The 268894-nt window shown below is 41.3% G+C and overlaps 6 protein-coding genes and 1 long non-coding RNA gene across 14 annotated transcripts; 4 read left to right on the top strand and 3 right to left on the bottom strand.

The window, feature by feature from the left end:
- Nucleotides 1-6284: 6284 nt before the first annotated feature.
- Nucleotides 6285-46091, top strand: g2e3 (G2/M-phase specific E3 ubiquitin protein ligase). 7 transcript variants are annotated; one of them, XM_047344838.1, is made up of 18 exons: nucleotides 6289-6904; nucleotides 7625-7695; nucleotides 10359-10456; nucleotides 19333-19434; nucleotides 20026-20150; nucleotides 23415-23583; nucleotides 24798-24904; nucleotides 25804-25920; nucleotides 27109-27233; nucleotides 27306-27399; nucleotides 27479-27649; nucleotides 27721-27875; nucleotides 28090-28274; nucleotides 28373-28545; nucleotides 43691-43730; nucleotides 43890-44061; nucleotides 44264-44393; nucleotides 45810-46091. In XM_047344838.1, exons 2-18 carry the CDS (start codon nucleotides 7638-7640, stop codon nucleotides 45820-45822), a joined length of 2034 nt encoding a protein of 677 aa, XP_047200794.1. In that variant the 5' UTR covers nucleotides 6289-6904; nucleotides 7625-7637; the 3' UTR covers nucleotides 45823-46091. The 7 variants fall into 7 exon arrangements, 5 of the variants coding, with proteins under 5 accessions (XP_047200795.1, XP_047200793.1, XP_047200796.1 ...); XR_007035031.1 differs by lacking the exons at nucleotides 44264-44393; nucleotides 45810-46091 and adding an exon at nucleotides 32206-32265 and having other exon boundaries at nucleotides 6286-6904; nucleotides 43890-43950; XM_047344837.1 differs by having other exon boundaries at nucleotides 6286-6904; nucleotides 43890-44055; nucleotides 44264-46091.
- Nucleotides 19427-36446, bottom strand: LOC124855191. Of its 2 annotated transcripts, XR_007035033.1 has the most exons (5): nucleotides 36388-36446; nucleotides 28433-28537; nucleotides 24732-24841; nucleotides 19972-20102; nucleotides 19427-19554 (listed from the first exon to the last, which is right to left on the bottom strand). It is a non-coding gene; the product is annotated as an uncharacterized LOC124855191 (long non-coding RNA). The 2 variants fall into 2 exon arrangements; XR_007035032.1 differs by having other exon boundaries at nucleotides 19450-20102.
- Nucleotides 46092-49768: 3677 nt separating the features above from the next.
- scfd1 (sec1 family domain containing 1) lies at nucleotides 49769-91636 on the top strand. The gene is made up of 25 exons (XM_047344842.1): nucleotides 49769-49885; nucleotides 51760-51830; nucleotides 57153-57241; nucleotides 59201-59291; nucleotides 60333-60455; nucleotides 61643-61730; nucleotides 64633-64722; nucleotides 65882-65937; nucleotides 67631-67716; nucleotides 68361-68460; nucleotides 70849-70988; nucleotides 71388-71478; nucleotides 73310-73383; nucleotides 73752-73833; nucleotides 74716-74812; nucleotides 75596-75666; nucleotides 78513-78592; nucleotides 79374-79436; nucleotides 81220-81295; nucleotides 83097-83150; nucleotides 85138-85190; nucleotides 85283-85316; nucleotides 85982-86047; nucleotides 89687-89755; nucleotides 91466-91636. The coding sequence occupies exons 1-25, from the start codon at nucleotides 49855-49857 to the stop codon at nucleotides 91487-91489; spliced, it is 1899 nt and encodes a 632-aa protein (XP_047200798.1). The 5' UTR covers nucleotides 49769-49854; the 3' UTR covers nucleotides 91490-91636.
- Nucleotides 91637-98024: 6388 nt separating this feature from the next.
- strn3 (striatin, calmodulin binding protein 3) lies at nucleotides 98025-133135 on the bottom strand. The gene is made up of 16 exons (XM_047345138.1): nucleotides 132621-133135; nucleotides 119203-119306; nucleotides 115092-115165; nucleotides 114923-115001; nucleotides 114620-114781; nucleotides 114347-114485; nucleotides 114078-114213; nucleotides 111453-111592; nucleotides 111195-111373; nucleotides 110023-110070; nucleotides 107556-107677; nucleotides 106533-106700; nucleotides 106236-106376; nucleotides 106012-106119; nucleotides 104637-104723; nucleotides 98025-101884 (listed from the first exon to the last, which is right to left on the bottom strand). The coding sequence occupies exons 1-16, from the start codon at nucleotides 132876-132878 to the stop codon at nucleotides 101715-101717; spliced, it is 2115 nt and encodes a 704-aa protein (XP_047201094.1). The 5' UTR covers nucleotides 132879-133135; the 3' UTR covers nucleotides 98025-101714.
- A 3687-nt stretch (nucleotides 133136-136822) lies between these two features.
- ap4s1 (adaptor related protein complex 4 subunit sigma 1) lies at nucleotides 136823-143921 on the top strand. The gene is made up of 5 exons (XM_047393024.1): nucleotides 136823-137095; nucleotides 141861-141947; nucleotides 142022-142090; nucleotides 142258-142269; nucleotides 142657-143921. The coding sequence occupies exons 1-5, from the start codon at nucleotides 136958-136960 to the stop codon at nucleotides 142783-142785; spliced, it is 435 nt and encodes a 144-aa protein (XP_047248980.1). The 5' UTR covers nucleotides 136823-136957; the 3' UTR covers nucleotides 142786-143921.
- A 5152-nt stretch (nucleotides 143922-149073) lies between these two features.
- Nucleotides 149074-221999, bottom strand: hectd1 (HECT domain containing 1). The gene is given in 44 exon segments (XM_047393193.1): nucleotides 149074-149868; nucleotides 149968-150112; nucleotides 150197-150347; nucleotides 151902-151995; nucleotides 152083-152161; nucleotides 153190-153348; nucleotides 155816-156294; nucleotides 160621-160758; nucleotides 160910-161111; nucleotides 161565-161692; nucleotides 162199-162281; nucleotides 162915-163143; nucleotides 163289-163343; nucleotides 163428-163579; nucleotides 164814-164884; nucleotides 172708-172950; nucleotides 172953-173108; nucleotides 175930-176151; nucleotides 179187-180158; nucleotides 191360-191536; nucleotides 193223-193389; nucleotides 193475-193585; nucleotides 193755-193967; nucleotides 194236-194375; nucleotides 194477-194611; nucleotides 194701-194806; nucleotides 195641-195735; nucleotides 195956-196102; nucleotides 196198-196409; nucleotides 196683-196946; nucleotides 197029-197251; nucleotides 204305-204475; nucleotides 205598-205736; nucleotides 205972-206146; nucleotides 212843-212957; nucleotides 213116-213214; nucleotides 213608-213684; nucleotides 215589-215859; nucleotides 215953-216234; nucleotides 216322-216549; nucleotides 218419-218653; nucleotides 218744-218892; nucleotides 219205-219364; nucleotides 221762-221999. Coding segments are annotated over 42 exon segments (7818 nt in total). The 5' UTR covers nucleotides 218884-218892; nucleotides 219205-219364; nucleotides 221762-221999; the 3' UTR covers nucleotides 149074-149730.
- Nucleotides 222000-257937: 35938 nt separating this feature from the next.
- On the top strand, nucleotides 257938-259677 carry hikeshi (heat shock protein nuclear import factor hikeshi). Its single transcript, XM_047345958.1, has one exon. It carries the CDS (start codon nucleotides 258030-258032, stop codon nucleotides 258621-258623), a length of 594 nt encoding a protein of 197 aa, XP_047201914.1. The 5' UTR covers nucleotides 257938-258029; the 3' UTR covers nucleotides 258624-259677.
- The last annotated feature ends 9217 nt before the right edge of the window (nucleotides 259678-268894 follow it).

The raw sequence follows: 268894 nt of genomic DNA on the forward strand, positions 1-268894 counted from the left end.
TTTAGGGGCTACATAAATGTCTGCGGTGGCAATCTCCCAGGAAGTCCCCTCCAGCTCCTCAGCAAAGCTTTCCTGATAACACTCACAGTTATTCCTGTCATAGAAGAGGGTGACATGTGGCAGGTCAGGGGGAGAGACGTAGGGCGTCAGGGTCGAGATCCAGGATTTCCACCGAATGAAGGACGAGAGGATGCCTCCGCCCGCTGTGGTTTCTGGATGCAAGAGGGACCCAATATATGTCAGCCATAGGGTCAGCCAGGGGTTGTATGAGATACTGTCCGTGAGAGAGGCGGGAATTGTTGCCACAGGCTAGTTGAGTTCCATTGGGCAGATGCACAGACAGTCCATCAGGTCCACATAAAATGGTGGCACCCATTTTAATCAACATGTCTCTGCCTAATAAGTTGACAGGGGTGTCCGCTGACACCAAATAGCTGTGGTTCAAAGTCTGTCTCCCTATCTCGGTTTTTAGGTGAGTGGTGTAAGGTAGGACCTGTTTAGCCCCAGAAAACCCCATGACAGTGGTAGTCCTTGTGGAGAGGGTGGTAGGAGGGGCTCGTTAAATAGTTGAGCATGTGGCCCCAGTGTCCACCAAAAAAGGAAGAGTTTGTCCATACACTGTCACTGACAGTAAGGGGTCCTCAGTCCCTCTGTCCGGGGGGTTCTGTGGGGGCCCTCAGTAGTGGTCTGGCCCAAAGCTGGGTTCATCCCAGGCTGGCAGCTGAAGTGAAGGTTGCTGCTGTTGACCTCCACGTGGTGGACCACCCCGTCCTCGATACGGGCGTCGCCCTGGGCCTCCTCTGGGTCCATACCCACGCCTATATGCCTCAAGGTTGTACGGACATTCTCGGCTCCAATGACCCTGCTCCTCACAGTAGTAGCAAGCGTCAGCACCCACCCATCGCCTTGGTGGTCCTCCACGGAATCCACGGCCCCTTGGTCCACCTCTGCCCCTGAACCGGCCTGGTTGGGCATGATAAGGACCAGAGGTTGCAGACCTCGGTGCAATCGTGTCCTGATGGCCAGGAAAGGGAGGAGTCTGGGGGCCCTGAGAAACCACACCTTCATACATTATTTTGGGAGTTTTGTTGTCTTTCTTTTTTTCTCCTGCTTTCTGCTTTGCTTCGGCTAACTGCATTTTTAGCAATTGGGTCTACAGGGTCTTACGTTCCTCCTCATCTTTCTTTTGGTCCTCTCGTATTTTGGACAGGTGGTGAATCAGATGGCGATCCCAAGTTCCAGTGTCCGCTCCAAGCATGTCAGGATTGTCGTCCATACTGGCCTTCACCTGTTGGGGTAGTCCTTTAAGGACAGCATCTCTGAACCAGTCTCGCTGTGCCCCCTCATTAGCTGGGTTAGTTATTGTCCAGTTTGCCACATAGATTTGCACTGGTCCAGGTATTCCCTGGGGTTAATTTTAGGGTCCCATTCAAACTTAGGGATGGTGCGTCCCCTGGTTACAGGGTATGCTGTTCTCAATGCATCACCTAGCCAGTGGACATGCTGGGTGAAGAGGTCAGAATCCGGTGCTCCTGAGGTGAAAGCAGCAGTCTCAATCTCTCTACATGTGTGGTGTGGCATGCACCGTCCTGCCACTGCTCTATAATCTCCCAATGCTAGCGTGGTGCCTGCCATCAGGGTGTCTAAAGTATGGAGCCACACTGCTGCTCCTTCAGTTATGGGGGGCAGTTTGTCACAGAGAGCCGTAATGTCGCCCTGAGAGAAAGGTTTATACCTGCAGGGGGCTCCAGAGCCTTGTTGCTGTAAAAGGGGATAATTGTTTTTTGGGGCATAACTAAAGCCTTCTGGTTTAGCTGCAGCTGTGCGGGGTAAATGTTCCCTTAACTGTCCAACTGTGTGACTGCGTATTGGGGATCCGTCCTCAGGATGGTTTTGCTGCGGATCTGCTCTGTCTTCTCCATTTTCCTGTGGCATGCTGTGCCTGCTTACCTGCACCTCTACAGCTGGGGTAGAGGTGTAACAAGGTGTGGGTGTGAGAAAAGAATTGGGACACAAAACCCTATCTGGCCTCCAGGATCCACTTAGCATTAAAGCCACTGATCCTTCCGGATCAGTCCCTGCTCCTTGTAAGCCAGAGCTTGGCCCCCGTGCCCCAGCCTCTGAAATTAGACATGATTCTTGTGGGGGTGAGCGAAAGGGATTTGTTTTGCTCAGGATTCTTTGATGTTGTTCTTGTCTTTCTCTTACCTCTCTGTCCTAAAAGGCTGCTTTTTCTGCATCCTGAAATGACCCATCAGATGCTGGCATAGATAATCCGGAAGTTCCACTGACAGATTCATTCCCCTCTTTTGGAATGTCCAAGCCATGCAATACAAGTGTTCCATTTTCTACTTCCAATATGGGGTACACTCCACCAGGGGGCGGTGTGGGCGCACCAGTGAGGGAGCTGCATGGGGAGGGGGCTGTATATGGGTGCGGTTCCTCTGGGCTCGTCCCCTGAGCTGATTTTGACCCCTCCTTCTTTTCTCCTTTTCCGGGTTTTTTCGCTGCATTGTGTGAATTCCTCCTTGGTAAATCAAAAGAATGTCTGCCCAGAAACGCTCTTCTTTTTCCAATGTATCTACGTTTGTCCGGTACTTACCTTTGGACCAAACAGTAGCTTCATTCAACTTACTTTGTGCTTCCTGTCTGTTTGTCTTTGCTGTGTTCAGTTTCTTTCTAAACCAAACACCTAAATTCCACTTGTCCGTCAAATTAATTCCATCCGCCTTCATTGGTTCTCTTATCTGTGTTTCGATCTTATTTTTAATCTTATCAGAACTAGTGCTTGCATGTTATTTAATTGTGTTTCTAAATCCACCCATGCTATTGTGTCCGGAAGTTTACCTTCCATGTTGTTTAAAATCTTGTGAAATGAATGTGCAATCAACTCTTCACAATATACATATAAAATCCGCTTATCACTGTATTGTCTTTTGTTAACAACACAGTGCTTTTATTCAATCTGCAATGGTGGGCCTGGCTGCCACCCAGACATACACACACAGACACAGTCAGCGCTTGTGACAGTCACTCCCGTGTAATATCAGCAAAAACAGTTAACATTCACATTTCTTCTGTAATCCGCACAACAGATACTCATATGTAGTACTTTGTTTTTTATTTTATCCCAAATAATCATCCAGCGTCAGTCGCAAACACACATTCCAGCTCGTACTGTCTCAATTCAACACAACAGTCTGTGACAGACACTCGCACACAGGAAATATGCACAAATATGCAGAAACAATCCACTACAAGCCACTTCACCCTATATTCAATAAATGCATTTCATTTTCCCTCAAATAATCAAAAATCCAACCGCATTTTTAAGTCAGAATGTGTGTTCAAAGATGTAAATTCGACTGCACTCCCAGTCGCTTGTGTAATTCCTCCGTATGACCACTAGATGGGACTCTAACTCTTCATAAATTTCTGAATGAAGCAGTCACATTTTTGACTTGTAATTGTTTGTGTTTTGCCAAGACACAGGACTTAAACCTAGCTTATCTTATTAATTCGTCAATTAATAAGTGAGGACGCCACGCCCAGCAATTAGGACTTTAACCGTGAAGGACTTTAACCTTTTATCAACTTTAAATAAACTTTGAAGCTGCCTTATTTTGCCGACCCTGTCAGCAAATGTTATCTGACTCCATTTTAACACGTCCAGTTAATGCACACTCTTTTATAGTTTTGCAGAGTAAAATGACATTCAGAATCAACTGAGACCTGATTAATTTAGCCTATATATAAATTCAATCGGAGAGTTTATTAAAAGGCTCTGCTTCACCTTTGTAGAAAATCAACGGGCGCCCTGGTCTCAGAAGTTTCCGTCTGTCACACTCTCCTTTTGTCCACGTCGGGGGTCACCAAATTGTTGAAGTACCTCTTTAAAGAGGCCTTCTGCGTGTTCATTTATTCACCGTAACCTGGAGGAATTCACAACACATTAGAATAAATCACACGGAGACAGCTGTATGTTATTCAAAGTACCTGGACCAGGGAAGCTCTCATGTGATCAGGCCACACACCGAGACGACTTCAGAGCTTCTCACTGGGCACATTGCTTTTATTAAAACACACATGAAAATGGGCAGCGCCCTTGATTACAATATTTTCTCACATGTACACACTTTTTCCGGCTTACCATATTTAGACAGTCATTGTCCTGCACCTGCACTCCGTATCTACTGATATAAGCAGGGAGTAAGTCAGTCTCTACTTTTCACACACTCCTTCAGCTCTCAGTATTTTTCTGCTTCATCACACTCAAGGCCAAGTTTGTGCAATAACAATTCTGTAGGCCACAATGTCTTATACTAACACAGGTTATACATTTTATTTCCCACACTGGTTATGAACATAATAATGATGCACACACATAATATATCTTCACACTGCCTTTAGGAGTGCCCCCACCCATCCTGAACAGAATCCCCGCCTGGCGAACTGTCTGAATGGCTTCTACTGCAGACATGACAGGAAGCCGTTCACACCTCAAATTATCTCCTCCACATCCCATTCAGGAACAAATTCGACCCGTAAAACAACCAAGCCCCTACCTTCAGATCCTCTGCCTGCACTAAAGATCTCCGAGTCAAATTTCTTGTTTATATGTACGAACTTGGCAATAAAGCTAATTCTGATTCTGATATATTGGATAATTACTACATGGGCGATTATGTTTCAGCTGGCAGCAAGTTATTTAACCCCAACTGGTGCAATGAGTGCTTCTCATTTCTTAAGCAACCATGTGGAAAGACACATCCTGTGTCTTTCCACAGGATGTAAGTCTGTTTCAGAAGGGTCAAATCGTTGACATGCATCAAGCAGAGAAAACATCTAAGGAGATTGCAGAAACCACCAAAATTGGGTTAAGAACTGTCCAACGCATTATTCAAAACTGGAAGCATAGTGGGGACCCATTGTCTTTGAGGACGAAATGTGGCCGGGAAAAAATCCTGAATGATCTAGATCAGCGAACACTTAAACATTTCGGGAAATCAAATCAAAGAAAAAAAAAACAGTAGAGCTCCGGGCTATGTTTAATAGCAATAGTAAGAGCATTTCCACACCCACAATGTGAAGGGAACTCAAGGGATTGGAACTGAACAGCTGTGTAGCCTTAAGAAAACCACTAATCAGTGAGGCTAAGCAGAAAAAAAGGCTTAAATTTGCTAGGGAGCATAAAGATTGGACTCTGGAGCAATAGAAGAAGGTCATATGGTCTGATGAGTCCAGATTTATCCTGTTCCAGAGTGATGGGTGCATCAGGGTAAGAAGAGAGGCAGGTGAAGTGATGCACCCATCATCCCTAGTGCCTACTGTACAAGCCTGTGGGGGCAGTGCTATGATCAGGGGTTGCTGCAGTTAGTCAGGTCTGGGTTCAGCAACAGTATGTGTTCAAAGAATGATGTCAACTGACTACCTGAATATACTGAATGACCAGGTTATTCCATCAATGGAGTTTTTCTTCCCTGATGGTACGGGCATATTCCAAGATGACAATGCCAGGATTCATCGGGCTCGAATTGTGAAAGAGTGGTTCAGGGAGCAAGAGACATCATTCTCCCACATGGATTGGCCACCACACAGTCGAGACCTTAACCCCATTGAGAATCTTTGGGATGTGCTGGAGAAGGCTTTGCGTAGCGGTCAGACTCTACCATCATCAATGCAAGATCTTGGTGAAAAATTAATGCAACCATGGGTGGAAATAAATCTTGCAACATTGCAGGAGCTTATTGAAACAATGCCACAGAGAATGCGTGTCGTAATCAGAGCTAAAGGCGGTCCAGAGAAATATTAGAGTGCGTGACATTTTTGGTGGCAACTTTTTTTTTGGCCAGACAGTGTATATATATATATATATATAAACTACCGGTCAAAAGTTTTACAAATGCCTTTCTCGTTTAATGGTTTTCTTTATGATTATGATTATTTACACTGTACCTAGACTGACAATAAAGTCATTTAAACAGTGAATGAACACATATGCAATTATGTAGCAAACAAAAGACAGTAAAATAACTTTAAATATGTTATATTTTAGAATCCTTAAAGTAACCGTCCTTTCCTGTAATGACTGAAATATTAACCTTTAGCCGTCTCTCCATGAATGTTTGGGGAGTTCTTTCAAGACTCTTTGGAAAACCATTTTAGGTGACCACCTCATGAAGCTCTTGGAGAGAATACCAAGAGAGCAAAGCAGTCATCAAAGCAAAGGGTGGCTATTTTGTAAAAATATAAAAATGTTTAGAGTTTCAAACTTTTTGTTTACCACATAATTCCATGTGTGTTCATTCACAGGTTTGTCTCTGGTGAGAATTTACAATTTAACTAGTCGTGAAAATAAAGAGACCCATTAAGGGAGAAAGTGTGTGTTTTATAAAACATACTACAGATATGGTCCTTTAAAATGGATGAAGTAAGAGACTTGTTTTCAGAGGACGAAAACAAGTCAGAAATCATAACAAAGATCGTTGATATGTCACGTTTGGAACGATATTGCATAACTTTGCAGTATTCAGTTGAACGAGCTTAGAAAAGACAGCTAACCTTGTTTGATCGATAAATACAGAAGAAGTGTAGTAGCACAATAATAAACCTCTTACAAACAAACCGAATAAATCAATGACATTTTGACATTTAGATAGATTTAATTAACGTTAAATCTATTGGATCCACCTCTTCAGTTGCTGTGCTCACTCCCAATGCATGGGGGACGGAATATTTCAGGCGGACAGAATTTTCCGGAAACGGAAATGAGTCTCCTTTGTTTTGAAAGAGGGAAATTTAAAAGTTAGGAGTGAAGCGTTAGCAACAAACAGATGAGCAAAATAAATGTACAAAAGAAGAGTGAAATGTGAATTCAAACTACAAGTATTCATCTGAATGTAAGGTAGGTAAAAGGATGAACATGTCTTCACTTCAATATAATTAATGGTGGGTTTTGTTTTTTACTGTTTAAACTGGGCTGCTGGTCGCCAGAAGTTGCCACGAAGGGTCCGCACAGATTTTAGAAAATAATTTTTTATGTTTAAGTTATTACGTTTTACTTGTTCAAATATAACCGAAGAATGTTTTAATTTTATATAAGGATTTGGGCGTTAAGACAGTATTATATGGTGCAACTTACTTAGCAGCTCCACGCCTTTTTCATCGTTTGTTTATTTAATGAACCACTGGTTGATCGACACAAGTTTCCAGCAAGGTGACCTCTGTGATAAAGAGTTAGACTTACTTTGATACAGTACATCTACCTTTACACAGACATTATTGCTCTCGATCAGAACTGAAGGTTTTTGTAGGAGAGGCTAAATGTCCTCTAGAAGCCAGAAAAGAAGCCAGTTGTCTTTTTTTAAGCACATAGGACTTTTATGTCCTAGATGATTGACAATCTATTGCAAGGTTTTGCAGTGTTTTAAATTATGATATTATTAAAGTAGGGTTTGATATTAGTGTTTGAAGCAGTTGAGTTTCATAGAATATAAGCTTTGTTCACAAGTGGCCCAGCAGTGCATCCACAGCGTACAGTGTCATGTATTGTGTCATTTGGTGATGATGGAGTGGTGTTGTGCTTGGTCATTAAATGTCATCATTCTTATTTGTGTCCCAACAGGTTTGATACCATCATGAGGAAGAAGTCAAGAAGGTTTAAGAATGTCAACACATCCAGCTTCCAGGAAGACTGTAAGTGATTAGTACATATGAAAGCCTGTTTCTGACCACTGTTTCCATAAACAGTGGCAGGCCTGTGGTGGTTTCTAACTGGGAATGACATGAATTAACAGTATATAAAATACACAATGTTTCCATGTGAAACTGTGGCCTTAGTAACGGGAAATCAATACGTTATGGATATTCCATGACTGTCAGCACATCCAAATGTTAAGTACACCATAGGATTTATGGGGTAAAGTAGCAGCTATGTACTGCTAATCAAATCCACATATAGAAATGATCATCCAGAGTGTCTGCCTATAAAAGCACATGTTTTGTCTGTTTGCTGCTCTGGAGCTTACTAGTATGTGTTAACACACAACCAAGTGGGATAGACATTAGGAATGACTTTAGAGATGTAATTGTTGCTACCACTCAATATGGGAATGCTTATAATGTAACAGAGAGAAAAATGCAATCCTAAGTAGAAAACATTTCAGTCACAGGAGTGAATGTCCAGCACCCCAAGGTCAGACAAGAAATAACAACAAAAAAACAGCTCCATGTCAGACTCTACAGGCCTCACTTAGCTCACTTATGTTAAATGTTAACATTTGTGGCAGGACAACTGGAACCCTGTTTGGGTTGAAGGAGAAAGCCACTTCTCTCCAAAAAGGAAAGAGCCAGGCAGTTTAGGTTTGGAAAGTTGTTAACCGTACAAAACATTTTCAAAATTTCATCTCTATTGAATATCTCACAAAAGTGACTACACCCCTCACATTTTGTAAATATTTTACTATATCTTTTGATAGGACCACACTGAACTTTGATATAATGTAGTCAGTGTACAGCTTGTGTAACAGTATATAATATTTGTATATATTTGTCCCCTCAAAATAACTCAACACAGCCATTAATGTCTAAACAGCTGGAAACAAAACTGAGTACACACCTAAGGGAAAATGTCCAAATTGTGCCCAAAGTGTCAATATTGTTTGTAGCTGCCATTATTTTCCAGGACTGCCTTAACTCTCCTGGGCACGGAGTTCACCACAGCTTCACAGGTTGCCCCCTGGAATCCTCTTCCACTCCTCCATAATGACATCCCAGAGCTGGTGGATGTTGGAGACCTTGTGCTCCTCCACCCTTTGGGATGCCCCACAGATGATTAATGGGTTTTAGGTTTGGAGACATGCTTGGCCAGTCCAGCACCTTTACTCTTAGTTTCGTTATCAAGGCAGTGGTCATCTTTGAGATGTGTTTGGGGCTGTTGTGTTAGAACACTGCATTGCCGCCCAGTTTCAGAAAGGAGGAGATGGTGCACTGCTTCAGTATGTCACAGTACATGTTGACATTCATGGTTCCCTCTGTGAACTGTAGCTCCCCACAGCCGGTAACAATCATGCAGCACCAACCCTTGACACTCCCACCACCATGATTGTCTTTGTTCTTCTCACCTGGTTGTGCATCATCTTTAGAGGGGAATTTCTTCTGAGACAAGCCCTACCAAGACAACCTCTGGATATGACGCTGAGCACGAGCACTCAACTTCATTGGTCCACCATGGTGAAGTCTGTTCTAAGTAGAACCTGTCCGGTTAAACCACTGTATGGTCTTGGCCACTGTGTTCAGTCTTTTTAGATCCTCAGAGTTCTTTACCATGATGAGCCGTGTTGAAACCCTGATTACTTTACATTGTATCAAAGTGTCATATCTTCAGTGTTGTCCCATGAAAATATATAATACAATATTTACAAAAATATGAGGAGGGTACTCACTTGTGTGATGAGACCACAGAAGAGATAACTCGGTCTGCCATTTTTGAAGAAAACCAAACACCATATCAGTACAAAGTACTCATAGCAGTTGGTAAAGGCAAAATTCACTTTTTGATCATTTTTATTCTATTTGGGTCTCTAATGCTTCTACAAACCGTCCAAACACAAAAAAAAACAATCAGCCATTATTTGGCTATCAATGAATGTTTTATTTTTTCTAGAAAACGCACGCTTTCAAAAGCTGTGTAATTGTGACGTCACAATTACACAGCCACCTAGCAACATTACCTGAGTCCCGCCTCTGACTAGCAACTGAAGCGGAGCTCCACCCACTTGATTCTCAGTAAAGGATCACGTCTCGCCGGCTGGTTTTACCTTAGACCCGCTTTACAATGGCTGCCCTCAAAGGCAGATGTTCTGTTGGCTGCAAAGACCCACATGTGTCCATGCACGTTGTCGGATAACAGATTCGTGGCTTCATTTTATTTTGGAGGGCAATGTTCCAGTCACGTTGCCGAAGACAGGACTAGTTTGCACGAATCACTTCACCACAGACTGCTTTGAGAACTCACATCAGTACACGTCAGGATTTGCAGAAAGACTTAGACTGAAGAAAAATTCAGTCCCTGCTGTTGGTGGCAAATCTGCAGATGTAGTGTTGCGCATCTGCTGGCAGCCATTTACATGTGTACAAAATGCTGGCTGTGCCCCCAACATTAAGTTCAAACAGCCAACTGGTATGTGTGTGTGTGTGTATATATATATATATTATTCAATAGCTTAGACATGCCTGTTTCGTAAACTTAGTAAGGAGGAAAAAAAAGCAGAGCAAACGAGAGCTTCTAGACTTTGTTAATAGAAAAGAAAATAACTAGAAACAGAAAGAAATTGAAAATGTGTTCTGTGTGGTTCCAGGTTGTGTTTTGTGCAGGTGCAGTGATGATGACCCGGCCATGTTTGGGGAAAAGGTCACAGTTAAAGAGCATAAATTCTCAGTCCATTACTTCTGTTTGGTGAGTTTTCATCTACATTCTTCTTGAATCAGTCTTCACTGATACATTGGTGTTAATATGTTTAAATCACAGTTGCTCCAGTAAATTGCGGCACTGTTGATAAACTGAAATGATATTGTTTAGCCAAGTTTGTTGTCTTAAATATCTAATGGGTAAACAGCTGAACATTATTTTACTGTGTGAGGAATGAATAGACCATGAGTATGTAAAAAGTGAAAAGGGGAGGAATCCATAAGTTTTCTTCTGCCTGCTCCTTTTTGAGCTAAATTTCTTATTAATTCTTGTATTATTGTTGTTGTATATAAATCCCCATTTCCAATCAAGTTGGGATATTGTGTAAGACATAAATAAAAACAGAAAACATGATTTGTTAATCCTGTTCAACATACAGGTCCTTCTCAAAATATTAGCATATTGTGATAAAGTTAATTATTTTCCATAATGTCATGATGAAAATTTAACATTCATATATTTTAGATTCATTGCACACTAACTGAAATATTTCAGGTCTTTTATTGTCTTAATACGGATGATTTTGGCATACAGCTCATGAAAACCCAAAATTCCTATCTCACAAAATTAGCATATCATTAAAAGGGTCTCTAAACGAGCTATGAACCTAATCATCTGAATCAACGAGTTAACTCTAAACACCTGCAAAAGATTCCTGAGGCCTTTAAAACTCCCAGCCTGGTTCATCACTCAAAACTCCAATCATGGGTAAGACTGCCGACCTGACTGCTGTCCAGAAGGCCACTATTGACACCCTCAAGCAAGAGGGTAAGACACAGAAAGAAATTTCTGAACGAATAGGCTGTTCCCAGATTGCTGTATCAAGGCACCTCAGTGGGAAGTCTGTGGGAAGGAAAAAGTGTGGCAGAAAACGCTGCACAACGAGAAGAGGTGACCGGACCCTGAAGAAGATTGTGGAGAAGGGCCGATTCCAGACCTTGGGGGACCTGCGGAAGCAGTAGACTGAGTCTGGAGTAGAAACATCCAGAACCACCGTGCACAGGCGTGTGCAGGAAATGGGCTATTGGTGCCGCATTCCCCAGGTCAAGCCACTTTTGAACCAGAAACAGCAGCAGAAGCGCCTGACCTGGGCTACAGAGAAGCAGCACTGGACTGTTGCTCAGTGGTCCAAAGTACTTTTTTCGGATGAAAGCAAATTCTGCATGTCATTCGGAAATCAAGGTGCCAGAGTCTGGAGGAAGACTGGGGAGAAGGAAATGCCAGAAGTCCAGTGTCAAGTACCCACAGTCAGTGATGGTCTGCTGCTGGTGTTGGTCCACTGTGTTTTATCAAGGGCAGGGTCAATGCAGCTAGCTATCAGGAGATTTTGGAGCACTTCATGCTTCCATCTGCTGAAAAGCTTTATGGAGATGAAGATTTCATTTTTCAGCACGACCTGGCACCTGCTCACATTGCCAAAACCACTGGTAAATGGTTTACTGACCATGGTATCACTGTGCTCAATTGGCCTGCCAACTCTCCTGACCTGAACTCCATAGAGAATCTGTGGGATATTGTGAAGAGAACGTTGAGAGACTCAAGACCCAACACTCTGGATGAGCTAAAGGCCGCTATCGAAGCATCCTGGGCCTCCATAAGACCTCAGCAGTGCCACAGGCTGATTGCCTCCATGCCACGCCGCATTGAAGCAGTCATTTCTGCAAAAGGATTCCCGACCAAGTATTGAGTGCATAACTGTACATGATTATTTGAAGGTTGATGTTTTTTGTATTAAAAACACTTTTCTTTTATTGGTCGGATGAAATATGCTAATTTTGTGAGATAGGAATTTTGGGTTTTCATGAGCTGTATGCCAAAATCATCCGTATAAAGACAATAAAAGACCTGAAATATTTCAGTTAGTGTGCAATGAATCTAAAATATATGAATGTTAAATTTTCATCATTACATTATAGAAAATAATGAACTTTATCACAATATGCTAATATTTTGAGAAGGACCTGTATACGCTGGGCTCACACTGAACGCGGCGCAGATGCGGTGCGGTCATGTTGCAGAAAGCCTCTCACACTGCGCTGCAAGCTCGGCCCGGCTGCGGAAACGGCGCTTCCAACCAGAAGTTTAAGTGGGTTTACATGGGAGTTCACGCGAGAACTACTCCAAACATTAGCAAGTCGCTCATAAAAACATTAGCAAGTCGCTCATAAAAACATTAGCAAGTCGCTCATAAAAACATTAGCAAGTCGCTCATAAACAAAGCCTGTATTTTGACCTTGTGTCACCGCTTATGAAGTAATGTTCACAGGAGCATGCAGGCAAAAAAGAGAGGAAAATCCCTGTCAGATCCTTTCTGTTATCCCTCTAAATGAGTAAACACAGCTATGGATCTCGTTTTCTGTGGCACAACTCATTACTCGTGCATATAACTATCCTATTTCATCCTTAAATAGTGCTTTGTTCCCTCATTTTACACTAGTCAAGTTAGCGTATGTTGGTGGGTTGATTTAGTTATGAAATTCACCGGAGCTCTCTCCTGTTTGGCTGGTAAAATTCATGAATTTGATGCAGAAGCCAGTGCGACGTCCAGCCAAACTTCCTTCTTGTGGAAACAGTTCATTAAACCGCACGGCCTCAGCAACCGTAACCGCACGGCACCGTGGCTGATGTGAATGTACACATTGATTTTAATGATTTGGGTTCCTTGCCGTACCCGAACCGCAGCTGCACTGGAACTGCACCACGTTCAGTGTGAGCCTGGTGATGTGCAACTGACAGATATTTAATGTTCAAACTGATAAACAATTTTTTGTAACTATTCACTCATTTTGAATGTGATGCTTGCAACACATTCCAACAAAGCTGGGACAGGACCATGTTCATTACTGTGTTATATCACCTTACCTTTTAACAACACTCACTAAGTGTTTGGGAACTGAGGACTAATTGTTGAGGCTTTGTAGGAGTAATGCTTTCCCATTCTTGCTGGTTGAACAACCTCAGTTGCTCAACAGTCTGGGGTCTCCACACATTTTCAATGGGAGACAGGTCTGGACTGCAGGCTGGCCAGTCTAGGACCAGAACTCTTTTACTACGAAGCCACGCTGTTGGAACGTGCAGAATGTATCTTGGCATTGTCTTTTTGAAATAAACCGGGACATCCCTTAAGAAGATGATGCTTAGATGGCAGCAGATGTTGCTCTAAGACCTGCATGTTCCTTTCAGCATTAATGGTGCCTTCACAGATGTCCAAGTGACCCATGCCCTGGCACTAACAGATGCTGGCTTTTGAACTTTGAGCTGATAACAATCCAGATAGTCCTTTTCCTCTTTGGCCTGGAGGACACGATGTCCATCATTCCAGAAACAATTTCAAATGTGGACTCATCTGACCACAGCACACTTTTCTACTTTGCTTCAGTCCATCTCAGATGAGCTCGGGCCCAGAGAAACTGGCAGCGTTTCTGGGTGGTGTTCATATGTGGCTTTGGCTTTGCATGGCTTTAACTTCCACTTGTAGATGTAGATGATGAACTGTGTTAACTGACGATGGTTTTCCTGAGTCCACGTGGTAATGTCTATTACAGAATGGTGTTGGTTTTTAATGCTGTGCCTCCTGAGGGATTAAAGGTCACGAGCTTTAAATGCTAGTTTTCAGCTTTGCTGCTTATGTGCAGATTTCTCTCCAGATTCTCTGAATCTTTTGATGAGATCGTGGACTGAAGATGATGAAATTCCTAAATTCCTTACAAATATATGTTGAGAAACATTGTTCTTAAACTGTTGGACTATTTGCTCACACAGTTGTTACTTCCCCAGCCTTGCTTGTGAAAACCTTTTTAGGAATCTCCTTTTTATGCCTAATCATGACACTCGCCGGTTTCCAATGAACCTATATGTTTGGAACATTCCTATGTGGAATGTTCCAAACAGGAGTTTTTTGAGCATTCCTCAACAGTCCCAGTCCTTTGTTGCTCCTATCTCAGCTTTTTTGGAACACGTTTCAAGCATCGAATTCAAAATGAGCTAATATTTGCAAAAAAACAATAAAGTTTATCAGTTTAAACATTAAATATCTATTCTTTTTAGTAAACTTAATTATATATAGGTTGAACAAGATCAGCAAACTATTGTATTTTGTTTTCATTTATGTTTTACATAAAATCCAAACTTCATTGGAAATGGGGATTTCTGTCTGTCTGCCTGTCTGTCTGTCCTGCTTTTCTCTCTAAGAATGTTGCTTGAAGGACAGCATAATCTGTGGCTTGTCTTTTCACCTCAGCTACGTTAATCTCTGTGTAAAAATTCTAGTCAGAAAGAGTAGCAGTTAAAATGTTAATAATACTTCTGTTTATTCATTTGTTGTATAATTGTTGGTTATTGATTATGGACAATACTTTTATCCGTCTTTTGATTGACTCATTATTTCAAAGCAGCTCCTTCAATTTCACATTCAATTCAATTCAGTTTTATTTATATATCGCCAATTCACATCACATGTTGTCTCAAGGCACTTCACAACAGTCAGGTACATACATTCCAATTAATCCTAACCATTGAACAGTGCAGTCAGAGTTAGCTATTTATTCAAATTGGATAAAAAGTTTTTCTGTCTAAGGAAACCCAGCAGATTTAATCCAGTCAATGACTTGTAGCATTCCTTTCTCCTGGATGAGCATGTAGAGACAGTGGACAGTCACTGGTGTTGACTTTGCAGCAATCCCTCATACTGAGCATGCATGTAGTGACAGTGGAGAGGAAAACTCCCTTCTAACTGGAAGAAACCTCCAGCACAACCAGGCTCAGTGTGTGCGGCCATCTGCTACGACCGACTGGGGGTTAGAGAGAACAGAGCAGAGACACACAAAGAATACAGAAGCACTGATCCAGGAGTACTTTCTATGGGAAGGAAAAGTAAATGTTAATGGATGTAGCTCCTTTAGTTGTTTCACCTAAAAAGAAAGAACAGATAAACATTGAGCCAGTTTTCAAGGTTAGAGTCTGAAAGAGAGCACATAGTTAGTCACAGTAAAGCTCAGTCAGTAGCTATGTCTAGGAGAGAGAAAGGGTTAAACACTAAAAGACAGGGCTATGTGGATCATCGGTAGAGGGTGAGCATTAAGTTGTTGCCACCAGAAGCTCGGACGATTCCCCTCTCCAGAAAGGTGTCACAGGTAGTCACATAGCCAGGCCAGGTGTAGCTTCTAGGAAGAGAATAGAGAGAACAAAGTTAAAAGCTGAAATAACAGCAAATAATGCAGAATTGGAGAGTAGTGTGAGAATGTAGCGAAGAGGGTGAAAGTGGTCGTTATGTCCTCCAGCAGCCTAAGTCTGTAGCAGCATAACTACACAGATAGTTTCAGTTCAGATTATTTAGTTAAACGGCACTTATTTACAACAATGTCGTCTCAAGGCACCCCACAAAGGGTCCCACTGATGGTCATTGTTATACTAAAAACCACAAGGATTGGGATACCTCTCTCTGTCAGACTGATTATAACCATTGGAAAAGTGAAGGGGTCATACAGGTAGCAGAAATGGAGGGTGTGTTTGCACCTCAACCATAACTGAGCCGGTTTAGGCTCCCTCCCTGATAAACTAAGCCACTCGAACTATAAGCTTTATCAAAAAGGAAAGTTTTAAGCCTAGCCTTAAAAGTAGACAGGGTGTCTGCCTCACGGACTAAAACTGGGAGCTGGATCCACAGGAGAGGAGCCTGATAACTAAAGGATCTGCTTCCCATGAATGCAAAGGGGAAAGAAGTGGAAAAACTTTGGTTGACATTCTGAGTTGATCACCAGTTTTGTTGTACTGATGTGTGAAAACTCTGTTTTAGGGTTAGTTTAGCCAGATCACTTGGAGATACTCTGGGTTTTTTAAACCTGCTTTGTAGTAAGCTTTATATATATATACGGTATTCATCTATATTTTACTTTTCACCTATAGTCATGACTCAATGAACAAAATCCTGGAAACCAAAGGCTGAAATAAACTTCCTCTGTTGGCTTGGCCTTAAAGATAATGCTGATGCAACTGCTATCCACATAGCCCTGTCTTTTAGTGTTTAACCCTTTCTCTCTCCTAGACATGGAAATTGACTGAGCTTTTACTGTAAATAATTAGGCCCGAGCAGGAAAACTGCAAGGGCCTATTGTAATCGCTCGAATTCTTATTATTCTTATTATTATTATTCCGGGGACTTTTGGCGGGGCAATATGGGGACTTTGCCATGCCCCAAAACTCACCAAACTTCACCCAAAATTATCCCCCGCGTAAAATTTTTGTTCCTTAATGTTGTTGTCAGTGGGCGTGCCCAAACCACTTAGCCACGCCCCCAAACATGAGATAGGCCAAACCGTAAGTCATAGAGATCTGAAATTTGCCACAATGCTAGACCTCCTCAAACCAACAAAAAAAGTCTCCTGTGGGTATGCCCTAAAATGCACAGGAAGTCGGCCATTTTGGGTCAAAGGCCGATTTTTGGCCGTTTTTCACTTTTACTCACCTCAAACTTTAACGAACCCGTCCTAGGGATTTTGACCTATCAGCTTCATATTTGGCCAATATGCTGATAAGGCATGGGGGATTAAAAGTTATCAAAATCCTGAGTTTTCGGCCATGTTTAGGGGGCGTGGCCGGGACACGAACTTGGCGTTCGCGCCCAAACTAAAAATATGCAATAACTTTCCCAAAAAAAAGCAAAATCACATGAAAGTTGCCATGAAGGAGGACCTTCGGGTTCGCGACGATCCTATGGGGTCATATGCTGACATCATCAAAGCCACGCCCCCTGAGAACCAGAAGTCACGTTTTTCACTTGGAAAGGTGCCTCTGACCCTCTTGACCCAATCCACTTGAAAGTGTGTCAGAAGACAGATAACTAGTGGGTCTAACTTCGTTTGAGGCACAGTGACTTTTCATAAAAGGGCGTGGCGGTGGCGGCGCAGCGAAGTCAGACGTCACGCCATGGCCATACGTTTGGCTCTAATTTCCACATAGATCATCTGATCTGCACCAAATTCAATGTGATTGATCCTTGTCCAGTCCCCAACAGAGATCTGATGACATATTCGGTGGGCGTGGCCTAATTCGTCCACAGCGCCCCCTAGAAAATTACAAAAAATCAGCCCCAAGTCATGCTTTCACTGAGGATTGTGAAATTTGGTACACATGTGTAACTTCTCAGGACCTACAAAAAAGTCTATTCGAGCATTGGTCCAAATCCCACAGGAAGTCGGCCATTTTGGATTGAACTTGCCATTTTGACCCAGTTTTGCCCGTTTCTAGCCCGCATATCTGAGCGAACTCCTCCTACAGCTTTTGACTTAGAGGCTTGAAAATCACTCAGTATACTCTTAAGGCATTGGGGATCAAACATTATCAAAACCTTTTGGATACATGAAAGCGTGTGGGCATGGCCATGCCTCAAATTATGACAACTCGCCATAAAAGACTAAATTGACATAGCTCCTACAAGGAAAGTCACAGACACATGAAACCTTCTGGGATTGATCTGCCTCTAGGCCTGAACAATATTCACTGATGAGATGCTGACATCATCGAAGCCCCGCCCCCTGAGAACAGGAAGTATCCCGTTTTTCTTTAGACAGTCAGTGTTTGATGTTCTTCACCTTATCAATGTTAAACTGTCCTAAGTAACACATAACATGATGGTCTTAGACAGTCGCCAGTACTGACTGCTTTAGCTGGAAAGTGTGGCTATATGGCGTGGCGTATTATGATGTCACGCCACGGCCATACGTTTGGCTCTAAATTACACATGCATGGTCCAATTCACTCCAAAATAAATATAGTTCATCTTTGTCAACCCCCAAACACCTCTATTGGATTACATTGGAATTTGGATCAACAGCGCCCCCTAGGACACTTCAAGGGCTATATCTCCCTCATACATCATCGGATCCACTTGAAATGTAGTATACATGATCATGACTTAATGATGGACATGTTGACACAGTCAATTGATGATGTCGTTTTAGCCCCACCCACAAACAAACAACTGAGTGCAGCTTCCATCTGGAAGGTCTGATTTACTCCAAAGTTTTGAATGCTTTTTGCCAGACTGAAACTCTGCATGACCGAAGATCATATGACATGTTGCTCAAAGTGCCACCTACTGGCGACGTGTTGAAGTGATGCCGTGTCATCGTATGTGGCATGTAGGAGGCAATGCCAGGCTCCCGCGGTCGCTGCGCTGAGGTGCGAGGGCCTTCAACGCTGCTTGCAGCTTTAATTATATGTGCTCTCTTTCAGACTCTAACCTTGAAAACTGGCTCAGAGTTTATCTGTTCTTTCTTTCTAGGTGAAACGACTAAAGGAGCTCCATCCATTAACATTTACTTTTCCTTCCCATAGAAAGTACTTCTGGATCAGTGCTTCTGTGTTCTTTTTGTGTCTCTGCTCTGTTCTCTCAAACCCCTAGTCGGTCGTGGCAGATGGCCGCTCATACTGAGCCTGGTTGTGCTGGAGGTTTCTTCCTGTTAAAAGGGAGTTTTTCCTCTCCGCTGTCGCTACATGCATGCTCAGTATGAGGGATTGCTGCAAAGTCAACACCAGTGACTGTCCACTGTCTCTACATGCTCATCCAGGAGGAGAGAATGCTGCAAGTCACTGACTGGATGCAATCTGCTGGGTTCAATGGTTAGGATTAATTGGAATGTATGTACCTGACTGTTGTGAAGTGCCTTGAGACAACATGTGTTGTGAATTGGCGCTATATAAATAAAACTGAATTGAACTGAATTGAATATTCTGCACCAAAAATGTCAGTTGAAATCTTTTGAGCATCCAGTTAAGATGTCTCTCGTTGGCTGTCCTTGGACATGGTTTGTTTGATGGAGTTATTCTTTTTGTATGTTGTTAAAGACCTCTTTTGTTTTCTGTAGCTGACATCTTGTGGAGTTTACCAGCGAGGAGAAGAAAATGAGGGTGTCTTTGGTTTCCTGCTGGATGACATCAATCAAGAGATTCGAAGGGCGGCTCGATTGGTAAGTGCTCCGATATTATCCATTTATATCACACCTGCTTATCCATTTAGGGTCGCGGGGAGCTGGTGCCCATCTCCAATTGTCACTGGGCGAGAGGCTGGCTTCACCCTGGGCAGGTTGCTAGTCCATTACAGGGAACATAGAGACACAAATATAAGCAACAATGCACCCATTCATACCTAAGAGCATTTGAGAGAGACCAGTGAACCTAACAGTCATCCATTTGGACTATGGAAGGAAGCCAGAGTACCTGGAGAGAAACCATGCATGCACGTGGAGAACATCCAAACTCCATGCAGAAGGACCCCAGGCTGGGATTCTAACCCAGGACCTTCTTGCAACAGTGCCACACCCTGCCCCACTGTGGAGCTGCTCTAACTATTATGTCTTATTAAATACATTTTTGTCAGGTCATTTCAAGCACCAAACCAATGTAATGCATTCTGACATCTGTTTGCCTTTCAGCTGTATAAATACTGAGATTAAATTCAGGATAAGACAAGAGCTTCTTTGTGCGTTATGTGGAAAAAGATTTACATTGCCTTTGGTAGAGAAGCACTTCTATTCGTATGTGTGCTTTGTGTGCTCCAGACATGTTTTGGTTGTAAGAAGAAGGGAGCATGCATTGGCTGCAATGTCAGGAGCTGCAGGAAGGTGGTCCATTTCCCCTGTGGGAGGAAACAAAAGTTCATCACACAGTTCAGCGAAATGTTTCCGTGAGTTCCAACACCAATCAACACTACCTTAGTGTGTACTGTGTATTTAGATGTAGAAACAAAGATTATAAAGTTACCATCAAAATTATTCCCCCTATGCTGCAAATTAGGTTTATTGTTTTAACATCCAAACTGGCAGCTGTTTGCTGTAAACAAGTCAACCAAGAACAGTTTAATTAGCTGTGACACTTTCATTTGGAAGTTCAGCATAAATGACCATTTTAAATGACTTCTGGAGTCTAAGAATTATTCAACTCCTTCATGACAAGAATCTTTAGCATCTTTAGTCTTCTTCAACTTGATACATGTCCAGACACCAGCTTACATGACCCCAGCTGTGAGATATGCTTGGGGTCATTGTCTTATTTGAAGTCTAGTGATGTCCAAGCTTCAACTTCTTCACCCCCAGGGTTTCCTGATATTTGACTGAATCCATATTGCCCTCAACACCCTGCGGGCTTCCAGTGAAAGAGAAAAGGAAGCCCCAATGTGCATCACTGAGCCACCACCATGCTTCCTTGTAGGCAAGGTTTTCTTTGGAGCCAATGCTTTATCTCCCCTCCTTTAGAGATACCACTGATCCAAAAGGCTTAAAAGCTCCAGTTTTTGTTTTTTTGAAAGGTTTTTTGGCACTAGTGGTCGTTATCTGCGTTTATCGTTGGACAGGAAAGAGGGCAGAGAGAGAGACAGTGAAAACGCGCAGCAAATGGCCCGAGACCGGGAATGAAACCCAGGACCACTGCGCCAAGGATCTCACATGGTGGGTCTGCTCCACCAACTGAGCAACCAGGCGCCCCAAAAGCTCCAGTTCTAATACATTATTCAGCAGAACAAAATCCTAAAGGTTTTGACTTATTTATCTATCTGTGAATAAATGGGAGCTTCCTTTTTTGTTCTTTGGGTCAGTAGTGGTGTATGTCTCAGAGTTCAGGCATACAGTTGTTCAGTGTTTAATTTGTTCCTGACTGTGGAACCTGAAAGTTTTGCTGCAGGTCTTTTGCAGTCAGTCAAGGTTCTTCACCAGTTGCCTCCTCGGGAATCTGTACCAGCTGTTCCTTTCACTTTAAACGTCCAGCTGTATCTGTAGAAACATTCAGGAATTTTGCTGTATTTTGGTATCGTTTTCTTTGTTTGTTTTATCTTTTCTGACCTTTTTTGGCCATTTTCTTATCTTAGATATATTTGCAAAATGCAACAACACATTACCATTAACTGTCCAGATATTTGAGGTGGTGTTTCTCAAGCACACATGATGCAACTAATGAAGCTCGTGATTAGGTGCATCGGATAATTCTGCCTGTGACCTTAATTTGAAGTGGGGGAATAATTTTAGGTGCAAATGTAAACTGTTTTAGAAATATGCATATAGATAGTGCAAACATTATACTGGTCCTTCTCAAAATATTAGCATATTGTGATAAAGTTCATTATTTTCCATAATGTAATGATGAAAATTTAACATTCATATATTTTAGATACATTGCACACTAACTGAAATATTTCAGGTCTTTTATTGTCTTAATACGGATGATTTTGGCATACAGCTCATGAAAACCCAAAATTCCTATCTCACAAAATTAGCATATCATTAAAAGGGTCTCTAAACGAGCTATGAACCTAATCATCTGAATCAACGAGTTAACTCTAAACACCTGCAAAAGATTCCTGAGGCCTTTAAAACTCCCAGCCTGGTTCATCACTCAAAACCCCAATCATGGGTAAGACTGCCGACCTGACTGCTGTCCAGAAGGCCACTATTGACACCCTCAAGCAAGAGGGTAAGACACAGAAAGAAATTTCTGTACGAATAGGCTGTTCCCAGAGTGCTGTATCAAGCCACCTCAGTGGGAAGTCTGTGGGAAGGAAAAAGTGTGGCAGAAAACGCTGCACAACGAGAAGAGGTGACCGGACCCTGAGGAAGATTGTGGAGAAGGGCCGATTCCAGACCTTGGAGGACCTGCGGAAGCAGTGGACTGAGTCTGGAGTAGAAACATCCAGAGCCACCGTGCACAGGTGTGTGCAGGAAATGGGCTACAGGTGCTGCATTCCCCAGACCTGGGCTACAGAGAAGCAGCACTGGACTGTTGCTCAATGGTCCAAAGTACTTTTTTCGGATGAAAGCAAATTCTGCATGTCATTCGGAAATCAAGGTGCCAGAGTCTGGAGGAAGACTGGGGAGAAGGAAATGCCAAAATGCCAGAAGTCCAGTGTCAAGTACCCACAGTCACTGATGGTCTGGGGTGCCGTGTCAGCTACTGGTGTTGGTCCACTGTGTTTTATCAAGGGCAGGGTCAATGCAGCTAGCTATCAGGAGATTTTGGAGCACTTCATGCTTCCATCTGCTGAAAAGCTTTATGGAGATGAAGATTTCATTTTTCAGCACGACCTGGCACCTGCTCACAGTGCCAAAACCACTGGTAAATGGTTTACTGACCATGGTATCACTGTGCTCAATTGGCCTGCCAACTCTCCTGACCTGAACCCCATAGAGAATTTGTGGCATATTGTGAAGAGAACGTTGAGAGACTCAAGACCCAACACTCTGGATGAGCTAAAGGCCGCTATTGAAGCATCCTGGGCCTCCATAAGACCTTAGCAGTGCCACAGGCTGATTGCCTCCATGCCACGCCGCATTGAAGCAGTAATTTCTGCAAAAGGATTCCCGACCAAGTATTGAGTGCATAACTGTACATGATTATTTGAAAGTTGACGTTTTTTGTATTAAAAACACTTTTATTTTATTGGTCGGATGAAATATGCTAATTTTGTGAGATAGGAATTTTGGGTTTTCATGAGCTGTATGCCAAAATCATCCGTATTAAGACAATAAAAGACCTGAAATATTTCAGTTAGTGTGCAATGAATCTAAAATATATGAATGTTAAATTTTCATCATGACATTATGGAAAATAATTAACTTTATCACAATATGCTAATATTTTGAGAAGGACCTGTAGATGTAGAATAATCTGGCCACTCAAGCATCAAATATTGTCTTTAAAGCAAACTCACATTTAGCCGGTTTAGATAGAAATGCTGGAAAATGATTTAGATTAATTAAAATTCTTTGACGTTTTAGAAGCTCGGGTGTTAAGGTGGTTTTTACAGAATGAGCTGCTGAAAATGTTAAACGTTAGGGTTTGTTTAGTACTCTTTCTTATGTGAAAAAAACAGCTAAAAGTAAAGTTCTTAAGCAGAAGTAACATTACAGAAGTAAGTTGTAGAAGTAACATTATTTGTCTGAATGTCTGTTTTGGTCTCCAGGTCTTACTGTCAAGATCACAGTCCTACTCAGACTCTCTGCGTTGACTCAGACTTCAGTCTGCCTCAGTCCTGCTCCATCTGTCTAGACTCTATTGATCCTGTCTTGTCCTACTCTGTCCTCAAGTGTCCGTCCTGCCATGCCAGCTGGTTCCACAGAGACTGTGTGCAGGTAGTGTACGGCTGAACAGTTTGGCAGTCACATATTTTTGTTGTTTTGTAGCTTTAACATTTTATAATTGCTATAATAAATTTATATTTAAAAGATTTTTATTTGGAAATGCCTACATTTCTTTGAGAAGAGTTAATGTTTACTTGGTGGAACCAACTTCTAACTAACTTGTGTGATTCTCTGTGACATGCTGGAAATCTGCTCCTGACTGGTGGTCAGTATTTGGATGACATGGATTATATCAGAATGCTTTATGGGTAGCTTCCATCTTTCTGTTCCACACAAAAGATTTTCCAGATTCCTGAGCAATCACAAGGAACATTCAGAGAAAAGAACTTTATCACCAGTCCTCTGTCCATCCTTGTATGTCTTGCAGAATTAAAATCTGTCCTTTTGTTTCTTGGTCGGAGGGGCTTATTTTCTGCCCTTCTTGTTACAGGGTTGTTGAGCAGAGCCCTTCCTGTGTTTACAGACATTTTTGCATCCACCTGCTTTATATTTATAATGAAGCTCTGCAGCTTATGGGAGATGCTTGGACATTTGGAAGTCTTCTTCTTCCCTGCAGCTGAACCTCTTACCTTTGAAGTTCAGAAAACTGTTCTTTCAGCTTATATAATCTCAGCAGCTGCACTGTGATGCAAAATGATGACGGCTGCACAATTTTCATTGAGGTAACCATTGTTGACACAATAAGTCAAGGATTTCAGTACATCTTCTCATGTACACCATTTAGTCTGCTGATTTCAGTTCTACTTTTTCACAGCTTTGCCTGTGCTTACACTATTATTTGTATTATTTGTTACAATATTATTTGTTAGAAATACACTTAAGTTAAAAAAGCATAAATCTGAAAACGATGACTTGTCAGGAAAAAGCAGAGGTTGCAGAACATCACTTTGCTTTCACTGCCAAAACTGTGGTCTTTACTCTATGTGCAGATCATCTGTTGTGATAAGACATGACACAAATCCTTAACTTAAGATGACAAAAATCACTGGACATTTAAATAAAGGAAAAGGCTGTTTGTGCTACCCAAGTTGATCATCTTTCATTTACTTGGTTGTGTTGTACAAGCTAACATGTTATTCGTTCTTTCTAGCAGTTTTTTATGCTTTCTGATCCTATTTAAAAAAAAATCAGACTCTTACTATAGAATGTCTTGTAGGTATGAAGGGTCTTTCACTGGTTTTCTCATTGTTTTTCTATGCGTATAGCGCCAGGCCCACAGTGCAGGACTCTTCTTCTTCAGATGTACTCTCTGTAACAACAAGGAAAACTTCCAGAAGGAGATGCTCAGAATGGGAGTATACATCCCAGAAAGGTAACACGTTTATCTTGATTCCATCAGTAATAAACATAAACTCTTTTGAGAATCCCTGTTTAATGATATTTACACAACTGTTTAAATATGTGCAACATAATCTAATTGCCATTATTATAAATAGAAAAGGGGGTGGGTGGCGATGACTTCAAACAGTAGGGCTGCCTGATATCAGAAAAATATTTAATTGTGATACTAATGCTTTCAATTGAGATAACATTACCAATTAGGATTTGACTACATTTTTTCTGACTCTTTTCTTTTTATACCATTACATAATCTCCCCATTATGCTCTCTGAGCTTTAGCATCTGAGCCATTGAAAATGTAGATCATGTGGGGGCATAAAGAGCAGTTAGCTTATCCACTTATATATTATAAATATATTATCCATTTGCAGAGCATGGATGCATAACACATGGAATATAGTATTCTACCAAATGTTGCGTCCAAACAGTCCTTTGCAGTTACTGTATTCACTAACATATCAGTGGGAATTGTGATTTGATAGATTGTGCAGCTCTACTAAACAGCTGCAGTTGTAGTACTTGTAAGCAGGTGAAAGGGCAGGGGTCTTTTTTCTCAGCTGGCTGATTGCTAGTGATAATCAGCAGGTGGGGTGAGGACGCACTGTATTACTCTGCTAGACACAGCTGGAGAAAACTCTGGTCAGTCCTGCATGTTCTTTGGTGTGATAGGAAATACTTTCAGTTTTAAAACTTTGACTTTTAAAACCTTCTTCTACCTGCATTCTGATAACCAGCTTATGCCTAATCTCCAACATCTCCTTCCTTTTAAAGGGTGGTTTATGACACTATTCAAAATAAGATATTATTCCTTCCCATACTAAATATTTTATGTGTGTTTAAGATTCACTTTCTCTATTTTTGGTCTGTGCAGAGATGCATCATGGGAATTGGAGCCAAATGCATATTCTGAGCTTCTGGAGGTTTATAATCGCTGCGACTCTGCCATCTGCCTCTGCAACAATGGACGCACACACTCTGTTAAGAAAGGGTACATCATGTTGTCTTTTCTCTGTAAACTTAAAAACATAATATATTAAATATGTATATTTCATTATTCAGTAGTCGGTAGTGACATGACAACATTGTGACATTTCTGACAGTGTTATCAAGGTATTTTAAACCATCACCTTATCCCTTCCAAAGGAGGGATAAGGTGAATGGATAGCGTTGCAAAGCTTCAATAAACCCAAATGTTTAATGGATAAGTATTTGGAACGACCCCAGTCCCCCCGCTCTGACCCCAGCCCCCCAACAACCCCCGTCCCCATCCGCAGAAGGAAGGGTAGTGGTGAATATTTTAAGAGCCCTCCAGTAGAAACGGAGAACAAGTGCTGCTGATGGTTACTTCAACTGCCATCTATTTTCCTCTGAATAGGAACTTGAATATAGGAATGTCATCACCCCCAATGTTTTAGTTGCATGTTAGAGAACCAATAGGAGTTTTCAAAAAATTGCACTTAATGAACATGCTGATTGGTTTAATTAGGTAACCACAACCTATGTGTGCATTATGGCTTTGACCACTAAAGGAAAATGTCTCACAAATGGAGATGGTGAACTGATTTATATTTGCATATCGTCACCTTCCTAAAATAATGGCCTACGGTATTTTTTCAAGTTTTTCAGGAAACACAAAAAACGTAATAAAATATAATATTTATTAACAATTTCACCTAAAAAGGCAATAACAACAAATGAGTGTTGACATAGCCATTTCAAATGGTCCTTTTTATTAAGCTAAATATCTTTCTCAATTAGATCATATAATGTGGAGAATTAAAAGAAAAACAGTTGATGAAGTAATCTTTAAAAAGAAAGTTACAGCCCAGCCACAGGATCTGGAGCTCTTCCACTCTTTGCTAAATGCTAGCTTCATGAATGTAGCTACTGTGTGGATGAAAATGCTGAATGAAAGACAGAATTAAAATACTAAATATCTATGCAATATTTAGTTTTTTTCCTGAAGTGGCAGCCATTTTGAAAAGCCTGTAAAACTACGTAAGTCACATTCTGGACATAGGCCATTATACAACAGGCATGGAACCGTACAACCAGCTCAACTGAGGATTTAGACAATTTTACAATTTCTCATCCAATATTGTGTAAGGGTTCCTTCTTTGAAGAAATTAGATCAGATATGGTCACAAAAATTCTGAAATGTCTGAGATTGTTTCAGGTGGTTTGAGGTGATCCGGTGCTGCCTGTGTGGGTCCAGGGGAACTCACAGGAAATGTTCCAGTCTAAAGTTGGACACCACAGACTGGGCCTGCACTGACTGCATAAATGCAACAGATGGGAAAGGTCTGTTCTTAGTGATGTGCAGGTTGTTTGTGTCTTTAGCACTTTTAAACCATGTGTTGTTGTCTATTCCAGCATCTCTGGTTGCATCACCTCAGGGCAGCCACAAGAGAAGTTTGTTGTCCAAACGCCATCTGTCCCCCATGCCCTCCCCCCTTGACTATAAGAGGTATACAGATGAAATGCTCCCATGCCCTGTCTCCACCTGCAGGATTCATGTTAATGTTTTTATTGTTAATCTCTTTTAGACCGTGTACACGCGTAAGATCTGAGACTCCTGAGAAGCTTCTACAGTCTTTACTTCCTCACTGTTATGTTGCGAGCACCCAGGTAGAGGTGCATGGAGACCAGGCTCTATTAGCTGGTCTAGACCTCGTCAGAAGGGCCAACTTTAACCCAATGCATTCGCTGTCTGTCAGGTAACATTCATTTTTAGGCTTGGATGTTTTCTTCCATTTCGTCTCTTCAACTGTCAGCTTTCTTTGTTTAGGTTCAAAGATGAGCAGCACACTACCATTGCTAGCACTCTCTGCGATGGAGATACAACCAAAACATACTTCCTGAAGCTGCTGATGCAGCAGATCCAGAACTCTGTGGTGTTTGAGGGTCCTAATGGATCCAAAAATCTGGCACTGGACTCCCAGGGTAAGAAGAACTGACATTGTATGGAATGTGTCGCGCAAATAAGTTATTCTGACAGCCTCCTGGGTTTCTATTATACTTGTGTGAGTGAAGACACATCTTTACAAGCCCTAAACTAGCTTTTGCTACCCTGTGACATCAAATTACAGCAGAAAGTGAAAAGTGTTTGTGTGTGTGTGTGTGCGCGCGCGCGCGTGCTTGTGTGTGGGTTATTTAGCTCTGCGTGAGGATCTGTACTTTGACATCGGCTCCCTGTTGGCTCTCTGTCTGGTCTATGGTGGCCCACCAATTGGCTTTTTCTCCCACGCGCTCTATCAGTGTCTCTTTAACTACCCAGCCAACTGCCCCCTCACAATAAACCACATGACCCCTGAGACACACTTCACCCGGGAAGTCCATCGGGTGAGTGCAGGACTGGGTCCACTGGTCTGACGCTTAAATTACAAACTTTACAGAGACATATAAAGGAAAGGCTGATCAGCTGGTATTTGTCTATCTAGATTGCAGCAGCTGAGTCTTTAGATGAGGTAAAAGAAGTCATGAAAGGGAGCTGGGAGTACCTGGAGCTGGCTGGCTGCAACAGACCAGTCACCAGCCTGGAGGAGAGAGATGCTCTGGTGGAAGATCTGGTCAGCTTCACCATGATCACTAGGATGCAGCTGCCTCTGCAGAGGTGAGAAAAGTTGATGTGAAGGTGTACAGTCACGAGATAATAAATGTAGCCTTCCTGTTCATTATAGTATACAATTTGACATAAGGTGATTTTAGAGGTTCTACGCTGGGTTGTGTTTTAAAATTAAATGGCTTTTCTAACCTGTTTATTTCAGAAAAGGGATTTATTCTTTTATACTTGTTCCTCTTGGGAAAATATCCAATTTATTAATAGATGAGGAAACTACAAAGGCTATTATTTCAGAAAAAAAGTTTTGTGAAATACTTCACAATAATAAATAAAGGGTGTGATGGCATTTGCACAACAAGCTCTCCAATACAGAGGGGTGAATAAAAATGTTTTGATTTTATTTTGTTTAATTACTCAAATTAAATGGTAAATGGACTGAACTTATATAGCTTTCCAGTCATACGGACCACTCAAAGCACTTTACACATGTGACAGGAGGAAGCTGGAATCAAACCCACAACCATCGGATTGCAAGACGATTACTCTTCTCAGGGCCACAGTCGGATAGGCAGACAGTGGTTGTATCAGTCTTGTTATTGCTTGCATCAAATCAGATTTTTCATTCAGACTTCAGGCTTTGTTCAGTGCTACCCTTTCGCTTTAAGGATAGGGAGAAAATAGTTTTTGCCATTCTGTTGTCAAAGCTTTAGCAGTACTTGGCTATTAAAACAAGCTTGTTCAATAACAGGAGGTTCTCTGTCCACATTTGCACTACTTCCAAAACGTTAGGGATATTTGGCATTATGGTGAAATTTATCGAAGCCATAAAAATTTAAATTCATTGAAAAAGCCAACAACCGTTGTGGGTAAACCGCAACAAAAAAGTCAATGTCACAATAACGTGCCATGTCATTGAATATCAATTCCAGCTTGAAAATTACAATTACACAATGACTGGACAAATGGGCTTGTACCAGTCACTAAGTAACTAACACCACCACCACCAAACGCTGGTCTGGTGATAACTGGCTGATGCGTAGAGCTTTCCTTGATGTCTCCAACATCGTTGGCGGCCAATATTTCTGCTCAACATGAATCCAGCATAAATGCTTCCTGGCCCGTGCAGCATGATGACCTTTGTAGGTCGTCAGCACGCAGACCGTGCTGATGTGAACTATTTCTAATGGTCTGACGTGACAATTGGGTGCCTCTCACCCACCTAAATGTGCCTGAAGTCATCTGGTTCTGCAGGACACTGTTCACAATGAAGAGGTCATTGGTGTGGGATGTGGCCTTATGAATATCCACCAGCTGCAGCACCACTTGTGTCGTTCAACAAGGGTCCATTCTAGGCGCTGATTGAATTATACAGGTCCATCTCAAAATATTAGCATATTGTGATGAAGTTCATTATTTTCCATAATGTCATGATGAAAATTTAACATTCATATATTTTAAATTCATTGCACACTAACTGAAATATTTCAGGTCTTTTATTGTCTTAATACGGATGATTTTGGCATACAGCTCATGAAAACCCAAAATTCCTATCTCACAAAATTAGCATATCATTAAAAGGGTCTCTAAACGAGCTATGAACCTAATCATCTGAATCAACGAGTTAACTCTAAACACCTGCAAAGGATTCCTGAGGCCTTTAAAACTCCCAGCCTGGTTCATTACTCAAAACCCCAATCATGGGTAAGACTGCCGACCTGACTGCTGTCCAGAAGGCCACTATTGACACCCTCAAGCAAGAGGGTAAGACACAGAAAGAAATTTCTGAACGAATAGGCTGTTCCCAGAGTGCTGTATCAAGGCACCTCAGTGGGAAGTCTGTGGGAGGGAAAAAGTGTGGCAGAAAACGCTGCACAACGAGAAGAGGTGACCGGACCCTGAGGAAGATTGTGGAGAAGGGCCGATTCCAGACCTTGGGGGACCTGCGGAAGCAGTGGACTGAGTCTGGAGTAGAAACATCCAGAGCCACCGTGCACAGGCGTGTGCAGGAAATGGGCTACAGGTGCCGCATTCCCCAGGTCAAGCCACTTTTGAACCAGAAACAGCGGCAGAAGCGCCTGACCTGGGCTACAGAGAAGCAGCACTGGATTGTTGCTCAGTGGTCCAAAGTACCTTTTTCGGATGAAAGCAAATTCTGCATGTCATTCGGAAATCAAGGTGCCAGAGTCTGGAGGAAGACTGGGGAGAAGGAAATGCCAAAATGCCAGAAGTCCAGTGTCAAGTACCCACAGTCAGTGATGGTCTGGGGTGCCGTGTCAGCTGCTGGTGTTGGTCCACTGTGTTTTATCAAGGGCAGGGTCAAAGCAGCTAGCTATCAGGAGATTTTGGAGCACTTCATGCTTCCATCTGCTGAAAAGCTTTATGGAGATGAAGATTTCATTTTTCAGCACGACCTGGCACCTGCTCACAGTGCCAAAACCACTGGTAAATGGTTTACTGACCATGGTATCACTGTGCTCAATCGGCCTGCCAACTCTCCTGACCTGAACCCCATAGAGAATCTGTGGGATATTGTGAAGAGAACGTTGAGAGACTCAAGACCCAACACTCTGGATGAGCTAAAGGCCGCTATCGAAGCATTCTGGGCCTTCATAAGACCTCAGCAGTGCCACAGGCTGATTGCCTCCATGCCACGCCGCTTTGAAGCAGTCATTTCTGCCAAAGGATTCCCGACCAAGTATTGAGTGCATAACTGTACATGATTATTTGAAGGTTGACGTTTTTTGTATTAAAAACACTTTTCTTTTATTGGTCGGATGAAATATGCTAATTGTGTGAGATAGGAATTTTGGGTTTTCATGAGCTGTATGCCAAAATCATCCGTATTAAGACAATAAAAGACCTGAAATATTTCAGTTAGTGTGCAATGAATCTAAAATATATGAATGTTAAATTTTCATCATGACATTATGGAAAATAATTAACTTTATCACAATATGCTAATATTTTGAGAAGGACCTGTATATGTCTGTCTTTTGAAGAGCCATCATCCCTGTCCTCTTTAACATTAAAGTTATTCAAATCCATTTGCTCATGAAGACAAAAAAATACATCTTTGAAATGTTCATTGGATTATTTAAATGACATGAAGTCATAAATGAACTTAAACCTCTTTCATCTTCATGGAAACCGGACTGAAATCATTCTATTCTTTGGAAATTACCTTCTTACCTTTCTGGAGAAATCTCAATTTTGACTCAAATTCAACAACCTAATCAGTTTGCTGTTAAAGCCCTTAGGGCCTCAAAAGGTAACCTGTTTGCGTCTGCAAAGCTGATCTATAAACCAGGTGTTAATCGGGTTGCGTGTGTAAAATCAGCGAGCTGTGGGCTCAAAACCTTTTAGCATGTTTGCCTTCATGAATGCGATTTATCAAACCTGAAACAGATTGCGTTGCTGTTTTTGCGTCTAGATTTAGCATGTTTAAAATGCAGGTACTAACTGGGACGTAAAAATGTCTGCCGTCACTGTGGCAAGAAGGAGGCTTTGATAGAATGACAGATGACAGGGAGAGAGAATCTTCTGTCAACATATTTGGGTTGTCAAAAATAGAAATAAAAATAGATGAGAACAGGGGATTCTATGAAGGATTATCTAAGGTTTGATTTGAAGCCAACCACAAACAGAAGCCATGACATTTCTCCTATGATGAAACTCCTTGCAACACTTTTTTCTTGTGTCTGGATCATTTAGGTGCACCATTCCTGTTAGTGAGATCATCTGCTGCTGAAGCTCAAACCTGATCATGCAGAGGTGTGCACATAACTGATCATCCATCAGAGAAACACATACAGCCTGTTAATTGTAACTGCACATCATGCAAAGGACCCACTGTGCTGTGATGTTGGTAATATAATTAATAGGAAAGAACTGAAGACATTATGAGGCAGAATAAATCCATCATTTTAAACTGGATGATAAAATCACTTCTTAGCAGGTGAAAAATCAACATTTTAAAACGGCTTTGTGGTGAGAAAGACAGTGCATGTTTTTACCTTGTCACTAAACAAAACTAAATGCATTATTGACAATAACATTGTGTTATTGCAGAGCAATCGGAGCTGGATCATTGGATTATGATGTTTAAATGTGAACATATGCCAGGGGGGATTTATACATTAAAAAGAGAGATCATATTTCCCCTATTTTAGCTTCCCTTCATTGGCTCCCTGTTAAATCCAGAATAGAATTTAAAATTCTCCTCCTCACATATAAAGCCCTTAATGATCTAGCCCCATCATACATCAGAGATCTGATTTTTCCATAAGTTCCTAACAGAGCACTTCGTTCTCAGACTGCAGGTTTACTGGTGGTTGATTGTTTTTTTTTTTTTTTTGTACAGGGACAGTGGACAACAATGCATTGACCTAAAAATAGGAAATATGCATGGTGCCTGGTTATAGCAAAAGATGCTAATTTCCACCTGTAGTCCCTTGACAGGTTGATGTTAATCATACAACACAATCGTAACAAACTTCGCCTCTCAGTTAAACCAGTTATTAAAGACTTCCAGGGATTTATTATTTCTCTATCACACGCTTGCACCTATACAATAAACATACCTACCACACATACATTCGCACACTCACATACTTTCCAAAAGAACCAACTGTACTTCCATTTACACACATTCATCACTTACACACATTCATCACTGAGTGCAGACCTGCTTTGATAAAAGCCATTTCTTTGTCAAATGTGCAAACATTGAGAAAATTGTACATGTTATAATCTCAGTTGGTAATGTATTCCACTGACTCATGGCAACAACAGAGAAGGCAGATTTAGCAAAAGATGTCTTACATTTTGGAATGCTGCACTTTCCTCTAGAGGTTGCCCTTGTTACTCTAGTTGTTTTTTCTGAGCTCAGTGTGACATACCTTCTTAGAGGAGGAGCACTAATACCATGAATAATTAAAAAAAGTAAGCAAATGTTTGCATGCATAATGAGGTTATTAAAATTTAAAAAATTGTATTTTGAAAGAATATGACAGTGGTGATACTGTCTACATTTCTTGTCATAAAGTTTTATTGCACTTTTGAAGGTTGATTCAAGAGGCTTTAAGACTGTTTTGCATGCCTGCGACCAGCTAGTCACACAATACAGAATACGGGAAGAAATCATGGAATTTAAATACATATGTGATGCTTCAGTGGTAAGGGATCCTCAGATGAACCTAAAATTTGCCAGAGTAAATTTTAAAGAGTTGCACAATTTTTTTTTACATGATATTTAAAAAGTCATGGTTTGATCCAGAGTAACACCTAAATAAGTGAAGCTGTTAACATTTATTATTTTTTCCCCATTTATATAAATGTCTGGGTAATCTAAAGATTTTGTCTATTTGTAAAATACATTGCAGCAGTTATTTCTACATTTAAGGTGAGACAACTTTTTAGCCATGCCGAAACCTTTTTCAATCCCCCTGTTAATCTTTCAGCCACTTCACTTATATTTTTTCCATGAGTGAACAGAACAGTGTCGTCCGCATACATGACGGTGTTGATGTCACATACCAAGGGGAGATTGTTGATGTATAAAGTAAAAAACAGTGGCCCTAATACAGAGCCCTGTGGGACTCCCATGGTGCAATTTCTAAGGGTGGACAGTGTGTGATTTACTCGAACACATTGTTTTCTGCCACTCAGGTGTGATGTTATCCAGTTTATTGTCTGGTTGGACAGTCCATAATTTGATAGTTTGCTTAATAAAATACTGTGAGAAACAGTATCGAAAGCCTTTCGTAAGTCTAGGAAGACAGCTCCCACTACTCCTCCTTGGTCTAGGTTTGATTTAATTTCTTCAAGGAAGTAGGAACAAGCGGTCTCTGTTGAATATTTTTTTCCTAAAACCAAATTGCAAAGGATTTAAATAAGCATTGGTTTCAAGATGTTGGATTAGTTGCTCTGCCACAACCTTTTCGTAGACTTTGGAGATGGTTGGGAGGATGGTAATGGGCCGATGGTTATTAACCTCTCGTTTGTCTCTGGACTTATATACAGGTATAACATCGCCAGATTTTAATGCATCAGGAAATATACCATCTCTAATGGACCAATTTATTATTTTTGTCAGGACTGGGATCAGACTTTCTGTATGGGTTTTTAGAAACACACTATCCAACCCATGCAAGTCTTTAGCTTTGCTATTATTAAGTTGCCCAATAATATTTTCCACCTTTGCGTCGTTAACAGGTGTCAGACTAAAGGTTGATGTATCACAGAATAATGAGTGGGAAGAGCAATATGTTGGGAACAACTGGGCTAGCCTCTCAACAGAATTAATAAAATATTCATTAAAATATATTGCTAAAATTTCAGTATCATTTTCAATATTGTCATTTATTTTAAACTGTATGTCATAGCTGGTGTTTTTCTCTTTTCTAAGTAATTTGTCAATATTTTTCCATAACAATTTACTATTTCCTTTTGCATCTTTAATTAAGTTGAGGAAAAAGTTTGCCTTTGTTTTTCTAAGCAATGTTATGACCTTATTTCTCAAACTTCGATATATCGAATAATCAGTTGTTACTCTGGTTTTGATAAACTTTTTTAGTGAGGCATCTCTTTTCTTCATTAATTCCCAGAGTTCAGCATTAAACCATGGTAAACTCTGTTTTTTAAGTTGTTTTTTTTTTGTCTTTTTATACTTTAATAAAATATTTCTTAAGACTGATATTAGATCATTGCAGGCTTGTTCACATGATTAATTTTCTATTTTTTTTCTTCCAGTTAATTAGCTGTATGTCATTTTCCAATAGAGATATGTCCTTCTTTGAGATAAATGATATCTCTTGGTATTTTTTTGGTTGATTTTGGTACCTAAATCTGTTTTTATGTAACTTTCTTGCAATTAGTGTGAAATTATGGTCTGATAATCCTGTTACTAAATTATATGTTTTCCCTATTCTTTCTGGTTTGTTTGTAAAGACAAGGTCTATAAGTGTTAGAGTAGTGTTTGTTATTCTTGTTGGTTTATTTATTATTTGTCTAATTTGTAGTGATTTCATAATGTCGAGATTTTTCTTGCGCATTTTGTCAAGCCAATTTACGTTAAAATCGCCCATAAGTACGACTTCTTTTCCTTCAAACATTTTAAGCATTTTAAATAACTCTGAATAAAATGTATTTGTGGCGTTTGGGGAGCGATAGATAGCAATTACAACAAAAGACATTTCACGAGGAGAAAGTGTAATTGTAGCTCCTACACATTCTAATACATAGTTTTTTATATCAATTTCATTACTTTGGATATTATCTTTCCCATATATCAAAACTCCTCCCCCTCCTATCGCGTCTATATGTTTTATATCCAGGAACAATAAACACAGATAACGGAGTTGTGGGACGTAGCCATGTTTCTGTGAGGCAAAGATAGTCCAGATTTGAGTCCGTTAGTAAATGCTCAATTTGTTCAGTCTTAAGGTGCGTTCACACCAAACGCTATTTCTGCGAAAGGAGCGGCCAATTTACATGTTATCCCTATGTAGAGGCGCGTTCAGGAGCGGAGTGGCACGGCGCGGTGCGGTGCGGTGCGGTGCGGTGCGGTGCGGAGGGCGCGGCGCGATGGACGAGTTAAAAAATCTGAACTTTTTCCTAAATTCGCGTCGCGTCAACCAATCAGGGACTGGATGTGGCTGTGACGTAGGGTGAAGGACCAAAGCTGAGAAGAAGCAGTTGTCAGTGATGGAGGACCAGATCATAGTGGCGGTGTGCAGCAAGCCAGAATTGTATAACTCAACTAATTACTTTTACCGAGACAAGTATAGAAAGGACCTGGCCTGGTTATGTTTAGGCACAAATATCTTATATTTAGGAGTTGTGGACATTAAAAATCGGCTGTTTTTTTTACTGAGCTGAGATTTATTTACTCACCGAAGACAGATGGACAGGTGTTCAGCAGCGGGGATACAGCGCCGGTAGACCGCGGTGAAGTTAGTTTGAAGTTGGATGTTCAAGCTCCGCGGAGTTAGCGGGATCTAGCTCACGGTTGATCCGATTCAGGCACTCAGATTTTCCACGATTGTTTGGTACGGAAACTTATTGACGGTCCCTAGTGAACCACCGCGCGTCAGAAGAGGGAGCAACAGAGAACAGCTAGCCGAAATCTGGGTGCCTGACTCGGATCGGCCGTGGGCTGGATGCCGCTGGCTCCGCGGAGCTTGAGTGTCCGGCTTCGGGCTGGCTTCACTGCGGTCGCCGGTAGTTGGTGTCCCGGAGGCCGATTCATCTCCCAACGCGGGGCAGCAGATCTTCGAACTGGGTCCTGGATAGACGAAAGTACCGCTGAAATCGGCCGTCATCCAGACGCAGCTCCTGGAGTAGGTGGTGTTGATCTCCGAACTGTTCCCGTCCCTGAAGAATCTGGTGAACCCAGGGACATTGATGTCGGCGGCGTTTTTCGGCTCTCCACAGGTAAAACACCGTGATTATCCGTGAAATCCATGTCCAGCATGTTCAGTTGAAACCAGCAAGCAGCAGATGGAAGCTCCTCCTATTTGATGACGCGGCGAAGCGTTGCCGCTTGTTGCCGAATGCCAATGCGGAGTTCACGCGGAATGTGAAGCGGGCAAAAGCACACAAATGAGACGAAAAATTCGCAGAAATCGCGTTTGGTGTGAACGCACCTTTAGATATGACGCTCCGTATGTTTATGGGTCCTTCGAAGATCCCCTTTGGTTTGGTATTAGGATGCCACGGGAAAACCTGGGTGATTTACCGTTTGAAATAATTTAGTCTCTTTTTGTTTTAGAGTCAGATAGTCTGTAGAGCGGTGGCAGATTGCAGGAAGGATGAATTTGTTTGTGATTTGGCCAAACTGTCTTAATGTTACCTTGTATTCCTGGTGAAAAGGCATCAGGTGATGAAGGTTGTACAGCGATGCCTTCCTGATGTTTCAGTGGAGCTACGGGTCTGGGTTTTACTTGTACGTCTCCACAAAGTAAGAGAGAAATGCAGAAAAAGATTACACTTCCCCGTTTTGATGTATTACGTGTCAGTGGCGTCCTCTGTCCACACAAACGCTGTGTGCAGAGGACAGTCGTTTTCCTTGATCCAAAACATGATTAAACAGAACGTACTGACTCCAAGTATCCAACGGGATGGCATGTGACATTGGTGTAGCGTATTCATCCGTAGGAAACTGAGCCGAGCGTTCCCACGCGTTTAGCCAGCTACCAAATATTTGCGTGCTGATGATTGCCAATACGTACAACAATACATTCAGTGTACGAAGTAGATGTTGAACTTTGGTGGTTTTTGGAAAGAAAGGGTTTATATTTCCAGGTCCAGGTAGAGCAGAATTATCAGGCGGCTTCCTAGATGTTTTTTGGAAGGAAGAAGCAGTAGCAACTGCCGAGCTGCTGCACCTGGACTCCGCCATTTTGACGCACTCCCTTGTGTGTGTCTGTGTGATTGACTTTAGACCAGCGTGGCCAGTCACCTAGAGTCTCTAGAAGTAGAATGGGAGGCACATTCTTTAGTTATCAGGCTCCTCTCCTGTGAAACCAGCTCCCAATTTTAGTCCGTGAGGCAGACACCCTGTCTACTTTTAAGGCTAGGCTTAAAACTTTCCTTTTTGATAAAGCTTATAGTTAGAGTGGCTTAGGTTATCCTGAGCTATCTTCCTTATTTTTTATGTCCATCTTCTTCCCTCCCTGTTGGATGGAGTAAGTGGGAGTCAGGTATAGCCTAAACCGGCTCAGTTATGGTTGAGGTGCAAACACACCCTCCATTTCTGCTACCTGTATGACCCCCTCTCTTTTCCAATGGTTATGGTCAATCTGATAGAGAGAGCTATCCCAATCGTTGTGGTTTTTTAGTATAACAATGGCCATCAGTGGGCTCTAGGTGGACAAACTGTCTACTTTTAAGGCTAGGCTTAAAACTTTCCTTTTTGATAAAGCTTATAGTTAGAGTGGCTTAGGTTATCCTGAGCTATCTGTATTGTTATGCTACTATAGGCTTAGGCTGCTGGAGGACATAATGACCACATTCACCCTCTTCGCTATATTCTCACACTACTCTCTAATTCTACATTATTTGCTGTTATTTCAGTTTTTAACTTCATGTTCTCCCTCTTTTCTCTTCCTAGAAGCTACAACTGGCCTGACTCTGTCTACCTGTGACAACATTCTGGAGAGGGGCATCGTCCAATCTTCTGCTGGCAACAACTTAATGCTCACCCTCTACCGATGATCCACATGGCCCTGTCTTTCAGTGTTAAACCCTTTCTCTCTCCTAGACATGGCGATTGATTGAGCTTTTACTGTAACAAACTCTATGTGCTCTCTTTCAGACTCTAGCCTTGAAAACTAGCTCAGAGTTTATCTGTTCTTTCTTTCTAGGTGAAACGACTAAAGGAGCTACAACCATTAACATTTACTTTTCCTTCCCATAGAATGTACTCCTGGATCAGTGCTTCTTTGTGTCTCTGCTCTGTTCACTCACACCCCCAGTCGGTCGTGGCAGATGGCCGCTCACACTGATCCTAGTTCTGGTTCTGCTGGAGGTTTCTTCCTGTTAAAAGGGAGTTTTTCCTCTCCACTGTCGCTACATGCATGCTCAGTATGAGGGATTGCTGCAAAGTCAACGCCAGTGACTGTCCACTGTCTCTACATGCTCATCCAGGAGGAGGGAATGCTACAAGTCACTGACTGGATGCAATCTGCTGGGTTTCCTTAGACAGAAAAACTTTTTATCCAATTTGAATAAATAACTGAATCTGACTGCACTGTTCAATGGTTAGGGTTAATTGGAATGTATGTACCTGACTTTTGTGAAGTGCCTTGAGACAACGTGTTGTGAATTGGCGCTATATAAATAAACTGAATTGAATTGAATACAGTGATTTATGTCACCAAAAAACAACTTAAACAATCAGACACGTATATCGGTAAAATATCGGCAAAACAAACAAATTGTTCATTTCAATTCTTTAAAGGACAGTTTGGTGATGTTATGTTTTTAAAATGAGCAAAGCTATAATATACAGATAGCCAACTCCTACAACAAAGTATTTTTATGATGCTGATATTGCATTCAGGCTTAAATATTGTTGCTGTTTATGATAAACTCCAAACTCTTCAAACTCTCTAAAAATAAAAAGACGGTGAGTCTCTGAAAGGAATAAAAGTTTTAAGGGAAGCAAATCTCTAATAAATTAACAGACATATTTGTCTTTTTTATTGTTATTATTTATTGGCCAATTTCTAAGCCACAACCATTGCGAGTTATGTCAAGCAACATGTTAACAAGCTGTGCTTGCTCCTACGGTGCAGACGCAGCACTGACCAGCTGTCCAATGTGAGCACCAATGGCAGAGAGCGCGTGCTACTTTAGACACAGCTCTGCCCTCCTGCGCAATGGCCTGTGATCCATCAGTCTGATTAAAGGCGAAGCAGGATGTAGTCTCTGCTTCACTTGGTCTGTCTGGACCACAAACAAAGCATCTGCCTGCAGAACGTCAAACTCAGCCTTCTGCATGCGCAATTACTCACTCAGAGGTGGCCTGCACAAATAAACGGAGAGGGAAAATAATCAAAATGATGCAGTGCAACAGCCCCTGCATGTTTCAAGCAACACAGCAGAGAGAATCTGTTTGCTTTTCCTCTAGTTACACTGGGGGCAATAGCAGCCAGCCAGTAGCACATGCTATTTTCTCATTTAAATAGCGCGGTCTGTACCTCTTTTGCACCTGTCATCCATTACACGCGCAATCTTTGAAGATCGTACGCAACACGCTCACTTATTGCATGGGCAATTTTTCTTTTGTATAAGCAATGTAGCACACCCTCTTTGGGATCTCTGAAGATCAGGCCCTTTGTTATAAGTTTTAGGCAAGATGTAAAATCCTGTTTCTTTGCCAAAGATTTTTTCAGTGACTCATTCATTTTCAAACATGAATGGGTTGTAATTGCTTCCTTATATAAGAGCATAGATCTCTTGATTTGCAGCCTGTCCGAAATGCTGCTCCTTAACCTTAAAATTCCATTCTTGGCTCCGCTCTGCTGGATTCTTGTTTTGCTATAGGGTTGAATTATAACATTTTATTTTTGCCTCTTAAAGTTCCTAATTGTGTTTAATCTTTTACATCATCATATTTTATAAAGGACTGTACACCATCCTTTGAAGTGTTCCAGGATTTAAACCAGGCAAGAAATAAATTCATTGCCCAGTTTAATAGGAGCAAAACAGTAAGCAACTGGACCAACCCAGTTTTTGCCTCCTCACGCTCAGCCATTGCTGTTAGTGAACATCTGTTTGCTTCCCTACTTTGCATAAACCCGGACCAGACCTCTGGTCCGGACAAGCTGAGAGGCAGGGTGCTTAAAGACTGCTCTGCTCAGTTAGGCAGAGTTCTTACTGAACTATTTCAGCACCTTTTGGGCTCTGTATGTACCCCAACCCAGTGGAGGGAATTAACAATAATCCTAGTCCCCAAACAGACCCCTTCTCAAGAGCTGAAATACCATAGACCAGTAGCACTCACCTCCATTTTATATGAATTGATGAAGTGGTTCATTATCTGTCAGGCGTGATCTCACACAAACTCGACCCCCTCTAATTTATCTATAAATTCCTGCTCAGTGTTGAGGATGCCAGTCTCACCCTGTTGGACACAGTTACCAAGCAACTGGACTCACACCCTTGCACTCACATATTGTTTATGGATTTTACATTTGTCTTTTTTTTTTATTGTGCACATAAACACTTTGTTGTACTGTATTTTAGAACTTCAGGTCAATCCCAAACTAGTTTTATGGATTTAAAGTTTTTAACAGGAAGAAACACAGCGTATGCTTTGAATGGTTTTAAATACGTGTCTCCCACAGGGCCGGGTTTTGTTGCCTATTCTCCTCTCTGTGTACACTAACAACTTTCTTTGCAGCAGTGAAGGAATGATACTTGTGAAATATGTAGATGACATGCCACTGATGGGTCATTTGAGACCTTTGCATCCACCAGATATGAGCAGGTGGTTAACAACCTGGTCCAGACTTTTGCAGAGGACTATTTAGTACTAAATAGCCCATTTTCCATTACCTGGAGAAAGTCCCAAGCTTTGTAAAGGCCAGGGTGCGTTTCAATACAAATTTACCCGGGTAATTTCACTTTCTTGAGGCTTTATTTTCACGGGTAAATGGTCCCACTCTGGACATGGTCTTTTCAGCTTTACCCAGGATTTGTTAAAGGGGCAGGGTTATGTGCAGCGAGGCTTGGAACCAGCAGCTGCTATAATGGCAGAGGTTACTATACAAATGAATCGTTTTTGTAACATTGATTTGTCACAAAAAGTAGTTTTAAGATGTTTTTAAGCAAGAAATTATGCCATTAAAACTTAATCTGTTAATCTGTGGCAGCTGAAAATTGAATATAAAGCATTTAGAAGGTATGAGGTGTAAGTGCTAGAAAATAAAACTGATTGTTCGCCAGAAATTTGTGACATTTTAAGTTATTGTAGACATTAAGTGTAAACTATTTTTCAGCTTTGTAAGACAAATATTTTAATGCAGTGCTGATGATCAGAGCAATTTAACTTTTTCATGTACATAAAACATACACATTTCCCTAAGACTGTCTTTTCATGTATACCTAACTTTTTCAGTGTATGAAATCTTTAATATTTTTAATTTTTCATAGTATTATGCAGACAGCTCTTCAGGAGGAGACCACAGTTCCACGTTTAGATGCAGAAGCTCAGTAATCCTGCCATCATCTGCTCTACTCTCTATGCATCTTCTACTTTAAATAAATATTTGCCTATGATTAGACAGTCAAAGTATCAATTCCCTGTAGTTTTTTTATTCTAATAAATACTTTTTTTAACTAAAAGCAGGTTCTGTAGTTGTATGATATGGGTTTACCTGGTGATAATCAACAAAAAATAAATGTGTTAATCAGTGTTTAGTAGTTATTGAAATGAATTATGCAGTTGTAAAGCAACAATTCTGGCCAAATGCAAGTTCGTAAGAAAAAAAAGAAAAAGTATAATAATGATTTAAACTTTTCCTGCTTAGGGATCCGGTGCAACTTAAGGAATAATGGAAGTAATTATTCAACTTTATAACTCTAAAGATGCTCATCATCTATTATTTATCAGCTGACAGAAGAAAAAAGAAAATAGCTTTTGAACGAAGGGAGTAATGCCATTTGCTGGAATGAAGGTGCATTGAAGTGCATTTTTTCACAACTTCCCCATATGTCATTAGGCTGATTTATATAAATGGTCCGTGACCTCTCTAGGTAATGGAAACGGAATGTACAAGATTCTCTGGGATTCCTATTACCTGGGTGAAACAAATCGTAAGGCTTTAAATCCTGGTCACTTATTGAATCCATCCTTATATTTAAAATCTCCTGGTACAGTTTCATCACAGTCAAACACAAAGTAAAACCTTCCCACATTATTAGCCAGGCCAGAAAAATCAATAATTCTTTTCAAAGCTCGCTGTCTGAGCTGTACAATACCTTTGTGGTCAGGAAAGTTACCCAGATCATCAGCTTCTGCTCTCTGGGAGGTATTTCAAAGTTATCCATGCCAGGAAAAACATTTATAAAAAACATCTCTGCAATAACCCTTCTAAACAAACCATCATAGCTGCATCGCCTACATTAGAAGTCGTCTGTCTGTACCTTTTGTTTTTCTTCTATGTTGTGTAGAAATTTAGCTCTACTTATTAGAATGGCTGATTTCATGTTGGGGTTTTTTATTTCAGATTAAATTTTTTATTACCCTTGGCTTTGTTAATATCATTACTTTGCTCAGTATAGTGCATCTTAAAGTACAACAGTAAAAGTGAAATTATCATCAGTCCTATCCCTAGTGCTTCACAACATTGACCAATAATCTATTGTACTTCATGGGGCATCTAGCCTCTAGTTTTTGTAAAACTTTTAACGTATTACAAACATAAGGAAGCACAGCAGTACATGAACAGCCGGATATATCAAAAAGTCCTGTTAACAGTATATTTTCAGCCTGTCAGAAAAACCTCAGTGTTTATAGTCATAATTTTAAGTTTTCATGATCTGTAGACAAGTTGTAGATTATAGTGATGGTTCTGGTTTCTTTTTGTACTTTTTTGAAAGTATCTTTTAACCCTATAGTCCCAGTAAAGAGGCCGATCTTCTAATAACTTTCCCGTTTGACTTTTATTCCTTGTTTTTTCACCTGCAGGTTGAGGGAAGGTCTGCACACGTTGGGTGTATTTGATCAGGTGACTTACGTTAGAGATTCACGTTACACTAGCACAGACTGTTCAGTTAAACAGCCATGACGGACCTTAGTGTGACAGTGCAGCACTCAGAGCAAATAAAGATGACATATTAAGGAGTTGGACTGAGGAAAAATTTAACTTTTCTTTGATCTGATACAGGTTCAGCTCTTCCGATCTGTTTTCGTTGGTGTTTTCTGTGAGGCTACACAGCCGCTCAAAGCTGAAATGCTCGGCCAGCTCTTCACCATCAACCTCTCTGAGCAGGAGGAGAAACTGAACAAAGAGACGCCTGTTGTCACCTTCTGGAGACACCTCCTGCTAGAGTGTGAGGGTAGGATGTCGATCTAACTTTGTTTCCTGAAACAGTATGATTAATTTATTTTTAAACCAAACTTTAAACAAGATTTCCAGATTAAATCTGGACAGATATGGTTAATCTTTGCAGATGTTTACTTATTTCAGTAAAGCACTCTTGTAGACACTGAGTACAAGTTTTAAAACATGGTGTTCATTGAAAACTCTTATCTCTTCAGTTGGAAGGAGCTCCATCTCCCTGCAGGACATCCTTCACTTTGCCACTGGAGCTGACAAGCTTCCAGCTGCTGGACTCTCCCCGCCTCCCTCCATTTCCTTCCTTCACCATCCCGCCTCTTCCCAAGTCAGGTTAGAGGAGCAGAATGAGAAAAAAGTGGAGTGGTGGGTTGAAGCGCTTTTCCCTCAGAGCAAACCAGTGTCAAACAACCTCATCTTGCCTGTTACTTCCACCTACAAGGCTTTTAAAAGCTCCATGGAACAGGCCATCAGCCATCATGTGCACCTGCTTCCATTAGACGCTTAGATGGAGGCAAGGTGAAGGGTTACGAGTCGTTAACTTTTTTATGTTAACCATTGTTATGGATTTGATTTTTTTAATTTGTTAAATATTTTGTATTGTTCTCTAAAATCAGACAATAGATTTGTTTCCCTTAGTGTGCCAGAGACACTGTATATAATCTTTAGAAGGTGAAAAAAGTATAAACATAGGTTCTGAACCTAAGAGATTATTTCCATACTTTATCAGAATTTTCTCATAAACTTAATTTGACGAGATTTTAAATCTGAGCAGGATATCTCCATGTTTTACTTCCATCGTCTGAGATCGAAAGATTTCTGCCACAATTTCACCAACTTTCAAAGTGCATGAAGAGGGTCAACGAACTAGTAAGGTGAAAACTTCAGCAACACTTGAAGTACTTGGAACAAACTTTATTAGCAGACACATTGGTCTGCTAATAAAGTTTTTCCAAGTACCTCAAGTGTTGTTGAAGTTTTCTCCTCACCTCCATCTTCTGTCAGTTTACTTTGTTTCGGTTCAGTTAAGGCTGCACATTATCAAGAATACATGACATTGCAATGTTATTGTTGTGATGAATGTGATTAATCCACTCACTAAGATCTATATCAGAGGGAGGCAAAAAGAAATTTAAAGTGTGGCATTAGAGTAATAATAGCCTACCAAATAAAGTATCCAAGCAGCCCTTTGTGAATGCTAAATTGCACACTGATATTGCTATAACGATGCCATTTCAACATATTGTGCAGCTCTAGGTTTGAGACAAAACCTGGAATTATGTCTCTTGTACATCTCTGACATTCCCATAGACCCACTAGTTTCAGGGTAAACTAGTGTGTACTGAAGTAATAGTACGAGTTTAATCCAAGTCTTGTTAATTGGCCTCCAACTAGAAAACTGTTTCCTGTCTACTGACAACATTCATCTACAAAAGAGCTTTGGTTTTGTTTTAGGTTTTTGTCTAAACTAGACCTGAATTTGGCATCTGTCAGGAAACTGTTTTTAAATGCATGTCTTTAGAAAAACTTTATGTTGCTGTATATAAGTAAAACAGATACTGTAGGTAAACTTCATAAACAGAAGGATTGTGGAATTGTTTTTATAGAACAATGTTCCCCCAAACGTAAACAGGTTTTGGTCAAAAATAAGAGGGCTTATACTTTTGGATATGTTGTCATGGCATGATTGACTTAATCGCTATCTTCTAATACTGGCTTTTTTGTTTCATGTTGCTTTTCTTTTTTCAGTTGTACTACATGAGCAACAACACTGACCAAAACTGAGAACTAGGTTTTATCACAAATTCAACTGTAAAACATCTGCTCCTCCTTTTGGATTTTTGCTCTTCCATCTCTGAATTTTTTTTTTTTTTTACAGATTTATCAGCTGTTGTTTCAGTTTTTATCATGCCTTTTTATGTGTATCTTTTGTGATTTGTACAGTGCTGACTTCATACCTTCCCTTTGAAATTAGCTGTTAGTTCCGTCATGTTTATGTTGTTTGTTCTCATAAAGTTGGATTTTGCACTGCTTGTTGCTACTGCGTTTCATTCTAATGCTGAAACGCCGACTCAAGGTCAGCAATCGGAGTCAAATTTGAAAGAATTGGTTTTCATTGGGTAAACTGTGTTGGGTAACATTAAGTTTTCTAACCAGTTACCTTTTAAGATGTTTAGATAAAATTTAAATATAAAAACACAAGTATTTTAACTGTAAATGCATTTTCCTTTAGACACATAATAGTACTAAGACATTTAATGTTATGTTTGAGTCAACAGTTTTCATTGGCGCTTTTTGTCTCTACCAGATCCAACAAAATCTCGCATGTATTTGCAGTCTTGTTGACACTGCCACCTACAGGTACATCTTAAAAATGTGAATAATGTAAAAAACGTAAAAAAAAATTTATGCTCATTTCAGAAACTAAAACTCGTATACCACATAGTTTCATCACATGTAAAGTGAAATATTTCAAGGCTTTTTTTGTTGTAATTATAATGACTATTCAATTCATTTTTGTTTATATAGCACCATATCACAACACATGTCGTCTCAAGGCACTTTACAAAGTCAATTAAATCGAATCATACAGATTTCAAGTCAGGTAAATACATTTCAATTAATCCTAGCTATCAAACGGTGCAGTCGGATTCACTTTATTATTCAAATTGGTTAAAAAGGTTTTCTATCTAAGGAAACCCAGCAGATTGCATTGAGTCAGTGACTTGCTCACTCCTGATTATGGCTTCCAGATAATGAAAACCCAAAATACTAGTCAGTCAGTCAGTCAGTCATTTTCTACCGCTTATTCCATAGTGGGTTGCGGGCAAACTGGTGCCTATCTCCAGCAGTCTATGGGCGAGAGGCGGGGTACACCCTGGACAGGTCGCCAGTCCATCGCAGGTCAACACAAACAACCACACACACACTCATTCATTCATACACCTAAGGGCAATTTAGAGTTACCAATTAGCCTAACAGGCATGTCTTTGGACTGGGAGAAAGCCGGAGTATCCGGTGAGAACCTACGCATGCATGGGGAGAACATGCAAACTCCATGCAGACAGACCCCAGGCCGGGAATCGAACCCAGGACTTTCTTGCTGCAAGGCAAAAGTGCTGCCAACTGCGCCACCGTGCAGGAAATCTTTGAAAGTTCTTAACGCTTCAATGCTAAACTGATGACAACATTGTCGCTGAAATATGGATGAGAATCAACTATAAGTGGGTAATTAACTATTGGAAATGTAAGCATCTGACATTAAAATTTTTTAAGATTTTATCAGAAGGTAATTTTGCAAAGGAAATCTCTGTGTGAGCGACCATCTGGGTGTTTGAAAAGACAGAGTATACACAAAAAAAAACTTCACAGAAGCACTGATCCAGGAGTACTTTAAGGGAAGGAAAAGTAAACGTTAATGGATGTAGCTCCTTTTCATCTAGGAAGTTTCATCTTCCTAGTTTCATCTAGGAAGAAAAAACAGATAAACTATGAGCCAGTTTTCAAGGTTAGAGTCTGAAAGAGAGCACATATAATTAGTTACAGTCAAAGCTCAGTCAGTAGCTATGTCTAGGAGAAAAATAGGGTTAAACACTGAAAGACAGGACCAAGTGTATCATTGGTAGAAGGTGAGCATTAAGTTGTTGGCAGCTGCAGCTTTGCCGTTGTCCTCCTCCAGGAAGGTGTCACAGGTAGACACAGAGTCAGGCCAGGTGTAGCTTCTAGGAAGAGAAAAGAGAACATAAAGTTAGAAAGCTGAAATAACTGCAAATAGTGAAAAATTACAGAGTACAATGAGAATGTAGCAAAGAGAGTGAAAGTGGTCATTATGTCCTCCAGCAGCCTAAGCCTATAGCAGCATAACTACAGAGATAGATCATGATAACCTCAGCCACTCTAACTATAAGCTTTATCAAAAAGGAAAGTTTTAAGCCTAGCCTTAAAAGTAGACAGGGTGTCTGCCTCGCGGACTAAAACTGGGAGCTGGTTCCACATGAGAAGAGCCTGATAACTAAAGGATCTGCCTCCCATTCTACTTCTAGAGACTCTAGGAACCACCAGTAAACCTGCAGTCCGAGAACGAAGTGCTCTGTTAGGAACGTATGGAACAATCAGATCTCTGATGTATGATGGAGCTAGATTATTAAGGGCTTTATATGTGAGGAGGAGAATTTTAAATTCTATTCTGGATTTAACAGGGAGCCAATGAAGGGAAGCTAAAATAGGAGAAATACGATCTCTCTTTTTAATGTTCATCAGAACACTTGCTGTGTTTCGAATCAGTTGAAGGGACAGTTGTGGTACAAATATTTGCTCTACATGGACACCTGTCTTGTTTTTATTCTGTGCCTTGGACCTTTCTGATGGATTGGCAAGTCAATTCAAAAAGCAAAGACTATCAATGTTAATCTGTGGTTAGGTGGTTGTTGGACACAGAAGTTGGCAGAGGTAATGTATTCTATCCAGTGCAACTAGTGCTTCTCATGCAGTGCTGAACAGTAGGGCCAACTCCTGTAGTAAAATTCCCATTTTCAGTTTATTTATATGACAGAAATGCACAAAATATATTATCTTAAGGCACTTTGTACTGATTACCATACAAAAAATCCATGTCATTCATTTCAACAATTAGATTTTAGTACAATCCAATTAAGAAAATTCTGAAAACTTTAGATCACTTTATGCTTCTCTCTGCTGATAAGCTTTATGGAGATGCTGATTTATCTTTCCAGCAGGACTTGGTACTTGTTTACACTGCCAAAAGTGTCAATATCTGCTTTAATCCCCATGGTTTTCAACAACAAAACAGTCCTAACCTAAACCCCACACGGTATCTATGGCCTGATGTCAAGATGAAGATGAGATACACCAGAACCAAAAATGCAGACACGCAAAAGGCTGCTATCAATCGTCTAGTAAAGTAACGTGGGCTTCCTGAACACCTCAGTAAAGCCATGGACTGGCTGGTCATCACCATGTCACATTGCATTGATGCAGTGTGATTTATACTAAACAGTATAAATACAAACACAAATGACTTGGTCAGATTAAAAGTACCTTTTGAAAATAACTTTTAAGCTGATATTAAATATAATTTTCATTAAGCTAAAATTTCTGTATTAAAAATATATTGCTTATTGTCTGTTTTCATGAACAGTAACAGAAATAAAGCCTTGAAAATACCAGTCTGTGTGAAATGAATCTATATTATGTGTTTTAGTTTGTGATGGAGTTTTGAAATAAGTCATTGCTCTTACCAGTGTATTTTTCTGAAAGAAGATAAAGTGTCTATTCTATTCTATTGTTCTATTCTATTAGGAACCGACAACTACTGCATGCACTTACTGTACAGTACATGGACATTCTTTTCAGTAAGGCCCACATTTCTACATTAATATGTTTTTGTTTTTATTGGTCTGAACTGAATTTGAAGTTTCCATCAGGTGTAAGACATAATCATTGAAATTTAGAAAAGCTAACACTTTAAATATACCACTCTGTGTCTCATGAATCTACATATTATTTGAGTTTTACAGTTAGAAATTAATTAGTGAAATAACGTGACATTTTGATGATGTATTAATTTACCATGATGCGCGTGGAAATTGAAAACACGTCTCTGAAGAATGAGTGATGTCATGTGTCATTCCTACACAGGAATGCGTTTTAAATTAGTTTTTAAGAATGTAGAAGGAGTGATACCTCTTCCGAAATCCACTAGTCTCTAAACTAGGATAACGTCGGGCCGGCTGCTGCCACGTCAAAGGTTCCGTCATCACTATCAACATTAAACATGGCGACGTCTGTCCGAGAAAAGCAAACAGGCGAGTGAAAGTACTTAGTTTTTTTCTGGTAAAAGCTGCGGTCCGCAAAGGGAAGCAGCGATAATGACTGGCAGGTTGATCCGACAAACTCGGGTGTGAATCTGGACCTCTATTCAAGCTTGTCAGGATTCTAATCGGCTAACAGCCCGCCTGTCTCATTAGCTAGCTTCCGTCGCTTACTGTTTCTGCGGCTTTACTTGTGAACTGCTCCAGCTTATTCAGCACTTCTGTTAGATTCCTGTTAACTGTTAGGAATAACCTTAATTAATATGCTCATAGCTGTTTTTCCCATTTATACCATAGTGAAGTAAAGTATAAGTTCTAATGTTTCCCTTCTGTTACAATAGGATAAGAATGCTCATAAATATACAGTACAAGGATAAATGGCCCAAGGTTTGTCATAAATGACTTGAAGCTGGTGCACTGGGTTTGATAGTGGAGCAGCTGGTATAACTGGGTTGATTAGAAAACAGCAGCACACTTAGATTAAGGATGGACACCCGCTACTACACAACCTACCAGATAGACACTACAATGGTGACACATAGTCTACTGATAAGCACTGAGGGAGGGAACATCCATTGCATTGGAGTGCCACTTCTGTTAGATTCCTGTTAACTGTTAGGAATAGTCTTTATTAATATGCTCATAGCTACATGTGACCTTCTATCGAGGCTCTTCGTCATCCTCTAACAGACGGCGACGATCTGAGACGGGAGCCTCAGCGCTGATCTCTGTAATCATTCCTCTGCTTTAATTTAGATTAAAGGAGCCAAAAGTTAGAAACTGGTTGAGAGTCGTTTCTTTAAGAGTCTTTAGATAGAGTGGTGACTGTTTCCGGGGTTCCAAAGGGACAAATAATCACTTAATGATATGTCTTGAAGTCAACAGATAGAAAACCATAAGTGTAGTTCTGATATTTGGTTGTGCACCACTCTTTACCCATACAATTACAGCTGACGTCCTCCTTGCCGAGCTCTACCCACCACAACATGAATTAAACATTTTAGCAGGAATATATCAAAGTTCAGTGTCATGAAACATAAATGTTTTTAGGTCTGATATATATAAATATTTTCTATACTTTTAATATATATTTTTTTTACATTTTAAAAGGGCTAATTTAAAATTATTTATGCCATTCCCAATGATTAATGAAAAATCTTGACTGGCATTACATTAATGGAACCCTTATTATTATCCTCTGGTATTTTGAGGATTTATCTTTGGTGATGAGCTTCAGTTCTTTTAGGTTGGAAGGCCTCATTGTCATTATCCTAATCGTTCGTTCCCTCCACAGATTCTTAGCCAGATATCTACTGTGTTTAATTGTAAACACTATATTGGGATAGGATCCATGTATTTTAGCAGAATATGTAGGGAAGAAAATCTGAAAATTCCAATTTTCTAATTTGGCATTTTTTAAATTGGTGATTATTTTGGTTCAGGAACATTTCTGCTAAACAATCCACCAACCTTAGTTGCTTACTAAAACAAACTGAATTTAAATCTGTTCTTGAGTCTTCAGAAATTATTGTTTCTAGTTTTTTTTAAAGAAAAGTGCTGCTGCTTTTGGTTGCCCGTTGGATTTCTGTAAGAATGAGATTACAGAGCAGCAGCGCTTGGTGGTCAGTCACATAACACATACATTAAATAAGAGGTTCCAGTTGTTCTACGGTGAAAAAACCCAAAAAGGATCCTGCAGAGAGCGTTTCTCTAGAAAAAAAACAGACCACTATGTACTTTGTGTATTAAGAATAGCCTCTGATTTAAATATCATTGAAGTTAAAGATACGTATGAAGAGAGGACGCATATCTGATTTCTTAGGGAAGGCTTGTTTGAGAGTGTAAATGGTGTTTTTGTGTTTCTGCAGTTGCCTTAAAGCGCATGTTGAACTTCAACACTCCTCCTCTGAAGAACACAGTGGCTGAGCCTGTATGGAAGGTAACACTCATCTGTCTTCACACTCCTTTCACTGGTTCATTGATTTAAATTAAAGTCACAGACATAAAGTCAAGACAACATTTGTAGGTTTGCATCCTTCATGCATACATTAAGCTATTTTGTGAACATAGTTCAATATAATGTGTACCTTAATAATTACATACGTTCCTTCTAAATAAAGCTGCATTTGGTATTTCTGTTGGTTGGAGGGTTCGTTTCCAGGTACAAATTATTAAAATATAAAAAAGTTCAATATTTTTTGTCACTCGTTTCAGAAGGAGGAACTTATTTTATATAGATTCATTACACCTAGAGTAATGTTTTTAATGCTTTCTTCCTTGTAATTTTGATGATGTCTTGCAGAGAATGAAAACCCAAAATTCAACATGTCAGATAATGAGAATATTACATGAGATTAATAAAAAAAGGATATTTTAAACAGAAAGTTCAGGATCTGAAAAGTCTGTTAATTTCTCAGCACTCATTACTTGGCTGGGCTCCTTTTGCATGAATTGCTGCATGGATCAGCCTGTGGTTCTGCTGAGGTGTAATGGAAGCCCAGGTTGCTTTGATAGCAGCCTTCAGGTCATCCGCATTGTTGGTTCTGGTGTCTCATCTTCCTCTGGACAATCCTCCATAGATTCTCTATGGGGTTCGGGTCAGGCCAGTTAGCTGGCCAATCAAGCACAGCAACACAGTGGTCCTTGAACCAGCTTTGGCAGTGTGGACCGGTACCGAGTCCTGCTGTAAAATCAAATCAGCATCTCCATAAAATTTGTCAGCAGATGAAAGCATAAGGTGCTCTAAAACGTTCTGGTAGATGGCTGCGTTGACTGTTGACTTCAGAAAATCTAGTGGACCAGAACCAGCACATGACATAACACCCCAAACCATCACTGACTGTGGGAACTTCACACTGGACTTCTTTTACTCCCCATTCTTCCTCCAGACTCTGGAACCTTGATTTCCAAATGAAATGCAAACTTTACCTTCATCTGAAAAGAGGACTTTGGAGTGACCTGACACGAGGAATGTGACAGTTGTAGCCCAAGTGTAGGATTTGTCTGTGTGTTGTGGCTCTTGATGCACTGACTCCATCCTCAGTCCACTCCTTGTGAAGTTCCTGTAAATGTTTGAATGGATTTTGCTTGACAGTCCTCTCAAGGCTGCAGTTATCCCTGTTGCTGGTGCACCTTTTCCTACCATGCTTTTCCCTTCCATTTTACCTTCTATGAATATGCTTTTACACACCACTCTGTGAACAACCAGCTTCTTTAGCAATGACCTTCTGTGGTTTATCCTCCTTGTGGAGGGCGTCAGTGACTGTCTTCTGGACATCTGACCAATCAGCAGTCTTCCCCATGAGTGTGTAATCTACTAAGCCAAACTGAGAGACCATTTGTGCCTGGTTCACATGGCAGGAATTTTATGCCAATGTTTGACCCAATCTTAATCTTGAAATAATCTTATGGCATAATCCTGCTCAGAAGGATGTCGGGACCACTCTGACCTCAAATTGGGGATATTCAACGTGTTGGATTGCCTTGGCCTGATATCCTTCCGTGTAGCGTGTTCCCTGAGGACAAAGGAGCATGCAGCCTGTTGACCGTGACGTATAGCCAATCAGAAAACAAGGTGACAGAAACACTGAAAGGATTTACTCTGAACTCATGTTTGATCTGAAGAGGGTTTTGCAAGGTTTCCCGTTTGACATCTGAATGTTTGAGTGTAATCTGTTCGTGTGCGGTGTGTTGTGCTTGCCGTGGGGCTGTACACACGGCACACTGTAGGACCAAACCTGTCATACCTACGATTCTTTTATCCAATCTCGGGTTTTGAAAATCAATATACACTGAACGTATTTAAAGGCTTTTTACTGAACTACATCAAAGTCTTGCCGTGCGAATATTCAGTTCCGTACATGTTCTGATTGACCCTCTTCTTTCTCTGTAGGTGTATAAAATTATTAACTTCTCAGATAACACAATATGTGAGCATCAGTTTTTCAGTCCCTCTTTATGGTGCAGTATCAGTGCAAAAATTAAGACTATTGCACACCCAGTGGTGGCCACTTCCTTGTTGCAGGAGGCTATATCCATTCCGAAGCCAGCTACTGATCTGATTAATGATAGGCCAGCGCCGATAACTGAGCAGCAAATGAGAAGGAGAGTATTAGCTTTGAAGAGGCGGGCGATGGCATCGAAGAGGCGGGCGTTGGGATCAAAGAGGTGAGCGTTGGGATTGAAGAGGCGGGCGTTGGGATTGAAGATGCGGGCCGTACGTCAAGGGCAGCAGTTTCTCCTTAGAGAAGAAATGTGTACATGTGAGATCAACGTAGTCTATATTATTTTTATTGAGATTGACAGCATTTATGTTATAACATACAAATACATTATACTAAATGCATTTAAAGGCTTTTTACTGAACTACATCAAGTTATATGCTCATAGTTTGATCCTGCTTTCAGGACTAACACATTTTTAAATGCTACATAATTGTGAGTACTTACACAGTTAGTACACACAACATATAAACAGTTTATTAACATTCAGCATTAAAATGCACTGATCCCTGAATCTCTGATAGCTGTTGAATGTATTATTCAAATAAATGGAGCAGAATGTAACACATGTAGGTATTTATTTTAGAATCCCAAACAGCTTGACAAGCTACATTAAATGTACGATAATAGTTGTAGTCTGGTATGTCACAAATTGGCATGTACAACAGCATATTTCATAACGTTGTGGTATTGCTCCTAATAAACAGTTGCATGGTAGGTCAAGCACAATATAACATCAGTTTAATGCAATAAAATGATTTCCGGTTCCTGCACATTCTGAAGGTCCATCAAAGCTCTGGCTGTGTTGTAATTGTCCTTTGTATAACACAAGTCCTTTACCATTTCTTATCTATTTCTTATCTGTAATAAGATGGAGGTGTGCAAGTGTGGAAGTTGTTTTAGTCACTCCAAAAAGGTTTACCATTTACTATTACCATTATGCTTCTTGTAAATTCTGAAATAAAAAAATATCCCCAGACATGAGCTCTAAAAAAGACTTAGTCGTGGAGCCAAAGGAACTGTTAAGAAGAGGACCATGCTAATGGTTTGGAGGTCTACACAAAAATGAGTCGCAGGTGTCTCTTCTTCTGCTCTATCATTTATTGGCATTAAAATGAACAATTTGTTGGTAAAAACTTTCTCCATGTCTCTGCAGTTGTTTGTGCAGCCAGCTGGTCACATAGACCAAATGTGCTAAATACATCAAAGGCCAGATTACCCTGTCTTAAGAGAGGACCAGTTCTAATGTGGCCCAAAGGCTCTTTATGGAACTTTCACATATCAATTACAGCTTTCACAAATCCCAAATTGTGTTTATAAGATTCCGCTATTCATGCAGAACAATCTACTCCAGGTTTCAAATGCTGAAGTACTGTAATTCTTGACTTTGAGCAGATTCAAGATGCTCAAGGTGAAAATAAGGTAGAATTGCCCTTTAACTGTTTCCAGAATCGAAAGCTGCAATGTCGTAATTACAAGATCTACAAGATGTCTATTTTGTTTTCTTTGGTAAATGCAATGAGCTTTCGTAGGAATGGATATACCCGCCTGCATCAAGGAAGTAGTCACTGCTGGGTGCACAATAGTCTTAATTTTGGCACTGATACCACGCCATACCTCTTTTCATGTCGGTCCTGAATGTTTTTATTCATGTTCCAGTGTGGGAAAATAGCATGAGGAAGTTGGTTTTTAACATCGTTTTTACTCACGTTCAGGTCATAATTTACAGGATAAAATGAGCGGTGAAGGCCATAACTGCAAGTAATATTTAGACTTAATGTGAGATGCTGCAACTGAATTATTTAAACAGGTTACTGTGTTAATATTATATGGGAAATTAACCAAAGTGTGCAGAATTTTGATCTTTTCACACTGTGATAATCTAGGCGACTGTAGCACGGTTGAAGGAGTAGTCTTCTTGTGATACTAAAGTGGTGGGTTTTTAGGTGGGATTCCTGCTTCCTTAAGTCACATGTCCATGTGCCTCTGGGCAAGCCATTTAACCCTAAGTTGCCTGCCGATTTGCGTATAGGTGTGTGAATGTTTGAGTATTTGTGACTACAACTGGGTGATCGTGGCTCTAGTGTAAAGCACTTTGAGTGGTCAGTAGGGCTTCAACCAGGGGACACTTCGTTGGGGGCTGAAGCCTCTCTATCCATGGGCTGCATGCTCTACAGCTGCGCTAGCACTGCGCCATGCATTCTAATTTCACATTTTGTACTTTAAAATAAAAATTAAGTAAATACTGTATTTTTTTAATGTGAAAATCAAATTACCAGATTACGCTTGCCTTAGAGTGTGTCACATATTGTAAAAGGAAAATGCATGGATTGAGATCAGCAGATATATATATATATATAAAAAAGCAAATTTACACTAAATTGCCAAAGATATTCACTTGCCTGCCTTCATGCAATGAGCTTGGGTAACATCCATTCTTAATCTATAGGGTTTAATAGGATGTTGGTCCACTGTTTACTGCTAGAACTGTTTCAACTCTACTGGGAAGCCTTTCCAGGTTTAAGAGTGTGTTTATGGGAGTTTCTCGACCATTCTTCCAGAAACACCCTTGTCTGGTCAGACTGGCTTTGCTCTGATTCATCACAGTCACCTGAACATGTTTCCACTTCTCTAGACGCCAATGACAGCATGCTTTACACCACTGCATCAAACACTTTGTATTGCACTTAGTGATGTAATCCTTGGAAGCAGCTACTTGGCCATGGACACCCTTTCCGTAAAGCTCTCTATGCACTCTTCTTGAGCTAATCTGCTAGTTTGTGGAGCTCTGTATTGATGACCTCTGTGCACATCAGCATGTGCTGACTCTGCCCTATGATTTTAAGTGGCCTAACATTTAACCAACCTGGGTTGGTGTTGTTCCCAACCACTTCCACTTTGACTGTGGAATATTTGTCAGTAAGGGCATTTCAAGACTGAATTTATGGCACAGGTGGCCTTCTATGAGCCCCTGTGACCGACCCATTCTTTCACAGATGGTTGTAGAAGCAGGTCTGCATGCTGAGATGCTGGATTTTACATCAGTTTGAAAACCTTTGACTATTGTCCTACAGTAGAATAGTTTTATACAAATAAAAGGACTTTGTTGCCAACAACTGAGATGCAGCCATCAAGAAATTATTCCGGACCATATCAGCACAATTTAGCAGGAGGACAAAGGAGAAACGTAAGAAAAGGAGCCTAAAGAAAGATGTTTGATTTTCTTCCTCTGGTGAGACTTACCATGTCTTTTTCTGCAGGTGTTGATATACGACAGATTTGGCCAAGATATCATCTCCCCTTTGTTGTCGGTCAAAGAGCTACGAGACATGGGCATCACCCTTCATCTGTAAGAAATATACTATTGCCTTTTTATTATTTGGACTTAAACCTTCTACAATATTGACTTACACTATATTGAAGCTAACAATGCTAGAATATTTCTATCACAAACTACGCTTGAACAAAATAATCCACCTTTTATCTCATTCTTCCTTATCATTGCTAAGTTTGAAGGAGAGGACTGTAGAGGTGTTTAAATTGCATGACAAAACATGTCTGTTAATAGTGCTGTAGTGAGGGCTTCTAAAGCCAAGTTACACCTGGTCAAGGTGTTTGGTTTAGCTTTGGTGACAGTTCTGAGGCCTTTAACAAATAGCCCCCAGAGTCCTTTGGAGGCACAGAGCACAATGAAGATTCAGAGAGGCCAAAAAGAAAGTTCTAAGGAAAAATCTGAGGAGTTGCATCAAATTACAGAAGCCTCTTTGTATATCTAGGAGCACCAATAAAACAACAATTACCTTTTTATGACATCACAACTAACCTGATAATAAAAGGTTCAAAATCTAAACTTCTGTCAGCCAAGTATTAGCAACAATACTGAGGTGTGTAGATTAGCCAGGTATCGTACTCAATAAGAGAAGCATAATTTCAACATATTTTTATTTTTAATTTTTAGAGGCGACTGTGAGAATAGTGGTCGTCTTGCAATCCAAGGGTTGTGGGTTTGATTCCAGCTTCCTCCTGCCACATGTCAATGTGCCCCTGGGCAAGGCACTTAACCTCAAATTGCCTTCCAATCTGCACATTGGTGTATGAATGTGTGCGTGTTAGAGAGTACGGGTGAATGTGGCTCTAGTGTAAAGCGCTTTGAGTGGTCGGTATGACTGGAAAGGCGCTATACAAGTTCAGTCCATTTACCATTTGCTCAAGCAGAAGTAAAAAGTAGTCATCCAACCCTGAACAAGTAAAAAGTATTTGGTCAAAAGGCCACCAGGTCCTGGGTTTGATCATAACATCCGATTTAACTTGAACAAAAGATGTAATCAGAGAGACAAAAATAAAATTCTGGTATTTTGAAGAATAAAATCAACACATTAATACACAATAAATTAGATAGGTTATGTAGATATGGGTAAAGTGTAAAGTACTTCTAGTGACAAAAATAGCATTTTATTGTATCTTCATCTGACACAGCAGGCCTAACAGAAAGACAGACAGATAGTAAGAATAGAATAATGAAGCTTGTGTACAAACAAGAAGTCTCACTTTAACATAGGTTGTGTGCTTCTGTGTCTGGTGCATTTATAGCTGAAACGGGTTTGTTCGTCATTCAGTAAAGTAGGTAGAGGTGGGTAGAAGAGCCAGAAATTGTAGTCAAGAGTAGCAATGCTTTACAAAAAAAGATAACTCAAGTTCAAGTAAAACCTTTGGTGTTGTAAAACTACTCCAAGAAGTATTTTTCTTTTAATAAGTTACTCAAAAAAGTAACTGTGGAAATGTAACTACCCAGCACTGGTTTCCACATAATCCATACTGTTTTTGTTCATATTCAGCTTCTCACTGGTTTTGTTTTGGTTCTCATCTCTTTGTTTGAAGTGTAAGTTTCACTACATTTAAATGTAGTATGCTTGCTTCAAAACCTTAGGCTTTCCATCGTCTAATTTAATTTTTCACACACAGCTTCTCCATTATGGCCAAAATGTTTTACAAAAATGATGTCATGGTTGATACGAAATTAGATTTCATAAATAAAAATGCATTTGTTATAGTTTTAGGATTCTAAAACAGAACAGTAAAAATTGTAAAGGTGCTGTTTTTTTACAGGATAAACCAATCAGTTGGTTAAAAATATATTGAGCAAAAATAAAAAGTTGTGTTTTTAGTATTTAGGTTATTAATATTCCACTTTGTCTTGCTTGTGTGTGTGTGTGTGTGTGTGTGTGTGTGTGTGTGTGTGTGTGTGTGTGTGTGTGTGTGTGTGTGTGTGTGTGTGCGTGCGTGCGTGCGTGCCTGTGCGTGCGTGTAGGCTTCTTCACTCAGACAGAGGTCCTATTCCCGATGTTCCAGCCATCTACTTCCTAATGCCCACAGAGGAGAACATCGACAGGATTTGTCAGGTGCTCCCTTATTTTAGCTGTCTGATACCTCAAACGTGAGGATTCTGATTCGCTCAACTATTCTTGCTGCTGGGAGAATGATTGTTTGTTCTTGATTGTTGATGTCAGCCTAGGTGGGGATGTTGTACAAAGACCCACATTCATGCAAGTTGCCTAGCTTACTCCTCACTCTGGAATGTCCCTTTAAACAGATTTGATTATACTCAAATTTCTTTTTGGATTTGGGCTGCTTTTTACTCCTTTTCAGTCTATTACCTGACAGGTTTCAGGTTTCAGACTATTTTATTCATGTTTGTTTTATTAATTAAGCTTAACTCTGAGGACCCCCCGGTAACTGCGGAGGGCCCGGTGCTTCTGGTGTGCCTTTTATACACAAATCGAAATAATGCAGATACCAAATCTATGAAACATATTCTTAGGTTGCAAAATGTTGTAGTGTTAAGTAACTCATAAAAACTTACATTGAACATACTTTTTCATACACATCTGAATATTTAAATTAGACTGAACTAAATCATCTTGTACTTCCACAGACTGTGCTCCTTAGATTGTCCAAATGTGTTGATTATAAATATAATAAAGTGTTTAAAACTATTAGTAAAACTTAAAATTCATCTGAATACATGCCAAAGTAATTCTTTTTTTGAAGCATTGATCTTTTCCTGCCAAGGTCAAAAGTCAGTCAATATAATGTAAAGGTTACATAATATTGACCACTTTACCCAGAGTCCAGTTCTCAGACCTTGAATGAGGAAAACACTGTCTCCAGACATTGATGGTCTTATCTAGCAAGTTATGAATTCTCTGGAAAGGAAATCAAATGATTTTTTAAAAACAACTTGCCTTTATCTAAGTCTTTATCTTCCTGTTCTCTGTGTGGGGAATGTCTGACGCTAACTGACAGGACGATTTGTTAAAAACAGAAATAGCCCTTTAGTCAAGCCCAATCTAAAAGTCAACTTTCAGACTTGTCATCTGTCCTGGACATCCTGCTATAGTAGGATTTTGTTTATAATTTTGTGTGTGTGTGTGTGTGTGTAGGATCTTAGGAGCCAGCTGTATGAGTCGTACTACCTGAACTTTATCTCTGCCATCAGTCGGAGTAAATTGGAGGACATTGCCAGTGCTGCTCTGACTGCTAATGCAGTGAGCCAAGTCACCAAGGTAACTCTGGGTATATCCAACTTTTTATGCCGAGTTCAGTTTATTGTTGTTCATAGTTTTGGTCGACACAAAGAACATTTCAATAGAAGTGAATAGTTTTCTGTAGGACAACATTGTGGAGCTTACCAAGAGGATCTCCTGTCTTGTCCTTCTCTGTGATTGACTGTTAGTCATGTGTTAGCTGAACATGTTTAAACCCACAAGAATCAGACTCAAATTTATGTTTCTGTTATCAGACGGATATATTGGATGTTAATGACCCATATTAATTATTTCTGTTATGTTCTGGATTGACAGTAGATATATAACCAACACAACAGTCAAGAGTTCTGAAAAACATTTTACTAAACTGAAACCACCAGGTTCCTTCCTGTTGTTTGAAGCCAAAAATCATCACTTGTTTCTTTTTTTTAACTCACATGGTTCTCAGAAATAATAAAGCTAAACGGACTGTAGGTTGCATTCTTTGATTGTGTTCTTACAAGCTCCAGTTTTATAGTAACACTTATGTCGTGCATCAGATTAATGCAGAGCAACAGAACACAGGTAAGACTTACTGACATAAACATACTTATTTTGCAGAATGTTACCACTTCCTGCCATTTTGCTCTTTAAAGAGTAATACAGAGAGTCTAATAAGCTGGTACATAGCCAGGTTACTGAAACAGTTGGTTTGCCTGCACTGCCAGCGGACAAAGATCTGGATGATCCTGAAGAAGGTTTCAAGCCAAAACACATTGGTCTATAAATAAAGTATCCAGTATGTGAAGTGTTGCTGGAGTTTTAACCTCACTACATTGAAAATAAAATAACCTTGACCTTCTTGACTATAGCCAAGAAGTCTGGTAAAATATACTTGATTACAATAAAGTGTCTGCATTTGTAGATCAGACAAAAATATCAGTGACAGGCTAATGTTACTTTACAATCAGCTGTTCTAGGTAATCCAACAGATAAACAGTGGTGTTTATTGTTTCCCTTCCATGGGCTTACTTACAACAAATAGAAGCAGCACCTAAACAAACATAAAGAAGAAAAAATGTTTTTCTCAAGGTCTAACAAAACCACCATTTCTTCTTTGGTGAATCATTGGGCACAACTTTTTGGTACCGATTTAGTGATTAAGTCATCATACAGGTATTCACATTTTCTTGGGGTTATTATTGATATCCATGCTTGTTTTACAGGTATTTGATCAGTACTTGAACTTCATCACCCTGGAAGATGATATGTTCATCCTCTGCCACCAGAACAAAGAGCTCATCTCCTACCACGGTAACATCCATTCATATACATCTTTATATCTCTTTGTGATCTTAGGAATGGCCACTTTCCTCACTTGTAACCTGCTGCTAGTCATAGCTCTCAAATACAGTTCTTTCCTCTGTCTCAGTGAAGAGTTGGTGCTGCGATAGCAAAGATTGTTAAGCACTATGGCTGGTGCTAAATCAGTGGAAATAGAATAGTGTTTATTAAGAGGCACTGGAGGTTTCTTGCAGTGTGTTTTAAGTTAAACTGGATGGAACAGGCTTCTCCTGGTTGATGAAAATTCCCAGTTTTTTGGAGCGTTTTGCTGAGTCTGATTTTGATCAATTCTGTTTTTTCCTTAAGGATTGTAACACATAAGCGAAACAAATGTGCTGTAGATTCCTTCATATAGTTAGTAGCTTTATATCCAACAGAAGATGAAGGAATTACAAGATTATTCCCATTTCTACATCAAAGCATATGTCCCTAACCTTTATCTGGTTTTTATTTAACCTAAAAATGAGCATCAGAGTACTGTACTGAGTGCTGCTGTTTGATGAGTGTATAAACTAAAAATGGTGGGAGTTCTTTTTTTGATGCATTTATTGAACAGTAAAAAAAATTGTGTTTGATGTGCTGATCTTCGGTCAGAGCTAATCAGGAGAAAATTACAGATTCTGGCCTCTGGCCGATTGATTATTGCATCTCTAGTTATGAAGCTACAGACTGGCATGCACTCTGAGCTTCATGAACTGATATCAATGCCAAAACTGAATGTACAAAGTGACAAAATCTTTGTGGAGAGGTCCCCACCTGGAGAGTGAATGTACAGGTCCTTCTCAAAATATTAGCATATTGTGATAAAGTTCATTATTTTCCAGAATGTCATGATGAAAATTTAACATTCATATATTTTAGATTCATTGCACACTAACTGAAATATTTCAGGTCTGTTATTGTCTTAATACGGATGATTGTGGCATACAGCTCATGAAAACCCAAAATTCCTATCTCACAAAATTAGCATATTTCATCCAACCAATAAAAGAAAAGTGTTTTTAATACAAAAAACGTCAACCTTCAAATAATCATGTACAGTTATGCACTCAATACTTGGTCGGGAATCCTTTGGCAGAAATGACTGCTTCAATGCGGCGTGGCATGGAGGCAATCAGCCTGTGGCACTGCTGAGGTCTTATGGAGGCCCAGGATGCTTCGATAGCAGCCTTTAGCTCATCCAGAGTGTTGGGTCATGAATCTCTCAACGTTCTCTTCACAATATCCCACAGATTCTCTATGGGGTTCAGGTCAGGAGAGTTGGCAGGCCGATTGAGCACAGTGATACCATGGTCAGTAAACCATTTACCAGTGGTTTTGGCACTGTGAGCAGGTGCCAGGTTGTGCTGAAAAATGAAATCTTCATCTCCATAAAGCTTTTCAGCAGATGGAAGCATGAAGTGCTCCAAAATCTCCTGATAGCTAGCTGCATTGACCCTGCCCTTGATAAAACACAGTGGACCAACACCAGCAGCTGACACGGCACCCCAGACCATCACTGACTGTGGGTACTTGACACTGGACTTCAGGCATTTTGGCATTTCCTTCTCCCCAGTCTTCCTCCAGACTCTGGCACCTTGATTTCCGAATGACATGCAGAATTTGCTTTCATCCGAAAAAAGTACTTTGGACCACTGAGCAACAGTCCAGTGCTGCTTCTCTGTAGCCCAGGTCAGGCGCTTCTGCCGCTGTTTCTGGTTCAAAAGTGGCTTGACCTGGGGAATGCGGCACCTGTAGCCCATTTCCTGCACACGCCTGTGCACGGTGGCTCTGGATGTTTCTACTCCAGACTCAGTCCACTGCTTCCGCAGGTCCCCCAAGGTCTGGAATCGGCCCTTCTCCACAATCTTCCTCAGGGTCCGGTCACCTCTTCTCGTTGTGCAGCGTTTTCTGCCACACTTTTTCCTTCCCACAGACTTCCCACTGAGGTGACTTGATACAGCACTCTGTGAACAGCCTATTCGTTCAGAAATTTCTTCCTGTGTCTTACCCTCTTGCTTGAGGGTGTCAATAGTGGCCTTCTGGACAGCAGTCAGGTCAGCAGGTTTTGAGTGATGAACCAGGCTGGGAGTTTTAAAGGCCTCAGGAATCTTTTGCAGGTGTTTAGAGTTAACTTGTTGATTCAGATGATTAGGTTCATAGCTCGTTTAGAGACCCTTTTAATGATATGCTAATTTTGTGAGATAGGAATTTGGGGTTTTCATGAGCTGTATGCCACAATCATCCGTATTAAGACAATAAAAGACCTGAAATATTTCAGTTAGTGTGCAATGAATCTAAAATATATGAATGTTAAATTTTCATCATGACATTATGGAAAATAATGAACTTTATCACAATATGCTAATATTTTGAGAAGGACCTGTATAGTCAGTGTAAAACAACATAACATTCTTCATGATAAAGGAGGACTGTACTGAAAAAAGCCTGAAACAGATTCATCACTCCAGGTCCAGCTGCAGGCATAATATGGTAGCTGTAAACATATGAGTGGTTTTTAAATGAACTTAACCTCAACTCTATGGAACATGGGGTGATGTATTTGCTATTCATTAAACATCAATAAACTGAGATCATGTGGATAACTATATACTGGAGGTTAGTTACTGATTGCTCATAACAACTCCACAGAACCCTGCATAGAAAAATTTGACAATCTCTTTGTGAAACTGATCCTCCACACAGAGACCATGTCTAATCCCACTATAAAGAGCCATCTCTTCAATGTCATTGTGCTGAGGTGTGCTTTGAAGTAAATGTTGAGCTTGGAAACTCATAATATAATGATTTCTCCTGAATGCATTTTTAGAAACACGCACAACTGAGTCAACGGTTTTGCCCTTTTTAAGATAAACTATCTCTCCCTGTGCAGCCATCAACAGAGCAGATATCCAAGACACAGACATGGAGGCCATAATGGACACCATCGTAGACAGCCTCTTTTGTTTCTTTGTTACTCTGGGTGAGTACCATCCTGGGCTGTTAAAGGAGTATAATTGGTCACACAATATATACTGATCACCATAGATAGTTTGTTTTAAAAGATGAATTCTACAAATTTAAATTGCTCCACCAAAACATTGCAGATACATTAACCTGATTTGTTTTTTTAATCAATTTTCAGACAAGCCAGGGTTTAACCAAAATACAAGAATATGAATCGTACATTGTGCGTCATTAGATAAGTGAATGATTATCATGTTATTGTATAGATAAATACCTGTATCTGTATCAGATCTAATAACAACATCTTTGGCTATTTAGAACTACAAACGTTTCATTGTATATTGTAGTTTCACAGCTTTAATAAATGGCTCTCTTCACACCTGGTGTTCAATAGTTCCACTTAAAACAAGACAGAGGAAAGCCTTACCATTCACACATGGCAATAAAGTCCACCCTGAAGATTACCAACTTTACATCCATGCACATAAACATATAATCACATCGCACATTGTGGGCTATAAACTGACTAACAAACATGACAAACCGCTCTGCTGTTGTTTCTATAACATCATAGATACTACTTTTATCATTCAGACGCTGATACATTTGAAATATAACACTTTTTGGTGCAGTTATTTAGGCTACACAACTATTGACAAACATAATTATTTAGTTTAAGAGGTGTGACATGGCAGAAGTAACAGAGAATAAATAATGTGCCACTTGACAGAGTTTATCGTCAGCACACAGACACTAAAGATTTTAACCTGTGAAAAACCCACCCCAGTAAAATTACCTGATGCCTTGGTAGCAACCGCCAGCTACTTTGAACATTTTAATTGTTCACATGGCTCAGTGACACACTGCTGTAAGGCTCAAATGTCTGTGTGATTGACTGGGGACATTTTACAATACAGCTACCTCAGCTCCAATCAGAGGAAACATCACACTGCAGATAAAAATCAAAGATCGCTCAAGTGATTTTCCTGTTTTGCTGTAAATGATCTTAACCCATTCAGCTCTAACATGGAAACTGAAATTCCTCCATGTAACAAAAAAGGTTTACATGTTGTGTTCACCTTTATCTAAGCATTTCCTGTTTGGATAAAGGGGCAAAATTTGTAACTTTATAAAACTTATAATCCTTCATCAGAATGTGTTATATTGTCATTCAGGTGCAGTGCCAATCATCCGATGTCCCAGAGGAAATGCTGCAGAGATGGTGGCTGTGGTAAGTTCTCAATAAGAAGCTGAAAACCTGGACCATCTTCAATGTCAAAGCTTTTTAAATGGCTTTTGGGTTTGACTTGTCAAATGGTCATTGATGTTAATCAGACGATATGCAGAATAAAATTTGGACTCTTTATTAGGGTACTTTTAATCAGTGCAGTTTTATTTTGATAAAAATATGTAAAAAGCCTTAAAAGAAATCGATATATAATTGCAGCAGTATAATCTCACACTGATTTTTTTTTTTTTAGAAAAATCAAACCCTTCATTTGAAAATAATTTATTCAGTGGGAAAAATCCCATGTTAAGAAATAATTGTTTCTAACACAATCACCAGGAGCACAGTTCACACCAACAGGACAGGCCTCAATCTTCTCTTCTAACATTTTACTAAATTGGATCATACAAAGAGAGAGAGAGATCTCTAGATCTTCCAGACTCCTGACTCCTATGATGCTCTCTTATTAGCTCACCCTACAGGTTTTCTACTATTCAGGCCTGTGGACTCAGATGGACATGGAAGAAGATTGATTTTTGGTCTAGTGAAACATTTCTGTGTTGATTTGACCATATGTTTTGGACCACTAAAGACCCAATAATAGCTCATTTTCATTGAACTGGTAGGCGCCACCAGATTATTATGGAATATGTCTGGATGATTTAAAGAGTTGCTGATCCCATGCACTCTGAAGGCCTATTTGCACTACAGAAACCTTTTTCAAAAACCAGGGTATTTTTGGGGGCGTGCATTCACTTACCACAAACTGCTGGATGAAGTGTTGTGGAGGGAGCATTTTAAATTACCGGTAGTTGATTTTTTTAACAGTATATTTCAGTCACTTCAGTCTAAACTCGTCTACAGTTCCATGTTTCCATGGAGTTCTTAGAGTATATAAAGTATAAAGTGTATTGTCAACAGTTCTGTGACCTAATCACCGGTTATAGTTTTCATGTTGAAAATCACAGGTTTCATTTAATCCTACCATGGGAGCCTTTCTCTCCACTCCCAGCAGCTGAGCAAGACCTTGGTCTACATCACTGCAGTGGAAGAAGTTACACAGTTAATGTGTGTGGACAAAATGGCCTTGTTTTGGACTCCACAATGGAAATGTTCACTAAATATTGACCAATTGACTATCATCAAAACACACCTTAGCCAGGAGCTTACCAGGAGCTTTGGAAAACGAACAGACCCACATCATGATCGATCCGGCACCATACCAAACAGTGGGCATGGGGTGCTTTCGGACTTATTCTTTTTGTTTTGTGTTGATACTTTTCAAGATGCCTACTTTCTTATGTTAATCATTTGAGTAGCTGAAAGTTAAACCAGAAATATTCTAGACTCTTTGAACGTGTATAGTTGGGTTGGGAATTTCAGGAGAGATTTTTCAGTGGTTGTCATTTCAGCCAAAATTGCCTTTTCTATTTTGTCTCCAAATGTGCTCCAAGCATAGTAATATTTGACCTAAAAATTAGGCCTGAAATTGATGCATTTGCAATGAGACTCTTTTTATTTTCCTTTGTGTTGTGTTCCATTTTGATCTTTTTTTGCAGTTAAACTCTCCAACTTCAAAGGTTATAATATCCGATTGAATAGGACACATTTTATCTTGTTTAGTAAGAATTTATAAAATATCACTAAATATATTTTTCTAAATATGTTTGTGCCAAATGTTGTGTTCTGTGTGTAGAAACTGGATAAGAAGCTCCGTGAGAACCTGCGTGATGCCAGAAATAGTCTGTTTACCGGAGACAGTATGGCTGCTGGTCAGTTCAGGTCTGTGTACAACAGAGTTCTTTTTAGATTAAGCTGGACTTTAAATTGATTTCCAGTCACTGTTGCTCAAAAAAATGACATTCCGGCTGTTATCCTGCCTATAAAACTACAGCAGTTTACATCTGTGTTGTCATTGTTGCAGCTGATTTGTGTCAAAGTAGAAATAATCTCCTCCTTCTGCATATCAGCAAAGCCAACTCTTATCAGTCAATATGTGCTCTGTGTAGCATTAGCATTAGCACATTTAGCTTGGGACACGTAAATGAAAAGATAAATATTTAGAGCTAAAGATCTAAAGGAAGGTTTATAAAGTGTCAATAATGGACAAATAAACAGTGAGATACTCCGACCAATGTCATGGCAGCCTTGTCAGCTTTTTTTGCCTTATTCTTTTCACAGATACTTTTGGGCTTATTGTGTTGCTGGTAAAAGCAAAATAAAAGCAAGTTGGTTTAACCAACAATCAATATGAGCTGCTGAAGGAACCTTTGCTTGTTTGAATCTACAATTTAAAAATAAGACTTTTTCTTTCTTAACAAGATGATCACTAGAAAGAGGAGTTGATTTACTGAGATGCAGTGTTCTTTCACAGGTTAGTCATGTGCTTTATTTGCTAAGCCCATAACTGATTTTATCCATACCAGCTTCCAGAGGCCCCTTTTGGTTCTGGCAGACCGTAACATGGATATGGCCACGCCCCTTCACCACACCTGGACCTATCAGGCACTGATCCATGATGTCCTGGTGAGAAGTCTCTCATAGTAAAATGTTTCACGTTGCAGTACTCCCGCAATGCCTGAGGTGAAAAATCTAAAGTTTTAAATGAGCAGGAGTGTGAGGTCATACCAAATTAAAAGAAAAGGTTTCCCAATACAAGCAAGGATTGGTTGTCTCCGAGACTGGGATTACACATTTATCCTGTTCTTATTTTTTCATTGATAATGTGTCAAAATTTGGAATTAGGGGTTAAATGATGGGATATCGGCTCACCATATTTGGATTAGCAGTAATACTCTGTTTTGTAAAATCTGTTAGGTAACTCATTCAAAGTATTGAATCCAGGTGCTCCAATCACCTTCATGGTCACAGGTATAAAAAATGCAGCACCTCGGCATGTGGAGTACTTTTATAACTATCTGTGAAAGAAGGGGTCACTCTCAGGAGCTCAGTGAATTCCAGCATGGAACTGTGATAAGATGTCATCAAATACTCCACAGTCAACTCTGGTATTCTAACAAAGTGGAGGTGACGGAAACAATGTCAATTTGGCCATGGGAAATACATCAGAGTGGGTTACAGCACATGCTGAGGTGCACAATATGCTGACGTTACCAACTGTCTTCAGAGGTAAAAGCAACAAACCCCCAAACTACTTATGATCTTCACGTTAGCTCAAGAATGATGCCTAATTGGTTTCCACAGTAAAGCAGCTGCATCAGAACTTTACCTAATCATGAGAAATGCAAAGTGTCAGAGCACTGGTGTTGAGCACGCTGCCACTGGACTCTAGAGCTCCATGTGTTCTCTGGAGTAGTAAATCATTCTTCCCTGTCTGGTAATCCAGTAGACGTGTTTGGGTTTGGTGGTTCCCCACTTGTTTAGTTGCTTTTCAGGGCTTAAACCTGGCCCCTTAGTTCCAGTGAAAGACCTCTAAATGCTGCAGCGTACAGAAACATTTTGGACAATTTTATGATTCTGTGGAGCAGGCCACTTTAGTTCCAACATGACTGTGCACCAGTGCACAAGGCAAGGTCCACAAGGACTTAGATGAGCGAATTTCATGTGGAGGAACTTGACTGGCCTGCACAGAGTCCCGACCACCACCCAATTGAATACCTTTCGGATAATGTAGAGCAGAGACTGCTAGCCAGACCTTTCGTCCAGCATCCCTGTCTGACCTCCCAAAGCTCTTCTGGAAGAATGTTCACAATTTCTCATAAACAGACCCCTAAAGCTTACCAGAAGAGTTGAAGCTGTTATAGCTGCAAAGGGAGGGCCAACATCATATTAAACCGTATTGATTAAGAATCCCGTGTCATTAAAGTTCAAGGCATGAAACTCAATACGTTTTGCATTATATGTTGGGTTATAGTCAGGTCTTATGTTCTACCTGCTTAGGATTTTATAGTCGTGCAGAACCATAAACGGGCATCAGATTGTGACCTTAGTTTTTATTATAATCAGACTTAAAGTTGTTATTCAGAATTTTTGACCTCTTAGCCATTGTTCATAACTGTCATAAAATTTTCATTCCATATAAATCCTTTTAACACAAACTAACCTGACAAATTCTGGAATACTCCCGTAATCTCTTGCCCAATGGATCTCAGTAGATGGCAATAAATGCTGAACTGATTGAAGGATTGAATTCTTTCAGACTTCATTGTGTGCCCTAGAAAAAACCCAAGTCTTTCAGTGTTAATGTCCTTTGCCTTGCAAACTGCAGGACCTTCTCTTATTTTAAAGCTGGACACATCATAGATGTTTATGTCCAGAATTAAGTGCACAGAGATACGGTCCATCATGCAATCCTGAAATGCAAAAGCAAAGCTATGTGGAATCCCAGCTATAGCAAATAATTCCCAGTTATTTTAGAAATGTTGAGGTTTCTTATTCAGCTACAGTGATGTTGGAGAAATAAAGATGGACTAGACCAAAGGTTTGTTAGCATTTTTCAACACTAAACTGAATTAATGCCCAGAATCAACTGCAAATTGAATTGAAACACCACCGGTACTGGTTATAAGTTAGCTAAGGTCCAAATCCTGATACCTGCAGTAGCATTCAATCAACCTTAGATGCTGCACAGCAGCAGACATGTTGGCAGGAGGAGACGGGATGTCCTACAGCGGAACTTAAAGGTACATTCAAAGACAACTTGTACGATAGAATGTCTATGTATCAAACAACTCCAAGTAATGTAAACATCTTTTATTTTAAAAAATCAGAACATTCTTATTCAGAAAGCGCAAGATTCCAATTCGAACAACGTTCTTGCAATAAAGACCTTTAGATAGGTTGATTGAGGGATTTTATTGCAGAAATGTCCCACAACCAAACAACCGGTCAGTCTCAGTCCCTGGTAGACAGACTAAGCTTAGACTAAGCATTACGTCTTTTTATTTCCATTAGGACTTCCACTTGAATAGGGTGTTGATGGAGGAAGGTGGGGGGACAGATCCCTCGCACACTGGTGCCAGACCAAAGAAAAAGACAAAGAAGATGTATGATCTCACTGCTGCTGATAAATTCTGGCAGAAGCACAAGGGCAGGTCAGTTCCTAGGCAACATGTTTCATTACCATCATTAAAAGCCATACTCAGTGGTTAGAATTTGTAAACAAGCCAAATTGCCCACCATTTCCTAAATCAAGTTTCTCATATCTGATAATTTCACAACTTTTATTTCCATTATTTAACATAAACTTTTGCTCAATGGTTAATATGTGTAACTTAGTGCAATATGTCATGTGTTGATGTTCAAATGAGGACCAAATGGTTCTGTACTGTCCTGAAAAACCTTAGAAGTGAATAAATGTTCTTTTCATTCTATCTGTATAATCTGCAGAAAGGTCACTAATTACTGATGTTTATGGCACTTTGGTGGATATCTATACCTTGTTTGAATTAGAAAGTCATTGTCCAGTGAGATGCCAAATGTTTTTCTAACAGTCCATTCCCAGAGGTGGCAGAGTCGGTTCAGGAAGAGCTTGATGCATACAGAGCCCAGGAGGATGAGGTCAAACGTCTGAAAAGCATTATGGTGAGACAAACACACCCACTGAATTTTTTAGTCTGTATAGTCAAACATGCAGACAGTAACACTAGTTACTGATAACATCGGAGATTTTGTAAAATGCACAAAGTTAGAATTGGTGTGTGTTAGAATTATTTGTAAACTGGAAGATGGTATGATGTCTCCGCTCCATGTCTACTCACAGACTGTGAAGCTGGATGAATGTGAAGAAAAGACCCGCTGTTTGTTCCACAGTCTTATATTACTCCTTACAGTTCATGGTGGTAATGGGTTCTTTACTCCTCCTGAGGTGGAATAGTACCATAATATTGGTGGATCAACATCTACATCCCATTCTGTGCTGGGGCCCATCAGTTGATCGTGAGGCTTAATAATCATGCGTAGATCACTGAACTGGAAAAGGGACTACAGGCAAAGCCAAAATGAAAGGCCGATGTGATTTAAAGCTTGAAGAGCAACTTTAGGCAGATATACATATCAGTAGTTGTTCATCAGTCTCAGATTGTTTTGCAAACTATTTATTTAAGCTTTGTTCAGTTTGCATACATTTCAGCACAGCTTTCTTAAGTTACCATGGAAGCCATTGAATCAGGGTGAGTTTTGGACTTTAACTGGATCATATAAATATGTTGTAGATTTGCTGCTGTGTTTAGACTCATTATCCTGGTTATGACCCAGTTTGGAGGTCATGAAATAGACAAAGTAGACAAAGGCTGCACAACAAGCCCAAAGCATCAACCCTCCTCCACCATGTTTGATAGTTAGAATGAGTTGTTTGTGATGAAGTGCTATGTTTAATTTTTCTCCAGACATGGCATTACGACCAAACATCAGAATCAGCTTTGTTTGTTTGTTTGTTTATTGTTTATTTGATAAGTATGTTTCATGAATCATGTCACACACTATAACATTTTAGCCACTTTGCTCCACTTTGCTCTCAGTGAAGAAATGTAAAATATAAAAGGACATAAAATACAGTATTTTTGTAACTATATGGCTGTTAAGTGTTCCTCAGAAAGACTGCCTGGAGGAAGAAACTGTCTCTGTGGAGTCTTCTTTTTGCTCTGTAGCTCCAACCTGAGCACATTGTTCTAGAAGGATTGTTTTTCCTGATGGCGCTTCCTCCAAACCGTTATTGTCCAGTCATGACATTTAACATGCTAACCGAGGCTGAGATCAAGCATTTGGTTTTTTGCTATTTCTTTGCGCAGTGTACACTTTGACCTCAGGGTTACTTACTGCATCAGCTGCTGTTTTTCTTCTTAAATCCTACAAAAAGTAGGACATTTGTGCTTAGTTTAGCTCACCCACACCATTCTTTTTTTGGCTTCATTTATGTTTAATAAATAACAGCAGTGTGTGTGTTTGCATACTGTGTTCAATAGATTTAAATATTTTCATAATCTGATGAGACTAAACCTTTGTTTTTAGTATGACTAGATATTTAACACCCTAGGAATGAAAGCAGGTGTTTAATACCTTTTTACCTTTTTTAATATTACACCCTATAGACACACATGCAGGTGTGCACACACATAGAACAAGACTACCACCCATCTACACTTTAGGTAGATGGCCGGTAGTAGGTTCTCCTGGACCCCCTTAATGACTTGTGTCCTCTGTGATGTGCATACTGTGGCTCCGATAATGTTTTGTAGACAGGCCTTCATCAACAAGTCAGTTGAATGGCCTTGTCTTACAATTCATACAGAGGAGTGTTCACACAAAACAACACAAACTACTTTTCACTGAAATTTGGCCGTAATCTTCCACTGATTGAGGTTGGATTTAAATATGGAGTCCCACTTTACTCATGATGGATATGTTGTTTCTCCAGGGTTTAGACGGAGAGGATGAAGGAGCCATCAGTATGCTGTCAGACAACACAGCCAAGCTTACCTCTGCTGTCAGGTAATATATAAACACAGTGAATATTACATCAGTACATTAAACAGTACAATCTACCTAGATTATGATCCCACTTCATTTTATTTTCTGATTTTCAGTGCAGCTTAGAGGCCCTTACCTCAATGAAAACGTCATAGAATGAGTAAAAACTGGGAATGTTAAATTTAGCACATCTGTAACTCTTCACCCGAAGAAATACTCAGAGAAAAAACGTTTTGTTGTTGTCTTAGCTTAATCCTATGATTGTGTCCCTGAAAGGTTCTGTGCAAGTCTCTCAAATCTGTAACTTCTTTAAAAAAAGTTGCACTTGTGAAAAATGCTAAAATACCTGTTTAGCATAAATATTTAGTTCCATGTTCTGCTGTCTTCAGCTCTCTTCCTGAGCTATTGGAGAAGAAAAGACTGATTGATCTACACACAAATGTTGCCACTGCAGTCCTGGACCACATTAAGGTACAAGCTGTTCCAGACCTTTCTCCAGGAGCCCTGCAGATGCCTTAACATCAGCTGAACTAATAAGCTCTGGTTGATGTTAACACTGAGTTGCTTCTTGTGTCTTTATTTCCATAAAGTCCATTGTGTCTTGAACAGAATATCTAATTTCCCTTTTTTTGTAGAGAAAATCTGCCACTGGCACTTTGAGGAAACCAGACACGCAATGTTTGAGTAATGCCTGGTTCACACTGCATTATTTTCAAATTGTCCATAGATTTTCAAAACCTGAGAGACCTCATGTTTGGCGATAAAAAATCGAAGGGAATAACAGGTTTGGTGTGTGTTGTCCAGCCACATGGCAAGCACAACACACCACACACTAACAGGCTTCACTCACAAACATTCAGATTTCAGATGGGAAATCTCACAAACCCTCTCGAGATCAAACATGAGTTCAGAGTAATTCGCCTTCCAAGCAGACTAGATCACACTTAACACACCACACATGGCTGGATTATTTTGTAAGATTATTTTAAGAGCCATCATGATGATCAGGGAATGTCGGAAGGGGATGATTGGGTCAAAAATCTGCTGTGTGAACCCGGCATAAGCTCCCAGGAGAGAACACACATAACAATACAAAAACGAATCAAAACGATGAGCGTTTTCTTATTAAAGCAAAATGCTTTGAAAAGAGCAATGATTCTGTGTTAACCATATCAGAAAATATGCTATGGTCATTGCTCTAAACCAAGGCAAAGTCTCATCTCCTAATTGTAACCCAGCTTATTTCATGTAACTCAGATAATGACAGAACTGTAGTAGAACATTATTAATGAGTTGCTATTATTTCAGTGTGTAGGATGTATGATACTAACTAGATGCTGTTTTTATCTTCAGAGTCGCAAATTGGATGTTTACTTTGAGTACGAAGAGAAACTGATGAGCAAATCAAACACAGACAAATCATTGCTGGATATCATCAGTGACCCAGATGGTACACACACACCCACACACACACACACACACACACACACACATATCCATGTTTTACTATCTTTATGATGACTTCCTTACTTCCACTGACTTCCATTCATTTTCCTTGATTTTTAGTCCCTAACCCTGACCCTAAAACTCACCCTAACCATAACTCAATTCATACCCTAGTCCTAAACCTAACCCCTGTCCCAAGAATGGAATTTGGAAAAGCGAGGACCAGGAAAATGTCCTCACTTTGTCAAAATGTTCTCACTTTGCGATAAAAATAAAAAAAATGGTTCTCACTCAGCAACAAGTACACACACACACTTGCCTTACTATATGTTGTGAGGACCTTGCATTGACTCATTAACTTCCATTGATTTCCATTAATTTTCAACCCTTTCTATGGCCTAACCCTGACCCTACCACTAAACCTAACCATTACCATTACATACCTAACCCTAAGCCTAACCTTAACTCAATTCACACCTTTGTCCTAAACTTAACCCCCTGCAAAATAGCAAGTGAGAACCATGAAAATGTCCTTACTTTACAACAAACGGTCCTCACTTTGCTGGTGAAATACAAAAAATGGTCCTCACTCAGCAGCAAAAAAACAGGAGCACACACACATATGAGCTTTTTATTTTCGAAAATGTATTGTATGTTGTATGTTACTGATGTGCTGAAACAGTCACTGATTTAAATATGTCAATACTGAACAATGACTAGATTTTATGTGCTTGTGCATTTAGACTTCATTCTGAATAAAATGTGTGTGAATGTTTCTGTTGGACAGCTGGGACTCCAGAAGATAAAATGAGACTCTTCCTCATCTACTACATCACTGCACAGCAGGTTACTTCAGAGGTAACACGCTCGGCTACTGTACACACTCCAACCAACAGCAGTGTCACAGAGTGGCCTTTGGTGACACGCATGGCATTTACACTGTAGAATAAAAGTGTACAGGAAGTAAACTGTATAAACACTAAAAAGACATGGCTAGGGAAACGGGTCAGAATCTGAGGTAAACAAAGAAACTGACATCATCGTTGTTATCAGATGTATGTGTTTGTACACACATTGTCAATTTCAAGGTTCTTAAAATATAAAACAGGTTCTAAAATGAATGAAATCTAGTCTCACGAATTGAAGTTTGAAAACCACACCACGGATTCCACACCGTCATGTTTCCTGCCCATGTCTATGACCAGGACACTTTACTGTCCAATAAAAGGCTGATGGTGGATTATTGTGGTAGCTGGAACAGCCTCATTGGCAGCATTTTTTGCTGTTCACCTGAGTGCTTACCATTTGTGCGCTGATCTGTAAAATCACCAGCACTAGAAAGAAAAGAGAGGATCCAGAGCTGGCATCCGGGTGCAGCTAAGAAGGTATTGTAGGTATTGTAATGCATGACTCCATTCAATGCGTCCTCTATCAGTAACGCGTCATTTGCCTTAAATGAACATTTTACAAGAGGGTCTCTTGACTTTATGTTTTTGACTGAAACTTTGCAACAGAGGATGGACTGTGTACTTCTGATGGAAATATGTCCAGGTAACTGCTCTGTGCTTGGGAAGCCATGTGGGTCACGTAGGGCTGGACTGTCCGTTGTTTTTAAGAACAGCTTTTTTGCAGGCTTGTTAATGCAAACTCTTCTTTTTAGATCCAAATGATAAAAGTTGGTTCTCTGTTTTATTGTATTTTAACTTACTGTCCTCCAGGTGCAGCCAACTCATTTTTCTATAAATGTATTGACTTGAACATCCATCATCAAGCTGCAAAATGTTTTTATACTTGGAGATTTTAATCTTTACATTGCTGATGCAATAAATAACTTGGCCAACACCTTTATCTTCTTGACTGAATCCTCTTGCTTCACACAACGTGTGTGTACTTACTCATAACAAAAGCCATATTCTGGACCTATTTTCCTTGGGCCACAATGTCACAAATGTCCGCATGGAGAATTTATTATTACGTGACCATTGTTGTATTTATTTATAAGTATCAATATTGAGGCTGTCGCCCCTGAATTCCCTGTTCAAAGTGGAATTATGAATGATATCACCTCACAAGCTTTCTCCTCTCTATTTGACCCTAGAAGTGGACTTGTTTGTTTCACCTTTTTATACCCATTGTACCCATAGTATGGATCATATGGTACCTATGAAAATGAGCACTGTCCATTGTGCAAATTCTTATCCCTGGGTTAAAGATGAAATCTGCACTTTGAGGAGAAAGTGTCGTGAGGCTGAACATCTCTGGAAGAATTCAACACTTGAGGTGCATAGATTACAACTCAAAGAATCAACTCTCTGAATGATTTGCTAAAAATGCAAGAACCAAATATTGTGCAAACCTCATTGCTGCCAAACAGAAAAATCCTAAAGTCTTGTTTGACACAATTAGGAACATTGTATCACCTGTTTCTCTTGTCACTCTTTCTTTCTCAAAAGAGGATTGCACCGACCTTTTAAGCATCAGATTAATTTTTACTCCCACATCTCCTTTAATCTGGATCCTCCCCCGTCCACAAGTTACTCTTGGTTCTTTTTGTACTCCAGTGTCACTCCATGATATCACTGCACTGCTGCATCACATAAAGCTGACTGCTAGCCCCCTTATGTCATTCCTGCAACCTTAACACTGTGGATCAATATATCTTTATGAACAGACTAAATGACTTCTTTGGTTTTTCTGGTGTTGCCTTAAAGTGGTTTCAATCATATCTTGCTGAGAGATCTTTCACTGTTTTTATGAATAACTTGTTTTCAGACACAGCAACTCTGTCTTGTGGTGTACCACAGGGATCTGTTTTGGGCCCAATTCTCTATTTGATCGTATTTATGACATTCAATTCTATTACTCCTTAAAATGTATGAACTGTACCACCTGCATGAATGTCAGAAATCAGCCAGCATGTGACCATTTTATCTGCTTCTGTGAAAGATGGTGTCCTTGGGTGTTTTCTTTAATGTCACTCTGTCTTTTTAGACTCACTGTTGGAAAATCTTTTTATCACCTAAGAGATATCCCTAAACTAAGATCTTTTGTATCACTGAACTAGAAATGATTATTCATGCTTTTAATTCAGCCCACTTGGACTATTGCAATAGTCCCTTTACTTGTTTAAATAAGGCATGTCTGGAGTGGCTTCAGACTTCAAGGATGAAGCTAAAATGGAAACGGTTGCAGAAATATATGACATTCAGCTCCCTTCAGTTTGTGAAGTATATAAAACAGTCGGATTCTAATTCATATTATTGTCATATCTTTCATTGTGGCAAAGGTCGTGGAGCTTGTTTGTTGACATGCCTGTTCAATATTGCATGGAAATCTTACTCCACTGTGATGGATAGGAGAGTCTGAATCTTGGATTCAGGCATAAATGTGACTTTCATCCTGGTGTGGAATGATTGACCAGACCTTTACCTTACAGAAGTGTTCACACCCCTCTTCCCTGTACCCCACGCTTTTTAAACCTTAGTTAAAAAAAAAAACCTACACTGCTTTTTGTTGGTTTATTACATAAAATACCATAAGGCTTATGGCTGTAATGTGAAAAGGTTTGATGGGGTGTGAATACTTTTTTTAAGGCACTGAAGCTATGAAAAATTGTAGATTATTTTCATGTATGTTAGTAACTTTGCTTTGTGTGTGTGTGTGTGTGTGTGTGTGTGCATGTGTGTGTGTGTGCATGTTGTCAGTCTGATTTAGAGCAGTATAGGAAGGCTTTGTTGGACACAGGCTGTGACCTTTCACCTCTAAACTACATCAAACAGTGGAAGTAAGTCTTTTATTTTTACTCTGTCACTGATGGGAGTCAAAATGTAACTCAAGTGTAGCTTTAGTATTTTTATTCAACCACGTGACGGTAAAATAAATGAGTTTCTCTCCATCCCTAACAGAGAACATGAAACTGTTAAATACTGATTTAGTTGTTGAAACAAAATCATAATACAAATTGAAAAGGTCTATTAGACTGTACGTAGGTGCAATCAAGATCATGTCTCCTTGAATGGTATAAAGACTTCATACAAACAGCTAGTTTCATTACTGCTTGGCTATCTGTTTGTAGCCATTAGGGTTTAAATACCAGTTTATACATTAAAGATGGTTTCTAGTAGAGGCCAGTAGATACTTCGCAAGAACAGGAAATCTTATTATTATTATTAAGCTCTTTTTGGCCAGGACATTTCACACTGCACAAGAAGTCAAGTTCAGAACTCCTAGAAAGTCTTCATAGGTCAAGGTAGCACATCACCTTTAGGTTTCTCTAAAACCACACAGAAAAAAGTTCTGAATAAAGCAGAATGTGCTACAAGAACTTCAAAACCCAGGATGATAATGTTTGTTCTCGCATCTCTCTGTTCTTGTGGAGGATGCAGAAGTCTCCAGTCAGCATCTATGAAAATGTCTAAATAGAAATTAGTGGCTAACATTTAAATCACAGTAAAAATCTCTTTGCTGATATTTTCTTCCACTGTCAGTAAATTAAAACTGAGATCATAAGTAACGCAGGTTGCTTTGGGTCATTCACCTTGTTTTTGTGTTTTGTTTCTCCTCAGGGCATTTACCAAAATGGCTTCTACCCCAGCTAACTACAGCAACAGTGGAGTCAAACCACTGGGGTTAGTCAGTCACACCAGGAAATGTTTTCTAGTGTTTTGCTCACGTTTCTAATGTTTTTTTAAGCCAACCTAATATATTCATACTGAAAAGGATTTTAGATAAAAGTCTACACACAAAATTTAAGCCTTTTCCACCTTTAACTCAATAAAAACATAAACTACACTCTCATAAAAAATAAGTTTGAATTACATTCATTTAGTTTTTTCACATTTAGGGTGGAAAAACTGATGTTCTCATTTTTGTATCCCAGCATATATTCTTTCATCACAAACATATTTCCTTGAAGCTCACAATTAACCCCACTGTCATTTCAACAGGTTAGTGGAGAATTTTAAAACTGCTTTAATTTAAACATTAGATTTATTGAACTTTGACCTTTTAAACCAGAATCCAAATAAAAACTAGGTTTTACTACCTGTGCCACTACTTGCCTCATTTTCAAACAGGACAAGTCACAACACAACCTTTCCGCAGTTTATTTTGCCATGTTTAACAAAAATTAGGCTTAAGAATTAAAACCTTACAATAAACATTGTGGCATGCTGTGACTAACACCATGTTAAAAATGTCGCTCACTGGATCAGTGCTTTACTCCTCAGTAATGAGGAAAACCCTTTCTCTTTATTGCCCCTTTTCCACTGGCTCGTTTTAGCCGGTGTGCCTCCGTTCTGCTCGGTTTCGCTCTGCTCGGTTTCGCTCTACTCGGTACGGTATCAGTTGTGTTTCCACTGACCCGCCGACGGCCGAAGCTCCGCCTCCAGCCATGAATGTAGAGGCTGTGCTGCTATTAACGTTACTGTGTTACATTGTCAAATTAAAGTAATCTTCATGAAATGATAAAAAATAACTAAAAAACAAAAACCTACGTAAACTAATGTTTGTATTAACATATATGCAAGAATGTCTTATTTATGTTTTTTAATGTCTAAAATGATCCACTAGGATAATTATCTGAACCATAGCCCAGCCAGAACTTATAAAATAAGGTTCAGGGGTTCTGAGTGAGGGTGGGGGGGGGGGGGGGGGGGGGGGTGGTAGGAGGAGGAGAGACGCTGCTGTCTGGATGGTGAAGCTCCAAAGTTTGCCTGAAGAAGTTACAATGTTGGGCTTTAATGAGGAAGTTTTTGTCTTATCCATGGCAATAATGAGGACAATGACTTAAAAGACTAAAACCGCAGACTTTTGACCTTTGAACTTAGTTTTAGGTTGGATATGGCATATTCCTGCTCCACAGATTTAGGGGCTCGTCCTCCTGGTGGGTCCGATGAAGGCAGTCTGATTACGGTCAGCTGTTCTCTGCCTGCTCCCTCCTCCTGCAGACGCTGCTTCGCTAAAGGACCGTCAATAAATGTCTGAACCAAACACGTTGTTTCATGGTGGTTTTGTTTGGTGTGTTTTGGGGAAGTATTTGTGCCTCTGAACAGCTGATTTTATGTGTGATCAGCTGGTTTAGGATGTTATTACATACAGCGCTCTGCCTGCATGTAATTCAGAAAGGTGATTTGTCCTTTTTCTTTTCTGTCAGCCTTCAGGCTGGTTTATGACCCGTAAATGGTAAAATGACTTGTATGACCTGCTCCGGCCACTGTGGTCCTTAATATTATTGTAGTTGCTCCTGTGTTTTTTTAACAGAAAGGGGCATATGATGTCACTGTGCAAACTGCTATTCATCTTCTTTTCTTTAGGACAACTTAACTAGTCCTGATGTATTTCATTTTTTAAGTACCTTGTACCATAACCCTGCCCTCCTCCCTCATAATCTCATCTTCTGTTACTCTGCAGGCTGTTCTCCAGAGTCATGAATACTGGCTCTCAGTTTGTGATGGAGGGTGTGAAGAATTTAGTGCTCAAACAGCATGTGAGTAGTGTTTTCTGGTGCCTTTAAAGTACATACCAACTGGCCAAAAATCAATATCTCCCTACTAATATTAACTTCCTGCAAATATTCAGAGTTGTTTCAGATCAGTCTTCAGTTCTTTTCTTCAAGACTTTAAATAAAAGTGACTGAGCCTACACACACATTCTGAGTTTATCATAAACAGCCACAATATTCAAGCCTGAACGTAATATTAGCAACAAAAAATTACTTTGTTGTAGGAGTTGGGTATCTGTATATTATAGCTATGCGAATTCTAAAACATAATGTTAACTAACTGTCCTGCAAAGAATGCAAATCAAACATTTATATACGTAAAAATAAATTTCAGTAAAATCATTTTCCAATGATTTTACTGAATTAGTTTTGTTTGTTTTGCCGATATTTTACCGATATACAACGTGTCTGATTGTTTCAATTATTTTTTGGTGAAATAAAGTCGCTATATAAATCCTCCCCTGGCATATGTTCACATTTAAACATCATAATCCAATGATCCAGCTCCGATTGCTCTGCAGTAACACAATGTTATTGTCAATAATGCATTTAGTTTTGTTTACTGACAAGGTTAAAGCATGCACTGTCTTTCTCACCACATGGAAAAGCCGCCTTAAAATGGTGATTTTTCACCTGCTAAGAAGTGATTTTATCATCCAGTTTAAAATGATGAATTTATTCTGCCTCATACACAAGAAAAAAGTGTTGCAAGGAGTTTCATCATAGGAGAAATGTCATGGCTTCTGATTGGCTTCAAATCAAACCTTAGATAATCCTTCATAGAGTCCTCTGTTCTCATCTATTTTTATTATTTCTATTTTTGACAACCCAAATATGTTGACAGAAGATTCTCTCTCCCTGTCATCTGTCATTCTATCTATGCCTCCTTCTCGCCACAGTGACGGCAGACATTTTTACGTCCCAGTTATTACCTGCATTTTAAACATGCTAAATCTAGACGCAAAAACAGCAACGCAATCTGTTTCAGGTTTGATAAATCGCGTTGCACTCGGTAAATGATTATATTTGCATATCCTCCTCCCATAATTTTGCATGTTTGGGTTTTTATCATATTTGTTTGCATACTCATGAAGGCAAACACGCTAAAAGGTTTGCGCCCAAAGCTCCGCTGATTTTACACACGCAGTCCCATTAACACCTGGTTTATAGATCAGCTTTGCGGAAGCAAACAGGTTTTTGTGTGGTTTTGTATACGCAAACCTTTTGAAGATCACGCTCCAAGTGGTCCCTGTCTACTGAATCAAGTTTGAACCACAATACAAGAATGTCCAACTCACTTCTACAGTCTATTGATACGTTGCGATTGCCTCGACAAAAATGCAGTGAGACCCATTTCTGTTATGTCATGTAATAAAAAACTTTTCCAAGGGCAGCCTCATTATCTTATGTCCTTGTAAGAATTGGACTGTATGTGATTAAATCTGATTCTAACAATGTGTTTCAAGTGAAATGGATTACTTTGACTTAGATTTGGACTGAACAGGATCCAGTTTACCTGAATATGAATTGGACTTATTTGTCAGGTACAGTCCCTCAGGATGACATTTGTTATAAATTGATAAACTGAATTGCACTGATTGGCAGGAAAACTTTGCCCATCTATTTTTCAAAAGTAGCAGAATAAAGTCAAAGAAATGCTTTTACCTGGAAATTAAATAGAAGGAAGAAATGTACAGCTGCAATTTTGCAGGTTTTTATGATAGGGAACAGAGCCCTGACACTTTGGACAAATAAGAAAAATAAAAACTGTGTTGTTTTTTTTCAGAACCTTCCAGTCACTCGGATTCTGGACAACCTGATGGAAATGAAGTCTCATCCTGTGAGTTTTTTTTTTTTTTCAAATGAACATTGAGAAGAAATATAACCACAGTCCATTGCTTGACATTGTTTTAAAGAATTAGTTAACAGTGACATTAAGGTCTTCCCATTTATCCAAAGTATTTGACTAAGTAATCAACCCAAGTTATCCTAACTACTAATTTAACTTACTTGTTGTTAATATTACATAATAACTATAAAACCTTTTCACACTAGAAGTTAGATCGGCACAAGTGCACTCTGAGTCATACAGCATGCAATGTACTGCAGTGGTTTTACAACCCCATTTCCAAAGCAGTTTGTATGTTGTGTAAAACGTAAATAAAAACTGAATTCAATGATTTGCAAATCCTGTTCAAATTATATTTAATAAAATTTACTAAAAAGACAAGATATTTAATGTTTAAACTGATAAACTTTATTGTTTTTTTGCAAATATCAACTCATTTTGAATTTAATGCTTGCCACACGTTCCAACAAAGCCGGGACCAAATACTGGGAATGTTGAGGAATGCTGAAAAAGAGGTTAATAGGTTAATGTGAAACAGGTGAGTGTCATGATTGGCTCAGATTTTCACAATTAGGGACGGGACGAGGTTCATCACTTTGTGAACAACTCCATGAGCAAATAGTCCAACAGTTTAAGAACAATGTTTCTCAACATATATTTGTAAGGAATTTAGGAATTTCATCATCTACAGTCCATGATCTGAAAAGTGTGCTGTGGTCAGATGAGTCCACATTTCAAATTGTTTCTGGAATGATGGACATCATGTCCTCCAGGCCAAAGAGGAAAAGGACTATCTGGATTGTTATCAGCGCAAAGTTCAAAAGCCAGCATCTGTTAGTGCCAGGGCATGGGTCACTTGGACATCTGTGAAGGCACCATTAATGCTGAAAGGAACATGCAGGTCTTAGAGCAACATCTGCTGCCATCCAAGCATCATCTTCTTAAAGGATGTCGCGGTTTATTTCAAAAAGACAATGCCAAGCTACATTCTGCACGTTCCAACAGCATGGCTTCGTAGTAAAAGAGTTCTGGTCCTAGACTGGCCAGTCTGCAGTCCAGACCTGTCTCCCATTGAAAATGTGTGGAGACCCCAGACTGTTGAGCAACTGAGGTTGTTCAACCAGCAAGAATGGGAAAGAATTACTCCTACAAAGCCTCAACAATTAGTCCTCAGTTCCCAAACACTTAGTGAGTGTTGTTAAAAGGTAAGGTGATATAACACAGTAATAAACATGGTCCTGTCCCAGCTTTGTTGGAACGTGTTGCAAGCATCACATTCAAAATGAGTGAATAGTTGCAAAAAATAGTTTATCACTTTGAACATTAAATATCTGTCAGTTGCATATATGTTGAACAGGATTAGCAAATTATTGTTTTCTGTTTTTATTTACACAACGTCACAACTTTGTTGGAAATGGGTTTATATGTTCTCATGCTCTGCTTCTGATAATAAATAATCTTATAAATGAATGCCTCAGTGATCAGCTCAGGCTCATCTGCATAGTTCCTCTCATTAAAAGCTTTTCACATGGAAAAGTTGTTTCCAAGAGAAGACACTACTGTGTTGTGTGTCTAAGTTTGGCCTTCCTGGTTGCTGTGATCTTCATCCCAACAGTTCCCATTTAAGCCCAACAATGTGGAACTGTAAAGTTGAATAGATTTTATATTTTTAGCATTTGTGATATTTAACTCGTGATGCTTCAGAAAGCAGGCAGAACCTGGTGATCAGAGGCTGATTTTTCATTGGAGACATGGTTGATTTGAGCCAAACATCAGTCAGGTTTGAAACTGTTACAGCTGTGAAAGAGTTCTGAACAATCCTACAGACTCCAGAACACATACAGTCGGATTACTATGTAAAAAAAAAACACTACTGAATGATCTCTATAGGTACCTTTACAAGTTGGGTTGAAATGTAAGTTTTGTGGATTCACGGCTTTTTCAAGATGCTATCTCTCTGTTTTTGACCTTTTTTCAGGAAACTGATGATTATCGCTACTTTGACCCAAAGATGCTGCGAGGTAGTGAGAGGTATGACAAGCAGCAATGGCAGCCTTAACTAATAATCACATAAACAGACTGGTATAAGGGTTGTCTTATCACCTCTTTCACATCTTTTTCAGCTCCATTCCCAGGAACAAAAATCCATTTCAGGAGGTATGTTTTGTTTCTGGCTTGATTAACCAGATCCAGTTCAAGACAAACACAATAACAAAGGACAATACAAGATGGATTTAAAGGATGTTTACAGTCAGAAAGTTAGAGCTTTACTGTAATTTAGGGTGTCACAGTTACAAGGCAAGCAAATTATAAACGTGGTCCTAATCAGTGACCAATCTCCATCAAGAAAATGGAGAGCTAGAAATTGACCAAAGTTTGTAGTTTATTAAAGAAAACACATAAAGATGTAATTTCATGAGAGACATATCATGGGCTTGTTTTTATACTGTCTTGTCTGCCGATATTTAGGTGCTCATCTCCTATGATCAATGGGCTCTGGGTTAACCAGTCAGCAAGCACCATCTGCTGGAATGCTGATTTGTCAGCCTGTTAATGCACAAATGTATGATTAGTTAATTTGGTTTTTTTGGAATGACCCAGATGAAGGCCACAAACATGATGGTCTGCTGATAAAGTTTTTTCCTAGTACTGTAAGTGTTGCTGGAGTCTTCATTCCAGTGTGCTGATTTCTTATGAAATCATTAGAATGGCACCCTGTTCTTATCCTTTTAAACTCAACCACCTTATATGTCTGGACAGGTTTAGATGGTAGATGTGTGTGTTGCTTTTCTCTGTCCCTACTGAGGTCTTCTGTGTTACAGGCCATCGTGTTTGTGGTTGGAGGAGGAAACTACATCGAGTACCAAAACCTAGTGGACTATGCCAAGGTACTGCAATGCTGTCACTCTGTTTTCTGTTGGAGAAGCCCTACTTGTACATCTTCTACTTGTAGCACTTTCATGATTTTACTCTTGCTGTACAGCAAGTTTTAGTTAATTCCAGGAAATACACAGAAGATGCAGAATTGGTTGTGAGGAACAGAGATGTCTTGGTGAGTCTAAGATGAGTTGGACTTCTGCAGATGTTTAGAAGAGGGGAGGAGTTCCTTTTATCTTCAATTCAAGTCAGTTTTATTTATAGAGCACCAAAACACTAGTCGTCTCAAGGGACTTCACAACGTCAATTCAATTGAGCCATATAGTTTTCAAGTCATATATACCGGGGTTGGACAATGAAACTGAAACACATTTTAGTGTGGGAGGTTTCATAGCTAAATTGAACCAGCCTGGTAGCCAGTCTTCATTGATTGCACATTGCACCAGTAAGAGCAGAGTGTGAAGGTTCAATTAGCAGGGTAAGAGCACAGTTTTGCTCAAAATATTGAAATGCACACAACATCATGGGTGACATACCAGAGTTCAAAAGAGGAAAAATTGTTGGTGCACGTCTTGCTGGCGCATCTGTGACCAAGACAGCAAGTCTTTGTGATGTATCAAGAGCCACGGTATCCATGGTAATGTCAGCATACCACCAAGAAGGACAAACCACATCCAACAGGATTAACTGTGGACGCAAGAGGAAGCTGTCTGAAAGGGATGTTCGGGTGCTAACCCGGATTGTATCCAAAAAACATAAAACCACGGCTGCCTAAATCACGGCAGAATTAAATGTGCACCTCAACTCTCCTGTTTCCACCAGAACTGTCCGTCGGGAGCTCCACAGGGTCAATATACACGGCCGGGCTGCTATAGCCACACCTTTGGTCACTCATGCCAATGCCAAACGTCGGTTTCAATGGTGCAAGGAGCGCAAATCATGGGCTATGGACCATGTGAAACATGTATTGTTCTCTGATGAGTCCACCTTTACTGTTTTCCCCACATCTGGGAGAGTTACGGTGTGGAGAAGCCCCAAAGAAGCGTGCCACCCAGACTGTTGCATGCCCAGAGTGAAGCATGGGGGTGGATCAGTGATGGTTTGGGCTGCCATATCATGGCATTCCCTTGGCCCAATACTTGTGCTAGATGGGCACGTCACTGCCAAGGACTACCGAACCATTCTTGAGGACCATGTGCATCCAATGGTTTAAACATTGTATCCTGAAGGCGGTGCCGTGTATCAGGATGACAATGCACCAATACACACAGCAAGACTGGTGAAAGATTGATTTGATGAACATGAAAGTGAAGTTGAACATCTCCCATGGCCTGCACAGTCACCAGATCTAAATATTATTGAGCCACTTTGGGGTGTTTTGGAGGAGCGAGTCAGGAAACGTTTTTCTCCACCAGTATCACGTAGTGAACTGGCCACTATCCTGCAAGAAGAATGGCTTAAAATCCCTCTGACCACTGTGCAGGACTTGTATATGTCATTCCCAAGACGAATTGATGCTGTATTGGCCACAAAAGGAGGCCCTACACCATACTAATAAATTATTGTGGTCTAAAACCAGCTGTTTCAGTTTCATTGTCCAACCCCTGAACATTCCAATTAATCCTAACCATCGAACAGTCCAGTCAGACTCAGTTTATAGTTTATTGGTTAAAAGTTTTTTTATCTAAGGAAACCCAGCAGATTGCATCCAGTCAGTGACTTGCAGCATTCACGCCTCCTGGATGAGCATGTAGAGACAGTGGACAGTTGCTTGCACTGAGTTTGCAGGAATCCCTCATACTGAGCATGCATGTAGCGAAAGTGGAGAGGAAAATCTTCCTTTTAACAGGAAGAAACTTCCAGCAGAACCAGAACCAGGCTCAGTGTGAGCGGCCATCTGCCACGACCGACTGGGGGTTTGAGAGAACAGAGCAGAGACACAAAAAGAGCACAGAAAGGAAAGAAAAGTGAAACATTAATGTTAGTAGCTCCTTTAGTTTCTTCATCTAGGAGAGAAAGAACGCTGAGCAGATGAACTCTGAACCAGTTTTCAAGTCTAGAGTCTGAAAGAGAGCACATACAGTTAGTCACAGTAGAAGCTCAGTCAGTAGCTATGTCTAGGAGAGACAGGCTTAAACACTGACAGACGGGGCCAAGTGGATCATCTGTAGAAGGTGAGCATTAAGTTGTTGGCAGCAGCAGCTCAGCCGATGTCCCCCTCCAGGAAGGGGCCACAGATAAACACAGAGGCAGGTAAGATGTAGCTTCTAGAACAATAAAAAAACAGAGAGAACATAGAGTTAAAAACTAAAATAACAGCAAATAATCTTAATGACTGATTATGATCTACTTCCTTTTTATTCACAACTTGATAATTATATTTGTGCCGCTCAGTGTTCGTCATAAAGGATTTGCCCTGTTTTGATTCAGCCACATTGGAGGGCTCTGTCACATCAGCAGCCTGTTTAAGGTCATGCCATAGTATCTCAATCAGATGTAAGTCAGGACATTGACTAGGCCACTCCAAAACCACATTCAAAATACACAATTGCTGGTGTGTTTTGGTTCTTTGCCCTGCTGGGTTTGAGGTCTCAAACTGATGACTTAACATTTTCTGCCAGAGAGCAGAGTTCTTGCTATCAATTACAGCAAGTCATTCAGGTGCTGAAGAAGCAAGGCAGCCCAGATCATCACACTACAATTACCATGTTTGATTGTCAGTATGATAATCATTTTCCTAAATGCTATCTTAGTTTTGCAGCTTATATAACGGGACCCACACCTGTTGGTCCAAAAAGTTACACTTTTGTCTCATCATTCCACAGAAGATTTTTCCTAAAACCTTGAAAATCATAAAGATGTATTCATGGCAAATGTGAAGACTGGCCTTTGTGTTCTTTTCACTCAGCAATAGTTTTGGCCTTGGAACTCTACCAGTAATGAAATGTTCGCCCAATCATTTGTCATTGTTAAATCATGAGCCAAGACCTCAGCTGTTGTTGAATATCTTTAGATCAGGGAATGATGTGTTGCCTACTTCATATTATCAGAATGGTTCTGTTTAAGTGAACTGATTCTACAGTTCTAGCTGTAATCGGGACCAGGTGTTTGTTGTCATACTGAATCCTGATTTCACTAAGGGGATCATTTCTTTTTCACATGAATCCAGGTTGGTTTGGCTTGCCTGAATAAATGAAATTTAATTCATTTAAAATCAGCTTCTTGTATTTACTCAGATCATCTATGTCTGACAATAACATTAGTTTGATCTAAAACATATAGAGTAAGTATGACAATAAGCAAAATGCACTAAATCTTTGAGGGAGTAAATCCTTTAAGTTAATAAGAAAATAGTCGTTTAAATAAAACAATGACAAAAAAGGTTGGGCCACAATTCCCGGAGAACCTGGAACCATGGTCCAAAACAGGAAACTAAAGATGACAAAGGGTTCTGTTGCTGACCAGGCTGGTTCCCCTTCTGCCACCACATTTTACCAGCTGAGCTAAAATGTTCGGCTGTGTGAGGTTTGAGAGCTGCTGTAATTGGATTAAAACAGGAAGCTCTGTAGATTAGTTTCCTGCCTCAGTGTGTTTTGGCTCCTAACTGTAAAAATCATTTTGGTATGTTTTTTTTTCGTTTTTCTTTTTAGTCGAAACCAGGGAGAAAGGTGGTTTACGGCTGCAGTGAGCTTTTCAACGCAGCTCAGTTCATGAAACAGGTCAGAACACACACCTCTCCTGTTCTATACAGGTCCTTCTCAAAATATTAGCATATTGTGATAAAGTTCATTATTTTCCATAATGTCATGATGAAAATTTAACATTCATATATTTTAGATTCATTGCACACTAACTGAAATATTTCAGGTCTTTTATTGTCTTAATACGGATGATTTTGGCATACAGCTCATGAAAACCCAAAATTCCTATCTCACAAAATTAGCATATCATTAAAAGGGTCTCTAAACGAGCTATGAACCTAATCATCTGAATCAACGAGTTAACTCTAAACACCTGCAAAAGATTCCTGAAGCCTTTAAAACTCCCAGCCTGGTTCATCACTCAAAACCCCAATCATGGGTAAGACTGCCGACCTGACTGCTGTCCAGAAGGCCACTATTGACACCCTCAAGCAAGAGGGTAATACACAGAAAGAAATTTCTGAACGAATAAGCTGTTCCCAGAGTGCTGTATCAAGGCACCTCAGTGGGAAGTCTGTGGGAAAGAAAAAGTGTGGCAGAAAACGCTGCACAACAAGAAGAGGTGACCGGACCCTGAGGAAGATTGTGGAGAAGGGCCGATTCCAGACCTTGGGGGACCTGCGGAAGCAGTGGACTGAGTCTGGAGTAGAAACATCCAGAGCCACCGTGTACAGGCGTGTGCAGGAAATGGGCCACAGGTGCTGCATTCCCCAGGTCAAGCCACTTTTGAACCAGAAACAGCGGCAGAAGCGCCTGACTTGGGCTACAGAGAAGCAGCACTGGACTGTTGCTCAGTGGTCCAAAGTACTTTTTTCGGATGAAAGCAAATTCTGCATGTCATTTGGAAATCAATGTGCCAGAGTCTGGAGGAAGACTGGGGAGAAGGAAATGCCAAAATGCCAGAAGTCCAGTGTCAAGTACCCACAGTCAGTGATGGTCTGGGTGCTGTGTCAGCTGCTGGTGTTGGTCCACTGTGTTTTATCAAGGGCAGGGTCAATGCAGCTAGCTATCAGGAGATTTTGGAGCACTTCATGCTTCCATCTGCTGAAAAGCTTTATGGAGATGAAGATTTCATTTTTCAGCACGACCTGGCACCTGCTCACAGTGCCAAAGCCACTGGTAAATGGTTTACTGACCATGGTATCTCTGTGCTCAATTGGCCTGCCAACTCTCCTGACCTGAACCCCATAGAGAATCTGTGGGATATTGTGAAGAGAACGTTGAGAGACTCAAGACCCAACACTCTGGATGAGCTAAAGGCCGCTATCGAAACATCCTGGGCCTCCATAAGACCTCAGCAGTGCCACAGACTGATTGCCTCCATGCCACGCAGCATTAAAGCAGTCATTTCTGCAAAAGGATTCCCGACCAAGTATTGAGTGCATAACTGTACATGATTATTTGAAGGTTGACGCTTTTTGTATTAAAAACACTTTTCTTTTATTGGTCGGATGAAATATGCTAATTTTGTGAGATAGGAATTTTGGGTTTTCATGAGCTGTATGCCAAAAGCATCCGTATTAAGATAATAAAAGACCTGAAATATTTCAGTTAGTGTGCAATGAATCTAAAATATATGAATGTTAAATTTTCATCATGACATTATGGAAAATAATGAACTTTATCACAATATGCTAATATTTTGAGAAGGACCTGTACATGCTGTCAAAAGCATTAAAGATGTGTGTTGTTGCCACCTGCTGACCGCCTCTCTCTTCTTTTCCTCAGCTCTCTCAGCTTGGACAAAAGTGACCTGTACACCAATAAAATCCAAATCCCTCTGTTTCTTGCTAACCTCTGTTTTATATCAACTCTCTTATGTAAATGGACTCAACATTTCTGTCTTTGTAAATTCTGTTCTATCAACTTATGCCTAATAAACCTAAACAGTATGAAGTCGCTGCTGTTTCCAAGTTATTTATTTGTTGTAGCAGCCCTGACTTGAACTCTTTAGTGACCAGATCGTCACCAGTTTGTTGGGCACCAGCAAACAGGGAACAAAGCGCATCAGTGGGAGTTCTTTTGGTGTCTGCTGCTTTATGTTAGCTTTTTATAAATATATTCATGTGGCCAAACTCATGAATATATTTTAAAAGGTAAGAAACAAAGCTTTGCTTAAAGATTTGTCGTCGATATTAACCAGTATGGAAACCTTCTGTTCGGTATAGGGCTGGGGGTGTTGTTCCCGGTTTTCAGGCAGTTCTTGGGGCCTGTCCTTAGCTTTTGGCCCACTGGATGTGCCGATGCCTCCCTCCTTTGTTGGAACTCGGCGAACGGGGGTACCTATTGGGGTCAGCCAGGGAGCTGGCTCACTGGGAGAGCATTTTGCCCCCCCTGTCCTTCCCTCCCCATCCCTGGACACCTTCCTCTGCCAAATCCATCACACTACCACTCATGTAGGGTGGGTTGCGCCTGCGTCATTGGAGTGCCGCAAGGATTTGATTGGGATGTGGCTTTGCTTTGGTGGAAGGGCTGGCCAGCTGGCCTGTTTGGTGTGGTGGGGTGTACAGTGCAGGAGTGTGGGTGGCTGGCATGCTGGGGCACTTCCGGGGTTTGGGTGTGGGGTCGGCAGGGTGCCCAGTCCTTGGCGTGCTGTGGTGGCCTTCCTCCAATGCCTTCTTCTGTGGCTTTGGCCCCTGGCTGGGCGCCAGGATGCGGTTGGCGGTCAGGTGGGTGGAGCGGTGTAGCATGTCTTGTGCCTGCACTGGGGCGGCTGGCGGGTTGTATTTGGCCTGGAGCGGTTGGCCTGCTCGGCCCGGTTACCTGGCTGGTGCATGTTTACCTCTCATGAACTGGTGGGCTGGGGCTGCTGGCACTGGCTAGATGTTTGGCAAGCTTGGCAGTGTGGGGTGAGGGGGGGGTTGTGTCTTCTTCTTGGTTGTAGGGTCACCGGCATTTGGATCAACTGAGAGGCGATGGTAGAGCTGAGCTGGATAATGTTTCTCCCTGGGCTATTGTTGCAGCGGTCTGTTTGTGGTTGCGGAGGGTGTGGTGGGGGACGCCGGTCCCGGGTGCTTGCCGCTGGCCAGGGACCTCTTGCCGGGTGAGTTTGTCCAATCTTGGTGTGGGGTCGGGGGTTCCGTTGTGGGCACTTTGTTCTGTGGTGTCTACCCTGTTGTGCCTGTGGGCGGAGGCTGGGTTGGCTTTGCGTGGGGGTGCTTGGAGCTGGGCTGTATGTGGAGCTAGCGCTGTGTGGGTGTGGCTTGTGGGGGTGTGCCCCTGTGGGGAGGGGAATCATGGCTTTTGGGTTCGGTGGCATGTGTTCGATATCTGTGTCCTGGTTGGGGGTGGTCCTGTGGGGAAATTCATGTTGGGGTTCATTGGGGGTGGGGGGCTCATTGGGTTAGGATCAGAATTTATTGGGGGGTTGGGACTGTTTCATCCTCTGGTTGGCGGATTAGTTTCGACCATGTATACCCCTCTTTTGTACATGGCCCCCCCTCCAGATGAGGATGGAGGTAGTTGGGGACTGGGGTTGGGGCGGGGGGTCGGGTTCTGGGCCGGGGTCGCTCAGGTCCAGGCACCAGCCCAGGCTACCCCAGCCAAGGCTCATGTGCTGGGGGAGGTCTGCCTGTCTCCACCCCCATAGGGAAAGGGACCACCTCCTGGGTCCGAGGGCTGGTTGTGCTTATGGGGTATCAGCACCCGGACCTTGGAGTATAGAGTATATATGGGGAGTGTGAGTGAGTGTACAACGTCCATTGTTGTTTGTCTTTACGTTGGGTGCGTGGCTGTGAGTGTTTTTATGTACATGCATGAGGGTGGGAATGTGTGATTGTGGCTGTGTGCCTGTTTTTTGTGTCGGGTTGGGTCTTGGACTGCTCCCTCTCCTGGATCGGTTTAGGCCCCCCATCAAATGTGGGGCCAATTTCTTCCCCGCCACACTACCTGCCAGTGGTTGGTGTCTCTTTTATGGAGAAACCTTGTATACACAAGTGCGTTCAGACCAACAGGTGTTTAGATTCAAGTGTTAACAGATGTTGATTCATCTAAACAGTTGGATGGATCTAATGTTCTTTATTGAGCTGCATTTACCACTAAATACATCTTGCATTCATAAGTACTGTGCACCTTCGGTAAAAAAAAGCTGTCAATATGAATATTTCTGCAGGAGTAGAAGCAAGCAGGGTGTTATCTTGTATTCTCTTCATCCTTTCTCTCCTCCATTCTTTTCTCCTTTTCCTTTTTACTTTTTGCCCCACATCTCTATTTCGTGCTAATTATTTTTTTCCTTTTCATTTCTGGCTCTGTATCCCCAACAATTGAAATAATCCCAAAGCAGTTTCTAAAAATGTTTCTTTTATGAATATGAAGAAGGCTTTAACGCGTTAGCTGCAATGCTCCACTTGTGAAAGTAAATCTGTTGGGCTTCTTCTTGGCACTCAGACAAAAATTCTGAGCGCTACTCTGCTGGACAGGACACGGTTAATGGGAAACAAAAAAAGATTTGTCGTCTAATTCGTTCATTCATCCAATGGATTCATTGGTATTCCAGCTTCTTTTAGGGAGTTGCTGATTTTTTTTCTTTAAATCTCAGGTTGTGTTCAGACTGGCTCCAACATCCTTCATGGGAGATCTGATCAGCTATGGTTGGTGTTCAATGCAGGTGTGGATGCACACTATTTAGGACTGAGGTTAGACTAAAGATGTATATTAGAAGGGATAGAGAGGGCTGTACTTCAGTGGTCCTTCACTGTTTGCAGCAACATGCTACAGATCTTCTGTGGAGGTGCAGTCTGTTCTGCTGCTCTTCTGAGACACCTGCATCAGTGCCAGTGACCTAAAAAAGCTGAACAAGTTGATTAAGGCTGGTTCTGTTCTAGGGCATTTAGAGATGATGCTTCATAAAATGAAACCCCTTACGGGGGGCGGGGGCTGAACTCTTCTTGTATCTAATGTCCAGATTAAAGTCTTGAATAACTAAAGCCCAACGCAAGAGTCTTTGATTATGGTTGTACATACATGCCAGGAATATAAGTGGTTATGGTCTGTGTAAACCACAATTGGAGAAGGACAGGATCCAAGGTATACCTCAAAGTGTTGTAAGGCCAAAAGCAAAGCCAAGGCTTCCTTCTCAATGATAGAATAGTTAAGCTGGCTTCTGTTAAACTTCCTAGAAAAATAATAAATGGGATGATCAGCTCCATTTTTACCTTCCTGTAGGAGGACAGCACCAGCTCCCACTGCACTCGCATCGACCTCAAGTTTAAAGGACCTTTCTGTATCTGGGGCAGAGAGTACAGGAGCATGACATAACAGAGATTTAATGCTATCAAAAGCGTGTTGACATTCTGGGGTCCATACAAAGTTGACTTTTGGACTTAATAGACCGGTTAGAGGATGAACAATAGTGTAAATGTTGCGAGAGAAATTCCTATAGTAACTTGCCATACCGAGAAAACGGCATAAAGCCTTTCTAGTGCAAGGCACAGGGAACGAAGTAATGGCAGAAACTTTTTCTTTTAAAGGTCGCACTTGTCCTTTGCCTACCTGTCTACCAAGGTAGGTCACTGTGGCTTTCCCAAAGTCACATTTGGCGAAGTTTAAGGTCAAAGAAGCTTTAGCAAGGCGAGTGAACACTTGTTTTAAAACAGTTATGTGTTCTGTCCAGGTAGAAGTATATACTACTATATCATCTAAATATGCGCTGCAGTTAGACAAACCAGACAAAACAGTGTTTACTAGGTGATGGAAGGTTGCAGGGGCATTATACATCCCAAACGCCATCACATTGTACTGTAAAAATTGGTCTGGTGTAACAAAAGCAGAAATATCTGAAGCTCTTTGTGAGGGGTACTTGCCAACATCCTTTTAATAAATCTAGTTTGCTTACATACTGAGCATTTCGCACATTATCTGCACAGTCCTCAATGCGAGGAAGTGGATACGAGTCAGTAGCTGTAACAGAATTTTCCTTGTGGTAATCTGTAATGAAACGTGGTGTGCCATTGGGTTTCATTTCAAGCAAGCAGGGAGAACTCCAAGAACTAGAACTGTGTTTTGCAAATCCATTTTGCAATATGTACTCTGTCTCACTGTTCATTAGAGCTCTTTTTATCAGTGATAAAACATCATCTTGCTGGCTCTCAGGCAAATGTGTAAGACAATTTGAAATCTCCTTCAACATTTCAGAATTGGGCAAACTAGGACTTTGGTGAAAACTGGAGCGAAGAGTTAAACCATCTTCACCCGATTCAGAGCTAACATCATTTGTCACAATTATGGCTGCACTGCCACTGGGTTTTACTTTACTCTGGTCCGTAACTGGGTTAGTTGCTCGGATGTAGTACGGTTTTAGCATGTTTATGTGACACACTCTGGTTTTTCTCCTCCTTTCAGGAGTGTTTATCACAAAATCAGTGTCACTAAGCTGATCACTAACCTCATACAGATTAAGTAGGAATCCTCTAGGTGTGTAGAGCACCATTTTCTCTCCAATTTTCTAACATTGTGCTTTAAAGTATGCAGCTCTGAATTAAACCAGGGAGCTAGCCTCCTATGAATAATTACCTTCTTTTTCAAGAGGGCTAGATTGTCTAATGCACCACGCAATGATGAAGAAACACTATGAACAAGAGAATCAATTTGTGAAGGGGAAGAAACAAAATTATTGCCCTCCACTGCTTTTCTGTGATAATGAGGAAATTAAAAGTGGAACAGATTCTTTAAAGATTGTTACAGCATTGTCTGATAATGATCTACTATAATGAAATTTTCTTTCAGGTGTGGAGTATTCGGTTAAATTAAACTCAAAGGTTATTAAAAAATGGTCAGACAGGGTTATGAGAAAATATTATGTCTTTACATTCAATGCCAAATGTCAGCACAAGGTCCAGAGAATGAACAGTTTTACAAAATAAATAGATTCACTTTATATACAGATGAGTTATAATCAACTCAGTTCAGTCACATAGAATCCAATTCAGTCATAGTTATAAAAGCAGTGACCGTGACTTTATTAAACCAACTGGTAAAAATGGGTAACCATTTCAGGAAAGCCAGGTGACCCTCCTGTTCCTCCAGAACAAGCATGTGGAGACAGTTGATTGTAGCTTTCTGATACTGATCTTTATTTCCCTTTTAGGATTGCTTATTTCCAGTAAATAAAACTCATCTTTAAGCATCATAAATGAACAATATGTCTTTAATAAGATCTTCTGCTGAAGTTCTGTGATTATTTTCAATTTGCTAACCTTATATTTTTGCTTTTTTCTTGGCGTGCCGAGCTGCAGTACCTCTAGAGGCACACCAAATCATAAAATAACAGTAAACCTAAAACATTCTTCTCACAAATGATAATTTTGTGGTTCCTTCACTTATAAATACATATGAAACCTGGCAATTGGGGACAAAATGGGGGCAATGCACAGCCTTTCTTAGGACTTAGAAACGTATTCAATGCTATTGCTAAATATAATTTAATGTGATGGACCACCATGGTAAAGGCTGGAGTACTAAACCAATAGCTTTGCCTATTGGTTAAGCTCTTGGCCATTAGCTGGATATTCTCTGCTAGACAGCAGAATTCATGGCTACATCAGTTACAGCGAGTCATCCAGGTGCTGAAGCAGCAAAGCAGCCCCAGACCATCACACTACCACCACCATGTCTCAATGTAGGTATGATGTTCTTTTTCTGAAATGCTGCTGGTTTTACACCAGATGTTAACTGAACCCATGCCTACCAAAACGTTCCGCTTTTGTCTCAGTCCACAGAAAAATTTCCCAAACGTCTGGATCATAAAGATGTCTTTTAATAAATGTAAGAAGGGCCGTTGTGTTTTTTGGGTCAGCAGTGGTTCTTGCCTCAGAACTCTCCCATGGAGGCCATTTTTGTCCATTCTCCCTTTCTTGTCGTTGAATCATAAACTCTGACCGTAACCGAGGCTGTGAGGCCTACAGAGCTTTAGGTGTTCTGGTTTCTTCTCTGACCTCCTGGTAGGCCTTTGTTTCTCATCCGTTTTGTCATTTCTTTAGACCATGTCATGTGCTGGTTTTTGAGATCTTTTAGCCTACTTGTCATACAAGTTCTATTGAAATGACTTCTTGATTCTACAAGTAAGCCAGTAATCAGACCTTGGTGTGGCTAGTGAAACAGAAGCATAAATATGCTTAATCAGTTAATTCATGTTTTACCATAGATAGCTATTTAATGTAATCTGTATCCGATGATCTGAAACATTTAATTGTAAAAAGGAAACCAGAAACAGAAAAAAACTTTGATGGAATGCAGTAATGTTCTCCAAAGCTTTGTGTTTCTACAGATTAAGAAGTGAAGCAGCAAACTGTACAGGTACACCATTTATTACTTATTATAGACATTTTATATACATTACAACTTCTGTATTCTGCTCTGTGGTACAGTTCTGAAAAACAGTTGTTCAATTTATAAAAACAAAACAAATCTAAGCTGCAATTTGTTTGTTTTTATGGGAAGACTACAAAAAATACTTTCTTGAATTAACCATGGTTTAGACAGAGTTAAAAGGTTGATCTCAGTCTTTATTTAAAATGAAATTTCTTTTGGACTTGTGATTAACCAGAAGCCACTCAGGTCAGGAACGCTTCAAACAAAAATTCAAACTAAAACTGTGCATCAGAACAAAGCACAACAATGAAGTCACATCCTAACAAATGGCCGCTTCCCACATCCACTCAAAGATCGCTTTTTATAGAAGCGCCAATGCGCTGCTTTCTGATAAAATAGACTGAAATATGTGTGAGGTCAGTAGGATTTGCAGCAGCAAACAGGAGCCAAACACTGACAGAAGTCATGTGAAGAAGAGAAGTTTGTTCAGCCTGAAGCAGACGCACCTCCAGGTTTCCTAAAGCTTCTCCTGCATGGACCACAGCTGGGTTCAGGTTCACTTGTTCTTAATCGTCAGCCAACTGTTTCACAAAAACATCTCATCACTGGATAAAATGACTTCTGTAGGTTCTTGACATATGATGTAAGTATTGCTAATAAATAGGGAAAATGAAGACTAAACATCAATGGTTTATAATTCAGTGACAACAGCATTAAGTTTGGATCCATATTTCAGACATTTTCAGTGTAATAAGACAAAAACATTTGAGTCAGCAGTTTAACTTATCGAGTATTTTAGTTCGGACTTTCATGATGTCTCCAATGCTAATACTAGTTCCTCTTACTGTTATTTTCCTTGCCTGGTGTTCAGTGGGAGGATCTGGATTCTGTGGCTGATTTCTAATCTTCGGTTCCTGTAAAGCTTTGACCTGTCGACACTAATTTTAGCTGATTGTGGTTCCTCTTTATAAACTCTAATATAAGACAGAAGAAGTGCAGAAAGATTTTTTTCTGGCTCTGCTGCTGTAAGCCGTTCTTAATTCTTTCTATCAGGAGCAGAGGTGGAATCAAACCACTGTGTGAGAGCAGCTGCTGTATAACGGCATAACTTGGTGCCTAACCGTTTCTGTCAGTAAGTATAGAGCATATCTTCATCTCTCCTGTTGTACATCTGCTCTGGATAGGAGCTCTGGATGACGACCTGCTGGTTAATTCCATATCTAATTTAAAATAGATTTGGTTTTAAAACTGGCCAGCCACACAGTTTCACGCTTTCAAAAGCTGAACCTGACCCCTTTCCTCTACATGACTTAAGCTCTTCATATCTGTAGGAGTAGGAGTCACTGTGTGATGGCAAACAGAGGGTTAATTTGAGAACACAGGGGTGGCCAATAGGACAGCTCCTTGGCTCTAGTAACAACATTTCTATAAAAAAGATTATAAAAACTAGACTTTTTTTCACACAAGCAAAAATACTCAGCTTCAGATGAGGGGCTCCATGTGGCCTGTCAGCCTGAGAGGAAGAGTTCTGGTTCCAATCAGCTCTACCCTCATCAGATTTACACGATATCAGACATTTCACCAGCTGTGATTGCTCAGCAAGTATTTCAACACAAAAACTCATGTTTTTTTAATTTCTTAATTTAAATTTCTTTAAAACTGTACAGCTGCTAAAACATTTTCCTGGCCACATCAGCACATTTAAATATTTTTTAAAAAAAGGAGAAAACCAGAGATCATACATCAGATATTCAGTTCAGTCAAGACTTAAAGGAAAAATCCCCCCATCCCATGTTTTTTTGTATGAAATGTTTGGATGTTAAAAAGCTTTGAGTGAACACCAAATGTCTCAACAGGTTCAGTGATTCTCAGGCTGAGCTTTGGAAATTATTCAGGAAATGATTACTCTGGTGTTAGGAAGTGGAAGTAAACCAACAAAGTGGCGGTGCTTTCTAGTGTACACACAAAACAGGAAGCAGTACATGAGCTTGAAGTGTTTTCCACAGACGATGTTAAAGTGGGGTTCTGTTAAGAGTTGTGATGCTGTAGAATTTTCCTTTAACCGACCATTATTAGCATATTCGCTTTGATGAAAATCAGAATTAGATTTCTGGCTAACAGCTAGTAGACCAGCACCAAGAGAAAAGCCAATTTCTACTTTCAAAAAATGTCAAAGTGGTTGTGAGCTCTTTTTTATAAACCTTACAACTACAGTCACATTAGGATAGATGGTAGGATAGCTACTGCTTAGAACTTACTCCACAGAACCCCACTTCAAAACTTCAGACCTGTCTCTTTAAAAGATCATTGATGTCAGTGTTTTTGGTACTTCAGGTGACTGAATTAAAAATCTGCAGAGGGTTCCGTTTAAGGAAATAAAAGTTTAGTCTGTGGATTTTAGGCGACCAAGATGGCTGGTGGTGAGGAAACACGGTGCGTTTCTATACACCAAGTTGTGAACAACTGTAAATGAAATATTAAATATTTAAATCTTGCTCTATCACTACTGGGACAGAACAGACATTTTTCCAACCAGATGGGACCCTGATGTTAGCCAGATCAGACATGTTTGCTCCTAACTTATAGGCAGGCTGTGTGTTTCTCTTTATTCACTGAGCAGACAGCTTGATGAACCCTGGCTTTATCTGAAGAGTGTTGGCTGAACATGTGTTTGCCCTGCAGAGCAGTAGCAGGACGACTAAAGGAGGGATTTGCGCGTGTCTCCAGTACACGTAACTGCACTTAAACCAGCAGAAGCTAACTAAGCTACACTGTAAAACTGAAGATTTTCAGGAACTGTTGAAAGCTACATCGGGTTAAAAAGCACCAACTGCAACATTAACAGAGGACTTCTTATGGACTTAACTATCCTTCACTCAGAAATAATGTGAAAACAGCATTTAAAGGTGATAACTTCAGACTTTATCTTTCCAAGTGAAAGTATAGTTTGTCATTACAGAAAGCTTAAAGGACCAAAAAGGTCCATTTAACTACTAGCTGCAGCTATTTGTACTTTAACAAGTTGAACATTTAAAGCATCCATCCTTAACACTTGTAGAAATATTGACAAAAATACTGTTCACTGTTTGAAATGATAAACTACATTTACTGACTGCCTTCCTGTAAGTGAATGTTTGAAAAGCAGAACACAGGGATGTAGTAAAAATGACAAATACAACAGCTAAAAATCTCATAATGGCATGGTTTGGTCATGGCACAAATAAAGAGCTAACCGTGATGGAGAAGAATGAGCCAAAGAGTTAATCAGGATGGACAGAATCTCACTGCCATCAACAGAAAGGAGAAATTACAACAAACAGAGCTGCTTTTAGGGGGATTTTTCCTTTAGCTTTCCTACATCTGGATATGAAGATTGCACTAGAGTTAAATATGACGAGGAGGACAGGCAAACTGTGGTCTGTCTGCTGGACGGAGTCACAGCATGGGAGCTATTTGGCCTGCCGAGACGTGTTTCAGTCAATCGAAGCAGACGACGCAACCCAACTGTGTAATCATCTGTGTGTTTTGGGGATTTTTCAGTCTTCTACTGCAGCTCCCTTCATATGGATGTGTACTCTGTGTTCAGAAGGCTGAACAGACCTGAATCCTGGCTGTGTCTCCAGACTGGCCTGACTCTGACCCTGCGGTCCTCTGCTTCTTTTCTCCTCATCTACACATAGACCCTGGCGAGGGCGTCTGCTCCAGCAGAGGCAATGTAGGCCTTGGACGGATGGAAGGTCACATCATAGATGGCCTCTTCGCTCTTCTTACGGTGAGCTGTGATCTCCTGTACGCATGTTTTACTGTCCAGGTTCCACAGTCGGAGAGAGCAGTCATGACCTGAGACGGAGAAGAGAAAAATGATGGTAATCTCATGAAACCTTCACCTAACTCTACCAGTTTACATTTACTTTAGTTGGGGCATCCAAATTTAGCTCCAGTGTTTCCCCTGGACATTCAGACAGAACTTTCTTTCAGTCAATGACCACCAGAATCCAGGAGGACCCACATTCATCTTGCTGCCACACAGTGAGCAGGATGGTAAGGGAGGTTAAAACATCTCCAAAGCTCGTAGAAACACCAAAGCTCCATAACAACCATCAGACTCCATCTACATGTTCACTGGTTGCCTGGTCAACCAGGCAGAAAAAACATGGAGTTATCTGAACTCTACTGGGACTTCAACTGGAACTGTGCGCTTTGATCACATGAGATTAAAATGGATGTTTTCAGCAATATCTGTGGTGGGTCTGCTGTGAAACCAAGGATGGATGCGTGGAAAAGTCCCTCATGCTTGCTGTAAAGCACGGTGGAAGATCTATGATGCTGTGGAGGTGTTTTTTCCAAAGCAACTGGGGACTTTGTAAGAAAACTCTTACATACAATGGTGAGCAAGGGTTTGCGTTAGTAAAATTCTAGGAATATTCAAAGATTTCCATAGAAATTCATTTGAACTTTTGTGGAAAAAACACAAATAAACCTCGACTTGAGCATTCTGGCCCTCAACAGGAGATTGTAGTCATATTTGGGGAAAATTGTTTTAGCAGATCTTGACTACTACTACAACCAGATTTCATGCAAGTACAATTGAGTACATTTATGCTATTCCTCATTTATGACAGATGGATTCTAGAACCCAGGAATACTGAAACATTTGAGTCTGCAGACAACATAAAGTGAAGGAAGTTTTGATAATATTATTGGGTAAATGTATTGGATGTATGGTATTAATGTATAATGTGCAAATATCCCTTAATCTCTGCCTATTACAAAACTACATTTTGATGATAATGCTTGGATATTATATAGTTTGTTTAAAGTATATTTGATTTCCAAATATTCCAACTAATTCCAATAAAACGTTTAAAATGTTTTCGCAATTCATGAACTTAATTTCCCATGGAACGTTTCTGAGCAGCAGAGAGGACCCAGAACTCAGGAAGATCTAGAGAGATTGTGCCTAAAGGAATGGTCAGATCCTCCATCTGTGTGCTGCAGCTTCTAGAGACGTTACAAGCTGCAGAACAGACTGAGAGCAGTAGTGTAAACTTGATTTAAAAATTCTTTTTTTATTTGTACTCAAACATCTTTGCACTTTTAAACAATAATTGCAAAAGGGACATCAGTATATATTGGTAGTAGAGAAAGTGTCATTAAACAATAAGTTCTGCAGGTCTTCAGCAGGAATTCACCATTAAGTTTATTAAATTTTTTGAAAATAAATCTGTTTTATTTCTTATTTGAATTTGTTATTTCTATTTAACAGATACTATCTTAGAAACTAGACTTTCAAAACAGTATCGTCTTACCTGGGCTAAGGAGAAAAAGAACTGGACTGTTGCTCAGTGGTCCAAAGTTCTCTTTTCAGATTTAAGTAAAGTTGAGAATCAAGTTCTCAGAGGCACAGAATCCACGTTGCCTGAGGTCCAGTGTGAAGTTCCCACAGTCAGTGATGGTTTGGGGTGTCATATCATCTGCTGGTTCTGGTCAACTAGATTTTCTGAAGTCAACAGTCAATGCAGCCATCTACCAGAACATTTTAGAGCACCTTATGCTTTCATCTGCTGACAGACTTTATGGAGATGCTGATTTGATTTTACAGCAGGACTCGGTACCAGTCCACACTGCCGAAGCTGGTTCAAGGACCACTGTGTTGCTGTGCTTGATTGGCCAGCTAACTGGCCTGACCCGAACCCCATAGAGAATCTATGGAGGATTGTCCAGAGGAAGATGAGACACCAGAACCAACAATGCGGATGACCTGAAGGCTGCTATCAAAGCAACCTGGGCTTCCATTACACCTCAGCAGAACCACAGGCTGATCCATGCAACGCCGCATTAATGCAGTAATTCATGCAAAAGGAGCCCAGCCAAGTAATGAGTGCTTAGAAATGAACAGACTTTTCAGATCCTGAACTTTCTGTTTAAAATATCCTTTTTTTATTAATCTCATGTAATATTCTAATTTTCTGAGACATTAAAGTTGGGGTTTTCATTCTCTAAGACATAATAATCAAAATTACAAAAAATAAAGGCTTGAAATATTTCTCTCCATGTGTAATGAATCTATATACGAGCTTCATTTTCTGAAATGAGGGACAAAAATATTGAACTTTTTCATGATATTCAAATTTGTGAGATGTACCTGTAGATGTGTCACAAATTTTAACAGTAAAAACTAGAAAGTACTCCAAGTCATTATAATAGATGTTTCTTGACACCCAGAGGCCAAGTTCACTGCATGTTTGTGTTCTATTTAGCTGCTGCACTGCTTAACATGCAAATCCTCCTGTACGGTTAGCCAAGTATACTCTGTTCAAGGCCAGGGGGTGTACAGGGGGTGTCTGTTGTAAAGATGGCAGTTATCGCAGATGGGTTATGAATATCCTAACTTATTGGCAACTGTAAAACATCCCAGATGTGTTTTAGTAGTTCCTGGTAATGGAAAGTAAAGCCGATGGGATCTAAGCCTATATTTAGAAACAACCCGAGCAGGAAAAGGTGTCACAAGAAGGCCAATCCTGGACACACATAGAAACCATGCTGGTTCCCCAGTAATTGAACAATTGAAGGTTGAAGGAAGGAGACTTACTGCCAGAAATCAGGTAGATGCCATTAGGATCTACTGCCAGACTGGTCACTGCATCTAGGTGAGCCACCATGGCATGGATCACTTTACCTGCAGAAAGGACAAACACTTCAGATGGGCCAGGAGTATTCATCTATAGAATGTTGTAATACTTCACCTCACAAGGTTTAGCGATAGTGGTCTAATTTAGAGATGCATGGATCAGAACTTTGAAACCGATTTCCAATTTTGTAAAGTTTTGACCTGCCAATACTAATTTAGCTGATTCTAACTTCTCTGTAGAACTCTAATTACCAGCAGTCAAAGTTTTTCTCTAGCCTTCCTGCCCGAGCCGCCAGCCCCAGAATCCTGAAAGCCTGAACAGATCAGTTTTGTGGGATTCTGCAGCATCTTTCAACATATAATAAAGAACATAATGCACAACTGAGCATAAAGTCAGTAGCTAATTCAACAACAGTCTTCAGTCAGAAGCTCCTTTAGATGCAATGCAACACAGGTTGCTACAGGAGATCCTTTCTGCCCACAACTATCGCCATCTATAATAAGTGATCGATAGTGAGAGTTACTGCGTCATCTAATGACCCGTTCAGATTATTCACGTTCCATTGAATTCACTAAACATACTGTATATTCTTTCCATTAGGAGCAGAAGCAGTAAGAGAGAGGTTGCTGTAAAACAGTGGTTTGCTTTCTTTTGTAACAAAGACAAAATGTTTACTGGCTGAGATTATGAGCAGTCTTTAGGATATGATACTAGCAGTTAGCGCATGTGGCATTGATAACTGTAAACTGGAGAATGTACTTTAGCTCTGAGATTTTCAAGAAGCTGCAAACTAGCATGTTCCATGACAGATGCTAAAACAGAGAATCCACTCAGCCTTCCTGTAATCTGCTGAAGTCTTTCTCCTTGTTTAAAAGTAGCAGCCTGAATGGAAAACATAGTTTCCTTTCTAGCAGTGTTTTCATCTTTGAACTTCTAATTCATACTGATAACAGCTCATTTTGAGCCATCTTCTTTCAAGAACCAGTTCCACACAAACACGCCAGCATTAACTACCCAGCAAGCTGTGTTTACAGACCTGAAAAAGATTGTGTGGACTTTTTATTTTCTGACCAGCCGGTCATTAGTCAGGCTGTAGAAGCTGAAAATCGGCCATATCCTTATAAATTGGGAGATCTCCAGTTTAATGAAATAGAAGGTCCTTCTCAAATTTGGAAACCCTCCCAAGCTCTCAACTTCAAGTAACGGCTAGCTGCAGTTTTAACATCCTATAACTGGAGAAAAGGGCTGAGTTCGTCTTTGTGCAGCTTTCAAAACACTCAACATCTCAACATTTACTTCCTGGTGGATAAAACGGGTAAAATTCTGCAGACTGACCTGACTTATTATCAAAGAATTTGATGTGTCGATCCTCATGAGCGGTGACAGTGACCGGCAGCGTGGGATGACTCACTACTTTATTAATATGATTCAAACATGGGACCGCTGAGGGAGGGAGAAGAAAAAGGTCAATGCTAACAGATCTTTAAAGTGAAAACCAGAGTCAGATGTTGCTGAAGATGATCATCTATGACCAGCATGATCTGTGTTTGTGGTCTTACTGCTGTCTCCTTGACCCTTCAGCACCAGTGCAGTCTGGGAAGTCTCCAGGTCATATATCGCCACGTCTCCATTATTAAAGGAAACCACCATGTGGGCGGGGTCACAACCGTTGAAATCCACGGATGTGGGGATTCCGTGTTCTGCAGAAAGGGATGGAAATGAGCTCAGGTTAGTTATTTTTTACTTGTTTTCCACCAGTCGCCCAGCGATGACTACATCGTACTGAACTCCTAATGAAAGCAATATAATCTCTGTTAATCTGGTCAAAGAGTAAAAGTAGAGTTCTGCCCTCTCACCATTGTTTGTGTTGAAAGTGCTGATGCAGGGTTCTTTCTCCACAGGGTTCCATAATTTCACTGTTCCATCGGCGGAGCAGGACAGCAGTCGGTTCTTGATACCACTATAAGCCAGCCCCCATACAGCGTCCGTATGTCCCAACAGTGAACCCGCCAGGACACTGGAATCTGACAACATCAGCAGAAGAAAATTTTTGTTTGCTTTGTCACAATTTACTTTCAGATTTTACTCTAATGCACCATCTGAGTCAATTCTCCTGGGAACTACACACACTAAAGAAGTGTATCCAACTTTCTGAATTAGTTTCTCCACTGATAAATAATGATGCAGTAACATACAATACCGAGCACAAGTCTTGCTTGGTCCAGTTGGTTTTAAGGTTCTTACGCCCTCTTTTCATTTCAATATTGCAGACTTTTCAAGACTCCATAGGAACCTCATGCTGTAATCCTTAAAGTGGTCAACAGTTTGGTAATTCTCCAGACTTTCTGAAGGTCTTTTAAAGGTTCTGTTTTGCCTTTGGCTGTTTATTCCTTTTAGTCCAGTCAGTGTACCCGACCATTTCTACAGATACAAGATTTTTTCTTTGTAAAAATCACCTGAACTCAAGCAGTGAATAAATATGTCTACAGAAGACAAAGATAATGATTTAAACTAGAACCCTAGGTGACAACCCTTTTGTGACAAGTACTTGTTCCAAGAGACACAATTTGTCCCAGTTTTTCTGGTGACGTATGTGAAAGATGTCCTCTCATATCCTAGAACATAGAGAACTGCGGGTTGTCACTGATGTTGTTCATCTAAGGTTGTATAAACCTTATTTAAAGACTAAGATTAAAGAGCATTGCTTTTATAACATGACTAAATGTCCTGCTAATAGTCCACATCCATCCTTTTGTCTGCAGAACTGTCTGCGACTTTTCAATCAACGTTCTGCATAAATTCAAAGTTCTTGATTTTAATGTTAGACAACAGAGAACAGGGGACTTCATCAGCATTGATCCAGTGTGTAAAGTAAGTACCGTAAGTGTCATAGGGATCAACATTAGAGCTGGGGATGTTCCACCACTGGATGATGGAGTCAATACCACCACTGAAACACTGTTCACCACTGGAGGTCATCGCCAAGGACAGAACCGGGCCACTGAAAGGAAAAGACAGAATTAATATGGTGTTTAGTGAATCATTTTAGGAAGTGAACTTTTTGTAAGCCTTAATTACAGTTGGTCATGGACACAACTAAAAACCTCTTTTCACTTTTAACTTGATACATATCCTGTACAATGAAACTTAGAAAACAGCAGGAATTTCTTCCAAGCACTGGCTGGGATCTACATGCGACTGGCTGCCGGGTCCATAATTCTGAACTAAGACCCAGAACTATAAGACAGAAACCTTTTCTTCAAGGCCTCGCAAAAACCTTCCCCAACCTTAGAGAGTGGTTATGGTCTGATAAAACAAATCTTTACCTTCTGGACATACACTCACCGGCCACTTTATAAGGTACACCATGCTAGTACCGGGCTGGACCCCTTTTACCTTCAGAACTGCCTTAATCAATCGTGGCATAGATTCAACAAGGTACTGGAAACATTCCTCAGAGAGTTTGGTCCATATTGACATGACAGTGTCATAAAGGGATGGACATGGTCAGCAACAATACTCAGGTAGGCTGTGGCATTGACACGATGCTCAATTTTAATAAGGGGCCCAAAGTGTGCCAAGAAAACATCCCCCACACCATTACACCACCACCACCAGCCTGAACTGTTGATACAAGGCAGGATGGATCCATGCTTTCATGTTGTTGACACCAAATTATGACCCCACCATCCGAATGTTGCAGCAGAAATTGAGACTCATCAGACCAGGCAACATTTTTCCAATCTTCTATTGTCCAATATCGGTGAGCCTGTGTGAATTGTAGCCTGTTTCCTGTTCTTAGCTGACAGGAGTGGCACCCGGTGTGGTCTTCTGCTGCTGTAGCCCATCCGCCTCAAGGTTCGACATGTTGTGTGTTCAGAGATGCTCTTCTGCATGCCTTGGTTGTAATGAGTGGTTATTTGAGTTACTGTTGCCTTTCTATCAGCTTGAACCAGTCTGGCCATTCACCTCTGACCTCTGGCATCAACAAGGTATTTGCGCCCACAGAACTGCTGCTCACTGGATATTTTCTCTTTTTCGGACCATTCTCTGTAAACCCTAGAGATGGTAGTGCGTGAAAATCCCAGTAGATCTGCAGTTTCTGAAATACTGAGACCAGCCCGTCTGGCACCAACAACCATGCCACGTTCAAAGTCACTGAAATCACCTTTCTTCCCCATTCTGATGCTCGGTTTGAACTGCAGCAGATCGTCTTGACTATGTCTACATGCCTAAATGCATTGAGTTGCTGCCATGTGATTGGCTGATTAGAAATTTGTGTTAGTTGGACAGATGTATCTGATAAAGCGGCCGGTGAGTGTATTTCCAAGACAAACATTTGGCATAAATAAACACTATCACTGGAACAATATCATAGCCCCAGTAAAGCACGGTGCTGGCAACATTATGCTCTGGGGTTTGATCAGATTCTTGAAACTAGCAGATTTTGATAATTTGTAATCTGGTATTTAAGCAAGAACACAAAAGTTCACTATGAATTTATTGCAGATAATCTCGCCGAGGTCTGGCTGGACAGCCAGATGTAAAACTGAAATAAAAACCTTTAGACAATAAAGTGGAAATTTTAGGGAATAAAGTCAAGAAAATTATTTTTCTATACATTTGATCTGTCTCCATACTAATCCATACATGGAGAACTAATTCCATACTCTTCAAGACTTTTCCAGATTATGTATGAACCCTGTTGCATTCAGCTGGAACTTTGAAAATGGTGAAAGGACTTAAAAAGTTCCAGATGCAGGGCTTGCAAAACTTCTAGTGAAGTGGTTCCTTTGATTAGATGTACACATATACTTGGAGTCACTTGTAGTCGTCATGTGCTGACAAATGAAATCCTGCAGATACCTCAAAGTTTAGGGCAAAAACTGAGCAGAACCATGAACGCTCTGCTCTGGTCTTAGTCATATATTTAAGGGCCTTTTAATAGAGTCAGAAATCGGCATGAAGTGAGATTTCCATTTAAGGCCATCCAAAATGATGTGTAGTGGATTAGAAATACTGGAGCACACTTGCATAGAATTAGCTACATGCCAGATTGTTGTGGAGCTGGAATGCAGAAAATTAACTATTCTTCCATCAAAAAAACTAAACACAAAATTTATGAGGAGCAGACTTTGTAAAGCAGCAGTACTTCATTTACCACTTTAGGTTAAGTGCCAAATGCAACGCGTGCTTAGGATGGAAACAATTAAAAACTTTAACACAGAAGACATTTGTTTTGGTATTGTATGACCAAAAGCAAAAGCATGGCAGCTCATTGACAAATTATGGCCAGACAAAGTCAGAGTCTGAACATCAAGTGTGTGTTGGAGCTGAGATACTTACATGTGACCCCTAAATGTGTAGATGGGTTCCACATCAAAAGAGGCACTTCTGAAAAAGATACAGAGAGAAGATCCAGATTGGTATTTAGCACATCATGACTGTCTTGATAAGTGAGGTTTATACTGATAACAGCAGATAAAAGCTTGACTCCTGGAAGCAGCACTGCAGTGTTAACACAGGGATTTTATTTTGGGTTCAAATACAACAAGATCAATATCCTGTTAGTTAAACTGAATAGCCTTAAAAAACACTGGCAAAAAAATGAGATGCAAATACCATCAGGACGAAAGACAGGGTGGGTTTTAAAGTGCCTGCTTTCTTTGATTATCCACGAGAAACTTGCTAAATCATTTTTGCCATCTCCAAACAGCTTATTCTGCTACAGACTTTAGTTTGAAAGAAACAAGATGAGCATGGGCCTCAGTAGTGCACTGCCAAAACAGCCTGGCACCTCCTCTTCATGATGCTCACCAGCTTGATCACACCCTGCTGTGGGATGGCGCCCCAATGTCACTAATCAGTCAATGTGGTTGTGTTAGTAATTCTGGTACAAACAGCACATCCAAGTTGATCCCACAGGTGTTCCATAGGGTTGAGGTCAGGACAGCGTGCAGCCCATTCCATCCTGTCAAAACCCAAATTCTGGAAGTAGGCTCTGATAAACCCCGCTCTGTGGGGGCAATGGTTGACATCTTGGAAGATTAAGCTCAGTCCCAGACTGGAGAGCTATGGGATTACCACTGGTTGCAGGATCTCCACCTGATCTCTCTCTGCACTGAGATTGTCTCCAATGAAAACAAGCCCTGCTTTTTCACTGAGGGAAAACCATCACACTCCCTCCACCAAATGCTGTGTGGCATTGGCAGAGAGTCTTCATGGACACATCTGACAGACTCAACTCTGCTGCTCAACCCACAAATGCATTTTTTTTTTATTTTTTTTTTACAATTGAGGAACCATTTAGGAGGAAATAAACACGTTTTTTAAGAGTAAAACACTTGGCATTGGTACAAATTAAACCAACCAAATACAAAATCCCTTAGTTTTTGTTCCGAGTTTAGTTGTACTCACATCAACAAACACTGAAGCCATTTATATATAATAATCAATGTGGTCCAGACTCTAACTACAGATGACTGTGAGAGTTTAGGCGTGGAGCTGAGTCAGCATACTTTTTGGCTGGAACAGTCTTTGTGAGGTTCCACAGTTTGAGGGTGTGGTCTTCAGACACGGTGACTAGGCAGGGCTCCACCGGGTGAAACGCCAGCGCTCGGACTCCATCAAAGTGGCTCCGCAGCGTATACTTGGGGTTCCACGTTTTCCTGAATGTAGACTCTTTAGTAGATGACAGCTAGGAGGGACACATGAGGACAGTGTGAGTTCCTTTACTACTATTAATCTCCCAGTACAACTTCAATTCATTTTCTTACATCATAGCCGAAGTCTGTCTCATCGTTGGTGACAGTAAGGTCAGCTAGGTCCCCCAAACCCAACACGCTTTCCAGTACATCGTCCGACCCCCCCAATAAAAAGGACTTCCCCCCACCAGAGGGGAAAGGTAGAGGTTCCACTGCAAAGAGAAAAACTTCAACAATTAATACACTCCATCTGTTGTCTAAAAGAATACGGCCCAAACGACCCGAAATATCCAGGAACCTTTGACAGGAACACAAGGAAATAAAACAAAAGCTGCAGACAAAAGAAGCCATTACATTCTGAAAGTTTTTTTACCAGAAGAATAAGTCACAAAAGCACACAACTAAATATTCATTGCCAGGTTTAAAGTGCTTAACACTGCTCTGCAGCAAACTGTAAGATCTGATGTTAAAACTGTAACAATAAGACTGCCAGTACAGACTCGGGTAATTTCGAAGGTACAGCCTCTGTACGAAGACACTAAACACCATAAAGATGCAACATGTTTTTTTTCTGTAAGATTTATTAAACCAGGGTGTCAGAAAGAAGCAACAAGTTGTCATACCCCTTGAACGTTTTACACAATTTCTCACATCATAATCACAAACAATGTTAATGTAAGGATTTATGTGACAGTAACTAGAGCATCATTCTTTATCCTAATTCCTTTAATGTAATCCTTAGAACTTTTGTTAGACCTTTCACCTGGCAAATGCCAGTCGAGCTCCAGGATGCTGGGCAGTGAGAACAAGGCCTACTAGAGGACGGGGGCCCTCAGGCCACTTTTATAAAGTCTGTTTCTAATGGTTTGATCAGAGACATTCACATCAGTGGCCCACTGGAGGTCACTTTGTAGGGCTCAACCAGTACTCATCATGCTTCTCCTCGCACAAAGGAGCAGATACCGGTTCTGCTGATGGGTTAAGGGCCTCCGACTGCCCTGTTCAGCTTCCCTAGAGTAACTGGCTCCAGGCCTGGAATCTCCTCCATGCTCTTGAGACTGTTCTGAAAGACACAGCAATCCTACAGGCAGTGGCACCTATTGATGTACCATCCTGGTGGAGTTGGACTGTCTGTGCTACCTCTGTAGGGTCCAGATATCGCCTCATGCTACCAGTAGTGACACCGACTCTAGTCAAATGCAAAACTACTGAAAAGCAGACAAACAAAATGAGGAGGAAAATGTCTGTGGCCTCCACCTGCAGAACCATTCCTGTTTTTGGGCAGGTCTCATTGCTGTTCCTTTAGTTTACCTGTTGTTAATTACATTAACACTAAAACAGATGACACTGATTAACAACCCCCTACCCCTGCAGTTCATCCTTGAACTTGCAGACATGCAGTCATCCCTACTGAAGCCTGAAGAGCTGCGCACAAATGGACCGATCAAGTTTAAGAGTGACATAAATGTTCCCCAGTTCCCAAACCTTAAGAAAATAGCTGTTACTGTGCTTAGCGTGTTTGACTCCACATGTGTGTGTGAACCAAGTTTTTCTCACATGAACGCAATCAAATCAAACCTTCGATGCTTCCACTCTGCACCATTGCCTTCGTATTGGACTGACTTCTTATGAGCCAAACGTTACAACTATTGTTCAAAACAAAACATGTCACTTCTCACACTGATATCATTAAGTCAGCATTATTTTCAATATGCAGAAGAAGCTTTAATTTTACAGTTATTAAATGTTCACTAGGTGCAATTCCTTTTGTTGAAATATTTAATGCACTGCCTCAGTCGGCCTTTCTAGTTCAACAAATGCACTTTTACAAATACATCTAAAATGTTATAGAAGACTTTACTGTTGCAAAAAGTTGTTCCACTTTATTTTTATTAAACATATGTGTGGTGAATAGATTCCTTGTTGAAAATATTCTGGTCAAGGTTTGGACCAAATGTTAAAATTTGCAATGCACTTGAATTATTTTGCTCATCAATAAATGATGCTGTATAAAGCAGTTATTGTGAATCCCTTTATTTATTTTTATGAATTAGCTCAGGTGGTAGCATGTTTAGAGTTAAGTCTCGAGAAATAATATAAGTAGGGGTCTTCAGCCCAGTGGCATCTCAAAATTTCTAATCTGGCCCAGAACAAACAGTAATTGAATAGGCCTGCTCTATAAGTTACTGCAAAACAAATGAAACTTTAACATCTGAAAAGCATCAAGTCCTTCTGTGTCAATTCTGACAACTGTCAGCCTCATGGTGGCAACTAAGATGTTTCTGCCAGACAGATAAAACTGTTCACAGCTTTTAGGCATCAGTTCTAAAGACCTTTTACAGAGAAACTGATTAACAGTGACTGTAACATTGAAGAACATCTTGTTTACAGGAATTAAACTGATTGAGGATGTGCCTTTAATGGTTTAAAGACAGCCCTTGCTTTACTGAGCAGGAAGACATGATCAGTTATAGAGCCTGTTAGCTCCAGACAACACGTTGCCAGCAGATGTAAGAGAAACTACATGAACAACCTTCAAGCCAAAGCTCAGGTTTTACTGACACTCAAGCTAGATAAAACTTGAAGCACAGCAATTTTAGATTCTTTGCAAGTTTTACATTTTAAACTTGAAAGTCTAAAATGTAAATCACTTAAAGGCTAAGAGATTTCTAAAATCAAGATTCCTAAAGATCTCACCCCACTCCGTCCCATCTCCAGAGCTGCGAGCTTCCCCTGCTCCTTCTCCATCCTCTGCAGTCACCAAGAAGTCAAACTCTTTTAGGGCTTCCTCTGTGTCTGCGTCATCCTCTGAGGCCAAGCCCTCGTTCCCTATCTACATGATTTAAGGAAGAAAAAAAGAAAGCAAAAAAGCAAAATCAAGAAAAGAATCTGAGAAACTGTGAAACTGCATCAAGGAGAAATGATTTGGTCATAAAAACACATGGGAGTGACTTTAGTTGCCTTACGTTAGCCTTTTGTTTTTTAGTTCTGTGTTGTTTGTCAGAGCTGATGTCATCCATCAGGTCTCCTTCTTCATCATCCTCTTCATCACTGTCCTCAGCGTTTTCCAGGAAGTTGAATGTCTCCAGATTGTCACTTGGAATCCTGCACAAAGCACACATTTGAACCCATGTGGTCTGTGTACTAAGATAACTACTGTGAAGGGACCTAAAAATGGGCTGACATGTAGCTTCCTCCTTTGGTATGGTCTAGGATGGTGTGGTACGGTGTGCCTGTACCTCTTAGAGTCTTTACAACGCTCCGTTCCATTGATCAGGTGCTGCAAGTTCTTATTCTCCACCGAGCCGTTCTGCTCAGAACCCGACAGACCGAGCAGAGAGCGAACCCTCTGAGTGCGAACATCCAAGATGGTGTCTGTGTATCCAACTTCCTGAAGGTACCTAAACACAACACATGCATTTATTATTAATGTAGTGTGGATAAACAACTTTAGCTGTAACTAACATATTCTCTCTATAAAAACCTCTCATGGCATATCATTTTATTTTGGAGAAGTAAAAAGCAACTAAGTGGGATCTTACTGTCTGAGCAGCTGCCGTCCTTGCTTCCACATTAGCTGACTGTTAGCAGGAACAGCAGAGACCTCTGACTCTTTGGTGTCTTGGAGAAAAGAAGAGAGAGAAATGCTGAGCAGTAATCCAGCCGTCCTGTCAGGTCCACAGGTGAAGCTGCCCTTCCTGGAACACCTACCTGATTCAAAGATTGGCATCTTCATTTCTCCCTGGTTTAACTCTGTTCCATATTTTAATCTGTGGTGTTTTGCCCTTAAAAAGAACAAATAAGAACAACCTTCATTAGTCTTTATTTGCAGTTTACAGTTATACACCATGACTGCAGACAATATTTCCATAAACAGACACTGTTAAGAGTTGGAAGAGTAATCTCGGCTGTAATCTACTGGTACAGTGTGGGAGCGTAGAGCTGCCAACCCAGCAAAAGGAACAAGGAGCTATAACACCAACAATAACAACAATATATTTTTCAGGTTTGTTTCAGGGGCTTGAGATTTTTTCTGGTCCTGGGCTCGGTCTCGTATTCTTGGGCCTTAAAAAATTGGGTCGAGGAGGTTTGAGATTATGGTGTGTGTCAAATATAGGAAAACGTAACTCCTTCTGATATTCCCCTGCACACACACATCCAGATAAATAAAACTACTACAAACTGAATGTGAATTAAAGGCAAAGCAACAGAAGTGATGAGAGTACAGCTGCAAGCTGACATCTCAGAAAAAATAAACAGTGTCACTGTTGCTAATGGAAACAAGTTCTTGTTACACTTGAATGTTTTCAGCACCAGACTGGATTACAGCATTTGATCCTCAAAGTTAACATTTGTGAGTCCACTTCCAGCCTGCTTTAATGGAGCCAGCACCTGCAATCTGCCAGCAGAAAACTGTCCGCTGATTCCAAACATATTAAATGTGCCTTTCACAAACATGAAGAGTTTAAAGTAAAATATTGTCTGCCTTCAGCATCAACAGTTTGTGAGTTGAGGGGGATGACATCTAGATTTACTAGACATTTACAACTGGCGCACAAGGCAAAGTAAGTAGCAATGTCTAACTGAATTAACATCAATCTTTGGTTAAATGTGACAGTTTACCTTAATTAGTGTTCAAAACCCACTTTTATTTTAACTAGTGTTAATTTGATAAGTTTTTTCCATCTTATTTCAAATTTAATGAGCGGTTTGTTTTTTAAAATTGATGAACATAATTCACCAGCTTATGTTGCAGTTGTTTTGGTTGGTTGACTAACTGGTTTTCATTCATTTCTGCATTTGGTGTGGTGCATTGTGGTGTAGAATTTCTTTTTTTTTTCTTTCAAAAAAACAATGTCCCAAAACATTAGTCAAATTCTAAACATTCAGCCTCGGTCTTGGAAGGTCCAGTCTTGGTCTCGGTAGAACCGGCCTTGACTCCATGTTTGTACAATATACTATCACTTTATCACAATATACATATTTGTCATGTTATAAGTCAAATGTTTTTAGGTTCTTACAACAATATTCATTTTGTATGAACATGATCATTTATTGTGCCAATACCAAAAACAAATGGTCAGAACACGCCATTAATCGCTCCATTCAAACATTTTCCACACGGATCCAGTCTGTCATAGAGCTCAACATACCACAATGATTTTGTCTTTGCTCAATGCTGTAGTGGTCCAAATATATGTTTAAATGTCTCATGGTACTCAGTGTAACAACACAACCCTCCTGAATGCAGTTTGTATCCATGGAGCTTCCCATGCCCCTCCAACAGTTGATCAATAGGAAACGCTGCCACCTCTATCGGATCAGACTCTTTCTTCCCCCTGTACAGCTTCATGCATTTTAAGTTCCAAGCTGTTAAATAACAGCAAATCTCTCCATGGCTCAATCAAAACATGAACTAGAACTTATTCATTTCCTGTAGACAACCTCTTATCTGGACCATCATCAACATCACAATGTTATACGGTAAATATACTGCATATTATGTTCTAAACATATAACATATTGTTCAAACAATATAAATTTCATTTTGAACTTTATTACATTAGTACAGTATTAATATTATCTTTATTATAAAGGTTTAAGTTATGACACGACAAATATGTATGTTGTAATAATGTGATAGTATTATGCAAACATCAAAAGAATATTGCCTGAACAATAAAGTTTTTACGTTATAACGTGATATATGTCTGTTTTCTGTTCCCTGGGTGGCAGGGCTATGCTTTCACAGTAAAGTCAACTTTACTCAAGACTTTATCACAGCTGTTGGAAGAGTTTTTAAAAACAGATTCATATAAAAGTGAGAAAATATTCATGAGTGAAATTATACATGGATTATTGTAATGTACGATGCAATGAAAAGGTTTTTACCCCTTATAAACTTCTTCTGTTTTTGCTTCTCTGTCACACTTAAATGTTTCAGATCATCAAACACATTTTTAACATCAGATAACCTGAACAAAAATTAGTTTTTAAATTATGATTTCTTTTGTTATGGGTAAGAAGCTATCTACACCAACCTGGCCCTATGTGGAAAAGTAGATGCCCTACAATGTCACTAGCCAGATCATGACCAGGGGTCTCATGTACGAAACGTACTTACGCACAAAAACCTTGCGGTGCAATTTTTTATGCACAACTTGGCATGTACTAAAATAAACTTTGCGTAAAAGTGTGTGTAGATCCAGGCAAATGTTTGACCTGCCATGAAAACGTGCGGTAGAAATGCAAACATTTTCAATTGACAATAATAAACTACAGAAAACTAAAACTCACCTAAATCCACTCTAATATGACTCAACTCAGCTTTATTTAATTCATCAAGCATCAAACCTCATGTTTTTTCATGAGTCTGAGCTTTTATGGTTTAAACCTGAGCGATTAAAATTAAATCACATTTAGCCTCATACAATAATGTAACACACCAAAGAAAATGATGGAAACAACCTCAGTCGGATGTAAACTGTAAAACTTCCTGTTTTTGTCACCTGTAAATGTAATTGCTTATCGGTCTGAGCACTGAGGAGCATAAAATGCATGTGAATCTTCTAAGGGGCACTGTCATTGTCAATGAAAAGAAAACGGTGTTGGATCAGCAGATTCATTCCTACCAAGTCAGGTTTGATGATTCCTAATGTGGACAAGTTGTAGACAATAACACATGTCCATAAATAGCTGCGTAAAGTTGCCCGTTATTGTGGAATGATGGCAGCTTTGGCAGAGCTGGAGGACATCACCAATGTAAGAAGTCTGAGGGAATGTTTTTTTCAAAGATCGTACTGATCTGCTGGTACATGATTATGCATGGCTTATTAGCTGGGTTAGATTGCCCAGGGCAATTATTTTGGAGCTCTGCACAGAGCTGGCCTCAGTGTTACAGAGGGAAACCACGAGGAACCGTGCGTCACCGGTGCTAGTTCAAGTTCTCACTATGTTGCGGTCCTTTCAACCGGAGTTTCTCAGAGGGAGCTGACTGACAGGTCGGGTATTTAACAGTCATCCCTGAGCCGGGCCATGCCAGCCATATGGGACGGCCTCATCCGTATGTTGCTCAGATATATAAAGTTCCCCTAAACCGTGGCTCTAATTTGCAGCGAGGAGCTAATTTCTGAATGTAATCAGAGCTATGGACTGCACTCACATTGGTATAAGGGCCCCAGCTCTAAGTGAAAATGCTTTTATGAATGAATCTAATAATAGTTGTGTTGGGAACAAACCTCCATGCATGATGGCTGGCTTCTAGGAAATATTCTATTTTTTGTGCGCACTCTTTTGTACATGAGGCCCCTGATTACTGCCAGACCTGTAGAACCAATAACTCGCATATGTAGAACCTAAATGATTTCAAACAGCAGCACATCATACCCTGGTCTAAAGAAATTTAAAAACAGATAAGAAGCAAAATCACTGACACCTATCAGTCTGGAAAGGACTGATCATTTCTAAGGGTCTGGGACTTCAGAGAACCACAGTGAAAGCCATTATCCAATAATGGAGAAAACATGAACAAATGGTGAAACTTCTCAGGAATGGTCAGCCTAAGAAAATGACTCCAAGAGCTTATCAACGAGTCATCCAGGAGGTCACAGAAGAACCCAGAACAATATCTAAAGCCCTGTAAGACTTGACTGACTCACTTCATGTCAGAGCTCATCATTCATCTTAATGGAGAGCTCCAAGCCCAGAACCAATGCTGACCAAAGGAACTGTTAAATAGGGTTTTAAATATCTACATGATCGAGGTTAGAATTTTTATTTCACCTGGGAAAGAATAAACAGCACATTAGCAACAGTTTCTTACCTTTCCTGCTTTAAAGCATATTCTAACATCTTAATTCTTCTAACCAGGTCATTTTTCAGGTTCTCCTGGCCCTTCCTCTCCCCCTGCAGAAACGCTATCCTGGCCTGCAGAGAAACAAACAGACCATAAACACATGTTTATGACACACACCATACAGCCCTGCAAAAACCATTCATACCCCTGGCAGATTTAGATTCAAGTTAGATTTTTTCCCCCAGCAGAAAACAAGACAGGCATTTCTGAAAAGGTAATAAAACTAAATGAAAAGTGTTAGCTTTAAAAAAGATATGTTTTTATTTACTTTTTGTTAAAAATGGCATGTTGAAAACTAATTTTTCCCTTCTCAAAAATACATGAAAATCTTTATGGCATTTCAGCCAGTCGAACACCTGTTCAGGAGTGACTGTGGCACAGTGGGTAGTCGTCATGTAACCTGAAAGTGGTGGGTTTTATTCCAGCTTTTTCATGTCACATGTCAATGTGGCCATGAATTTAACATTTAATAGAGTCAACCATGCAGCACCGGGATTGTCTCATTGTTCCCCTTTTATACAGAAAATCTTTCTATCAGACTCACCATCCGGTGTGCCTCAGCTGGCAGGGAAGGAGACTTAACTAAAAAACTGATAAATCCCTTTATAAGCAGATATTTTATGGATCTTTTGTTAGCTCGTCTACCAGGCAAATAAACCACCATTCAGTCGTAAAGTAGGATGCTAAAATAATATTTTGGTTCTAAGCAAATAATGGTTGATGTAGTTTATGACACATCCAACGCAGAATGGGATTATTGACCTACTAGTCAAGTTTACTAGTTTTCAGTTTGAAAACCTTTGAGTTTTTAAACTGAAAATTTCAGAGGGATGCTGACAAAACAGGATTGCTGTCTTCAGCAGGTTGTCTCAAAAAGAGCATCTCTGTATAAACTGCCAGATCCTGAAATCTCATCCCTGCACAGAAATATTAAAGAACTTGGCAGCTGTTCACTGTTAGCTGAAGAAAAAGAACTTCCAGGTTACGGATAAAGAAATTAATAATTCGCAAAGTAGCACGAATGCATACGAAGGTATGTACGCATGCAAATCTGGGTGTGCATAATGATGGTGTGGGGGCCACAGGAAGGTGTCCTCCCTTTGCAGAAGGCTGGGGACCACTGTGTGAAGATAGAGCAGAGTAATAATGACTTTGTGCCTCATATTTCATCCGACACTAACCATTCATGCCAGCTGCTGCATGAGTCTGTAGAAGCAAGTTCAAAATGTTCCACCACTGAATAAACAAGGTATCTCAGTTTCCATTCTAGTCCATTTTTTAGCCCTGGATTAGGTTTCACTTTTGGATCTAGCTCCGTTTGTTCAGGAATGACATTCTGCAGCTCTTGAGCAAAGGCAAAGATTAAAACTGTGCAACTTTTCCTGCCCAGTGCACTTTATTTAGAAGGGTCAAGAACCCTTACACCATAGGCAGGGTCAGATCACCAGGTTGGCAACGATGACGATGCATGTAATGACACGGCTGCCCGTATTTACCAGGCTGACAAATCAGCCTAGAGTATATGACATGAGTCATCAGGGCCATTCATCTGGACACCTGCATCATTAAAACACAAACACACACTTTTGTGATTGACACATGGACTTTCGCACATTACTTCAAGACTGTTTTAATGTAGTTTATGAAACTACCAAGGTGGAATAGGGCAAGCTGAGGATTACTGACCAACGTCTGATCTCTAAGACAAGAAGAAGTCGTCAGAAAGCCATGGTGGCACAGCAGGTGTAAAGTAGGGGTTGACATCAGTGGGTGGTAAAAGTATGCAGTCGTCCACATTAACCTGTGGTGTTGTCACCAGATCCTGGTTTCAAGTGTATAGACTAAAGGTGTCCAAAGTGCGTCCTGCGAGCCATTTGTTGCCGTAGGACAGATTATGTGCAGCCTCAGTTCAAGAAATAGTCATATTCAATAAATTATTACAGTCTGTGTTCTGAGGATGCTCCTTTGTCATTTTCAAAGAGTACTTTTGATCTAACAACCTTTAAGCAGGTATTTAACATACTTTTCATAAAGCCCACATTTCTGTAATGAAGATGTCATGTCTTAAATGTCATGTTTTCATTGGCTCGAAGCAACAACAAAAAATCACCATAATTAACACAAATAAAAGCTTGTAAAGATCAGTCTGTGTGGAATTAATCTATATATGTCACTAAGTGATGGAGATACTGGAATAAATGAACTTTTCAATAATAATCGGATTTATTAAATATGATGGTAAATCTGGCGCACCAGGACACCAGTTCATACAGATGAAAAAATTTTAGGATTTTTCAGGGCAAAGAGTAACAAAGCGATTTTGTTAAATTGAAATCTTACTAGAATGGGAAATGTTTGACACAACACAAACTTAAAAGATGACTTGGGTACACTCATTAATTAAACCATCCTAACTTCAGTCAGTCAGTCATTTTCTACCGCTTATTCCATAGTGGGCCGCGGGGGAGCTGGTGCCTATCTCCAGCAGTCAATGGGCGAGAGGCGGGGTACACCATGGACAGATCGCCAGTCCATCGCAGGGCAACACACAAACAACCAAGCACACACTCATTCATACACCTAAGGGCAATTTAGAGTGACCAATTAACCGAACAGGCATGTCTTTGGACTGTGGGAGGAAGCCGGAGTACACAGTGAGAACCCACACATCTTAAATTCTAGAAGCTAAATACAGAAAGTATTCTGGAAGATGGATCGGTCCATATCCAGTTACTGTTCCTGAGAATAGACTAAAGATGAATTTATAGACCTAGAAAATGGAAAACAATTTACCCAAAAAAAAAATCAAGGACGCTGCATAGCTTTCTTTTAAGGGCAGATGTGTGAGACCCTTTTTATATTTCACATCTACAATTATTTACAGATCCCTTTTCAATAAAATCAGACTAGACTTTGTTTTAAGTAAAATAGTTTATTTTTGAGCAGATATAAGTAAAAATAAATCACAATTATCATAGCTTTTTTGAAATAAAATAATATTTTTGCAGCCTAATCTTGATGATTTCTTTACATATGGTAAAAACGTTGCATACTGTAAATGGAGACGGACATGAAGGCAGCTTAATTAGTTTAGGTGTGAACTACAAGGTGGAAGCTTTTTTTCTGGTATTCAGTAATATGCACACTGTCCCATGGCACATAATTAAGGTAGTTTTTAGCATGTGAATGGGATTGACTGTTGAGAAGTATAACCTAACACAGTTAAAGCCCATAACAGACACTGACATAAATGTTTTATGTTTGGTAAGAAAGGACAAAAATGTATTCCTACGGGTAAAGTATCTGAATAAACCAAAGTAGACATTACAGTCCTTTTTGTACTCGTGTTCAATTCAGTTCAGTTTTATTTAAATAGCACCAATCCTCAACATGTGTCATCTCAAGGCACTTTACAAAGTCAGTTCAATCGAATCATACAGATTTCAAGTCATACATACATTCCAGTTAATCCCAACTATCAAAAAGTGCAGTCAGATTCAGTTTATTATTCAGATTGGTTCAAAAATTTTTCTATCTAAGGAAACCCAGCAGATAGCATCGATTAAGAGACTGGCAGCATTCACTCCTCCTGGATGAGCATGTAGAGACAGTGGACAGTCGCTTGGATTGACTGTCGTCATTCTTTGTGGTGAAATGTTATAAACAACTGTTGGTCATTTTGTCCCTTCAGCATTTCATACCTCACTGCTGACCATTCATTTATTCATACCCACCAGGGCGACGGTTTATACCTGCTTTAACTGATGATTTAAGGTAACATTATACAGTACATTCTACTCAGGATCTACTGTAATAAGTGTGGTTACACAAGCCCAATAAATAATATCTACCAGCAGGGGGTTACTTGAGCGTTTCTTTGGTTTGACCAGTGATCAGAATCAGTCATATTGTTTTTTAAGAGACAATTGGTTAAAACAGGACTCTGAACCCAAATAGAGAGCGTTCATGGAGAGAGACGGGGAATTATTGGGGAGCATACAGAAGCAACTTAGAGTCATGATTAGAGACACCAAGGAGGAAGAGGCAAGAGAGCTAACTTCAGTAAAACAATAAAGGAAATGTGTGGTCAGGGAGGAAGATGATCACAGGCTTCAAGCTAGGGCTGCAACGACGTGGACTATAAAAAAAAAAAGGTCGACGCAGAATTTCATGTGTCGAAGTGTCATTTAAAAAAAACATCGCAGCACAAGCTTTCAAAAGTTTGGGAACATTTTGCACAAATTAAAGCGGGAAAACAAGTCCAATGCAGACTTTGCAACACATAGCTGTTGTATCATGTGATCACCACAACAATGCAGGAGCCTCTGAAACACAGCCCTGCCTTTAATGCCAGCTCCGGATGGGTGGGTTCAGTTTCAGCCAAAGATGAACAACTCCTTCATTTGGTTTGCTAAAAAGTCAATTTAACAGTGATTCTTTGTGTTCTTGGGCGGAGTAGTGATAGTGAGGGGTATATGTGCATTTTAAAACGCACAGCATTGGGACGGCTGCTTGCATTGGACCGGACCAATGTAGCTACAATTAACTGCTTGGGGGATAAAATGTTTTTACAACTGACCGTTTCAGTCACAAAGCGATATTATAAAAAATAATTGCAATTAGTCGACTAATTAAAAAAATAATCGATAGAACAGTTGATTGTTAAAATAATTGATAGTTGTAGCCCTACTTCAAGCAGAAGGAGGATCAGCAATATAAATGTCTGGTCAGAACCAATAAACTGAACACATTCTTCTAGCTTCTCTCCTGCCCACAGCTAAACAGATCTCCCAATCTCCTTTGACCCTCAGCTTTCCTGCTACACCTCACATGCCTCTCCCTTCTGCCTGAGCGTCTCTAGAAATCAAGTGAAGAGGCAGCTGGAGAGACAGAACCTGAACAAGGGTGCAGGTCCAGATGGGGTCATCCCCAGATTCCTGAAGGCCTGTGCAGAGCAACTCTGTGGGATTCTTCAGCACCTCTTCAATCTTAGACTGATCATGGAGTAGATTATTAAATAGTGAAATTGCTCACATGACCCATCTTTGCTGAGCTGGTATGAGAGATTGTCTAAACTATTTACGTCCCTGTAATTTGTGGCCTTTTCCTCCAACTCTATGGGCTGCATTATTAATCTTTCTGGTGCCTCTATCTTCTCTCACCTGCATCCTCTCTTCTTTCCCTGACTTGTCTCTGCTGCAATTAAATTCAGAATAATTGTTTCTCTAATAAAATAGACAGATTAGTTAGTTAGTAAAAGGCACACTTCACCAAGCCACAGATATATTCTGAACCAGTTAGTCTGAAACTTTTCTATTGGCCGTTTAGTAATGCTACTGTCACAGACGCCACATGTCTAGGATTCAGAGGATTTGGGTCATTACCAACACCACAGGCATCAACTCCAGCGCTGGTTCTTTCCTATGGTGTTTTTAGGGACCGAGCTCCCCTTCAGCTGATTTAAAGTGAAACTTACGTTTTAATCAGTTTAGATTGCCCTGCGGTTGAAAGCGTTGACAACTGTTGGTTTGTTAGCAAGAGACATACTGGGACAGCAGAGGGAGTTTATACAGGGGATAGCTCACCAACTGTGTAGCAGAAGTGCCCTTCTTAATTTTAGCAAACATCCATGTTATTACACATCCCCGTCCCACATTATAAGAGCTAGATTCGCAAAAATTAATTATGTAATGCGCAATACCCACAATCCCACAGTAAATTTCAGGCCCCACTATAGACCTGTCGCCCTGACATCCCACATCATAAATATCCTGTTGCACAAGCACATATCAGGACTTCCTGCAGTTTGCTTACTGCCATGGAGTTGAAGATGCCTTCATACACCTGCTTCAACAAACCCGCTGTCATCTGGACAAAGTCAGTAGCACTGTGAGGATCATGTTCTTTGATTTCTCCGGTTCATTTAACGCAATTCAACCTGATTTGCTTTGCTGGAAACTCCACAAGACTCAGGTGGAGGCCTCAACAATCTCCTGGATCAAAGACTACCTGACAAACAGACCACAGTTTGTGAGACTGAAAGGTTATGAGTCTAACCAGGTAGTCAGCACCACAGGGGACTGTACTCTCACCATTCCTTTTTACTCTGTACACCTCAGACTTCCAGTACAAGACAGACTCCTGCCATCTGCAGAAATACTTGGATGATTCTGCAGTCGTGGGGTGGATCAGAGATGGATAAGAAGCTGAGTACAGGAAGGTGGTGGCCTGCTTTGTGGCATGGTGTGGAAACAATCATCTCATCTTGAATGTGACTAAAACAAAGGAGATGATTGTAGATTTTAAGAGAAACAGGAATAGGTTAAACACTATTTCCATCATGGGAGAAGAAGTGGAGGTGGTGGAGGAGTAGAAATATCTTGTTGTTCACCTGGACAACAGACTGGAGTGGAGATGCAACTGTCTACTTCCTGAGGAAGCTTAGGACCTTCAGTGTTTGCAGCAAGATGCTGCATATCTTCTATAAGTCTGTTGTGGAGAGTGTGATCTCTTCCACCATCATCTGCTGGGGTAGCAGCATCACAGCCAATCTGATAAAGAATGCTGGTTCTGTTCTGAGGACTGCTCTGGTACTTCTGGAGATGATTGTGTACAGTAGGATTCTTCATGAAATTACAGAGAAACCTGAGCTCTTCAAGAGACTGGCAACGAAGTTTTTTTAGTCAGAGGCTTCTTCAGATCTGCTGTAAGAGGACTGCTACAGGAGATCCTTCCTGCCCACAGCCATCAGCATCTACAACAGCAGTTTGAAGAAACCTGTATGAGTTACAACATACAGGTAAACGTACATACTTCCAGAAAGGTGTTAACACTTATACTGTTATCTTGTCTACTGTATTGCCAACCAGGGAGGTGACACTCAAATCATATATTTCTTACGGAGGACTGATTGTCCCCTACTTATTGGTTTTGCCCTAATTAAGGAAGTTAAATTATTGTCATATTGTAATTAAATCATCTTTTTTTCTCTTACAACCCTGGGCCTTCAAAAAAATTAATTTTTCTTAGTATTGGCATCGAGTTTGAAATGTTAATATCATGACGTACCTATTAACTACCATGAAAAAAATGTATAGGCCATGGTTTAAATTAAACATGTAAAAAACGCTTTGGTAAGAATTTGAAATGGAGATGGGTATTTAAGAAAGAGGTGTACGAATTAATGGAGCTACTGATTTATCACTAGGCATTTGAAACTGTGAAAAAAAGTTTTTTGAAAACAAAATATATATAAATATGAATAATACCAGTGATTCTAGTGGATGTTCTAATGATAAAATATTTTTAATTAAGTAATATGTCACAGTTTTCTCTATATTATTATGGTTATTAAGTATAATTAAAAGACATACCAAAAAATAGTTCACCTAAAAAAATATTTACATGTGCTACTGGGTTTGCAAGAGCAGCAACTCATGTTTGTTTAGGGGCTAGAAGTTCTGCCCGGAAACAGTCAGGAGGCTCTGCCCCTTGGTGTTAATGCTTTAAGAACAAGGAGCCAAGACTGCCAGCTTAGATGGGCCCATCTTTGGTTTCTAAAACTAAACCTATTTTACATGTTGTTTTCTGAAACTTTTTTTATTTTTGCTTCATCTTTGTTAAATAATGACATGGTGGGTTTTGTGTTGTATGGTTTTGTGCACATAAGATTACATTTAAATCATTTTAGAATCTGGTAAATGCCAGATTATTTCTAAAGTACAACCCTGGAAATGACAGAGGGATACTTTATTTCCCCATGCGTGGATGTATATGTTTGTGTGTAATTCAATTCAATACAATTCAAAAATACTTTACTAATCCCAAAGGAAAATTAAATGTTGTTTTAGCTCATATTATGAAGGTTTCCTCAAAGAGTCGTTGTAGATGCTGATGGCTGTGGGCAGGAAGGATCTCCTGTAGCGCTCTGTCTTACAGCAGATCTGAAGAAGCCTCTGACTGAAGACACTCTGTTGTTGTAGGACAGTCTCATGAAGAGGATGCTCAGGGTTCTCCATAATGTTCTTCATTTTACGAAGAATCAGTCTTTGCACAATGATCTCCAGAGGTCCCTGGCTCTGATGCTGCTACCCCAGCAGATGATGGCAGAAGAGCTCACACTCTCCACAACAGACTTATAGAAGATATGCAGCATCTTGCTGCAAACACCAAAGGACCTAAGCTTCCTCAAGCAGTACAGTCTGCTCTGTCCCTTCTTGTAGACGGCTTCACAGTTGCATCTCCACTCTAGTCTGTTGTCCAGGTGAACACCGAGGTATTTATACTCCTCCACCACCTCCACTTCTTCTCCCATGATATAAATAGTTTTTGACTTATTCCTGTTTCTCTTAAAATCTACAATCATCTCCTTTGTTTTAGGCACATTCAAGATGAGATGACTGTTTCCACACCATGCCACAAAGTGGTCCACCACCAACTTTCCTGTACTCAGCTTCTTGTCCATCTCTGATTCACCCCACGACTACAGAATCATCCGAGTATTTCTGCAGATGACAGGAGTCTGTCTTGTACTGGAAGTCTGAGGTGTACAGAGTGAAAAGGAATGGTGAGAGTACAGTCCCCTTTGGTGTTCCTGTGCTGCTGACTACCTGGTTAGACTCACAACCCTTCAGTCTCACAAACTGTGGTCTGTTTGTCAGGTAGTCTTTGATCCAGGAGATTGTTGAGGCCTCCACCTGAGTCTTCTGGAGTTTCTGACAAAGCAAATCAGGTTGGATTGTATTAAATGTTTTGGTGAAATCAAAGAACATGATCCTCACAGTGCTGCTGGCTTTGTCCAGATGACAGTGGGTTTGTTGAAGCAGGTGTATGATGGCATCTTCAACTCCAACTCCACAGCGATAAGCAAACTGAAGGGGGTCCTGATGGTTTACTGTTTGCTTACTCAGGTGGGCCAACAGAAAAAGTGTAGCAAAGTGTAGCAGTGTAAGTTGTGTGTAGTGCAGTTATTTTGGGTCGGTCTACTTTTAGCTTTCAGCTGGGATCAGGCTGTCAGCACAGGGCCCAGTAGGCCAAGCTGTTTAATTACAGCCTCCTTCACACAGACCAGCCCCTTTTCCCAAAACATGGAGTCACTGAGACACCCCCTACAAATAAGGACTGCAGGCCAACAGAACAACATCTGATTGGATCCAGTTACAGTCTCTTTGGTTCAGAAAGTAGAGCTTGTGAACACTGTAAACAATTGGTGGAGACGCAGTAATGTCAGGCAATAAAAAATGCCCCAAACAGTAGATAAGCTTCTTGTAGCAACAGCTATTAGTATTAGTTTCTGGTACTGTAGTTCACTTGTTTGGGTTTGAAAAAAACAGTCTGCTCCACCACCTATTCAACCACCAGCCAACATCATCATCCCTAATAGGGTTAGACAGTTAACTACCAAATTAAAGTTTCTAGGAAACCCCCCACTAGAGCTTCACAGGTTGCCCAGGTTTATCCTCTTCCACTCCTCCATGGTGACATCACAGAGCTGGTGGATGTTGGAGACCTTGTGCTCCTCCAACCTACGTTTGAGGATGCCCCACAGATGGTCAGAAGGGGTTAGGTCTGGGAACATGCTTGACCAGTCCAGGACCTTTACCATCAGATCTTTAGCAGGGTAGTGGTCATCTTGAAGGTCAGTTTGGGGTCGATATCATTTTGGAATACTGCCCTGCAGCCCAATCTCCGGACCATATGCTGCACACTGCACCGTATTGTTCTGAATGGCTCAGTACATGTTGGCATCCACGGTTCCCTCAATGAACTGTAGCTCCCCACACCCAGCACCACTCATGCACTACGTGACTGAATTCTTTATAGCAGTGGAGACGTGTTGTCTGGAGTGATGAATCATGTTTCTCCGTTTGCCAATCCAATGGCCAAGCCCGGGTTTGGCACTTGCCTGACTGCATTGTGTCAAATGTAACGTTTGGTGCAGAGGGGTGTGAGGCTGTTTTTCAGAATTTGTCCTTAGACCCTTACTTCCCCTTTGTTGTTCAAAAGACGAAGACATATTGGCATTAAAATGACAAAGGCTCATCAAACAGAAGGAGGTCTGTGTGAATACTAAAGAATCCTCAGCTTTTAAAACTGCATTTACAGGTCCTTCTCAAAATATTAGCATATTGTGATAAAGTTAATTATTTTCCATAATGTCATGATGAAAATTTAACATTCATATATTTTAGATTCATTGCACACTAACTGAAATATTTCAGGTCTTTTATTGTCTTAATACGGATGATTTTGGCATACAGCTCATGAAAACCCAAAATTCCTATCTCACAAAATTAGCATATCATTAAAAGGGTCTCTAAACGAGCTATGAACCTAATCATCTGAATCAACGAGTTAACTCTAAACACCTGCAAAAGATTTCTGAGGCCTCTAAAACTCCCAGCCTGGTTCATCACTTAAAACCCCAATCATGGGTAAGACTGCCGACCTGACTGCTGTCCAGAAGGCCACTATTGACACCCTCAAGCAAGTGGGTAAGACACAGAAAGAAATTTCTGAACGAATAGGCTGTTCCCAGAGTGCTGTATCAAGGCACCTCAGTGGGAAGTTTGTGGGAAGGAAAAAGTGTGGCAGAAAACGCTGCACAACGAGAAGAGGTGACCGGACCCTGAGGAAGATTGTGGAGAAGGGCCGATTCCAGACCTTGGGGGACCTGCGGAAGCAGTGAACTGAGTCTGGAGTAGAAACATCCAGAGCCACTGTGCACAGGCGTGTGCAGGAAATGGGCCACAGGTGCCGCATTCCCCAGGTCAAGCCACTTTTGAACCAGAAACAGCGGCAGAAGCGCCTGACCTGGGCTACAGAGAAGCAGCACTGGACTGTTGCTCAGTGGTCCAAAGTACTTTTTTCGGATGAAAGCAAATTCTGCATGTCATTCAGAAATCAAGGTGCCAGAGTCTGGTGGAAGACTGGGGAGAAGGAAATGCCAAAATGCCAGAAGTCCAGTGTCAAGTACCCACAGTCAGTGATGGTCTGGGGTGCCGTGTCCGCTGCTGGTGTTGGTCCACTGTGTTTTATCAAGGGCAGGGTCAATGCAGCTAGCTATCAGGAGATTTTGGAGCACTTCATGCTTCCATCTGCTGAAAAGCTTTATGGAGATGAAGATTTCATTTTTCAGCACGACCTGGCACCTGCTCACAGTGCCAAAACCACTGGTAAATGGTTTACTGACCATGGTATCACTGTGCTCAATTGGCCTGCCAACTCTCCTGACCTGAACCCCATAGAGAATCTGTGGGATATTGTGAAGAGAACGTTGAGAGACTCAAGACCCAACACTCTGGATGAGCTAAAGGCCGCTATCGAAGCATCCTGGGCCTCCATAAGACCTCAGCAGTGCCACAGGCTGATTGCCTCCATGCCACGCCGCATTGAAGCAGTCATTTCTGCAAAAGGATTCCCGACCAAGTATTGAGTGCATAACTGTACATGATTATTTGAAGGTTGACGTTTTTTGTATTAAAAACACTTTTCTTTTATTGGTCGGATGAAATATGCTAATTTTGTGAGATAGGAATTTTGGGTTTTCATGAGCTGTATGCCAAAATCATCCGTATTAAGACAATAAAAGACCTGAAATATTTCAGTTAGTGTGCAATGAATCTAAAATATATGAATGTTAAATTTTCATCATGACATTATGGAAAATAATTAACTTTATCACAATATGCTAATATTTTGAGAAGGACCTGTATATCACAGTCATCCAACACAGCAGTCAATTAGTGAGAGAGTTTGTTTTATGCACCAGGCTGAACTATAGAGATCTCTGCTATGTAAGATGCAAATAACAGACTTTCCTAATATTAACGGTAACATTGAGAAATATTGCAGGGTGAAACAAAAATCTACTTGGTTTCACTGCTAGGTTGTGGCTGTCATTAGTTAACCAAGGCATCTTTCCTGATTACACCTGTTGACTCAGTTGGGATGAGACAAGTGATCGTGTCTCTCAGAACTTGTTGGATAAAAGCAATAATTTGCAGGTGATTCTGTACATGCTCCCCAATTTGCATTCCACATCATTTCTATCCATTACAGTTTGAATACAATCAAAGATGGAGTGCAATTTACTATCTCTAGACCACCACACTGTTCAACACCTTAGAGCAGACTTCCCGTCAAGGATGATGTTTCCTCACAGGACATGTAACCAAAGCCCAGACATTGTGTTGTGTTGTCAATAACCTTCATGTGATTTGTTTAGGAAGTGACTGAACACAGGTGATCCTTTTAACACATTAGTTTGTGGCATTGTGATGATGATGAAAGTATAGAAATCTTTTGCCTCATAAAAACAAACATTGCACTGAAGAACACAGCCAGTTTTAAATAAGCTACTTTGCTACAACAGCAGCATTAAGCTGTCCAATTGTACTGCTAAACGGGACACAACTGCATTCAAGCACATTCTGAAAGATAAATGCTGCAGGTATTGATGCTCCCATGGAACCAACAGCAGAAACATTGTTGAAACAGTAAAGGTAACAATGCCCCTCATAACATTGTGTTGTGGGGGTTGCAAACATCATCAATTAGAGTTTATTGTTAAGATCACAGGATGACACATTCTTATCGTAAAAATTCTCCACAGCAACAAATAGTAAGATGATTTCCTATTCCTACTGTTTAGCTCTTAAATTTCTTCATACAATAGTCTAAGCAATTCAAACAAACACTGGTTGGGGATCCCTGTACTCAGAAACTGACCTGATTACTGGAATACTTCCTGCAGCTATGAACTGAAAACTTAATGGCACCTAAGCTTCCCCTGTATCTAATACGTTGAAGCTGTTCTTTCACCCCTGAATAAGTTTGTAACTGCAGGTGATCTGACCTCTTTCTGACATGCTAAAAACTGTCATACTGAGAGCCAGTGCAGCTGACAGTCCGGGTCCTACCGCGATGGCTTTTTGGCAAGACGTTAGCAAACATAGAACCAACCCAGAACCGGGAGAATCAGTCTCTGGCCTAATCTTTGACTGGGTTCCAACCTTACCAGCACTGTAGCAGAACCTTTCTATGACTACGAACCAGATGAGCTGGTGCCAGTGCCAGACCGTGTTTACCAGCAAACATTGTGATCCAACTTTCAGTTTGTCCCAACTCAACAATAAATACCACGGTGAGTCAGTGATACAGTTAGCTTAATTCTTCTATGGATATGTGCAGCTAATTCTTAGCTCCATTTAAGATGCACATTATTTCTGTAGTTTGCCGAATAACACACCTCTAGGACGGACCGATCGTTTATTAAATGTCCCATCTTACGGTCCGTGTTGTTATTGCTACTGAGTGTAAGTGGGAACCACATCAGAGCTAAGAGGCTAGTCTGGGTTTAGCCTAGAAAGAGCTAGGAGGCTAACCTGGAGTTCGGCCCTCTCCACTTCCCAGTGTGCCCTCTCGATCTCGAACCGGGCCCACTCGTGTTGGATGTAGTGCAGGATGCCGGGAATAGTGTACTGCTGATGTGGCCGGGGCAAATCTTCGTTCTGTTGCGGGACCATGACTGCCCCGATAGGAGGACCGCTACTGCTGCTCCCCTGCTGGTGCTGCTGCGGTGAAGGCGGCTGTCGCTGGGCGGCCGCTCCTCCTCCTCCTCCTCCTCCTGGGTGTTCGTCCATATTTTAATGTTTTTGTTTGGAAATAGTGTTTGTAAATTTGTTGGATTTTAAAGCAGATAATGTAAAGAGTCTGCCGGGGATCTCCCGTGTGTCTGCTGCGGTGTTACCGCGGCGGTGGGTAAGGCTGGCTGCCCCTCAAAGTTTCGGGGAGTCCGGCTTAATGTAAATGCGGTGTTTACGTGTAGCTCTAACCGGCCGCCATCTCTGTTCTCTGGAAGAACCCACCGCGCTGCATGACGGTACATCCACCGGGATTCACGTCTTCGTTTAAGATTTTTCCTGGTGGTGGGCAACCAGCAAATAGATTCAGTACCGCCCCTAACTGGTATGGAATGTGGACCTGAGTATGAAATAAACGATAAATAAATAAGAGAGGCACTGATGAGGCTTTTCTTTGTTGATACGGAATTAAATACATTTAATAATATTTTCTTTGTTGTCTTACGATTCCGACTTTTACCGATTCCAATTTTATTTCTTCCAAAAGACTTTAACACATAAATTTAATTCGGTTTAGTCTCAGAAGTTGCCTCTTTACCTGACTTCAAGAAATAAACATCTGAAAGTTGTGGGTATGATTTCAACTTTCTTCTAACACAATGCAAAGCACTCAAGTTGTGGTGCACATTAGTGAATGCAATTGGGTTAATGTGGCTCTACTGTAAAGCTCTTTCAATGGTTGGTATGACTGGGAAAGCGCTAAATAAATTCAATCCATTTACCATATAGAAATGCATTGGGGTGTTGTGTCTGTAGCTTAGCAATAACTAAACTGATGACATCACATTCAGAGTCTACAAAAACTCATGGTGGAATGTAAGCAGCTGCTAAAACAACACTGGTGAACTGTCTTTGTAAATATAAAAAAAAAACTATTAGTAACAGTTCAATATCCAGGCTGTGGAGAAGACACTAACATGTGCTGGCTTATACATTCTGTTGTTCACAAGCACTGCTAACCCACCCCCTTTGCTTCTGGCATTCCTCTTTAAATTTCTGTCTGCTTGTATGGTCAAAAGGCCTGGCAGAGAGATGCTGGAGTCTGGGAAATGATCCTGCAGCCATGTTTCGGTGAAACACATAATACTGTATTCCTTTTTTTTTTTTTTATAATACTGCATTCCTTTTTTTTTTATATAATACTGCATTCCTAATAGTCTGACTGGGTTCTTGTAAGGGCTTGAAGTTTATCTAAATTGTTTGCCAAAGATCTCACATTGCCTATTATGATCAATGGAAGAGTGGGTTTAAACCTTCTCCTTTTCTCTCTCCTCTTACCAAACCGAATAATCATCCAAACAAAGCGATGTTTTAACCGAAACATAAGGAAATTCCAGTTTAAATCAGAATCAAAGTATAAGAGGTACTCCAACATGATGCCACCTTGAGCGGTGCAATTCTGGAACAAAAAAAACAACACTTTAAATAATACCTCATCTACAGTCTCAAATCCCAAATTAGTTGAAAAGGAGGGGCAGGGGATGCAGAGCAGGAGCAAACAGGAGAGAAAAAGGAGAAAGTTCAAACTATCTCAAACCAAGCAGCAATAATTACACAAATCCTCAAAAAGAAAAAACTGGTTTAGATCCAAATGTTGCAAATAACTGAAGACATTTCTCAAATCTTCCTTTTCTGTCAAAAATCTTTTTAAAAAAAAACAGTAGCTTTACAGGTTTACAATTATCTTAGTAATATGCTGGTGTAAATTCTTATGGTGGGTTCAGACCGAACGCTAATGACGCGACTGGAATCACTGATTTACATGTTATCCCAATGCAGAGGTGCATTCAGGAGTATGGAAAGCCAACTGGTTCAAAAACACGTGACTTCTGAGGCGTTCACACGTAAACAACACGTTAACGTGTTTGCACGTTGTTTACGTGTTTTCAACGTGTTGTCAACACGTCAGAAGTCACGTGTTTTTGAACCAGTTGGCTTTCCATCAAGGAGCAAAGTGATGTAAAAGACATGTTTCTAGCGATGTGAACGGCGCGATTAGGGCGAATACAGCAAAGCGAAATCAGCGAATTTCACTGGAGTTGAAAAATCCTAACTTTTCTGTCAATTGTCTGTAGCCCTCTTTTCAGCATCAAAGTTGTCATACAAGTATGAAACTCATAGCAGTTGCTCAGGATACATCCATGTTCATGTAGGAAATAATATTTTATTCATAAGTTTAATTTTCAGAAGCATAAGCAAATCTGATTATTAGGTCGCCAATCCGCCGTTATTTAAACTACATAATTATTCAATACTTATTTCTACCATGCTACATTCTGTTTTCATATCAGCTCTTGCCTGGTGTATTTTGGTGTTCCTCATCCATATGTTTAGGCACAAAATGTCAAAATGGGGTTTTGTGATGGACCAATGTGCAGAGAAGAACTCCTGAAGCTCAAGGTTTGCAGGTAAGACGAGTCTTTAATGTTCATGGCTAGACACAGACAAGGTAGCAAGCGTGCACACAACACACACACACAAGGAACCAGCAGAGAACAAAGGAAACAAACGGGCTTAAATACAGAAGTGAACAGCAAGGGGAACCAATGACACATGAGACCAGACAATCAGGGGTAAACACAGAACAGGTGTGGGGTTGGGGTGCAAGGAGACAGAAAACAAAGGACTAGTCCAAGTAATTGAATAAAAACACAAACTCAAGAACTCAAAACACAAGCTGGTATGACACAAAATGTTTTATTGTATTTAGAAAATTTGGACGGTACAATTTTGCTGTTTTTCTATTGAGCTGAGATTTCTTTACTTACTGAAGACAAATGGACAGGTGTTCTGCAGCGGAGATTCAGCGCCTGTAGTTGGTGTCCCAGTGGCGGATTCATCCCCCAATGCAGGACAGCAGGTCCTCAAACTGGGTCTGCTGAAAGTGACCATCATCCAGACACAGCTCCTGGAATAGGCGGTGGTACTCTCCAAACTGGTTCCGTCTCTGAAGAGTCTGGTGAACGCAAGGACGTTGGCGGCCGGCAAACAGCAGATACAAGCTCCTCCTATTTGATGATGCGGTGAAGCGAGTGGAGCGTTGTTGCGTGAATTGCTGGCGCAATGTCAGGCGAGTGATAGTATGTGAATGAGGCGAAAAATTTGCTGGAATTGCGTTCAGCCTGAACGCACCATAAGTCATCTAGATAAGTTGTCTTCTACTTCAATTCAATTCAAAAATACTTTATTAATCCCTAAGGGAAATTAAATGTTGTTGTAGCTCATTATAAGGGTTTACTCAAAGAGCCGTTGTAGATGCTGATGGCTGTGGGCAGGAAGGAGCTCCTGTGGCGCTCCGTCTTACAGCAGATCTGAAGAAGCCTCTGACTGAAGACACTCTGTTGTTGTAAGATAGTCTCATGAAGAGGATGCTCAGGGTTCTCCATAATGTTCTTCATTTTATGAAGAATCCATCTTTCCACAATGATCTCCAGAGGTCCCAGAGGAGTCCCCAGAACAGAGCCAGCCTTCTTTATCAGCTTGTTGAGCTTTTTTAAGTCCCTGGCTCTGATGCTGCTTCCCCAGCAGATGATGGCAGAAATTAAGCACAAATGATCATCTGACTAATAACAACACCATCAGTTTCAGTCTGGTTTCCATCCATTACACAGCACAAAACCGCTCTGGTCAAAATCACAAATGACCTTTTAATTACACCAGATTCTGGACTATTCTCTGTACTATTTCTTACAGAAACCCTTACATTTTTGAAACGATAACCTTAGATAACAAAAAAAAATTTGAAATATACTGCAATATTAAAAACTAACAATTGTCAAGCAGCAGATGTATTAGCATTTTAAGGGGAAATAAACAGATTTTCTGTGCCAAGACGTTTTACTACAACTAAGTAAAAAAACATCGACCAAATATAAACTTCCTTCCTTTTTTGTGCAAAATTAATCTTTTAAAAAGGTTCAATTTTTTTTGCTTAAATCTTTTTCCTCACCGCCAGTCCACTAGGTGGTAGTACTGTATCTTTCAGCTGCACTGTCATGGTTTACGTTTGAGTAGGGAAAACTGATGAATTCAAGCACCGTGCAGGTTTGAGATGTGGTTGTTCTGTCGACTGTGACAGGATGATCAAGTTCGTGCTGATGGTGAACCAGCAGGGCCAGACCAGACTGTCCAAATACTACGAGCCCGTGGAGCTGAGCAGGAGAGCGGCGCTGGAGACGGTGGCTGTTCGCTGTTGCCTGAGCCGCAGCAAACATCAGGTAAACATCCAGCCAGCTGAGATCCGGGGAGTTATCAGACCAACCGGTGAGAAAATCGACACAAATCTGTGGCGGTAACAGATAATTATATCGTTTCAATAGAAGCCAATGAATACAAAAGAAGAATAGCAAGCTCTGTAGACGCAGCTTGGCCAGCAGCTTAGCACGGCAACAACGCCGCCATATTTGTGAGGGTAGATTTGTTTGAATGGCAGCTTTTCAACCCAGAGAACTGCAGCTGTACAAACCTTCAGAAGAAACGACAGCCTCCTCCTCTTCTCCCCAAGAGATGTTTGCATCACATTTATAGAAGCCTGGATTTAAGAGATTTTCAGAAGCCTCGAAGAGATGGAGAGAGCAGCTTTAACCTCCTTTAAAAAAGGAGGTTAAGGAAGGGAAAACTATTGGGTACAGTGGGACAGCACCGGCGAAGAGAGACCAGCTTTCTTTCTTTCTTTCTGTCTGTCTGTCTGTCTGTTCTTCCCACTTTTGTATAAATTTGTAGTAGTATTGGTTTTCCTTCTAAATGATAGATATTCTGTTTAACAGGTCCACTGTTCAGCCAAGTTTTAACTTCTGTTGCTGCTGTCAGTGTGAGTCTTTCAGCACGTCCGCATCTATAAATAACAGATCTGACATGTTCAGTGTGAGGGGAAGTTTAGATGCAGCCTTTTGCGGAAACATATGCAAAGTTAATTCCTCTACTTTCAACAGTGTCAGTGCTGTTCCTGCAGAGGTTTTAAAGTCTCTGTTTTTCCAAATTCTTATTATTCTTTTTTATCATATTTTATTTTATTGGGGACTTTATTTTATTTTTTATAAAGTAAGTCCTTATTACATTTAAAAATGAGATCACTATTTTTGGTAGTGCTTGGTTTAGTTCTTATTAAAAAAACAACTCACTCACTGATGAACACAAAAAATGAAGGGCATATTATATCTTAGTTTGTCTTACCCAGTTTTATAGATACAACATACAGTTTCAGTCAGCTTTGTATTTAATTCAAGTAACTAAAGTTTGTTTCAATTAACTCAAGTTTTCTCTATTTCAGTCCAGTCCAGTAATTCTGTTAAGGTTCATTTCATCTTGTGTTAAGTTTGAGTCTAATTCGATCATTTTGAACCTGACTGGAAAAAGTCTAAACGTTTGTTAAAATTTTTTTTGTTTTACCATAGAGAACTAACCTAATATTATTATGGTAATGTTGAGGACTCTAATTTTTACATAACATGAAACAGACATTTATTTCACAAAAACAGAAAGTCAAACACAGACATTTGGCCACATGAAAGTTTAAATACCCTGTTTGTAAAATAATTGTGAAAAATTGAAGACGGGTCTATGAACCTTCTTATGGTTATCAGTATTTTTAATACAGGTGGAACCTTTGCTATCTTTATAGGATTTTTCGGAAAAGATTCTGGAAACCCTATTAAGATATAAGTTTGGCAGTGATCATCAGAACATCAGACCTTTATTAGCGCTTTTAAGGTCCCTCAAAGATGCATTACAATGAAATCAGTCATTCCCATTCACACACATTCACACACTACTTACTTATTTCTCTGTCAGAGTAATTTTATTTGCAAAAATGTGAACATAATTTGACTTCTATTATTCTTAAAATGTACATCGTTTCCTCATAACCCCTTTTGTTTCCACTAGGTCTGTTTTGGACGCTTAAATTCTTTTTTTTTTTATTCACCAAGAATCAATAAGGTGGTCTTAGTGGGGTCCACCATAAAGGTGTTGTCTGTTGGGTGTCATGTTATCATTGTCAGGTCAGTGAGGTTCATAGGTCAGTCAGAACCTTGGTCATTTGGTCTGTGCACATAATGTTTCATGGATCCAGCCTATGATTAGTCAGCAAAACATCCACCTATAGGAGGAAAATGTATTGTTAATGAATGAGCTGCATTTCCTAGGAACACTGTCTTTCTCCTGGATGAGCATCACCTGTTGAAAAACTTTCATCATTGTTTGTTTCACATATTCAATCAGATCTTTATATTATACCAGTAGGTGAAGTTGTTAGTATCTCCTGTAGACTGACATATACTGTTGCATTTGGAGAAGATCTCAGATTAAATAAACATAGTTAGAGCTTCAATCCAGGTTCATTTCGTATCTGCAGACTTTAGCCAATTTCTCTTTTTTTTTTTTTTTTACATAAAGAGCAAGATTCAAAACATTTTCAAAAGACAGATTGTGGCAGAATGCAGACAAAACTGCTTATTGATTGACAAAATAACATTCAAGCACACAATCACCATATCAAAAGCTCTACTTCTAGAGAATCACTAAACTTCTGGGGGCCGGTTTTGGCCCGCGGACCTTGAGTTTGCCACATGCAGGCTAGAGTTACAATCTTCATCTCTCAGCAGAGACATGCTTCTGCTGTTTGCAGAAGTGTTATCTTTGTTTTCAGGCAGCTGCATCTCTGTGTCAAGGTAGTTTTACAGAGCTGAAATTTAACTTCTCTCAAAGAGGAAAAATCAAGAATGCACACAATCTGAGCCAAATATGGAATTATTGTGTCATGCAACATATAAACAAACATTCATTCCAACAAAACAAACACAAAACATCAAAGACAGACAAATGGCCAAATTTGAAACTTCAAGAATTCAAATAAATTTTTAACAATCTCTTTTCAGAATATGTTTTCTCAGCCATATCTTTTAATGCTGTAATTGATCAATTTTGTTATGACAATCTTTGGGATCCTTTTTAAGATGAGTGCACATAGTCCAAAGAGATCTCAAAGTATTTAGAAGCACAGCAACAGTTTTCTCTTAAATGAATCCAAATTTACTGATGCTGAAACCTTTTGCCAGTTCTTTGTACCGTAACTCTGTAATAATAATAACTACAATCCTGAGAGTTATCGTTATAATTCTCTTTTTGTTTGGCTCAATTTGATCGCAGCTGCATTCAAGAATTTCTCTGCTCAGGTTAAATGCAAAGAAGTATTTTAAGCCGGCATTGACATTTTTTTATGGTATACCCAAACAAAACAAAAACTACAGTGTTTGACTTAATCAGAAATTAAGATAAGAAGCTTGACTCCAAACTGGACTTTTTCCACATAGTGTTTCAAAGGGAAGACACATAATTTTCCTTAATTTGGCTATTTAAAATTTGAAAGTTGGGGAGAAAATTATTACTAGAACCCCTCTTTAATAATCCAAATGCTGATAAATGTTCCAATATTTTATGATTTAGTCATCTGAAATTACCCTGCGTACCTTTGTACTCCTATGTATTCTTTAAATCTTTAAACCCTAAGAAATCAAACAAGGAGACTGGAGTTTGAGCCGACCATCCGCTTTAGTATTGAGAGAGCCTTTATTTCTGTTCTTCTCCTAAAATGAAGGATTTTACTTATCTTTATTCCGTTATAAAAATCCTAACCTTGGTTCCAAAACAAAACTCTTCAACCCCAATCTGTGTCCCCCAGAGTAGAAATTTTGAGTATTATTGCATTTCAAAACCACCAAATGACTGGAAAACCCTCATTGGCTTAGATCTATTTTAATAGGTAATCGGTCTACCTTTAATTAAATATTACAATTTTATGGACCCAAAATCTATGGCTTGCGGGCTTCAGGAGTCCAGGAACCACAGGTTGAGTACTACTGCATTGAACAATGATGTTAGCTCTCTTGAAGGATTGGCTGAATATCCCCAGACCTGTTAGTGTATTATTTCTGCTTAGACAATAATCAGATTTAAAATCACTAGTTCACAGCTCCTAATTTATCTCAGATCATATTTGCCTCTAACCCTTTGGGCCTCTAACCCTTATTCAGAAGGGCCTTTAACCCTTATTAAAAAAATTCAGAAGGGCCTCTAACCCTCTTAAAAAACACTTCTCATTTTGCTTTTCGTGACCTCTTTTACAGTACCATAATGCATTACTTTACACGTGTTAAATTTAGCAGAACATTTCACTTACTCAGACATCTGACACCAATAATTTAGGCCTATCGACAATGCCAAAACAGGTTCTGCCTTACCTTCTGTAAGTCTTTTGGTGAAGTTCTGATTTAGCCGAAAGTCCTCGCTTTTTCCAAATCACGTCGGGGTCACCAAATGTTGGAGTTAAACTCCTGCGTGCTCGTTTGTTTGGTAAAGCTAAGACATCCTATACTGTTACTAATAAAAACAAAGTAATAAAAGAAACACGGAGAGTGCGCAGTCTTTAGTCTTTAGATGCCTGTACAGGGAGAAGCTCGTCCGGGATACTTCTGAAACTTCCGAAACTTCTGATTACTTCCCCCAGAAAAGCAGTCTTTATTCAAAAGCCAGGCGTATACTTGTACATGAAAAAACATACATTTTAATCGACTGTCTGATTTCATATCTGGAGCTGTCTGACACCCATTCAGCTGACATTTCGACACTTCCTGTTTTTCTACTTTTGACCTTTATTTACATATGTAGAAATATAAAAATATCTGTTGTCACTGGGCAGAAGTCTTGCATATAAAAATATCTTGTTGTCACTGGGCAAAAGTAAGTCTTACATACAGAAATATCTTATCACTGGGCAGAAGTTATCCAAGTCAAACACACAGAGGAGCCTGTTAGCAGACCTCCTCTAAATTACACAATACATTTTATTTCACACATTATTAAACATACTTAAGCATAGCCATACCAATCCTATAAGCATAGCATGAATATTTTCCAACAGTGGATGTAAACATCTCAAAGCTACTTTACCCGTATATGCAAATAAAAACATGTGCATCTTTCCAGTGTTCCTTTGTGGAGTACAAAGACTTTAAGCTGGTGTACCGTCAGTATGCTGCCCTGTATGTTGTGGTGGGAATCACACACAGTGAGGTCAGTGTGTAGAATATTAAAATGCTCTGATTGTTGTTTGTCTACTTCATGCTCCACATGTAATTCTCCCACAGAATGAGCTATCCATCTATGAGCTGATCCAGAACTTTGTGGAGGTTTTAGATAAATACTTCAGCCGTGTGGTGAGTGCAGCATTGCATGCTATATTACATTTCACCCATTATGAGATGATTTTAGTTTGGTCCAACCTGCTAGTTACACTGTAAGCCATCTGATGGCTGTAGAATATATAGTGGGAGGAAAAGCTGTTACCTTTGCTCCTCTAACTGTCTGTATTATCTTTCAACAGAGTGAACTGGATGTATCCTTTACGGCGAAATGTGTTAACAGCTTCTCCTCACTCCCTTCCTGGGACTGTTTAGGTCGTATTTGTGATAACAAAATACAATGTTATTTTTCTACTTCACTTGGAAAAAGATTAGCCTTTTCAAACCAACCACTGAACATCATTTAGTAGTGATTCCAAATACTTCTACTGGGAATTCTAAAATACTTGTTCAACTGAAAGTTAAACCACAGGCTCCTGCTTTTCTTTCCAATCCTGGTCTGTAGAGTAGCCAGGAAGAGAGACACATCAGTTAGGTGAGTGTTGCTTCCCTCCACCCTGGGTATGTTTCAGTTTCACTATTTTCTCTGCTGAAAATCCCTTCTCTCTGTTGCTTTCTCCTTGACCTTGTGATATGATCAGATCATGTTTAACCTGGACTCTGTTCACATCATTCTGGATGAGATGATTCAGAATGGCCACATTGTGGAAACAAACAAGAGCCGCATCCTTGCTCCACTCACCGCCATTGACAAGATGGCAGATGGGTAATGCAATCAGGAAATGATGTCACAGACTGTTGCATCACACTAGGAAATATTGGACTGGTGTTTTTGGAAAGCAAACTGCTGGGAAGTCTCTGTAGACTCTGTAGAAACATTTATTTTACACTTTATTTGTGATCTTACAACATGAAAATAAACACAACAACATTAATACAACCTGTCACCCAATTACTTTTCATATTGGGATAAACAACAAACAGGACCACAACAGAAGTTTAGTAAACTCCACATGTTTACACTTGTAATGATGGTTGGAGAGAAAAGGCTTTTTTTCATTTGGCATTCCACTAAATAACCAGTTGGCATGTAGATGGAGTCTGATGGTTGTCATTTAGAGTTGATGACCCTAAGAACCTACTGTGGAACTACTTTGGAGGAATGTTTTTACCCCCCCTTACCATCCTCCTCACTGTAAATAGAGGCAAGATAAACAAGACAAACTAAGCTTGAATGGATTCTGACAAAATGACCTGATTCTCACCAGGGTTAGAGGTGAAGTACTATCTCAGAGTCACCATGTCTTTAGTGAACTTTTAAACTGAGCCCAAATCTGGAACAGTGTGTGGAAGAAAAAAAAAAAAAAAGAAACCCAGTCGGTAGGGTATTAGGGGGAAAAAATTTTTCTAAACTCTCTAACCATATACAGACCTTAGGGGTCCAGGGGGTACACACTGATTTGGATGTAATTTGATGAGCATGCAGACTGGTGATGGGTAAGGAAGAGCTGGCACCAGAAGGTACACAAAGAGGTGTGATGGCCTTACAGGGGTCGACCCAAACAGAGGCTGGACCGTGTTCCAGTTCCAGGCAATGTGGGTCAGCTCCCTGTGGCACTCCAGGAGGAATGGAATAACATTCCGCAGGCCACCATAGACAATCTGATCAACTCCATACGAAGAAGATGTGTTGCTCTGAGAGACGGAGCTGGCGGACACACAAGATACTGAAAAATCAAATTCCTCAACCTGACCCCTATCATGTTCAAAGGACTGTCAATCTGCTACAAATGGCCATACCACGATGTTATCAATGCTGATATAAAGATCGGTAATTACTGAAAATATATTTTGAATTTCTCTATATATTGCGTAATCCAAATGTTAATAAAACTCTTATTTTTGACATGGGGCGTTTGTATTTTTGTTCATTGTAGAATGGATTTTATGTGACGGACCAAAACAAAGTGGCTCATAAATGTGATGTGGTTGGAACTGCTGAGGACGAACATTCACCCCAGTCTTTAGTAGCCTCTAGCAGGTTTTCTTCCAGGTTTCTCCTGTATTTAGCTAAATCCATCTTCCAATTAACCAGCTTTCCTTTCCTGTTCCTGCTGATGAAAAGGATCCCGACAGCCTGATGCTGTCACCACCATGTTTCATAATGGAGTTCAGATTGATGTAAAACAATGTTTGTGTCTATTCAATTCAATTCAGTTTTATTTATATAGCACCAATTCACAACACATGTTGTCTCAAGGCACTTCACAACAGTGAGACAGAATAGAATAGCAGAATAGAGTCTGAAGTAGTACAAAAAAACCTCAGCAGATTTAGCAAGGGTACGGTGGAATCTTGATGGTGCGAATGTAAGTCTGAGTGTGTTTGCAAGAATAGACTGTCAACACTGATAGAAGCGCCATTGTCCTTGAGAAGAGAGGTGGAAGTTTTATCAATCGGCCGCATAGTCCTATCAGTACACAGCTGGTAGGGGAGTGCTGGGGGAGAGCGTCGTGTTTATATAACATCCAGGAGATATTTTGTCGATAGCCAGTTAGCAGAAGTTGCCAAGGCCACATTGGGGCGCCAGATTTAGAAAAATAATAAATGTGGTTCAGGCAGTTGTGAATTTCCAACCACCTTAAGAGTTTTATTGGTATGTCTCAATTGCGAATCAAAATAGCCAAATTTCTGGTACTTTCCGCAGATCTCGAGCGTACAACTTCTCCAAGATTATATTATTTAACCTCTGAGTCCAACTGCTGCCAGGCTGCGATTCTGTTCAAGAATCGTGTCCAGCTTGCGATTCTGCACTCTTAACATTCCAGTCTGAGTGTTGATCGCTCTACAGACTCCATCTAACATTGCAGGAAGCTTTGGAGCGCTTTGAACAGCTGCCGACGTTTTGCAAATCACTCGATAAGCCACGTAACCACCAACTCCAAATGGCAGAAAGTTACAGTTTTCTGGAAGTTACACAAAACAAAATAAAAGGTATCTGATCACATTTGTTATAAAAGACTTGGCATTTAATGTTAGAATTTTGTTTACATTTCAGAACTCGACATATTACAGATTTTGAAAAACAGCCAATTTAATTTGGTTCAGATGCTGGAAAAAAAAAACCCCTGAAATGACCCTTTACTGCTCTAACTAAAAGCCAACTTCACCATAGTCTAGTTTCTTCATGAAACTTGAAAATGGAAAACCTGCCAAAAATAGAAAATTGAACCTAGAAGAAAATGTTAATTTAAAACTGAAATATTAGATTTTCTATTTCCACTATATTTACATGGATCCAAAAATAATTGTTTAACAAAATTATTAAATTGGAGAAAGTAGGTATGCACAATATTTAATAAACCCTAAATCTGCAAAAATGTTTTTTGAATATTGTAATGACAGTACAGAAAATCATCTACCACCATCACAGTCTCCCAAGCATTCTCCATAAGCTCTACAGTTTCAGTCTCTACAGTTTTCACTAATGCCCCTTTTCCACTGGCTCGACTTGGCCCTACTCGACTCCACTGGGCTCTCTTTGCGAGCGTTTCCATTACTGTTTTTTCCGTACAGGTACCTACTTTTTTGGTCCCCTCTCCTGAGCAGGTCCGACCGGGGCTGAGTCGGGACTACATGTGACATGAAAAGACTGCTGTTCACTGATTGGCCGTGGGAGGAGGAGGAATAAGAAGGTCTTTGTTGAGACAGTGCAGGGAAAAGTTAATAAAACACAGGAGCAATTACAATAATATTAAGGACCACAGTGGCCGGAGCAGGTCATACATGCCATTTTACCATTTACGGGTCATAAACCAGCCTGAAGGCTGACAGAAAAGAAAAAGGACAAATCACCTTTCTGAATTACATGCAGGCAGAGCGCTGTATGTAATAACATCCTAAACCAGCTGATCATACATAAAATCAGCTGTTCAGAGGCACAAATATTTCCCCCAAAACACCAAACAAAACCACCATGAAACAACGTGTTTGGTTCAGACATTTATTAATGGTCCTTTAGCGAAGCAGCGTCTGCAGGAGGAGGGAGCAGGCAGAGAGCAGCTGACCGTAATCAGACTGCCTTCATCGGACCCAACAGGAGGACGAGCCGCTGAATCTGTGGAGCAGGAATATGCAATATCCAACCTAAAACTAACTTCTTCAGGCAAACTTGGGAGCTTCCCCATCCAGACAGCAGCGTCTCTCCTCTCTGCTCCTCCTGCCAACAAAAAAGTGTGAAACAACTAAAAATATGTCTTATATTCTAGGTTCTTCAAAGTAGCCACCTTTTGCTTTGATTACTCTTATGCACACTCTTGGCATTCTGTTGATGAGCTTCAAGAGGTAGTCACCTGAAATGGTTTTCACTTCACAGGTGTGCCCTGTCAGGTTTAATAAGTGGGATTTCAAGCCTTATAAATGGGGTTGGGACCATCAGTTGTGTTGTGCAGGAGGTGGATACAGTACACAGCTGATAGTCCTACTGAATAGACTGTTAGAATTTGTATTATGGCAAGAAAAAAGCAGCTAAGCAAAGAAAAACGAGTGGCCATCGTTACTTTAAGAAATGAAGGTCAGTCAGTCTGAACAATTGGGAAAACTTTGAAAGTGTCCCCAAGTGCAGTCGCAAAAAACCATCAAGCTCTACTAAGAAACTGGCTCACATGAGGACCGCCCCAGGAAAGGAAGACCAAGAGTCACCTCTGCTGCGGACGATAAGTTCATTCGAGTCACCAGCCTCAGAAATCACAGGTTAAAGAAGGAGAGTTCATGGGGTGCTGCGCCAGATGACCTGGCCTCCACAGTCACCTGACCTGAACCCAATCGAGATGGTTTGGGGTGAGCTGGACTGCAGAGTGAAGGCAAAAGGGCCAACAAGTGCTAAGCATCTCTGGGAACTCCTTCAAGACTGTTGGAAAACCATTTCAGGTGACTACCTCTTGAAGCTCATCAACAGAATGCCAAGAGTGTGCGGAGCAGTAATCAAAGCAAAAGGTGGCTACTTTGAAGAACCTATATTCATGGCGTCATGAATATGTTGTGGAACACACAGCAGGCCACCCTTTCTGGGCTATATAGAATCGCTCCAGACAACGGGTTGCACCATAAAGTGATGGAGCACTAGAATTATCCAGACGCCAGAACTTGGAGCATTAGAGCTTTTTCCATAGGGCATATGGCATGGCTGAGATTTGTGACTTGCTCCTAATCAGCCCTCACAAATTGTGTTGCTGGGTAGATGATATCTCTATTTTTATTTCTGACAGTCCAAATATGTAGACATGCGCACAGAAGGTTCCCTCTCTCGTCATTGTGCCCATACCTCCTTCTCGACACATTGACCGCAGACACGTGCTCCTATTGCTGTGCCAGTTTACGTCTGCCTTTTAAAAAAGCAAAAAAATACATTAAAACTGCGACCTCAATGTGTTTTGTTTGATAAATATCACGCTAAATTATGACATTTCCTGCATGTCTTTTGCATGTGTTGACGATCAGCATATATTCTGCAGACTAAATGGATTCCGCCTGCTATTCTGCTCATTTAACAGACATCCTCAGTGCGCATGGTTAGTAGATCAGGCCCATTATTGGTAAGTAGATGTATGTAGAAATATAACCTACCAACCTACCAATTGTAGCATCCAATCGTGATATTGCATACTGAAATTGCAATAACTACTGTGATCAACATAAACTATATTACCAAAAGTATTTGTCTAATTTTACATGTAAATGAACTTTGATGACATCCTATTCTTAATCTATAAGGTACTATTTGTTGATAGACCCACCACTGCCAGCAATAGCAACTTTAACTATTCTGTAAACAATCTTCCACAAGGTTTAGTATGGAACACCAAAGTGTTCAAAATTAAATAAATAAATGAAACATTATGAAATAAGTATCTACATCAATAGATGATTTAATGTGACAATGAAATTGTGAAATTGAATACATATTAAATTCTCAGTTCATCATTATGAAATATATTTCACTTTCCATTAAAAATCAGCTTTATAATATGAAAGAATTTTCATAAAATTTTTACCTAATAATTGAAGCGCCGTGTCCTTATGGAATATGCAGACCACAACACTCAAGACTTTAGTGCTAGTCAAGGTACCTACTAATGCTCATCTGTTACATACTTTTGTGTCACTTTCAGCAATTTATTTTTCCAGAATCATGAGAGGTGACGACACACTCTTCAGATTACGTTAAAGGGTCATCTATACTATAACCGGAATCAATATTTCATAATTTTACTGTAGAGTGGTCAATGGCCCTTAGGGGTATCCACAACGGCGTTGTTGAGGCTAACATTCTGGAGAGCAATTATCATCCCGATCATTTGAAAGATGTCATCTGAACAACTCAAAATGACATATAATAAATTATTCCCCTCAATTTGATCTGCTAACGTAACCAGAGCTGAAGTTAAAGAAAGTTAAAGAAACTCCACCATCCTTCAATAACCTTGAGCTGGTACAGTAGCTGCTCAGTTTTCAATGGAAAATGAAATATATTTCATAATAATGAGTTGAGAATTTAATATGCAATCAATTATTTCACAATGTCATTGTCACATTAAATCATTATCTATTATTTATTGATGTAGATACTTATTTCATAATGTTTAACTTATTCAATTTTGAACACTTTGGCGTTCCATAGTTTAAGAGTGTGTTCATAATTAGATGAGAAAACCAGAACTACAGCCCCCACTAATTCATCCCAAAAGTGTTGAAGAAGGGCAGGCCAATCAAGTTTCTCCACACCAAATTTTATACACCTGCTGTCATGGAAGTGATTGGAACACCAGGAATTAATTGATTTGGTGATGGGACCCAATACTTTTGGGGATATAGTGTCTGATGGAGCTCTACAAGTAGGGTTCCTAAACATTGCTCATCTCTGAATGCTCCTTCTGCTGCTTGTTGGTTGGAGAACGCTCCTACCTGCAGTAGTTTTGTGCTGCAACAAAAACAGCAGAAACAAAACACAGTTTATGGGATTTTTCTGTTAAGAGGATGCCAAAAAGACATGACCAATCTTTACTTCATACTTGGCAAACAATTTATTGATAATCTTTTGGAGCATACACATTTGAAAATATTTGTTTACCTGAAACTGCAACTTCAGTACTTCAGTTAAATAAATGTTTACAATATACAAAGAAAATACAGGGAGCAGAGTTTTTTTAGATGTGCATCATACACAGTGTTTTTTTTTTCTCTTTAGCTTAATCAGAGAGGAAACACCAAAAACTGAATTCTGACCTTTCCATCAGGTCTGAAACAAACCAAACTTTTGCACACAGAAGCTGAAGGTAAAGGAAGAAAAACTCAAGATGAAAATGAGAAAAAAGCATGAATTTCTAATGGAGGAACTGAAAACAAATTAGGTGAAACCAGGCACTGAACTGAATGGACGAGAGGATAGGATCAGTGTGCCAACGCAAACACACACTCGCACACACACTCCAGCCTGCAGCCTTCGGCCTGAAAACTAAGCCCTGGATGCTCATGTGGTTCTCAGGAGGGAAGCATGAAAGATGTGAGGGTTGGAGATGGTTTTTTTTCAGTCAAAATCCTCCACTCTGAGCCTCTTCTTGCAGCAGGCAGTCTGTCAGTCACTCGGCTGGATGTTCTGGCAACACAGACAGATGATTTCAGCGCATGCTCAGTGCGACAGTGGCGATGCTCAGAGGTCAATTTAGGTGAAAGCCCTTTTCCATAGTGGCAGCTAACAAACGCTCCCTCATGATGTCTTCAGATGAATATTCAGGGAGTTTCAGGTAGTGAACGCAGGTATTTACTGATGGATAACTTGAGTCTGTTGCATCCACCTGGACGAAGGAATAGAGAAGAACATCATCCAATCAGTTATAAAGTCAAACTTCCAAGATGCTTAAAGAATATTTTAATATCACTCAGAGCAAACCTACCTTCCTGACTACAGTGAGGCGTGGGTGTAGATTGGCAAGGCCACCAGGGGGCAGGGTGGAGCAGCCTGTGGTGAACTGTAGGAAGGCTTTCCTCTCATCAGACGACATTCCACATAAAACTCGCACAAAGCGCTGAAAGCCAGGGCTGAGGACGAGCAAACAAAACAGAATCCTGTGTTAGGATGTATTTTAGGATACAAATACATCCTGTGTGGGACTGATGCAGTACCTGTCTCTGGTGTAACCCAGCTTTGGTTCAGTATAGTTGATGATATCATCAGCATTCCAAGAAGGTGACTGATTCCCACAGAGAACCATCTGCACTTCTTTATGGCTAAAGGAGCTCATCTTTTCCATTGGGAACACTTGATTAAAACCCTCTGAAGAAAAGAGCAGATAAATGAGCACTGGTGTCCGTTTAGAGCAACAGATTCCTGTCTAAATCTATAAATAAAGCACAAATACAGTGACCTGTTAAACATATTTCTGCCCCTTAAACTTTTCCAATTGTTTTCATATTAAATCCATAACCTTGAATGGATTTTATTTGATAGAGTAGTGGATCATTGTGAAGTAGTGATGAGGAAATACAGCAGCAGGTCTTTTGGGATGTGTCTGCCATCTTTTCACATCTTAAATCTTTGCTCATTCTTTGCAAAATACCTCAAGCTGTTAGTTTTTCAGGCAGGCCACAAGGAATCATTTTGGTCTCATATGCCCAAAGGAGTTTCTTCTTCTACATGTTTTAGGGATCTCCTACATGGTTGTAGCTAAGCATGGCTGGTATGAGATACTAATGGTATGATAACCTCAACTAAAAAGCACCACGGTTTAGAGGCATCAATACAAATATTGATACTTTTTTAACTCATCATGCAAGCTGTTTGCCTTCCCATCAATTAAAAAACAAAAAATGTATAATCAAACAAACTCTCAACAGGTTTTTGTTCCAGAGAAACGGTCTATTCTTCAATAATTATTTCACCATACAATGCTTCTAGCAATGCTACAGTGGGGAGATTAAGTTGGCAAACCTCAGACGAGCCTGGACATGCTCTAGCTTGAACAGGGGGACCTTGCGTGTGCTGCAGGATTTTAATCCATGGCAGCGTAGTGTGTTACTAATGGTCTTCCTTGACACTGTGGTCCCAGCTCTCTTCAGGTCATTGACTAGGTCTTGCTGTGTGGTTCTAGGCTGATCCTTCACCTTCCTCATGATCAATGATGCTCCACGAGGTGAGATCTTGCATGGAGCCCCAGACCGAGGGAGACTGACCGTCATCTTGAACTTCTTCATTTTTCTTAGAATTAATTACTTAAAAATCACACAATGTGATTGTCTTAGATTCCATCACTCACAATTGAAGAGCAATTAAAGACATCTTCATGCTTTGCCAGTGGGAGAACCTGCAAAATTAGCAGTGTATCAAATACCTTTTCTCCACACTGTATATTATAGGACTTATTACTCCATTATACTGAAAATCTGTGATTTTGAGTGTTGTGCAAGTTTTCGCAGGGGTGGGGGGTTGGAACGAATCATTTTATTTCTATTACTTTGAATGTTTTTTTCAAATACCTTTATTTGATGCAATTAGCCAAGTTTTCCGAGATTTTTCTGTGCTCTGGGAGATGTTTAAAGCTACAGATATTGTTTTAAAAAACATGAGAACAAAAACAATTAAAGCAAATTTGCTCCATAATTTGGTCTCATGCACAGCAGAGAGAAATGAAATGTGGCTAGGTTAAATAAAAGACCTGACCAATTTGACTGTGGAAAGAAAAACTGAGCTCCTCAAGTCAGACAGTTCTTTTAGGTTTCAGTTTGGAGTCAGAGCTCCATCAAGGAATCAGTTGTGATGGTTACAAATGGCCTGGTTGTCATGTCCTGAAAATAAACTGAATGTTTATGCAGTTGTGCTTTGTGTGATCACCTTTGAAGGCCTCCATTTGTTTTTGGATCCCAATGTGCATACAAAAATCAAACATCAACTCCACGTACTCCTCTGCGTTCTCCACAGTTACCATCTGTGCTCACACAATCATACAAAGAGAAATATTTTACACACATCCAGATCGTCTGAGCCGATATCTGGAACAGTTAAATGATGTTACCTCGTCATCTCCGTTTGGTTTGAGGTCTACTGCAGAAAAGCCATGAACTTTTGATGATGGACAGAACTGAAAGTTTAACCTGAAAGGCAGAGAAACATAAGATCATTTGGTGAAATTTACACAGCAGCTTTTATTACCTAAACTATTTTTCTATAGAAGCACAGGGGTTGCAAAAGACAGTTCTAATAACTTCTAATACGTCTAAACGTCATTTTAATACAGTATTATAAGGCAAGAGTTAAAAGAACGATCTTAAACAGAAACATCGGAGAAACTTAGAAGTTTGAGGCTATGTCCCTTCAGACATATTTGACCTCAACAAAGCCTGTAGAAGAAATCTGGTTGTTGCTAGGTGGCAGATTTAGCTTTAGATCACCCATGAAGAAACACAAATCCAATATGTGAATACTCACGTTTCACACATACACCATCACCTTGTAGCTACTGAAGCAGTGTGCCATGTTTGCAGATAACCCTAATGCTGTTCTTTAAATGTTAAAGAAAATGTGACTGTTATGTTGCGTAACTGTAATCTCTGCTCAACATTTTTATCTCGTCTCATTCTATAAACAGATGGTAAACCAAAATCCTTATTATTCCAAGCAACAATGCAGCATAGACGCTTTTCCAAACTTTGGGACCAGCATTTGATATAAGAAAATCAGTACTGCTCCCATTTAGCTTTTCCTGAAGGGGATTGGTTGGAGAATCATGAATTGGTCTGAAGGATTAACTGAAATGTGATGGAAACTAGAAATGCACCAATTTATTGACCAAAAATTGGAATAAGCCAATTTTCCTTTGATCATCAAATCCCTAAAATCATCTATCACTTTCAGGCTTTAAATGCATTCAGAAACACCATATAGTCTGAAGTCTAACACATAAAGGTAGTTTTAAATCCTAGAAAAAGAAAAGCATATCAGATTTTTATTAGTCAAACAAAAGAAAATATCTGAATTGTATCAACTAAACGGGTCCGAGCTTTGAAGAAGCTAATCCTCTGCTGAAACTGAAAAACAGATGAAATAATCTGCAGTGCAATGCATTATATTACTACACACACATTTCAACAGTCTCATATGGTTGTTTGTGTGTGTATTTTACCCGAGGTCCTCGATGCTAAGAGGAGGTCCGGAGCCCATCGGGTTCCTCAGCATCAAGTCCTGCAGTCTAGTGTTCTTCTCATCCTCTGACAAACTCTTGCTAGCCAAAATCTGTCTCCTCTTCACAGCCAGCTCTTTCACCTCCTTCAGGAAATTTGCTCTGAAGTGGAAACAAAATTATTGTAAAAATTTGTGAATATTTTCATCCCTCTACCCAGAGTCAGTCTGAGCCCTCACTGCCGGTTTGTTTCTGAGATGAGGGAAACAGCAGCATGACCATACATTAGATCAGAGATAATTATTTTACTTGCTATTCATTTGTTTCATACTACAAACTTTATGAACTGACAGGGGATCTCCTGCAACTATTTAAGTGTTAAGGAGGGATTTCTATTTAAGGTTAATAACATAAGGTTTAGATATGTTTGTTTATCCATTAGTGCCGAGCTTTTTAATTCCCACCAAACTCAGCAGAAGAGAGGTAGGAACATTCTGTAATGTACAAGAATCTGAAATGAAGACATAAATAAGATGTTGTCTTTATTTTCTAAATCAATCTGATAAGGTTTACATATAACCTGATTGGAGAACAGAAGATATAAATGAGCCTCAACTGCCTCATACATCAGCTGGAATATAATGTAGGTTTGGGCCTGAAGTTTTCCAGAACTGAATATTTAGAATTTTTCTCAATGAAAAAGTCTTTTATGGAATATTATTAATCAGTGTTTTGTTTTGTAGGGAAGTGGTCCAATTTATGTGAGCTTTGCTTTGATTGGTGTTGGCACTGCTAATTGTGTAACTTGAACTGCACAATAGAGAAACATAATGTCGGTTGATGTCACAATATGACCTCAGAAAAATAAATGCTTAGATCAACAGCAGTAATCTCTGTACCTTGGGTTCAAATGCAGTCAGTCATACATAACATGTAGTTTCTTACCTTACTACACATTTATTTACTAAAACGTTTTTATGCTGCATTTAACAACAGCATCACTAGACACAGTACTAACATACAATGCTTGAATGCGTGGTACTTAAATAATTAGTCAGAATGTAGTGCAGTCCAAGCTAGGGATGGGTACCGTCCAAATTCCGTCGGTACTACAGAGTACCGATTCACGTAAAAGTCAAACGGTACCATGTTTTGCTACCTAAACGCATCATTGTGACTCTGAGGGAATGGAAGAGAGGGCGATTTTCCATATCAGACATGAACACAGCGTTGTGCGCACAAGAGCATAATGACGTCAGTAGCCGCTGGTACCGTCAACAAAGGATGGCTGATAGAAAGCCCTTGAGAGTATGGCTTCACTTTTCAAAATGCGATGCAGATTACGCTCGCTGCAATATTTGTGACGCAATGTGCAAGGCCAGCGGCGGGAATACTTCTAATCTGAGGAAGCACAAGATGTTTCTCAAGACTGAAGAGCGCACGGTTTTCATCAGCCTCAGATCATTGGCTACAACTCCTGCATCCTGCACCGTTAGCACGCCTGCATCCGTTAGCGAGTCGTCGTCTGCAGCCAGCAACATGGCTGAGTTTTAATTTGTGCATTATTGGGGATAAAACACTGCGTTGTCATTTTTCATGTTGAAGAAATATTTGAAATAACTGTGATGTTACAATACAAACAACTGAATCTTGTTTTGACATATTCATTAAAGTTTATACTTTAGTTTAGGCAGATGTGAAAAAATGCTGTAAATAAAGAATGCTTTTAAATGGAAGTGTTAATCATATATTTTCATCAATCAACAAAATGCAGTGAATGAACAAAAGAGAAATGTAAATCAAATCAATATTGGGTGTGACCACCCTTTGCCTTCAAAGCAGCATCAGTTCTTTTAGGTCCACTTGTACACAGTTTCTGAAGGAGCACGGCTGGTAGGTTGTTCCAAACATCTTGGAGAACTAACCACAGATCTTCTGTAGATGGAGGCTTTATCACATCCTTCTGTCTCTTCCTGTAATCCCAGACACACTCCATGATGTTGAGATCAGGGCTCTGTGGGGCCACACCATCACTTCCACTAAGTCTTCTTTACGCTGAAGATAGTTCTAAATGACTTTGGCTGTATGTTTGGGTTCGCTCACGTAGCATTTTGTAAATTGATAAAAACAAACAATCATTTATATTTCTGAAATCATTCTTTGTTTACAGCATTTTTCACACCTGCCTAAAACCTTTGCACAGTACAGTAATATTGAGAATATGATAAATTGCTAAATTTTGAGATTTTATTATTGAACAAATTAACATTTATTACCAAAAACACACACAAAAGTACCGAAAACTGTTACCGTTGAGTACCAATACCGATTTCCAGGTACCGGGCATTGGTACTGTATCGGTTCAAATATGAAAGGTACCCATCCCTAGTCCGCGCAGTTCTTTGTAACTTAAAGTTGACTTTCAGTCAGAATAGCATGAAAGAGATTTTTATCCCCAAATTAAAAAAGCAGCCAAGGATTTTCTGCTACGTTTACTGGTTTACAGCTGCAGGAAAAAGTGATCCCGCTGTACACAGAGTAAATATTTGAACTGATCCAAACTAAAGACAAAAATATCAGAAACCAATCATGTGTTCATGGCAATTATCAAAGATCATTTTTCTCTGACCTGTGCGGGTTGACAAGCTGGAAGTCGTCCCAGGTCAGGATGCCATGGTACCAGGCGGGGGGTTTTCGTTTAGGGGGGTCCATGATAAACTCTGACTTGGAGTCCTCATCAAAACTGCCTACTGAGTAAGTCTCCTGGCTCTCCTCGGTGGAAGCCTCTGACTGAACTACTGACAGCAACGGCTGCAGGTGGGGTCCCTCAGGGCCATGACCCGGAGGCAAACTGCGGGACTGGTATAGCAGCTTGCTCATGTTTGACTTAATGTCTCCCATGCAGAGCAGCTTGAAAAAGGGCTGAGACACAGGCAGGTCCACCAGTCGGTTGTCCTGGATGCACTTGGCTAGAAATATCCCCAGGAAGTGGAAGAGTTTTGTGATTCGCTCCAGTTCCTCACTGTCCTGCGGAAATGGAGCAGGGAACAGTCCGCAAGAACGCTGCACATAGAAACCGGGGGGCTTCAAACCACCACCCAGGTCCACCTAAAGCCCACAGAAACAGAGGATAGATGAATGCACATGTATCACTACAGACTGACTGAGCACATTGAGACCAGAGAGGTGTCTGCTGGGTTTCTATGGTTCAAACTGGTGCAACTCAATAAACAGAACTAAGCCTTTTACTGGGAATAAAGTAACACATGGTTTAAATGGAACCTTACTAGCTCCAGTTTGGTCACTGGTTGAATATGTATCATGGCCTCTGTTATTGTGTTTAATACTCATCCGTTTCTACCCTTCCATTAGACAACATTGAACAACAGCAATTGCAGCTTTTAATGTATCTGAACATTAATAACCAGGTCCTAAAATGATAGAAATATCAAGTGCTCAAAAAACAACAGATTTACCACTCATTTATTAAACACACAAGAAGAAAACTGAGAAGTTTCTTAGATCTCTGTGGAAGAACTGTGCCCCGTTTTCATTATAAAAACAGCTTTATTGGTGCAGTTTGGGCCAAGCTTCTGGTGTCAGCCTCATATTTGACTCATATAGTTGTGAATGCAGAGGAGCTTAAGGTCGACTTAGTGACTGAAGAGCCCAAGTCCTACAGTTGCAAAACAAGCCCAAATCCTCAGCCTTCCACCACCATGCTTGACAGTGGCTATGAGGTGTCTATATCAAGAGTCCTTTGGTTTATTCTGATGCAACTCTGCAAACCCAAATAAATCCAGTTGCCAGTTTGTTTTTAGATTGAAAGAGATAGAAAGGCCTGTTCTAACAACTTTCTAACTGTCCTGTCACGAACTTTAATCTGCTAACTGATGCCTATTAAGTCTCAGTTGGAGCTCCTGGCTTGTCCGTCATTGTTTTTATTTGTTTTGTTCCAATTCTCTTTAATCTTAATTGCTTCACTTGCATGCCTTCTATCCTTCTTAGTTGATTATAGCTTGTAAAGCATTATGTGCAGCACGAGTTGTTGATATACAGTGGGGCCACAAAGTATTTAGTCAGCCACTGATTGTCTAAGTCCTCCTACTTAGAAAGATGAGAGAGGTCTGAAATCTTCATCATATGTTCACTTCAACTATGAGGGACCAGGAAAATCACATTGTAGGATTGTTAAAGAATTTATTCGTAAATTATGGTGGAAAAAAGTATTTGGTCAATAATAAAAGTTCAACTCAATACTTTGTAGCATAACCTTTGTTGGCAATGACAGACGTCAATCGTTTCCTGTGTCTTCACCAGGTTTGCACACACTGCTGCTATTTTGGCCCATTCCTCCATGCAGATCTCCTCTAGAGCAGTGATGTTTTGGGGCTGTCGCTAGGCAACACAGACATTCAACTCCCTCCACATATTTTCTATGTGGTTGAGGTCTGCTGACTGGCTAGGCCTTCCCAGGACCCTGAAATGCTTTTTATGGAGCCACTCCTCCGTTGCCTGAGCGGTGTGTCTGGGATCATTGTCATGCTGAAGACCCAGCCACATTCCATCTTCAATGCTCTCACTGATGGAAGGAGGTTTTGGCTTAAAAGCCCACGATACATGGCCCCGTTCATTCGCCCTGTCCTCCTGTCCCCTTTGCAGAAAAACAGCCACAAAGCATGAGGCTTCCACCCCCGTGCTTCACAGTAAGTACGGAGTTCTTGGGATGCAACTCAGCATTCTTCTTCCTCCAAAAACGACAAGTTGAGTTTGTGCCAAAAAGTTCTATTTTGGCTTCATCTGACCACATGATATTCTCCCGATCCTCTTCTGGATCATCCATATGCCCTATGGCAAACTTCAGACGGACCTGGACATGTATTGGCCTAAGCAGGGGGACATGCCTGGCCCTGCAGGATTTGAGTCTCTCTCGGCGTAGTGTGTTACTGATAGTAGCCTTGGTTACTTTGGTCCCAGCTCTCTGCAGGTCATTCATCAGGTCCTTCCGTGTAGTTCTGGGATTTCGCTCACCGTCCTCATGATCATTTTGACCCCACAGGATGAGATCTTCCGTGGGCCTCCAGATCGAGGGAGATTGTCGTTGGTCTTATATGTCCTCCATTTTCTTACCATTGTTCCCACAGTTGATTTATTCACACCAACCTGCTTGGCTGTTATAGATTCACTCTTCCCAGCTTGGTGCAGGTCTACAATTTTCCTCCTGTCCTTCAACAGCTCTTTGGTCTTGGCCATGGTTGAGTTTGGAGTCTGACGGTTTGAGGCTGTGGACAGGTGTCTTTTATACAGGTAACAAGTTCAAACAGGTCCCATCAATACAGGTAACGAGTTCAAACAGGTCCCATCAATACAGGTAACGAGTTCAAACAGGTCCCATCAATAGGTAACGAGTTCAAACAGGTCCCATCAATACAGGTAACAAGTTCAAACAGGTCCCATCAATACAGGTAGCGGGTTCAAACAGGTCCCATCAATACAGGTAACGGGTTCAAACAGGTCCCATCAATACAGGTAACGAGTTCAAACAGGTCCCATTAATACAGGTAACGGGTTCAAACAGGTCCCATCAATACAGGTAACGAGTTCAAACAGGTCCCATTAATACAGGTAACGGGTTCAAACAGGTCCCATCAATACAGGTAACCGGTTCAAACAGGTCCCATCAGTACAGGTAACGAGTTCAAACAGGTCCCATTAATACAGGTAACGGGTTCAAACAGGTCCCATTAATACAGGTAAAGAGTTCAAACAGGTCCCATCAATACAGGTAACGAGTTCAAACAGGTCCCATTAATACAGGTAACGGGTTCAAACAGGTCCCATCAGTACAGGTAACGAGTTCAAACAGGTCCCATCAATACAGGTAACGGGTTCAAACAGGTCCCATCAGTACAGGTAACGAGTTCAAACAGGTCCCATCAATACAGGTAACGGGTTCAAACAGGTCCCATCAATACAGGTAACGAGTTCAAACAGGTGCCATCAATACAGGTAGCGGGTTCAAACAGGTCCCATCAGTACAGGTGGGTTCAAACAGGTCCCATCAATACAGGTAGCGGGTTCAAACAGGTCCCATCAATACAGGTAGCGGGTTCAAACAGGTCCCATCAGTACAGGTAACGAGTTCAAACAGGTCCCATCAATACAGGTAACGAGTTCAAACAGGTCCCATCAATACAGGTAACAGGTTCAAACAGGTCCCATCAATACAGGTAATGAGTTCAAACAGGTCCCATCAATACAGGTAGAGGGTTCAAACAGGTCCCATCAGTACAGGTAACAAGTGGAGGACAGAAGAGCTTCTTAAAGAAGAAGTTACAGGTGTGTGAGGGCCAGACATCTTGCTTGTTTGTGGGTCACCTAATACGTTTTCCACCATAATTTACAAATAAATTCTTTAACAATCCTACAATGTGATTTCCTGGTGCCTCATAGTTGAAGTGAACATATGATGAAGATTTCAGACCTCTCATCTTTCTAAGTAGGAGGAGTTGGACAATCAGTGGCTGACTAAATACTTTTTGGCCCCACTGTATAAATACATTTAACCTTGAGTTGGTTGGCATTTCTATCATACCCAGTTTTAGTGACAGAGGTCCAGGTCCACCTGAATTTGAAGTTGTCTGAAGTCCACAGCTGTGAAATTACCCTTTTTTATTTTTTATAACACCAAAATACTGATGGGTAAAATGTTCAAATCCTGAAGTAGCAAATCAAAGCATTTTAAATATAACTGCAAATAAAAAGTACTGAATTTATTACATTTTACTTTACAAAATGAAGAAAAAGATCCTGGACAATCAAACATCTTTTAGATTAAATTTACTTTTTCCATAATGTTCCAGACCTGGAAAATGGTTAAAGCAATTTTCTTGCGTTTAGAAATCAGCTCTCACCAGAGATCAAATTCCAAATCTTCTGTCTTAGGTGTTGATGAATTATCTTCCTGAACCACTACATGTAACACTGGGTGCAGACACGGTGGAAATCTGTCCCCTCAGACAAGACATGTGCAACAAATGAAAGTTTATTTAAGCGTCCTGTTTTAATTGATTAAAACAACTGCCAGTTTTTTCTATATTATTTATTTATTTTTTGCACTAGTGTCCTTCATAGCACAGTAATCAGCCAGGCAAGATGGTAGAGAGACGCAGCAAATGGCCTGAGACCGGGAATCAAACCCAGGACAACCGCCTCTACACATGGTGCTCCACCAACTGAGCCACCAGCACCCGTGACTTGCCACTTATTGTTAAACTAAACATATGAACAATATTACGTTATTACCACATTACATTTTTTCATGGCATGGAATAATGATGGACGCATCTTAACCTTTTCGTGTTCATTTTTCACACGGGTTTCTAGGACAACAGCGGTTCTATGACCTGATCCGGAGTGTTTTGTGAGTCTGACCTGTCGGGACTCATCATCGGGAAAGTCGTCATCACACAGCCAGATGCCCAGAGATGTTCTCTGAAACTCTGCTGCCACCAGAGCATAAAACTCCAGTGTGGGACCAAGACCTGTTCCCTCTTCACCCTGAAACTCCACCTGAACACAACACACACGCATGCAGAGTTTAGCTTCTAGGTATACAGAATACACCGGCTCCCATACAAATAGCTGCAGAACAAATGTATGCCAAAAGATGGGACTGGGAACTCCCATCATGTGTTGGAACTGTTTTTAGTTAATCTCCCACCTCTAGCACGGACTTCCTGTCTGCGTGGATCTGCATGACTGACTCCGCCCATTCCATCATAGAGTCTCCTCGGGGGACTTTGATCCGCTCGTGTTTAAGCCGGCCCACCCTGAATTCGCCAGGGTCGTCCCTCCGTACCGTGGTGGATGGCCGTGAACGCTCCATGGTTGCCTCCCGTCGATTTTGGAGCCAGACAATAGCCCTGTGGATGGACAAAGGTCAGAGGTCAAGGCACAGTCAATGACAAAAATCAGAACGAAGAATAGCAGCTCAAAGTAAGACTCCACTCAGACTGGATGAAGATCTGGACACAACGTAAAAAAAACAAACAACAAAAAATAAGTATTAAAACCTCCTAAAAAGTGGAGATCTTGGCAGGGTCTTCATGATGTTTCCTGAGATGAATTAAGAGCACAGCATGCTCCCTATTACTGAGGCAGACTGTGAGATCTCATCATGTGTTTTGAGAAAGCACAGAGCTATGGTGGAAAGGTGTTATGTTACAGCAAAAAAGCCACTAAATCCAAGACAAGTGGTTCTGGGAGAATGTGAGGCAGGTCTGGTCTTACCGGACTCATGCTTAGGCAGCAATCTCATCACACCTACCCTAATACTGGTAGATCTTTTAGTAGTTATTGTAAAGCTTCAGACTCACCGCGAGGCTCCAAAAGCAGTGCAGGTGAAGTACAGCTGTCTGGTCTCAAAGGGGATAAGGAAAGGACATTTGGAAGTGAGCTGCTCACACCAGTCAGGCAGCGCTCCGCTGGCAACAGCCAGAGGTTCCTGAAAAGTTCAATCACAAAACAGCATCTTTAACATCATCAACAGTTAGCTTAGCTTGGTATTTTGCTTTGTATTAATTATACCAGATAAACATTTCACGTTTTCATACACTTTATCACCAACTTTATTATAAAAACACACAAATCTGCTGCCAACTAAACAAAAGTCCAAGACATCTGAACTCAACTCATCATTACTGATTAAATTGGTAAAGAGCCAAACAGACAAATAGGGAAAAAAAAACAATCTATAAAATCTAAAATAAAAATAATAATGTAGTTCCTGAACTAGTGATGCCTAATATGAGCACCGTGGGGACCGTGGGTGTAATGACAGATATGTTAACGGTTAACAACACATCGATAGAACTTCACACAAATAGGAAGAGAGACAAAGAATAAGGTGTAATGAATTTCTGAACAAACATTTATATTTCCAGTTATCTCTCAAACTTCACTAAATGTTCAAAAATCACAATAACTAACTAGACCAAACCCAGAACTGACCTCAATCTGCTGTAGGATCTTGGTGGTGATCTTTTTGCTGGTAAACTCCTCTGCTGATGCGTTGAACTGCAGCTCCTCAACATCTGCACATACCGTTAAAAAGAAAAATCAGGAAAATGCAGAAATATTCCTTTACAGAAATCCTTTCTTGGTTTTTGTTGTATTTATTTAAAACCTCCAAGGTTTACCTTTTAATGATGTGAACTGCATCAAACAATAACAACCTGACTGGAGTGTGGTCAACTATCACATCACTGACATTTTGAAAAGAAATGAAATGAATCCTATTTCTCAATGTATGGATTTACATTGTTGTTTCAGTACCAACCCATTTTAAAACACTTGTTCTGCATTTAGTTCTTACTTACTAGGAATATTTGTGGGAAAAAGGCCCAATAACATTTAAATAACCCTACTGTCTCTGGTCTTCTTTCAAATCATCCTCATTCCAGACTCTAATCCCTACCCAACTGTAAGCAACTTTATAATCTTGATGTTCCAAGACTCCAGATTGTAAAGTTTAACAGTTTACAGCGGTAGTGAATGGTTTTATGGAGCTAGCCATGCTACTAAGAAATATTCTAAGAGCTGAAGGTTTTCAGGAGTTTTGCTGAGCAGAAGACGACGGTGGTTAAAACACATTATGTCTTCTTATATGCGCAAGACATACATGGATATCTCTTTACAACTGACAATCTAACACAGTTGAGTCGTACCCTCCTGTAGTGTGCGTGCATTAGAGACCGAGTCACTTCCAATGATGTACAGGATGCGCAGCAGCTGCAGGACGTCCTCCATCCCACAGGCGTTCTGGCTGCAGCCAGCTTTAGCTTGTGCTGCTTCTCTGACCCAACCCAGGATCTCATTGCTCTGACTGACATACAGTGAGCTTGGACTCAGACCACCAGAGCGTCCTCCAACCCCTGTGCTGTGTTCAAAGAACTCCTGGAGACAGAATTGGTCAGAAGTCAGTACCATGCTGCTCCTGGCTCTTTTAGAGTCAAGAGCTTTTAAGTTGAAGGTGTAGTTTCACTTATTATATCAATTCTTTCCAAAATGTAAAGTAGAGGCTATGACGAGTATGACTTACCATCTTCCCACTGTCCTTTTCTTTATCAGAGTCTTTCAGCTCTCTGTACATTATCCTAAAGGGCAAAACAGCCACAATAAAAATTTGAACATCTGTGAAGTGTGAGCTGGAGTCAGGTTCTGGTGGTATTCTCTCTTACGTGTATGTGGGCTCCCAGATGCGTCGGAGCTTATCTGTCTTTACAGACCCGTTGCAGGAGAGCTGCAGGAGCCGCTGAACGTAGTAGAAAATGGTCAACTTGTAACTGGAGAGAGGAAGCTCAACCTCTCTTGTTGTACCCAAGCCAGGAACCTGGTCGGACACACACACACACACACACACACACACACACACACACACACACACACACACACACACACACACGTAAGAACAAAAAACATGCATACAAAAACAAAGCCACAAAACTGTATTTTCTGAGGACTAAGTTAGGACACCTGACCCCTAATATCTAGTGTCACATCCTTTAGCTGAAATACCTTCAGCGAGAAACTTCTTGTCTCCATTTACCATCTCTGAACTAAGTCTGAGAAAGATTTGTCCCACTTCTTACTTTCAGTAATAACATGCTTGACTAGACCCAGACCTTCCAATTTCTTAATTCTCAGCCAGTCCTTGGTGGGTTTACTGGTATGGTTTGGATTGTTGTCAGGTTGCTGGGTCCACATTTGCTATAGCTTTTAGTTTCTACAAAAAACTAAATGACACCATCTGATCCCCATGACTTGACTTCAGACTCTCCTGCATCAGAGCTGAGCATGTTACCAGCTGTTCTGAATGTCCTCCTCTTAATACCATTGTCCCATACAGTGGAACAGCTTTCAGATTCTTTAGAGAACCTCCTTAAATCCATTTCCAGACTCAGAAGCTGCTACAATCTTCTTCCTGAAGGCCTCAGACAGATCTTTAGATCTCATTATGGTGTTCACACTCCCTTCATCAGTCAGGAGTATTAAGCTAAATGTCTGAAGATCTAACAGGACAAACCTCCTTCAGAATCCTGAATACTGATGTTCTCACCATGTGCTCCTGATCTGATGCTCTTCTGTGTGATATAAGTAATTATAATTGCTGATATTAAAATGATATTTTATACCAATAAAATTGATAAAACACCCGGGTTATCTTGGGTATAGCTGTATTTCCAGTCAATGCTAAATTAATTCACTATTAGCTGGATGTCCGTGTTCTTCAGAAAGTTTTAGTTTCTGTCAGATTAAGTGGAACATATTTCTGTTCAACCAAGAGGGTTGCTGTAAGAAGGGTTTTCATTATTGAAAACTGAAATATTCAGTCAGTCTGACCTTGTTTAAATGTTGTACACTGTGTTTCTGTAAAGTGATATCAAGCAGGCTACAATGTAACCATGTTGACACTTAGCTCTTCATCTGAACTGGTTCAGAACATTGGTGGATCTACAATGTCTGGAAGGTTAAAGGAAGTTAACAGAAACACTGGACATTAAATAAATCCTTATGTAGCTAATGTCAGTGATCTTAGGAGAGCAGAGCGTCTCTTTTAGTCTTACCTTAAGTGTCAGTGCAAGGTGAGGAGAAGGTGCACACTCCACTTCTTCCCGGGACTCGGATCGAGGTGTTCCTGAATCAAAACAGAATCAGTTTTATTAAGTAACTACCCATGAAAAACTAAATACAGTTAAAACGAGAAATTATATATTACTTCCTCACTTTGCACTTCAGTGAATTATTTGGTAGAATTTTACATTGTGTCATTGCATAAAACACAGACACTTATTTTTACAAGGATATATAGGGTTAAAAAGAATAAATTCTTGCCCATTACATGTCCACACTACCACTATGCAATGAATCAAATTTGTCACTTCCCATTTTGACTCCAAATGATCACAAACGTAATAAAAAAAACCATAACATTTCTTTAAATTACCAGTAATTACTTTGGCATGCTCCACTTTGTAAGTAAGTTCTTATTCTGTAATGTCTCCCTACTGATGTGCACTACCACACCTTTTAAAGGCTGAGCCCAGATGGACTGAGCAATCTAGCTTTGAAAAGTCAGCAGGGAGAGGAGAACCGAAGCAGTGAAATGTCCCCCTGGTGGTTTGAACTGACATTCAGAAGCACACTTTCAGATGGAGCAACTTGATGGTCAGCAGTAGGTCTGCATGATATCAGGAAAATATGCCACAATGCTGATGAAGATTCCAATCAATACTTCACTGATCAGAGCAAGCTTTGGGTTCATGACAAATATAGTCCCTCAACAGTAGAATGTCTCAATGGTGGAATACCAAAAACATTTATTATTCCCACCCCAACAACTGAGTTTTGATTAAAATTTCTTGGATCCACCGACTGTTTTGAGGATGAAACAACCAAGTTTACCAGAACAACTTAATGCTTTCTAAACCAGAACAACAACAAAAAAAAAGACCAAATATATTCATGGAAACAGTGCATGAACGATATACAGGTCCTTCTCAAAATATTAGCATATTGTGATAAAGTTCATTATTTTCCATAATGTAATGATGAAAATTTAACATTCATATATTTTAGATTCATTGCACACTAACTGAAATATTTCAGGTCTTTTATTGTCTTAATACGGATGATTTTGGCATACAGCTCATGAAAACCCAAAATTCCTATCTCACAAAATTAGCATATTTCATCCAACCAATAAAACAAGTGTTTTTAATACAAAAAACGTCAACCTTCAAATAATCATGTACAGTTATGCACTCAATACTTGGTCGGGAATCCTTTGGCAGAAATGACTGCTTCAATGCGGCATGGCATGGAGGCAATCAGCCTGTGGCACTGCTGAGGTCTTATGGAGGCCCAGGATGCTTCGATAGCGGCCTTTAGCTCATCCAGAGTGTTGGGTCTTGAGTCTCTCAACGTTCTCTTCACAATATCCCACAGATTCTCTATGGGGTTCAGGTCAGGAGAGTTGGCAGGCCAATTGAGCACAGTGATACCATGGTCAGTAAACCATTTACCAGTGGTTTTGGCACTGTGAGCAGGTGCCAGGTCGTCCTGAAAAATGAAATCTTCATCTCCATAAAGCTTTTCAGCAGATGGAAGCATGAAGTGCTCCAAAATCTCCTGATAGCTAGCTGCATTGACCCTGCCCTTGATAACACACAGTGGACCAACACCAGCAGCTGACACGGCACCCCAGACCATCACTGACTGTCGGTACTTGACACTGGACTTCTGGCATTTCCTTCTCCCCAGTCTTCCTCCAGACTCTGGCACCTTGATTTTCAAATGACATGCAGAATTTGCTTTCATCCAAAAAAAGTACTTTGGACTACTGAGCAACAGTCCAGTGCTGCTTCTCTGTATCCCAGGTCAGGCGCTTCTGCCGCTGTTTCTGGTTCAAAAGTGGCTTGACCTGGGGAATGCGGCACCTGTAACCCATTTCCTGCACACGCCTGTGCACGGTGGCTCTGGATGTTTCTACTCCAGACTCAGTCCACTGCTTCCGCAGGTCCCCCAAGGTCTGGAATCGGCCCTTCTCCACAATCTTCCTCAGGGTCCGGTCACCTCTTCTCGTTGTGCAGCGTTTTCTGCCACACTTTTTCCTTCCCACAGACTTCCCACTGAGGTGCCTTGATACAGCACTCTGGGAACAGCCTATTCGTTCAGAAATTTCTTTCTGTGTCTTACCCTCTTGCTTGAGGGTGTCAATAGTGGCCTTCTGGACAGCAGTCAGGTCGGCGGTCTTACGCATGATTTGGGATTTTGAGTGAAGAACCAGGCTGGGAGTTTTAAAGGCCTCAGGAATCTTTTGCAGGTGTTTAGAGTTCACTCGTTGATTCAGATGATTAGGTTCATAGCTCGTTTAGAGACCCTTTTAATGATATGCTAATTTTGTGAGATAGGAATTTTGGGTTTTCATGAGCTGTATGCCAAAATCATCCGTATTAAGACAATAAAAGACCTGAAATATTTCAGTTAGTGTGCAATGAATCTAAAATATATGAAAGTTAAATTTTCATCATGACATTATGGAAAATAATGAACTTTATCACAATATGCTAATATTTTGAGAAGGACCTGTAAATGGCTAATAACTGCAGTCCAGGCAGTCGCTTCAAATAATATATTAACTGTAATGAGAATGAATTTCAGGAAATATGTTTAATGTGCTTCATAATTAGTTCATGATTTTTCTTCATCAATTTGTTTTAAGGATTACAGATGGCTGATTGAAAAAAAATAATTTTAGCTTCTAAAATAGCAAATAATTATAGAAGCTGTGACTAGGATCAGGATGGGTGTGGTGCTTCTGGACTGTTTGCACAGAGCATTTAATAATCCCACAACAACATTATGACCACTTGTCAGGAGGTTCCAACGCAGAATTTAAGTTTCTAGAAGGAAAAAAAGACTCATTGTCCAAACGTCAACGGACATTGTCACTAAGGGGTGTACTCACTTTATTTGCCAGAGGTTTAGACATTAACAGGTGTGTTATTTTGAGGGGACATTTTTTAATTTGAGTGAGAAGCAAAACATCACATTTCACATATCAACTATTGTTTTTGTTTTGTAGTAGGGAGGGCAGGCAAAATAAACACCTTTTCCCATCCCTTTCCCCCATTACTACACCTCCTTCTTTACCATTTTACAGTTTGGAATTTGACATAAGTGAATATGGATTGAGAAAGGGGAAAAAGGAGGGGGTGGGATAAACAAAACATTTTTTTATATGATATCCATTTTCCCAGTCTTCCCAGTCTGCAAATTTTTCTCTTCCATTTTAAGTTTGTGAGTCTTTCCATTGCTAGAAAATTTTCTACGATACACAGTCCGCATGTTTGTGTCTCAGTTTTAAGCCAGTTCTTTCTTCGCAGGAGAATTTTAAGCAGATTTCGGTTCTTTACCTACACATTTTCCTGCAAGGAATACCAGATATAACACAAGGCAAGAACGAGGTATCTGATACATCAATATCTCACAGACAGCTGAATGACTAGTATCCCAAAATGGTTGTATTTTCTCACAACTCCAGAAAGTGTGTTTGGTCTGGATTCATATGTTTACAGAGTCTCCAACATGGCTGTTGAGTTTTTGTTTGTTTACTTTTAATTTGTGGTGTAATAAAATATCTGATTTGATTCTTCCAGCCAAATTCTCACCATTTCTATGACTGTGTTGTAGTTTGATGAGCTTCCCACATATTATGGCACTTCCCCTCTGGGATTTCTTCACCCAGGTCTGGTTCCCACTTCACCCTTACATACAAAGTTGACTCTTCTTTTGGTTCCATAAGTTGGTTATACAAGACTGCCACAACCTTCGGTATATTTACTGTATGCCAAAATAAATGTCTTTATTATTGGATGGATTTTGTCTTCACTTGTCTTGATACACTTTTCATAATAGTCTCGCAATTGAAGGTATCTTAAGTCTCAGATCATGTGTGTCCTTAAATTCCTGAAAGCTTTTAATTTCACCTTTTTTTTATAATTTTGCACATGGCTGTTAAACCCTTTCCCATCCACTGTTTGAATTTAGAGTCATATTGTCCTGGTTTAAATGTATTACCGTATTTTCCACACTATAAGGCGCACTTAAAAACCATTAATTTTCTCAAAAAATGACAGTGCGCCTTGTAATCCGGAGCGCCGTATATATGGATCAATTGGTTAATTGGTTGATCCATACTGGTTGTACACGGCGCTCTGTCAAAATGTTTCAGTACGACTGGTAAAACGACAAAGCCGCACCGCTTGCAGCATTACGGCTACCGTAGTCAGGGGTGTCGCCGAAGTAATAGCGGTAAACACCTGTACTGTGCTTACTCCTAGTCCAACACCACTTGTGTGTATAACGACCCCAAAATTGCACCTTTCGAGAGACACGCTTACGATGCTGAGTTCAAACTCAAGGCTGTCAGCTACACAGTCGAACATGGGAATAGAGCAGCAGCGAGAGAATTCAACAGTTAACGCTACTATATTGTGAATGTACTAACGTTTGATTTAGTGCATCAAACTGTTCCTTTTACGTGTTTACTGAATCAGGGAAAAGTTCCCTTTCACGTTTTAACTAACGTTTGATTTCAACTTCAACTTCATAGATGCAATTCATGCATTCCTAACGTGCGGTTGGCTCTATTCAATAGAATTCTATGTAGAGGAGACCTTACCATGGGAGTGAATGGAGTTATCAGAACGCTGGTTTGTAGTGTATTAATAAAGTTTGACTGACTGACTTATCTGACTGTTTTGTTGACATTCTCTTTAGCACAGCTCCATCTAGTGGATGCATAACGCAACCCCAGTCAAACATTTGACTGCAGTAGCTTCTATTCTATGCACCTTATAATCCGGTGCGCCCTATATATGAAAAAAGTTCTAAAATAGGCCATTCATTGAAGGTGCGCCTTATAATCCGGTGCGCCTTATAGTGCGGAAAATACGGTAATCATGAGCAATCCATTTTAGTATTCCAATTTCTTTTCCCAATTTAAGCAGTACCATTTTTCTGGGGTAAATAATATGATTGGATTAAGATCTACATTGTCTCTAATATTAATTGGGATCTCTTTCTCCCCAAATTGGTAATTTAAGTGCAGAAAGTTCTATGTATTTCCACCGGGCTAAATATTCATTCTTTGATACAGAACTGGGTTTGCGGAACATTTACCGGCAAAGGCAGAAATCAATACAGCAAACGTGGTAATATATTCATTTTTATAATACTTATTCTCTCACTTAATCCCAATGGATATGTCGACCACCTTTCAAAGTCTTTCCTCATATTCATAATTATTTTGGTATAGTTTTGCTGAGTTTTTAGATACATTCACTCCTAAGTAATCATGGGATTTTCCATCCCACTTTATTTTTCATTCCTTCACATCTTGATTTGAGGGGACAAATTTTACACATTTGTAGAAGCTGCACACCGACTACATTGTATCAAAGTGTCATATCTTCAGTGTGGTCCAATGAAATGAAATATTTTTAAAATGGGAGGGGTGTAGTCGATTTTGTGAGATACAGTATGTTCAATACTATTTACTGTGTTTTTAAGTGCAATGGATACAGCCAATTGAGATTTCAATATTCATTAAATTAATTCAAAACCAAGCAGGCAACACATCCACACATTTAACAGGCATTCAATGTGTCCAATTATTTGCTACAAAGTTCATATGGACCTAGTTTTTTGTTCTAAATACTAGTTAGTGTTTATCACTGTGTGTATTGTTATCTGTAAATAAATGTAAAAGCTCACAGTAATAATTTTTCCTAGTTTCTAATATATGTATAAAAAAAAAACAAAGATTAAATTAAGGCTGCAAGCAGCATTAGGCGGCCCTTGCAGCTCAGCGCCGCTTGGCCTGTGTAGCGACCACGGGAGCCTGGCATCACCACCTCCACGGCCCCATCGAGTCCGCCACTCAATTCCGAATGTTGCCACTAGGCGGCACTGTGAGCAACCTTTCATACAATCTGTGGTCATGCAGAGTTCTGCTCTAGTGAGAAGCGTTCAAAATTTGGCCGAAATACGGCCTCCCCGATGAAAGCTCCACTCAATTGGTTGTTAGCAGGCAAGGCTAAAGCAATGTCAGCAACTGACTGCACCAACATGTTCAGCATTGATCCATGATGATGCATACCACATTTGGTGTTTCCGATGGGGTATGAGGAAGATGGAACACTTGAAATGTCCTAGGGGGCACCACTGATCCAAATTTCAATGTAATCCAATAGAGGTGTTTGGGGGCTGACAAAGATCAACCATTTTCAGTTTGGAGTAAATCAGACCATGCATGTGTAATTTACAGCCAAACGTATGGCCATGGCGTGACATCAGACTTTGCCACGCCAGCATGGCGACATCCTACCTCCAAACCAGTCAGAACTGAATTCTATCTTAGACCATCATGTTTTCTGTCACTTGGGACAGTTTCACATTGATTAGATGAAGAACATAAAAAATTGGCTCTCTAAAGGAAAACATGACACGTCCTGTTCTGAGGGGGCGGGGCTTCGATGATGTCAGCATCTGATCAGTGAATATTGTTCAGGCCTAGAGGCAGATCAATCTCGGAAGGTTTTAGGTCTCTTTGACTTTCCTTGTAGGAGCTATATCAATTTCGTCTTTTATTGGCGAGAAGTCTGAGTATTGAGGCTTGGCCACGCCCACACGCTTTCATGTATCAAAAAGCTTTTGATAACTTTTGATCCCCAGTGCCTTAAGAGTATACTGAGTGATTTTCAAGTCTCCAAGTCAAAAGCTGTAGGAGGAGATCGCTCAGATATGCGGGCTAGAACGGGCAAAACCGGGGTCAAAATGGCAACTTCAATCCAAAATGGCCGACTTTCTGTTGGGTTTGGACAAATGCTCCAAGGGACTTTTTTGTAGGTCCTAAGAAGTTACATATACCAAATTTCACAATCCTTGGTCAGAGCATGGTTTGGGGCTGATTTCTTTACATTTTCTAGGGGGCGCTGTGGACAAATTAGGCCATGCCCACCAAATATCTCATCAGATCTGTTTTGGGGACTGCACTAGGATCAATCATGTTGAATTTGGTGCAGATCAGATGATCTATGTGGAAATTAAAGCCCAACATATGACCATGGCGTGACATCCAACTTCACTGCGCCACCACGGCCACGCCCTTTTATGAAAAGTCACTGTGCTTCAAACGAAGTTAGACCCATTAGTTATCAGTTACCTGACAGTTTAAAGCAGACTGAGTTTAGACAGCCAAAGAGGGACATTTCCAAGTAAAAAAAGTGGTTTGAGGGGGCAGGGTTTAGATAATGTCAGCATATGACCCCATAGGATAGGATAGGTCATCCTTCATGACAAGTTTTGTGTAATTTGTGTTTGGTGTTTCTTTGGGAAACTTATTGCGTTTTTTATAGTTGAGCGCAAACACCAAGTTCATGGTCTGGTCCTGCCCCTTCAGCATACACGAAAAATCACAATTTTGATAACTTTTAATCCCCCATGCCTTAACTGCATACTGACCAAATTGGAAGCCGATAGCTCAAAATCCCTTGGAGGAGTTAGTCAAAGTTTGGGGTGTATGAAATGTAAAAAAAATTACCTTTAACCCAAAATAGCAGACTTCCTGTTGGTTTTAGGGCATACCTCCAAGACAATTTTTCATGATTTGGATAAATCTACCTACATACCAAATTTTAAATCTCTAGGGCTTAACAGTTGGCCTATCTCACTTTAGGAGGTGCTGTAGAGCTGTTTGGCCATGCCCATTTTCAATTCCATTAAAATACTAAAATTTCACTGGGGGACAATTTTCAGTAAAGTTTAGTGAGTTTTTAATATGTTTAAACCCCCAAACAGGCGCTTCTTTAATCATAATTATAGCTAGCTTTATATTTAATATAATGGGTCAAAATCCAGAACTGTTAGTGGTATATGTGGGTACACGCAGCATACCAGGGGAAGGGATCTCCAGGTCGGTAGTCTGTTGGACATTAGTTCTTCCTGGTCGAGGGTCAAAGGCAGGGACCAAAGCAGAAAACTGCCTTTTCAGGACAAAATCATCATCCCATGTCCTCCTGCGTCCTCCTTTTGTCTCGTACTCTTCCTCCTCCTTCATCACAGAATTTAGATCAATTACATTGTCTGACATCATGGCAGGAGCCACAGCAGAAACAAAATGGAAAACTACACAACAAACAAAATAGACATTCTTTTACATACCAGGACCTCCTCATACTCTTGATCCTCCTGATTGTCATCTTCATTTTCATCATCATCGTCATCAGGCTCAGGGAGGTCTTCCTCATCATCCAGCTCCGCAAGCAGCGTGTTGGCCCGGCAGCTGTCCAGGAAATCTGCAGAAGGTTTACACAAACACACGAAGTTATTCTAGATAGTGGACATAGTAAAGAATCACACTGACTGGGGAAAACAGTGGCCAGAAATCCATTCAACTGAGTACTTCTAAAATGTTTTTATTTAAGGTGACCAACACATGAGGAACCAGTTCAGTTTCAATACTGAGTGTTTGAGACATTCAACACCATAAATGCAGAGGTTCTTACCATAACTAGGACATTTTAGGCATGTACTGAAATTGCAAACTTACTGGTTTTTCCCAAAGGTCCAGTTTTAGTGCTAGATCAGTGCCTAAGCTACAGCTGGTTCCCAACTAGTTTCTACTAGAAATTACAGACAGGATTTACACAAACTGTTTAAAGCAGGCTATATAAACACTGGGTGGAGATTATTAAACCCATGTCTAAATACAGAGGCACAAATGGTATTTAACTGCCATGAGCTTCTACAGCAGGAAGATAAGGAGCTCATATTATTTCAGAGCCATTTTCACTCCTTAGTTACTAATGTTGAAGCCCAGAGGTTTTATAGCTTTGCCGTTTTGAGGTTAAGAGTGTTGATCAGTGCTCTCTATAACAATTTCCTCTGACATAGCAACAACTAGCTGTTACAGGCTGGTAGGCTGTTGTGTTTCCAGCAGTGGAAACAAAAAGAACTCAGGACAGTTTCACTCTGGAACCAGTCTTTGTGTTTTAAGAAAAATTTGCCCTTACAATCCTGTTTCTTAGCTTGACTGCACTTGGAGCGCCTGCAGTTTTGATTTGCAGTAGAACAATCTGTCAGTGTTATCCATGTATTTTTACATGATGACTAATTTCAACATGGGAAAGCAGAAGCTCAAATCCAAGCCTCGTTCGAAATAGGGAGCTCTTCCCTGCTCGCTTCCGGGATGTCCTTCCTGGAATATCTGTCATTTCTTTTTTCACTGAAAACCAAAGTGCTCAATTAAATTCAAAGTTTAATGTATCAAAAATAACAATGATCTGGTGCTCATTAGGTTTTTAAATGGTTTGAAAAGTTTAAATTCCTCCACAATGTGAGACTGATGATTATGATCATCTGGGGTGTACTTAGTTTTTCATAATGTCTTTTTCATTCATCCTGGTTTTCTAAACGTTATCAGTGTAGAATTAGTTGTGTGGTTTTATGCACCTGAAGCTAAGATTTAAATCATGTTGGAACCTGCTAAAGACTGGATCAGTTTTGTGATTTCCTAGACCTATAGGAATTATACAAAATAACTCAAGTTAATCTAAATACTTACTAACCTCATGTGTTATATTTAACCAACTAAAATTGGTGTTTTTAGCTCTGCCATGAGACTTCTTCAGATTATTTAGAGTCAACATCTTCAAACACAACCTTCAGTAAGCTTCATAACAGCTATTATGACTGGTTTTTGTCAACCACTCAAATCCCTGATTTTATGCCAAACCTTATGAAATACACATGTTTTGCCAAAAGAGCTAATTTCTGTAAAGAAACTAGAACAGAACAGTTTTTAGAGATTTTTTCCAGGCTTTACTTTCTGGAACAGGAAAACAATAAATGTCTCATTAATAATCCAAACACACAGCTTAAATGTAGAATTACAGGAGAAAATACAACGAGAGGTAATATTGTTGCATATAGATTTAAGTAAACACTCTGTAGCTGATATTTAAGAGCAGCCATACTCGACAACATCACTGGCTCCACGTTTGGGCTGAGTTTAAGCAGAGAGTTTTATATTGTGCTGAAACTGTGCAGAGCAATCTGCTTGACCATAGCATATCTGCAATACATCAGTTTCAGGACCACAATTCTTTGCAGGGAATGCTGAGTGTGCAGGATTGCATTCCTTCTGAAAGTGCTTACTGCTGCTCTGCATTGTGGGCCTTGTAGTTTGGCAACAGTAGCCATGTTTACATGCACAAAATTTCACAATCCGATTAAAATGTATTTGGATTAAAAAACAAAAAATAATCAGATTGTACCGTTTATATGGACATAAGTAATCGGAATAAAATGGCAGATTGGACTAAAAATGTGTCATCTAAACTTGCCAATCGGAATATGCTGTTAGCATCTAGCCAGAGTGACTAGCCACCAAGGCAGAAATACGTCACGTTGACGCGGGGTGCACCTGCGCACTCAGGTCAGTTTGCCTCATTCAGAATAACTTGGTCCGGTCAAGCTTTTACAGGCATGTCGATCGGATTGTCAATCGGCATAAACCACCCCTCTCAATCGGATTACAATTTCATTCCGATTGTGCCGAATCTGATCAGAATATTCCAACTGACATGTTTACATGACACATTTTTAGTCCGCCTGGCTGTTTATTCCGATTACCTATGTCCATGTAAACGTAGCTAGTGTAAAAAACACTTTCAGTCGAGGTGTCGTGAGTCTAGATGATGAGTAAATATCCTCTCTGACCGAAATCAAGTTGCAGATACTCACATCTACATGTGTGTTCCTGTTTTTAAACAATGTGGGCACATGTTCTGGCTGTAAAGGTGGAGATAGTTTCAATTGACAATTCTCTTTCGGAACTTAACTTCAATACCTAGACTTTATGGAGGTGAACGAAGAACGTTCTTTCCTAAGACCAGTCAAACCTATTGTATTACCCCAGACATTTAGTTTTAGGATTAAACCTGAATACTATGTGACAGGCTTTAATTCTGGAACATTGTCATTTGAATCAACTAACTTGATTATAAAATGATGAGAAACGTTTGCACATTGCTGAGTTAAGTGAGGCAGCCACACAGCTGAAGCAGGTCAAGCATGTGCTGTTACATGTGCTGTTCAGTGTGTTGGGGCACTAACCATAGAGAGAGAACTCAGCTTCCTGTCCTGTGTCACTTTCACTGGATGTGGACGTCAGGCTTGTTGTCAGAGTGTTACTTAGCAACTGGCCAACTGAAAGACCCGTTGTGGCTGTGGCTACATTATTCCCACTGGTTACTATGGAAGTTGACATGGTAACTGTGGAGGTGGTACCAGTGGTGGTGAGATTAGGAAAGCTCTGAGCACCCATGAGAGGAGAAGCTGCAAACAAACAAAAACAAGTTGCAGTTAGTCTGAACTAAAGACACAGCAGTACACCAGGTTTGTTATGCTGCAGTCAGCTGACAGGAAACAGACACTGAATGCATGGAGGGAAACTCATGCTTTACTCAAAACTAATCAGCCACAACTTTTTACTTCTTGCACCAAATGTTTCCTTTGGACATCTCAAACAGCCCCAACATTGGACCCCACTGTGTTCTGTAGCAGTGGCATGTTTAGAGCTCAGCTTAGTGCCAGATTATTCCACAGAAACCTAAAAGCCAAGATCCAGCAGCAATTTGACTACAGGCGATATTCCAGGAGGTGAGAGACGTCTTTTCATCAATCCCTGGCATTTCCACCACCAGAACCAGGGGCTCATTATCTTCTGATGTATTTTTTAAAATGGCCTTGGTATGTGAAGTGAAAGCTTTGAAAGTACCAGAGCTTCAAAGCACCAATCAGTCAATGTTTCCCTGCTTCTTCTTTTTGTTTAAATGTCACATTCATCGGGTAAAATCTATCGGCACTCATTTGTACTGTGGGAATAGTGTTGCTGGTGTCCCCTTGTTTCAGCTGGAAGACAGTGTGTGCAGTCTGAGCTGCAGTAGGTGAAGGATGCTCGAGGAAAAAAGTGGGGCAGTTTATTAGAAAAAATGAGACAGATTAATGTTGTAAATGGGTATATGATGGGGATATGAGTCACAATAAATCCACATTATCCACCATCATCTATGTCAGCGTCTACTGAGATGTGTCTCCATTCAATATATTACTAGCATGCAACACAAATTCACAACACAGCAAACAGTATTCCAAGCAGTTTCTGGTGATTTCATTCTTGGCATGACAATGATGATATATTTGTAATATAATGTGCAGCCCTAATCCTAAAATTAAAAGGAGTAAAGAAAATAAGCAATCAGAGCATCTTAACCAGGATGTTGTGAAATGGAAAAATTAAGAGACTCAACAACAAACTGATTGTTGACTGGAATCAGTTGATTTTTAGCTCAACTCTCCCTGACTGACAACTGGGTGGTCGGGAACAAAATGTAGGTGAAAACGTTGGAGTAGGTGCCATTATTGTGGGAGGAAGACTGTATCAGTGAGATGAATTAGACAAGGTCAGTGGATACACAAAACGTAAGAAGCTATGTGGAAGAAAAGCGTTTTCTCCAACATGTACATGCCTATGGTTCATTCAGGCTGCAAAAGCGCATGAGAGAGATAGACTTTCAGCAGATAACAGGAAAGCTGAAGAGAATATGGCAAAATTGCTGTTTTATTCATTTGAAACTTCAACCTCATTCTGTCATGGAACGTGCCTCTCATGGCAGGAAGACTAGAAAAACTGTTTTTGATTGCTGCTATATGTTATTTTATTTATTATTGGAATCTAAACAAATTGGTATTACTAATACTATAGCAACAATCTACACCACTTACAAAATGTTAGGGATATTTGGTTTCAAGTGAAATTTCAGGAGGAACCTAAGAGAAAGTCACAATAAGTTCACCTGTAAAGGTTATGGTGCATCTATAACCTTTACAGGTGAACTTATTGTGACTTTCTCTAAACCTTTGAGTGCACCAACTGTTCAATGTTTCAGTAATTTCTGCACAATTTACAGCAAAATTCACAACAGGTGTTGTAACCATGAATCAACCAATATATTTTCTGGTTCAATCAGAATTAGTATATAAAATGTCCTTCTCATCATAATAATAATAAATTATTAATGACAATTAACTAATTGTAATTATTAAGTGCTGTGAGCCCAATAATCACAACCCCAGAATGAATCTCTGGTTTCAATTTGAAACAAATGATTTTCAGTTAGAATTTATTACTTCCGAATTAGGATTTTTGATAAATATTTATAATCAATAATCATAAATTCTTACAAATAGAATGAAGAACAACTGTTTAATCTCTTTAACTTAATAAGTAATCTAAATAAAAGCTAATTCAGCATAAATAATAAACCTGCATTTGCTATAACAAAAAATTGAGCTCTTTTGGACAAGTACCCAACAAACTTAAAAAAAATAAGCAACAGAACACGTAACAGAAATGATATTCAGGCTGCCTATACCAGTTTTAGTTTGTTTTCATTATTTAACTGAGTTTTAATGAGACACCTGAGATAGCTTGTCTTTGATAAGCTATACACACAATAAGTCAACTTGTGAACAGCATAAGATGTCATTGTCAAGCTGGCATTGATACTCAAGGTCACATGACACGTTATTGAGACACTGACATTTTGTGTAGTGGTCTACCCACCATTGTTGTTGGCTTTTGTTTCAATAAATAGTTTAAGATGAGGAAATCACCAATGAATGCTTCTATTGAAATGCATACTTTCATGATATATCACATCACTGTAATGTGAACCTTTTACATTTTTTACAAATTTCACCCGGAAGCCAAATATCTCTAACGTTTTGGGAGTAATGTACCTTCTGTGACAGAGCTACAGGACTGTGTATCTGTTAGGTTGAATGTCTCAACTGTTATATAGGATATCTAGCCATGGGGCACCGTAAAGAAGGTTAGGACAATGCTATTGAGGTTCTTATTTGACCTTTAAAGATTCTTAGGTCTGATATATGCTGTCTTCTTTACTATGTCCTCCAATAAATATCAGTGAGCTTAAGATGTTAGTGAACCTGTTGCTGGCTCAGTTATTCCATCACCTTAGGCCACTTTTTCAGTAACATGTTCAATCAACACCCAACTTGCATAGCTGCTTGAGCTTCTCAGATCATCCAGGATTTAGCTGGTCTTTCCTTTTTTTTTCTCAAACTTCTTCAATTTTCATTTCCAATCTCAAGGTCTGACCATTACTGGCAGTGACCTAAAACATAAACCAATACCTGACTATTATGCATGTTATGCTCTGTCTTGAAGTATTAGATCAGGTATAAGGTAGTCAGTGACATAGTGCCATTATGATAGATTTTTCTGGGTATTTATGTAGTGGTGCATCATTCCTACAGCATTAGTATGAAAACATTGTAGTACTCACTTGCAGCACTCATGACGTTCCGGCCCAAGGTGTTTGTGTTGTTGTCACTGCTACTGCGGCTCAGGTTCATGTTGTTGGTCGCGTTAGTACGGGACATGTTGGGTGCACGGCGAACAAAGGATTCCATAAGGCTGGCCTCCCGGGATGAAAGATTGGGAACACTGGCGCTGGAACTCATTGGGGCACCGGCAGCCAGCAGGGAGCTGACTGACAGCCGTGTGTTTGCTGCGGAGCACAGAGGCCTCTGGGAGTGTGTGTCCTTGCTGGATGACTCAGACACTGAGCTGACGTCAGGGGAGCTTACGCTCACCAAACCCATGGAGATGGCCGTGGCTGGGTCAGTGCTCGCTGCCGTTGTGGGTGAGTGGTGTTCATCTCCTGTCACAGATGTGTCTGCAGTGAGTGTACCGGAGCTAGACCCCGAACCACAGCCAGCCTCTGATGACAGCACAACAATCGGCTCCTGCTGATTCCCATCACAGCCGAGTCCTCCTCTAGTTACTCCTCCAGACCCCACACCCTGGTCAAGAAGCACGCCCTCCGCCCTCCTTTCCAGCTGGAGACTCCCTCCACTGAGCATCCCAGCAGAGGAGCTCAGACTGATATCAGAGGACGAAGCGACGCTGCAGACAGAGCTGCTGCTTCCTTTCCTGCTGGAAGAGCTTGCCCCACTTCTGTCAGGACAGTTATTTTTCACCAGGCTGCTCCAAGAAGGTTGTTGGGAAGACGACGAGGTTGAGGACAATGACGCTGACATGGTGGTGGTTCCGCCAATGGCTGTTGATGTCACAGAGGGTCCCACCGTGGATGAGGCGGGACCTGAAACAGTGGATGAGACAGGTTTGGGTGTTGGCGCTGTGGCAGCCGACTCAGGGTCATACCCTGGAGCAAGCTTGAGGTCAAACTTCCCTTCAGCGCCCATACGGTAAGAGTTAGAGCATCCGCTAGCATCCCAGGTTACATCAATCCACCCTGGATGGACAGAGAGATAGGAGGGAGACGGACAGATGGATGTCAGAGAGGCGGCAGAGAGGGAAACAGGGCGAGAGCAGCAGAGGAAGGTAGACAGCAGACAAGCAGCTCACAGTCCCAACAGCTCCACACAAAGAGTGAGAGAAAATTATTCTGAAACTATCTGCCTAAAATGTCAAGCAACAGCAGACTTCAGGAACATTATTGGCTACGTTATCTGTTAGGAGAGATTCTGTCATTCAGACTTTCCAGCTGATTGGGCAGCATGGTGGAAGGGGTCTCCAGCTGAAGCCTCTATTCATAGAGAACCTGCTAAATTTTAAAGGCAGGCTTCATCCAATTAGTTCATAAACTGAAATGAGTCAAACTCAAAACATCTGCAAATTTACTAGGAACAGCAGTTATTCTTTGTACTTTATTTTATTTATCGATGACATTTAATGTGAATATTTAACACATTTAACACAGCTCAAGAAAGTGACTGATGTGTCCATCACTTCGTTATGTCAACGAGAAACAACCAATTATTCACCTAACAGGCATGTCATTAAAACATATCACTTTAATTTTATTTATCTCTGTATAAAATAAGTGTTTCATCAATAATCGAGTTATATTGACAGCCATATATGTGAAACTAAGCTGAAGTGTTAGGCTAAGTCAACATAAGCAAAACCTATTTAGCCCTAATGCTCTAAAATCTTGTTTTGTTTTTATTATGATGTTTTTGTTATTTCTTTTCTGAAAGTAAGCAGGCAAGAAGCGGGGTGGAGAGACGGGGAAAGCAAGCAGCCTTCAGGTCTAGTGCCAAAAAAATATATATATATAAAAAAAAAAGACAAACATTCCTCCCACTGTTAAAATAATCATTATATATAACAATAATACTACTAATATGAAGATAGTTATTATTTTATGCTCAAGGTAATAATTGGCTGCTTTGACAGACCTGCTGCTTGTTGGCTGCCAAATGTAGTTTTGAAACAGCATCACTCAAAAAAGTTAACTACTCCCTGTCAGCCTGTTTCTGGGCTTTAGAGGTTTCTAAAATCAATACGCGTCCTTCTTGTGACAAAGGGGAAAGTATGGTAGCCTTCTTTCAGCCAGCTGACCAGCAATGCGCAGCAACAGGTGGTGCAAGTGCGGTGTTACTTTTTGCTCCATACAGCTGAGGGAGAATTCCAGTTATTCTAGCACTTTTTCTATCATCTCATTAAAAAGGACTGTAAACCACAGGAAGGGGTGATGGAAAATGTAGCGAGGGAAAGTTTAAATCCCTACTTTACCTTAATACCAGCAACTTGCCCATGTCTGATGCTGACCCAGCTCCTATGTTCTAATTTATTAAAGTGACTTTCATTGCCACAAAGAGTAAAAAGCATTTCTTAAGCGGTTTTGTTTTCATAATAAATATTATTTTAGTTGTATGGGCTTTACGTTAGATTAAACCACACAACATAAAAATATTTTGCCCTGACTTTAGACAAAACACGTTTTATTGCTTATGTAATGTTGTGAATTATTCAGGAAGCCTTTTAGTACTAGTGGAGTGACTAGAAAAATCATGTGACAGGCACAAAATAGAAAATAAAAGCAAGAGAAGGGTTTTTTGTCTTGACATACAAAGAATCATAACGGCAAAAAGGGAGAAAATACAATCAAACAATAATGATCTCATTTATGGTGCTGAAATATGAGATGAAGAAATGGAAGAGAACACAGAGTTGTAAGAAGAGTTTGTTGAACAGTGAAGTTCTCATTATCCCACTATATGCTCAGATTAAAGGTTCGGGCATAGCAACAGCAATAATACCAGTTTCATGGCTCATGTGGCAAAATGTGTTTGAGCTGATCTACAGGCAGTTCCATCACATCAGGTTCAAGTTAAGTGCTATTCTATAGCACTTGAAAGGCATTCCTTTCTGCATGCAGTCAGAGCCTCAGACGTAACAATCCCAACTAGGCCTGAAACGATTCCTCAAATAACTCGAGTACCTCGATTTATAAAATTGCAGATAATTTGCCTCGAGGCTTCATTAAATTATATTTTACTATTCAGCGCAATGTGTTCCGCCAGGATAGGTATTAGTATTAGTTCTCTCACTTCCACAAATGGGCTGTTGACCAGAGCTACGTCCGTAGCTCCCATCAGGTGAGGTTTATTTTCCCTCTGCAATCTGTGATCATTAGTGCAGCATCTGGCATGTTGTACATGTACAAGGAAATACATTTTGGCAAACGTTATGTACCTGCTGATTAAGAAGAGTAATGACATTATTTGTAGTGGCTACATGGCAAGAAGAACACGAAGCACTACTGCTAGTGACCGACATAATTTAAGATAAAAGCACAGCAACAGATGAACGGCTTGAGCTAAAAACTGTTTATTTGTTGATGTGCTTCAGGATTCATTTATGAGATATACTTAGAGTGAATATTGCTAGTTAAAACATAGTTTTAGTCATAAGCACAATTTTCCTTTTTTATGGTTGGCACCAAACTTCTGCTTTAGTATCTGTCATTAACCTTTATTTTCTATAAGTGTAGTATTTGTTTCCAGCTCACAGTCAAAATAAAATTTTTGCAAACTCTGGACCAACATAATAATAATACAGTCTTAATTAAAACATGAATAAACATTTGCTATTTACAATAACTCAACAAAACTCAGTTCTTTGTAGCTAAATTTCTAAACTCATAGCCATCTACAAAGATAACATTTACTTTTATAATCTGTAAAAATAATATGCAAGATTTAGAAAAAAATGAAAAAAATCAAGCAACTGAAGCTTAAATTGCATTAATCACTTATTTACTTTTACTACAGCCGGGTCATCAGTAGGGGTAAACTACTCCTTCACAAAATCAAATATATGTACAAGTTTTTTCATATTTCAAACTTAAGACTGAGTCTAGTGTAATATCTGCAAAAGGCATTGTTTACTAATATGCCTCAATAATTTGTTATGTTAATGTGAAATGTTTTATTTCTTATCCGTTTTAACACTTTAGAAAAGAACATGATTTTTTCATATTTCAGACTTAAAACTGAAGGCTATGTTTGAATCTTATTGCATTTTAAGCATTCATTCATTCATCTTGTGAACCACTTATTCCATAGTGGGTCATGGGGGAGCTGGTGCCTATCTCCAGCGGTCTACGAGTGCGAGGCTTGGAAGGGTCAAAGTAACAAAAATGAGCTTGAAATGAATTGAAAGTGTGAAATGGTAAACATGGTAAAATTGAGTGCCATAAAACCACCATGTGATTAATTTCGCCACTGTGACAATTAGAATCCGTGAATTTGGAGGTCATTATAATAACATGGTAAATATTAATGTTATAAATATTAAGGTTATCAAATTTGACATTGCCTGTTTTCATTCACTGCCTTGATTTTAGCCCCTCCATTTTTACCACCTCAATTTTATCATTCATCACATTCAGAGTGTAATTTTTGTTACTCCCGGTAGATCAGAATATGGCAGCAGTCCTGTTGCGACAGCGAAGTTCTCTTTCAACATTCGTTTCGGTATCTCACTATGGGACACGCCTCCAGCGCCTATCCCCCAGAAGCTCTATTACATTACGCCAGTCTTGACCGGCAGGCGGAAGTGACGTCTGCTCCCATGGGAGGACTTCCTCCCAGTATAAAAGTCGACGTCACGTAGGTGATCTTCAGTCTAACACCTCTTCTCGCTCCCAGAAGCACCTCTCAGACGGTCATTATAGTAACTTGAGCTAGCTTAACTGTTCACAGAGCGAGCTAACAACTCGGTCGCCGAGCGCTTCTCAATACCTGTGCTTGACTGTTCTGAGTCCCTTTCAACGCTGGTCTGTCGCCAAACAGCAGCGCTGCAACTGGTCACCAAACTAGCTGCAACCTTAACAGAGCTTAAGAAGTTGTGTAACTTGCACTCGTTCTCACCATGAACAGAGGCAAGCCACCATCTAGAACCTGCACATGTGGCAATCTCATAGCTGGGGCAGATACCCACTCTGTCTGCGCTTCGTGTCTGGGGCTGCAACATGCCCAGGACGCGTTGGCGTCACCGGCGAGCTGCGAGCACTGTGCACGGCTCTCCCTTAAGTCTCGTCGGCGCAGGCTAGCACGCCAAGCTAGCCTGTCGGAGGTTGATCCTATGATGGGGGTAGCCAATCTCCCGCCACCGGAGCTTCCTGGTACTGATGAGAGAGAGCCCACTTTGGCTGGAGCCAGTTGGGGTGATCAGCTCGACGCTGTCGCGCCACTGACTGACCCAGAGGAAGACGAGGCCACACTTCCAGGTTTCAGTACTCTTGCTAATGCCGAGTCCGAATCTGAAATGGAGTCCATCAGTCTCGGGTCTGACGACGACGAGCTGGACTGCGGGCCTTATGCCATCCAGTTGGTTGCAAAGCCCTCGGTGACGGATGACACCAGCCGCTGCGGTTCCCCAAACCCGACTGCAACGGACCTGCATGATGTCTGCAGAAGGGCAGCAAAGAAGCTGGGCATCGAGTGGCCGGAAACCCTCACCGAAACTACCACATCTCGATATGAGGGGAAGCGGCTTCCGAGAGCCAAATCTTCCGGCAGACAGCTGTTGCCGGTCTTTCCGGAGTGCCTCGAGGAAGCGACCCGGTCCTGGACTGGACGGGCATGGAGGCCGGCGGTTTTTCACATCTGCCTCCCGTAGAACCTCTGCTGGCATCTCACCGGCACCCATCGCAGAAGTCAGCCATGACAGCGGCAGGACCCACCCTTCCCTTCAAAGCTGACTCTTTTCAGTCCACTCTGAATGAGAAAAGCTACAAGGCGGTGGCTGCATCTGTTAAAGCCTTAAACGCTTCGTCTCTTCTCCTCGCTTACCAAGCGGAATTACAGGAGCAGATGACTGGCACACCGATGGCCGATTTGTGGGACGAGTTGTGCGTGGTGACAGACCTATGCCTGCGTCTCCACAGAAGTGCTGTCCAAGCATCCGGGAGAGCCATGGCCCTGATGGTCACTCAGGAGAGAGCTAGATGGCTGAACCTCTCTAGCCTGTCTCAGAGGGAAAAGAACCAGCTCCTCGACACCCCCGTGGACCCGAAGAGCTTATTCGGACCCACTGTGGCAGCCATGCAAAAACGCTGTGAGGAAAAGAAGAGGGAAGGTGAAGCGCTAAAGCTGTGTCTGCCCAGGAAAGCGCAACCTCCTCCCCCTCCAGCACCCCGTGTGCCGTTCGCTCAAGCGGCGGCTCGACCGGCCTACCGCATCCCCAAACGCCAGCCTCAGCCGCAGTCAGCAGACCGTGGGAAACAAACCGAGCTCAAAGGTGCTTGGGGAAGGAAGCCATTTGCTCCCCCGACGACGCCACCAAGCGACCCCTTCCGCTACTGTGAGCGCAAAGAAAAAGAGGCGCGCTACCTAGGGAGCCGTCTTCGGGGTGGGAGAGCAGGATCTGCCAGACACCTGCACCTCCCCTACCAGGACACGTCCTGTCCCAGTTCGAGTTCAGAACGCCACGTTCAAGGCAACTCAAACGGCCTGCAGAGCCGACGTTGGAGCTCATCGTTCAGAGCCGATCGAAGCAGAGGAGGATCAAAGCCACCGAGAGCTCAGTGGAGCCGCAGCTGTGGCCAGAAAGCACACACCAGTGCACAAACACATGCTAGTGTCTAAAAACACGACCTTCCCCCTTCACAACATGTTCAATAAACTTGTTTTCTGGCACGCATCCAGGCCTGGAGCCGAGGGCGCAGCCACAACAAAAAAACATGAAAAATATGTTAAAAATAACACAAGGACAGGACATGGCTGTGCAGCTGCACATGAGGCCACGAGGGGGAGCTCTCGCTCCAGCTTTGGCACAGCAGGCTGTTTTTTCTGTGGAAGAAGCAGACCTGGGACGAGCGCAGCTGGCAGTTGTAGCGGAACAGCAGATCCCTCAGCCGGTGTTGCGCAGTGTTTACACGGAAGCACCTTTAGGTCCACTGGCAAACAACACTCAGCTGTGGCGAGCGTGTGGAGCGTCAGATTGGGTGATAAAGACTGTATCCAAGGGATACAGGCTCCAATTTGTGACAGCCCCACCCCGTTTCAAGGGCATAGTACAGTCATACGCCCGGGGAGAGTCCGCTCGCGTCCTGCAAGAGGAAATAATTTCCCTGCAGCACAAAAGAGCTGTCCGGCTGGTACCGCAGGAGCAAAGCAGAGACGGGTTTTACTCCAGATACTTTCTCGTGCCGAAAAGGGGCGGGGGTCTGCGACCGATATTGAATCTGCGGGCTCTGAACACATATCTGAGACGGTATTCGGTCAGGATGCTAACACACGCAGCTCTGATAAAGTTTGCGCGTCAAGGAGACTGGTTTGTCTCCATAGACTTGAAAGACGCATATTTCCATATCCCTATATACCCCCCTCACAGAAAATACCTCAGATTTGCGTTTCAGGGAGAGATATACGAGTACCTGGTACTTTCCTTTTGGCCTCTCACTGAGCCCACGTGTGTTTGTGAAATGCACCGAGGCAGCCATCGCGCCTGAGGGAAAGGTGGATGCGTCTGGCGACGTATATAGACGATTGGCTGATTGCAGCTCAGTCTTTAGAGGAGCTCAGGACGCATGCAGAGATGCTTACTTTACATCTGACAGCCCTGGGATTCACAATAAACTGGGAAAAGAGCATTTTAACCCCAGTACAAACAATCACCTTCATTGGCCTGTCCCTGAATTCAGTCGAGTTCAGAGCGCTCCTCAGCGGGACAAGTAAAAGCCTTTCAGGCTTGTCTGGCACTCTTTCGCAGAGGCACACAGGTGAAATTCAGGTTATGCCTCAGACTGCTGGGTCTGATGGCGTCTGCGCTGGCGGTGATCACACTCGGCCGTCTACACATGCGCCCGTTTCAAAGGTGGGTGGCGTCACTCAGCTTGAGCCCCACACGCCATGCTCACCGCAGCGTCCTGGTTTCTCTCATATGTGCACGCACGCCGAGCCCGTGGAAGCGCCCCGGTTTTCTCAACACTGGCGTTACCATGGGAACCATCCTGACGAGGAAGGTAATTACCACAGATGCCTCGCTGACAGGCTGGGGAGCCACTCACGAGGGGATGATGGTAAACGGCGTTTGGAGTCCACAAACACAGACAGCTCACATAAATTGTCTGGAACTCCTGGCCGTGATGCTGGCACTGAGACACTTTCTGCCCTTTATCAAAGGGCACCATGTTTTGGTCAGAACGGACAACACAACAGTGGTTGCTTACATCAACAGACAGGGGGGTCTGCGCTCACGTCATTTACACGAGCTGGCATACAGACTGATAATCTGGACCAGCTCACACTTGCTGTCGCTAAGAGGTAATGAACAGAGGCGCGGATCTGCTGTCAAGGGGCAATCCCCGCTACAAAGAGTGGAAACTCCACAGCGAGGTGATGACCCAGATATGGAAGAGGTACGGCCGAGCGGAGGTCGACCGCTTCGCATCAGGGGAAAATGCTCAGTCTCCGATGTTTTTCTCACTGACAGAGCAACAAGCTCCGCTTGGGCTGGATGCTCTAGCGCTCAAATGGCCGCCGGCCCTACTGTACGCCTTTCCCCCGCTGGAACTGATCATTCCTACTCTCGCCAGGGTGCGAGAGGGAAAACACTCACTCATTCTGATAGCTCCCCGCTGGCCAGGGAAACATTGGCTAGCGGAGATTTTTCAGATGCTACACGGCGAGCCATGGCGGCTTCCCCTCCGCAGAGATCTCCTGACGCAGGCACGCGGAGAAATATTTAATCCGCATCCAGAGTGCATGGCCCTATGGGCCTGGCCTGTGAGGGGTTAAATCTGGCTGCCAGTGGGCTTCCCCAGAGCGTTATTGACACAATTCAAAATGCAAGGGCCGTTTCCACGCGTAACCTGTATGAGGGTAAATGGCAGGCATTCGTGGGTTGGTGCGCAAAACCTATGGTGAGCGTAATGCAAAGCCCTGTGTCGGACATTTTAACTTTTCTGCAGGCACTGTTGGATAAAGGCTTGGCTTTTTCCACTGTGAAGGTGTACCTGGCTGCTATTTCAGCCTGTCACGTTGGCTTTGGTGACAAACCCCCTGGTGTGTCAATTCATGAAAGGTGCACGACGGCTCCGTCCAGTGTCGAGGAGCCTCACTCCTTCATGGGATTTACCTATGGTACTCGATGCGTTGTCACGTGCACCGTTCGAACCGTTGCAGCAGGTTGAGCTCAAAGTGCTTTCCTTTAAAACGGCCTTATTGATTGCTCTGGTTTCTGCTAAGCGTGTGAGTGACATTCAAGCGCTCTTAGTTAACCCGTCCTGCATGCAGTTTCTGGGTGAGTCAAGGGTTTTACTGAAACCTAATCCTGCCTTTATACCTAAGGTTGCTACGGCTCTGCCATGCCGTGCCCTTGAATTAATGGCTTTCTACCCACCACCATTCTCCTCTCAGGAGCATGAACGACTGCATACGCTCTGCCCAGTACGAGCTCTGCGGTTATATGTGAAAAAAACAGCAGATTTTCGTAAATCAGAGCAGCTGTTTGTGTCATGGGCTTCACCACATAAAGGAAAGCCTCTCACAAAGCTACGTCTTTCGCATTGGGTAGTGGGGGCTATTATTATGGCTTATGAGAGCAGAGGCCTTGCACCCCCTGCAGGTCTGCAGGCTCATTCCACTCATGGTGTGGCATCATCCTGGGCACTGTTCCAGGGTATACCTGTGGAGGAAATATGTGAGGCTGCCAACTGGGCGACCCCTCACACCTTCACTAGGTTCTATAAACTGGATGTCACCAGGCCCACACTGGCTCACACAGTTCTGGGTGTGGGTTCCACATTGCCATGAATGCAAGATGCAATCTGTTGGTCTTCGAGTGAGCTTATCTGGCAATACGGGAGCAGAAATATCCCATAGTGAGATACCGAAACGAATGTTGAAAGAGAACTTTAGGTTAAGGATTTAACCCCGGTTCTCTGAAACATGAATGAGGTATCTCACCAGATCACCCTCCTTGCAGGGAGCGAGGAAGAGGTGTGCTTATTAAACTGAAGATCACCTACGTGACGTCGACTTTTATACTGGGAGGAAGTCCTCCCATGGGAGCGGACGTCACTTCCGCCTGCCAGTCAAGACTGGCGTAATGTAATAGAGCTTCTGGGGGACAGGCGCTGGAGGCGTGTCCCATAGTGAGATACCTCACTCATGTTTCAGAGAACTGGGGTTAAATCCTTAACCTAAAGTTTTGTAGTTCTTGACCCACATTTTCCCATAATTCATTGCGGGTCGAATCGGATTGGTCGAGCTCAGGCAGCAATGGCGGACGATGCTGGCAAAAATTGTGAATAAAAATGTAATGTATGCTTTCTGTGACCCAAAATAAACTTTTAAGATGTTTTTAGGCTAGAATGTAGGCTTGTTGAACTCAAATATCTACTCAGTTTATTAAGATTCCACTTAGTTTAAAAAAAGAGGTTTGGTGTTTCTCATTGCCAGCTCATTTCGGCAGCTTTCAGCCGACCGAGCAGTTTTCCCTCCCTCTTCCGGAAAAGGCGCCTGATTCCCGGCTCATTGTGTTAAAGAGAGACTGAGGTGCAGAAACTGGAGACTCTGTACCTCAGTCTCTTGTGACTCTGCGCAGCTCAACCCTGTGGCCAACGATATCACTGCCGTACTATTGAAAATGCATGCGAATGGCGATGTATGCCGCTGTCGCACCGGGGCAGCTGCTATCGGAGGAGCTAAAATCAAGGCAGTGAATGAAAACAGACAATGTTAAATTTGATAGCCTTAATATTTACCATGTTATAATTTTAATGACCTCCGGATTCTAATCGTCACAGAGGCGAAAATAATTACAAGTTGGTTTTTACGACACCCAATTTTACCATTTTCAGTATTTCACACCTTCAATTCATTTCAAGTTAATTTCTGTTACTTTGACCCTTCATATGAGGCAGGGTACATTTTAAGCAATAAAATGTTATTTAAAAACAAATTAAATTTTTACTTGCATTTTCTCTTTCATATATTTCTACTATCTTAAGGTGCTACAGCAAAACAGAATTTTTATTCAATTACTCGATTGTCAGAATACTCAATAGAATACTCGATTACTAAAATAGTTGTTTACAACAGCCCTAATCTCAACTTTACTGTCAGTTTAGTCGCAAATAAATTGTAATTCTTACAATGAGACAAATTGTTTTTCTGACGACTATAAAGAATACGACAGTCCAACCATCCTCTGAATGAAACATTTAATGAAGTAGTGCAAACCCCTAATGAAAGCTGAAACAGAAATAAATCATCCATTGGTGATTGTTAAAGGTAATGTATGAATTATTGACCATGACAAGGATTTTTTGGTGCAGAAACTCCTGTCCTAGTTAGCCCTGAAATCTATGCTTCCCTCGTTCTTTTCATCAATTCTTTGATTTAAACGGTTCTTTAGCATAAAGAACTGTTAAACATATCCACCATAAAGACCAAAGACTTGCAGGTAAAACCCGGGTATCTCTTAATGTGAACGTTTGAAAACAACCTTAAACTCCCATAGAAGTCAACATTTTATTGCTGTGACTATAAGTCACACCATGGAAGAACAAGCAGAATCAGAGATCCATGGAGATGACAAACCCTTTATTTGGTGGAGATATTGTAGAACCTGATTTCCAGACAGGAGTTGCGTATAGCAAAGAGGTTCTCTATGCAACATTGTGCAAAATGACTACAAGTCTGCTACTTCTCCAGCATAGACATTAGAAAGCAATGGATCCTGCTCAGCCCAATCCTTTAATAACTGGGGTAACTGCCAACATTAGGCAATAGCAGAAAATAGACATGCCAATCTGTGACATCAGACATGTTAAAAGGTTGTGCAGGTAGAGGATGAGGAGAAATGTTTTCAGAATCATTTTCTACAGTTCATTGATTAAAGAGGAATAAACCAGATAAGGTTTGGAGGTAGATTTGAAACAGGATGTTTGAAAAGAAAGCTGGAAGGAAACCAATGTAGGAAAAGAAGGGTTTACATGATTACTACAATAAACATCCGCCAACATTCACTCATGAGGACAGAAATAAGTTATGCCACTAACAAAGCTGCTTCTCAACCAAACTGACAATTCTAGCGGTTTAAACAGAGGGTTTGGAAATAAGTGATCTTCAAGTAGCATGTTCTTCTAACTTTCAGTTGAAGAAGGTTCACTTGAAATGGACACCAACTTACCGTTGTGTGCTTCTCCAGTGACAGTGCCCTCTCCAGGTGGATTTCCATCCTGCTCCCGCCACTTCCAGTCGATGCCACGAACGACCCGCGCTCCTGGGACAATGTACTTCATTACCTGAGAACGGAAAAGTCTGCGCTGGCGCCGAAGGTTTGCCTCTGCCTCTTTCACAGCCTTACCTGCATCAAGACAAGGACGGAGGGACACATTGCTTTATGTCCACATTTAACAAAGACAGTCACTTTAAACAATAATTAACCAAGCTGTATTTAGATCCAATAGCTACAGTACTTAATGGAGTACTGCTACTCGCCAACAATGTGATGAATACAATATGAAGCAGGGTCCACCTTTGTCACAACTAATAATTGCCTTGTTTCTCAAACCACCAGCAACAGCACTGACTGAAAGTTGAAATATCAGATGGATTCAAAGAGATTCAGAATGCAAGCTTGGTTCATAAGCAGATGGCAGTGTCTTGACCTTTAGCAACTTCTACAGAGAAGTAGAGAACGTATCTTCAACTACAGAGAAATGTTTTTGAACTCTCTGAATATACAATTTGCTGGATCAAATCAGAGACTTTCCAAGAATGTCTCGTTCTAGCTGCTAATAAACATGGTAATTAAGGTGGGTGCCTTCAGGTCGTACACAGGATTAAACTGACATCTGGTTTAGATAATATAACGCAATCAAATGTTTCTCAGGTAATTTCAGCAGCCCAGATTTTGCAGCTTTGTAAAGTTCCCATTCAAAATGAAACACTAAACAATACAAGCAAACAAGTGTTAGTCAAACCCTTGTTTTGGTTCCTAGAGTCTCTAGAAGTAGAATGGGAGGCAGATCCTTTAGTTATCAGGCTCCTCTCCTGTGGAACCAGCTCCCAGTTTTAGTCCGTGAGGCAGAAACCCTGTCTACTTTTAAGGCTAGGCTTAAAACTTTCTTTTTTTGATTAAGCTTGATTAAAGCTTATAGTTAGAGTGGCTTAAGTTACCCTGAACTATCTCTGTAGTTATGCTGCTATAAACTTAGACTGCTGGAGGACATAATGACTATTTTTCCTCACTTTGCAACGTTCTCCTACTACTCTCCAATTTCACATTATTTGCTGTTGTTCAGCTTTTAACTACGTTCCCTTCCTGCTTTTATTCTTCTTAGAAGCTACACCTGAGTTCCTGGAGTGGGACATCGGCTGAGCTACTTCTACCAACACCTAAATGTTCTTTCAACAGATGAGATTACTTGATCAAATTGCAGTACAGAAATTACTGAAAATGTGTTTCTATTTTCCCTTTAATACGGAGTTGAGAAATTAAAGTACTGCCACTTATTAGGCTGGAGTGTAAAACTTTATTCCTTCAAGTCAAACATTGTGGTGGAACTGACCTACAGCACATTAAATAAGAACATAATGTGCAGGGACAGGTTGCCCAAGGCAGGCCTACTAAGACACAGGGATGTCTTGTGGTCACTACTCAGCTACTGCTGCTTTGATGTTATGGCTCCTATGATTACTTTCAGTGCAACAGTTTCAGGGATTAATCGTTCACTTGCTACATGGTAAATCTCACACACTACCAAGTGCTACTGTATGATAATCAGTGTTTGTTTCCCATCAAGCAGGAGTCAGAACATTAGGAAAGATTTTAGGCATATTTTCTACAAAGCCGATATATACATCAAATTTTCAGTTGGAAGTGAACACACTTCATTGCCTATTTCGTTGCACTGTTAACAATCACATCCAACAGGATTATAAGTGCAATAACCTATTAGCACACCAAAACAGGGACTGAGGCTAACAAAGTGCAGAATTTGTACTGAATGGGCTTCTACTATAAAGCTCAGCAATTGAAAGTTCTCACCTAGCTGGTCTTCACAAACAGCTGTGACTGTGCCGTACAACTCGAATCCAGATAGAGACAGGTAGTGTGTCTGACCACTGGCATTCTTCCCCATCTGTTTAATTCTTATATGCCTCCAGCCCTGCTTCTCATCTTTGGATGGGTCCAGAGGCCATGTAGCTGTTGACCTGTGGAAAAACAGACTACAATTAGTATGCACCAAAAAATGGTATTCCTCTCCAAATCCAAACAAAGTTTTATTGAAGGTTGTACCCCGGTTCATTGAGGCTGCCATCATCTATGTGCGTGTATAAAGTGGACCAGTTCTGACCATCTTTTGAGACCTGAAAAACCCAATTTCGCAGTGCAGAACGGCCATAACCCCTGCAGGAGAAGAAAAGCACAAACAAAAACCGTGTTTTAACCATGTAACCAAAAGTGTAAGCTTGTAACACTGTTTTTCAGAAAACAATGGGTCTTTGATACTATAACTTTCTACATTTGACTTTTCTTTATTGCATAGCCTGGCTCAGGGATGTACATGTTTACTTACCTTGCATGCCTCAGAGTGTAAGCTGATGGAATGACCCATAGGCCGAGGTCAATAGCAAACCAGGCATTCTTGTCATCGTTAGTGTGGCAGTTGAGAGCAGAGCTATCACGACTTAGGATGTCCTCCAGCCGCCCATAAGGAAGGTTACGCCCCTCTGAGGACGTCACCACTACCAGCCCATAAGCTGCAGGATTGACCCATTCATATGCCGTCCTGAGTGAAACAGAAAAGTAAACATAAACCAAATGTCTAACATCAAGCATTCTTACCAGGGTTGGCAATAGAGAAAAATCTAAAAATAAATGCTGAAAAAGCTCCGAATCTGCAGAATGTACCTGTAAGTTTCACCACACCAAAAGGTTCTGTATGTAAGGTTGTGATGTAAGAAAACAGGACATTCTGATACATTTACATGCAGCCTCTGACACTGTAAAACGTTTGACTCTGAAGCTTTAAAGGTGGCTAAAAGCACTGCTCTTACTTTGCATTGGTTCCAACCCAGTAGATGATGCCATTCTCATCAAAGTCATGTTGATGTCTAAAAGTGAAGGTCTGGCCTTCCCTCAGTTTTCTCACAAAAACAAATGACGAGCGCTCAAAGTCGTACCACTGCTTCGCCACCTGGACAATAAAGACAAGTAAGAAAAAGGGTGTTAGAACGTGAACTATTAGCCAAGTCCTCTGATTGGCTCACTAATGTAACATTTGGAGTGAGACTTCACCATCTTTAGAAGGTATTGCTCCAGAGACTCCACTGTGGCGAGCGGTTCCATCTTCAGCATGCGACCCGTGCGGTCAATCAGAGCAGTCTCCCCAGGTGCACGCTCCAGGCGGAATCGCAACCGCCTTGTCAAGATCTGGCGCACAAATCACATAATAATGCTGATGACTGACTAACAAACGTTATGCAAGATCACATAAGAATAAACAACAGATGCCGACTCACCTGCAGGTTATAAGAGGACCCTGGAGAGTCATACAGATAAAGAGGAAGACGCTCAATGGACTCCAGGACAGCTATCAGTTTTCTGATTAAGGCAACAGCTGGTCGGCTGCACACACATACACAAAGCCAGGATTTATTATTGAATAATATGAGTTAAAGGCATTTTCTGTGTTGCCCTGTGATGGATTGGCAACCTGTCCAGGATGTACCCTGTCTCTCGCCCGTAGACTGCTGGAGGCACCAGCTCCCCCATGACCTACTATGGAATAAGCGGCATGTATGTATGTATGTATGTATGTATGTATGCATGGATGGATTTTCAGTCCAGTTCTCTAACCAAACATCTGTTACTGATTACTTCTTGATCCAGAATCCTTTTCCTTAATAAACAAGACGACTGTTATGTTTAAATTTCAACAGTGTTGCCATCCTCCTGCAGCCTTTTGGGTAGAAAAATCTGCTGGCTCGAAAAAAAACTGAGCGTCCATAGGATTAACGTAGATGGGCAGTGTTTGCTAGGGAAATTTATTCTCAAATAGTCACAATATTGTCATTTTAGACTCTGCATGTGGCATAAAGCACAACAGATTGAATATATTTGTTCTATTACCCAGCCCTACTACAATGTTGATTTCATGACAACACTACAGTCACTTGGGATCTATGTTGTGTTAAATAAACTCAGCCTCAGTTGTCAAACACAGCCTCATGTTTTGGTTTATTAAGTAGGAAGAAAGATCTGACCCCTTAATTTGTAGCTTATTGCCAAAGCTACTCATCTGACTCCATATTTACACAATCATGTATTACATGTTGCATTACATTTTTTTCCCCCTTGTGCAGATTTTCCACAAAATTGAAAAAAAAGTCCTCAAAATAGAACAAACAAACTAGTGAGCAATTCTACAGTCGAATTAAAAATACGTGTTCATAGATTTACCTTTCATTATCTTCATTCTCACTGAAAGCTGCCTTAAAGACATTGATCCTCTCCATTAAAGGCTTACAATCATGTTTCATGTCCAGCTCAGCACTCTGCATGAATCCAAACAGAAAAGAGCTTCAAGTCATGATGTGAAAGATGCTTGCCGAAGAATACTGGTTTGGTTATGGATACATCAGAATGTCAAATTTAATAAGCCAGACGTCAATGAAAACAAAAGAAGAAGAAACACCATCACTTTAAGAGAAAATATGTTTAACATGTTGGTGCAGTTTGAGGGAGTAAAAACTGTTGGGGTCATTAGATACTCACATTACTGAGAACAGTGAACAGAGCCTGCACAAGACCACTGCTACACATCTCATATGGCGAAATTGTGTTTTCATCCTTCAAGACCACAATCAGGTTCTCCAAAGCAGTTTTCATCAAGTCCCTCCACGTGTTCTCGCCTTCTAGACACTGCAACAGCAACCATCACACACATACCCAGATCATTCCTTATGTCTGGAACTTATCCTGTGGGTTCATACCCACATGTTGCTGAGTTTGAGTACCTGTCTGTTAACGTGTAGTTCCCAGGCAGATTCTAGCTGTGTGGCGATGTTCCTCAGAGTGACCACCACCCCTCTTGGCATGCTCTCCACAGCTTTGAAGTGGTCATCATACAGCTCCCTTGCCATGCTCTTTACCTTCTGCTTCGTCTTCTCTAGTTTGGATTTCAGCTTCCTGCCGCGCTTCCCCGTCCACCCAGTAACAAATTCAGAGCCTGCATATTTGCAAGATGAATATTTATAAGAGCAAAATAAAAGAGGAAAAAAACACAAATTAGTCTCAATATGGTTTATTTGCTATAGCTTTAACAGTCCAGGGCAGAGTTTACTAAACCACAGATAATTTAGGCTAAATGCACCATAATAAAAACATTCCTGTACTCTGAGCAACTTTCAAAAAGTTTGTCATTAACAAAACTGATGCATCAAAACATTTAGATTTGTAAACCAATGAATTCAAGAAGGACTGTTTTTCCACAGTGACCCACCCAGTGATGTTTCTGCAGTGAATGAGTGTTTGGTTCCTCTGTTTGACTCAAATACAAAGCCAGGTAGGTCCTCCTTCAGTATGGTAGCTTGCTGTCCATCGGAGTTGTGGATGGCGATCTCTCCATCTTTTAAGCAAGTCAGAGACCAGTTCCCAACTGTCAGCTTAGTGGGGCCGACAACGGAGAGAATGGGCTGACTGGCTGTTACAGGTTTCACCTGACTCCTCGCCCGCTGAAGCTTCTCCAAGAACTCACTTCGAGACTCTGCAGAATGTGGGAGACCAGCTGTCCATCAAAGCACAAAATAAGCGAGCAACTAAGTGTGAAAAACGCATGTCCAACATACCTGAACTGTCAGAACCCCCCTCTGGGCTTCCACTGGAGTACATTGTGGCAAGCTTCCCATCCAAGATAAATCTGAACCAGCCATTTGAACCATTGGAGAGTTCGAGGGCAGCAGCATCTGACCAGATATAGAGACAGTCTCTGCCTCGAATGATGGACCAGTCCCTCCAGTGGTATGGCTTCCCCTGCTGGACTTCTTTGGCATCTTCCTGAACCTCATCCTCCTGCAGGAACAACTTCCTTAATTTTATCTAATCGATATTGTTACAAATGGTTTTGACAGAAGCAAACTAGACACGAACATCTGCAAAGCATCTATAGATCAATAGTCATAAATTCATATCGAGTCTATTAGTACCTCCACATTAGGGTTAAGGGTCATGATACTATCTTTTTAAAAGCTATACGGAAGGAAATACCTGATTGCTCAAACCATTTTTAATACCGCAGCATCATTTGTGAAGACACAGGGTTCTTCATAAAAAAGAGCAGAAACAATACATAACAATATATTCATTACCCTAATTAGGGCAAAACCAATAAATGGAGAGCAGTTTAAAACCCATTTTACTGATCAGATTCTCAGCAATGGTCTTTGTCCACTGCGCAGCTCTGAGATGTTGCCTACCAGCTTGGGGAAATGAAGATCGCTTAGTTTGTATCAATTTTGACGCAAATGAATGTCTTTAAAGCAGTGCTTCCCAACCTTTTTTGACTTGACGTGTTAGCAAAAATATGTTGGGCCATCATCCATTTTCGGAGGTAAACAAACTACTCCGCCTCCCAGCATGCAATGCAGCTCTGACGTCACCGGCAGAGGCAATAGCTCAAGCTAACGCTAACTGCCACTCCAGTGTAAACCATCACTAGTCTCACGCGAAGAAAGCGATCTCTGGAGAAAAAAGAGCTCGGGGGGGACTTTACATTCCTTCTCCAACTTGTCTATTCCGGGAAGAGCTGGACAAAGCTGGAAATCTTGCTAATAGAAGATGATCAGAAGACTTAACTCTCAATCGAAGATTGTCAGCCGCTACACAGGCAAAGGTAAAAACCCCACAGAGGTTTTTTCCAGAGAGACAAATTTCCTCCATGTTTGTTTCAGTTAACTGCCAACGGTTCATCACATTTTACCCGTTTGGGGACAGAGGACAAGTGTGACGGTTTTAAATTATTCATGGACAAGTGACTACTACACCCCACCCCCCTTTTTCTTCTAACCTACAACCCATCCTGAGACTCTGCTGAAGAGAGAAGCCAACCTCAAATAAATTTGTTGCTGTCCTTATTAATTAGATTTTCTGTTAGTCTGGACAAGGTGCGGGTGTAGGGAATTAAAGCGATCTAGGATTGCCCAGAAAATCCAATGTATTAACTTGTTTGTGCCTGAGTGTTATTGGAGTGCTTTGTCTGTGTTCTAATACTGTGGACTGTGAAGCGTGGCTGAGCATAGCAAAGTTGACTGTCGTTTCACTGTGCGTTGACCGGCTGATCCTAAATCAGCCAGGAGTTTAAAGTTGGACTATTGAAGTTTCATTCAGAGCAGACGGACGTTTAAATCTGAGCCTCGTTCTGAGTCCTGATTATCTCCATTGTCTCATCGTTTATAGACTTTGTATGTTTCCATGGGTTTCCGGTTCAGTTTTATGGTCCTTTGCTCGAAACAAGTTCACCATCAGCTGTTGATGGCTAAGGAGTCCGGCTGCTGAGCGCTATACCACTTGTGAACAGGCCTGGTTCTATCATTCTGTCAGCTGATATCGAGACGCATCACCGGACCAAAGGAAGCTTCACTGTTTATAAATTTTACTCTTTGTCCCAAGTCATACCAAAACATTTTATTCCCACTTCTGTTCATAAATTGCTGATTTGATCTTCATCTACACTCAGTGTGCATCCTTATTTTTGGTTATTAGTTTACCCCTTTCATAGAATAGTGCATCCTTAATCGGGGGTTTTTAAACGACGTTGCAGTCACGTGACCGCACTTCACGATCGCCAACTTGGGCGGCAGCTGCAGCCTGTTTTCGTTGTTTTAGTGCGATCAGTGAAGCAAAACTCCAGCCCATTCATTTAACTATGGAGAAAACTTTCTTTGTTGTGGGTTGTGCTGCATGTGGTGGTAAAGACCAACGTTCATTCTATCATCTGTCAGCCATGATAGAAAATCAGTGTGAGAAAACAAAAACACTGAGTACACAACGTCGACTACGGTGGCTGAATCGGATATCCAGGGTGGATTTGGACGGCTTGAACCTCACTCTCGCCCGAGTGTGCAGTGCACATTTTGTCACAGGTAAATAAATAATGTCTGCATTTATTGTAATAATATTCTGGAAAGTAGTCTGCCAAGACCGTGAGCTGATCAGCTGATTCTGAGCTGGGTGGCAGCACTCAGCGCTGTGACCCTCTTCAGTAAGCTGCGCTCTCACGCCTTCCCTATTATGTATTTAACCAATAAAAGGCAATATCAATATCAGAATCAGAATCAGCTTTATTGCCAAGTTCGTACATACAAACAAGGAATTTGACTCCGGTACACTTTGCTCTTTTGTTCTGTTTTTGCATTACAGAATATACAAATTTACAATTTACAATGTACAATATACAATGTACAATGCAATATTCTGCATTACAGAATATACAAATTTACAATTTACAATGTACAATATACATATATCTAATAGAAAAGGTGCATTTGCAACATCTGTATGCTGTTGTTCTGTACTCTATTGAATGTTCAACAGAGAAACAGCCTGGGGGAAGAAACGGTCTCTGTGGCAGCTGGTTTTAGTAAACAGTGCTCTGTAGCGGCGGCCTGAAGGTAAAAGTCTAAACAGTTTATGTGCAGGGTGTGTGGGGTCTGCAGAGATTTTGGCAGCTCTTTTCTTGACCCTAGACCTGTATAAGTCCTGGATGGAGGGAAGGTCAGCTCTGATTATTCTCTCTGCAGTCCTGATTATTCGTTGCAGTCTGGACCTGTCCTGTTTTGTGGATGAGCCAAACCACACTGAGATGGATGAAGACAGGACAGACTGAATGATGGCAGTGTAGAAGATGACCAACAGCTCCTGTGGAAGGTTGAACTTCTTGAATTGCCACAGGAAGTACAGTCTCTGCTGGGCCTTCTTTCGAACAGTGTCTATGTGCGAAGACCATCTCAGGTCCTCAGAGATGGTGGTTCCTAAGAATCTGAAGTGGTCCACAGCCAATACAGTGTTGTTGAGGATGGTGAGAGGGGTGTATGGGGGTGGTGTTCTCCAAAAGTCCACCACCATTTCCACAGTCTTGAGTGGGTTTAGTTCAAGGTAGTTCTGACCGCACCAGTGTACCAGCCGATCCACCTGCTATCTGTATGCAGACTCATCACCGTCCTGGATCAGTCTAATGACAGTGGTGTCGTCTGCAAACTTAAGGAGTTTCACAGACGAGTCCGATGAGATGCAGTCATTTGTGTACAGAGAGAAGAGGAGTGGGGATAGAACACACCCTTGGGGGGCACCAGTACTTATTGATCTGGATCTGGAGAAGATGCTCCCCAGTCTCACCTGCTGCTGTCGGTCTATCAGGAAGCTGTTGATCCACTGACAGGTGGAAGCTGGGACGTTGAGCTCTGTGAGCTTCTGGTGGAGGATGTCTGGTATGATAGTGATGAAGGCCGAGCTGAAGTCTACAAACAGGATCCTGGCGTACGTCCCTGGATGGTCAAGGTGTTGCAGGATGAAGTGTAGACCTAAGTTAACAGCATCATCTGCCAATCTGTTTGCTCGGTAAGCAAATTGCAGGGGGTCCATCCTGTGATGTCTTTCAGGTGCTTCAGCACCAGCTGCTCAAAGGATTTCATGACCACAGACGTCAGGGCTACAGGCCTGTAGTCATTGGGTTTCTTGGGAACCGGGATGATTGTGGATCGTTTGAGGCAGGAGGGGACCTCACATTTCTCCAGTGACTTGTTGAAGATCCTTGTGAAGATCGGAGCAAGTTGATGTGCGCAGGCTTTCAGACATGATGGGGAGACGTTATCAGGTCCTCCAGCTTTCTTTGTTTTCATGCGCTGAAAGAGCCTGTGTACCTCTTCCTCTGAGATCTTTAGTGCAGGCAGAGGATCTGATGGTGGGGGGTTGGTTGCTTTATGGGAGGAATTTGTTCCTGAATGGGATGTAGAGGGGATGATTTGAGGTGTGAATGGCTTCTTGTCATGTCAGCAGTAGAAGCCATTCAGACGGTTGGCCAGGAGACAACTCTGTTCAGGATGGGTGGAGAGGCTCCTATAGGCAGTCAGGTTTCTCAGACCAGTCCATACAGCTGAAGTGTCACCAGTAGAAAGGCTGTTCTTAAGCTTCTCACTATAGCTTCTCTTAGCTGCTTTGATCTCCTTTGTTAGTCTGTTCCTGGCCTGCCTGTACCGTGCCCAATCTCCAATGCTGTGAGCTTCTTCCTTTTCCCTGCGCAGATTCCTGAGGTGTGGAGTAAACCATGGCTTATTGTTCCCAAAGGTGCAGAAGGTCTTGGTCTGCACACACATGTCCTCACAGAAACTGATGTATGATGTCACCACATCAGTTAGTTGGTTTAGGTCAGTGGCTGAGGTTTCAAAAACAGTCCAGTCTGTGCATTCAAAGCAGGCCTGTAGCATCTGCTTTGATTCCTCAGTCCACTTCTTAACAGTGTGAACCTTGGGTTTGGAAGCTCTTAGTCTCTGTATGTAGGTTGGGATGAGGTGGATTAGATAATGATCCGAAAAACCCAGAGCAGCCCTGGTAACAGCATGATATGAGTCCTTTAAAGCTGTGTAACAATGGTCCAGTGTATTTTGGTCTCTGGTGGGACACTTAATATGCTGTCTGTATTTGGGGAGTTCATTTGAGAGGTTTGCGCTGTTAAAATCTCCCAGTATTATGATGAAAGAGTCCGTGTATTTTTTCTCGAGGTCTGTAATCAGCTCAGCAAGATGTTTTTCCGTGGCAGAAGTGCATCCATGCGGTGGAAAACATGAGCCGATTATTATAAACGAGGAAAACTCTCTCTGTGAATAAAACGGCTTACAGATTATGGAAAATGACTCCAGATCCGGGCTACATGTTTTTCCCAGCACTTTTACGTCTCTGCACCAACTTTAATTTATATAAAAGCAGATTCCGCCACCTCGCTTCTTCCCCGATAGCTCCGCGCTGCGATCCGCTCTGAGCAGCTGGAAGTCCGGCATCAGCAGTGCGCGGTCCTGGATGTTTTCACTCAGCCATGTCTCGGTGAAGCAGAGAACCGCTGATCCGCGGACGTCCGTGTTTTTACCGGTGAGAAGAAGCAGCTTGTCCATCTTGTTGTTGAGAGAGCGGACATTTGCCAGGTGGATTGAAGGCAGTGGTGTGCGAAGTCCTCTTTTGCGGAGCTTTACCAGCGCGCCAGCACGCTTTCCCCTCCGCCGTTTTTGGCGCAGAATCCCATATAGAGCCGCAGCTCCACTCGCCAGGAGCTCAGTGAACCTCAGATCCGCGAAAGATGGTGAAAAAAAACCAAGAGAGGACTCTCTGATGTTGAGAAGTTCCTTACTACTGTATGAGACCACAGGATTGTGGCCCGACACCACAGAACTGTGGCTCGAAAAACATAAAAACACACAAAATACAAAAACAAAGAGAGCGAAGCTCCGAGGCTGCCATTGCAATATTGCACTTAGCATGGATTTTTGCCTATGTTGTGGCAATAAAAAAAATTGTTGTGCGGCCAATTGTCCGGATTTGGGCTAAACAAATACAGAAGTGAGGCTGCGACTTCAGTGGCGCCAATGAAAACCCCCCATTGGGTGAAAGTTGTCCCCAAGAGGGACTATTGCTTTAATACATTTTCACATAGATTAAGAGGCAGTGTTTGTGTTTATTTTGTGTAAGAATGATTATCAGCTAAGGTTAGTGTTCCACACTAACCTTGAGTTTGGAAATCTGACCTTTTGGAGAAGCTCAGCGCCATGACGTAGTGACTTATTTTATCATGAAACAAGGAGCTTTTTACAATTTAAAAATCATAGTTCATGCATGAAGGCTGAAAGAAAAGAAAAAGGACCTAGGCAAGTAGAGCGCTGTATTTAATAACATGCTAAACCAACTGATCACACATTAAATTAGCTGTTCAGACATAAACATTTCCCCCAAAACAACACCACTATGAAACAGTGGTTGGTTTGGAAGTGTATTGACGGTCCTAATGAACCAGCAGGATGGAGCAGCTCTCTGTATTCAGACTGTCTGCCTTGAATGAAACGGCTGAATCGGCAGAGCACTTTAATATTCAACCTAAAACTAACTTTACTGCGGTCAAAAGTCCGCAGTTTTGCGCTGCCCTTGTCCTTATTATTGACAACAACCTCCTCATAAAATTGTTCTTTCTTCAGGCAAACTTTGAAGCTTCACCAGTCCAAACAGCAGCGTCTCTCCTCGCTGCTTCATGAACGCGCGTCCGTTCACACTTTGCTCAGTTTTTGATGCGGGTGTACAGCGTTTTTGATGCGCATTGAAAAATAAAAATAAAAAATCAGCAACAGAACACATAACAAAAATTATACTCAGGCTGCCTCTATTAGGTCTTACTTTGTTTTCATCATCTAACCGAGTTTTATTGAGACACCTGAGATAGCTTGTCTTTGATAAACTTTGCTAGATCTGGAGGCAGAGTGGAAACAGCTGTTACTGTTCTTTCTCCTGGTGGCGAAGCATCCTGCAGGTGAACAGCAATGACACCCCCGCTCAATAAAAAACAATAACTTGTGACATTTATGTCCAAGACGACTGGTTTGAAACTTCTGAATACAACTGCATTCACTCTCCATAGCATTACCTTAGGTCTTATGAGTATGTCCAGTTACTGACACACAAATCTAATTTTACCTCTTACTTTTTCCAACTGTGAAACATGCTTTCATTTGATGCCACAACACTAGATAATGTATGTCTAAACCAAGACAAATCAGTATTCTACAACTACATTTGTTGCTCTCCCCGTGACATTTAGAGGCTTTCATGTTCTTTAACTAAATGAACGCATCAGCATTAATAAGGTCAACAATTATCCCGGTCTGCTCATTTTGGTTGAATATTATTGAACTCAACTAAAATTTAAAGTAATTTTTGAGGTTTGTTGTCCAAGCAAAACAGTTTTATAAGGGAATATGCCCGCTCTTTGAGATGAGCACCAGGCTCCTTGGATGAAGCAAATGTAGACAAAGGATCAGAGGAAAGTGCTTTATCTAAAGCCATTGGGGATGCCCTCCCAAGTTTGCCCTCTACCTTCTCAGGCTTTGCCTCATCTTCATTCTCATCATCAGATGCAGGTCCAGCCAGAGTTGACACCTTGTTAATGACCCCCAGTCGAGCAAGTTGGTCGAGAAAAACATCTCCACCTTTATCGACAAGATCCCTGATGATCTGCAGAGCCAGGAGGTGACCATCATCGTCGTCCTGACAGACATGAAGCAAGACAGGCCAGAAACATTATCTGTGAGTCTATATAGCGGATTACCTGCCTGTGAGTTATACAGGGTTTATATATCAGGACATGAGAAATTATTGAGTATTTTACAAAAAAGGTGTAAAAAAAACATAACCTGTGGCTCATTATGAACAAGTATAAATGTATGCGTTGATATCAGAAGATGTCCAATGAGTATTATAGGCCAGAATCAGAGCTAAATAAACCTGTCAAATATAAACAGGTAATAAGCGCAGATGGACTGACTGCAGATTCCTAAACAAACATCTTTTCTTTCATTCCCAATAACATAAAACAATTAACTGTAAATCTAATATAACGTGCCAAGTGTGCACAACATTATGTCCTCTCTCTCTTCCTGCTCCTTGTAAAGGAACACTAGGAATCTGAACAGTTTACATTAGGTGCCGGATTAACACAGTTATCAGAATCACAACCCGACCTACAAAAGCCAGTTGTTTTTTTTAACCCAGCTTCTGTAGCTTCAGTGATCTAAATGTAAAAGTTTTTAAGACTATTTAAGGACCCAAATATTTATAGACATGAATAGGGCAAATTCCTACAGTAGGTTAACCAAAAACATACCAAACTAATGACTAATATGCAACATTAGATAATGTAACAAAACTACTAAAATCCGTGTTAATGGCTTGCAGCTTAGGGTGAATGTCTGGTATTCTAGATTTTGTAGTGTAACTCTGATTTCTTCTAAAGAAAAATGCTTCTCTTAATATATTGATGTTTATTTCCAGTCTAGTTTACTAAAGGATAATCTATTGATGACGATCAGTGTAATGCACCATGCTCCAAGAGGAAAAAAATAGATTTCTTTTCCAAAACAAAATAAATTAATACTTCAATTATTTCCATAACTGAGCAGCATTAGAGCATAGATTAATTTTGTTTCGTCTGTGCATGACTCAAGGGAAGGGATTGTTAATCTGGTTTAATGAGACAGAAAGTTTCTTTTGTTTTTTTTATTTTTATTTACTGCTCTGTTTCCCGCAGCTCATGTTCAGCAACTTAAGGGCGAGTCTCACTGGTGTTTAAGAGGCCTGAGCCACTTTAATCCCTGCTCTTCTGTAGCTCACCTCCTGGTCAAGGACAGTGGCAGTGATCTCCACAAGGACTGTGGGTAGGTTATGTCCGGTCTCACTCTCACACACCTCCCTCAGCAGCACTTCACTGCTGTAGTGAACCATCTTTCGGATCAAAGCCAGACTTGCTTTCCTAAAAAGTACAAAACACAAAGTCAGTTATTTTATTTTCTCTTTGTGCTTAATTATGCTCAGTCTAAAGTCCTTTCACATGGATTTTGGTGGTGAAAAACAAAGGTAGACATTCTGATCCAAGTTGACGTTTTCTTAAATTTTGTTGAGTCAGCAACGGTTACCAGAATTGTGTTTTGTTTTTGAACTTAATGTAACAAAAAGCAATCTGTGCACAGTAGTGTGGATGAGTTTACCTAATAGAAGGCAGCATGGTTTGCTGAAAGGTTTGTGCAAAAACAGGCAGAAGTCTCTTAAGGTAGTAGGGAGCCATTTCTGGATCTCCTTTGGGTTCAGTGCACTCCTCCTCCTCCTTACTGGCATCTTTCTTCCTCTTGTCATCGGCCTTATTCATCGGACACATCCAGTCCCCTGGAAAGGAAACATCTGAAAGTCAGTTAATGGGTTCTAATCTGGATTATACTTCTCAGTAAAAATGACAAACAATCTAATTAAACTATGAATATATTGGAATTTCTAAATAAAAGAAATGGGTGGATAAAGCAAATGTGACACATGCATCAATTAGTCATCATGAACAAACTGGAGTACAGACATGAGCTAAAAAAGTGAAATGAGGACATTTGATAATGTGCACAACAGCTAGAAAACACTCAGTGTCTTCTTACACAGATTTTCAATGGAGTCCAAGAACACATCAAGTCCTATTTTGACTATGCAAACATTTTCCTTTAAAGGAATTCAATTCAGTTTATTTATATGGCGCCAGTTCACAACACACGATCTCAAGGCACTTTACAAAGTCAATTAAATCAAATCATACCTATTTCAAGCGCTACCTACATTCCAATTGATTCCAGTTATCAAACAATACAGACATGTTCAGTTTATTATTCAAACTGGTTGATGTGGAACTAAACCCCGTGTAAAAGAATAACTCCGCCCCAGACAAATTTTGAAAAATGCGTCCAAAGTTGGCGGTGCCAAGTGTGGGGATGAGTGGAGGGTTAAGCGGGGGTTTGGTCAGGAGGACAGGGGAAAGTGGCAGCTACCTTAATTTCACATTGAATCATGGAGAGTGAGCAGAGCGACGCTGGTAGTTTCCCCACATATAGATCTTTTGAGGTCGGGGACTTTTCACCCCCCTCGTCACCGGAGGTTAAGAGGCTTTATAGAACCCAGCGGGCCTGAACCTTATCAGTTCGAGCAGCTAGCTCAAGGCGCTGACTCGTTGATGCTCAAAGCCAGCGCTGCAAGGGCAGTGGAAGAGCAGTTCCAACTCCTGACTCGCTACGGGAGCGTGTTGGAGTGGTATACGGGGTATGAAACCATCTCAGCAAAGGGTCAACCATGCTGTAATGTCTATTCTCTCTGTGCCGTTTCACTGTTGGCTGCAGTGTCCTCCCCAAAGAAACACATTTTTATTGTAGTCATGAAAAAAGTACTTTTACTTTCAATCACTGAGGAAATATTACACTTTCTTTTGCTTTTGTTGTAATTTCACTCCTTATTTGTGGGATAACAAATTGCTGTTAGCTCCCGTTCCAGCTGCGCCTGCTTGCCTCAACAATAAGTGATCCATATTTTGAATGAATTTTTACCCCAGACAGAGTGAAACTCATTCTACACATTAAAACTTCTGAAATCTTCTATTCAGCACAGTTACTTTCACATGCACATTCATTCAGCAGAACAGATGAACATGGTATGCATGATGTCAATGCTATATGTTTAGGTCATGCTCTACAGGGGTCCCTGTCCATGTCTGTACAACGTTTGATGCAACAAGCGAAGATGAGTGAAAGACTGCATGAAAGTTAAACTATTCATTTACTCTTAAGATAATCAAACCGAGAATGGAATGTATGAAACTGTTTTCTAGTCTGTTTACATGATTGGGCTGACTTGATTGAATATTTCTGTATATAGACTGGACCTGTTTGTCTTGTCTGTGGCTTGAGATGACATTTGCAATGAATTGGCGCTTTATAAACGAGCTAAATTGAATTTTAGCTCTACAACAACGGTAAGGTTGCACTTTAGAGGAGGTATTTAAACTAAAGTCGGGCTGAAACAACTCGATTAATGAAATAATCATTGACTAATTTAGTAATCGAATAATTGTTAACTGGAGTATACAGACTCTAAAACATGAGAACAACCCACGCAGAGCAATAATTCGGTCAACATTGTGCAAAAACGCATCGAGTACCATAGGTAAATCCCATGAAGGAGTGAGGCTCCTCGACACTGGACGGAGCGGTTGTGCACCTTTCATGAATTGACACACCAGGCGGTGCTGCCCCACTGTTTTGTCACCAAAGCCAACGTGACAGGCTGAAATAGCAGCCAGGTACACCTTCACAGTGGAAAAAGCCAAGCCTTTATCCAACAGTGCCTGCAGAAAAGTTAAAACATCCGACACAGGGCTTTGCATTACGCTCACCATAGGTTTTGCGCACCAACCCACGAATGCCTGCCATTTACCCTCATACACGTTACGCGTGGAAACGGCCCTTGCATTTTGAATTGTGTCAATAACGCTCTGGGGAAGCCCACTGGCAGCCAGATTTAACCCCTCACAGGCCAGGCCCATAGGGCCATGCGCTCTGGATGCGGATTAAATATTTCTCCGCGTGCCTGCGTCAGGAGATCTCTGCGGAGGGGAAGCCGCCATGGCTCGCCGTGTAGCATCTGAAAAATCTCCGCTAGCCAATGTTTCCCTGGCCAGCGGGGAGCTATCAGAATGAGTGAGTGTTTTCCCTCTCGCACCCTGGCGAGAGTAGGAATGATCAGTTCCAGCGGGGGAAAGGCGTACAGTAGGGCCGGCAGCCATTTGTGCGCTAGAGCATCCAGCCCAAGCGGAGCTTGTTGCTCTGTCAGTGAGAAAAACATCGGACACTGAGCATTTTCCCCTGATGCGAAGAGGTCGACCTCCGCTCGGCCGTACCTCTTCCATATCTGGGTCATCACCTCGCTGTGGAGTTTCCACTCTTTGTAGCGGGGATTGCCCCTTGACAGCAGATCCGCGCCTCTGTTCATTACCCCTGGCACGTGAGTCGCTGTATGCCAGCTCGTGTAAATGACGTGAGCGCAGACCCCCCTGTCTGTTGATGTAAGCAACCACTGTTGTGTTGTCCGTTCTGACCAAAACATGGTGCCCTTTGATAAAGGGCAGAAAGTGTCTCAGTGCCAGCATCACGGCCAGGAGTTCCAGACAATTTATGTGAGCTGTCTGTGGACTCCAAACGCTGTTTACCATCATCCCCTCGTGAGTGGCTCCCCAGCCTGTCAGCGAGGCATCTGTGGTAATTACCTTCCTCGTCAGGATGGTTCCCATGGTAACGCCTGTGTTGAGAAAACCGGGACACTTCCACGGGCTTGGCGCGCGTGCACATATGAGAGAAACCAGGACGCTGCGGTGAGCATGGCGTGTGGGGCTCAAGCTGAGTGACGCCACCCACCTTTGAAACGGGCGCATGTGTAGACGGCCGAGGGTGATGACCGCCAGCGCAGACGCCATCAGACCCAGCAGTCTGAGGCATAACCTGAATTTCACCTGTGTGCCTCTGCGAAAGAGTGCCAGACAAGCCTGAAAGGCTTTTACTTGTTCCGCTGAGGAGCGCTCTGAACTCGACTGAATTCAGGGACAGGCCAATGAAGGTGATTGTTTGTACTGGGGTTAAAATGCTCTTTTCCCAGTTTATTGTGAATCACAGGGCTGTCAGATGTAAAGTAAGCATCTCGGCATGCGTCCTGAGCTCCTCTAAAGACTGAGCTGCAATCAGCCAATCGTCTATATACGTCACCAGACGCATTCCCCTTTCCCTCAGAGGCGCGATGGCTGCCTCGGTGCATTTCACGAACACACGTGGGCTCATATATCTCTCCCTGAAACGCAAATCTGAGGTATTTTCTGTGAGGGGGGTATATAGGGATATGGAAATATGCGTCTTTCAAGTCTATGGAGACAAACCAGTCTCCTTGACGCGCAAACTTTATCAGAGCTGCGTGTGTTAGCATCCTGAACGAATACCGTCTCAGATATGTGTTCAGAGCCCGCAGATCCAATATCGGTTGCAGACCCCCGCCCCTTTTCGGCACGAGAAAGTATCTGGAGTAAAACCCGTCTCTGCTTTGCTCCTGCGGTACCAGCCGGACAGCTCTTTTGTGCTGCAGGGAAATTATTTCCTCTTGCAGGACGCGAGCGGACTCTCCCCGGGCGTATGACTGTACTATGCCCTTGAAACGGGGTGGGGCTGTCACAAATTGGAGCCTGTATCCCTGGGATACAGTCTTTATCACCCAATTTGACGCTCCACACGCTCGCCACAGCTGAGTGTTGTTTGCCAGTGGACCTAAAGGTGCTTCCGTGTAAACACTGCACAACACCGGCTGAGGGATCTGCTGTTCCGCTACAACTGCCAGCTGCGCTCGTCCCAGGTCTGCTTCTTCCACAGAAAAAACAGCCTGCTGTGTTAGAGGTAGAGTGAGAGCTCCCCCTTGAGGCCTCATGTGCAGCTGTGGCAAGGGTGGAGCGGGAGCTCCAGCCTGCCGCTGTGCCAAAGCTGGAGCGAGAGCTCCCCCTCGTGGCCTCATGTGCAGCTGCACGGCCATGTCCTGTCCTTGTGTTATTTTTAACATATTTTTCATGTTTTTTTGTTGTGGCTGCGCCCTCGGCTCCAGGCCTGGATGCGTGCCAGAAAACAAGTTTATTGAACATGTTGTGAAGGGGGAAGGTCGTGTTTTTAGACACTAGCATGTGTTTGTGCACTGGTGTGTGCTTTCTGGCCACAGCTGCGGCTCCACTGAGCTCTCGGTGGCTTTGATCCTCCTCCACTTCGATCGGCTCTGAACGATGAGCTCCAACGTCGGCTCTGCAGGCCGTTTGAGTTGCCTTGAACGTGGCGTTCTGAACTCGAACTGGGACAGGACGTGTCCTGGTAGGGGAGGTGCAGGTGTCTGGCAGATCCTGCTCTCCCACCCCGAAGACGGCTCCCTAGGTAGCGCGCCTCTTTTTCTTTGCGCTCACAGTAGCGGAAGGGGTCGCTTGGTTCCCTGGCGTTGTCGGGGGAGCGAATGGCTTCCTTCCCCAAGCACCTTTGAGCTCGGTTTGTTTCCCACGGTCTGCTGACTGCGGCTGAGGCTGGCGTTTGGGGATGCGGTAGGCCGGTCGAGCCGCCGCTTGAGCGAACGGCACACGGGGTGCTGGAGGGGGAGGAGGTTGCGCTTTCCTGGGCAGACACAACTTTAGCGCTTCTTTTCCTCACAGCGTTTTTGCATGGCTGCCTCAGTGGGTCCGAATAAGCTCTTCGGGTCCACGGGGGTGTCGAGGAGCTGGTTCTTTTCCCTCTGAGACAGGCTAGAGAGGTTCAGCCATCTAGCTCTCTCCTGAGTGACCATCAGGGCCATGGCTCTCCCGGATGCTTGGACAGCACTTCTGTGGAGACGCAGGTATAGGTCTGTCACCACGCACAACTCATCCCACAAATCGGCCATCGGTGTGCCAGTCATCTGCTCCTGTAATTCCGCTTGGTAAGCGAGGAGAAGAGACGAAGCGTTTAAGGCTTTAACAGATGCAGCCACCGCCTTGTAGCTTTTCTCATTCAGAGTGGACTGAAAAGAGTCAGCTTTGAAGGGAAGGGTGGGTCCTGCCGCTGTCATGGCTGACTTCTGCGATGGGTGCCGGTGAGATGCCAGCAGAGGTTCTACGGGAGGCAGATGTGAAAAACCGCTGGCCTCCATGCCCGTCCAGTCCAGCGCCGACCCTCCCAGGGCGGGGTTCTTGGCGGTGAGAGGATTGCTCCAAGACCGGGTCGCTTCCTCGAGGCACTCGGGAAAGACCGGCAATAGCTGTCTGCCGGAGGATTTGGCTCTCGGAAGCCGCTTCCCCTCATATCGAGATGTGGTAGTTTCGGTGAGGGTTTCCGGCCACTCGATGCCCAGCTTCTTTGCTGCCCTTCTGCAGACATCATGCAGGTCCGTTGCCGTCGGGTTTGGGGAACCGCAGCGGCTGGTGTCATCCGTCACCGAGGGCTTTGCAACCAACTGGATGGCATAAGCTCATCGTCGTCAGACCCGAGACTGATGGACTCCATTTCAGATTCGGACTTGGCATTAGCAAGAGTATTGAAACCTGGAAGTGCGGCCTCGTCTTCCTCTGGGTCAGTCAGTGGCGCGACAGCGTCGAGCTGATCACCCCAACTGGCTCCAGCCAAAGTGGGCTCTCTCTCATCAGTACCAGGAAGCTCCGGTGGCGGGGGATTGGCTACCCCCATCATAGGATCAACCTCCGACAGGCTAGCTTGGCGTGCTAGCCTGCGCCGACAAGACTTAAGGGAGAGCCGTGCACAGTGCTCGCAGCTCGCCGGTGACGCCAACGCGTCCTGGGCATGTTGCAGCCCCAGACACGAAGCGCAGACAGAGTGGGTATCTGCCCCAGCTATGAGATTGCCACATGTGCAGGTTCTAGATGGTGGCTTAACTCTGTTCATGGTGAGAACGAGTGCAAGTTACACAACTTCGTAAGCTCCGTTAAGGTTGCAGCTAGTTTGGTGACCAGTTGCAGCGCTGCTGTTTGGCGACAGACCAGCGTTGAAAGGGACTCAGAACAGTCGAGCACAGTTATTGAGAAGCGCTCGGCGACCGAGTTGTTAACTCGCTCTGTGAACAGTTAAGCTAGCTCAAGTTACTGTAATGACCGTCTGAGAGGTGCTTCTGGGAGCGAGAAGAGGTGTTAGACTGAAGATCACCTACGTGACGTCGACTTTTATACTGGGAGGAAGTCCTCCCATGGGAGCGGACGTCACTTCCGCCTGCCAGTCAAGACTGGCGTAATGTAATAGATCTTCTGGGGGACAGGCGCTGGAGGCGTGTCCCATAGTGAGATACCGAAACAAATGTTGAAAGAGAACATTTTTTCTCTGTAAATATTCTTTATCCAGAACTCCTCAAGTGAAATAGGTTTAGCTTCACATGGTTCAAATTCTGTAAAAAATCTCTACTATCTGATTATTCATCAAAAATATAGTCGGCAGATTAATTGATCAGCAAAATAATGGTTAACTGAAGCCCTAAACTAAAGGAATGGTTATGGCTTGAACTTACCAGGTGATTGTAGGATGGCAACTACTTCACTGTGTCCTCTCTCTCTGGCTTTGTCCAGAGGGGTCTTTCCATCCTCATCCCTCAGGTCTGGGTTGGCTCCGTGCCGCAGCAAAGTCTGACATGAAACATACATATGAAAGCAAAACCCACAACCATGCTCAAATGTTTTGGAAATTAATTTGTGATGCCAGAGAAAAGGCTGATCAAATATGCCTGCATGTTTGAATCATATCAAACATGATGAACTGATGGTATTCAGTTCCTCCACTTTACCTTGGCAACCTGTGGGCGTCCAAAGCATGCAGCATAGTGTAGAGAGGATGACCTCTGACCTCTGTTGACATCTGCGCCCCTCTCACATAAAAACTCCACCTGGAACAACAAGCATAGATTACGTCAACACGTGTTCTTGTTGAAAAGACATGAATCCATGATTATACTGAATGTACATTGTGTAAAGAGCCTTCATCTCTGAAGTCCTCATTACCAGAGCAACTTCCTCAGAAAGTACTTTACCAACCATGGAGAACTGTTTTAGGAAAATGTCCCTCAAGGAGAGGACTGGGTGAATGAGAGAGGTATGTCATTAACTAAATGTGACAGATGTACATTTTTTCCACATTAAGCGGGATCACCATGTTATTAGACGTCATCCTTTGCGAAACAGCACTTCAGCGGTTTAACAGATTCTGCTCAATGATTTTAGCATGTTTGTAAAAACCATTTCTCAGGAAACCCTTTGCTCCCATATTTGTTTTTCTTTACCATTTCCTGGGTGCCAAAAGCTGAAGCCCAGTTGAGCAGCGTCTGTCCGACATCATCCATGAAGTTTACTTCAAAAGCTGTGAGAGAACACATTTAATGATAACTGGTCAATAAAAACTCTACTGAACATTTTCACAAATCCTGAAACAGTCGTCATGGAATAATAAAAATAATAAAAGAAGCCATTGCTAGAGTCCACCTGTGTGTGGAATCTAATCCCAGTATAACTGCAGTTGTTCTGTGAGGGTCTCAGAGGTTTGTTAAAGAACCTTTGTGAACAAACAGCATCATAGCAGAGAGGTGAGGGAGAAAGTTTGAGGCAGAGTTGGGTTCTACAACAATATTCCAAGCTGAGATGCTGAGCTCTATGGAGTCTCCTTTATAAAGATTGGCAAAATGAAAGCCAATGTCAAGAGGAAGCAAGAAGTGTGCTACAAACCATGTACAGGTCCTTCTCAAAACATTTGCATATTGTGATAAAGTTCATTATTTTCCATAATGTCATGATGAAAATTTAACATTCATATATTTTAGATTCATTGCACACTAACTGAAATATTTCAGGTCTTTTATTGTCTTAATACGGATGATTTTGGCATACAGCTCATGAAAACCCAAAATTCCTATCTCACAAAATTAGCATATCATTAAAAGGGTCTCTAAACGAGCTATGAACCTAATCATCTGAATCAACGAGTTAACTCTAAACACCTGCAAAAGATTCCTGAGGCCTTTAAAACTCCCAGCCTGGTTCATCACTCCAAACCCCAATCATGGGTAAGACTGCCGACCTGACTGCGGTCCAGAAGGCCACTATTGACACCCTCAAGCAAGAGGGTAAGACACAGAAAGACATTTCTGAACAAATAGGCTGTTCCCAGAGTGCTGTATCAAGGCACCTCAGTGGGAAGATTTCATTTTTCAGCACGACCTGGCACCTGCTCACAGTGCCAAAACCACTGGTAAATGGTTTACTGACCATGGTATCACTGTGCTTAATTGGCCTGCCAATTCTCCTGACCTGAACCCCATAGAGAATCTGTGGGATATTGTGAAGAGAATGTTGAGAGACTCAAGACCCAACACTCTGGATGAGCTAAAGGCCGCTATCGAAGCATCCTGGGCCTCCATAAGACCTCAGCAGTGCCACAGGCTGATTGCCTCCATGCCACGCCGCATTGAAGCAGTCATTTCTGCAAAAGGATTCCCGACCAAGTATGGAGTGCATAACTGTACATGATTATTTGAAGGTTGACGTTTTTTGTATTAAAAACACTTTTCTTTTATTGGTCGGATGAAATATGCTAATTTTGTGAGATAGGAATTTTGGGTTTTCATGAGCTGTATGCCAAAATCATCCGTATTAAGACAATAAAAGACCTGAAATATTTCAGTTAGTGTGCAATGAATCTAAAATATATGAATGTTAAATTTTCATCATTACATTATAGAAAATAATGAACTTTATCACAATATGCTAATTTTTTGAGAAGGACCTGTAGGTGACACAGAAAACATTGAAGGTGTTCTGGTCAGATGGGATCAAGATGCAACTCTTTGACCTAGATGCCTCGCTGCTTAAGTGAGGGAAAAACACTGCACCTTACCCTGAAGAGCGACGTTGATAGGTAGCTGGATGGAACTACATACAGGGCAAGTCTGGAACAAAACCAGTACAATACAGCCTTGAAACTGAGGTAGAGGTTCATCTTCCAGAAGGACAATTCATTGATCCCCTTTCCATAATATTAGCATTGTTATGTCAGTGCGATGGGGGAGGGGGCTGCTGATTGATTAATCATAATGAGTATGACTTTTTTATGCAAAGCATTGCAATCTTATTCGTTCATTTAAGATGGACTGTTAGTTGTGAATATGGTCAGTTAGCAGCCTGCTAACCTAACTGCATAAGAGTTTAAAGTTGAGCTAATATGAAAACCCATCCATGAAAAAATATAGCTCTAAGTGTCTGCCTTCTCACCTCCTGTATCGATGGCATCGATTAGAGCATCAGTGTCCTTGCTGCGAATACAGTCAATGAGCTGTCGGTGGGATCGCTCTCCAGAGCTGTCAAGACGTCGCAGTCCAGGGATCCGGCCCGCTGATCCTGCTGTGGACTTTGGTAAAGCCTTCCGTCCCTCAAACAGGAGCACCAGAAGGAGATCCACCAGCCGCATTGTATCAAGCACACATCTCTCATCTCCACCCAGTGCAGACTCCATGGAGTCTGGTAGGGCTGACCGCAGCAAGTCCTGAACACATAATGAAAGTTAGCATGCACCTTGCAGATTCTCAACACACACTTTCTTTCCTATACAAGCATTGGATAAATTATGTCGACCTACGTGTGTGACGAGCGGTGACCCTCTACAGAGTGTGGACAGCAGGCTGACGATGGTTGACACCTGGTTACTTAGTTTGGAATCAGCGGCAGAGGGGGTTGCGCCTGTGGAAGGCCGACCTGGTTTACAGGATGAGGAAGAGCCTGACACAGTGCCACCGGCGGCTGCCATACGGGACAGCAGTTCCTCTGTCAGGCCGTGTTTAGCTAAAGGAGCAGGGTCAACTCCTCTTCGAGTGAACCGATCAGCCAGTGAGGCAAAGCAGCGCAGAGCGCCATCTGAAACCTGAAGGAAATAAACTTGTCAAGTTACAACCAGATGTGGCCAACACCTCATTTAGGGATTTTATTTGCAACTGTCTGCCATGTTTACCTGGTGGTCTTCATGTTTGAGGAGACTAGACAAAGACTCAACACAAGTCTCCAGAGATGAGTCTTGAGGCTCCATCTTGCTGCACAGGCGAGACACAACGGCCATGGCAGAGTGGAGCGTGTCTTTGTGGACAAGATGGCCACTGTCTCTTATGAAGCTTAGCACACAGTTTAGACCACCAGCCTCAAAGACAGCCCCAGACTCTCTGGTACAGATCAACTCCAACACCTGCACAGAGTTACTTGTGTTCAGAAACAAAAATACACTAAAACAGTTTCTAAGTACCCTCAGGAAACAACAGAGTTGCTTTCTCACAACTGAAGAACAGAAACCCAGCTATGCATTTTCTACATTGCTGTTCTCTATGATTCCATCCAAGGTGGGATACATTTAACAAAAGGTCACAGGTTGCCTAAGGTTTATATCACCCCTCAATCATTTAAAGGCACAACACAGTAAATGGTAAATGGACTGAACTTATATAGTGCCTTTCCAGTCATACAGACCACTCAAAGCTTACACTAGAGCCACATTCACCCAGACGCACTTACTAACACGCACACATTCATACACCAATACGCAGTTCGGTAGGCAATTGGACATTAAGTGCCCAGGGGCACATCGACATGTGGCAGGAGGAAGCTGGAGTCGAACCCACAACCCTCGGATTACAAGACAACCACTATTCTCACCGAGTCACAGTCGCCTACAGTAATACCTGTAAAACTGACAGACTGATCCTGTGTTAACCAACTAGTCTTTGATGCATCCATTGGGAAACAGTTCTAGGTGACCTTCCACCTAAACAGGGATTTAAAGGTTTTTGCAGCACTTCTACATCTCTATGAATGTTTCCGGTGATGTATTCATGCAAATTTGCATTAATATGGGTTAAATCCAGAAGTGTAACAGCAGACCCAGCTCACGAGAAATAATAGTACTGGGTAAGGATGGGTATCAAATTTGGCATTTTTATAGGTACCAACCACATTCCATCGGTACCGATTCACGCAAAAGTCAAACGCAAATGGGATCTTCTAGACCCCATTCTGTTGCAACAGATGGTCGCTCATACTGAGACAGGTTCTGCTGCTGGTCTCTTCCGGATAGGAGAAGGTAATTCCTTTCGACTGCTGCCACCAGCTTGGAAGAGGAATTGCTGTAAAGTCAGTGACTTGATAGAATCAGCTGGGCTTCCTTACAAGGATTGTTTGCCAACTGCCTCAATGAGCTGAATTTGACTGCACTGCATTATAACTTGGATGGAACTGGAATGTAACTGAATGTGAATCTGTCTGTGATTGGACTGAACTGATTATACACTTTTGTATATAAAGAAGAAGCATTTTTCTCCTCACCTGCGAGTTGGTGCTATATAAAAATGAACTGGATTTTGTTTCCAAAAATAGAATAAAGCAAAATGAAATAAAACAGTGAAATAGCCCTTTATCTTATACAGTCGATAGAAAGCTATGAAGAAAATGCTACGTTTAGTTTTGTTAGCAACTGCTGGTTAGCCAGTGGCAGTGTTCTCACAGAGCGTCCAGATTCTTTAGCTATTGTCAATTCACTCTGTCTCCGTTTCTTAATCTACTGGATGGCAGAGACGCTGCTGGATGAACCATCTTCACTGGTGCTTGTTTAACCGAACGTTATCGGACAAACCAACCACAAGGGTTTATTAGCCGACTCTGTCTCACAACAGGCGACTCAATAACTACTTTGCTTCTTACTTCAAGTAAGAGTCATTTAACACATAGATACAAGCCGTTAAGCTTAAAGCACACACCTTCATATCTAGAGCCCATAAGTACACTTACTTCACCAGAGGAAGTCTTACTGACCACAGCCAGGGAGCACTTTGCAAGAAATATTGCGGTGTTTTAATATTGCCAAATGTTGTAGCTGGGGTCCCATTACACCTGTACTAGAGTGTGAATGGGATGTCTTCGCAAGAAGATAGAATGGCAAGGGACAGAATGTGGCCTAAAGACGACTGTCATCTCTGATTTGGCAGATCTAATAATTCACAATCTAACTTCATCCCCAAAGGATGCAGTTATAAAAATGGTCATTTTTGAAAACAGGTCTTATTACCTTCACACACTGCTCAGCCAGGTCTCTGCTTGTCCTGTTGTTGAGCTCAACCACCACCAAGCGGTTACACAGGGCCTTGATGGCTCCATCAACCCCCACGATCCTTCTGGTACACTCTGCTGATACATCCAGGTAGTAAGTGATTGCTCGGGCCGTTACCTCCAGCACATTGTCTGGTGCACTCTCATCCAGGAAGATCTTACAGAGTGCTGGTAGGAATGTCCGAGGAGGACATCTGACGGACAGAAGGAGAGAGTGGTCTGAGCCACCAGCTCACACATACACGTTTGACTACAACAACTGGGTCATAACAATGAAGTCTTACGTCTCAAAGCAGCGGTCAACATTGTCCGACATAAGCAGCAGCATGCATAGCTGTTCCAGGGCGATGAGCTGCATGTCTCGCTCATCACCCTGACCCATCTGTAGCCACTCCAGCAAGGTGTCTGGGTCCACATCCGCCATGATGGCTAGCTTAGGGAAAGAGCAACAGATAATCCCTTGTGAATGAAAAAGCAACAAAGTATATTCAACCCAACTCACATTGGGTCATTTTCGGTAGCATAATCATTGACGGTACTAAAAGATATTTCAATGTAGAACTCCAAATTAATTGTTTTTCAACTTAGCATGGATCTTTCCCCTTAATGGAGTTTCCACACAAGTTACTGAATGATGATTCAGTAACTTGTGTGGAAACTCAAGTTACTGAATGATGATTAGCGTTAGAAATAGTCATTTTAGAGGACTCAAATATATTTTAAAGGCATTTCCATCAAGTCTCACCTGAATCCCCCGTTAGCTGCCCTGTCCGGTTCAGTGACCAATCACTGCTCTCAGGTGTGATGCTGTTTGTTACTCATTCAAATCCACTGAATGGAAGGAGACTGGAATATGTGTGTGTCGGTGGTTCCTTATTCTAAATGAGGTTTCGGGAACAGGATATCTGCAGACAACAGAGTAGAGCAGCAGAAAGTTAAGAGGCTTGACAGCAGGAAAAAAAACAAAAACAAATCAGTAACGAGAGTCCCCGTTTTTCTTTGATTTCAAGCATGGTGAGAGGGTTTTTACAAAAATATTTATTTAATAATTTCAAGGGCCTCTTCCATTTTGAACACAGCTAGGTGCTTGTATATAGCTGATCCTTAATGGTAATTTCAGATGCAAATACGATTAGTATTGAATTATAAAACGGCTCCGAGTGCTTTTGTGTGTTTCTTTGCAACCCCAACAAAAAAGGTGCGGAAATTGACACAGCAGAAGGGAACAGTTTGATTCTCCAGTGATTGTAAACATTCGGCTACACCAAAAGGAGATGCCAACTATAGAGTTTAATGCCAGCTGAAATACCAACCTCAAATGTCCATGATACTGTAGCTGGAAGTTACCAACTCCAGCTAATCATGACATTTCTCAGAGGTCAGAACTTCCTAGCTCCAAGTTGGTAAACTCTACTAGAACACAAAAGCAGTTAGGAATTTGGGCACTTCCTAGGTTGGAGGGCTATGGCCAACCAAGTGTTCCAAATTAATACAGCTGCTATGTGTACAGAACAAACTTGCAACCAGAAGGTGCTCTGCTCGAATGTGTCATTATTCCGAGATTCAAGGCAAACTGAACACACCCAAAAGCTGCAGCTTTTGCAGCAGGATGCTTCTCTTCATTAACATCCAGTTAAATCCAACTGACCTAAAATTATACTCCTTACATATAAAACTGTGAATGACCAAGGTCCATTTAATCTTAAAGAACACATTTTTCCGTATGTTCCCAAGAGAGTCTGCAGCTTTACTGGTGGTTCCTACAGCTTAAAGACAGAATGGGAGACAGTGCTTTCAGTTACCAGGTTCCTCTCCTGTGGAACCAGCTTCCAGATTTTATCTGTGTGCCAGACACCCTGTTTAATTTTAGGCCTTAAAACTGTCCCCTATGAATGACTAAAGTTACCCTGAACCATACCTGTAGTTATGCTCATTTAGTATGAAGAGGAAATATGACCTCTACGGTGCTTACTCTATTGGCTCTTAATGTATTCATTATTTGTAAATATGACTATTAACTTTGTATTTTCTCTCTGTTACTCCATTTCACAGAAAACCGGGTAAACCCAGCACTTTAGTGTTTGCTGCATTTCGTGACCTCCCATCTAATTACATCTAATTAAAGCAGATGGTTCTTCATTCCGAGTCTTGTTCTGCTGGAAGTTTTGTCCAGTTAAAAGAAGGTGATTCCTCTCCACCGGCTTCCTGTGCTTGCTCAGGAAGTGTGATTGCATCAAGCAGATTGTGTGCAATCTGCTGGTATCTTTAAAGAGGCAAGTTTTTACTAATTGGCTTTACGCAATGTAACAATATATACATTTAATTGAATCTGGATTTGAATCTCAGTGTATCAGATTGAACTAAATCGACTGGTACATACTCATCTGCAGATGAAACTGACCCGTTTTGTCCTACAATGCATCTTTAGATTTGGGAGTTTTGTTGTAAACTGGCATGAAATAAACTGAACTGAATTAAAGAGCTGTGATGTTTGGGGCATTGTATCAAAACAATCATTTAGCTGAACACAAAGGTAGAGACTTATTTCAGAAATAATAAATGTAAAGCTGAACGGATTAGTCAGGTCTTTTACCATGCAGTTTTCCGACAGCATGATCATACTCACTACATTGTTAGTTCTGATCACTGTTGGCACTATGAGACAGTCACTACCAGAGCTGTTAGTAATAAGTCGGAGATTTGCCAACCAAGCACATAAAAAAACATCCTCAGCTTTACTACGCAATTCCATCTGCGACGTCGCGTGTGACATCTAAATTGTCAACTGCGAAAAGGACGAACACTTTATGCGGATTTTAACAGGGAGGCGCAGCCATATTTGACAAAGCTAACGTAGCATAATTACCCTGATTATTTCTTAGGACATATCCAAAAGTTTTAAAACGAATCATTCACAGTTAGCTTTACACATAACTTCCTTGTTAACCAAATGCATTTGTCACGTTGTTGAAACAAACAGGTCCTCCAAAGAAATATCGTAAACAAGGACTCTTCCAGTACTGTTGCATGTTAGCTACTGTTATCCGGTTAGCATTAGGTAGCATGTCGCAGCTAATCTGGATCACGGTAAATTGATTACAGCTTTTAATATTACGGCTGAATCCCGGCTTCTCCGTGTCACATAAACACACACGCCTCGGCGGTTTTCTGGCCGTTAATTTATACCAATATTGTCCCCTCAAATAGGCCAGTAACAGCCGGGGCCTAACATTGCATTTACAAGCCGCGAGTCTCGAGTTCCAAGAGAGCTCAGAGGCCGCACCGCAGCAGCGGGCACTCACCGTAAGCGACACAGGCCCGGGCTCCTTCTCAGTTTCGGGGTGAAGTTTTTCTTGGTTAAAAGAAGCGTAACCCAGCTGTTTGTATAACTGTCCTTCGCACGCAGATAACTACGTTCAGACCAGTTATAATCACCGATGTCAGAGGTGAAATCAAGGAGCGCCCATTCCTCCTCAGTGGGTCACAAAACAGAGTGACAGGGTCGGCGGCTGGTAAACAGCGCTTAGTTGACCCGATTGAACGCAAAAGCCGAGTTAAGTCTGTGGCGTTCAGGGTCACCGCAGAGCTCGGAAATATAAAAATATCCTCTATCGGAAAGATTTTACTGAAGTAATTACCTTAACCACTGTAGCCTCTGTTAAAACATAGATCATTGATCCGTGCATGGGTATGGCATGTTTTGGCAAGGGGGTTTTCACATTAAATACCAGCACCGAACAACGAAATCAGTGGTTATTTGATAAACATTCTAAAATATTAAATATTAAATAAAAAATTGCCATATTTTCTTGTTTGTGATCATAAAGAGATGAGTACAATTTTTGATTTTCTTTTATATTTCTTAAAACAATTATTCAAAATACCAAAAACATAACATCACCGACAAAGAAGTTCTCCCTGTGCATGCGTGGGTTCTCACCGGGTACTCCGGCTTCCTCCCACAGTCCAGACATGCCTGTTAGGTTAATTGGTAACTCTAAATTGCCCTTAGGTGTATGAATGAGTGTGTGCGTGGTTGTTTGTGTGTTGCCCTGTGATGGACTGGCGACCTGTCCAGGGTGTACCCTGCCTCTCGCCCATAGGCTGCTGGAGATAGGCACCAGCTTCCCTGTGACCCACTATGAAATAAGCGGTAGAAAATGACTGACTGACTGAAAAAACACATTAACGTGAGCGGATAAAAAACAGCGCCCCCTTCAGTCACAGTATGTCATTATCGTAGAGTTGCTGGCAGTTTATGAATATGAAAAACGGCCCAGTTTATTTTTTATTATTTTCAACATGAAAAGACAGACAAACAAAATTTAAACAACCCGTTTTAGACCAGACTTTGTTTGTGGCTTTGTGTTTGTTTACCTTTTGCTTAGATGTTTCTATTTTGGTTTTTGTATCATGTTTATTAGTTCTTTTTCTCCCTCTACCACCTCATAGTGTTTTCCTTCTTAAGTTCCTTTATGGTTGTTTTCTTACTTTGTATGGTTTATTATTATTATTATTTATTATTATTATTATCATCATCATTATTAATATTATTGTAATTATTATAGTTCTTTGTCTTCGCTGGATTCTCTAGTTTAATTTCTCTTTTAGTATCTTTGTGTTTATTTACGTTTCAGGATTTGTTCCTTTGAACTCTTGTTAACTAGTTTATTTTCTGTTTCCTTTCCAGTTAATTCAGTCAGTGTGATTAGGTTTGTTTACTTTTGTATTCAGGTTTTCTTTATGGGTTCTTTGTTTGTTCTTAGGTTGTTATTGTTGTTCTTATGTTCCCTCTAGTTTCTCTGTTTACTTTAGTTCATGATTATTGTAGTTTTATTATTTCCCATTTGATTATTTATCTTTGTCTATAGGTTTGCTTGGTCTGTGTTTCTGTTTATTTATTAGTTACTTTGCCCATGCTCAGTTTTTCTATTTGTTTCACCTGTTCCTTCTGCCTCCCTGCCTCCTTGTCACACCTGTTCCCTGTTTCTTTGATTACCTGCCTTTGTTATCCCTCAGTATATTAGTTGGTTTTGTATCATTGTTTGTTGCTGGTTCCTGTTCGTCACAACCCCATTCCTTACCCTGACTATGCTTTGTTTATGCTTTGCTTGGAAATCAATGCTATGTTTTTCCATGAGTTCCTGCAGTGTTTTGTAAGTTTTTGATCTTTGAGAATAAACAAAAAAATTACTAAGATGCAGCTGCCAAACTCTTGTCTGCTCTTTGGTCCGATCCAAAACCCCACCTTGACACTTGATCAAGCGAAGGTTTCTTAAGTAAAGGTTTAATTACAGCTACCTTAAAAGCTTGTGGTACATATCCATTTACTAAGGATAGATTAATCATATCTAAAATTGGGCTGGTAATCAGAGGGAACACTTCCTTAAATAACTTGGTTGGGATTGGGTCTAACATACAAGTTGAAGGTTTAGATGAAGCTAATATAAAAAAAAAAAAAAAATCAGGAAGCTCCACAGGATCAAAACAGTCCAAACACAGATTCTACAGTTTATTCCAATGTCTTGCTTGCTGAGGATGAAGTAATCATCTTCAGGAGTACAGGTCCTTCTCAAAATATTAGCATATTGTGATAAAGTTCATTATTTTCCATAATGTCATGATGAAAATTTAACATTCATATATTTTAGATTCATTGCACATTAACTGAAATATTTCAGGTCTTTTATTGTCTTAATACGGATGATTTTGGCATACAGCTCATGAAAACCCAAAATTCTTATCTCACAAAATTAGCATATTTCATCCAAACAATAAAAGAAAAGTGTTTTTAATACAAAAAACGTCAACCTTCAAATAATCATGTACAGTTATGCACTCAATACTTGGTCGGGAATCCTTTTGCAGAAATGACTGCTTCAATGCGGCGTGGCATGGAGGCAATCAGCCTGTGGCACTGCTGAGGTCTTATGGAGGCCCAGGATGCTTCGATAGCTCATCCAGAGTGTTGGGTCTTGAGTCTCTCAACGTTCTCTTCACAATATCCCACAGATTCTCTATGGGGTTCAGGTCAGGAGAGTTGGCAGGCCAATTGAGCACAGTGATACCATGGTCAGTAAACCATTTACCAGTGGTTTTGGCACTGTGAGCAGGTGCCAGGTCGTGCTGAAAAATGAAATCTTCCCACTGAGGTGCCTTGATACAGCACTCTGGGAACAGCCTATTTGTTCAGAAATGTCTTTCTGTGTCTTACCCTCTTGCTTGAGGGTGTCAATAGTGGCCTTCTGGACCGCAGTCAGGTCGGCAGTCTTACCCATGATTGGGGTTGCCAGGTCGTGCTGAAAAATGAAATCTTCATCTCCATAAAGCTTTTCAGCAGATGGAAGCATGAAGTGCTCCAAAATCTCCTGATAGCTAGCTGCATTGACCCTGCCCTTGATAAAACACAGTGGACCAACACCAGTAACTGACACGGCAACCAGACCATCACTGACTGTGGGTACTTGACACTGGACGTCTGGCATTTTGGCATTTCCTTCTCCCCAGTCTTCCTCCAGACTCTGGCACCTTGATTTCCGAATGACATGCAGAATTTGCTTTCATCCGAAAAAAGTACTTTGGACCACTGAGCAACAGTCCAGGGCTGCTTTTCTGTAGCCCAGGTCAGGCGCTTCTGCCCCTGTTTCTGGTTCAAAAGTGGCTTGACCTGGGGAATGCGGCACCTGTAGCCTATTTCCCGCACACGCCTGTGCACGGTGGCTCTGGATGTTTCTACTCCAGACTCAGTCCACTGCTTCCGCAGGTCCCCCAAGGTCTGGAATCGGCCCTTCTCCACAATCTTCCTCAATGTCCGGTCACCTCTTCTCGTTTTGCAGCGTTTTCTGCCACACTTTTTCCTTCCCACAGACTTCCCACTGAGGTGACTTGATACAGCACTCTGGGAACAGCCTATTCATTCAGAAATGTCTTTCTGTGTCTTACCCTCTTGCTTGAGGGTGTCAATAGTGGCCTTCTGGACAGCAGTCAGGTCGGCAGTCTTACCCTTGATAGGGGTTTTGAGTGATGAACCAGGATGGGAGTTTTAAAGGCGTCAGGAATCTTTTGCAGGTGTTTAGAGTTAACTCGTTGATTCAGATGATTAGGTTCATAGCTCGTTTAGAGACCCTTTTAATGATATGCTAATTTTGTGAGATAGGAATTTTGGGTTTTCATGAGCTGTATGCCAAAATCATCCGTATTAAGACAATAAAAGACCTGAAATATTTCAGTTAGTGTGCAATGAATCTAAAATATATGAATGTTAAATTTTCATCATTACATTATGGAAAATAATGAACTTTATCACAATATGCTAATATTTTGAGAAGGACCTGTATGTCAATGGTTTTATTTTTAATAGAATCAATTTTATTTAAAAAGAATCCCATAAAGTCATGTGATGTTAAAATTTAAATTGCTTTTGTCCTTCTGAGGTGACGATCCGTCTGAAATGACATTAGCTTCCACCTTCTTCCTGCTCCCTCCTGTTGGTCATCCCCACTGCATTACAAGCTAAAGGGAAATGTTTATCACAGAGGAGTTGAGATGTCTGTGTGAAAGCTAGGTTGATTCTCACCTCTGCTTTTCCTAGAGGGGGGTGACAGGCCACATGGGTTCTTGCTAAGCTGATATAAGGAGGTGTCAGCCTTTGTCTCATCAGATTTGGTCTTGTTCAGTAATACGTCTGATGCTGAAAGACCTGTCTCCCTTAAGGCTAAATTAATAAAGCTGATTGAATGGTAATCTTCGTTCTCTTTCTTTAGAAAATAAAATTTTTCTTCAACAATTTGGCGTTGCATGGCAGGATTCCTTGACTGAATTCCTTTGAGGACATCAACGGAGAAGGGCTAGGCCAGCCTTGGAAGAGTTTCCTTGTCTCATATCCCAATTTACTATTACAGGGAAGGAGGACTTCTGCGTCGAGGTTCTTGGAGTCTCAGCACTGTAATCCGAAAAAAACCTGATACATTTTTTTTTAAGAGACGGTGAGATCCTGAATCAGCATAATTTAATAATTACAATCATTATTTGTTTTACCAAGCTTGGGTTTAAAACCTAAAAACAAATTAGAACAAAATATCCATATTCAACATTTTAAATTTCTACCAAATTTAAAAGGTCCTACTAATTAAATTGAAAGCTTACATTTATAAAACTTTTCTACTGAGGATGAGGGTGTGAGTGTTATAGCATTGTTCCACATTGCAACATACAGCTTAAAGGATGTAGCTGTGTGCAGTTGGGCAACGGTTCGGTCCATGACCTCTCCCTTGGTGGTTAGGATGACTGAACTGATCAGTAGCTCGCTGGCAGAGTCCCCTCCCTATGTGTGGTTGAGTGAGGCTCTTCTAGGAGCCCTTAGGTGATTGAATAAGGTTCTCCTGACTACTTGGCTGGAAGGAAGGCTATCAAGGTGCCAGAAATCTTTGAACTCCTGTGGAGACGTCTGCAGGTTTTAAGGAATATTCCCCCATTAACTAGTGTGTAATGGGTCTGACGAGTTCTAAGGAGACACCTCCTCCTCAGGGAGAAATGTTTGACTACATGGTAAAAAAATATGGACCAAAAATATGGACAAAAAGCACAGAGTGCATTAATGAATGGGTTAAAAAATTTTATTCTCCTGCAGATGCTTCGTTTAATCTTTCCATTTTACCAAAATTGAGGAGGCTATAAATAAAAGAGAGATAAAAAGGACAAAAGAGAATTTATCAGAAAGACATGCTTACAATGTTGGAAGGAGGAAGCTGAGAAGCATCAGAGAAAGAAATAAACTAATAGCAGGTAGTCAGGATGACAGTAAAGACATATGTGGACAATTGCTCTATTTCTGTTCCTATTCTTGAACACGTTCATAATTCACCCCCTTGCAGTGCTTTTGCTACATCCAACACCCCTGTTAATCCTTTTTCTGTTTCTCACTCTTTATACCTTGATGTGCGAGCTTTGGCGACTCTGGCAACTGTGGTGGACCAGGACCTGGACACTGGTGTCTTCGCCCGATCAACAGAGAACAGACAGCACCCTGATAGCACCTCTTCTGCTAGACCAACAGCCTCTGCAAAATCAGCTACACCTGCAGACCCACAGCAGCAACACTCACTGAAGGATGAAAATACAGATGCTTTCATTGAAAGAGTGACTGAAGTTGTGACAAAGTAGGTCAAGAATCAGGGTATGGGACACTCTGGTCTGTGATGTTGTCACAAAAGGACGACTTTCACAGGTGGCACAGCCTTTCAAAGCTACCTATGTGGGCTGGGCAGAACAACCTCGCCTCTCTGATGTTCGCAGATATGCCAGACATGTTCAGCTCATGGCCGAAGAACAGAAGAAGATTAAAAAGGACAAATCTGAAAAAGAAGTGCATCTTGCTGCAATTACAATGAACTGGCACGTCACAAAGAGTGGAGGAGGGAGAGATTGGGGAAGACGAAGACAATGGAAAAGACGTGGACGTGGGAGAAACCCTAGGGCCTGTTACAATTGTGGCCAGAAGGGGCATTGGCAAGATGATTGTCCCCATCCAACCACTGCACCACCTTACAAGGCTGATTGACTAGTCAAGGCAGAAGATGCTGGGCCACCACAGCAACAGCCGTCCCGTCAAAGCCGTCCCGCACCACACCTCTCTGACACACACACATCTGCTCCACACACTCTCTCTCCTCCTCCCATTTCCCACGTACAAACACTCACTCATTTGCATATATCTTTTATATTTTCTGGAATGAAGAACGCTTTTGTGACACGCTTGCTTGATGTTGACAGACATAGCGGGATAAATAGGGTTAGAAAATTCTCCTCAAAAGAGTGATAACTTACCTCATTTGATACTTTCCAGTTAATTATTTTAGAGAATCAAGTTCTCTCATTCGTTGCGGAATATTCAGGGTCAATTATTCTAGTTATTAAAAGTTATCAAAAAGCAGAGGAAGTTACAACACCTCCAAAACTCAGCATTAACCAGGTGTTTCTATGTCAGCCTCAGGACAGATTTCATGAAGGAGCAATTTCAAAACCCATCGCATGTGTAACACCTGATGGGCCCTCCTTCAGGGATTGTTTTCTGTTGTCAGAGTTTGTATCCTGTAGATCCAATGGGTAGAGACCTCATTAAAACCAGCTAAGTTTTACTGCAGATGGTCTTCATACAGTCTCTGATACAGTACTTACAGTGGGGTGCAGTTTTTGTCCGCAAGTGCTAAGTTACGCTTATGGAAGGTACAAATTCACTGTTGTCACAGGAGGTGCTAGGAAGAGGTTATATTAGCTTTTTTTCCCCCTCCCCCTTCTGATTCATGCAGCGTGTTGATTTACACTGTACCTTATATCAGGTCCTGACAAAAACTATGAAAAGCTTGGTTCTGCAGTTTATTTATTTTTTCCTCTGGGGAAGGAAAGGAAACTTAATCAGTTCTGTGTTGCACAGGAACATAAAAACACTTTTTGTTTCTCAAGGTAAGAAAGAATCTGATTGGACAGTGGTACGACAAAATTAAACTAATCTCATGTTCTCTAAAAGACTCTGCATAGAAAAGCCCTTTGTCCAGAACTGTGGAATTATTTCCCACCACAATACAAAATTTTTTTAAGCATGCTTTTTTCTTTATTTTAAAACAGATCTGTGTTTTTGTTTTGATTTTGTTTTTTAGCATAATGTTTGTCTGAAGCTTCTTATGAACTGGGTTAGGAGCAAAAATGATGTGGGGCAAATTAGGAGCTGTGAACTAGTGATTGCAATCCCTAAATCTGATTATTGTCCAAGCCAGAAATAATACCCTCTTAGGTCTGAAGATATTTAGTCAATCCTTCAATCTCTGCAGAAAGCTAACATCATTGTTCAATGCAGTGGTCCTGGTTCCTGGACTCCTGAAGCCCATGAGCCATAGATTTTGGGTCCATAAAATTATAATACTTTATTAAAGGTAGACCGATTACCTATTAAAAAACAGATCTAAGCCAATGATGAGTTCCAGTAATTTTGATGGCTTTGAAATACATTAATACTCAAAATTTCTACTCTGGGGAACACAGATTGGGTCTGAAGAGTTTTGTTTTGGAGCCAGGGCTAGGATTCTTTATAACGGAATAAAGACAAGTCCTTTATTTAAAAAAAAAAAAGAAAAGGAATAAAGGTCCTCTCAACACTAAAGAGGACGGTTGGCTCAAACTCCAGTCTCCTTGTTTGATTTCTTAGGGATTAAAGATTAAAAGAATACCTAGGAGTACAAAGGTACAGGTAATTTCAGATTACTAACAAATAAAATATTGGAACATTTATCAGCATTTAGATTGTAAAAGAGGGGTTCTAGTAATAATTTTCTGCCCAACTCAAAATTAAAAAGGCAGAATTGAAAGAAAATTATGTCTATTCTCCTTTTGAAGCACTATGTGGGAAAAAAGTCCAGTTTGGAGTCAAGCTTCTTCTAACACTTCAGTTTTGTTTTGTTTGGGTATATCATAAAAATGTCAACACTGGCTTAAAATACTTCTCTGCATTTAACCTGAGCAGAGAAATTCTTGAATACAGCTGCGATAAAATTGAGCCAAATAAAAAGATAATTATAACAATAACTCTCAGGATTGTAGTTATTATTATTACTACAGAGTTACAGTACAACGAATTGGCAAAGGGTTTCAGCATCAGTGAATTTGGATTCATGTTAGAGAAAACTGTTGCTGTGCTTCTAAATAGTTTGAGATCTCTTTGGACTATGTGCATCTTAAACAGAATCCTGAAGATTGTCATAACAAAATTGATTGATTACAGCATATGGCTGAGAAAACATATTTTGAAAAGAGATTCTTAAAGATTTCTTTGAAGTCTTGAAGCTTCAAATTTGGCCATTTGTCTGTCTTTGATGTTTTGTGTTTGTTTGCTGGAATGAATGTTTGTTTATAAATTGCATGATAATAATCCATATTTAGAATAATGTTTCTAAATCCCAGATTGATTAAAACCTTTAGTTTTCAGGAGAGTTAAGAAGCTGCTTGTTTCTGAGGTAGGTGCATGTTAACAGTTTTGCAGTTAAAGATACACTAAGATGTGTTGGAATGAAGAAATTGTGGGGCCTGCCCATAGGCTGCCCATCAGAGGTTAGTTAAGCCTGACTCTGCCCACCTACCAGGTTTGTTCATGCCTTTACTTTCATGGAAAAATGCTCCCTAATCCTTCCTGTTTAAGAGACAATAGAATCATTGTAGTGATTACTGTGTTAAAAACATGTTTGTTTTTTTTGTATAATAATTGAGTAAGGAAGAAGAATGACATTTAGATTTCTGTGTTTTACTATTAAAAGGTTAATTAAATAGTTTAAATTTCTTTAAAGAATTAGTTTTGCATGCAGAATCATTGGTGATTTATTAGATTGAAAGTTTCCCTGGTGCCATTAAGCTAGCTGACAATTCAAGATATGCCAAAAGTAAGGAATATAGTTTTGATAAAGAATCTGAGTTATGACTTCATACTTGGTGGGAATTATTGATTAGATTCAATTTGTAGGGTTTATGCAACAAAGTTACATTAGATTTCCATTAATCTAATACTTATCTTTATACAAGACAAATCAGGATGATATGTGACTTATTTCTAAGTGAGACATTGATGAACTGCACAACAACTGAAGTTTGCTTTTTTTGTTGTTAATCAAACTGAATAGCAGTTAAAAACAACTGGATTTTCTTTATGTTGCTTTTGGTAATTTCATAGTGACACATAGTTATGTCAGAATTCATTTCTTTGGTTCTATGTAATTTGAGCTTGGTTACTAGAACATTGTTTTTCAAACTTTTTGCTGGATTGTCACATGGGTTGGACCCTGCACCAGAAGAGGGGAATGTCAGAATAAAGTAACATGGGGTTACAAAAGGTTTAGCACTCATGGGAAAAAGAGTAGCTCATATCTCCAGTGAGGACTTAAGTGACAATGCGAAAGAGACGTTGTACTTTGTTTATATAAATAGTGCATAGGTCCCTAAGACCACATTCTGAAAACCTCTCTGAATGTATGATGTTAATTCTTTTGTGAAATTTTACATCTCCACAGATTAGACCATTTTTGAAATTCTCTTTGGGTATTCTGAAACTATGGAAATAATGATCTGTACTCAGGCCTTCCTCAAACACCATGTCACACTATTGCTATTCAGAATATTTAGCTGATGGTCACTGCTAGTATACTAGGTGGAGTCAGAAGATTAATTCTCTTTGCTTTTGCTGGATATTTTGAAAAAGTTCCATATAATTAAGCACCTAGGGTAATAATGAACCACTGCATTTACATAGCAAAATCCAGAAGGAAGACATAGGCTTCATTTTGTTGGTGTTGTGGAAACTCTTAAAAATGTGTTTGTTTCTTGCGCTGTTGAAGATCATAGAATGGTTGTGATTCCTCTGTAGATGAGGGAGATAAGTTTTTGGGCTACGAACACACTATGCATATCACCCACAGAGTGATGGAGACGTGAAGCGTGAGAATGGGACTTTGAAATTAAACTTAGCCAAGTGTTGTGAAGGCTCTGCCTATTGTTCTCACTTACATGAGAATGAGACAAATGGCACGAACAAACCTCAGTCCTTTTGAAGTGCTGTTTGGAAGGTCTCATAATTTAGGCATGGAGATATTGCCAAGATCACTGCCCTCCACATCTTTGAGTGAAGACAGGATGTTGTTTTACTGTCAAAATCTGTCAATTGTGCTTTCTCAGGTTTCACAGACGGTGAAGGCTGCATTACCAGAAACAGCCACTTCCACCCTCCAGTCCTTTATTCCTGGCGACTGGATTCTGGTCAGGGAATTTAGGAGAAAACACTGGAAGTCCAGACGCTGGAATGGCCCATTTCATATCCTACTGGTCATCCAAAACGCTGTCAAGGACACAAGTCATCTTTCAACTGGATCACCTACAGCCTAAAAGGTGAGGACACCGGACCACCACAAGACAAAGAACTGTAAGCTGATCACTGGCGAGTGATTGAAGAACACTGTTCTTACAAGGGCACAATAATCCCTTGGGCAGTGCAACATTATTTCAGAATCTACTTAAGGCCATCGCATTGCCTGAAAGTTAGAAATCATAAGGTCATTTGCCTCACTGCGCACAGACCACAGCGAGAGACACATAGGAAACAAACAGGGAAGACCTCTACACAATTGCACATAACCTTTCTCCGGATGATAAACTGGTGATGTCAGCAACAGAAAGATTGTCAAGCATGCGCCACAATGCTTATTCTCCTTAATTTCTTATCATTTGGTGGATAATAGGCGCTCCTTTGCCTGGACAGCAAGGGTCAGCCTACTTCTTTTCTCCCATTTGGACACCGAAACTGACTCCGAGGAGGAAATTATGGATGCTTTTATCTAACTTTCATGTTTATTGGTTGATATCTATCATTATGGAATTAATACAAATTTGAAATGTGTTCATTTCCACCGTTGTTTAGTTGGACTATGTAAGCCTAACTTCCAGAAGGTTAGAGTTCCTGTTTCTAAACATTTCTGAAGGTGGTTCCTTATGGCCCTGATGACTCAGCTTCAATAACTCATGATAGTGATTTTGATGATTTTCCCACTGTTCAATCTTCATTTATTCAAGTGATAATTTCTTTCCTGTTTAACGAACATTACATTCATAATTTTTGTTGTTTTTTTTATTCTAATGATGCTTCTGTAAGAATAATGAACACATAGACTGTTGAGGATTTGGGTATCATGTTTTTTTTTTATTGCATTATTTTTTGTTGTGTTTCTTCTGTTTCTGGTCATTCCTTTAACATGTCGGTGACTACCTTGGCGGAGGGGTCGTGGGAGTATTTTCCTGCCTGATTGTTGATACACAAATGTGTTTTAACTCGGTCTGACAGGTTATTTAATTAAACACAGAGGATGACTGTATTGTATTTTATTTTTATTTTATTATACTATTCAGTTTCTTCCTTTTTAGTATTATTCTTTTTATTTTTTAATGTTTCCTTTAAATAAATGCCAGCCTAAGCATCCGGGGATTGGGCCGCTGAGGTCTCCACCTTCGTCCACCGCCCAATCCTCTTTGCACCAGTCCCTCATGGCTCCCCCTGCAGGTGGTGGGCCCACTGGGGGATGGCCTCGCGTCTCTTGTTCGGGCTTGGCCCGGCCGGGTCCCTCGAGGAACAACCCAGCCACCAGGCGCTCTCCAGCGAGTCCTGACCCCAGGCCTGGCTCCAGGGTGGGACCCTGGCTCCGCCGTACCGGGCGATGTCACATGGCTCGATCTACTAGTCCTCATGAAGGATTCTTGAACCGGTCTTTGTCTGACCCGTCACCTGGAGCCTGTTTGCCATGGGAGACCCTACCAGGGGCATTTAAGCCCCAGACAACATAGCCACTAGGATCATTCGAGCACTCAAACCCCTCCACCACGTTAATGTGGCGATTCAATGAGGAACCTGGCTCCTCCACATCGAGAGGAGCCAGTTGAGGTGGCTCGGGGATCTATATCGGATGCCTCCTGGACACTTTCCTCGCGAGGTGTTCCAGGCACGTCCCACCGGGAGGAGGCCCAGGGGATGGCTCAGGACACGCTGGAGGGACTATGGCTCTCGGCTGGCCTGGGAACGCCTTGGGCTCCCCCCGGGGGAGCTAGAGGAGGTATCTGGGGAGAGGAACGTCTGGGTGTCTCTGCTGAGTCTGCTGAGTCTGCTGCCCCTGCGACCAGGTCCCGGATAAGCGGAAGACGACAAGTACTTTAAATAAGTGTCGATCACACATGAAAGACGTTTCATTCATGATTGAAAAGAGTGGAATTGTGATGTTAAAATTTAAATTGCTCTTGTCCTTCTGAGGTGACGATCTGTCTGAAATGACAATGACTTCCACCTTCTTCTTGCTCCCTCCTGTTGGTCATCCCCACTGCATTTACAAGCTAAAGGGAAATGTTTATCACACAGGAGTCAAGATGTCTGCGTGAAAGCTAGGTTGATTCTCACCTCTGCTCTTCCTAGACGGGGGTGCCAGGCCACATGGGGTTTTTGCTAAGCTGATATAAGGAGGCGTCAGCCATTGTCTCATCAGATTTGGTCTCGGCTCTGCTCAGTAATACGTCTGAAAGACCCTTAAGGCTAAATTAATAAAGCTGATTGAATGGTTATTGTCGTTCTCTTTCTTTAGAAAATAAAATTTTTCTTCAACAGTCATGACTGCTGAGAGCTAAGGGTGTTGGGACCCACAGCCATGGATTTCAACATTAAACTCCGGTACGAACTCTTCTGGAAATTTTCAAAATAAAGTGCATCAACCTTCTTCCGGCACAGCCAGGAAACGGGATAACTGCGGACTTCCTGTGACGCCACTACCCAAATAAAAGCAAAGCTGTTGCTACATCCGCTCTCTTTCCACACGGCCTCTAGTGGAACCGGTCAGGGGAGGCCCAGCGCGCTGATGTCTCTTTGCTGGCAAATAGACATAAACTCTTTAAACTGGATCCAAGAGTTTCATACGATCATCGATCATGTGCAAAGATAAGTACGAATGAAATACTGTCTGTGTATCCTATTTTCATTCATGAACGGGGGTAATTAAGGTACAAGCATTGCTTGACTTTCTCTCCGAGCCCTGTAGGAGTGGACAGGATGGGCCGCCAAGCTACAGCTCCGGAACTAACCCTTTTGTTCAGAGGGAACGCAACTTCAACCCCCCGCGAAGCTACAGAGCTAACCGCTTGTTGACTGCGGATACTTTCTTCAAACGTTTCCTCACCACGGTTCATGAGGTTAAGTGTTTTGGGCAGAGACAGATTTAGAATGAAATGATCTAAACGTTTTTCATTTTATGAAGTTTTGCTTGTGTTGAACTCAGATATCTTGGTGCTAGCAGGCTATCTGCAGCACACGTGTTCAGGTTGTGTTCTTTGTGTGTTTTTAAAGTTAAGACAAACTTTACTTGAAGGGTGATTTTAAACAGAAGATTGATCATAACGCACCGTGCGCGCTTATGCATTTTAACCCTTTTATTAACAGTATTTTAAAGGTATTGATTCAGGTGCTAAGCTAATCGCTTCTTTTGTTAGCTCAAATGCTAACTGGTAAGAACACGTGCTTGCTATTAAAGAGTATTTAACAGAAAGGTTGTTAGTTTTCAAGCTAGTGAATAATAGTCCCTGAACATCATTTACTAGATTTGATAACTAAGTAAACGCCATTAAGCCCCATTTCTCCAAAAAAGATTTGGCTCTTTTCCAAAATACTCATTGTTTGCCAACATGGTAATTTAGGCTTATAAGTGAAAATTAGCCTAAATGCTAATGTTAGCTTAAATGCTAACATTAGCATATGAGCTAACACTAGCATGTTGGGTCACATTAACTTACTCCACTGAATATTTTAATGTAGCCCTATAAGTGAAAGTAAGCCTAAATGCTAATGTTAGCTTAAATGCTAACATTAGCATATGGGCTATCGCTGGCATGTTGGATAACATTAATGTAATACATCTATAATGCTTACAACAGTCTATATGTAAAAGTCTATGAAATTGGCCTTTAAGATTAATCACTGTTGTCTAGCTGTTGGAACAGCAGTACATGCTGTTTAAATAAAATGGCTGCCATCTAGATGGCTCCTATGAAGATGGTCAAAGGATTTGACCTATCGACGTCATTCTTGGACCGATTTTCTCAGAACAGACAGGGGAACAAGAATTTTAACACTTTTTTCTCAAAAATATAACAATAAAGGCACAACACTAGTTGAAAAGAAAGAGAAAATTGGAGAAAAAGACAAAACTGCGTGAACATGCTCTTGAACAATTTTGAATAACTCGAAAACTATAAGGGCTATCAATTTGATTCATGCAACTTATGAATCAGCAGGCCTTGCTGAACAATCATGGAGCTTTTCAAATTTCTACAACAATCTGTCTGGGAGGTGTGAACCTGTGAAAAAGTGGATCATTTTGACCTTTTTTAACCTGACTAAAGATAGATTTTTCACTCTCAAACAAACATACTTCACAAGGAAACGGTAAAAGGTATCCAAAAAATCTTTTGACAGTCGGTATCAGCAGGCATCGGTGAACAATCCTGGAAAATTTCATGTGTGAACAATAATCACTGTAGGAAATGTGACTGTGTAATAAAGTCGACGATTTACAAATGTTTTAATTTGAAGCTTTCTTAGGAAGGACAGATTTGGTACTCTGAAACAAACCTATTTTATGACAAAACAGTAAAAGATGTCAAAATAATTCCTTTACTGAGTGGCAGCAAGGTCCGAAGATGAATTGGTGCAAAGCTCATGTCTGTAAATCAAACGGTTTAAGAGAGGCAACGATTCGAAAACATGTGAGTTTAAGAATTTTCTGCCCTGATTTTTTCTCAAATTCCTATTCCTTATGGCCCATTCATTGTGTGTTGACTTTGCGTTGCTTTGGAGCGTGTTGCCGGAAAACTGTTAGTCCCACGTCAATGAGGCTGACATTTTCTGAGTCGTGAAAGAGAATCTTACGTTTTGATATATAATTTGCGTCAGTAGAGTGAGTTTGTTTGTTCTTTCTCAGGTTATTCAAAAACCTAGAGTGTACACTCTAGCAACTGCCAAATTCTGCCATTGGATTTTATTGTTTTTAATTCTATCAATAAAAATCAACTGTATCATTTAATGCAACAACCACTTTTGGTGAAAACCAAGTTTTAATATAGGACATTAATTTTAATCTTGTCAGAAGGCAATGGTAGGTTCATTCTGTTCAAATTATATAAAGTTAACAGCATTTTTCCTCTGGCTGTAAGTCTTAAATGAGTGAAAGTGTTTCTAAGTTTAATCACTGCAATTATTTGTTGTAAAGTTATCAAAAAATCATCTTTTGGAGTCAGACAAAATCTGAGTCTAACTGGTCGAGCTAAAATCCTACATTTAATATTGTTTGAAAGCCTGTTGCCTTAAAATTGTCACATTATCGTTCTGACAATGTTTTTCCCTTCCAGCTCGTAAAAGAGTTTTCACACAACTGGCGCTGCCAATCCTAGAACACGCAGATGTTATTTATGGCCATGCCACAGAAACTAATCTTTATCCCCTCAAACATTGAAATACTCTGTATTTAGAAATAGTTTAACTCACAATATGGCCTGAGAAATACTGATCAGTTATCTTTTTGTGCTTTACACCAAGAAATAGGAAAACTTAGACGTTTTGCATTTCAGTTTAAAGCTTCATCAGCTTGGTATACTTTGCCTCACTTACTTGCTGTTTTGTACTTCATTGTAAAACATCTTTCTCTTGCTTTCAGTAAGAACGAAGGTTCATTTATTCTGGACTTAATCCTCACAGAGATTTGCACAGGAACTCTGCATCTGTATGTGTTGTCTTATTTTGTGTCTTGATGTTAAGTGTATGTGCCTTGCAGTTGCTATGCTGGTGGTTGTGAGAGTGTGTGTGACTATGTGGTTGTGAGAGTGTGTGTGTCCTTGAGAATGTTGTGGGTATTTCTGTGTGATTTTTATAATGACTCTGAATGTTCTATTCTAATCTAGCTTTATTTAGATCCATCTATATTTTCTAATGCAGTAAGTCCTTATTATATTTAAGAATGGGGTCACTAGTTCTTATTAGTTGTTATTATTCTAATAATGCTAAGTGCTAATTTCATTAGTTCTAGTGCTTATTTTACTGTCTTTCCATACCTCGATTGGTCTCTTCTTATGTGTAGTGTAGGCATCAAAAAGGGTCAGAGTATTGTGTTCATTAAATTGTGTATGTAAGTATTAAATCTGAACCATAGATAACGTTTTTAAAATCTGGTTCAATTACATTTAACTGTAACTGAATCTCGTGGAAAAACTTATCCGTTTAGAAGGCTTAATGAAATTGATGAACACAAAAATGAAGGGCATGTTACGTCTTATAATCTTAATTTGTCTTACCCAGTTTTATAAACACAACGTAGAGTGTCAGTCAGCTATAAATTACACTTTGTATTTATTTCAAGTAATTAAAGTTTGTTTCAGTTATCTCAGGTTTTCTCCATTCCATTCCAGTCCAGTCCAGTAATTCTGTTAAGGTGCATTTCATCTTGTGTTAAATTTGAGTCTAATTTGATCATTCTGAACCTGACTGGAAAAAGTCAAACCATCTGTTAAAATCATGTTTTGAGGGGAGAGATTGTCCCTTTCTGGCACTTCCTTTCGTGTTATCATAAAGAACTGACCTAATATTATTATGGCACTGTTGAGGATCAGACCTGCTCTTGTAGTCTCTAATTATTATTGTGATACCTTATTTAATAAAGAACACTGAGCGTCAGACAGTTTAAAATGTCAACTTCCCCAGACCTAAAACCTCAAAATTCCAATTAGTTTTAATATCAGAAAACAATTTAAATTAAATGTATCCTGCCACATATACCCTACTTTTTACATAACATGAAATAGACATTCATTTCACAAAAACAGACAGACAAAATGGACAAACATTGGCCACATGAAAGTTCGATTACCCTGTAAATACAGCATTTTAGAGTGGAACCACTTTGTGTCACTTAATGGTTGTGGAAATATAATATGTGTGTGCATCATTACTATGTTCAAAACCAGTGTGAGAAATAAAATGTGTAACATGTGTTAGTATAAGACATTGTGTGGCCTGCAGAAGTATTTCTCTCAGGGGTATGGTGAAAGTGGAAAATTACTGAAAACTGCATGTGTGTGAAAATTAGAGATAGTACAACTGACTGAGTTACTCCCTGCTTATATCAGTAGATACGGGATGCAGCTGTGGGACAATACCTGTCTAAATATGGTAAGCCGGAAAAGTGTGTACGTGACTATGTGTAGAAAATATTGTAAACAAGGGCGCTGCCCATTTTCGTGTGTGTTTTAATAAAAGAAATGAGCCCAGTGAGAGAGAGCAGAAGAGATCTCGGTGTGTCCTGACCACATGAGCTCTCTCTTCTCCCTGGGTCCAGGTATTTGAATGACATACAGCTGTCTCCATGTGATTTATTCTAATGTGTTGTGAATTCCTCTAAGTTACGGTGAATAAAATAAACGCGCAGAAGACCCCGTTAAAGGGATACTTCAACATGGTTAAAACTTATTTCTAACCCTTTTCTGGTGACTCGACAATTATTTCCGGGACCCAAACAAGCTTCATCAAACTGTTGTTTTAACTTGTTAAAGCATCTTTGTGGTTGAAACTTGATAATATATTTCTCCTCCCTGTCTCCAAGCATTGCTCCTAAAGAACAAGCAGGGAGCTCATTTTCTAGTGACGTCTCAGTCATTCTCTCACTTCACACACACGTTCACACACTCTGGCCAACCAGGCAGTACAGCACCGTTTCCTGGTCCAAATGAGAGCTTATTCCGTTATCTCTCAATTTGGTGACTCCGACGTGATTCATGGCTGAATCAGGGAATTCGGATAAAAAGAGAGTGTGACACCCGAACCTTCTGACACGTAGGGCGCCCACAAATCATCAAAAGGTAAGGTAGAGCCTGTTTCTCTCAAACTCTCCGATTGAACTTACAGGTCCTTCTCAAAATATTAGCATATTGTGATAAAGTTCATTATTTTCCATAATGTCATGATGAAAATTTAACATTTATATATTTTAGATTCATTGCACACTAACTGAAATATTTCAGGTCTTTTATTGTCTTAATACGGATGATTGTGGCATACAGCTCATGAAAACCCAAAATTCCTATCTCACAAAATTAGCATATCATTAAAAGGGTCTCTAAACGAGCTATGAACCTAATCATCTGAATCAACGAGTTAACTCTAAACACCTGCAAAAGATTCCTGAGGCCTTTAAAACTCCCAGCCTGGTTCATCACTCAAAACCCCAATCATGGGTAAGACTGCCGACCTGACTGCTGTCCAGAAGGCCACTATTGACACCCTCAAGCAAGAGGGTAAGACACAGAAAGAAATTTCTGAACGAATAGGCTGTTCCCAGAGTGCTGTATCAAGGCACCTCAGTGGGAAGTCTGTGGGAAGGAAAAAGTGTGGCAGAAAACGCTGCACAACGAGAAGAGGTGACCGGACCCTGAGGAAGATTGTGGACTGAGTCTGGAGTAGAAACATCCAGAGCCACCGTGCACAGGCGTGTGCAGGAAATGGGCTACAGGTGCCGCATTCCCCAGGTCAGGCCACTTTTGAACCAGAAACAGCGGCAGAAGCGCCTGACTTGGGCTACAGAGAAGCAGCACTGGACTATTGCTCAGTGGTCCAAAGTACTTTTTTCGGATGAAAGCAAATTCTGCATGTCATTCGGAAATCAAGGTGCCAGAGTCTGGAGGAAGACTGGGGAGAAGGAAATGCCAAAATGCCAGAAGTCCAGTGTCAAGTACCCACAGTCAGTGATGGTCTGGGTGCCGTGTCAGCTGCTGGTGTTGGTCCACTGTGTTTTATCAAGGGCAGGGTCAATGCAGCTAGCTATCAGGAGATTTTGGAGCACTTCATGCTTCCATCTGCTGAAAAGCTTTATGGAGATGAAGATTTCATTTTTCAGCACGACCTGGCACCTGCTCACAGTGCCAAAACCACTGGTAAATGGTTTACTGACCATGGTATCACTGTGCTCAATTGGCCTGCCAACTCTCCTGACCTGAACCCCATAGAGAATCTGTGGGATATTGTGAAGAGAACGTTGAGAGACTCAAGACCCAACACTCTGGATGAGCTAAAGGCCGCTATCGAAGCATCCTGGGCCTCCATAAGACCTCAGCAGTGCCACAGGCTGATTGCCTCCATGCCACGCCGCATTGAAGCAGTCATTTCTGCAAAAGGATTCCCGACCAAGTATTGAGTGCATAACTGTACATGATTATTTGAAGGTTGAAGTTTTTTGTATTAAAAACACTTTTCTTTTATTGGTCGGATGAAATATGCTAATTTTGTGAGATAGGAATTTTGGGTTTTCATGAGCTGTATGCCAAAATCATCCGTATTAAGACAATAAAAGACCTGAAATATTTCAGTTAGTGTGCAATGAATCTAAAATATATGAATGTTAAATTTTCATCATGACATTATGGAAAATAATGAACTTTATCACAATATGCTAATATTTTGAGAAGGACCTGTATGTGTAGGCTAAATTAACCGGGGTGTCAGTTGGTTCTGAATGTCATTTTACTCTGCAAAACTGTAAAAGAGTGTGCGTTAACTGAACGTGTTAAAATGGAGTCAGATAAGAATTGCTGAGAGTGTCATCTGTAACTTGGCAAAATACGAAAGCTGAAAAAGGTTAGAGGCCATATATTGCTGAGAGTGGCGTCTCAACTTATTGTTTGACGAAGCAGTAAGATATAGCTGGGTTCAAGGCCTGTGACTTGGCAAACCACAAAGAATATTTTTAACGGGGGTTAGAGGCCCATCTGAATATTTTTAACGGGGGTTAAAGGCCCATAGAAGTCCATCTGAATATTTTTAACAGGTGACAGGTTCATTCAGAAATTTTATGAAGGGTTAGAGGCCCATCTAGTGGACACACGGAGGAATTACGGTCCTCACAAGCGACGGGTAGTGGAGACGATGTTAAATAACTGGACAATAATTCTGAATTAAAAATGCGGTTGGATTTTTGATTATTTGAGGGAAAATAAAAAGCATTTATTGAATATAGGGTGAAGTGGCTTTGTAGTGGATTGTTTCTGCATATTTGTGCATCTCCTGTGTGCGAGTGTCTGTAACAGACAGTGGTGTTGAATTGAGGAAGTACAGGCGGAAAGTGTGTGTGCGACTGAGCTAGATGATTATTTAGGGTAAAATAAAAGACAAGTACTAGGTATAAGTATCTGTAGTGCGGATTATAGAAGAAATGTGAATGTTAAGTGTTTTTGCTGATATTAAACGGGAGTGACTGTGAGAAGCGCTGACTGTGGGTGTGTGTGTGTCTGGGTGCAAGCCAGCGGAGAGCAGGCCCACCATTGCAGTTGAGTAAATGCACTGTATTGTCTGGTAAACCTGGCGGTGTTAACAAGGATAATACAGTGATAAGCGGATTTTATATGCATATTGTGAAGCGTAAATTGAACATTAATTTCACAGGATTTTAAACAACATGGAAGGGGAATTTCCGGAAACACCAGGATGGGTAGATTTGGAGACTCAACATGACTAACATGCAAGCACTGGTTCTCCAAACGAGAGGTAAGGAGAAGGTGAAAAAGAAGATCGAAAAACAGGTAAGAGAAGCAATGAAGGAGGATGGACTTAATTTGACGGACAAGTGGAATTTAGGTGATTGGTTTAGAAAGAAAATGAACACAGCTAAGAAACACAGACAGGAAGCACAAGGTAAGTTGAATGAAGCTACTGTGTGGTCCAAAGGTAAGTACAGGACCAACAAAGAAAAATGTGAAAAAGAGGAGCGCTTCTGGGGAGACATGGTTTTAATACATCAAGGAGGAGAGCACACAATGAAGCAGAAAAAACCCAGAGGAGGAGCCAAGAAGGAGGGGCCGAAAGCAACTAAGAGGATGAGCCCAGACACACCTCCCCCGTATGCAACTTCCTCCAAGTATAGCTCACTCACTGGTGCACCCACACCGCCCCCTGGTGGATTGTACCCCATATTGGAGGTAGAACATGGAACACTTGTAGTGCATGGCTTGGACATTCCAGCTGATGAAGGTGGATCTCTCAGCGGATGTTCCAGCTCATCCATGTCAGTAGCTGCAGGTTCCTTCTATGATGCAGAAAAGAGAGCATTTCAGGACAGAGAGGTAAGAGAAAGAGAAGAACAGCAACAACGAGGCATGAGTAAAACAAACCCCTTCTACTCGCCTCCACAGCCATCCTCCCAGCCGGCCTCTCTACTTTCAGAGGCTGGGTCACGGGCACCATTCGGGACAACCTGCTTGGGCTCTGGCACAGAAGGATCAGAGAATGAACCGGTGGGATCAGTGACCCTACTACTGAGTGGAACATGGAAACCAGATGGGGTTTTGTGCCCCACCCCTGGTCCCACACCCACACCCTGTTATACATCAACCCCAGCGCCAGCCCTGGAGGAAAACAGGCACAGCATGCCACAAGAAGATGAAGAAGACAGAGCAGACTCTCATCCAGACAGGCCTGAAAAGCCTGCCCCACCCGACCGCCGGAGAATTGCACAGTCCAGAATCCATTTAGCCCGCAAAGCAGCAGCTAAACCAGAAGGCTTTAGTTATGCCCCAAAAGCCAATTATCCCCTTTTACAGCAACAAGGCTCTGGATCCCCCCCTAGGTATAAACCTTTCTCTCTGGGCGACATTACGGCTCTCTGTGACAAGTTGCCCCCCATAACTGAAGGAGCAGCAGTGTGGCTCCAGACTTTAGACACCCTGACGGCAGGCACCACACTAGCATTGGGAGATTATAGAGCAGTGGCAGGACGGTGCATGCCACACCACACATGTAGAGAGATTGAGACTGCTGCTTACACCTCAAGAGCCCTGGATTCTGACCTCTTCACCCAGCATGTCCACTGGCTAGGTAGGTGATGCATTGAGAACAGCATACCCTGTAACCAGGGGACGCACCATTCCTAAGTTTGAATGGGACCCTAAAATTAACACCAGGGAATACCTGGACCAATGCAAATCCATGTGGCAAACTCAGACAGGAACTAACCCAGCTAATGAGGGAGCACAGCGAGACTGGTTCAGAGATGCTGTCCTTTAGGGACTGCCCCAACAGGTGAAGGCCAGTATGGACGACAATCCTGACATGCTTGGAGCGGACACTGGAACTTGGGATCGCCATCTGATTCACCACCTGTCCAAAATAAGAGAGGACCATAAGAAAGATGAGGAGGAACATAAGACCCTGCAGACCCAATTGCTAAAAATGCAGTTAGCCGAAGCAAAGCAGAAAGCAGGAGAAAAGAAGAAAGACAACAAAACTCCCAAAATAATGTATGAAGGTGGGGTGTCTCAGGTCCCCCAGACTCCTCCCTTTCCTGGCCATCAGGACACGATTGCACCGATGTCTGCAACCTCTGGTCCTTATCATGCCCAACCAGGCCGGTTCAGGGGCAGGGGCGGGGCAGGGGCGGGGCCGTGGATTCCGTGGAGGACAACCAAGGCGATGGGGGGGTACTGACGTTTGCTACTACTGTGAGGAGCAGGGTCATTGGAGCCGAGAATGTCCGTACAACCTTGAGGCATATGGGCGTGGGTATGGACCCAGAGGAGGCCCAGGGTGACGCCGTATCGAGGACGGGGTGGTCCACCACGTGGAGGTCAACAGCAGCAACCTTCACTTCAGCTGCCAGCCTGGGATGAACCCAGCTTTGGGCCAGACCACTACTGAGGGCCCCCACAGAACCCCCCGGACAGAGGGACTGAGGACCCCTTACTGTCCGTGACAGTGTATGGACAAACTCTTCCTTTTTTGGTGGACACTGGGGCCACATGCTCAACTATTCAACAAGCCCCTCCTACCACCCTCTCCACAAGGACTACCACTGTCATGGGGTTTTCTGGGGCTAAACAGGTCCTACCTTGCACCAAACCCCTAAAAACCGAGATAGGGGGACAGACTTTGAACCACAGCTATTTGGTGTCAGCGGACACCCCTGTCAACTTATTGGGCAGAGACATGTTGATTAAAATGGGAGCCACCATTTTATGTGGACCTGATGGACTGTCTGTGCATCTGCCCAAAGGAACTCAACTAGCCTGTAGCAACAATTCCCGCCTCTCTCAGTATCTCATACAACCCCTGGTTGACCCTATGGCTGACATATATTGGGTCCTCCTGCATCCAGAAACCACAGCGGGCGGAAGCATCCTCTCGTCCTTCCTTCGGTGGAAATCCTGGATCTTGACCCTGGCGCCCTACGTCTCTCCCCCTGACCCGCCACATGTCACCCTCTTCTATGACAGGAATAACTGTGAGTGTTATCAGGAAAGCTTTGCTGAGGAGCTGGAGGGGACTTCCTGGGAGATCGCCACCGCAGACATTTATGTAGCCCCTGAAGGTGTCGTAGCCTCCGTGCAGCTGTCTACAGAACAAGAGAACTGGTTTAAAATGTGGTCTGATGGTGTACCCCATGTTTCACTGGCGCTCCACCCTGCTCACAAAGCCTGCGAGCTGGGAGGAGTGTTAAAACGCTCCCTAGCTCTCACTGACTGGCATTCTTCATCCACACCCAATCTATCTTATTCCCCCTCATGTAACACCTACCGCATTACTAACATGTCCACAGACGTTGGCACCTTGGAACATGTGCAACTTGAAAGACATCATGGCAGAGAAAAAACAGATCATCCAATGGCTGCAGCTGTAGTTCAGAGCATGTCATCTTCACTTTGGGCTGAGGGCCCCACGGACGTGGGACTCATTCAGTGCTCTCCCATCACTTTCCAGCTTAACACTGACCAACCCATTTGGAAATCCCAGTACCCTCACAAACCAGCAGCCGAAAGTGGAATTTCTGACACCATAGAAGGGCTGTGGAACGCTGGGCTGCTGGAACCAGCTGACGGCTCTTCTTGGAACACACCCATCTTACCAGTAGAAAAGAAAGGCACTGGGAAATGGAGAATGGCCCACGACTTGAGAGCTGTAAATGCAGCACTTTCCACTCCTACAGTTCCAGTGCCCAATCCTTACCAATCTACACCCCGAACATGCATGGTTCACCTGCATCGACCTTGCCAATGCCTTCTTCTGCCTGCCTCTAGACATCTTTGCCTTCACATACAAATCCTACAGATACCGGTACACACGTTTGCCGCAGGGTTTTGCTCTGTCACCCGGGATATTTAATCAGGTCCTTAAGGACTCGCTCCAAGATTGTCCCCTCCCACCAAACACCACATTGATCCAATACGTGGATGACATTCTTTTGGCAACACCCACTGTTTCTGAATGCTTGGAGGCCACGGCTGTGGTACTCTCACACCTAGCAAAAGCTGGGTACAAGGTCAGCAAAGCCAAACTACAAATTTGCCGGAAACAGGTGGATTTCTTGGGCAGGGTAATCTCTCAGCCCGGGACAGGAATGTCCCCTTCACATCAATCTGCTGTCCTTTCTCATCCAAAACCGGTGCGGGTGAAGGACATGCTTTCCTTCTTGGGACTCACCGGATACAGCAGGTCATTTATTCCAGGATACACTGACCTAACTGTCCCACTCCGCAACTTAGTGAAGAAACAGGGCATGCGCCATTTGACAGCGCCTTTAGAATGGACAACAGAAGCAGAGGAAGCATTTATTGCTCTTAAAACCAGTCTTTCCCAAGCTGCTCACTTGGCACATCCAGACTACACATTGCCCTTTCACCTGGATGTTTCTGTAACAGCACACACCGCAAACGGGGTGCTGTTCCAGAAAAAAGGGGGAATAAGAACTGTGCTAATGTATATTAGCGTGATGCTTGACAACATGGAACAAAGACACCATGAATGTACCAGACATGCAGCAGGGTTGGCAAAAATAATTCAAAAAACAGCCCACGTAGTGATGGGACATCCACTACATATTCTAACATCACATGGAGTAGTGGCATTTGTCAATTCCAAAACTTTCACACTCTCATCATTGAGACAACAGAGATTGAGTAAGGTGCTGAGGCGCCAAATATTATCTACAGCCATGAAGGGATCAACATGGCAGACAGAATGACAGAAGGAGAGCCCCATGTATGTGCCGAAAAAGTTGAGGTAAGTGAGAAAATCAGACCAGACCTACAAGGAGAACCACTGACAGAAGCAAGAAACCTGTACACAGATGGCTGTTGTTTTAGACATGACACAGAGGGTCTGAAAGCAGCCTATGCGGTGGTGGAAGACACAGGAACGAACTTTGTGACTCTTAAGGCAGAAGGGCTGACAGACACCCAATCAGCACAGAGAGCAGAGGTGCTAGCAGTAATAGCAGCCCTAGAACTAGGGGAAGGACAAAAAGTGAACATCTACACAGACTCAGCTTATGTCACGGGAACAGTGCACATGGAAGAAAAGACCAGGATGAACTATGGAGAAGTCCAGACGGACGTCCCATCCTACCCCCAGGGTTGACCACAGCATCGCTGGAAGAAGCACATGGACCGGGACATGCAGGAACTGCACAAATGGTGAAGAGTCTTGAGCACTGGTGGCATCCATACCTGAAACAGACGGTAGGTCATTGGATAAGCTTGTGTAGCACCTGCCAACAATTCAATGTGAGACCCACTCTGAAGCCTGCACCAGGTAAGTTTCCTGTGGACCCGGTAGCAGGTAAGGAAATCATCTTAGACTACATAGACATGACTGAGAGAGTGAATGGGTTCAGATATCTTTTGGTGTGTGTGGATGCGTTCACCGGTTGGCCAGAGGCCTGGCCAGCAAAAAAGGAAGACAGCAAAACAGTGGTGAAGTGTCTGATTAATCAATACATTCGCAGGCACGGTTTTCCTGCGAAAATCAGGTCAGATAACGGCACACACTTCAAAAATGAAGAACTTAGAGAGGTTGAAAAGTCCTTGGGACTGAGACATTCCTTTGGAACAGTGTACCATCCCCAATCCCAAGGGAAGGTGGAAAGGATGAACCAGACAATCAAAACCAAATTGGCTAAAATCTGTGCACAGACCAAAATGAATTGAGTGACAGCATTACCTTTAGCTTTGATGTCAGTAAGAAGCTCAGTGAGCCAGAGACATGGGTTGACGCCCCATGAACTACAGACTGGAAGACCTTTTCCAGGCCCACATACCAGGTTGCCATTTCTGACTGAATGTGAACTATCTATGTCTCACCGTGATTACTATAGATCTCTCCACAACTTGGTTGCCGCATTCTCAAAACAGGTGGCCGCCCAACCATCCGAGGCTCGAGCCACCACCTCAGACGCGGAGTGGATCCTTCTGAAAGTCATCAAACGGAAGTGGTCAGAGCCCAGGTGGACGGGTCCATTCCAGGTCACAGAGAGAACCTCACATGCGGTGAGGCTCAAGGGCAATGGAGACACGTGGTATCATTGGAGCCAGTGTGCAGCAGCAGAAGCACCACAGAGATCGCTGCCAGAGGTCCAGCAGAACCCGACGGACCACACCAGCCCACCAGAAGACCTGTCTCACACAATTCAAGGGGCAGAATAATCCCCTAGGGTGAGAAAGTGTTCATTTACATCTAAAGGTTAGTCTACACCTTAGGTGCACCGTCAGATCAGTGGTCCCACCAATAGGGGCAGAATAATCCCCTGGTGAGACCACTTAGCTCCAGGTCAGTCTACACCTGTGAGTGAAGACCAGGACATCACACAGAAGATGGGATTGAGCTTTCGTCTCTTTCACTGGTGGTTGTAGTTGCTCTCCCACCGAAGAACTGAACACTCTGAACTTTAAAAAAAAAAAAAAGAGGTCTTTTGTGTTTCACCATATTGTTGATCCTTATCTTTCTTTGCGGGTACTTTTAAGAGTATGGGAGGTTAAAATAGAGGATCCAGTCCCCTTAAGGGTTGGATCATGGTGGATATAGGTGTGTTATCATTTTTTATTGTTACATTAATACTAGGATTGTATTGTGAACTACCTTTCCAAACATGTGCCAGCCATCCAGACAATAAAGTATCAAAACACAGCGTTCCACCCGCCCCAACCAATCCATGCAAATGGTAAATGGACTGAACTTATATAGCGCTTTTCCAGTCATACAGACCGCTCAAAGCGCTTTACACTAGCGCCACATTCACCCAATCGCACTCACTAACGCTCACACATTCATACACCGATACGCAGATCGGTAGGCAACTTGAAGTTAAGTGCCTTGCCCAGGGGCACATCAACATATGGCAGGAAGCTGGAATCGAACCCACAGCCTTCTGATTGCAAGACGACTACTCTTCCTACTGAGCCACAGTCGCCTCAAGTTTTATGGAGGACTTGAATTTAATTACACTCTGGGCACGACCACAACCTTCCAATTTGACCTTTGCGATGTAATACCGTGTGGGACCCATCAAGTCGACTGGAAATAATATGACGTCTATTTATGCGGTGACGGGGGTTTCTCCTCGCATTGTGCAGAGGGTGACCCTCGGAGCACGCATGGCGGTGTGCCATTATGCGCGAATTGGTTTTATGCCATCAGTTACACAGAAAGGTGGTTCCCCTCCCTACCAGAAAAGGAGCCATATAGGAGCAGAGTCCAAAAAATCAGCCTGGTACGGAATGCCTTGACCCAAGGCACCAGAGGAGGGGTGAACCCTCTGTTACTGTCTATAAAAGCACTTCAGGAAGGCCTGTTTACACACTTACACAGAGACAAACAGGGAAATAAAAAATCTTTCTTTCTAGTAGTGGGGGCAGAATTGACAGGTGCCGATCCCATGGGCTTAATTAAAGTTAACCTTTTGAAACCCGTCCATCAACAGAATATCACCAGCAGCAGCTCTCCTGCGACTCCCCAACCGCCACCTGATTTCTCATCTGATAACCCTGCAGTACTTAAAATCGACTATTCAACTCTTAAACCTTTAGACATTATTCACATGGCCACTGGATATTCTGATGATAACTTATGGTTTAACTGGCTAGCTCAAACAGCTAAAGAACAATCTCAATCTGACTGTCTGGCCTGTGCATCAGCCAGACCACATTTGACAACTGATCCTGCTCCTCTGTATCCAGAGGACCAGTGGGGTTATAACTGTATGCTACAGCTGACTAAAGTGGCTACTCCCACAAACTGTACCACTTTGGCCAGTTTGTTCCCACCCATTGCCAATAACACCCGAGCAGGCCCTTTCACCCCTCAACGAAGAAATGGCACATACACTTGCTTTAACTTCACTTCCACAACACCACAGGCAAATGTAGGACAATTGGTGTAACATCACGGTGCCAGGCTCAGTGATAGGTCCCTGGGCAAGATCAGAACTCTACTATTATTGTGGAGGACATCGGCTATTAACTAGGATTCAAAACAATACTATTGGAATGTGTGCCATGGTTAGGTTGCAGGCACTTCTCCTTCTGTTAGGGAAAGACTTTAAGTATCTTCCCTCGAAACATGCACAAAGCACGGCTCTCACTAGGCGACGGCGTAGACATGTCATGAAGCGGAGCACAAACGCATTTGACCTGACTGAACGCTCGTCCACCTACATTGACGCAATTGGAGTCCCCCGAGACATACCCAATGAATATAAATTGGTGGACCAAGTCTCAGCAGGCTTTGAAAACATTCCCATTATAGCAGCTTTGTTCCCGGTAACTCCCGATAAAAACGTAGACCGCATCAATTACATACATTACAATGTGTGGCTAATTTGACACGTGATGCAGTTGAAGGCCTGTCGGACCAACTAGGTCCAACCTCTCTTATGTCACTCCAAAATAGGATGGCCCTGGACATGGTGTTAGCTGAAAAAGGGGGCGGGGCATATGTGCTATGTTTGGAGACATGTGTTGTACTTTCATACCCAATAATACCGCCCCTGATGGTTCCATCTCAAAAGCTTTAGAAGGGTTAAAAACACTTTCCGCAACCATGCATGAGCACTCAGGAATAGACAATCCGTTCGAACACTGGATGACGGGCATGTTTGGACACTGGAAAGGGTTGATTATGTCATTGTTTATATCCATTGCTGTTTTTGTAGCTATTATGGTTATCTATGGTTGCTGTGTGCCATGCATAAGATCTTTGATTGTTCGCTTTATTACTACAACCATTGAAGGGAAAACCGCACCTCCTCCTTCCCATATGATGCCTTTGCTTGCGGTTGATGCTAACGAGGAGGAGGACGAAGATTAACCCGTAAGACTAATTGACAGGGCGTCTGATATGTATTACTGTCTAGGGAGCAGAAGGATGGTAGAATATTACATTGGCATATTTGGACAGACTATGGAATAAAGCACGGATAGACACCCTCCAGTTAGAGGGTTCAATACTCCCTGTCAAGACTTAGAAGGTTGTAAGCATCCTTGGGATTACAAAGGCCGGACAAGCAATAGTCCCTGGGCACATGGCATGGCATTGGAGGCAGGGTCAAAAAGCATGATGACAAACATTTTCTTCTGCTCCACATGTTGTAATGACTGTTAAAATCTTTTATGAAGCATCTTCAAGTAGCGGTGAAGTCTTAGGAGACTTCAAAAGGGGAAAATTGTGGAAATATATTATGTGTTTGCATCATTACTATGTTCAAAACCAGTGTGGGAAATACAATGTGTAACATGTGTTAGTATAAGACATTGTGTGGCCTGCAGAAGTATTTCTCTCAGGGGTATGGTGAAAGTGGAAAATTACTGAGAACTGCATGTGTGTGAAAATTAGAGATAGTACAACTGACTGAGTTACTCCCTGCTTATATCAGTAGATACGGGATGCAGCTGTGGGCCAATACCTGTCTAAATATGGTAAGCCGGAAAAGTGTGTACGTGACTATGTGTAGAAAATATTGTAAACAAGGCGCTGCCCATTTTCGTGTGTGTTTTAATAAAAGAAATGAGCCCAGTGAGAGAGAGCAGAAGAAATCTCGGTGTGTCCTGACCACATGAGCTCTCTCTTCTCCCTGGGTCCAGGTATTTGAATGACATACAGCTGTCTCCGTGTGATTTATTCTAATGTGTTGTGAATTCCTCTAGGTTACGGTGAATAAAACAAACGCGCAGAAGACCCCGTTAAAGGGATACTTCAACATGGTTAAAACTTATTTCTAACCCTTTTCTGGTGACTCGACAATTATTTCCGGGACCCAAACAAGCTTCATCAAACTGTTGTTTTAACTTGTTAAAGCATCTTTGTGGTTGAAACTTGATAATATATTTCTCCTCCCTGTCTCCAAGTATTGCTCCTAAAGAACAAGCAGGGAGCTCATTTTCTAGTGAAGTCTCAGTCATTCTCTCACTTCACACACACGTTCACACACTCTGGCCAACCAGGCAGTACAGCACCGTTTCCTGGTCCAAATGAGAGCTTATTCCGTTATCTCTCAATTTGGTGACTCCGATGTGATTCATGGCTGAATCAGGGAATTCGGATAAAAAGAGAGTGTGACACCCGAACCTTCTGACACGTAGGGCGCCCACAAATCATCAAAAGGTAAGGTAGAGCCTGTTTCTCTCAAACTCTCCGATTGAACTTACAGGTCCTTCTCAAAATATTAGCATATTGTGATAAAGTTAATTATTTTCCATAATGTCATGATGAAAATTTAACATTCATATATTTTAGATTCATTGCACACTAACTGAAATATTTCAGGTCTTTTATTGTCTTAATACGGATGATTGTGGCATACAGCTCATGAAAACCCAAAATTCCTATCTCACAAAATTAGCATATCATTAAAAGGGTCTCTAAACGAGCTATGAACCTAATCATCTGAATCAACGAGTTAACTCTAAACACCTGCAAAAGATTCCTGAGGCCTTTAAAACTCCCAGCCTCGTTATCTCTCAGACACCAAAGCTTATTCACAATAGAGTTTATTCAGCGAGCTAGGGTCTGTTAGCTTAGCATGTAGCAGTCAAAGTCCGTCAGTGTAATGTGTCCCCCGTCACTTCCGTCTGCTCACTGTTATCGACTCATGCACATTCACACTGGCCAGTTGATGTTACATCTTTTGTACAGGGGTTGGACAATGAAACTGAAACACCTGTCATTTTAGTGTGGGAGGTTTCATGGCTAAATTGGACCAGCCTGGTAGCCAGTCTTCATTGATTGCACATTGCACCAGTAAGAGCAGAGTGTGAAGGTTCAATTAGCAGGGTAAGAGCACAGTTTTGCTCAAAATATTGAAATGCACACAACATTATGGGTGACATATCAGAGTTAAAAAAAAGACACATTGTTGGTGCACATCTTGCTGGCGTATCTGTGACCAAGACAGCAAGTCTTTTTGATGTATCAAGAGCCACGGTATCCAGGGTAATGTCAGCATACCACCAAGAAGGACGAACCACATCCAACAGGATTAACTGTGGACGCAAGAGGAAGCTGTCTGAAAGGGATGTTCGGGTGCTAACCCGGATTGTATACAAGAAACATAAAACCACGGCTGCCCAAATCACGGCAGAATTAAATGTGCACCTCAACTCTCCTGTTTCCACCTGAACTGTCCGTCGGGAGCTCCACAGGGTCAATATACACGGCCGGGCTGCTATAGCCAAACCTTTGGTCACTCATGCCAATGCCAAACGTTGGTTTCAATGGTGCAAGGAGTGCAAATCTTGGGCTGTGGACAATGTGAAACATGTATTGTTCTCTGATGAGTCCACCTTTACTGTTTTCCCCATATCCGGGAGAGTTACGGTGTGGAGAAGCCCCAAAGAAGCGTACCACCCAGACTGTTGCATGCCTAGAGTGAAGCATGGGGGTGGATCAGGGATGGTTTGGGCTGCCATCTCATGGCATTCCCTTGGCCCAATACTTGTGCTAGATGGGCGCATCACTGCCAAGGACTACCGAACCATTCTTGAGGACTATGTGCATCCAATGGTTCAAACATTGTATCCTGAAGGCGGTGCCGTGTATCAGGATGACAATGCACCAATACACACAGCAAGACTGGTGAAAGATTGGTTTGATGAACATGAAAGTGAAGTTGAACATCTCCCATGGCCTGCACAGTCACCAGATCTAAATATTATTGAGCCACTTTGGGTAGTTTTGGAGGAGCGAGTCAGGAAACATTTTCCTCCAGCAGTATCACATAGTGACCTGGCCACTATCCTGCAAGAAGAATGGCTTAAAATCCCTCTGACCACTGTGCAGGACTTGTATATGTCATTCCCAACACGAATTGACGCTGTATTGGCCACAAAAGGAGGCCCTACACCATACTAATAAATTATTGTGGCCTAAAACCAGGTGTTTCAGTTTCATTGTCCAACCCCTGTATATATAAAAAATCGAACTTTTTGGCAAGGCACATCAGCTCTATGTTCACAGATGGAAAAATGAAGCATATGAAGAAAAGAACACTGTCCCTACTGTGAAACATGGAGGAGGCTGTGTTATGTTCTGGGGCTGCTTTGCTGCATCTGGTACAGGGTGTCTTGAACCTGTGCAGGCTATAATGAAATCTCAAGACTATCAAGGGATTCTAGAGAGAAATGTGCTGCCCAGTGTCGGAAAGCTTGGTCTCAGTCGCAGGTCATGGGTCTTGCAACAGGATAATGACCCAGAACACAGGCTAAAAACACCCAAGAATGGCTAAGAGGCAAAACATTAAACTATTCTGAAGTGGCCTCTATGAGCCCTGACCTAAATCCTATTGAGTCTTTAAAAGGAGCTGAAACATGCCATTTGGAAAAGGCAAACTTGAGACAACTTCAGCAGTTAGCTCATGAGGAGTGGGCCAAAATACCTGCTGAGAGGTTTGATTTGTTTGATTGCAGTGATTGCCTCAAAAGGTTGTGCAACAAAATATTAAGTTAGGGGACCATCATTTTTGTCCAGGCCCATTTCATGAGTTTAATTTTTAAAATAATTATGTTGAAGCATGTTTGAAAAGCAATGTCTGACTTTCATTTGTTCATTTTCATAAAGTTTTTATTCATTATTACCTTTTTCAGATTCAAGTAATTTCGGTGACCATTGTGGGTTTTTCTTTCATTAACCGAGGGGTGCCAACAATTTTGTCCATGTGTGTATAGATAGACCCCACTATGTTAGGACAAATGTCCCTGCAGAGAAACCACTTAATTTTGTAGTTATCACCAAACTTCTGCTATAATTCTGGTTGAATATTTGACCCTCTTCTTATCAGAAATGTATATATATAAGTTTAGCAAGATCGGAATTCATTGGTGGGTAGGGACTGTTTCATCCTGGGACGGCCCCGGTTGGCGGGCTTGTTTGGACCAGGTAGACCCCTATTTTGAACGTGGCTCCCTCTCCGGATAGGGACGGCGGTCGTTGGGGACTGGGGTCTGGCCTGGGTTTGCTCGGGTTCGGGCGGTGCCTGCATTAGATCGGGCAGCGGTCTGCCTGTCTCCACCCTGGATTGAAGGGAACCACTTCCTAGGTCTGGGGGCTGGTTGCCCCTCTAGGGTATCAGTACCTGGACCTGGGAGTATAGAGTATGTGTGGGGAGTGTGATTAAATGTACGACATCCATTGTTGTGTGTCTTTACGTTGGGTGTGTGGGTGTGAGTGTTTTTATGTCAGGTTGGGTCCTGGGCTGTTCTCTCTCCTGGATCAATTAGGCCCCCCGCCAAATGTGAGGCCTATTTTCTCCCCACCACAGTCCCTGCCGGTGGCTGGTGTCTCTGGCCGCTGGTGTATTTGTGGTTCTCCGTGTGTGTTTTGGTGTGTGTCAGCCCACTCCTGGTGGCTGCTTGCTGGGGCCTGGGCTCCCTGGCTCGGTCGGGCCTCTGCTTGGGGAGTGATGTGCCTTGGGGTCTCAGGTCTCTGGGTCCATGGCTGCATCTGCTTCAGCATAGACGGCTGCCGCCATGGCCTGTGGGCTCGTCACTGCAGCTCCCTGGGGCTTCTGCACTGTGGCTGCTGGGTGATTCCCCTGGGGGGCTGCGGTAGTCCTGGCGGTGGCCCTCTTGGGGTTCCCGTGCTCTGGAGGATTTTGGACGTCTGTGGCTCAGATCTCCTCTGTGTCTGTCTCAGGTCCAGGGGGGCAGTTATGTGGCTCCTCACACTCGCTATTGCATGTTTTTATTGAGAAACCTTTTATATACAAGCACGCTTACACTTATACCCGCAGGTGTTTGGATTCAGGTGTTAACAAATACACAAATGTTATATATTGAGCCGAAGTTATCACTAAATACACCTTGCATTCATTAGTACTGTGCACTTTTCGGTAACAATGCTGTTGTTATATATGTTTCTGCAGATGTAGAAGCAGTCTTCTAGGGTATCTTGTATTCTCTTCACCCTTCTTTCTCTCCTCTATTATTTTCTCCTTCTCTCCCTTTTTCCTTTTTGCCCCACTTCTCTCTCTTTCTTGCTTCTTTTTTTTCCTTGTCATTTCTGTCTCATTGTCCATTGCAATTGAAATCATCTCAAAGCAGTTTCTAATAAAGTTTCTTTTATAAATATCAAGCGGAGCATTAAACCGTTGGCCGTAAAGCTCCACTTATGAAAGTAAATCTGTTGGGGTTCTTCTTGGCACTCAGTCAACAATTCTGTGTACTACTCTGCTGGACAGGACACACAAAAAAAGAAAAAGAATCCCACATCCTGACTTGTCAATATTTCCTTACTCTAACTTGCACATGTTTTCCAAACCTGTCTAATTGTGAGGATATCTCTTATCCACAGCTCTCTTCAGATGACCACAAAGATTTCATGTCAGATTTAGTTCTGGACAAGATAGGCTATTCAACACTTTAATGTTCCTCTCTTGAAGTCATTCATTTGTTGCTTTGAATATATGCTTGGACTTATTGTCATCCCAAAAAAATTATATTTCTCTTTACTTTCAGCTTTTATGCATACACCATATTTGACCCTGGGTATGGTGTTATTTTGGTCATGCAAGGTGTTGTTAATGTATCAAACTAATATCTAGGAACTGTGCCTAAAGCTTCAAGTCTGGTATGATTCGATCAGAGTGACTGTGGCTCAATGGCAAGTAACTGTCTTACAGTTGGAAAGTTGTGGGTTCAAATTAGGCATTTTCCCCTACTTATATCAATATGTTTCTAGCTGGGCAAGAAATTTAACCCCAAATTCATGACCAATCTCCGCATTAGTGTATTAATGTGTGCATGTTTCTAAGTGAGACTGGGTGTAATGACATTTAAATGATTAATGACTTAATGAATTATGATTAGAAAAGTTCTGGGTTTGGGTTGATTTTAGATAGGTTAGTCTGTCAGTCAGTCCAGTCAGTCATTTTCTACCGCTTATTCCATAGTGGGTCACGGGGGAGCTGGTGCCTAGCTCCAGCAGTCTATGGACGAGAGGCGGGGTACACCCTGGACAGGTCGCCAGTCCATCGCAGGGCAACACACAAACAACCACGCACACACTCATTCATACACCTAAGGGCAATTTAGAGTGACCAATTAAGGTTAGTCTGTTTTATTTAAAACAAATGACCATGTTGCAGCCCTACCCTTTAATCCATTAAATGCGGAATACAGGAGACTGGTTACATTTAGAACACAAGCAATGGTTATTTAACATTTCTGCAGCTACTTCATTGCTGCTGTTGTCAAATTGGCAGCCTCTTTTCTAGTCTGTCTGCAAGCTGCTGCTTTAGTGAAATACAACCAGGGCAGTTCAACTTTATTTCAGGTTAATCAGATTTTCTATAATTGATGACTTTTGTAAACTCAAAAAGACAGAATCCTACAAATGAATCAAGAAGGTGGTTCAACAAATGCTTAGCTTAAAAAGGTGCACACATATGCAACCAAGTTATTGCAGCTTTTTATTTTTCTTTCTGTCAGATTTCTTTGTTTTTCATTTGAGCTGTGTATGAAAAATATTTACATTATTTGTAAAATAACTCACAAAAAGGCAGGGGTATGCCGAGACCCACTTGATTAATATTATTTAGACACAAGAGGGCAGCAATTCGCCGGCGCTGCCTGTTTTTGTCTGATGAATGTAGAAGAAGACTGAGTTTCTGTTTGTAGTCATTGAGCAGCAGGCTAAGCTAATAGGGCTGGTAGCTGACTACAGAGATGTTTGGGTGTTTGGTGGCCGGTAGGTTGGTTCAGACTGATGCGGTGCAGGTCGCCTCTGATAAATTCGTCTTTAATCTGCCAGATTATGAGAATGTGAACCATGTGGTGGTGTTCATGCTGGGGACCGTACCTTTCCCGGCCGGAATGGGAGGAGCCGTCTACTTCTCCTTCCCCGACCCAGTGAGTGGCGCTCCTGTGTGGCAACTCCTCGGCTTTATCACCAACGAAAAGCCCAGCGCGATCTTCAAGATCTCCGGCCTCAAGGCTGGGGAGGGCGGGGCGCACCCTTTCGGCGTAATGGCCTACGTGTCTCCATCCGTGGCTCAGGTCGGCGTGTCTGTGGAAACTCTGGATCAGCTGGCTCAGCAGATCCCAGTGTCCAGCGCCGCTGTGTCCGCTGTGGACACGTTCATGCAGTTCACCCAGAAGACGCTGGACAGCCTCTACAACTTCGCTTCATCGTTCGCTCTGTCCCAGGCGCAGATGACGCCGAACCCCACAGAGACCTTCATCCCTTCCAGCTGCATCCTTAAGTGGTATGAGAATTTCCAGAGAAGAATGGCACAGAACCCGAACTTCTGGAAAAACTAAAAAAAAAAAAACACGGAACCAGATGCAGCACCAAGTCAGCGCCTTTATGGAAACAGTATTTCTGCCCTCAGATCGGACACGCTTTCTGTTCCATAGTGGACATGTTTGGCTTTGAGATTGTCTCAGTTTGTGCACAAAACCCAGAAGAGACTCAGAGTGTCTGTTCCTGTTTGAACGTCTTACACAAGTCTTCTTCGTGAGCTTGTTTTCATATTCACTTCACTAACTCATCAAGGCTTTGCTACCAACACAAGTGATTCCTAAATAAATCCTGAACTAGCCGAAAACTCTTTATGTATTTAGTTTTTAAATTAACCTCATGCTCTCATGAGAGTGTAGACTGCCTTTAATGGGCCAATTCTCCTTGCCATATCTACAACCCTTAGGAATTTCATCAGCAATATGAGGTTATGATTGCTCAGGAACACTATTAAAAAAAAAACCTCATCGGTCTGTAGAAACCAACCTCTGGCTTTCTAATACAATAAATCACAAAAAATCACAAATATTTTATCAACAATCAAACCTGCTGGAACATTAAATACAGCAAAAAAAAATAACGTTCATAGAAATTATGTTTGCCACACTGCGACAGCACTATATGTCTCAGGTAAAAGTTTTCGTACTCTAAAGTTCTTAAGTGTTTTTATGATTCTTCATTTTTTCCTTGTTGAGGTGATGGTGGCAGTGGTGGTAGGGGTTTCTCTTGTAACCGGTGGGTTGCCGGTTCGAATCTATCTCAGTTGTGTCCTTGGGCAAGACACTTCACTTGCCTTGCCTGCTTCAGGTGGTCATAGAGCACCATAGTGGTGCCTATTTTATGGCAGCCTCACTTCTGTCAGTGTGTGAATGAGTAGATGACTGATTGTAGTGTTAGGTGCTTTGGTGTCTCCTGACTTGATAAAGAGCTATACAAGTACAGGCCATTTACCTTTTTTACCATTTTGGTTTTATTTCCTAGGCATCACCATTCCTTCAAGAATGATGTGTGATCTCATTATTTTACGATGGGTGTTTACTGAAAATTATTTAAATAAAATAGATTTGGTTTTTGCTTTTCTTGTCCATGAATATGATCTTTGGACAGAGTTCAGAAGTTATTTCAGGCTTACAGGTGCATTTCAATCAATCATATTTTAATGGAAAATCAATCAACTTCAATAATTCAGCTCAAAAAGTGAAACTCATAGATTCATGACACAGAGAGTGATATATTTCAAGTGTTTATTCCTGTGAATTTGGATGATTCTGGCTTACAGCTAATGAAAATGTGAATATTTAAATATAAGACCATGTCAACAGAAATGTTATGGCCGACAACCATGTGAACTAAATGAGCTCTTCATACTTTACAGTAGGGATGACATTTACATATACATATTATAGGAAGTTTATTTTACAGCACCGTTCACATGTATGAATCACAAAATGCTTCACAAACACAGAGCATGAAAATTAAAACATAATTTAAAAAACAATTTAAAACTTGAATTGATTTTTCTTTCACTGGTAATGATAAGAAGTCTTAGTTTTTACTGGCAGGATCTGTGTTTGGAAAACTGCCAGAACAATTATTTTACAGATACAACTCAGCTAGACTGTAACCCTACAACTAAAGCAGTATTATTACTTCTTATTTGTAACTCTTGGTTAGGTGCTTACATGTTGTAATTAGGCTATTTGTTTCTGTAATAATTTTTATTCCTGTGCAGAAGAGATTCTCCCACCAAATATCTTCCTCTTTGGGATGAAAGGATATTTAGGAACCTGATCCTAAGTGAGCTTCGGAGCAGCTCTACTCATCTAAAACGAGACAAGCTAGAATCAAAGCATTGTGCTTTTTTTTTAGTTCACTTCGAGATTTCATGCTTGTTCATTCTTGACTGTAGGAGTTTAATGTTTATGTCTGGTTATATTTTAATTGAATATGGTAACTTCAAAAAGCTGAACTAGCTGATCAAAGAAAGCTGGTTCTGTTCTAAAGCTTGGCGCTTATCTGGGTTCCTTGGTTCTTTCCAAAATGTCATTCTTTTCCAGACATACATTTCTAGATTCATTTTCTGCATTTATTTATTTTGAAAATAAAATAATGGACATATTAGCACAAAGTATGAACTTTGAACCTGCTTAAATAGTCAAGGTTTATTATATGTTGGTTCCACAAATAATGAAACAAGGTTTAATCAAATGGTGAAGAGCAGGACCCAAATGCAGGGAGGAGGCAGGCAGGTAATAATAAACTCACAAAATCTTAAGTCCAGAGGGAACCCAAACTAACAAATCAAAAGAAGACCAGAAGGAAACAGGCTGATGGCAACAACGAGGATCTGGACACAAGCTGAAGAGATCAGTCGGTTTGTGGTGCCACATTTGAACATAGACACACATTTGATCTTACTTTCTCACGCTTTACCTGTTTTAAACCTGAACATTGTTGTTTGCAGATACATGTTGAAAGCTGCCTTTATGACTAGTTCTCCTGCATCATTAATCCTTCCACTGCTGCTCAGTTTTCCACTGTTTTTAATCAGAACTCTATTAACTTGGAGATGGTGGATCATGACACGGAGGAACTTAGCTCCTGGTTCCACGCAACCTGTCAAATCTTTATGAATTCTGTGGCTCCCTTAAAGACCAGGGCCCATATTCACAAAGATTCTCAGAGAACTCCTAACTTACCATAAAAATTCATTCCATAGAGTCCTATCTTAAGAGTGACTGTTCTCTGCAGAGCGACACTGAGCGAGATGATAGAGATTCCTATCTTAGTGAGGAGGTGTGGTTGACCCGTTGTTAGGTGCAACGTTGCCTTATAAGAGCTGTGATTGGTTCTTGCAAAAGACACCCCCCCCCAACCACCCTTGATCCCCCCTCCCCACCACCCCCCAAAAAAACAAAAACCAAAAGTGCTCCTAGTAATGAATGGAGAGAATTTAACTGTGGCAGAATTTAGACCGGATTCAGAAATGAGTAAATCATGATGATAAAACTTAGCAAAATTAAATGACTTGTCACACAGCCTCAACATGTTTAAACGTAGCATATTTACATGATCATTATTTTTGATTTATTAATTATTATGTTTACTCGCCATGCTGGTCATTTTCATACTGCATCTATTTCATATTAATTAATTTCATACTAATATTAAAATTCAGCCTTTTACTGTGATCTCCTTCTTGTATAATGAGGTTTAGTTTGGGAAAAGGACCAAAACAAAACAGAAAAAAAAGGTGGAGAAAAGCGAACTGAACAGTGGGAACAAACAGGTATTCCCACCAGATCAATGCGTCGCTCCTTCAGCTTTCACCAGGTTGGAATGTGAGCAGCTCTGGTACCTGCTGCAGTCAGAAACTACAGAGGAGATAGCAGCTCACCAGAGAACTTCTCCACAGATGGGAGCGTTCTAGATGATCATTTAGGCTAAGGCTGCTGACATCATCATGTACAATACAGCAGATACTTACTCTCCTCATTTACATCCTACTTCTGTATATATGGTACTTAGATTATTGTACATTATCTAGTTTTGCCATAGGGGGATGATAAAGTTTATCTTATCTCTTTATTAATAATTGTATGATTGTTATAGAAGTTTATTTGCTTGTTTACTCAACTATTAAGGAGGTGGATCTCTGCGCGGTCGAGCTGGTAGGGTTTTGTTAATTAACTGTTATTCATTGTAGGAGAATATCTCTCCTTTCTCTCAGTCTTTCCACCATCTTCTCTGCTTATGACTGTCAAGATTGGTCTTGGTTTGGTTGGACCAAAGTGCAGACTTATGCTCGGGAGTTGCATGATAAGTAGAAAAGTACTTAGTTTAATTGTAAGTATATGTAGTGAACATACAAAGCCAGAACACAGAAGACAAACGTGGAGCCAGGAAACAAGAACCAGTTACAACCAGGGTAGTTGGCAGAGGAATTCCGGAGAAACCAGTAGGGAACAATGAAAAGCAGAAAGCTTAAGTTCTGATGTTTATTCCATGTTTATTGTTGTTGGTGATTAGTGTTTTCTTTATGGGATTGGGGTAAACTGTCTAGTGCTGTGCAATTTGCCAGACTGGACTGGATTCTCCCCAGTTGGATTTTTTTTTAACACACTGGGTGGGAAAAAAATTGCTTGGGTAGATTGTTAAAATTTGGGCTGCTTTTCACAACATTTGGAGGGTTTTTAGTAGTGATTCATGGGAAAATTCTATCAAAATAATTGTCGTCTGGCAGAAAAGTAAAAGCCTAAACATCTCTAAATGTTTTGTCTTTTTACTTATATCAATAGTTCATTTATTTTGAAGAAGAGAATCTGTTGAACTTGACATCATCAATCAGTGATGCTTATTGGTTAATCAGCTGTCACTGTGAAATTATATTGGTCAATTGTAAACGCTCAAAAATGCTGTTATGGGTTCATCTAATGGTCACTGAGGTGCAGCCTTTACTTTGTTAAGTTTCACTTGATGTTGAGAGACAGCTTCATGCTGAAGGAGGAAATACAAAAAATATCCAAAAAGTTAAAACCAGACCAGCACCACATCCCAACTGGATCTGGTACTGGTCAGAACATGCACACACATTTTTAGGGGCAGGTGCTCAAGCCAAAAAAAAGGGTATCCATTGGCAGTCTGATTACGGTCAGCTGTTCTCTGCCTGCTCCCTCCTCCTGCAGACCCTGCTTCGCTAAAGGACCGTCAATAAATGTCTGAACCAAACATGTTGTTTCATGGTGTTTTTTTTTGGTGTGTTTTGGGGGAAATATTTGTGCCTCTGAACAGCTGATTTTATGTGTGCTCAGCTGGTTTAGGATGTTATTACATACAGCGCTCTGCCTGCATGTAATTCAGAAAGGTGATTTATCTTTTTTCTCTTCTGTCAGCTTTCAGGCATGGTTTCATGACCAGTAAATGGTAAAATTACATGTATGACCTGTTGCAGCCACTGTGGTCCTTAAATATTATTGTAGTTGCTCTTGAGTTTTATTAGCTTTTCCCTGCGCTGTCTCAAAGAAAACCTTCTAATTTCTCCTCCTCCCACAGCCAATCAGTGAAAAGCAGTCTGGTCACGTCACATGTAGTCCCTACTCAGCCCCAGTCGGACTTGCTCAGGAGCAGGGACCACAAAAGTGGGTACCGGTACGGAAAAAACAGTAATGGAAATGCTAGTAAAACGAACCGAATAGAGTCGAGTAGGGCCAAGTCGAGCCTGTGGAAAAAGGTCAATGGGAACCGAAGCTGGTAGTTTCGACACAGATAGATCTTTTGAGGTAGAGGATTTTTCACCCCCTAGTCACCGGAGGTTAAAAGAGGCTTTATGGAGCCTAGTGGGCCTGAGCCTTGTGCATTTTTGCCGCTGGCTCAAGCCAGTGACTCAGCGATGCCCAAAGCCGGCGCTGTTGCGGCAGTGAAGGAGCAGTTTCAACTCCTTACTCGCTATGGGGGCGTATTGGAGTGAGATGGTTTAATACTCGAACGCAGGGCTGTGACGTAAGCAAACCAATAGGAACCAATAGCAACCTAAAGATAGCCCCCTTAAGGCCCAGTCTAACTGAAAATGTATTTTCTTTGAAAGGAATTAAAAAAAACAACACACAGGTAAGGTACAAGAAAAAAGTACAAAACCCCAAGACATTTTCAGCACTGACATTTTAGAAGATTTGAAAGTTCGAATCCACTTGCTTGTTTGATAAGTAAATCCACTTGTTTGGTTGTTTGATATTCTTTGGAAACCTTGATTACTCTGTACTGAAATTACAATTATTTATTTTATTTAACGTGGCCTGTGAGTAGCACTGAGAGTCAAGAAGAAGACCATGAGTCTTCTTCTTGACTCTCTCTCTTGGAGGAGGGAAAACTACAAAAATAACAAAAGAAAAGCGATGATGAGCGACTGAGATCTCGTGAGAGCTGTGCGTAAGTAATATGGCGCTATACTGTTTAACAAACAAACACGACAAACTCAGGTAAAACAACCCAATAAATTCAAGCCAAGCATAGAAATGTTTAAAATACTACGCACTGTCTCATATTTTCCTAATAAAACAAACTGGATGAAGAAACCTTGGACAGCCTAGAGAGCTACGTGAACGAATGTTCTGACAACATCGTAATGGGCAAGCCACAGAAATCTGCACCCATGACCATACCAACATCAAAACCCACCCATCCAGAGTGCTCAGCCAGGTCACGTTTCGATACAAATTTACCTGCACTGATTCACTTTCTCTGGGCTTTACTTTCCTGGTGAATGGCCCTGGTCTTTTCCAGTTTTCCCTGGGCTTTTTGAAAGGGGTGGAGCTGTGTGCAGGCATGGCATCTGCAGCTTCAATAATGGCTGAGGTTACTATACAACTTAATAGTTTTTATACCATTCATTTCTCGCAAAAAGTGGTTTTAAGATGTTTTTAAGAGAGAAAGTAGACCTCAATACTTCATCTGTACAGTCAGTTCATCAAAAATGAGCTGACATTTAAATGTTTTTTTTAGGAGTTTTTGGAGCAGCAGAGCTCCGCTTACAGGCTGGTCTGGCTGCTCTGCTCTGGACTGAAAGTGAATATGAAGCGTAGGTAACCGCAGGTACCAGAAAAAAAAATTAACAATAAACATTTGTGAGATTTTATGTTATTGTTGGGATTAATTATAAACTGTTTTACCACAGTTCTGTGACACAAATGTTTTAATGCAGTGCCAATGATCAGAGAACTTAAAAATTTCCATGTACAGAAAAAATACGCATTTCCCTAAGACTTTTAATGTAAACCTAACTTAATGGAGTATGAAATCTTTAATATTTTAAATTCTTCATAGTTTTATGCAGAAAGCTCTGCAGGAGGAGAGACCACACTTCCAGGTTTGGATGCAGAAGCAAAGTGATCCTCCTATCCTCTACTCTTTTGGCATCTTCTACTTTATATAAAAATTTGGTTAGACAGTCAAGGATTCAATTCCCTGTAATTCTGGACTGATTATTAGTTTTTTTATTCTAATAAATAAAAAAATTCTGTAAAAATATATTTTGTAGTTATCTGATATAAGTTAAGATATTAAAAGAAAAATAAGTGTCTTAGTCAGTGTTTAGTAGTTATTGTAAATTAATCATGCAGTTGTAAAGCAACAACTCTGGCCAAATGCAGATTGGTAAAAAAATATATGTAAAATGATTTAAACCTTTCCTGCTTAGGGATCCAGGGCAACCTAAGGAATAATGGAAGAACTTATTCAACAGTATAACTCTAAAGCTGCTCATCATCTATTATTTATCAGCTGACAAAAAATACAAAAAATAAATTTTGTATTAGGTTTTAAATGGAGTAAAGGAGTATAGCTATCTGCTGGAATGAAGGTGTATTGCAGTTTTCTTCACAACTTTCCCATTAATCATTAGGCAGATTTAAATAAATGGTCCGTGGCAATGGAAACCGAACGCACGAGATTCCCTGGAATTCCTATTACCCAGGTAAAACAAATCGATGGGCTTTAAATCCTTGGGCTTTCAGTGTGAAAGGGGTTTATCTCTCCAGAGAAAAGCTACGCTGATGTCCTGGACTCTATCGACAACAAGCTAACCAGCTGGATGCTTGTCTGGCACTGGTAGAGGTTCTCCACATTGAATTCCAAGCTCTGAAGGAGTCTCTGGAGTTCAGCCAAGAACAACTAGCTTCACTTACAGCTGAGAACCAAACACTGAGGGATAACGTGAAAACACTTGCCGATGGAATGACGCAACTGTCTGGAGAAAAGAAAAAAATGAAGGAGACCATCCTGGATTTAACAGCTTTGGGCATGCGGGACAACTTTGTCTTCTGCGGCATCCCAGAATGGGCAGAGGAGGACGCTAAATTCACGATCCGTAAATTTCTCCAATGCCAGCTGAAACTCCTAAGTGACGAGGTAAAAAACATCACATTCCACCATGTTCACCGGCTCAGAGGCAAGCAACCTGATCGCAACCGACCTCAGCCAATTGTAGCGAAGTTTGAACACTACAAGCAAAAAGAGGAGGTCAGAAGTCCGGGCAGAGAGCTACGAGGAACGAACTTCAGCGTTAATGACCAGTTTCCAAAGGAGATCCTCGATCGGAGCAAGTATTATTCCCAATCAGGATGAACTATATCACCGAAGGCATCAGAGCTACAGTGGCCGTAGATAAACTTTATGTCAATGGTCAGTTGTTCAGGGACTGGGAAACCACTCCGTGGCTTTATTAGGAGCAACAGCAGGTTAGTCTAAAACATGTCACACTGGTTAGATAAGAGGTTAGATTACAGGCATTTATAATCTAGAGTGTTAGATGTGGGTTGGGCCAAGGCTGGGCTTTTGGGTGTCTGCTCTTTATGATTTCACTTGGTGAAATCATTCTCTATTTCTATGGTGACATGTGCAGTTCAACTTTAGCTACACACTCACAACTATTGGCACACTAAGTTGGCAAGAAGGTTTGCTGTGTCTGTCAGCATGGTGTCCAGAGCCTGGAGGCGCTACCAGGAGATAGGCCAGTACACCATGAGACTTTGAGGAGGCCGTAGGAGGGCAACAACCCAGCAGCAGGATCGCTACCGCAGCCTTTGTGCAAGGAGGAACAGGAGGAGCACTGCCAGAGCCCTGCAAAGTGACCTCCAGCAGGCCACAAATGTGCACCTGTCTGCAGAAACGGTTAAAAACCGATGGTATGAGGGCCCGACGTCCACAAATGGGGGTTGTGCTCACAGCCCAACACCATGCAGGACACCTAGCATTTGCCAGAGAACACCAAGATTGGCAAATTCACCACTGGCGCCCTGTGCTCTTCACAGATGAAAGCATGGCCCTCCAAAGAAATGAAGACATTGAAGCTATGGACTGAAGCTATGGAGATGAAGACATTGAAGCTATGGACTGGCCTGCCCGTTCCCCAGACCTGAATCTGGGACATCATGTCTCGCTCCATCCACCAACATCATGTTGCACCACAGACTGTCCAGGAGTTGGCGGATGCTTTAGTCCAAGTCTGGGAGGAGATCCCTTATGAGACCATCCGCCATCTCATCAGGAGCATGCCCAGGCATTGTAGGGAGGTCATACAGGCACGTGGAGGCCACACACAATACTGAGCCTCATTTTGACTTGTTTTAAGGACATTACATCAAAGTTGGATCAGCCTGTAGTGTGTTTTTCCATTTTAATTTTGTGTGTGACTCCAAATCCAGGCCTCCGTTGGTTAATAAATTTGATTTCCATTGATGATTTTTGTGTGATTTTGTTGTCAGGACATTCAACTTTGTACAGAACAAACTATTCAATGAGAATATTTCATTCATTCAGATCTAGGATGTGTTATTTGAGTGTTCCCTTTATTTTTTTGAGCAGTGTATTATTTCTAGATGCAGAAAAAGCATTTGATAGAGTTAACTGGAAATTCTTGTTTGCAACTTTGAGTGAATTTGTTTCAGAAACTTTCTGGTTAAAAACTGGTTAAAAATGTTATACAATTCCCCGACAGCATGTATCAGGACAAATAACCAAACATGTTCCAGCTTCTGTCTTCAGAGGGGCACCAGACTGGGATGCCCACTTCACCCCTCATTATTTGCTATTTCAGGCAAACTAAAGACATTAAAGGCATTAAATGCATGAATATTGAACATAAAATCAGTCTTAATGCGGATGATGTATTACTTTTTCTCCTGCATTCACAAACCTCTCTCTCACTCTGTCTCTCTCTCTCTCTCTCTCTCAGGTAATTGGATCAATAAATTCTTTCTCAAGAGGTTCAGATTATTCTATAAATTGGTTAAAATCTACAGTTCTCCCAATTAATTGTGTGTTAATTCCCTTGATACACAACTGCAGTCAGGGAATATTACATGTTTGGGTATAATTGTTTCTTCCAGATTGGCAGATTTAACAAACCATACCACATCTCGCTTTTAAAAAAAGTGGAAGATGATCTCACAAGACGGAAATCTCTACCTATGTCAATCATGGGCAGGGTTGCTACAGTAAAATTGAAGGTTCTCAATTTTCCCAAATAAACCGTCTGACTGGTTTAGATCTCTGGACTCCTCCATCACAAAATTTCTGTAGAACGATAAACCCCCGCTTATTAGCTTAAAAACGCTACAGAAGACCAAAAATAAAGGAGGACTAGATCTGCCTAACTTTCACTATTACATCTTAGTCAATAGGCTACAATACATCTCAAAATGGTTTAAACACAGTCCTCTAGATGAACCCTGGATAGACGTAGAGTGGGTGGGGGACTGGGTGTCAGGGCTAGGGATCGTGGCTGGGGATTGGTGTT

Source organism: Girardinichthys multiradiatus, chromosome 19 (assembly GCF_021462225.1).
Source record: "Girardinichthys multiradiatus isolate DD_20200921_A chromosome 19, DD_fGirMul_XY1, whole genome shotgun sequence".
NCBI lineage: Eukaryota > Metazoa > Chordata > Actinopteri > Cyprinodontiformes > Goodeidae > Girardinichthys > Girardinichthys multiradiatus.

Bases quoted from the DNA above. Each gene is read 5' to 3' on its own strand.
- g2e3 (XM_047344836.1), top strand. From the start codon at position 7,638: ATGAGGAAGAAGTCAAGAAGGTTTAAGAATGTCAACACATCCAGCTTC. The intron at 10,457-19,332 runs GTGAGTTTTCAT...TGTTTTCTGTAG, and splicing joins CAGTCCATTACTTCTGTTTG to CTGACATCTTGTGGAGTTTA. The intron at 23,584-24,797 runs GTAGTGTACGGC...CTATGCGTATAG, and splicing joins TCCACAGAGACTGTGTGCAG to CGCCAGGCCCACAGTGCAGG.
- scfd1 (XM_047344842.1), top strand. From the start codon at position 49,855: ATGGCGACGTCTGTCCGAGAAAAGCAAACAG. The intron at 71,479-73,309 runs GTGAGACAAACA...TTGTTTCTCCAG, and splicing joins AACGTCTGAAAAGCATTATG to GGTTTAGACGGAGAGGATGA. The intron at 75,667-78,512 runs GTAACACGCTCG...GCATGTTGTCAG, and splicing joins CACAGCAGGTTACTTCAGAG to TCTGATTTAGAGCAGTATAG.
- strn3 (XM_047345138.1), bottom strand. From the start codon at position 132,878: ATGGACGAACACCCAGGAGGAGGAGGAGGAGGAGGAGCGGCCGCCCAG. The intron at 111,593-114,077 runs GTGAGATCTTTA...TTCTCTTTGCAG, and splicing joins TGGAGATGGGACGGAGTGGG to TGGAACCTCTACCTTTCCCC. The intron at 101,885-104,636 runs GTAAGTCTCCTT...TCTCCGTCTCAG, and splicing joins CATCTACCTGATTTCTGGCA to GTCATGACTGCTCTCTCCGA.
- ap4s1 (XM_047393024.1), top strand. From the start codon at position 136,958: ATGATCAAGTTCGTGCTGATGGTGAACCAGCAGGGCCAGACCAGACTG. The intron at 137,096-141,860 runs GTAAACATCCAG...GCATCTTTCCAG, and splicing joins TGAGCCGCAGCAAACATCAG to TGTTCCTTTGTGGAGTACAA. The intron at 141,948-142,021 runs GTCAGTGTGTAG...ATTCTCCCACAG, and splicing joins TGGGAATCACACACAGTGAG to AATGAGCTATCCATCTATGA.
- hikeshi (XM_047345958.1), top strand. From the start codon at position 258,030: ATGTTTGGGTGTTTGGTGGCCGGTAGGTTGGTTCAGACTGATGCGGTG.